At 41.1% G+C, this 288,358-nt stretch overlaps 2 protein-coding genes and 2 non-coding genes across 4 annotated transcripts; 3 read left to right on the top strand and 1 right to left on the bottom strand.

The window, feature by feature from the left end:
- The first annotated feature begins 90,362 nt into the window (after positions 1-90,362).
- On the top strand, positions 90,363-90,436 carry Trnat-ugu (transfer RNA threonine (anticodon UGU)). The gene has a single exon. It is a non-coding gene; the product is annotated as a tRNA-Thr (tRNA).
- Positions 90,437-94,243: 3,807 nt separating this feature from the next.
- On the top strand, positions 94,244-94,318 carry Trnaa-cgc (transfer RNA alanine (anticodon CGC)). Its single transcript has one exon. It is a non-coding gene; the product is annotated as a tRNA-Ala (tRNA).
- A 10,007-nt stretch (positions 94,319-104,325) lies between these two features.
- Positions 104,326-219,605, bottom strand: LOC126091873 (centrosomal protein of 89 kDa-like). Its single transcript, XM_049907154.1, has 11 exons — positions 219,358-219,605; positions 219,092-219,279; positions 198,438-198,553; positions 197,951-198,285; positions 195,508-195,681; positions 147,809-147,947; positions 137,621-137,801; positions 125,411-125,578; positions 117,212-117,443; positions 112,749-112,918; positions 104,326-110,554 (listed from the first exon to the last, which is right to left on the bottom strand). Exons 1-11 carry the CDS (start codon positions 219,523-219,525, stop codon positions 110,428-110,430), a joined length of 1,998 nt encoding a protein of 665 aa, XP_049763111.1. The 5' UTR covers positions 219,526-219,605; the 3' UTR covers positions 104,326-110,427.
- A 142-nt stretch (positions 219,606-219,747) lies between these two features.
- LOC126091874 (NADH dehydrogenase [ubiquinone] 1 beta subcomplex subunit 9) lies at positions 219,748-229,713 on the top strand. Its single transcript, XM_049907155.1, has 3 exons — positions 219,748-219,929; positions 220,050-220,192; positions 229,374-229,713. Exons 1-3 carry the CDS (start codon positions 219,835-219,837, stop codon positions 229,568-229,570), a joined length of 435 nt encoding a protein of 144 aa, XP_049763112.1. The 5' UTR covers positions 219,748-219,834; the 3' UTR covers positions 229,571-229,713.
- The last annotated feature ends 58,645 nt before the right edge of the window (positions 229,714-288,358 follow it).

Genomic DNA, 288,358 nt, shown 5'->3' on the forward strand with positions numbered 1-288,358 from the left:
TGTTTTCACAACCGTTTACTGTTTGCGTAGGCTCATAAACTAGCTGCTCGAAATAATTTTCAGACAATGCGTTTAGCACAATTTCAGATGATGTTTTAAGCGTGCCTCCGGATTTAAACACGTACTTTCGCCAACATATCGAGGGTAAATTAAAGTTGCCACCATATATAATTGTATGAGTGGCGTACGTTTTTGAAATTAAACTCACTGTGATGCGATTCTGAACAGGTGTTGAGGAGGGCACGAGGATTCTTCGCAACGAACGAAGTTACAAGAAAGGCAGTTTGCTGGTTAAGTCCCCCTGGTAGCTAAACAGCATTTGCTTGATACTTTTTTTTATTTTGCTTCTGGGTAGAGAGCTATTTGGAGTAGTCAAGATAAATGGGACAGCCTGTACACATCGGCGAGTGCGCGAATAGTACGTGCTGTAGAGCCCAAAATGATCCTGTACCTGTGTCGCGTACGGAGAATACACAGCTTGAGCCGCGGCACAACCCCAGGCTGAGCTCCTGAGACGAGCAGCAGCCCCGTTTCTGGGGTGTATCGTATTTCACGGGGGCGGCGGGCTTTCTGGCTTCCGCCCCAAAGGAAGAGAGACCAGAAAGCCGCAAGGCGGAGGCCGTTACGGAAGCTGAGAGGCGGCCCACAGAGAGCCGGCATGGATCGAAGGCGAGGCGAACGGCCCAGGCATCAACTCCGTCCCTCCATGCCGCAATCTATCACCTCAAGGCGACGCGGGGATCCGCACCGCCTCCGCGAACCAGGATTTTGCACCCTCCCGTGTTCCACAGAGGAAGTTTGCAAACGCGATATTCATGCTATGGTGTTCAGTTTCACATTAAGAGAGAGAGAGAGAGAGAGAGAGAGAGAACTGACAAACGTCATTTCGTGCTGTCGCGCGCGAGCACACACACACACACACACACACACATACACACACACGACAGAAGGGAAAACGTCAGATTCTCCAGCGTTTCGAAGCTGTCTGAATTTATTCGTGCGTATCTCTAATACAATCATGGCTTTTTTTCCCATGAGAACCTCGCACCAGCTTCTTTTGCTGATGTCCTCTCGATCTCCTTGATGTGCCTCGCTTTGGAAACAAAATACGTTAAGTCGCCAAATCAAAAGTTCGTTTTCACAGCACAGTGCTTTACAATGCACATGGTGGTACTGCAGGTGACAAGCCATACGTTTCTTATTTTTATCGCATAGCACTACAGAACATAGATATGCACATACACAATTTATTTACACATCAATATTTTAGTTTCACACCTTAATGACAGCACTTGTTGTCTTTCAGGCCGCCTTTACAAGAATGGATTGGCCAGTTCTCCACACGTCTTTATTTAATGCCGTTCTTTCGCGCCAGTCACATGCACGGCTTTCACAGTAACCCACTTTTTCTGTACGTGGCCGTATCTCCCATATCCCGTTCGCGTGCGGTTGAGTCTCGGCCATGCATTCTGGCGCGGATGTTCATACCAGTTCTATCCACTTCTTGATGAGAGAAACAGCGAATGTGATGAGAACATCGACCGGTGGTGGCTCACGGAACTTTAAGAGTACAGCTGGCGGAATCTAGAAAGCTTTGAGTTTTCATGGGACTAGAATTTACAGCTTGACAGCTTTATTTCTCAGATCCGGAGGAGGAATACTGAACAGAACAGGCAATCACTGAATGGCAGTTAATTTGACAGTGTCATTAATGGTGTTCATGGGCTTCATTCACACTTATTTTTATATTCTCTGTTTTCTCACGCAGGGGCAGAACATTCAGCGGGTGAATACCGTAGCGAAACTGCAGTATCTCAATATGGTCTCCAGTTATTTCCAGCGATTTTCTGGAGTACATTTACTCTTGAGCCAAGGCTGGTGGATGTAGCTTTTCTTTTCTTTCTTTTTTTTCCAGAGTCGCACAGTTCTGCTTACATGACATTGTCCTATTGAGGTAGACGCCGACATGTTTAGGAAAGGAGCTCTGGGAAACTTCGACCCCAAAAAACAGCAAGTGTATCTTCCTCTGTGCCTTTTCGTTATGGTGATGGAACGCCACGACAATGTTTTACATGGGTTTGGCTAGAGTTTCCATTTGTAAAAGTACTCATTCAATATGCAACAGAATGGGAGAATGAACTGATCCTTTAGGCATGGTTTCTCATCTGCTAGCTTTTCCATACAAAATTCCGTAGCTTGTGGTCTAGTGGTTAGCATCGCTGCCTCTAGATCGCGGGGTCCCGTGTTCGCTTCCCGGCCGGGTCGGAGATTTTATTTGCTCGGCCAATGGGTGTTTGTGTTGTCTAAATCATTTCGGCTCATCTTCAAACAAAGACGCTCAAGTCGCCGAAGTGCCGTAAAACAGAAAGACTTGCACCAGTCGGCCGAACAAACCCAGACGGAAGCTCCAATAATGTCACACGATCATTTTTCCATAAATAAAAACTGAGAAAGCGTCTACTAGAGAGCTGAATATACTTTCTAGCTTCTGACGCGGCTTTGCATCAACGAACTAGAGTATTAGGCCTCTCCCTGCTGTACCATAAACTGCTGTCACAGTCTCGAAAGCTGTAGCCTATTTGAGGCCTCTCTGATATCCAGAACCACCCTGTGGTCCATAAATGCGCTCCTACACAACAACAAAGAGAAACGAATAAAAAGTATGTTTACAGTGTAAAGTCCTGTAACCATCAACGTCGATACAAATAGCTACGTTGGGTAACAACAAGGAAGTGGCCTACTCGAAGGAACCGACACCGGCATTTGCCTAAGCGACTTGGGAAAACTGAGAATCAGGATCGGTAGACGGTAACTTGACTACGTTTCTCGCGAACACGAATGTACAGTTTAATGTGGAAAGGAAGGAAGGTCAGAGTTCATCGTCCCATAGACAGTGAGATCACTCGAGTTGGAAAACTGGCAAGAGGAAGAAAATAGTACATGCCCTTTCGAAGGACCCGTTTCGACATTCGACTGATATGATTGAGGGAAACACACAAAACCTAAAGGAGGATGCTGCGTAAGAATCACAATCCCTCATCTCCTAAACACACGTCCACTGTCTTAAATACCGTGCCATCCTGAAGTGAAAGTCGAGTCCCTCGAGAAATTTCCGTTGTCTACATCTATACTCCGCAAGCCATCTTACGGCGCTTGGCGAAGCTACTGTTGTAATTTCTCGCCTTCTACGTCCCATTTGCGAATGGTGCGTGGGAGGAATGGCTGTCCGTATGAGCTCTCATTTTAACGACGCGCTCATATCGAGAGAAGTATGTCGCAGAAAGCAATTTGTTTTTAGTCTCTTCTTGGAACGCAATCTGTCGGAATTTTCATAGTAAACTTCTCCGTGATGTACAACTCCTGTCTTGTAGAATTTACCACTGGAGTTTCTTCGTGACACTCTCGCCCTTAACCCCACACGAAACATCCTGCTTTTCTTTGCAACTTATCTCCTAAATACTCACAGAGCTGAAGATCCTACTGAGAGGCAGTAAGTAACTGAATCTTATAACTAACTAGGGATAAGATAAAACTATAGTCTCTGAACCACACAAGGTGGTAACAAAACATCAACAGCATTTCTCAGATTGCACTATTTCATAACAGTTCATACTTTCGAGAACTACATTACTACTAGCGGACGCGTTGTTCCTTTATTCAGAAAGCAAATAAATTAAATTATAATTTTCATGAAACCATCGCGATGCTCCTACTGTAAGACCACGACTTCCCTGGTTTGAACGCTCCTGCTCTAGACATGGATACAAAGGGAACTCATACAATCCTCATGGTCCTCCTTTTAGCGGTCGCGGCTTGTAGTCCTACCACCAAGTGATTTTAACTCAATATGCACGACACTGTTTGATGACTTCTGGGCGCTCTACAGCTTAGGCTATAACGCAAAATATAAGAAGTGTTTCCACATCGAGAGGAAAATACAGAAAACTCCAGAATATGTGGGTGCGAGTTATCCCGCTCGTGCATTATTAGTGAACAGTTCGACAACCCCTGCAAAACAAAAAAAAAAAAAAAAAAAAAAAAAAACTGAAGTACGAATACTTTCATTTAGAATATAAATTTATGGGTGTGTAGATGCAACGACGAAAATATCCACGAGTGGTTAAATAGCTATGGCTATGGGTAAATGGCAGTTTCCTGTAAATGTCGACACATTTGCATTATCCGTGCAGTCTTCGGTCTGCACAAATGCGGATAATCGGGAGATTGGCTGAGTACGTGAAATACAGACTGGATGAAGTAGATCAGCGTGTGACAGTCCCTGTGTTACGGCAACGGACTGTCCGAAACAGTCGAGGCCAGCGATACCAACTCGTGATTCACACTTCTACACCTGGCCACCGCTCAATGCCGCTTGTCATTGTGTATCAAGGACGCAGTACAGATACAATGTTCTATTACAAGAACCCACCATTATTACTTGGCTTGACCTAGAAAGTTCCTTGGCCAGTGTTTCTCCGACTGTCCTAAGAGAGATTGCAAGACAACTTTTTAAGTACTTATTCTCCCCGAAATAAGGAGAGTTCGGAAGCGGTGGAAATGAATCTCTAACCTGTCTCACGGAGGCAGTAGTAATGACTGGGGAAACCTACGGCCAAAAATTCTGGCAACGTTTTCCCACGTAAACTTGCCAGGCTGCTGATACAGCTGCAATCGAACTCGAACCTGATGGAGAATGCTTTTTCCCACTGTTACTGTAACAGGAATGTGCTTTTATCAAACGCGCTCATCATTTCATGTCAAGGGGACGGGCACTGTTCAAGAAATTAACATGGCATTTTCTTGTATCATTTAGGAGGCCCCATAAACAAATGAAGTGGCGCTGTGGTTAGGGCACTTAGCTAGTACTCAGGGGTGAGATTCAAATTCCTTTCATGGTAACTGACATTTTATACTATTAACTTAAATAACTTGGGGGTCAGGCCTTTGATAAAGTCGCGGCAGTTTTATCTCCACCATGTTTCCTAGACACCTAGTTCTCCTTTTTAACAACTTCGTTCTCGAAGTACTTTAACTAGTCTTCACTTTTTGAAACTGGAGCAAGGCTCTTAATACAAGATTTGGACACGTCTTCAGCTGTTAATTATCAGCTATCAAATGAATTTTCACCATAAACATGCATGAGGGTGCCAATCGGCTGTAGCCCTCGAAATGACTCATATGAATATTGTGCCCCTCGTGAATTTCCTTTTTTTAATGAGGTCGCTCATGAGTTCCTCTCCCGTGCCAGAGCAGCACCTGCACCCAGTTTCCTCAATGTTGATGTACTCCACCATCTGTGTCCCCTACGGCTTTTACCCTTTACAGCGTTTCTAGTAACACATATGTTATTCCCTGAGTCTTAAAAAACCTCCCATCAGCCTGTCCTCCTTCTTGCCAGTAATTCCCATATGTTCCTCTCTTCGCCGATCCTGCGGAGAACCTTCTCGGTCCTTATCAGTTTACCTAATTTTCAGCATCCTCCTATAGCTTCGTCTGTGGCAAATACAACCAAATGCACTTTTAAAATCAATTACATACCCATATAAATTAGTTGGCAATACATCAATAGGGTGGTGCCATCGTCGGCTCCCAAAGTGTTGCCATTTGCGCTGCACATTAGCATCGTTATTTAACATTTCTGTAACACTGCAGTACACGATCAGCTGTCGCGATTCGCAAGTTTAATTGATGTGAGATGAAAGTAGTCAGAAGAAAGCCAGACTCAGGCTGCACAACCCTAACACACTTTTTAAAAAAGTGGAACACGGCCTGACTACACTCAGAAATTTCCTTGAGCAAATGTTTTGAGTGAGTGAGGAATGCAGAAGCTCCTCTCGTTCCTCTGAGAAAATACCTGAGATAACTGCAGCTCCTCTACAAAGCGGTGAACGATCAGAAGAATTAACAAAGAGAAATGAGTCGATGAATAATTAGGCGACGCACCTAAACTGGCGAACGCTGGGAAGAACAGGCGCTTTGAGAGGTGGGTTACAAATATAGACTTTTTTTCAGGAAGATGCGAGATATCGTCAAATATATGGAAAGGTCAGAATGATTCAAGCCTAAGCCACAAGAAGTAGATTTTGCAGGAGAGTAAAATAAAGATTTGGAAAAATCTATAAATACAGTTAATAAGTTTTAATGATTTAAAATATGCGATTTTGTCATATGATGACACGGTTGGAGACCGTGGCTGTTATTTGAAGACAAATGTTGATGGTGTTGAGGCAGCAACCAGCCACAAATTTATTTTAAGTTCCTTTATTCAAAAGGTGCCGTTACCGGTTTTGAATCATTACGATTCATCGTCAGACGGCTTTCATGCTTTCATTACAACATGTGCTGCGTTTTTTACTGATTAGTTATCCTAAAACATAAATAATACATAATTATAAGTACGTCACAGAGATGGCTGGGTTACAGATTTGCACTGGGATGTGACTCACGTGAAATGTCTTCGACAGGATGGTGACGTGCTTCTTCAGCAGGACAGTGCACGTCTACATGCGGCTGCTGCCACGCGACGTGCTCTTCATGGCGTACAACTGCCTTCGCCTTCAAGATCACCAGATTTCTAGCTAACTGAACGCGTACAGAACATGACGACTCGTTCTCCAAAGCCTACAAGAACCACTGCCCAAGGCGCAAGATGCTTGTGACAATCTATCAAAGGCTGCGATTCGGCACATTACGAGGTGCATTCAAGTTCTAAGGCCTCCGATTTTTTTTCTCCGGACTGGAAAGAGATAGAAACATGCGCATTGTTTTAAAATGAGGCCGCGTTCATTGTCAATACATCCCAGAGATGGCAGCACCGTACGGCAGATGGAATTTTACCGCCAGCGGCGAGAATGAGAACTGTTTTAAATACTTAAAATGGCGACGTTTTCCTTACTTGAACAGCGTGCAATCATTCGTTTTCTGAATTTGCGTGGTGTGAAACCAATTGAAATTCATCGACAGTTGAAGGAGACATGTGGTGATGGAGTTATGGATGTGTCGAAAGTGCGTTCGTGGGTGCGACAGTTTAATGAAGACAGAACATCGTGTGACAACAAACCGAAACAACATCGGGCTTGCACAAGCCGGTCTGACGACATGATCGAGAAAGTGGAGAGGATTGTTTTGGGGGATCGCCGAATGATTGTTGAACAGATCGCCTCCAGAGTTGGCATTTCTGTGGGTTCTGTGCACACAATCCTGCATGACGACCTGAAAATGCGAAAAGTGTCAACCAGGTGGGTGCCACGAATGCTGACAGACGACCACATAGCTGCCCGTGTGGCATGTTGCCGAGCAATGTTGACGCGCAACGACAGCATGAATGGGACTTTCTTTTCGTCGGTTGTGACAATGGATGAGACGTGGATGCCATTTTTCGATCCAGAAACAAAGCGCCAGTCAGCTCAATGGAAGCACATAGATTCACCGCCACCAAAAAAATTTCGGGTAACCGCCAGTGCTGAAAAAATGATGGTGTCCATGTTCTGGGACAGCGAGGGCGTAATCCTTACCCATTGCGTTCCAAAGGGCACTACGGTAACAGGTGCATCCTACGAAAATGTTTTGAAGAACAAATTCCTTCCTGCACTGCAACAAAAACGTCCGGGAAGGGCTGCGCGTGTGCTGTTTCACCAAGACAACGCACCCGCATATCGAGCTAACGTTACGGAACAGTTTCTTCGTGATAACAACTTTGAAGTGATTCCTCATGCTCCCTACTCACCTGACCTGGCTCCTAGTGACTTTTGGCTTTTTCCAACAATGAAAGACACTCTCCGTGGCCGCACATTCACCAGCCGTGCTGCTATTGCCTCAGCGATTTTCCAGTGGTCAAAACAGACTCCTAAAGAAGCCTTCGCCGCTGCCATGGAATCATGGCGTCAGCGTTGTGAAAAATGTGTACGTCTGCAGGGCGATTACGTCGAAAAGTAACGCCAGTTTCATCGATTTCGGGTGAGTAGTTAATTAGAAAAAAAATCGGAGGCCTTAGAACTTGAATGCACCTCGTATGATCGTTCGCATGCGAGAATATATGCTTGCACTGTCGTCAAACAGGGTACAATACGTATTGATGCGACTATTGGGAACACCCTTTACTATAACATGTGTGTTTCGTTTGGTCCGAGTTTTTGTTACAACATACTACTATAATGATGAACGTCCTCTCACCTCATCTGTCTTTAAAATGAGCTACTGCTTTCCGGCACTGCACCACGGCGACTAAACCCGAAAATTTTGCCTGAAGTAAACAAACGCCGTGAAAGCCTACACTGTACGATTAGTTACACTTCATTTTTCCTTCGCGGTACTCACATCTGTCAACGGCCTCGACACAATGGTAACACCGGTTCCCGTCAGCTTACCGAAGTTAAGCGCTGTCGGGCTTCGCTAAAACTTGGATGGGCCACAGTCCGGTCTGCCGAGCACTATCAGCAAGCGGGCCGCACTCAGCCTCGAGAGGCAAACTGAGGAGCTACTTGGCCGAGAAGCAGCGGCTCCGGTCACGAAAACTGACGACGGCCGCGGGAGCGATGTGCTCACCTCGCGACCCTCCATATCCGCATCCAGCGACGCCTATAGTCTGAGGATGACACGGCGGTCGGTCAGTACCGTTGACTCTTCCGAGACCTACTCGGACGCAGAGAGGGGTAGTCACAGCTGCCCTTTCTTTACATACCTGTAGCGTGGCACGTGCACCAGTTTTTCGTCTCAAACGTAAGCAAATTTCACAGTATGTTAAGTACAAACATTCCTTTTTAGTGTAAAATCGCTCTTCACCATCAGCTATGCGAAAATCGTGGCAAAGACGACACATTAAAAAAGGGGAAGTGGAACCACCACTAAAGGTGTCGTTTATAAATATTGTGTTTCTGTAACTTGTGGCTCCGAGAGAAGCGGCATTGGTCACCACGCTGGACTCGCATTTGGGAGGGCTACGGTTCAAATCCCCGACCGGCCATCCAGATTTTGATTTTCCGTGCTTGCCCTAAATCGCACCAGTCAAATGGCGGGATGGTTCCTTTGAACAGGAGGACAGGGTCGATTTCCTTCCCCACCTTTTCGTAACCCGAGCTCGTGCTCCGTCTCTAATGACCGCGCTGTCGACGGGACGTTAAACTCTAATCTTCCTTCCTTGTACGCTATAGCAGGTTAAATGGCCATTTATTTTATTTTATTTTTAGTGCCAGTATGCGCTGACAATTGCGAGAAAATGAACTGCCTCTCGCAGCATGGCAACCATTTTATTTATTTTATTTAGTCGCCGTTGTTTTCAACACCTTGTAAGGTCGATGCCTTTTGCTGTAAAGGGTTGTTACGGTGTGCTCAGAGGTCGCTGCGTTATGACAGCGAGAGCACGCCAAACGCGACCAAGCGAAAGGACTCAGTAGTAGGTGCGTGCACTGCTTGTCCCCAGGTGATCGGTCAAAGGGTATCGCTCGATACACCAGATGGGCGGGCGGTAACCAAGGTAGCTGGCAGAAATTTTGCCTTCATTATAATTTTCATATCATGCTAGTGTAAAACGGACAATGACTGCTGTCACTGTACGACATATGGCAACGACAGTGGGCAGTGAAGGCAATGATACACATCGGCAGGCGGAGTAGAAACCGCAACTGAATAGAAAAACGCGAAGGAGGTTATCTGACTTACTGAAAAATAGTCTTCTTGTTTCGAATCGTGCTGGATTGGAAAGCGTCGAAGACACTACAAGCCAAAGTTGAAGACCACAGTTCGGAAAAGTTACTGAACTTCGCCTGGGAGGTACTCCGGCCTTGTTATAATATTTTGGTCCAAAAGAAGAACTGCGTAATACGTAGGACGTGAGGTGTCAGTTACGTATCGATGTTGATGTTGTTGTCTGAAGACAGGAGCACATGCAGTTCCCACAAAAAGCTCTCCAAAACTATAATAATAGAGTGAAGTATTAGTTGGCATTCTGAGATCAATTGACACTGTTGCTCAAAATGGTTCAAATGGCTCTGAGCACTATGCGACTTACCATCTATGGTCATCAGCCCCCTAGAACTTAGAACTACTTAAACCTAACTAACCTAAGGACATCACACACATCCATGCCCGAGGCAGGATTCGAACCTGCGACCGTAGCAGTCCCGCGGTTCCGGACTGAGCGGCTAGAACCGCTAGACCACCCCGGCCGGCAAATTTGCTCTTCTTTATCCACAAGTTTCTCAAACACGTCCGTAAACGTGAAGCAGATGCTGTTCGTGTCGTGAAGTATTTTGACACTGGTCGGAATTGGTGCCAAAGCAAAGATTTCTTGCATGACTTAATCAATGTGGATATGGAAGAAAAAGAAAACAAGAAATGGTTGAAATTAATAGAGAAATATACCTGTCAAAATTTGCTAAACAAAATATTACACTCAAAACCTGATGGCCGGCCGCGGTGGTCTAGCGGTTGTAGCCGCTCAGTCCGGAACCGCGGCACTGCTACGGTCGCAGGTTCGAATCCTGCCTCGGGCATGGATGAGTGTGATGTCCTTAGGTTAGTTAGGTTTAAGTAGTTCTAAGTTCTAGGGGACTGATGACCACAGATGTTAAGTCCCATAGTGCTCAGAGCCATTTGAACCATTTTCAAAACCTGATGATTACATCAAATTTCTAGCAATGGACATGCAGACTTTTATAACCAAGTTACTTCGCCCTCATACTGAAAAAAAGACACAACTACGCGAAAATTTATACTCTTCTGCTTGGACCTTTAATAAAAACAGTTCATTAAAATACAACGTGAGAACATATACCGTACAATGGGGTAAAATAGGATAGTGGGGTAACATGAGCCATTTTGACATCGTGTTAAGTGCAAGTTGTGGCTACACTGGTGGTCTAGTGGTACTGTTTATATTATGAGGACGTGGTAAGGGAAGTGCTGGTTTATTTTTAAGCAAAAAGTTGTTGCATTTGTTTAAGGTGAGTTAGAACTAATTTTTTAACGTCAGGTGTTTAAATTATTATTAAAATATGCCTCACGAAACATTGGTTGTCCTGAAATGACCTTCATTATTGAGTCAGCACCAACGCTTCCGTAACATAACCTCAAATATCGATGTTACACTGGCATACTTGGAAGTTTGATGCTGCCAACACAAGTAATGCCACTTGCGAAAATTCTTTGAAGGAGCAGTGATGGGGTAACGTGGAACAGTGTCCTGTGTTGTCCCCTTGTTACTTCAGTGTCCTATGTTACCTCCCTTGTTATCTGTAAGTGCAATTTCAACATACTGATAGCATTCTTTTCTGTTTTATAAGGATCAGTATGCCTACAAATACAAAGAGGGAGCCAAAGTAAATATCGTGTACAGAAAGGGATTGATGAAGTGAAAAGTAAAGGTGTATCTCCAAGAAGAGCTGTTGAATAATATGGGAGTCACCAGATGCAGTTTAGACCGTCATATAAGTGCTGTAAAGCCTGGAATAGTGGTAAAACCTTACACAATTTCTGGAGATGATCAGTGTGTCCTCGTGTCTTGTATCATTTCTGCAGGAGACTGGGGCATCTCTTTGACACCTTTAGACATTCCTCAAATTGTGATACCATTCCTGGACGACAAAGGAATTATTGAGGAGAGATTCAACAATAATTTACCAGATAAAGATTTGGTGTTATCATTTTTTCCAGTCACAAACAAAAACTCTCACAAAGATTGTCTCAGAAAGTGCAAAAATCAAGAGCTCAAGTCACTCCCGAGATAATACATCAATATTTTGATGAATTGCAAGAATATCTTGAAGGCGTTGAACCACATCTTACTGTAAACTATGATGAGACCAATATGACTGATGACCCGGGCAGAAAAGAGTCATTATCAAACGTGGCTGCCGACATCCCGAAAGAATTGTCGACTCAACTAAATCAAGTGTTTCAGTCAAGTGTTTCGGTGCCAACTAGTGGATACTACTGCCTCCCTGTGCGACATATAAAGCAGAAAATTTGTACAGCAGCTGGACAGAAAGGAGCCTAAAAGGAACAGAAGCAGCACTGAATCTCCAAAAAATTTATTTGGAGGCAATCTAAACAGCCATGTATCAGCAAAGTTAATATCTGAATGTGAGAACAACAACATCAAATTTTATTTCCTCCCAACAGCACAGCCTTGTGCCAGAGATTTGATGTTGCCTTTTTCTGGCCTTTAAAAAATTATATGGAAAACTTTTAAGACAGGTTTCCTGGACTGCTAAAGAAATGTCTTGATGAGCTTGGTGACGACTGTGAAAAGAACCTGAAATCAGGGGTAGAAGTACAGGCATTGTTCCTATGGACAGGGAACAAGTGCTGGGAAAATTGCCTGGATCCAAAACCCCAGTGTCAATCCCGAGGGAAATGAACCAGAATGAGTTCAAATCTTGGAAAATTTTCTTGAGCAAAACTGAAGAAAAGAAACACAACCCTTGCGAAGTAAAAGGAAAAGAATAGATGTTACTGCAGGAAAAACTACAGGGTGATTATAATTAAAGTTACACTTTCAAAATGCTGTAGAAATAACACCACTGATCACAATGACGACAAACTGCAACTGATTATTATGGGAGAAGGGGAAAAACGTATAGCAGAAGAAAAAAATAATATGAAAATTGATCAATAGATGGCGCTGTCTGTGTCAGAATACGTAAATGAAAACACCTGTCACGCGCACGACCCACTGAAGTTGGTATAAACACGCCGGGCACAGCACTTTTCCTCCTTTCGCGTCTGCGACGTTAGCCGTGACTGTCTCTATGCAGAATCGCGCTCTGCTGAATTACAAGAATGATGACTGCGTACACGTCGCTCTGCAGAAGTTTCGGACACTGAAGGGTTTGAAAACAGGCGTTGGTCCGCTGACTGCCGTGGGTCTGGAGAAAATGATTTGGAAATTCGAAAAGACGGGTTCTTTTGGTGTGCAACCTGGTAGAGGGAGGAAACGAATTTATTCGACGTCAGTGGAAGCGGCGGCCACAGCAGTGCACGAGCAGACGAGTGGTGGTGTGCAAACGTGTAGTGCACGGAGAACTGCCTGAAAATTGGACATACCCGCAAGCGCTACGAGTGTCTTTTGTGCAACCACGTCATTCCAGCTCCCCAACAGCGTGGATGTGTGGGTGGGGTCATTTTTATGAAAGATGGCGCACCTCCGCACATTGCAAATCCAGTTCTAGAATTACCAGCCGACATTTCCCTACAGCCTGGCCGTCCTGATCACCTGATCTTAATCCGTGTGATTTCCGGCTGTGGGGCTATCTGAAATATGTTGTGTTCAGTGTTCCGACTGCAAACTTAGCTGCATTGAAGGCGCATTGCAGAACACATTCTGAACGTGACCCCGGAAACACTTCGATCAGTTGTGGATCATGCTGTTTCTCAATTTCAACTTGTTGCACAAAACGGTGAACAGCATACTGTACATGTTTTGCGCCAGTCACATGGAAATTAATGATCCGATTTGATTTTAATTGATGCTTTTTATGCGGTTTTTGGCCTCAGGACAATTAAAAACCGATGTGAGTGATGCTTTTTAGGCGGTTTTTGACCTCAGGACAACTAAAAACCGATTTTTCCCATCCGATATGAATGACTTTTGCCGAGATGGATGGGCTTACGTTACTAACAGTAGCACACCTGTACACCCATGGACACTGAGTAGTACAGTTTGTTTAACGTCACACGTACACCTTAGGCATTGTTGTATCATTCATTTTTCATTAGTAGTCGACCACTATATATTATGATGCTTACAGCACTATCTATTGTTTCATTTTGTAACTAATTTATTTTTCTTCTGTCATACGTTTTCCCCCTTCTCCGATAATATCTCGTTGCAGTTTGACGTCATTCTGACCAGTGGTGTTATTTCTATAGCAGTTTGAAAGCTGAAATTTAATTATAATCACCCTGTATACCACTGAGAGATAGCAGCACATCTGCATTTCTTGGGACTTAAAAGAAATATGTCAACAGCAACAAAGATAAGAAACCCGACACATCATCTAGTGATGAATGTGACATGTATTCAGTTGATGACTCTGATTCAGATGGAAACATGTCCTTTCTTGAAACATCTGTAGGGGAGACAGCAGGAGAAAATGAAGAAAGCCAACTGCCATCTGAAAGTATAAGGTTTTCTCCAACATGTGTAGCAGTAGGTGCATTCGTAGTCATGAAACTTGTGTACAACAGGGACACTAAGAAGGAACATGGGAAGTAGTTTTATGCACAAGTGCTTTCCACTACTCATGATCAGTAGTAGTTTCAAATCAAGTTCTTCAGGAAACCATTAAAATGTAACCTAGAATATTTTTACTCAAGTGTGTGGGACCTGTACCAACTAGGACTAAAATGGGATATTGAATGTACACAGAGAAGGGCAGCACGAATGGTCACAGGTTTGTTTAATCTGTTAGGGAGTGTCACAGAGATACTGAACGAACTGAAATGACAGACTCTTTAAGACAGACAACTATCCTGAGAAAGTCTATTAACAAAAGTTTCAAGAACCAGCTTTAAATGATTACTCTAGGGATAGACTACGTATCGCTCACACAGGGATCGTGAGGATAAGATTAGAATAATTACTGCAGGCACAGAGGCATTCAAACTATCATTCTTCCCACGTTACATACGTGAATGGAACAGGAAGAAACCCCAACAACTGGTCACGCACCTCAAGGTAGTTTGCAGAGTAGTAGATGTAGAACATATGTTTTCCCAGATGTTGATGATTTAATGGAGGTGGAAATGACATCGATAATGGTATTAGTGACACTACTAAGTGTATCATGAGACGCTACAAGTTTCAGTTTGAACTATGATCCGTTTCAGTTTTTTATCAATGTAAATTTGTTACGGCATACATAGTCTGTAGAGGAACCGGAGAGTTTCGATTTTTTCTTTTTTATTACATTGCACTAACTCTTGTTTGTTATGCGTAGACTATCGATTTTCTTCTTACTTTATTCTGTGCAACACTTGGCTGAGAAAGACACAACACTTCATCCATTTTGCTAATTTCCAGTGGTATTTTGTTTTTATACTTGATAACAGACACAACACTTCAACCATTTTGCTAGTTTCCAGTGCTATTTTGTTTTTATACTTGATAGCAGTTTTTGTAGTTGTGGATACGATACAGTGAGCTAAATTGTAATAAAACTCTTATTCATTAAACATGTGCGGTGAAACATCAACAAAAATAACGTCCACCGTATCTGTCAACTCTGTCGTTATTTAAAATTTCCCTCAAACGTGTCAAACAGGATCTTTGACAAACAGGTCAAAGAGCACCGTACGCAATCAAATATTTGACAAACCTAGAGAAGTTTGACAAATTGTTTGGTGGTGTACATGGGCCCTTCTGCTAGAAACAGATAGGAAAACAAATGAGGATGGTTGGATAGTGGTATTTGAATTTGTTCCTTCCAAATAAGAATCCAGTTTCTTAACCACAATACGACTTCGTCGACAATGAAGCTTTTTAATGAACACTCGCAATCTGAGTGTCCTGACAGTGACCACAGTTCTATATTGAAGGAAACGTCTCCACCATATAACTGATAAGGTTATTTCGCTTTCATTGAATACTACAAAGTCACCCTCCCCCAAAATGTCATTACTTCAATTGCATGTCTTCTAATTCGACGCCCACGTATCAAGAACAACTCGTTACAGCACTGTGCTTTGAGCAGCTGATTATATGCGAGAAGCTGAAGCCCCAGACTCCTTAAGTCTTTTCCAGCTTCAAATTTAAAATAGTCCGGAAAGGAGCGCACTTCACTCACTGACGCCAAGAGGGGCATCTTTCTTCATCAAAGAAACACATATAGAACCCAAGTACTGATGAGAGGAGTCAGTCGCTTCTTTCCACTTTCTCTCTTAAAGCTGACCTAAGAGACAGCAAACCTATCCTCAGAGCGAAAGGCGGAGATATCGACATCAGACGTCTCTCAGTTTTTATGGTCACAGTCGACTATTCTCTAGTGTACGAAGATGTCATCGGGAGTATGTACCGATTTTTCATGTACCGATTTTTCATGACTGAACGGGTGTGCGCCCTCTAACCTTTGAGCAAATGAGAGTAAATACTGGTTTTGAAAGGGCAAACGAGTAACTGAAGTAACATTTCATCAACTGTTTCGAATTGTTTGTATAACAAGTAAAAACAAAAGTATATTATTCCAAATTAAATCCATTCAATATGCCTTTAATTCAAATGGAGAAATTCGCCTGAAACGTAAATAAATATTTGAATGCAGCAAGTGAATGTTTACATAATTTCTGGGGAAAACGGCTACACCAACAAATTTGTTCTAAAATCTGCCGTTTGATGAATCTATCCGGACGAATGCTGAGAAGTTCCCTTCAATAAACTTTCCATCACCCTCGTCTAAAAGCACAAGAAGATCAAAAATTGAAATGTCCATGTATGGCCACTCCCTAGGCCACAGCTTCTCAAACGACGCAGAAAAGTGATGTCAGGATTTTAATTTTTTATTTATACTTTAATAAAATTTGTCATTAAAAATTATCACCACCATCGCCATCTTCGTAGGCTTCCAGGTGTCGGATGGGGTGTTTATGAACAGTTCGCTCCATTTTGTTCTGCTTTGATATACTAACAAGTGTATCACAGTAGAGGAAAGTGGAGCGATATTGTTTCCCAGTTTTCTCCTCTAGTCTTCAGAGCTTCCCCAATATGATGCAGCCATCTTCTTCTGGGTCGTCCTATTGGCCTTTTCCGCTCCACATATCTACCCAAGTAATTTTTTGGCAGGTAATTATCCTTCATCCCCTTCACATTTCCAAACCACTTGAGCCAGGTAGTATTGTCTCTGTCACTGACAGATCTATTTGAATTTCTTTAATGAAATTTGTCATCAAAATATATCTCTTTTTCAAACCGACAGCTCAGTTCATTGAATCAATACTAGAGATGAGAATAATCTTCACAAAGATTTAAAAGAACTTACTTTGGTCCAGAAAACTGCCCAATATTCAGGAACACACGTTTTCTACAACTTGCCAGCACCATTGAAATTTAACCATTAATAAAATTCATTTCACGATGAAATTCCAGGATTTACTGGCGGCCAACATCTACTCCATTGAAGAATTTCTTTGTGGACCCAACTGACGTGTATATGTTCCATAATATCAAATATTGCGAGTCCATCTGACGCCTGTACAAGTTCAGTGCAGTAATGCGAACATTGTAAAACGGCGTAAAATCATTCTTCTACTTGATGTTGCTTGCATGACCACAATAACCAAAGAGTTATCACATGCACCTTTGTATGTGGAACATTTACATATTTTGTGGCAAGTTAGTTATTACCTTTTAGATGAAATGTTCAAGATTTTTTTTACTTATTCGAGATCCATTTTACTTGAGATCTATGGAAGGCACAGTACCATATTGGTTTTTCTTTGTAAATTATTTTTTCTTGTTTCTCTGGTATGTTCTACATCCTGGTGGATTTCTTCACTAAGGATCGATTGAAACGAAAAGTACATCTGATCTGATCTAATTTAATCTAATCTTCATCTCCACAATTTTGAAAGCTGAGACTGTTTTTGATTCTGGCCGTCTTGAGTTTCATATAACACATTTTCAACGTACTTCCCAATGTAGTGCATTTTTGTTATTATGTTTCTCCTTCAGAATGACTCAAAGTACCGTCTTTTCGCATAAGTCTATTAACGCCGGATCAGCCTGTATATATCTATATGAATGGTGAAGTTGCGTTTACGTCACCGATGACGTCAGCGAGGGGTGTAAGAGGTATTACAGAAGTAACAACAACAACAACAAAAAAAAAACGAGTTTCAGGCTACCGACGGTGATTAGTGTCAAGCAATTATCCAGTAGCCTGAACCACGCCCGGAGGCGGCATCTGCGGAGGATTCGGCAGCGGGAGTGCGCTCCAACCGGCGCCCAATGAGTCAACGGCGCACACCGCACACCAGAAGCGACACGCAGAGCCGGAGAGCCAGGCACCGGTATTGACCGCCAAGCGCCGGCAAGTATCGATTGGCGGCACTCTGCAGTCCGAGCGGCAAACAGCAGCTGAAAATCTGACGCCACGTTGTGGGCACGCCACTGCGACAATACGGCAGAAAGCCGAACTCAAACAATACGGAGCGCTGCAGGCAAACAATGGTATCTAACAAAGAACAGTGACATGAAGACGACATTGTAAGCACTATATGTCAAGTAATAACCTAAGCTAAATGTGTCACTGCAGCTGGAAATTAAAATCGGTGCTCAATCCTAGCACCTCTAGTATTACTAACCAATCCAGGGGCTCTGCATACATACTTACGTACGCTAGCTAAACGGCCTAATTGACGCCACAGACGGAGATGTCTGCATAATTTACACCCATAAAAAGCTAAACTGTCATAATATGATTACATAACCTCGAAGGCCGGCATCCTGAATATTTCCGCTACTTTTTACTGAATCACTTTTGGGTGGCATTTGTTAATGAAACTCGGGAAATCAACTGAAGGATATTTTCATCAATTTTTTCAAAAACTGTTAACAGAATATTCCATTAAAGACCTTTTCGCACGATCCAGACATATTTATACCTGGAAATACGACAAAAGTGAACAACAGATTCTTGAAGTTAATTCTTTCATTCATTTACATTAGTTTGCATAATCGCATATACGTGGAAAATTCAGGGATGGCGTCAAAATATACGTCACCCAAGACACGTCGAATAGGTTTAGCAGGCTATCAATCAAGAGCTAAGAACAGCAAAGTGGTCGATGGCATTTAAGACCATTCCATTGACGAAGAGTAAGTGCGAGTGGTCAAAGAAAAGATAAGCAGTGCAGGACCAAAGAAAAACTTTTATTTGAACGACAGTAAGTGTATAACTGCACTGTCGACTGCGTTTCTTAACACCTGCGCGCCTATAAGCAGCAAAACCTGCATTTGATGACACGAACTGGTATGCTGAGTATGTGCATAGAGCATGAGCGTTTACAGCATCGGCGTGTAATGCGACATTGATAATTATTTGAACAGGACGCTAGTATTTTGTCGCAGAAGGGAAATATATTTGTCTTGGTCCGACAAGATTTTTAAACAGAGACACCCTTAAGTTCTCGAAAGAGTTCAGAGATTAGCAAAACTGACTCACCGGCAATTCGGAGCACTGCTCGATCCGCGGGATCCAGCTGCAAGATGCTAAGGGGCTTATCCTTAGCCCATTCCTTTAGGCTGCTGTCCAGGTCGAATTCCATGGCTGCTGCGGACGGTGTCCAGCCTCACACCATACCGACAGACGAGCGTAGCCACCGCGCACGTGATGCTTCAAGACAGCCGGCACAACTCACAGAATTTTGCTTCTCTCGGCGTGTGTCCGGACGCCGACTGCGAGGGATGATGCACCGCTAGTATTCTCGACCGCCGCTCCGAGGCGCTGGAGGCCGCACCCGGCCATAGCAGTGAGCGGGCCAATATGAAAACGGCCACGCGACGTGGCTTGGTCCGTGCTTCACTGCGACATTCGCCGCTAGCGATTATTCACACCGACCTGCTGATTGGAGTGGCACGCTCGCCAGTCCAACTTTTTATCCGAACGACGTGTTGGCACCTACTTTTCGGAGTTACACAGAGTGCTATGCTGACTATCTATATTTCAACTACGTAAGCAACACGCACAATGTTTCTTCACAACACTTAACACCTATATTTTGGGTAACAGGAGGCAAGAATATACTATCTCTATAGAAGCTCTGCTGGCCGTGAGGATTGCTCGCTTGCTGGCAGCAGACAACGGAATTACGAAGCAGCCGACGCAACGCCGGGAACGTGTGACGTCAGGCTGCGCAGACGCAGACAACACGGCGCTCCGCCAGTACTGCGGAATAAGCGTTTTGCTTCCGTACTTGCGCTTCTTGCTTCCTCTGACTGCTGTTTTGTTACTAATATGAACTACAAAAACGAGGTAACAATCCCAATGACTAGCTCAGCGTCGTTAATAGCGAAACCTGCACTTCGACGTGAAAATGAAACAACGTTGGCAGCACTGCAGACAGCCGTTTGTTTTCTAACACGCAGGAACATGGGGCCCTCAAACAGCTGATCATTGATGCTGATGGTGGGGGGAAGGTAGGCTTTGGTGGGGGCGCGGGCTCTGCATTAAAGTAAGCAAAACATGATTAGTCCGTTATATGGGACCAGATGCAAAGCGAGACATGCTCGCAAGGACGCCGGCCGGCCAGTTCGCGGTCAGGGTCAACGCACGGACTGCTCTTCCTGTCGTTTGTGACGTTTCCTGCCTTACGAGTACGACGGAAAGGGACCCAGCGAAGATACGATCCATCCGCGACAAGAGCAGTTCATGAGATATAGCTTCTACAATTGTGAAACAGTATTATCTTTTTCAACAAAACAAGGAAGAAGGGCATTACCAGAAAATCTTTCATTATTTTAATCAACAGTCTCTTTCTCAAACACATGAATTTAGTTACAGTAGAGAATTACTTACAACACAGCAAACAACAGAAGACTCAAAGATTTTAGTTTATAAACTTATCATAAAGTATATGGGAAGATTCGAAGAAGACTATACACCCGATCCGAGCCAACCTTTGTCAAGAAAAATGTTACAAATGTAACGGTTGTTCCTGAAAATTATGTCTAAATCATTTGTAACTTCGTAGCGATCTCACAGTAAATGAACACTCAAAACCTGTTGACTTTACAATTATATCTGGAGTATTAGTAATTAAAGTACGCATTGTACACGCCGTAGACAGCACCAAAGCATTAAATTTAATTTCGAAATAACTGTGCGCCAAAGAATATTTAATAAATTAGAAAGACTGCAGAAATTCGAAATCAATACGCAAATATGTTTCAATTATTATGAGACTCAGCCACTCTGCCACCTCTGTCGTTGCATTCGTAAGACTGTATCGATTTCTGCAGCCGTCAACCTCGCGCTGCTTCACGAATATTATTATTATTCCGCCTTTTTTAAAAAATCTATATCATTTGGCAAGTTCCCATCTATCGTTTTACTAATTTCGTGTTGAAGTTAATACGTTTAAGGACTGTACGTAAACTCACAGTAGTAATCGTTATACAAAACAGTTTGCTTGAAAATTTCGTTTTCGCCGATGCACACAGAAGAGTGTAACTACATATATCGCGCAATGGATCAAATGGTTTTAGTAGATTAGATATAATTATTTTTCTTCTGTAATTTTTTACGGGAGATTTTAAATCAAGCTACCGCTTAAAAGAAGAAGCTTTGCAATGATTAAAAATATGTTTTCTTACTTCTTATACAGAATTTTCTCCTAGAAATCAGACATGAGCCCGCGTTTCAATTAACCGCGTTTGTTTTTATTTGTAATCTCTCGCCTATGTTAACAGCAAAACAGTGTTCGTTTACTTCAAACGGTGTATTCATAATGGTGTTTTAATATTGCTTTCTAGATACTCATGAAAGTGTGACTTGCTATATGAATATATGCATTAATTTAAGCGTAAGTTTGTAGATTATATGATTTCTCACAAAAGTTTAGAAGCCTTTAATGTCTTTCCGACTGTCGAAAACGCGAAGAATTTCTTAGAGAAATAAAATTTTTAACATGCAAAATTATTTGATTATTACTGGAACTCTGGTGATATCAAATGTTGTTGTCGCAGCCCATCCCTTAAAAAACGAGTTTATGTGCAACAGGGAAATAAATAAAACAGAGATCACATACATTTACAGAAAGATTAATATTATTCAAAGCAATTCATGAAAATTTCCTGTGACAAACAGTTTGGCTGGAGAAAATTTGATCGAAACCGTATTTTATAATTTTTATATTTTTCATACAAAGTAGTAAAGGAGAGTAAAATAACTGATGATGGTCGAAGTAGAGAAGATATAAAATGTAGACTAGCAATGGCAAGGTAAGCGTTTCTGAAGAAGAAAAATTTGTTAACATAGAGTATAGATTTAAATGACAGGAAGTCGTTTCTGAAAGTATTTGTATGGAGTGTAGCCATGTATGGAAGTGAAACACGGACGATAAATAGCTTAGACAAGAAGAGAATAGAAGCTTTCGAAATGTGGTACTACAGAAGAATGCTGAAGATTAGATGGGTAGATCACATAACTAATGAGGAGGTATTGAATAGAATTGGGGAGAAGAGGAGCTTGTGGCACAACTTGACTAGAAGAAGGGATCGGTTGGTAGGACATGTTCTGAGACATCGAGGGATCACCAATTTAGTATTGGAGGGCAGCGTGGAGGGTAAAAATCGAAGAGGGAGACCAAGAGATGAATACACTAAGCAGATTCAGAAGGATGTAGGCTGCAGTAGGTACTGGGAGATGAAGAAGCTTGCATAGGATAGAGACCCATGGAGCGCTGCATCAAACCAGTCTCAGGACTGAAGACCACAACAACAACAACAACATATTTTTCATTAAACACTAAACATTTTGAAAGACAGTATATGGATGAACTGCATTTTTCCTTTCGGATTCTGAATGCATGGTTTTTACCACGTAGCAAATGTAATTTCTTGTGTGTGACAATTTTTAATACACCGAATACTTTGCAATATTCATTCAATGCTTTTCGATAGGTGTCTTGTTTCTTCTAAGCGCCTCGTTATAGTAAATATCTATTACGGTTTTCAGGAAAAAGTTGTGTGAAATTATGTGCCCTTTCAGGTATTGTACCACAATATACTGCCTTATCCACCTTTGATTACGTCAAATTTGTGTTGCAATTTCTGTCTGAATTAATCTTTGTTGTACCTTATTTTTCTCAGTAGACTCTATACACAGTTTCTGTTATTTCACAGAGGTAACAGTTTTACAGTATAATAGAGGAACAATTTTTTTTCTATTTTTTTTTCTAGGAAGTGTGTCTGCTCCTATCATTCGAAGCATGTAGAACTAGCAAAATGATAATTTTTATGTTTGACATGTCCAGACAAAAGCGCTACTGTGATGCTGCTGTTCAAGTTAACATTTGATACCCGTCAGTTCCACGATTCGCTGCGTCTTTTAATCATTAGTCATTTTTCCTCATTCATGCCAACATTCTGTAGCTTCTTGTTTGCTTTAGCTGACGACTACCTGTGGAAAAAGACGACTATCACGTCCTGTAAAACAGAGGTTCCGAATTACGAATAAAAGAAACTAGGCCAGTAGTAACACCAGAATTGGCTATGAAGGGCAGCAGAGTAAAAAGGGAATAAAAGAAAATACTTGAAAGACATAACGAATACTAATTATACGCTAATATTCGAATTGAATTGTTCCGTCAGAAACTTACAAAGCGAGCCTCGTGTGAACTGCCAGCTGTGATCATATGTTTCAACACAATAAGAAAATGTTTTTCACATACTTATGCAACTAAAATGAATACAAAATGCACTGTGCAAATAAACAGCCTGTTTGCGGTTACCTAGTAGGAACTGATAGGCGATGTCGTAGGCCACCAGGACACACAACATTATCCTCCTTACAGGACACCACCGCGAACCGCTACAGGTCAACCTGCGTATTAAAACAAATACCAAATTAACAAACGAAAATAAAATAGATATGGTACATTAGTAATAATTGACAGACGAAGGGGAAGAAACATGGAGGGAGATTTCACTGGGTCATGACCACACCCCACTCCCAAAAAAGCGAAAAATATTTTGATAAAAGCATTTATACTTTAAGTAAATATATTTTCAGTTTTATTAGCTAGCTACTGTAGCCGTACCCGGCCACGCTATGTTTTCTCTCGCCTGTCTCTGTCCATCTCTCCTTCTCCCTTTCTTTGTCCATCTACTCCTCCCCCACCCCCTCTTTCTCTCTATCTTCTCTTCTTCCCTCTCTCTCCATCTCTTCCTGCCCCCCTCTCTAAATTACAACATATGGGATACATTCGTTGAACTAAACATTTTCTTAAAAATACTTTGGTGACCGCATGTACACCACAAAATAAATATTATTCTTAACGAAAAGTCGTTTCACGCCGAACGTAAGCGCGTGATGACAGTGTTACCAGCTACGTGCAATACACACTGTCGACTTGCAGTGCAATTTCGTACACACATTAATGAAATAAACAATTTGCTAACAATATCTGAAACCACCCAAATCACATAACATAAATTTTGTCTTCCAAAAAATAATTTTATCATTTATTTAAGCAGTGTTTAAACAGTTGACCATGGACTGAAAGACACATTTGCAACCTCCGTCCGAAAGTACGATGAACAGATGATTGGTTGGTTGGTTGGTTTTGGGGAAGGAGACCAGACAGCGAGGTCATCGGTCTCATCGGATTAGGGAAGGACGGGGAAGGAAGTCGGCCGTGCCCTTTTAAAGGAACCATCCCGTTTGCCTGGAGCGATTTAGGGAAATCACGGAAAACCTAAATCAGGATGGCCGGACGCGGGATTGAACCGTCGTCCTCCCGAATGCGAGTCCAGTGTCTAACCACTGCGCCACCTCGCTCGGTATGAACAGATGAAATTACACTGGATGATATGGTAGAGCATTCCCTCGCGATTCGACGACACATTCATCTGGCGTATTTGGGGTTTCGTCATAGACTGCATCTTCTAGTGTTCCCCAAAGAAAGAAATTAAGTGGAGTCAAACCGGGTGGCCTCACAGGCCATTTGACAACAGAATTTCGTCCTATCCAACGTCCAGGAAAATTCACATTCAATATTTGCGTTGCAACTCTGGACGAGTGAACTGGGCAACCGTCGTGTTGCAGCCACATACACTGTCGAGTATCAAGTGGTACCTCTTCCAAAAGAAACGGCAGAATGTTCGTTAGAAAGCGTGCGTACGAATGTCCATTAAGAACACCTGAGATGAAGTAAGGTGATGGTAAGTTACTATGGGACCAAACTGCTGAGGTCATCGGTCCCTAGGCTTACACACTACTTAATCTAACTTAAACTAATTTACGTAAGGACAACACACTCGTGCCCGAGGGAGGACTCGAACCTCCGACGGGGGGAGCCGCGCGAACCGTGGCAAGGCCCTAAGACCACGCGGCTACCCCGCGCGGCTATGAAGTAAGGTCCTACAATGTAATTTCCCGCCGGCCGTCGTGGGCGAGAGGTTCTAGGCGCTTCATTCTGGAACCGCGCGACCGCTACGGTCGCAGGTTCGAATCCTGCCTCGGGCATGGATGTGTGTGATGTACTTAGGTTACTTAGGTTTAAGTAGTTCTAGGTTCTAGGGGACTGATGACCTCAGATGTTAAGTCCTATAGTGCACAGAGCAATTTTTTTGTAATTTCCCATGATGCCGCACCATACGTTTACGCTCCAGGGCCGTAGATGTTGCACCTGACGAAGTCAGTGTGTATTTTCGGCTCGCCAGTACTGCTTGTTGTGCAAATTTACATTAGCGTGGCTAGTAAACATCGCTTCATCGATTGGAAAAACGTAGGGGTCGTCTCTCAGTTGCCGAAGGGCAAACTGACAAAATTCTGTACGACGTTCGAAATCAAGGTCGTCGAGTGCCTGATTCCACATTCCTTGGCAATATGTATCGTACGACTGTGCGGATTCATTAGCGTCGTAGCCAGAACAGCTTCTTCGTGTTCTCTGTCAATTACAGTCTTTTTTCTTGTCCTCTTTTTGACGTTCAAGCAGCCTATACGCACTAAAGTCTTAATAATTCGTACAATTGCTTGGTTCGTCGGACACTGGCGATCCGAATAGACAGCCCTATACCGCTGTACTGTTTTTACGGCATTTCTTTTGTATTCGTCGTATAAAAGTAGTATATCCAACTTCTCATTGGTGTACATGTCAGCACGCAACGCATGTTCAAGCAGAAATGAGCGGCCTGCAGTGCAGACAAGTAAACAGGCAAATGTGTTGACATTCTCAAACAGCGTAGCACGAGAGCTCTGCTTGGTGTTTACACCGCTAATGCCTATTCCGGCCACCGTGCTCTCAAATTCTAGGACATTTCTGGAATTTTTGTACGACAGGTTTCAGTGTCAACATAAACAAACGCTATATCACTGTAACTGTCTTCTCAAGAGCTGTCGAATGCTGTTATAAAAAGTATATGGTTCCATTTAAAAAATCTCGAAAAGTTCTTGATCGATTTACTGCAAATTTTCACATGATATTCTAACAAACATTCGAACGGACATAAGCTATATAAAAATGAAAAGGCTGTTAACGAAAACTTCGAAAAGTTGTTCACAAAATTACTTCAATAAATTGTAATAAACGTACTGACAGACATATGCTACTTGGTTAAGAAATGCTTTTAACATAATTTTCCAGAATTTCTTGATCGATTTACTTCAAATTTTTACGCAGTACTCTAATAAACGTTCAGACAGACAGAGGCTACGTATTTTTAATATATAAAGGGGGAACGTTATTAGCCAAAAAACACAATACTTCACGATTTTTACACGGTACGCTTACAAACGTTCGGACGGACATAGGCTACAAATATTTGAATATGTTTGGTATCTAAATGGTTATATACTATTTAAAAGCAAAGGTTTTTAGCAAAAATTTCACAACTTTCTTGACCGATTTACTTCAGATTTTTACACGATACTCTAATGAATGTTCGGACAGACACAGCCTACATATTTTTTAATATACTGGATATCTGGAATCTACCGTTAGAAACTTCTAGAACTTGTAGAGGGGAGTGTGTACATAATATTTTGAATAAAAATCCATGTCCGGGAACGTATCGTTTCTGTGCTACAGCCATTTGAAAACATGATTGCAAGGTATGTATGCAACAGAGTTGTCATGGTGGATCGGCTGATGCCATCTGACGTCTATCCTCTCTCTCTGACGTGGTTATAGCCTCATTCGCGTGTCTCTGTGTGTTAGTGCAACATGGTTGAGTACATGTTTGCAGAATACATCGACATGATTCTTCTGAATGGCGAAGCTCACGGTATTGGAAGAGCTTTGATAAGATCGTTCTCTGCCATGTTCAACACTATACCATATCCTGGTGAAGCACTGCCGGATTCGCTAGTTATTACTGTAACCGTAAGCATTTGTGCTACACTGAAAGTGAGCAGCGCGGGATAGCCGAGCGGTATAAGGCGCTGCAGCATGGACTGTGCAGCTGGTCCCGGCGGAGGTTCGAGTCCTCCCTCGAGCATGGGTGTGTGTGTTTGTCCTTAGGACAATTTAGGTTAAGTAGAGTATAAGCTTAGGGACTGACGACCTTAGCAGTTAAGTCCCATAAGGTTTCACACATATTTGAACATTTGAACTGAAAGTGAGGGTGACGGAATTTGAATTGGAGAGAGAGGGTCTGGGGGGGCGGGGGGGGGGAGGGGGGTAACAAGAAACTGTGACCCCCTTCCCACCATCCGGCTCCCAAAACCGAATACTTGCTCCGCGACTGCTTGGATTAGTCAATAAATTAAATCTGACGTTTCAACAGGCACATAGCCCGCCCATTAATTTGGACCATGAGTAGAAGTAGAATCGTCAGTGTAGAGAGATTTTCAGCTACTTTTGGTAGAGTGCTCATTGTACAGTTTATGAGAAATATAGCTACTGAGTTGGTTAATGTTAGAGGTGTGAGTCCCTCCTATGTAACTTGGATACACATCATTTATTTATTTGCTTTTCCTAGATGCTAAAACAGACCGCACTGTGTACATAAAAGTATGTATATAAATCACTATATGTTTAATTATATTTAAAAGAAGTTAGATTCTTACAGCATAAATCTGTAATATAACAACGGATGCAAAGCATCTGCATTCCGCACAGCCTGTCTTGTCAATTACAACAAAGACGCACAGCACCACTCCAGCAGAATATATCACTGGACATAGATTTCTGGCCACCCACTGCCCACCCCTTCCCTTTAAATCAAATACCCTAATAGCAGCACCAGAACAGTAACAAAAAGAGCTCTAGCTTAATTTAGAGTAACGAGGGAACTCTGCCTAATCGTCATCACCGATTTCGTCCAAATTCGTGGTATATGCAGAAATGATGCGGTAGAAGTGGGAGCTCAAAATCGGCAAACTCACTTTAAGGGGAGAGAGAGAGAGAGAGAGAAGAGAGAGAGAGAGAAGACGGCACACCTCGAAGGAGTTATCCAAATTTGTCACAAATTGTTACTCCAACAGACATCGACGGAAAATGCAGAACTGGCGGCTGATGGACGATACGTGACACTGCAGCGCAATTGTACCGCGCAGATGGCAAGGATAGTAGACAGGGGACATGTCGATACTGGGGTATAAAATCCTTGCGAATTTCATTCCGTGTACTCACTTGGACATTAACTATGCCTCGCAGACAAGCGCGTGAACAAGATACGCAGATGTCAGCATTTGATACAGGACGTGTAGTTGGGCTCAAAAAAGCCCTTTGGAGTAATCGGCGAGTAGTTCGACATTTGAATAGGAACGAGACCACTATTCAACGATGTTGCCAGGAATCGGTGAATCATCGTCGAACACAGCATTAAGAAGGAAGCGGTCGACCTAGAGAGAGGACAGAACGTAAGGACCGAGCAATCGTCAGAGAAATGGCTCTGAGCACTATGGGACTCAACATCTTAGGTCATAAGTCCCCTAGAACTTAGAACTACTTAAACCTAACTAACCTAAGGACACCACACACACCCATGCCCGAGGCAGGATTCGAACCTGCGACCGTAGCAGTCCCGCGGTTCCGGACTGCAGCGCCAGAACCGCTAGACCACCGCGGCCGGCAATCGTCAGATAGCTATTCAGAGCCGCGGATTCATCAATATCATCGATCCGACGTGCAACTGGAGCTTCTGTGACCACAAGGGTCATTAACAGATGGCTCACAGAAATTGGGCTGAATTCGCGGTGCTCCTTGCGCCGACTACCATTGACCGCTTTACACGAACAAGGCCGTTTGCAGTGGTGTCGCATACATTCAGCCTCGAATCTCGTCTGGAGTAGAATTGTCTTCAGTGACGAGTCCCGCTTCCAGTCCCCGACGACTATGGAAGACGTGTCTGCAGACGCCCCAGATAGCGGTGGGATACGAACCTGGCTGTCCCCGCCATGCAGCCCGACAGCCAGGAATGATGGTCTGGGATTCCATTTCTTTTCATAGCAACACCCCTTTGGTTGTCCTCCGCGGCACCCTTACAGCATAGCGGTATGTCGACGGTACTCTACGCCCCGTTTGTTGCTCTTAATGTCAAGCCATCCTGGGCTCACATTTCAGCAAGATAATGCCTGCTCTCGCACGGCCAGAGTTTCTACTATCTCTCCCAGCAAGATCACCGGATCCCTCCCCAGTCGAGAAGTTTAGAACACTGCCGGCAGCAGCCTCAAACCATCTCGGAATTTTGACGGATCTAACGCGCCATTTGGCCAGAATTTGGCACGATATCCTTCACGAGAACAACCAGGAACTTGTCAATCAATGCCAGGGCGAATAACTGCTTGCATAAGGGCCAGAGGTGGACCAACACATTATTAACTTGCTCAATTTATGAACCTCTTTCTCTCGACAAAACCATCCCTTTTTTCTGAAACTGTAATCATTTGTTTGTACCTGTACAACACATCTAATAATTTCCATCTCATTCGGATCATTCCTTTGTAGTGCATCTTTTCCTTACAGTGTATTTGGCACGGGTCGGGCGCGCCATAAGCCATTTATTTATGTTAGTGTAGTTTTCAGACAACGGTTGGCACAGCTGAAATCTAAGGGTCTTGAGTTCGCGTTCCTACGCGGAAACATTTTTTTCTTTTAACTTTTACGTTACTTGCACTGTAAATAAATCGAAATAATGCTCAATACATTGCATTTATTAATATTGTCATAAAAGAAGTGAAAAGAAAAGTAAAAGAAAATTTGGGATTGTAAATAACTTTCCACGAAGTGATTGTAAGGAGTACACCGGAACTTCGTATATAAAATCAAATACTTCAATTATTTTACAGTTAATGATTTACACGCGCTGATATTCATCGTAAAAATAGGGGAAGCAGTAATTTTCTCTGCTCTCGAATACGTTACAAACACCGCATTTTTAGTCACATGGTTGTTTTAAAGTTTCTGTAGAAAAACAAAAGTGGTTTACATTCATAAATGGCTCTCTATCACCACACAATTGGGCAACAAACGATGTGTAAAGCATTCCGTTGCCAAACATTGGCAAGGATAATTGGTGAGCTACGATGGAACGTATTTTGATGTAGTCTTCTCGGGACGTGGTTTCGTTTTCTCTTTTGATACGAGGAGTCTTGAAATTTTTTCCAGTACGTTCTTTAGCTGAGCATAAAAACAGGCATGGCAGAGATTCGGTACCGGAGTGTATTTTGGGCGAATCACTTTAATACTGTACGATAGAATACTTCATCTTGAAAAAAAAAATGTCTTATAATTGTGGATTTATTTGTCCTCAACAAGAGCATAAATTTGTTTTCCTGCAGTTAAGGCTTCATCATATGGGGCAAAAATTTTTTGTGCAAGTTCCCCAGATTTTGATGACGTAATGAAGACATTCCTGAATTGCACCACGTACTCATCTACTGTTTTCTGAAACTTCTGTCCAAAAGAGCCAGTACTCTCTAACAGACATACGTAGATGTTGACAATAACTTTCCAGAAACGGTAATAGCACACTGCGATGTATACGATTGGGTTCCTTTATTCATATCCTGTTTGACGAGAACTACTTTTGCCCCTCGATGGTCCACGGTTAGGTTACAAATTGACTGCTACCGGCAACCTGATAAGAGAACACACGAATAAAAATATTTTATTATACCTGACGTTTACGAATGAGAATTCTCGACTTATCTTTTTGATCGGACGCTTTAATTACAACCCGTCTTGGAAAGTTATTTCAAGAGTGCTCGTGGACGCTGCAAATACAATCCTTCCTTGGAAATTTATTTGCAATCCCAAATTTTCCTTTGCCTTTTCTTTCCATTCCTTTTATGAAAATGTCAATAAAGGCGATATATCCAGCACTATTTCGATTTATTTACAGTGTAAGTACGGAAAAACTGAAAAATGAGATTCCCAGAGGGCCTCGACCCCACGACCCTGGGATTACCGTTCTGTGCACTTTCTCCTTTACCAACTGCAGCCTGGAAACTAACGTAACATAAATGTCTCATGCCTCTCTCCACCCGCCCTGAAACTGCTATTTTTCCTAAACGATTGTCCATCTGGAGCTTCCACTTCATTCACTTTCATTTTTGACCAAGCCCTGCATATAACATAAATTTGAAACAAAATCGGCAATGACGAGAAGTTCCCTTGTAAGCCTTTTTATCTTTAAGTAACATCTGGATGCACAAACGCCTGATAATGAGCAAAATATGTTCCCAACATGCTAAAAACTGTAAAGTTAAATATAAAATGAATAAAAGTGACTCATGGCAGAAAAATACGAAACAATTATTCCATAGAGTCATGGCTCCTAACTAAGCCACATTTAAGCATGAAACTGTTTTACCGCAAAAAACTAAAGGAAACGTACAATAAAAGAGGGACACGGAAAGAGTTATTACTAATTAAGAAAGTAAACTGATTTCAGTTTTGTGGTTCAACGTCCTACCACCCAGATACCTGCACATCGGGAGTATGGACGCTACATATTACTGTGCTATGCTTCATTGCTACACTACAATTGTTATAACGTACCGCGATACATTACGTTACGTTTCACTAAACTAAACTACAAACTGATCTGGAAGTATCTGCTACGTTGGTGGTGTTTCGCAAGGGCGTACCCAGCTTGCTTATGATGTTTGCAAGCAGGACTCGCATCTTGTCCCGCCACACAAACAGACGCGCCAAATCAGTATCAGCTTGAAGAAAACGAGAACAAGTAACAACCTCGTCGTTGATTGCCTTTCTTCTAGTGTTCGTCTCTAACTAACCATGCTGTATGCAGGTCGTTAAACCCCATCATCCATCCGTTACTCCTGTCAGTCCCTCCTTCAGGCAGGCTTGCAGTTTCATTACAAAAAACACCACTGTCCTGATCTGTGACATCTAGTCTACTGGCACATTCCCAGACAATGTGGAGTGTTGATCTTCCCAACTGACAAGTGTTTCGGTGCGTTAGTTTAGATACAGGTAATGAAATTCCAGTTCAGCAGTGAAGTGTGCACAAAAAGGAGTCTTCCGAGGAGGGCGTGTAATGTCTTGTTTTATATGTAAAATATTTATTTCGAGACCAGATACAATTCTTAAAACTCGTAGAACATATTAATAGTACTCAAAATCGTGTTGTTTTAAAATGTGGCCATGTTCGTGTTGAACGTCCTTATGAGTGGAATATGTAGGGAAGAAACTTGGTGAAGTGGACGAATATGAGATGGACAATTTAATACAACGAAAAGAATTTGACAATACATTGAAGGACCCAAGTCGTATCAAGTAACCCGGAGTAGCCGACTTTCTTTCATACTTTTGAGAAACAATCATGACAAATGTGTTCCACGTGGCGTGCAGCATATATAAGACAATGAAATACCCCCAGGCTTCAAGAAAAATGCATTATTAATTCTAATATCAAAGACATGTGTCAGTATAGACGATCAATGGGTTTAATATGTCACGGTTACACAATTCTACCATAGACTACCTATGAAAGGATTGGACGACTGGTAAAATCTGATCTGTAGTGAGTCAGTTTGGGTTTCGGTGAAGTGTAGGAAAATGCGAAGCAATAGTGACTCTACGAATCACGTTACAAGATGGGTTGAAGAAAGCTGAACCCACCTTCCACAGTATTTTTGTGTTTAAGAAAACTTTTGACAATGTTAAGTGCAGTACACTCTTTGAAATTCTGAAGCTATCAGGGATTAAACACAGGGAGCTAAAGCTCATCTACAAATTGTTGACAAACCAAACTGTAGTTAAAAGAGTCGAAATATACGCAAGAGAGGTAGCAGCTGAGACGGGAGTGAGACAGGGCAGTACCTCATGCTTTAAATGTGTACGTAGAGTACATAGCGTAGGAACGTAAGGAGAAATTCTGGAAGGAAATTAATGTTCAGGAGGAAGAAATTAAAAAGCTCTAATATTTACGGAAGACGTAGTTCAATCGTGTGCAAAATTTAAGAACGGAAATAACTTCCGCATGATGAGTCACTACTAAGTAACATAGCTCAATGAAACTCGGACCATATACAACTGACACTTTTACTCAACGAAATAAGAACACTGAAGTCGACGCGATTTATGATGGTCCCCTGGGCACTATAAAAGGCGGGACATGGTTCTTAATAGTGTGTATCATGACCACGGATGGCAATTATGCTGTGAAAATTGCTCTCATGATGGTCGTTCTTAGATAATACAAATCTCCTTCATCATAACCAACATGGATTCCGCAAACAGAGATCATGTGAAACTCAGCTCGCCCTATTTGCCCAAGAAATTCACAGTGCCGTAGACACTGGCGAGCAGATTGATGCCGTATTCCTGGACTTCAGGAAGGCATTTGATACGGTTCCGCACTTACGTTTAGTGAAAAAAATACGAGCTTACGAAATATCGGACCAGGTTTGTGATTGGATTCAGGATTTCCTAGAAGAAAGAACACAACATGTCATTCTTAACGGTTCAAAATCTGCAGATGTAGAGGTAATTTCGGGAGTACCGCAAGGAAGCGTGATAGGACCTTTATTGTTTACAATATACATAAATGACTTAGTTGACAACATCGGTAGCTCCGTGAGGCTATTTGCAGATGACACGGTTGTCTACAAGAAAGTAGCAACATCAGAAGACTCGTACGTACTCCAGGAAGACCTGCAGAGGATTAATGCATGGTGCGACAGCTGGCAGCTTTCCCTAAACGTAGATAAATGTAACATAATGCGCATACATAGGGGCAGAAATCCATTCCAGTACGATTATGCCATAGGTGGTAAATCATTGGAAGCGGTAACGACCGTAAAATACTTAGGAGTTACTATCCGGAGCGATCTGAAGTGGAATGATCACATAAAACAAATAGTGGGAAAAGCAGGCGCCAGGTTGAGATTCATAGGAAGAATTCTAAGAAAATGTGACTCATCGACGAAAGAAGTAGCTTACAAAACGCTTGTTCGTCCGATTCTTGAGTATTGCTCATCAGTATGGGACCCTTACCAGGTTGGATTAATAGAAGAGATAGACATGATCCAGCGAAAAGCAGCGCGATTCGTCATGGGGACATTTAGTCAGCGCGAGAGCGTTACGGAGATGCTGAACAAGCTCCAGTGGCGGACAGTTCAAGAAAGGCGTTACGCAATACGGAGAGGTTTATTATCGAAATTACGAGAGAGCACATTCCGGGAAGAGATGGGCAACATATTACTACCGCCCACATATATCTCGCGTAATGATCACAACGAAAAGATCCGAGAAATTAGAGCAAATACGGAGACTTACAAGCAGTCGTTCTTCCCACGCACAATTCGTGAATGGAACAGGGAAGGGGGGATCAGATAGTGGTACAATAAGTACCCTCCGCCACACACCGTAAGGTGGCTCGCGGAGTATAGATGTAGATGTAGAAAGCCGCTTTCCATTCCGCCACCAGCGCGGTTGACTGCTGGCGCATGTAGACGTGCTGCAGTACGTACGTCTTTCTAAAGCCGTCGGCACACGGACCGTGCTGTCGAAAGTTCACGTTGGGCGTGCCAAGTTCAACGTGCTGCTGAACGCTCACAGTCAGTAACGACTCGACTTGTGCATACGGTACGTGGGACCCCGACGTGGTATACGCGTTCGCAACGCACTCAGCGGCAGTTGCGGGATGTTTCTAATTTGTAAATCACATTGTTTAATAAACGGGCGCGCGTAAAATTCCCACGTTAGCTCTATTAAAACGCACATTTCCTCCATTGTCCACAAAATGGAAAGTACCATGTCCAATCTATATGGACACAGGCTTGTAAAAGTTCCGTTACAAACAGTGCGGTACAAATTTGGAATACTTCTCCGCATAAGATAAACATTATTTAATCATCCCCACATTTTAGTAAAACCCCAAGGTCAGCCTTACTTGATCACTGTTCCTATCCAGTAGCAGAATCTTTGCAACATGTAAATTACGAAGCGTAAATGAAAAAGGAGCAAAATATATTTATACAAGCAGCGCAAGCTGTCCCGCAGATTAATCCACTCGAACAAAGTCACCCCTCAATAAAAGGTGAACTTATATTTACATAAAATCAAATATTATAGTATATACTTAAACTAAAAATAAATTATCAGAACCAAATAAAAACGGGAATCTTACGAAAAAAAATTGGATGTGTCAAAACGCGAACCACCGTCCCAACAAACAACTCAATAGAGGACAGTGACACTACTCATACGCTAAACCAATAACTCTCGTATGTCACCCCTTGCTAAAAACCTTAATCGTAGATATGTTACTAATTGAAATTTAATTTAACAAATTTTACCAAGAACAATGCGTTTTGGGTGGATTTTCAGTGTGTCGCTGCCTTCAAACAGCCTACTCTCATAATACGCAAGTTACAATAATTCTTTTGCCACGAATATGATATTTCTCATTATTTTATTGGAACGAATCACACAGTTAACAACGGGTTTTCCAGTGATTCTCAATTTGCTGGTGATCAGAAACGGTATATATACATATAGGCTTGAAATGAATGCCAATATCGCGCCTCACGACTCTGTACTGAAGGGAGACGGTGTGCGTGTGACGTAGGTGGCGTTGTGCCATCTCATTGGTCAACGCTCAGACACACGCTCAGAATATCTGGCATACCAGATACTGCTCTGCACGTTCGGAAAGACTCCCGAACGTGCTATTCCACGCTATGACGTCAGAAACTCGGCACGCTCAACGCTCAACGTTCGGGTGCACGCTCCGTGTGCAGACGGCTTTACGCATCCCACACGTGCTCGATGGGATATAAGTCGTCGGTAGAGCAGGTCAGTCCATTCGCCGGATATCCTCTCGCTCCAACTACGTTATTCATTGCTGTCGCGCATTGTAGTCCATAAAAATGAAGTCATGATCGAATGCACCCCTGAAAAGGCGCACGTGAGGAAGGAGTACTGTGTCACAATAATGCTGACCCGAGTCAATGATTTGGAAGTCAGTTCGCCCACGCAACACTATGCCTCCTCACACCCTACCAGCTGGACCACCGAAACGATCACGTTCGGCGATGATGGGCGTACACTCATATGGCGAGAAGTGGGAACATGTAATTCATCCAGGAACATTGTTACCATCACAGACGGGAATCGAATCCGTGAATTTTGCTTTACTTGACAGCGGCGCCACTCTAGAGATGAGAGAAGACGTCAGTATACTGATAAACGGTACTATGTCACGAAAGATTTTTCTCTAGAATGCTTGAGGAGAGAGATTACAAATCCAACAGGCATGACAGGTAGCGCTATCGCAGAATGCGATAAGAATGCGGCGCACAGCTCAGCGGGATCAAGACGTCCTGTTCCTTCTACGGTAGAAGGAGTCACTTCTCCGTTAATTGCCATATGCTGGACACACACGCAAACGAGAGTGGGGATTTACAGCGCACAGAATATTCCCTTAATGTTTGCCAACATTCTTTTCTCATATGTAAATAAATAGTGTAGGCTACGATGTGCGGTCAGTGATCGTACTATTGAATACATATATTGTTTTCCCCATTTGAGCCCACAATTAATAATTTTGTAGGATAACTCCTTCGGTTTATTACCAAATCTATATCAAAAAAGGAAAAAAAATCTATCCCTCAATTACACAAATTAAACTGCAATGTACAACAATATCATCATAAGTTAAAACTTTGCGTTACCGTTTAAACCTGTTTATCCACAAATTTAAAATTATTGCTTACCTGTTCAGTTCTGCACATTAGTGCTCAGTCGGTACATCCCGGTACTTTGTACACCTGGTATAAGCGATTTTCCTCCTGACTCTTTGGTTACATATAGGCGCCAGCTCCACCAACATCGTACAACAGCCGTTGTGGAGTTACGAGTGGTTGGAAGGGAAAACCGTCAATCTGAATCCGTGAGTCTTTCATAAGGAGTGCTCGGGGTGCTCATTTGGCGGAGCATTCCCTGCAAAAAACAAAGAAAGACTCGATGCACGTACATGATTAAAAATTTAAACAACATGTGCGCTATGACAATTTTCTACTGTATTTGTATAATATTAAAATTCCACCCACAAGGAAAACGACAAGAAACAGACACTGGAAATTCGGCTGCTTTTCAGGAAATAGCTCGTAAAGATGCTAGGTGGAAATGAAACATTTCCCAGACACGCACAGCAGACACGAATAAATTGATGGTTATATTTTAGGCAATAAGTGTTAAGAGTCAACTCATTTGGACCCAAATAGACTGTTCACCATTGAATCTTAATAGTAGACTCGTAAGAAGCGGAGTAAAGAAAAGGTATAAATCTAGTAAGAAAATACAGTACTCTTCAGACTGTAAGCCAGAAAACAGGTTATGTGAATTTACTTAAGAATAGGGAGTTATACCAGATTAAATTAAGCAACAAGATCAGCATCCACGAAAATTAAGATTATACCGACATAGACGAAAGATTATGTAACAATTATTTAACAAAAGTACACACGCAGATGGCAAAGAATATTGCGGATTTTATGAATTTTTCATGCGATCAATGCAGGCACGATGGATAGGTGAATTTACAACAGACAGAAATTTTCCTTTATGTTTGTTAAAATGAAGAAAGAAAGTCTCAAAAGGAACAAGTCAACGACGAAAGAGAAGGTCAGAGTCTTAAGCAAACGGTAACAGAAACGTGGTAGAATATGCTGAATAAAACAAAATTATTTGTAAATTTCTTCGAGAGGATGGGATACAATGAACATTTGGTAAGAGAAGCAAGATAAAACAATAAGAATAGGGGAAAAAACAACAGAAACGTGTATTGGGTAGGTACCACATTTCATCGATTAAGACACCAGATAGTACAGAAACTCACAAATTGTTAATCAAGCGAAGGAACAAGTTGCTTATAAAAGTGGATAATGTGCCACTTGCATCTAGTAAACGAACTTCGTTTATATCAGTACCACACCATACAGTAGACATCATTAGGACATTTGGAAATTCAGAATGCCCAGGAGGAATCGGGTAAAGATATTCCACATCACCACAGCTATCCCCAGCAAATCATTATCGGTTACCATTTGTACAGTGAAACTGTTAACTCACCACAAAATAGTTCTTTAATCCAGCCCAAGTGTCCTAAACCAGTGGTAAGAGGACGAACGATATCATGCCGTAGCACTTTGATCCCAATATTTCGTCACACTTCTGTGTCTATGTTCATTTTATCGAATGATAGTACACATATACCGACAGCACTGCTTCCTTCGTTTTCTTTGGTAGTAACACATCAGCAAGCACACTAAGAAAACCTCTGAAAGAGTGTGATGTGCGCCTTTAACTGTTGATAGTAGTTACATTAGATACTGCGTTTTATTACTACTCTCCGTGGAAACAGGTGTATTTACACTCGGGACGGCGACTGGCTTAAGGATTTTCTATGGGCTAGTGTCAGCAGTTCTGCATGCGGGTCAATAACGCAGTTATCGGGCATGAAATTTTTGAAAACCGGGGATGACGAAACATCGAAGCATTCTTTCTGTGGCACTTTATAATGTAGATTCTTTTGAGGTGAACGATTTGGTACATTAAACTAGCGCTTTTAGTCTTTCCAGTGTACGACAGGCATCCCGCTACAACATAACAAGGCATTTCACAACAAAACGGTAACAGAACATTCAAAAACAAGTCACGTTCGCTACGGGTCTCCATTCAACTGCTGGCGCGTGCTCCTACGATGACGTCATGCGCAGCACACCGAGTTTCCGAGCGATCTACGCATGTCATTACGGTTATTCCAGGATGGCCGAATGAATATTGTTTTGATTCAGCAAATACTTGTTAATTGTGTATGACATCTCATATCTCTATATTTACGCATATGTGTTTCTTTTTTACCCATTCCTAATATCGCTAACGTTGCAGAAGATCTCTGATGGTATCGCTAAAGCTCATTGATATTTCAGCTTTGCCTCCCATCTTTGAAATGAACAAAGCTAAAAGTACTTTTAACCTTTGACACGAATACTGTCCTCCCTGGTTTCTACTAAAGGCAATTAGTGTCTCACACAATAATATATTGATGGCAATCTTTGTCAAGAGAAAATAATATTCGTAACAATTGCTGCATTACATACTTTTTTAAAAAAAACTATGTCTGATCCGCGAATAGATACAGTAGGTACAAATTTCATGTGCGGTATGTATAAATTTCAGCAAGATGTTTACCGCGTTGTGAAAGGAAAATGCGGCGATCACCGGCATCAAACACTGTTAGGACGATACAAAGTAATAAATAGTTGCCGAATATTCTCTCAGTGCAGTCCTTGCCGTTTCGTGTATTTATGGATCTTTGTTACTAAAGACTTTGATCATACCTGCCTAGAAATGACTTGATTAATAGAAACACATCATACAACCGAATAAAGGCGTAGAATCCGGAACTAGCCGTGCTATAGACTACTATGAAGCAAGATAAATAAGAAGCTAGAAATCGGTGCGTTTAGAAGTGGCAGTCCTTCTGACATGTGGTATTGCTGGGTCATCCTCCAACAGTCGACTTTATCGCCTGCAGGCGATCAGCAAGTGCTTCGTCGGATTATATAAAAAAAATGGCTCTGAGCACTATGGGACTTAACATCTATGGTCATCAGTCCCCTAGAACTTAGAACTACTTAAACCTAACCTAAGGACAGCACACAACACCCAGTCATCAAGAGGCAGAGAAAATCCCTGACCCCGCCGGGAATCGAACACGGGAACCCGGGCGCGGGAAGCGAGAACGCTACCACACGACCACGAGCTGCGGACCGTCGGATTATCGCAGAGTTTTAGTGAAACCCATCTATCGCAGGGGTATCCAACCTTTTTAGCTTACACCGGTCACAGCGGAAGAAGACAAGTAGTTTTGGGTCGCATATAATATATTTAACACTAACAATAAACGCTGAGACGAAAAAAAAAACCGAAGGAGAAGAAAAAAGAACAGAGAGAAAAGAAGGGGATGGGATGAGAGAATAGCATCGTGTGGCGGGAGTTTCAAATTGAAAATATTCATTTCATCATAATTTTATATAAACAGAGTTTTCTGGGATTTTTTTTTTTATCGATCGCGTGATAGATACTCGCTTCTTAAGCCGCGCTGATACTTGGTTTGGGCTGCAAGCGACCCGCGGGCCGGGGGTTGTACACCCCTGGTCTATTGGATCGCCAGAGAGCATTAGGAACCACCTTTACCGTGTTATCATAGCACGTGCCATGTTATCAGCAGAGAGATGCGCGACATGAGTGGGAGGGGCCGGCGGGGGGGGGGGGGGGGGCGCCGGGTCCACGATGACTCGACAGTGCGGACTGGGAACCCCCCACGGCGTCGAACCCCTGCCCCTAAGACCGCAGCGACATCGACCGCTCCGCGGCACGCTGACCTACAATGCGGGAGGTGACCACGTGGCGGCGGCGGTGGCGATGGTAACGATTTCCCGCAAGGGTCGGCTGATTCAGCCACGAGATGTCTGCGGATACAGCCACTCAAATACTCACTGTGTGGTCAAAAGCACAGGAGGGTTGCACTTTCATGATAAATTGTAACTGCAGAGAGAATGTGACAACATCATAAGCGTGGTTTATGTCAGATTGCCCTGCTAAAGAGAGTTGAGAAGGTTAGAAATTAACTAATAGGGGTGCAGAACACTAGGGATGGACTAGACAGCTATTTAGCTACATTACTTAAAATTATTTTTTGATTTCACTGGCTACGGTATTCCCGGCATCTGAGGGGATTTGCGAACTTCACTGCCCGTGAATTTCGCCCTTTTCAGTCTGTGGGTTGAGTGGGCTGTTCCAGTTCTGTCAGGGTCTTTTTACCCAAATTCAAAGTGAGGGGTTCCCAGTCGGGAATTAACTGATGTTGCTGACTACGGATTTAAGGAGACTAAACAGGTAGGATCAACAATCTCCGGTTCACCACCCCGGACGGAATCAGTGTAACTTACCACATCTGTCTCCGGCCAGCAAGCAGAACGAAGCGCCGGCCGGTGTGGCCGAGCGGTTCTAGGCACTTCAGTCTGGAACCGCGCGACCGCTACGGTCGCAGGTTCGAATCCTGCCTCGGGCATGGATGTGTGTGATCTCCTTAGGTTAGTTAGGTTTAAGTAGTTCTAAGTCTAGGGGTCTGATGACCTCGGATTTGGAAACATTCTAAAACGAAAGCATATGTGTTTTTTTAACACAAACTTATGTTTTTTTTAAAATGGACCTCCTATATTTATTCTTCAGCAATCCATAGCATGACAAAGCACATACACAATGGCGCATCGCAATATTCCCATTACATCCCGAGATACACTCCTGGAAATTGAAATAAGAACACCGTGAATTCATTGTCCCAGGAAGGGGAAACTTTATTGACACATTCCTGGGGTCAGATACATCACATGATCACACTGACAGAACCACAGGCACATAGACACAGGTAACAGAGCATGCACAATGTCGGCACTAGTACAGTGTATATCCACCTTTCGCAGCAATGCAGGCTGCTATTCTCCCATGGAGACGATCGTAGAGATGCTGGATGTAGTCCTGTGGAACGGCTTGCCATGCCATTTCCACCTGGCGCCTCAGTTGGACCAGCGTTCGTGCTGGACGTGCAGACCGCGTGAGACGACGCTTCATCCAGTTCCAAACATGCTCAATGGGGGACAGATCCGGAGATCTTGCTGGCCAGGGTAGTTGACTTACACCTTCTAGAGCACGTTGGGTGGCACGGGATACATGCGGACGTGCATTGTCCTGTTGGAACAGCAAGTTCCCTTACCGGTCTAGGAATGGTAGAACGATGGGTTCGATGACGGTTTGGATGTACCGTGCACTATTCAGTGTCCCCTCGACGATCACCAGTGGTGTACGGCCAGTGTAGGAGATCGCTCCCCACACCATGATGCCGGGTGTTGGCCCTGTGTGCCTCGGTCGTATGCAGTCCTGATTGTGGCGCTCACCTGCACGGCGCCAAACACGCATACGACCATCATTGGCACCAAGGCAGAAGCGACTCTCATCGCTGAAGCCGACACGTCTCCATTCGTCCCTCCATTCACGCCTGTCGCGACACCACTGGAGGCGGGCTGCACGATGTTGGGGCGTGAGCGGAAGACGGCCTAACGGTGTGCGGGACCGTAGCCCAGCTTCATGGAGACGGTTGCGAATGGTCCTCGCCGATACCCCAGGAGCAACAGTGTCCCTAATTTGCTGGGAAGTGGCGGTGCGGTCCCCTGCGGCACTGCGTAGGATCCTACGGTCTTGGCGTGCATCCGTGCGTCGCTGCGGTCCGGTCCCAGGTCGACGGGCACGTGCACCTTCCGCCAACCACTGGCGACAACATCGATGTACTGTGGAGACCTCACGCCCCACGTGTTGAGCAATTCGGCGGTACGTCCACCCGGCCTCCCGCATGCCCACTATACGCCCTCGCTCAAAGTCCGTCAACTGCACATACGGTTCACGTCCACGCTGTTGCGGCATGCTACCAGTGTTAAAGACTGCGATGGAGCTCCGTATGCCACGGCAAACTGGCTGACACTGACGGCGGCGGTGCACAAATGCTGCGCAGCTAGCGCCATTCGACGGCCAACACCGCGGTTCCTGGTGTGTCCGCTGTGCCGTGCGTGTGGTCATTGCTTGTACAGCCCTCTCGCAGTGTCCGGAGCAAGTATGGTGGGTCTGACACACCGGTGTCAATGTGTTCTTTTTTCCATTTCCAGGAGTGTATTAAGACGCGAAGTTGACGCTTGAAACACCCGACATGCGCTGCTAGCGCACGTCCTGAGGCTCAGGTGTGAACCCCATGCTGCCCGTAATCGCTATGTGATTGACATGCGTAATCACACCTCCATACTTATCAAGAGGTCCGAAACGAATAATACGGTCTGCTGCCATCAACTCTCATAAGCACATTATGGTTTCCCTCTTGCACGTTTTACGTATCTACGTACACAATATGAACCAGTACCGATCGGTGTACACCCGTCAGGTTGTCTTATTTATCCTGCACACCCAAAATAAGGTTTATCTAATGCATTATATGACCCACTGTGCCTGTCGCGCAGGGCCTGGCTCTACCTAGTCAAGTGTCCAACGTAGTTTTCACTACTGCCACAGTTACCACTTCGACTTGTTTATGATTTGCGACCCATGCAAACTCCTGTACTCCACCACCCTCCGAGCATCCCATTTGTTGTGCTTTGGTGTGCAGTACACCGCTTGCCAGTGTAGTCGTGCATCAGAGTAATCTAGTGACGGCACGGAGGTAATACACATTGTGGATAAAGTTGTGTTGTGGAACTTATACTGTACTGTATAATGTACACACATGAAGATATGGTAGAAATGCTGCTGATCTAAGGAGAATGTACGTTGACGGGAAATACGTTATGAGATTGCTTGTTTGTTGATAGTACTGTTAGCGAACATTATGATTATTAAGTTAATATGTCTGTTTTCTACCCTACTCTACATACCTGTACTGTACCCTGTTGTAGGTGGACGAAATGCTGTTCAGGTAGAACGACTGTACAGAATACGATTCCATGACAAGCCATCGCCTTCGCGCCGGATGTTTGGTCGTCTCACACTCGTCTACGTGAAACGGGAAGCTTAAATCCAAGACCTCGACATCGTCCTAGAACACGCACAGATGAACGTGCTGAAGTTGCTGTGCTCGCTACTAGCTGTGAATCCTCAAATCAGCACACGTCAAATTGAACGTGAAGTTGGTGTGTCGAAATCAAGTGCACAGCGTATTCTTAAACGTCATAAATTTCGTCCTTACCATGTTCATTTACACCAGGATCTTCATCGAAATGACTTCCGCAATAGGGTAACATTTTGTCGGTGGGCTCAGCAAAATCTTCTGACTAATCCAAATTTATTTGGAGATGTTCTCTTTACCGACGAGGCATCATTCTCCAACAAAGGAATTGTCAATATGAGGAATATGCATTATTGGTCCGCAGACAATCCAAAATGGCTCCGTCAGGTAGAGCATCACCGTCCGTGGAAAGTTAATATTTGGTGTTGGATTATTGGAGATACCTTTATCGGACCTTTCTTTATAAATGGCATCCAAAATGGCAGACAATATTCCAGATTTATACGACACAATCTTCCTGTTCTCCTGGATACCGTACCTCTGAACCGGAGAATGGTCAAGTGGTATCAGCATGACGGATGCCCTGGACATAACGCCTCACGAGCACGACGACTTCTGAATCGTAAGTTCCCTGGTAGGTGGATTGGACGAGGTGGCCCAGTTAGGTGGCCTGCCCGATCTCCGGACCTTACACCGCTGGATTATTTTCTTTGGGGAGCAGTGAAGGATGCTGTTTACCAACATGAACCAACAACACCAGAGGACATGAAGCAACGTATTACTAATGAATGTACAGCCATCAAAGAGGAAACAGTAGCACGAAGTAGGGCATCCTTCATCCGCAGAGTGACCCTATGTATGCAAGCCAATGGGCATCACTTTGAGCATGAGATGTGAACGCTATGTTTAGTATGTAGTGCTGATATCACAGTGGAAGTTTCTACAAAGGACCATTTTACCCAGTGATGTTAAGAAACATTTGTTTGCAACAATTTGTCATTTAACGCATTAGATAAACGTAACATTGATAATTATGTGATAATAAAACTAATTGGTTAAACATGTTTACATTCATCTTCTATGTCCTACCTGAACTTCCCAAATCAAAATATTTTTACCTAAACAACGGTAAAACTTTTAGTCCACTTGCTCGTTTCACTAAAACCATCAACATGAATTTTACTATTACGAGTGAATGATTAACTGTCACTTGCGCTAGATCTTCGGTAAAGTAAAGTTTTAACGTTGAACGGCATTACCTTTTTAGTAGATTAACGATAAGCGAAGTTAACTTCGTGACTAACGTTGTGGTACACAGATATGTTACAGAACCGCATCACCCCTAGCCTATGGGATAAATACCTGCTGGAATGTACGACGTTAATGCAGGATGGCAGCAGACAGTATTATTCGTTTCGGACCTCTTGATAAGTATGGAACCGTGATTACGCATGTCAATCACATAGCGATTACGGGCAGCATGGGGTTCACGCCTGAGCCTCAGGACGTGCGCTAGCAGCGCATGACGGGTGTTTCAAGCGTCAACTTCGCGTCTTAATATCTCGAGATGTAATGGGAATATTGCGATGCAATCAACGCCATTGTGTATGTGCTTTGTAATGCTATGGATTGCTGAAGAAAAAATATAGGAGGTCTATTTAAAAAAAACATAAGTTTGTGTTAAAAAACACATATGCTTTCGTTTTAGAATGTTTCCAAATATGTACATTCATGGGCCCCAGCCCTACATTGATACCGGTGAAAGTCGTTTTCCAATAGCTGTTATTGTTCCAGAGATATTTTGGGTGGACAAGATAGCTGGGACACCCTGTATAAATGACGTAATAGATAACATCGAAAGTTATGAAGCTCTTCGCGGATGACGCTGTTGTTCAAATGGCTCTGAGCACTATGGGACTTAACTTCCGAGGTCATCAGTCCCCTAGAACTTAGAACCACTTAAACCTAACTAACCCAAGGACATCACACACATCCATGCCCGAGGCAGGATTCGAACCTGCGACCGCAGCGGTCGCGCGGCTCCAGTCTGTAGCGCCTAGAACCGCTCGGCCACTTCGGCCGGCGACGCTGTTGTATACAGAGAAGTCGCGATGCAGCAAAACTGCAGCAAAATTCAGGAGGAGCTACAGAGGATCGACGCTTGCTTCGGGGAGTGGTAATTGACCTTCAGCATTAACAAATGTAACGTACTGCAAATACATAAAGGCCCTCTACTATAGGGTTACTGGTTTCCAGAACAATCACTGGTTGCAGATACTTTCATAAAATATCTAGGAGTATGCCTAAGGCGCGATTCGAAGTGGAGCGACCACATAAAATTAATCTCGGACAAGACGATACTAGACTGAGATTCATTGGAAGAATCCTCAGGAAGTATAGACCATCAACAAAGGAAGTGCTTACAAAACACTCGTTCGACCAACACTTGAATATTGCTCGTCGGGGATCCATATCTGATAGTACTGATAGAGGAAATAGAGACGATCCAAAGAAGAGCAGCACGTTTCGCTACAGGTTGATTTGGCAAGCGCAAAAACGCCGCGGACATACTCAGCCGACTGCAGTGGCAGACACTAGGCGTTCTGCGTCGCGGTGTGGTCTACTGATGAAGTTACGAAAGTGTACGTTCCTAGGAGACTCAACTAGTATACTACCTCTTACTACGTACATTATGTGATCAAAAGACACCAGTCTGAAAATGACTTACAAGTTCGTGGCGGCCTCCATCGGTAATGCTGGAATTCAGTATGGTGTTGGCCTTGATGACAGCTTCCACTCTCGCAAGCATACGTTCAGTCAGGTGCTGGAAGGTTTATTGGGGAAAACGGAGTGCTGCACTGAGGAGAGGTATCGATGTCGGTCGGTGTGGTCTGGCACAAAGTCGCCGTTCCAAAACATCCCAAAGGTGTTCTACAGGATTCAGGGCAGGACTCTGTGCAGGCCAGTCCATTACAGGGATGTTATTGTCGTGTAACCACACCGCCACAGGCCGTGCATTATGAACAGGTGATCGGTCGTGTTGAAAGTGCATTCGCCATCCCTGAACTGCTCTTCAACAGTGGGAAGCAAGAATTAATTAATGTAGGCCTGTACTGTGATAGTGCCACGCAAAACAACAAGGGGTGCAAGCCTCCTCCATGAAGAACACGACCAATTCTACTGTTGGCACTACACACGCTGGCAGATGACATTCACCAGGCATTCGCCATACACCCTGCCATCGGATCGCCACATTGTGTACCGTGATTCGTCACTCCACACAACAATTTTCCACTGTTCTATCGTCCAATGTTTACGCGCTTTACACCATGCGAGGCGTCGTTTGGCATTTAACGGGCGTGATGTGTGGCTTATGAGCAGCCGCACGACCATGAAAGCCACGTTTTCTCACCCCCCCCCCCCCCCCGCCTAACTGTCATAGTACTTGCCGTGGATCCTGATGCAGTTTGGAATTCCTGTGTGATGTTCTGTATAGATGTCTGCCTATTACAGATTACGATCCTCTTCAAATGTCGGGCCGGCCGGTGTGGACGAGCGTTTCTAGGCGCTTCAGTCTGGAACCGCGCGACCGCTACGGTCGCAGGTTCGAATCCTGCCTCGGGCAAGGATGTGTGTGATGTCCTTAGGTTAGTTAGGTTGAAGTGGTTCTAAGTTCTAGGGGACTGATGACCTCAGATGTTAAGTCCCATAGTGCTCAGAGCCAACTGAACCTCTTTTTTTTTTTTTTTTTTTCAAATGTCGGCGATCTCTGTCAGTCAACAGACGAGATCGGCCTGTACGCTTTTGTGCTGTACGTATCCCTTCACGTTTCCACTTCACTATCACGTCGGAAACAGTGGACTTACGGATGTTTAGGAGTGTGGAAATCTCGCGTAGAGACGTGTGACACAAGTGACATCCAATCACCTGGCGACGTACAAAGCCCGTGAATTCCGCGGAGCGCCCCATTCTGCTGTCTCACGATGTCCAATGACTAATGAGGTCGCCGATATGGACTACCTGGCAGTAGATGGCAGCCCAATGTACCTAATATGAAAAAGGTATGTTTTTGGGGGTGTCGGATGCTTTTGATACATGATGTATATCTCACGCAAAGACCATGAAGATAAAATTAAAGCGATTCGTGCCCATATAAAGGCTTACCAATAATCGTTCTTCCCGCGGACCATACGTGACTGGAACAGGAAAAGGAGGAAGTGACTTGGTACACGAAGTACCCTCCGCCACACACCGTAAGATGGCTTGCGGAGTATGTATGTAGATATGGATACAGTTACGCATTGTCGTTTAGTGACAAAAATGCAAGATTACCGAGTATCGGACCACATTTGTGATTAGATTCAGGACATCCTTGCACACGAAACTCGACACACCGCTATTGACGGAAAATATAAGACAGGTGTAAAGAGATCTCGAGATTACCCTAATGAAACGCAACAGGACCGTTAATTTTTCCAATTTACGTAAGCGTCGGAAGCTCCATGAGTGCGTTCGCAGGCGATGCAGTTGTTTGGAGGAAGGTAGCAATGCCAGATGACTAGAGCGAAATATACGAAGATCTGCAAAGGATCGATGCAGGGCTGGCAGCTGACTCTGAACGTACAAAACTGTAGTGTTTTGCGCATAATTACGTGAGAAAGTCATTGCTTTTTGTATATTCTGTTGGTAACAAATCACTAAAAACAGTAGTTGCCATAAAATACAGAGAGGTAACAATCCGGAGCGACCTACAGAGGAAATACCACATTAAAGAAATTGTAAGGAAATTAAATTAGATTCACAATAATTAAATTAGATTCACAATAACAATCTTAAGGGAATATAGTTCATGCACGAAAGAAGTGGGTTTCCAGTTCTTGAGTATTGTTCATCAATCTGGGATCCTTTTCAGGTTGGACTAATAAAAGAGATGGAGGAGATTCATCGAAGAGAGTGTTACGGAGACGAACGAACTCCAGTGGCAGCAAGAGGGACACTGTGCATCACGGAAATGTTTATCGTTAAATATCGGAGGGTGCACATTCCGGAAAGAGTAGGGGAACGCTTCCTCCCACACACGTCCCGCGGAATGACCACAATGAGAAAATCATAAAAATTCGAGCTCATACACAGGTTTATCAACAACCATTCCTCCCACATTCCATTCTCGAAGGGAATAATGCCAGGGAGAAGGATATTTGTACGAGAAGTACCACCCCCCCCCCCCCCCACCAGACACCGTAAGTTGTAAAAGCCACGTTGCATCTTTGGTCAAAGAGTTTTCACCTGATTTTATCAAACTGTTTCGCTACTCTCTAGCCGCAACGTACTTCGTGTACCATGGTGCGTATTATGAAATGTAGGTTATGGCATAGCGATGGTCTCTCCATCGTCGCCGGCCGTACCGTATCTCTTCATGGAACATTTCGAGTGACAAGCTCTCAACTCCGAACCGCTTCGCACGTCTCGTTTTATCCGGTGCGCTGATAATTCCTTTTTAACCCATTAGTGCTCAGAACTATTAACATTTTATTTTACATGCAATTTCTTAACATAATTGCTCTAATCGTGGAGTGTTGTGTTCAAAAAATTCTTCGCATGGCATAAAGTCTTCAAATTTGATGGCTACTTTAGTTGCCGCTGAGCACTACAGGTATCAATTGCTGTAATGAAGAGAAAAATAATTCCAAGACTGTTTGTTGCGTGAGAGACTACATAAACGTGGCGCAAATCAAACTCAGCACTTCATAAATTTGTGAAAAGTCTGGAAGCAGTGTCAATAAAATGTAACTTGGCACTTCGGACACACGTACCGTGTGGTTACTGTTAGTCAGGGTCTCTGTTTTTCTGCGTCATGGGCTGCCAGAATTTGCAGCACCACTTGTCTTCTGATCTGAACATGCGGAATTTCGAGTCCCACTTGTCTGTACACGTTCGTGTGTAAAACTTAAGGACGAAAGTAACTTTGGCACAATGTGTCGCTGCCAGGAAACATATCAGAGTCGTCAGTCCGTTCCTGAACTGACACATCTCATTTTTGTTCCGTAAATTCCATTAATCACAACTGCAGTCAAGTTTCTGCCACTCCAGTTATACTAGTTGCCAGTTATATACTGATGACAGTGATTTTAAAGGTCCATCCACGTTTCCCCAATTACACTGAAGTGCCAAAGAAACTGGTATAGGAATGAGCATTCAAAAACAGATGTATGTAAACTGGCAGTATACGGCGCTGCGGTCGGCAACGCCTATAATAACACAAGTGTAGTCGCAGTTGTTAGATCGGTTACTGCTGCTACAACGGCTGGTTATCAAGATTTAAGTGAGTTTGAGCATGGTGTTGTAGCCGGCGCACGAGCAATACAACCCAGCATCTGCGAGGTAGGGATGAAGTGGGGATTTTCCCGTACGATCATTTCAAGAGTGTACCGTGAATATCATGGATCGAGTAAAACATCAAATCTCCGACATCGCTGCGGCCTGGAAAAGATCCTTCAAGGACGGGACCAACGACGACTGAAGAGAATCGTTCAACGTGACAGAAGTGCAACCCTTCTGCAAATAGTTGCAGATTTCAATGTTGGGCCATCAAAAACCGTCAGCGTGCGAACCATTCAACGAAACATCATCGATATGGGCTTTCGGAGCAGATGACCCCTGAAGACCGCACGACACAAAGCTTTACGCCTCGCCTGGGCCCGTCAACAGTGACAGTGGATTGTTGATAACTGGAAATATTTTGCCTAGTCGGACGAGTCTCGTTCCAAATTGTATCAATCGAATGGACGTGTACGGGTATGGGGACAACCTCAGGATCCATGGACCTTCGAGCGGGGTGGCGCAGTGGTTAGACACTGGACTCGCATTCGGGAGGACGACGGTTCAATCCCCCGTCCGGCCATCCTGATTTAGGTTTTCCGTGATTTCCCTAATTCACTCCAGGCAAATGCCGGGATGGTTCCTCTGAAAGGGCACGGCCGACTTCCTTCCCAATCCTTCCCTAATCCGATGAGACCGATGACCACGCTGTCTGGTCTCCTTCCCCAAAACCAACCAACCAACCAACCATGGACCTTCCATGTCACCAGGGGAGTGTTGAAGCTGGTGAAGGCTTTGTAATGGTGTGGGGAGTGTGCAGTTGGATTGATATGGAACCCGTGCTACGTCTAGATACGACTCTGACAGGTGACTCGTACGTAAGCATCCTGTCTTGTCACTTGCATCCATTCATGTCCTTTGTGTATTTCGACGGGCTTGGGCAATTCCAGCAGGACAATGCGACACCCCACACATCCAGAATTGTTGCAGAGTGGCTCCAGGAACACTCTTCTCTGTTTAAGTACTTCCGCTGGCCACCAGACTCCGCAGACATCAACATTATTGAGAGTATCGGGGTGCCTTACAACGTGCTGTTCCGAATAGCTCTCCAACCCCTCGTGGTCTTACGGATTTATGGACAGCTTTGCAGGATTCATGGTGTCAGTTCCCCGCAGCACTACTTCAGACATTAGTCGAGTCCATGCGGCGTCGTGTTGCGTGCTCGCGGGAGTCCTACACGATGTAAGGCAGGTGTACCAATTTCTTTGGCTCTTCAGTGTATTAACCTTCTTTATTCTGACTGGGAAACTTTACAGGTGGAATAGTAAATGTCACTTGTGAGCCTCGATCTGGGGAGTCAGCAGTATGCCACAGCAGGGGCTGCGGGCGGAGATCCCAGCAGAGCTATGTTCAAATGGATACGGGCTGATTTCTGAGAGTCCTTCAGACAGGAGGAGCAGCAATGCCTCGAGTCAGCTGGGGGGGCTGGCTAAAAACGTGAGGGTAAAGAACAGTGGAGAGAGACACCTATAGGAAGTAAATGGCCGTTTTACAATGAAGGCCCAGGTCGGTCAGGAAAAGTTGGCAGACGACACTATCCTCAGTCCATTAATTTCTCGAGAGGCAGGTGGAATGGGAAGCACTTTGAATAAGATCCCCGTTTCCTGCTGCTCCGAGGGCAGCGACGCTGTTCAGCTTTGTTTGCTGTATTTTTGGTCTCTACGAGAAAACAAGTTGCGTCAGCGGGGCACCATCGACAGTTGTGTGAACGTTTCTTTCACCAAAAGGCGGGAGATGTTGTTATGGCACGTTCTTAAAAAATAATCGAGAGAAGGTGCTGACTTTCTGCGGTTTTGTACGCGGAAAAACCAGAGTGGTAGACTAAAAAAGACATCGATGATGTAGATAGTTAGATATAATGTTCTAGAAACGGCGTCAGCGCGAAGCCACATGGTTGGAGAACACTTTACACCGGTTCTTTGGTGGTAGAACAGACAGCGCATTAAGAATTGCCTCATTGAGCATACTTTAGCGCAGCTTTTTTCAATGGTGGAAAGAGGAGACACAGTGCTAAGATTTCGAAGATTAAACTCGTTCGGGGTTAAGACAGGCGACTTACGGGCTTCAGCGACGTGAGGCAGGAGAGAGCGGAGCTTCTGTTCTGAGAGGCAGATTGCTCTTTGTCTGACGAGCGACAGCGGCAGCCAAGGCATTTCTTATCACTCAATCAAATTCATTGGGGCTTATCCACGACCAGGTGAGTGGCAGTAGTTGCATCTTTGTTTTCCATTCTCCATTCGGTAGGATCTTTCAATCACTGTGTAACCAGCAGAGGCCAAGTTTCACGCGAAAGTTGTCAGGATATTGATTATTTCTGACATTTCCGAGAACTACTGATTGACTACTGTCTGTACTATCACATTTATTTGTTGTAATTAACTGTTGCTTTCGTCACGTGTCCAATTAAGATTCATGTTGATGTTACGTTTGACATGTGCACACTGAAAACGGTTGTAATCAACTTAGATTTACTTGGCCCAAGACTTTAATTCAGTAGTTCGTGACTCCCGTTTTCACAACTGTACACTCTTACCGATTTTTTTCCAAGTCCAACACCGTGCACTCATTTACCACGGCTACCCCTTAGCGCACAGTTTTTATTCAGTACCTGAGTTGCTTGGAGAGTGATCTACGAGTATCTATCTTTCAGTTGCCAAACCTGATGCAGGTTTCTATAGCAGTCGGAAGGTTTTTGTTCATAGTTCTGTCGGAGCTCGTCATATAGCTCGATGAAAGGTGAAGACCATATATAGAAACAACTGCTACAATATGGTACAGAAGGTAACTCAAAGAAATAAAAATGGCTCTGAGGACTATGGGACTTAACATCTGTGGTCATCAGTCCCCTAAAACTTAGAACTACTTAAACCTAACTAACCTAAGGACATCACACACATCCATGCCCGAGGCAGGATTCGAACCTGCGACCGTAGCAGTCGCGCGGTTCCGGAATGTGCGCCTAGAACCGTCAAAGAAATACACAATGACACGAACAAACATGACACTTTTATTCAAAGATAATAGTTATACTGAAGTCAGCGCTATTCACAATGCCTCTTAGACATTCCAAACTTGGGACATGGTTTTTAATACGGTGTGCGATTACCACCGACGCCAATGAACGTTCTGCATTCCAGTCGCAAGGTTCTTCTGGCAGGGTGTTCCATTCCTCCACCAGCGCGGCTGACAATGGCTGCATGAACGTGTTGCAGTACGTCATCCCAGTGCACCCCTCATCTGCTCGATGGTATTTATATCGGGTGAACGGGCAGGCCAGCCCATTTGCCTTGTATCCACTCGTTGGAAGAGCACCCCCACTTTCATTATGTGATGCGGTCGCGCACTGTCATCCGTAAAAATGAAGTGAAGACCAATCACACTCTTGGGAAGACATACAGGAGAAGGAGTACAGTGTCACAATAATGTTGAGCGCTGGCTCAACATATTCAAAGAGTTGTGGGTCAGTAGGTCCATGCAAGATTATGTCTCACTACACCCTAACACCCAGACCACCAAGACAGTTATGGGTCAGTAGGCCCATGCAAGATTATGCCTCACCACAACCTAACACATGGACCAGCAAAATGGTTGTGGGTCAGGACACCCATGCAAGATTGTGCCTCACCACACCCTAACACCCAGACCACCAAGACAGTTGTGGGTCAGTAGGCCCATGCAAGATTATGCCTCTCCACACCCTAACACATGGACCAGCAAAATGGTTGTGGGTCAGTAGGCCCATGCAAGATTATGCCTTACCACACCCTAACACCCAAACCACCAAAACGACCACGTTCGTCAGTGTTCGTAGGTCCATTTCTCGCGCTATGAGGTTACTTCCAGTATTGTCGAGCATTATAGTTTCGTTGGCACAAATGTTATGATGTGAGGAGGCATAATATTGCATGAGGGCACTGACCTCCAAATCCTTGAACGCGGTAAACTCACCAGTTAACGTCACTGCACTGTACTCCTTCCCCATGTCCGTCTTTTCAGGGGTGCATTCGGCCCCAGCTTCATTATTATGGATTAGAATGCGCGACTGCATCGAACTGCACATGTGGAGGAGCTCTTTGAACGAGATGATATTCGGCAAACTGATTACCTTGCCCGTTCCTCAGACTTAAATGCCACCGAGCACACGTTGGTTCCGTTGGGGAGACGTAATGTAACATGTCCACATGCATCAAAAGCCCGTCCAGCAGTTCCCAACGGCGCTGGTGGTGAAATGGAACGCCATGTGACAAGAACTCCTTACCAGTCTCGTGGCTGCATGGGAGCACTTTGCAGAGCATGCAGTGCCGTTCATGGTGATCACACACCTCATTAAGAACCAAGCCTCTCCTTTTGTAATGTCCGGACCGCGCGGGGTAGCCAGACGGTCTTGGGCGCCTTGACACGGTTCGCACGGCTCCCCCCCCCCCCCCGGCCCCCCTCCTCCCGTCGGAGGTTCGAGTCCTTCCTCGGGCATGTGTGTGTATGTTGTCATTACAGTAAGTTAGTTCAAGTTAGATTAAATAGTGTGCGAGCCTAGGGACCGATGACCTCGGCAGTTTGATTCCATAGGAACTTACCACCCCCTTCTAATGTCTGGGGTACCATGCAAAAACTTCAGTATAATAATTGCCTCTGAATAAAAGTGTCATTTCTATTCGTATCATAGGGTATTTTCTTTCAGTTGCTTTCTGTACTACACTGCGCCAGTTCTTTCTGTGTATGGTCCAAGTTTCGTCGAGTACTTGGCACTGACACATCATGCAAATGTTACTTTCGTCTTTAAGTTCAGCACACCAGTAACAATAGTTACTGTTAACATACTTTGTAGCTATACAGGATGGTCCATTGATCGTGACCGGGTCAAATATCTCACGAAATAAGCGTCAAACGAAAAAACTACAAAGAACGAAATTTGTCTAGCTCGAAGGGGGAAACCCGATGGCGCTATGGTTAGCCCGCTATATGGCGCTGCCATAGCTCAAACGGATATCAACTGCGTTTTTTTGAAATAGGAACACCCATTTTTATTACAGATTCGTGTAGTACGTAAAGAAATATGAATGTTTTAGTTGGACCACTTTTTTCGCTTTGTGATAGATGGTGCTTTAATAGTTACAAACATATGGCTCACAATTTTAGACGTACAGTTGGTAACAGGTAGGTTTTTAACTTAAAATACAGAACATAGGTACGTCTGAACATTTTATTTCGGTTGTTCCAATGTGATACATGTACCTTTGTGAACTTATCATTTCTGAGAACGCATGCTGCTACAGCATGATTACCTGTAAATACCACATTAATGCAATAAATGCTCAAAATGATGTCCGTCAACCTCAATGCATTTGGCAATATGTAAAAAGACATTCCTCTCAACAGCGAGTAGTTCGCCTTCCGTAATGTTCGCACATGCATTGACAATGCGCTGATACATGTTGTCAGGCGTTGTCGGTGGATCACGATGGCAAATATCCTTCAACTTTCCCCACAGAAAGAAATCCGGGGACGTCAGATCCGGTGAACGTGCGAGCCATGGTATGGTGCATTGACGACTTATCCACCTGTCATGAAATATGCTACTCAATACCGCTTCAACCGCGTGTGAGCTATGGGCCGGACATCCATCATGTTGGAAGTACATCGCCATTTTGTCATGCAGTGAAACATCTTGTAGTAACATCGGTAGAACATTACGTAGGAAATCAGCATACATTGCACCATTTAGATTGTCATCGATAAAATGGGGGCCAATTATCCTTCCTCCCATAATGCCGCACCATACTTTAATCCGCCAAGGTCACTGATGTTCCACTTGTCGCAGCCATCGTGGATTTTCCGTTGCCCAATAGTGAATATTATGCCTGTTTACGTTACCGCTGTTGGTGAATGATGCTTTGTCGCTAAATAGAATGCGTACAAAAAATCTGTCATCGTCCCGTAATTTCTCTTGTGCCCAGTGGCAGAACTGTACACCACGTTCAAAGTCGTCGCCATGCAATTCCTGGTGCATGGAAATATGGTACGGGTGCAATCGTTTGAGATTCCATATTTTCGCGCAATTTGTCTGCTACTGATGTGCGGATTAGCCGCGACAGCAGCTAAAACACCTACTTGGGCATCATCATTTGTTGCAGGTCGTTGTTGACGTTTCACATGTAGCTAAACACTTCCTGTTTTGTTGTTGTGGTCTTCCTTAAATAACGTAAGTATCCGGCGAACGTTCCGGACACTTGGATGATGTCGTCCAGGATACCGAGCAGCATACGTAGCACAAGCCCGATGGGCATTTTGATCATAACAGCCATACTTCAACACGAAATCGCCCTTTCCCGCAATTGGTAAACGGTCCACTTTAACACGGGTAATGTATCACGAAGCACATACCGTCCGCACTGGCGGAACGTTACGTGATACCACGTACTTATACGTTTGTGACTATTAGAGCGCCATCTGTCACAAAGCGAAAAAAGTGGTTCAACTAAAACATTCATATTTCTTTACGTACTACACTAATATGTAATAAAAATGGGGGTTCCTATTTTTAAAAAACGCACTTGATATACGTTTGACCTATGACAGCGCCATCTAGCGGGCCAACCATAGCGCCATCTGGTTTCCGCCTTCAAGCTAGATGAGTTTCGTTCTTTGTAGTTTTTTCGTTTGGTGCTTATTTCGTGAGATACCTGGCCCGGTCACTATCAATGGACCACCCTGTATATATCATATAAAGCATTGTATGTACCTTGGTTATTGAATATGTACTTGTATAGAGTTTCCAGGTAACAGGTCTAAAATTTACGGCCGTAAACTGAGCTGAATTGTATTTCAATGCAAACCCGGCTGAAAGGGCCGATCCGACTAAAGTAGCAGCCCGCACCAAATTTGACTGCGGTGTCTAGTGGCCGCTTACCTGAGTCGATGCCTTACGGGAAACCGAGAGCAAGCAGCGCTGTTGCCGAGAAAGGCGCTGGCACGTGCGCGGCGAGATGACACAGACGCAGGTGTCGCGTTCGCCGGCTCCGCTCTGCTCGCGGATCGAAGTGCATCTCTGACGTCACTCACGAGCTGAGCATCTGCGCCTCTGCTGTCGTCCGCAATAGCCCGAAGAGGCGCGAAGCTACTGCCGCAGAACAGTATACGCAGCTGTGACAGGCACACTGTCGCAGTCACACACTGCTTAACACTAACTATAATAATACTAGATTCTTGAGTGTAATACAACAGATAAGCAGATACTCGTAACACGCCTGGTTACCATTAAGACAGTGCGCGGAGCCTTCATTAACTGCTCTACGTAAATCCTACTTCGGAGCCTCCAGAAACACTCTGGGCAAATATGGCTAAATGTTCAGAGTGTTAGTGGAAAAAAAAATTGCCTCCAAATATTTGGTTGTCATGACGACCGAAATATTCAACAGCAAAGCGAGAGCAGAAACATAGAAATCTGTTTTCGTAATTTCCATATTCCATTCCCGTACTAACGCGACGATGTGTGATGCAGATATCACTGTTAGTGAGAACTAGAAGCAACCAGAGTCGCTGCGACGAACTACTCCTCAAATACACGAAATTTTCTAGTGGATTAACTGCATTTTTATACGTAATTTAGCACAGATCCCTTGGAGCGATAGCTGTTACCAGCACCTGAAAGAGGGCACAAATAAGAACCATCTAATAAAACTGGATCAGTTAGCATTTCCAGAGGTGCAGCTTCGTCCCTGGTAATTGTCTAACTTGTCGTTGCTGATGTTGGTTAGTTTCGTGTGTACTTCACAGCGCTGCACGTTTTCATCCTTTTTGTGTGACATAATTCATCAAAGTGAAGGAATAACATGGAGGGTGGTGATTGAAGTGTGATATACACTACTGGCCATTAAAATTGCTACACCACAAAGATGACGTGCTACAGACGCGAAATTTAACCGACAGGAAGAAAATGCTGTGATATACAAATGATAAGCTTTTCAGAGCATTCACATAAAGTTGGCGCCGGTGGCGACACCTACAACGTGCTGACACGAGGAAGTTTCCAACCGATTTCTCATACACAAACAGCAGTTGACCGGCGTTGCCTGGTGAAACGTTGTTGTGATGCCTCATGTAAGGAGGAGAAATGCGTACCATCACGTTTCCGACCTTGATAAAGGTCTGTTAGCAGAATATGGAATCAGTGGGTTGAGGAGGGTAATACGGAACGCCGTGCTGGATCCCAACGGCCTCGTATCACTAGCAGTCGAGATGACAGGCATCTTATCCGCATGGCTGTAACGGATCGTGCAGCCACGTCTCGATCCATGAGTCAACAGATGGGCACGTTTGCAAGACAACAACCATCTGCACGAACAGTTCGACGACGTTTGCAGCAGCATGGACTATCAGCTCGGAGACCATGGCTGCGGTTACGCTTGAGGCTGCATCACAGACAGTAGCGCCTGCGATGGTGTACTCAACGACGAACCTGGGTGCACGAATGGTAAAAAGTCATTTTTTCGGATGAATCCAGGTTCTGTTTACAGCATCATGATGGTCGTATCCGTGTTTGGCGATATCGCGGTGAACGCACATTGGAAGCGTGTATTCGTCATCGCCATACTGGCGTATCACCCGGCGTGATGGTATGAGCCTTTGGTTACACGTCTCGGTCACCTCTTGTTCGCACTGTCGGCACTTTGAACAGTGGACGTTACATTTCAGATGTGTTACGAACCGTAGCTCTACCCTTCATTCGATCCCTGTGAGGCCCAACATTTCAGCAGGATAATGCACGACCGCATGTTGCAGGTCCTGTACAGGCCTTTCTGGATACAGAAAATGTTAGACTGCTACCCTAGCCAGCACACTCTCCAGATCTCTCACCAATTGAAAACGCTGGTCAATGGGGGCCGAGTAACTGGCTCGTCACATTACACCAGTCACTACTCTTGATGAACTGTGGTATCTTGTTGAAGCTGCATGGGCAGCTGTACCTGTACACGCCATCCAAGCTCTGTTTGACTCAATGCCCAGGCGTATCAAGGCCGTTATTACGGCCAGAGGTGGTTGTTCTGGGTACTGATTTCTCAGGATCTATGCACCCAAATTGCGTGAAAATGTAATCACATGTCATTTCTAGCATAATATATTTGTCCAATGAATACCCGTTTATCATCTGCATTTCTTCTTGGTGTAGCAATTTTAATGGCCAGTAGTGTATTATTCTACATTTGAAAGGGATTCGCGTGATCCATTTTATATGTTTAGTCACTTCACTGTGTTGTTTCAGTGTTTTCAGTGCCTCTAACTTACTGTATGTGAGGGAAGTGAAACTCAAGAAAGGAAAAGAGCCGTGTTTTTTTCTTTCAATCATCGCATCTATGTTTTGTTATCCTAATCCTTTTCCCGATGCCACAACTCTCTGTCTTTTAGTCTACAAGTGTCGTTTGAGCATGTGAAACGAGTAAATTTTCTCGTGGATGAAGGAAGCCTTGAGTCTGCAAGGGCAGTTTTGCTATAGTAGAGTCGCGGCAACGAGTTACTAAAATTTGGAAGGACTACGGTGTACGTCTGGCGTTTGGCTGGAGTCGGAAATCGGTCACGTGACGCCCCACGATCGCTGTGGTTCGGTCTTTGTCTTGATCGCGAAAACGACGAAAGCGTTGTTAAGAATTCGATCGCAGGCAAATAAACGTGAGAAGCAGGATTATAAGTAAACTGATAAGCCAAAACATTATGACCACTGCCCACCGTGACGTTGGATGCCGCCTGGTGGCGACACGGGCACGTGACGCGGTAACAAAAGTATCTGAGCGGAGGAGACACGGACGAGGGATCACCCTAGCGAAGACACTGGCTGCAAATGAGATAAGGGGCTTGACAGAGCCTCTGAACGAGTATCTCGAAAGCGGCGAAGCTGGCCGAATATTCACGTGCTCGTGAACATCTACGGAAAGAGGTAGAAGGACAGTGAAACTACCACTAGGCGTTAAATGGTTGAACGTCCACGACTCTTCACAGAACAAGGGGTTCGGAGTAGGATATATTTTGATCTGTGGTATCTCTGCCCAAAGAGCGCAATGTGGTGCACACACAAGTGTTTCGGAGCACACCATTCATGGTACACTGTTGAGCACGGAGCTCCATAGCAGACCAATCCTACGTTTTCGCATGTTGACTCACCGACATTGTCAATTACGATTGCTGTGGGCACGGCACCATCGGGATTCGACTGTTGATCAATGGGAACGTGTCGGCTCTTCGGGTACGTCACACTTTTGCTACACTACGTCGATGGTCGTCTCCACAAACGCCGTCTTCGAAGTGAACGGCGGCTCGAAACGTGCAGCGCGCAACGGACGCAGGCTGGTGGGAGCAGTATTATGCTATAGAAGACATTCTCTTGCTCTTGCATGGGACCTGTGGTAGTAATTGAAGACACGCTGACAGGTGCGAACAACCTGCATCACTTCACTCGTGATAACTTACCCGTCGGCGATGCCATCTTTTACAGTATTACACTCCTGGAAATGGAAAAAAGAACACATTGACACCGGTGTGTCAGACCCACCATACTTGCTCCGGACACTGCGAGAGGGCTGTACAAGCAATGATCACACGCACGGCACAGCGGACACACCAGGAACCGCGGTGTTGGCCGTCGAATGGCGCTAGCTGCGCAGCATTTGTGCACCGCCGCCGTCAGTGTCAGCCAGTTTGCCGTGGCATACGGAGCTCCATCGCAGTCTTTAACACTGGTAGCATGCCGCGACAGCGTGGACGTGAACCGTATGTGCAGTTGACGGACTTTGAGCGAGGGCGTATAGTGGGCATGCGGGAGGCCGGGTGGACGTACCGCCGAATTGCTCAACACGTGGGGCGTGAGGTCTCCACAGTACATCGATGTTGTCGCCAGTGGTCGGCGGAAGGTGCACGTGCCCGTCGACCTGGGACCGGACCGCAGCGACGCACGGATGCACGCCAAGACCGTAGGATCCTACGCAGTGCCGTAGGGGACCGCACCGCCACTTCCCAGCAAATTAGGGACACTGTTGCTCCTGGGGTATCGGCGAGGACCATTCGCAACCGTCTCCATGAAGCTGGACTACGGTCCCGCACACCGTTAGGCCGTCTTCCGCTCACGCCCCAACATCGTGCAGCCCGCCTCCAGTGGTGTCGCGACAGGCGTGAATGGAGGGACGAATGGAGACGTGTCGTCTTCAGCGATGAGAGTCGCTTCTGCCTTGGTGCCAATGATGGTCGTATGCGTGTTTGGCGCCGTGCAGGTGAGCGCCACAATCAGGACTGCTTACGACCGAGGCACACAGGGCCAACACCCGGCATCATGGTGTGGGGAGCGATCTCCTACACTGGCCGTACACCACTGGTGATCGTCGAGGGGACACTGAATAGTGCACGGTACATCCAAACCGTCATCGAACCCATCGTTCTACCATTCCTAGACCGGCAAGGGAACTTGCTGTTCCAACAGGACAATGCACGTCCGCATGTATCCCGTGCCACCCAACGTGCTCTAGAAGGTGTAAGTCAACTACCCTGGCCAGCAAGATCTCCGGATCTGTCCCCCATTGAGCATGTTTGGGACTGGATGAAGCGCCATCTCACGTGGTCTGCACGTCCAGCACGAACGCTGGTCCAACTGAGGCGCCAGGTGGAAATGGCATGGCAAGCCGTTCCACAGGACTACATCCAGCATCTCTACGATCGTCTCCATGGGAGAATAGCAGCCTGCATTGCTGCGAAAGGTGGATATACACTGTACTAGTGCCGACATTGTGCATGCTCTGTTGCCTGTGTCTATGTGCCTGTGGTTCTGTCAGTGTGATCATGTGATGTATCTGACCCCAGGAATGTGTCAATAAAGTTTCCCCTTCCTGGGACAATGAATTCACGGTGTTCTTATTTCAATTTCCAGGAGTGTATTATCCGTTCAAAATGGTTCAAATGGCTCAGAGCACTATGGGACTTAACTTCTGAGGTCATCAGTCCCCTAGAACTTAGAACTATTTAAACCCAACTAACCTAAGGACATCACACACATCCATGCCCGAGGCAGGATTCGAACCTGCGACCGTAGCGGTCGCGCGGCTCCAGACTGAAGCGCCTAGAACCGCTCGGCCACCCCGGCCGGCTATTATTACCCGTATCTCGGAGTCAGAACCGTACTACAGTGGTTTGCGAAGCATTATAGTGAACTCACACTAATGTCTCCCGGATCAAATTCGCCTGGTGTAAGTCCTGTGGAACCCACTTGAGTCGCTATCAAGTGCAATCACGGCGTACACAAATCAGGCCCGTTATTCAAGAGAATTGCATGACCTGCGTATTGCACCCGTGGTCTGGGGGTTGCGTCTTTGGTTAGTAATCAAAACGTCCTCGGCCCTGGGTTCGAATCCTGCCACAGCTTAAATTCTGATTAATTACCAGCAGTAGTGGCCGAGGACTTCCGACATAAGAAGTCATCCTCGTTCTGTCAACGGCCTTGTCAAAGAGGGCGGCGGAGCGGACAGAGGTTCAGGGCACTCTCTTGTCCTTAGGGTGAGAAGCTGCCCCTAAACACTGAAGAATCAACAGTGAACAACGGTATGAGGATGCAGAAGGCAATGGAAACCACTGCATTAAAAACACGTAAGGTGTATCCCCAGGACATGTGACCTGAAATTGAAGAAGTGTCATCATGATCTCTCCAAAGCCAAAAGATTCCTGAATAGTCCTCCATTCCGGTCTCCGGAAGGGGGCTGCCGAGGGCGAGGTATCCATGAGAAAAAGATTTAATAACCAACGAAAGAATAACGTTCTACGAGTCGGGGCGTGGAACGTCAGAAGTCTGAACATGGTAGAGAAGCTAGAAAATCTGAAATGGGAAATGCGAAGCCTCAATCTAGATATAGTACGGGTCAGTGAAGTCAAATGGAAAGAAGACAAGGATTTCTAGTCAGATGAGTGTAAGGTAGTACCAACAGTAGCAGAAAATGGTGTAACGGGAGCAGTATTCGCTATGAGTAGGAAGACAGGGAAGAGAGTATGTTCCGTGAGCAGTTCAGTAATAGGGTTTTTCTTATCAGAATCTACAGCAAACCAACACCGACAACGATAGTTCAGGTATACATGCCGACGCCGCAAGCTGAAGATGAAGAGGAAGAGAACGTATATGAGGATACTGATAGGGTAATACTGTACGTAAAGGGAGATAAAAATCTAATAGTCATGGGGAACTGGAGTCTACAAGTTGTAGGGGAAGAACAGAAGAAAAGGTTACAGGAGAATACGGGCGTGGGACAAGGAATGAGAGAGAAGAAAGATAATTGAGTCCTGTAATAAATTTCAGCTGTAATAGCGAATACTCTGTTCAATAATTACAAGAAGAGGAGGTATACTTCGAAAAGGCCAGGTGATACGGGAAGATTTCAGTTAGATTACATTATGGTCAGACAGAGATTCCAAAATCAGGTACTGGATTCTAAGACGTACCCAGGAGCAGATATAGACTCACATCACAATGTTCTAGTTATGAAGAATAGGTTGAAGTTTAAGAGTTTAGTCAGGTACAATCAATACGCAAAGAAATGGGATAAGGAAGTATTGTGGAATGAGGAGATACGCTCGAAGTTTTTTAAGTCTATAGATACAGCAATAAGATGTAGTTCAGTAGGCAATACAGATGAAGAGGAATGGACATCTCTAAAACGGGCAATCAGAGAAGCTGGAAAGAGAAACATAGGTACAAAGAACATAACTGTGAAGAAACCATGGCTAACAGAAGAAGTACTTTAGCAGATCGATAAAAGAAGGAAGTACAAAAACGTTCAAGGAAATTCAGGTAATAGAGAAATACAAGTCACTGAGGAGTGAAATAAATAAAAAATGCTGGACAGCAAGGGCGAAGAAATCGGAAAATACATGATTGTCGGAAGGACAGACTCAGCATACAGGAAAGTCAAAATAACCTTCGGTGAAATTAAAAGCAAGGGTGGTAACATTAAAAATGTAAAGGGAATTCCACTGGTAATTGCAGGGGAGAAAGCGGATAGCCGGGAAGAGTACACAGAAGGCGTCTATGAGAGGGGGGGGGGGGGGGAAGATTTATCTGGTGCGATAAAAGAACAAGGAGGATTTAAGATCGAATAAGGCAGAATAGGTAGATAACATTCCATCAAAATTTCTAAGATCATGGGGGAAGTGGCAACAAAACGACTATTCACCTTGGTGTGTAGAATGTATGAGTCTGTCCACATACCACCTGACTTTCGAAAAAATCTCATCCTCACAATTCCAAAGACTGCAAGAGCTGACAAGTGCGAGAATTATCCCACAATCAGCTTAACAACTCGTGGATCCAAATTGCTGACTAGAATGATATACAGAAGAATGGGAAAGAAAACTGAGGATATGTTACATGACAATCAGTTTGGTTTTAGGAAAAGTAAAGGCACCAGTGAGGCAATTCTGACCTCGCGGTTGATAATGGAATCAAGACTAAAGAAAAATCAAGAGACATTTGTAGGATTTGTCGACCTGGAGAATGTAAAATGGTGTAAGATGTTCGAAATTCTGAGAAAAATAGGGATAAGCTATAGGCACAGACGGGTAATATAAAGTTTGTACAAGAACCAATAGGGAATAGTAGGAGTGGACGACCAAGAACGAAGTGTTCACATTAAGAAGGGTGTAAGACAGGGATGTAGCCTTCGCTCCCACTGTTCAGTCTGTACATCGAAGAAGCAGTGATGAAAATAAAAGAAAGGTTCAGGAGTGGAATTAAAATTCAAGGTGAAAGGATATCAATGATACGATTCGCTGATGACATTGCTGTTCTCAATGCAAGTGAAGAAGACTTACGTGATGTGTTGAATGGAATGAACAGTCTAATGAGTACATAATTTGGATTGAGAATAAATCGAAGAAAGACGAAAGTATTGAGAAGTAGCAGAAATGAGAACAGCGAGAAACTTAACATCAGGGTTGATAGTCACGAAGTAGATGAAGGTAAGGAAGTCTGCTACCTAGGCAGCAAAATAACCAATGACGGACGGAGCAAGGAGGATATCAAAAACAGACTAGCACTGACAAAAAGGGTATTCCTGGCCCAGAGAAGTCTACTAGTATCAAACACTGACCTTACTTTGAGGAACAAATTTCTGAGAATATACGTTTGGAGCACTGCATTGTATGGTAGTGGAACATGGACTGTGGGAAAAACGGAACAGAAGAGAATCGAAGCATTTGAGACGTGGTACTACAGACGAATGTTGAAAATTAGGTGGACTGATTAAGGTGAGGAATGAGGTGGTTCTGTGCAGAATCGGAGAGGAAAGGAATATGCGCAAAAAAATTGACAAGAAGAAGGGACAGGATGATAGTACATATGTTAAGGCACCAGGGAATGATTTCCATGGCACTAGAGGGAGCGGTGGAGGGAAAAATTATACAGGAAGACAGAGCTTGGGATACATCCAGTAGATAATTGAGGACGTAGGTTGTAAGTGCTACTCCAAGATGAAGAAATTGGCACAGGAGAGGAGTTCATGGCGGGCCGCATCAAACCAGTCAGAAGACTGATAACTAAAAAAAAAAATGGCCTGTGCGCAGGCGTCTAATGTCACATACCTCCACAAGTCTACCAACAAACTGTTGGAACCCTGATACTCATAATCACTTATGTATTTCGTTCAAAAGACGGACAAAGAAACTTTTAAGCAGGTGGTCATAATGTTTTGGCCCATCACTGTATGATTGCCGCTTTCAGCAGTTAAAGCTGGGCTCTTAGGATCCTGCCCAACCACAGCCTCGTAAATCGAGACGTATTCTCAATAAATAGTCAAATATTTGTGACAAGAAAGAATATAAATATCACTGCTGGTAGTTTCATTCATAGCAATTTCATTTTTTAATCTGACTGAAGCCACGAATTCCCAGGAATTCACCACTGAGAGAGCACACTCTTGTACGTAAACAACATCGAACATTGCAGAACATACTTCTGCTGCACGAATAAGAAATTCCCATAATGCGTTACAAATGCGAAGATGAAAACAGTTTAACTTGCACCTTTTTTAAAGGTGTATAAACTTTCATTTGCAATTTTTAAAAATTACAGTTGTTTACTTGAGTTTTTATGGCTCGTTTTTGTTTGTAGTTTTATAAATGCCATTCGTTAAATAAAAAGTCTTCGATTGTCCTTTAAGTGAATTTGCGTTGTGTAATGATGAATTTCATTCAGAGAAGTGAAATATTTCGATTTGTTGATTTTTTAGACTGTAAAGGTTTGAGATTACATATATACATATATCTTGTCAGTTTTGATTGTTTTGGCATTGTGACATTTATTATATGATGTAATGGCTGAAAAGAAGCATGAATATACTGTATTAAATTTTTCGGATCAGAAAACAACATAGAGGTGGTAAAGGCATAGAAAAAATACATTGTGAATAGTAATAATAATGATAATAATAGTAATAATAATAAAAAAATTTATATTACATGTAGGCGTACGAATCAATTTTACATTCAGTTGAATGAGGCAAAAGATTTATAAAATGAGACATGCAGAACATATGAATAATAATAATAAAAGGAAATATATTTCGTTTAGTTACATGAAAAAAAAAAGAAAGACATTACATATCAACGTAACAAATGACCCACTGGGTTATGACAAAATTAGTTTAAGTTTTAGGTAGGAGGAAAAGGAGGGAGGAAGGGAGGGAGGGAGAGAGAGATAGAGAGGGAAGAGTGAGTGTAGATTTGGAGAGAGAGGGAGGGAGAGATTTAGCACTTTTTTTATCGAGATATAATTTAATTTTTGTGGTACAAAGGAGACATAAAATTGATTAGTAATGATTTACTTTTTGTTTTTCGTACGACAAACTGAAACACAAAAACGTAGACAAATTGAAAAACACAAAAAAATACAAAACTCTGTTTCATTATATATAACCAAAAATAGAAAAAAAACAAATTTTATACGCTGGTGTTCGTTGTGGACGACGAATGGCATTTGATTTTCATACTATTTTTTCGTTGCACACCGGAAAGGACACGGAGCACATCTGAACACAACAGAACACGTTTAACAGATCATACGCTCTTCACTTCAACTAATGACCTTGACACAACACCTTTGTGGATTGTGGCGGTGGTGGGAGGGGACGCGGCGAAAACTAAGGCGTGGGTGTTGTGGGAGGGCGGCGACGGTCACGTGTAGTGGACGAGGCCTCTGGAGGCTGCGTCCAGCGGTATTTGGAAAAAATTCTGGAAGGTGTGTCGGTACGTTTTACGCTGCTTGGCCCTCTTGTGCTCCTCCCACAAGTCCGGGACACGAAGCCACTGCCTTCAATGCTGTAACTGCATATTTCTCACCACATGACTACAGCGATCGCATAAAATTTCGATCGTTATTACTGTTCATCTTCCAATCTCCTAGGGACTTTTACAGCCGATGTTTCACCAATTGCCATGTAATAATAATAAATCGTACCTAGAGTAACGTGTTTGTGTTAAATCTTCAATGTGCTATTGCCGCGAAATGCCATATTATCACAGCACGCACGGAAACAACCTAAATACGATGAATCCAATATGGCGTCTAAAAAGAAGCGAGCAAGGGACGTTATGTGACTTGAGTTGAGCCGAAATCTAGACACCGAATTCAGATTTCAATCAAATGCCAGCCGCACACAACGACACTTCCGAACTCTAGTCATTCTTAGTTAGTTACAAGGGCATAGCGGTTTACCAACAGGTAGAGATAGTTCATTTTGCCAGCCACTGTGACCGAGCGGTTCTAGGCGCTTCAGTCCGGAACCGCGCTGCTGCTACGGTCGCAGGTTCGAATCCTGCCTCGGGCATGGATGTGTGTGATGTCCTTAGGTTAGTTAGGTTTAAGTAGTTCTAAGTCTAGGGGACTGATGGCCTCAGATGTTAAGTTCAAAGGGTTCAAATGACTCTGAGCACTATGGGACTTAACTGCTGTGGTCATTAGTTCCCTAGAACTTAGAACTACTTAAACCTAACTAACCTAAGGACATCACACACATCCATGCCCGAGGCAGGATTCGAACCTGCGACCGTAGCGGTCACGCGGTTCCAGACTGTAGCGCCTAGAACCGGACGGCCTCTACGGCCAGCCCAGATGTTAAGTCCCATAGTGTTTAAGAGCCATTTGAACCATTTTAAGTTCATTTTGTATGGGCGTTTACGGAAGGGTTGGTATCGGTAGCAATGCTTTTTCGCTAGCGCTCACCCCCTCTTTGTTTCCGGAGCGGCGAGTGCTGGCCAGTTGAATCGCAGGAAACTCTCTTTGCCGGCCGCGGTGGCCGTGCGGTTCTAGGCGCTCCAGTCCGGAGCCGCGCTGCTGCTACGGTCGCAGGTTCGAATCCTGCCTCGGGCATGGGTGTGTGTGATGTCCTTAGGTTAGTTAGGTTTAAGTAGTTCTAAGTTCTAGGGGACTGATGACCACAGCAGTTGAGTCCCATAGTGCTCAGAGCCATTTGAACCATTTTGAGACTCTCTTTCCAGCTCTTGGTAAGTCAGGCATTCCGAGATGCTGGATGTCTATGACTGACACGTGGTGCACAGTAGATGCAAGGAGTGGTCATTCGGCTCTGTGACGGGGCCCGTTAGGCCTTTTGTTTTGATCGCCGAAGTAACGTTGTTGGGCTAGGACATAATAGAGCAAAGAGTTAATGGTTGGCGTCCGCGGCCGCATCGTTGATCTGCAGCTTCTGCAACAGTAAATTCTGCGCGACTTGTCTCAATTATCAGTTTCAAAGGACTGCATTACAATATCGATGCGGTTTCGATGATCCAAAATGCAGATACCCGGTTACTGAATGGACAGTGTTCCTTTATGTTGGGTTTTGTACTTTGTGTGTTCGTCAATGTTCTACCATGTTGGAAATGAACACTTTTGTATTCCGTGATCGCGGTGTAGACACTTTTATTGTTCCAAGATGACCAGTTTCAACAATCTTACGCTGCCATCACGTCATCTTATGGAGCTTGTAGTTAAATTTCCATGTTACAAATGGCACTCCACATGCGCGTATATATCAATAAAAATCCAATCAATAAAATGCACATAGTTGATAAAAATCATCGTAGCCTCCCATGCAGGTGTGTTCAGTATACACTCCTGGAAATGGAAAAAAGAACACATTGACACCGGTGTGTCAGACCCACCATACTTGCTCCGGACACTGCGAGAGGGCTGTACAAGCAATGATCACACGCACGGCACAGCGGACACACCAGGAACCGCGGTGTTGGCCGTCGAATGGCGCTAGCTGCGCAGCATTTGTGCACCGCCACCGTGTGTCAGCCAGTTTACCGTGGCATACGGAGCTCCATCGCAGTCTTTAACACTGGTAGCATGCCGCGACAGCGTGGACGTGAACCGTATGTGCAGTTGACGGACTTTGAGCGAGGGCGTATAGTGGGCATGCGGGAGGCCGGGTGGACGTACCGCCGAATTGCTCAACACGTGGGGCGTGAGGTCTCCACAGTACATCGATGCTGTCGCCAGTGGTCGGCGGAAGGTGCACGTGCCCGTCGACCTCGGACCGGACCGCAGCGACGCACGGATGCACGCCAAGACCGTAGGATCCTACGCTGTGCCGTAGGGGACCGCACCGCCACTTCCCAGCAAATTAGGGACACTGTTGCTCCTGGGGTATCGGCGAGGACCATTCGCAACCGTCTCCATGAAGCTGAGCTACGGTCCCGCACACCGTTAGGCCGTCTTCCGCTCACGCCCCAACATCGTGCAGCCCGCCTCCAGTGGTGTCACGACTGGCGTGAATGGAGGGACGAATGGTGACGTGCCGTCTTCAGCGATGAGAGTCGCTTCTGCCTTGGTGCCAATGATGGTCGTATGCGTGTTTGGCGCCGTGCAGGTGAGCGCCACAATCAGGACTGCATACGACCGAGGCACACAGGGCCAACACCCGGCATCATGGTGTGGGGAGCGATCTGCCACACTGGCCGTACACCACTGGTGATCGTCGAGGGGACACTGAATAGTGCACGGTACATCCAAACCGTCATCGAACCCATCGTTCTACCATTCCTAGACCGGCAAGGGAACTTGCTGTTCCAACAGGACAATGCACGTCCGCATGTATCCCGTGCCACCCAACGTGCTCTAGAAGGTGTAAGTCAACTACCCTGGCCAGCAAGATCTCCGGATCTGTCCCCCATTGAGCATGTTTGGGACTGGATGAAGCGTCGTCTCACGCGGTCTGCACGTCCAGCACGAACGCTCGTCCAACTGAGGCGCCAGGTGGAAATGGCATGGCAAGCCGTTCCACAGGACTACATCCAGCATCTCTACGATCGTCTCCATGGGAGAATAGCAGCCTGCATTGCTGCGAAAGGTGGGTATACACTGTACTAGTGCCGACATTGTGCATGCTCTGTTGCCTGTGTCTATGTGCCTGTGGTTCTGTCAGTGTGATCATGTGATGTATCTGACCCCAGGAATGTGTCAATAAAGTTTCCCCTTCCTGGGACAATGAATTCACGGTGTTCTTATTTCATTTTCCAGGAGTGTATTATGATGAGATACCTACTCGTATTCACCATTGAATTGTGCGAAATTTTCTTCGTAAAATGAATACCTATTCGTGTAGTTAAATTTTGTGCGTTTTTCTGATTTTCGATTTAATGTATTTTTGTGATTTTCTCACGTTATGGATTTTTTGTGGACCCATGTGCTCAACAGAGTAAGCTGGGGCATGCTATAGCTTTCTGTAATCGACTGCTCTACTTCTTTGATGCAGAACGTGTGCTTATATATGTAACGGGATTTTATTGATTTTAATTTTTTTCAGTTTAACGTACTGTCGCGGTTTTCGTACCTGTTCATTGTGCCGGTTTGTTTCTATGGCCAGTCTGCAGTAGCTTTAGATACGGCGGACTGGCAGCTTCTCTGTTGGTAAATCTTGTTTTGTATGAGCGATCGGATGTTTGAATCCGTATTTATTCACTTTCGTTGTGAATCCACGCATTTCCTTCTCCGCTCTTACTTTATCATGCTGCATTGACCCCAGCTTCTATTTACAATAAACAGGACTACATTTCCCAGTATTTTATGTTTCTTTAATCTTATTATGAGCGCAAATTATTGTCTTATGTGGAGCTGATTGTCTCATGTCGATTTTTGTTTCTGTTAGAACTGAAAATAAATTAGATGTATGGCTTATTAAACCAACCCTAGGTATTCTGCTTAGCAAGCCACCTTCCACACTGATCCATCCAGACACTACTAATGTATGAAGTACTTGGCCTAAATTTAAAATTAAAAAATATTGCAGTAGTGTTGACTAAATAAATATGAATGAAAAGTCGAGTTATGGCAAAAGGTAGTGAATTTGTCCCCCCAGTGGTCACATGATACGTTACAGAGATTATAAACAACGTTCAGTTACATGAGAATAGCAAATGGCTTGTTTCACTAAACCGCAGAGCTCAGGATTAATTACATGCAATAACCAATAACGAAAACAGCTATCTTCCGCAATGCCTAACGAAACAAGTGAAGTGCCCACAGGAAATGGTTGGACGTCAATGTAACTTTGTACACATACACACCATCTGTAGGTATGTAAATGATTAGAGCTGCAATTCTCTGCCGGCCCCTGTGGTCGAGCGGTTCTAGGCGCTTCAGTCTGGAACCAGGCGGCTGCTACAGTCGCAGGTTCGAAACCTGCCTCGGGCATGGATGTGTGTGATATCCTTAGGTTAGTTAGGTTTAAGTAGTTCTACGTCTAGGGGACTGGTGACCTCAGATGTTAAGTCCCATAGTGCTTAGAGCCATTTTTGCAATTCTCTGTGAAAAGTGGAATGGCCACTAGAGTGCATTAGTATTCAGTGTTGCTACCACATCTGTTAGAGTATATAAAGGATGCAAACAGTGTCATAATTGGAGTGATCATCCATGTGAGAGAGTGTGATCAGCAAATGACTATCTGAAAGGGGCCTCATTGTGGATCTCCAATTGGCCATCTGGTTGACTCACGCAACACCCAAATTAGTTGGGCATTTGGATGTGAGCTTGGCCCAAGGTTGAACTGCATAGGAACGAGAAGACAGGAATCCTTGTCATAAAGGTTCCAGTCAACCATGTATGTCCACCACAATGGAAAGCGCCTTATCTTGCACCAGCTCCACTGAAGCCCCTCTACATCTGTGCCTGCCGTCCAGTAATAAAGCAACGGACGCCCTGCATCAGTCTGCTTCATCCCAAAGCATAGGTCAGAGACTCGCAGCTGCTATGGAATTACCGTGCCAAGTGCAGGCTGCTGTTAACAACACAACACAAACGGCTGCGTTTGGAGTCATGCCGTGACTGAGAAATACGTAATGCTGATGAATGACGTGCTCAGCAACGAATCGTGGCTCTGGACTACCCAAGACAGCCATTGTCAGCTAGGATGGGGGCGACCTGCAGAGAGGTCTAATTCTTCCAGTGTATTGGAGAGGCACAGCAGTGTTATTCCTGGCGTCATGGGAATGATTTAATGTGATGGCAGTTAATGACTGAGGGAAGTCACATGGCACAATGGTGCATCAGAGACACCTCGCTTCCTCATGTGTTACCTCTCGTTGACGTACTCCTATGACCTCCCAGATCTATCAGTGATAGAACATGTGTGGGACCTGCTCAGATGTCATCCCTGTCCTAGTATCAGTATAAAAGGTATCAAGGGCAAGTTACGACAGCTGTCGTCCAGTTTCCCTTACTAAAGGGTACAACGTCTCTGACACCTTTCCCCACCGAATCACTGCATTCATCTAGGCAACAGCGGCTGCAAAGCGTACTTATAAGTGAAATTTTGATTTGACACAATTTCGCAATCACTGAAATAACCTCATGTACCCCTCTCAACTCGTGAAGTTTCAGATTTCCTCCTCCCTTTCTGGGTAATCATTTCATTTGTCAGGCAGTGTATAATGAAAAGGAAAGCATCTACACTCCTGGAAATTGAAATAAGAACACCATGAATTCATTGTCCCAGGAAGGGGAAACTTCATTGACACATTCCTGGGGTCAGATACATCACATGATCACACTGACAGAATCACAGGCACATAGACACAGGCAACAGAGCATGCACAATGTCGGCACTAGTACAGTGTATATCCACCTTTCGCAGCAATGCAGGCTGCTATTCTCCCATGGAGACGATCGTAGAGATGCTGGATGTAGTCCTGTGGAACGGCCTGCCATGCCATTTCCACCTGGCGCCTCAGTTGGACCAGCGTTTGTGCTGGACGTGCAGACCGCATGAGACGACGCTTCATCCAATCCCAAACATGCTCAATGGGGGACAGATCCGGAGATCTTGCTGGCCAGGGTAGTTGACTTACACCTTCTAGAGCACGTTGGGTGGCATGGGATACATGCGGACGTGCATTGTCCTGTTGGAACAGCAAGTTCCCTTGCCGGTCTAGGAATGGTAGAACGATGGGTTCGATGACGGTTTGGCTGTACCGTGCACTATTCAGTGTCCCCTCGACGATCACCAGTGGTGTACGGCCAGTGTAGGAGATCGCTCCCCACACCATGATGCCGGGTGTTGGCCCTGTGTGCCTCGGTCGTATGCAGTCCTGATTGTGGCGCTCACCTGCACGGCGCCAAACACGCATACGACCATCATTGGCACCAAGGCAGAAGCGACTCTCATCGCTGAAGACGACACGTCTCCATTCGTCCCTCCATTCACGCCTGTCACGACACCACTGGAGGCGGGCTGCACGATGTTGGGGCGTGAGCGGAAGACGGCCTAACGGTGTGCGGGACCGTAGCCCAGCTTCATGGAGACGGTTGCGACTGGTCCTCGCCGATACCCCAGGAGCAACAGTGTCCCTAATTTGCTGGGAAGTGGCGGTGCGGTCCCCTACGGCACTGCGTAGGATCCTACGGTCTTGGCGTGCATCCGTGCATCGCTGCGGTCCGGTCCCAGGTCGACGGGCACGTGCACCTTCCGCCGACCACTGGCGACAACATCGATGTAATGTGGAGACCTCACGCCCCACGTGTTGAGCAATTCGGCGGTACGTCCACCCGGCCACCCGAATGCCCACTATACGCCCTCGCTCAAAGTCCGTCAACTGCACATACGGTTCACGTCCACGCTGTCGCGGCATGCTACCAGTGTTAAAGACTGCGATGGAGCTCCGTATGCCACGGCAAACTGGCTGACACTGACGGCGGCGGTGCACAAATGCTGCGCAGCTAGCGCCATTCGACGGCCAACACCGCGGTTCCTGGTGTGTCCGCTGTGCCGTGCGTGTGATCATTGCTTGTACAGCCCTCTCGCAGTGTCCGGAGCAAGTATGGTGAGTCTGACACACCGGTGTCAATGTGTTCTTTTTTCCATTTCCAGGAGTGTATTTATCCAATACACGACAGACCTTCTATGAATGTGGCTGAACACTTTCACTTGACGAATTTTAGAAAAATCTTTCCCTGGAATAGTGGGGATTCTGATGACTTTGCAAGTAAGCTCGTTTTGCAAAAAATTGGGAACCTATAGGAGATATTCCACTAATGCTGTATAACACCTCCTCTACCCTTGATAATTAGCTCCATTTTGATGAGCAATGGAGTCCACAAGTTTCTTCAGCTATGCCATATACAGTTGAAGCCATTCGTTGATGACTAGATGCCATGGACGATGTTGATTACTGCATTTCATTCGCTGTTTAAAATAGTCCCAGACTTTTCTATGGGATTAAGATGGGGTGATTTAGCAGGCCAGTCGAAGTGTGATAGTCTACCTGAGTGGACATCAAACCAGGAATGTATGCGAGCAGTCCTGTGAACACGGATGTTGTCAGTTTGGATAAGGAGTGTGTCCACAGTATATTTATCATGAAGACGGAGAAGAAAGAACAACATTTGGTCACTGAGAATATAGAAACGAATATCCTGGTTCACGTTCATGGTGACATGAGTGGCCCCACAAGTCATGGTGTGAAAACCCCTAATACCTCACAGTACCACCTGTGGTCTGAAGCACACCCTCCACACACTGTAGGATAAACGACTCGTTGAGCCACTAGTGACCTGAAAATAAGCAAGAAAGGAAACAGGCAACAACGCGAAATTACGACTCGTCGAACCACAATACACGCTAAAGACATTCGACTCTATGTCCCAGTGTGAGCAACGTTCTTTTGTGTAGTAGGCTACTCAAAGTACTGCGTGTCCACACACAGTTCGTTTCGCAGTTTTCACTTGGAAATTGGTCGAGATGAAACAGAACTCACTGACAGCAGCAATTCGTGTCAGGTTTGAAAGTAATTGACATTGATAAGGCTGTGCCCTCTAAAATGAATAATTCCGGCCTCCGCTTTAAGTGACTTAAGGAAATTATGGAAAACCTAAATCTGAATGGTTGGACCGAGATTTATACCGCCACCCTCCCGATTGAAAGTCCAGTGTTTTACCAATGCACCACCCAGGTCAGTAAGAAAAGGTATCAATGTATGAGGCATTTTCGGAAAGTTAGTGTACTAGATGTTTATATTTTTTATAAATATGTATTTGAAAAAATTACACGATAGTGTTGATACATTTGTCGACTATTTTGCACATAATCACCCAATTCAATGCATATGATGAGCTGTGGCACAAGCTTCTTTATGCCCAACTCAAAGAACTCTCAAGCCAGTTCCTCCCCCACTTCAGAACCTCTTTCTGCAACTGCTCATCGGTTGAAAATTTAATGTCACTCGTGTATGCCTTCACGGGGGTGAAAAGATGATAATCTGAAGGCGCTAAGCCAGGGGAATATGAGTGTGGATCAAAATTCCAATCAAATGAGTCAAAGAGCGCCCTGGTTCCTACGACTGTGCAGGGTCGGGCTTGTCGTGCAACAAGCACACTTTTCTCGTCAGCCTTCCCCTCCTTTTGTTTTGATCGCTCATTTTGAATTATTTTTTTTTTTTTTTTTTTTTTTTTTACGATCTCACAGTATCAACGTGCATTCATGGTCTCCCCATTGAGGCAGAAATTCGACCAAAATGACGCCTTTTCGATCCCAAAACACTCAGGTCACGGTTTTTTTTTGGGGGGGGGGGGAATTGCGGTTTTGAATTTTTTCGCAGGTGGGAAAATGGTGCGACGCAACTGTGAAACTTTCAGTCTCAGACGTGTAATGAGCCATCCACGTTTCATCTTCAGACACAATAGAGATCAGAAAACCCTCACCTTCTAATTCAAGTCGCTCAAGAACCTCATAGGCGCTATTGACCAGATTTATCTTGTGCTGCTCTGTCAGCTAATTTGGGACTCCTCTTGCGCAGTTTCCGGTGTCCCAGCATTCCTGTCTGTGAGTGTCTTGTATAAACAGAATCGTCATCCACTGTTAATCAGCAGTCTTCACAAACGGTTTTCTTAAATTTTTGAAACAACTCATCAGTCATAATGGAAGATCTCACACTCCTTTGTTCGTCATGACCATTTGTTCTGCCTGTACTAAACTCCCTCTACCACTTTAACACGCTTGTTCCGTTCAAAACCCCTTCGTCCTAAACCAGTCTGATTTGCGAAAATATTTCGGTAAATGTTGCACCTTCTGCGAGGAAGAAGCGGATCACAGCACGTGACTCGCACGTCGTGGAATTTCTTACCGACATCTTTCACACAACTGGACCCTACAACGCGTGTTTATTTACTGTCGTGTTCCTGCGCTGCTCGCTCTGGTCATGGGATGCCTCCCTCTACCGCGCAATGTCGCCAACCCTCAAAAACCAAAGCCCCTTTTGGCCACAGTGCTCTTACTTTCTGAACCTGCCTCGTAGCCTTGTTACTTATGAACGAACGAAAATATGGGTTTAACATTCCGTCGACAACAAGGCCATTAGAGAAAGGACATCAACTCGCATCGTGGAGGGACTGAAAGGAAAAGGCTAACCTAAATCTACGTGGCTGAATGGGGATTTGAACTAACAACTAGCCACAGCCATGGAAAGTGGTTTGTTCACAGCTTGTGAGGCCCTGTCGTCGTGATTTGTGTGAATGACCGGAGGCCACAGAACAAAATATGTCACCCCTCAAGAAAGCACATTGGTCGCTTTCGACTATGTGTAAATGGCGGAGAACTGCTACCCCGAGGTCACATGACCATCCTCGCTGACGTTAAGTTATGGCCGTGAAGTGGTGTTTATGTGGCAGTTGATTGTGTGGATTCGGTGCAGTATGATTGGTCGAAGTGGGGACATGACAGTTTGGCCGAAAGGAGTCATGGTGTTTGAACGAGGACTGTCCAACAGGTCGACAAGGAAGGTGTGTCTTTTGAACAGCCGCGAATGGAACGGAAAGACGTCCTAATAACGGGTAAAATGTGCTGTGCACTTCTCAGTGGATTGCAGAGAATAAGTGTAGACATAGAAAATTTAGTTCTTGTGGCATAACACGCCTCAAAACTGACAAACTCATGTATTTAAAAAAAAAAATGACAATTTTACAGTCTTGCCGCCCCTCCCCCCTCATAAATTCTGTGGATGCGTATGCTGGAACGACTCTTTTAATCTTTTCCAATGCTAAAATAATGAGGAAAGTCAAGAAAACACAGATATCGGATGCAGACAGTTAACCGAACGGCACCTGCCATTGATTACGGCGTTATGCTGCCGATACCAGAGCTTCGCTTGTTATCGTATGCTTTGTTGATGAGTTTTTAATCTGCCCTTCTGCAAGCGAGACCACGTGACTAGAGCTCATACTGTAATCAATCATGTTCTGATTGGCTGCCACACGGCCCGACTGATAGATGTCGTGCTACCGACTAATACGTTTGCGGTTAAAGCTTCGTCACTACACCAAGGTGGGCCATTTTGATTTCTTGACAAGTGTCTTTTGCGTATCGGAAAAGCAACACAGGTCCCGCGGATAAACAAACACAACGAGTGCACTGTATCATGAGTCGTATGTCTCCACCAGTATGTAAAAACACACTTCATTAAATTATCAGGAAGAATAAAACGGAAAGAACACTTACATAATGATGTAGCACTGCATTCTGCACGCTTTATCATTTGCTGCGTACTGTCTTCTTGGAGGCGATCGCTGTGTACGTTAAAGCTACTATCGCACCGTAGTCGATAAAATGTACTTGCGACTCGTATTGTTAGTGATTAGACTCGATAATGGTTTTGCCGTTGATACCTATATATGTAAATAACACATTTGTTCACTATTGGCAATAACAACTCGAGTGAGGTTGTAATAACGCTTGTTTGACAAAGTAATTACTTCTGAATCGCGCAGGTATGCCAAGCATAGAATTAAGCCGTTCACAAGGCTACTGGTACCTAAAAATCGTGATTAACACGCAAGGAATTAGATTCGATATATGGTTGCAAAACTATGGGCACATATTAGGCGTTCGAAAGGACGGGCAGTAAGCGGAATTATTCGTACAACTTTAATTAACACTCGCCGCGGTGGCTGATGGGAGGACCGTAAATGGGAAATGCCTTGACTTCGATCCCATCAGCCACCACGCCTTTTATCATCTTAGTTTGTGCGGACACTATGTCAGTGCGCCGTGCTACACATCAATTAGAGTAGATAGGCGCTTTTGTCTGATAATACGCCTCGACCACTATCATTTTGCCAGCATTTAGTCACAGAAGAATATGTAAAATCCACGTTTTGTCTAAATAAACCACATTTAATTCTTACATCTCATATTTTCATACAAACATAATCTCATTTGCCCTTTTTTGAAACAATGCCCTCTCGTTCAAATATGATAAAGAATTCCGGTACATTTTAAAAATGTGTTTCATACAGAGTATAATTTTTCTCAAAAGTAAAGGACCTGGCTTGTCGCTAGGGATCGGATAATGGACTGAATTTTCGTGTAGTTGCCAGCTTATCTCATACTAAAGCCCTTCTTTACTGCTGGACCTTCATAGAGGAGGTGCCATCCTCGATAACCAGACAGAAACAATTTACCTATCATTCATTAAAACAGTTCTAATATGAAGCATGGTGGAATAGCCGACCGTGTATAGTGTCCAGTTGTTCAGTGCTAGTATTCTTTTTTTATTTACTTTATTTTTGGCGGTGTCGAAATTCAGTTGTGTACGAGACCCAAAATAGAGTAAGACCGCTCAGTCAGAGCTAGTTTCTGGTTTACAGTTGCAAAATTAGTACCGGTATGTAACACAGCAGTGTTGCAGAACGTTAGTGATGTAGGTTACTATAGGCGTACGCAAGGAGGGGCGTTGGGGTAAGTTTCCTCTTCCCCCCCCCCCCCCCCCCCCCCCGAATGAACCTGGAGTCCATAGTTTTTTTCGTTACAGAATTATCATATGCTTGTGAGAATGAGAGGATAATCAACAGTTCTCTGGGATCTAATAATTTTTTTGTGTCATCTATAAAATGTAGTTATTGCAGCATAACACATCTCGAAACTGAACAACTCATTTATATAGAAAAAAATGACAATTTTAGAGTATTGCCCTCTCCTGGATAAATTTTCGTGGATGATAGTGTAAGTTTCATGTTAAATTTATTGAAAATTAAATGTCGCTATTCGTTTATTCATTCATAGAGTTCAGAAGATCACATCAAGGAGAATCTTCAGGCATATGTACGCTCGAAGGTATATATTAACATAAGACAAAGATATCCCAAAAACTTTATTTGCATACCACAGTAATAATAAACTATCACCATACTACTTAATGGTGTTCACTCTTATGTCATCTAAATTTAGTGGAGTAAATTACGTAATACCTTGACAAAAGTTGCTGTTCTGTCAATTTTACCATTCAGCTGCAGTTCATATATTATTATAATCCTTAGTATTTTCTTGATTGATTTTCAAAGCAATTTTTTTTATTTTTTACACGCTGAATCCTATTTGTAATACATTACTTGTTATACACCTTTATACTGAACACTGCTACATGCCATGGAGGTAGAACAACTTCTCACTCCCTGAATCTGGATATTCAAATAATTTGTACAGATATATAGCAGCCTGTTTTTAATTTTCATTTGAATTAGTAGTTGTTTCCTATTTCTTGCATTATGTTAGATGGGAGCTTGTTGAATATCTTACTACCAAAGTACATAACTCCATCCTGAACCTTGGACATGGAGGCAAAGTCTACACGAAAATTATTTTTGTGTCTTGTATTATGACATTTTAGTTGAAACTGATTTTTATCATCACTGTATAGGAGAATTGCCCCAGAATACAATTCCGTAAGACAAGAGTGAGCAAAGATATACAAAATAACCCAATAACCCAACACCCTTGTCTTTAGGTCAACACAGTGAAAGATCCTTCTAAGGGCATACTATGCTGAACTGAGCCTCTTGACTAGTTTATCATTACACAATGGGCTTCATTTAGTGTAAGACCATTAATGTCTACTTCTGCTGCTAACAAGTTTCTTGTTTGAAACAACATAAAATGAATCTTCGTGAGGTTAAGATCTGTGCTGCTAGTTGTCATTTGTGGGCCTGTTCAGCTATCATTTGAGCTGTGTCTCCTAGGGCTGAGTTTGGACTCTTGATTAGCATACTTGTGGCATCAGTACATGTTACAGTTTTGAACTGCCATTTAAAGTTATTGGACAATTACTTATGTATGCTAGAAACAGGAGTGGGTCTGGTACTAATCCCTGAGGCACTCCACTTATTATGTTCTCCCTTTCTGAGGTTATTTTCATGGCTGTTAATAGACAAGAAACCATCCATGCAAGAGGATGTCATAAATGCCATAAACTCTAGTTTCCTAAGTAGAATTTTGTGATCCACAAAATCAAAGGCTTTTGCAGCATCAAAGAATACATCAGTAGCAGTTTTTTTTCTTGTTTGGTGCTGCTAGCCCTTCATTTGAAGAACTTGTATTGCTTTCCAGCAAGTTCTGCTCAGTCCGAAGAGTCAGTATTCTATTGCAGGCCACTTTCTTCCAAATGACTGGAAAGGGTGATGTAGTTCTGTAATTAGTGGTAGTTTGCTTATTTCCAGTTTTGTAGAAAGCTTGAGTTCTCCGACTCCACTCGTCTGCTTTGACCCATGACATAACATTGTTGTAGTGTGTGATGTCGCTATGGCATCGTGCTTTTGAGTTAGTTTTGTGTTTGTGTATAATGTATTTGATGGCATGCTCTGGTGGTAGATGTTGATGTGTGGAGTTTAACATATGGTACTGGGTTCATTCCAGTCTTGTTTATCAGTGTAGTAACTCATGTGGGTTTATTTGAGTCTGGGTAGTCAGTGCTATAACATGTATTTGAAGTGTTTGCTTTGTTTTTATGATTTTTTCTGTGGTTTATGCATTTGGCAATTTTTGATTAGTTTGGTGTTTGCTGTGCGGGATGAAATGTAATATTTTTTTACTGTTTTTTGTTAGAGTTGAATATGAATGATAAGTTAAAGCTTTTCATTACGTGCTGTTGTCGATAATAATGTTTCCGTAGGCTTATGGATTAATAGCAGAATATGTCGATAATACATTTTCTGCAACTTTTTCGACTAAAAGCAGAATGTTTTAGGTGCCATGCCTGTAGCAGTGCATGAAGCTGACTAGAGGTCTGGTGTCTCGAACCATGGACCTATACATGTGGTGTTGTCAGCGAGACATCATCTGGTGTTCGATATGGCATAGTACCTGGCTCGAGAAATCTATGTTGGCCATAAGGGAGATTGTTTTGCTTACATACTACTTTTGTTGTAGGTCCTCTTTAAGGTTTTTGTGCGCCTGAGACAGGTGTGAGAGTTAGAACTGTTTTAGATTGGTTTTCTTTTTGTCTGAGGTGTGTTCTGGGTATGTGAAGTATAGGGGAATTTGGGTGGGCTAGAGGTCTTTGTTGAAACTGATGAGTCACAATTCGGTAACAGGAAGCATGAGGGGGGGGGGCGGGGGGGGGGGGGGGGGGTGGTGGGGGAGTTCTCAGGTTGGATTGTGCATGTGGGGGGCTGTTATTTCGTGGGGTGGGTATCCCGATTGTGTTTGTGGGGTTCTTTCAGGAATATACTCAGTATACTGTGGTACTTTTATGTCAGATGCACTTTTGTCTTATAGGAATTTGGGGAAGAGGGGCTATGAACACTTGGTAATCAGTTTTTATATGCTTCTATATACACTCCTGGAAATGGAAAAAAGAACACATTGACACCGGTGTGTCAGACCCACCATACTTGCTCCGGACACTGCGAGAGGGCTGTACAAGCAATGATCACACGCACGGCACAGCGGACACACCAGGAACCGCGGTGTTGGCCGTCGAATGGCGCTAGCTGCGCAGCATTTGTGCACCGCCGCCGTCAGTGTCAGCCAGTTTGCCGTGGCATACGGAGCTCCATCGCAGTCTTTAACACTGGTAGCATGCCGCGACAGCGTGGACGTGAACCGTATGTGCAGTTGACGGACTTTGAGCGAGGGCGTATAGTGGGCATGCGGGAGGCCGGGTGGACGTACCGCCGAATTGCTCAACACGTGGGGCGTGAGGTCTCCACAGTACATCGATGTTGTCACCAGTGGTCGGCGGAAGGTGCACGTGCCCGTCGACCTGGGACCGGACCGCAGCGACGCACGGATGCACGCCAAGACCGTAGGATCCTACGCAGTGCCGTAGGGGACCGCACCGCCACTTCCCAGCAAATTAGGGACACTGTTGCTCCTGGGGTATCGGCGAGGACCATTCGCAACCGTCTCCATGAAGCTGGGCTATGGTCCCGCACACCGTTAGGCCGTCTTCCGCTCACGCCCCAACATCGTGCAGCCCGCCTCCAGTGGTGTCGCGACAGGCGTGAATGGAGGGACGAATGGAGACGTGTCGTCTTCAGCGATGAGAGTCGCTTCTGCCTTGGTGCCAATGATGGTCGTATGCGTGTTTGGCGCCGTGCAGGTGAGCGCCACAATCAGGACTGCATACGACCGAGGCACACAGGGCCAACACCAGGCATCATGGTGTGGGGAGCGATCTCCTACACTGGCCGTACACCACTGGTGATCGTCGAGGGGACGATCGTCATCGAACCCATTGTTCTATCATTCCTAGACCGACAAGGGAACTTGCTGTTTCAACAAGACAATGCACGTCCGCATGTATCCCGTGCCACCCAACGTGCTCTAGAAGCTGTAAGTCAACTACCCTGGCCAGCAAGATCTCCGGATCTGTCCCCCATTGAGCATGTTTGGGACTGGATGAAGCGTCGTCTCATGCGGTCTGCACGTCCAGCACGAACGCTGGTCCAACTGAGGCGCCAGGTGGAAATGGCATGGCAAGCCATTCCACAGGACTACATCCAGCATCTCTACGATCATCTCCATGGGAGAATAGCAGCCTGCATAGCTGCGAAAGGTGGATATACACTGTACTAGTGCCAACATTGTGCATGCTCTGTTGCCTGTGTCTATGTGCCTGTGGTTCTGTCAGTGTGATCATGTGATGTATCTGACCCCAGGAATGTGTCAATAAAGTTTCCCCTTCCTGGGACAATGAATTCACGGTGTTCTTATTTCAATTTCCAGGAGTGTAAGAGTAAGTCTGTAATTGGCTAAATTTACTATGCAATATCAATTTGTACCAGATGTTTCTCTGTTTTGTTTTTGTGTGAAGGTACCATAATTATTTGTGTAAAATTTATACTGTGTAATATTTTTCTTGTTTTTGTAATTATTTGTGTAACATTTATACTATGTAATATTGACTTTTGTAATGCCTCAGATGATCTCTGAGGTCTCTACAATAATAGAAATCAATCAATCAACCAACCATAGTATTCAGTTTAAAGATTATGACACTGGGGCTTGCACTAATACCATAGAGGGATTTTTGGGGGCAATTAAATCTGTTATAGGGAGGGGGGAAGAGGCATTCATCGAACCAGCAATCTGATATAGAAGAGTACTGCTGCAGAAAGGCATCCTGGAGAATTTTTGCATTTTTCGTGTTCTTTTGAGAGCTGTGGGGAGGATGTACAGGCCACAATGGTGAGTTGAGGAGGTTGGATTGTGGGGAGTGGGGGGGGGGGGGGGGGGGGAGGTGAGGTTGAGAGTATTGTTTGTAGGGTAGATGGGGCAGGTTATGGGTTGTGGGAGGTGTTTAGAGGTTATTTGGGTCAATGAAAAAATCTGATTCTGCTTTTTTGAGTTGCAGGTGTTGCTTTTTGGTATCATGGACTTTGTTTGATGTAAATACATTGAGCGAAGTGTCGTAAGTTGAGGATTTTTGTTATAGTATTTTTTTGGGATTGTGTGGTGTTTTTATTGTTGTATATTTAGCGTGCCTCCTTCCTAAACCCCCTATTTCTCACAGTTGTCCTGTAATTTCATTTTATTGTTGGAGTGAAGCATTCTTGTGTCATTTTTATTTTTGTTCCTATTTGTTGGCATGTGTATGTCATGACGTCATTGACGCTGTTTTCTATATGCTGGAAGTAGATGTTTGTGCCGTACTGATGACATCATGGGTAAAAGCAGATGGGTGGAACTGTATGCTGTATAGGTCAAGGGAAATGTCCGATTCCAGCTTTATTTAAGTTTTTTAAGAAATATGTATTGAGTCATTGATTGATTGCAAAGACACCAGTAGTTTAGAGCTAATCCTATGAAATCAGTAAAAGATTTTAATATTCTGCTTGAAATACTGACATAACCAGCAGAATTGCTACTTCTTAGTAGTCTGATGCATTCTGTAATGTTCTCAGGTGTTGTAATTTTGAAGCTATTGTCTGTTGGTAGTGCATATCTGCACAAATAAATCTGAAATCTGTATTTGGTGATCCACTGCTGGATGCAGTGCTTACAGCCACTATGAGGAAGTAATCATTGAATTTGGTGCCCAATGATTTGAAAGTGTCATCACTTCTGGTAGAACTATTTTCTGGGGGCTCAATTTAATTTGGGGATTGTTTTTTTTGTGTCTGTGTGTGTCTTGTTTAATAATGTTGTTGTTGTTGTGGTCTTCAGTCCTGAGACTGGTTTGATGCAGCTCTCCATGCTACCCTATCCTGTGCAAGCTTCTTCATCTCCCAGTACCTACTGCAACCTACGTCCTTCTGAATCTGCTTAGTGTATTCATCTCTTGGTCTCCCTCTACGATTTTTACACTCCACGCTGCCCTCCAATGCTAAATTTGTGATCCCTCGATGCCTCAGAACATGTCCTACCAACCGGTCCCTTCTTCTAGTCAAGTTGTGCCACAAACTTCTCTTCTCCCCAATCCTATTCAATACCTCCTCATTAGTTACGTGATCTACCCACCTTATCTTCAGCATTCTTCTGTACCACCACATTTCAAAAGCTTCTATTCTCTTCTTGTCCAAACTAGTTATCATCCATGTCTCACTTCCATACATGGCTACACTCCATACAAATACTTTCAGAAACGACTTCCTGACACCTAAATTTATATTCGATGTTAACAAATTTCTCTTCTTGAGAAACGCTTTCCTTGCCATTGCCAGTCTACATTTTATATCCTCTCTACTTCGACCATCATCGGTTATTTTACTCCCTAAATAGCAAAACTCCTTTACTACTTTAAGTGTCTCATTTCCTAATCTAATTCCCTCAGCATCACCCGACTTAATTTGACTACATTCCATTATCCTCATTTTGCTTTTGTTGATGTTCATCTTGTATCCTCCTTTCAAGACACTGCCCATTCCGTTCAACTGCTCTTCCAAGTCCTTTGCTGTCTCTGACAGAATTACAATGTCATCGGCGAACCTCAAAGTTTTTACTTCTTCTCCATGAATTTTAATACCTACGAATTTTTCTTTTGTTTCCTTTACTGCTTGCTCAATATACAGATTGAATAACATCGGGGAGAGGCTACAACCCTGTCTCACTCCTTTCCCAACCACTGCTTCCCTTTCATGCCCCTCGACTCTTATAACTGCCATCTGGTTTCTGTACAAATTGTAAATAGCCTTTCGCTCCCTGTATTTTACCCCTGCCACCTTCAGAATTTGAAAGAGAGTATTCCAGTCAACATTGTCAAAAGCTTTCTCTAAGTCTACAAATGCTAGAAATGTAGGTTTGCCTTTTCTTAATCTTTCTTCCAAGATAAGTCGTAAGGTCAGTATTGCCTCACGTGTTCCAACATTTCTACGGAATCCAAACTGATCTTCCCCGAGGTCGGCTTCTACCAGTTTTAATAATGTAACAAATAGTTTTTGCCTTATTCTTTGAATTTTTTTTAGTATAGGGTGAAGGCTCTAGTTTTGGCCACTACCCCACTTATGGCCACCTTGATGTCAAAGGTTAATTTTTAAGCTTCTCTGGAATACCAGCCAGTTCTACTATAGATTATTATAAACTTTGTGAAAGGCTCTCTTCATTTGTCTACATAATAATTCTTTTGTCTGTTTTTGTTTGGAGACACCATTTTGTGAAGTGATCAGTGTTGCAGAAGCTGGGTTTTGCAGAAGTTTTCTTTAAGCAACACATGATCTGTTTTTTTGTATTTTACATGTTTAAATAAAATATCAGAAGAAACTTAATCTGTTCAGAGGTAAGATAAGACATTATATTTTCATTTCTTTTAAGTTTTATATCGCTCAGGCTAAAAACGTGTTATCAAAAGTATGTGGCCATTAACAGATCCATATTTAGCCCTGGTTCCGTGTTATGGCCACGCATGTGGCCATAAGTGGAGACATATATGTATCCTGTTTTGGCCACTTCTAAAAACTGATACAAAAACATCAATATTAGTGTTCTGTCCTACATTACACTAGGCTAATTTTATTTAAATAGGCTTATTAAAATATTTTTGGCATTTTTATATCAATATATACCTCATTGTTAGTATTGTCTTGGCATATCATACTAATTTACCTATGCTTGTAAGATACAAAATATGCAATAGGCACTATTCAAATATGCAACATTCTTTAACTAAATCTTTGTGCATTATTTATAGGAAAAATGAGTCAACCAAAGAATAAGAAGTTTCAGTATTCTCCCAGCAAAGTTAAAGATGCTCTAAAGGCTATTGATGAGGGAATGAAGGTTGCTACTGCAAGCAAGTTGTACAAAGTTCCAAGGACAACATTAAGAAACAAAATTTCTGGTGTATCTCCAAAAGAATCTACAGGGCACTGTGGTCCACATTCTGTCTTAGGAGAACAAATTGAAAAAAAAATTGGTGGACTGGGTTTTGGACTGTTCTAGCATGGGATTTCCAGTTACTAAAGAAAATCTCTGTGCATCTGTGCACAAACTTATTGAGAATGCAGATATGGAAAGTTGTAAGGCTACATTTACTAACAATCGACCTGGAAAAAAGTGGTATTATGGATTTCTTAAGAGGCACAAGGTTCCGTCACAAAAACATGCAGAATATGTCAATAGGTCTAGAGGTTCTGTAACAGAAGAGAAAATAAGAAACTGGTTTCACGAAGTATCCATCACTTTAAATGATATGGATGTGTTAAATGACCCAAATAGAATTTTTAATATGGATGAAACTTCTTTTTTTCTGGCTCCTAAAGGGGAATTAATCATAGGTCCTCGTGGCCATCATGTTTATGAAGAGTCGTGTAACTCTGACAAAGATAACGTTACTACATTGTTTGCAGTGAATGCTGCTGGAAAATTTGCTCCTCCCTTAACACTGTTCAAATATGCAAGGATTCCAGCATCATTGGTGAAAGCAGCTCCTCCAAACTGGGGCATTGGAAAAACAGAAAATGGGTGGATGACAGGTGAAAGTTTTTTTGAGTATATAACAAATGTATTTGATCCGTTCTTGAAAGAAGCTGAAATTCCCCGGCCTGTAATAATATTTTTAGATGGGCACTGCTCTCATTTGACACTTCATTTGAGCCGATATTGTAGGGAAAATCAGATCATTCTAGTTGCTCTCCATCCCAATTCTACACACAACTTGCAACCATTAGATGTAGCTGTCTTTGGACCTATGAAAAAAATGTGGAAGAAGATTGTTCAGAAATGGCGTTTTGAAAATAATGGCACTGAAATTTCAAAATCTGATGTACCTTCTGTTCTGTCACAAATTATTACAGAACCTAAAATGGTGGCAAATATTCGTGCTGGTTTCAGGGCCACTGATCTGTTTCCATTTAATGTGAACAATGTAGATTATAGCAAGATAGTTGTTCGTAGTATACCAGCCTCAACCACAGTTCAGACAAATGAGGAACTTCAGAGACATTTCTCATACATAGAAAAGCAAATTGATCCTGTCCTTCTAGATGAGTTCAGAGCAACCAAGAGAAGCAATCATGAGTGGGAAGGAAATCAAGAAGCATTATTACTTTTCAAGTTCTGGAGAAAAATAGCTGATGAGGTTGAAATGCATGGTGCTAGTGGTAACACTGATGACATTCTGACAGATAGCATAGCTCCTCCCTCTGAAGATAATCAAACAGAGAATGTTTCACAAAACGCAGACAGACTTAATCAAAATGTTGATAATATTGACATATTTTCAACACGCAATTCAGATATTCCTTCAACACCCACCAACAGTCTTATTCCTGCAGATATATCAACAACCCCCAACAGTATTTCACATAATTCAGTTACTCCAATATCCAACCATAGTCCATCTTCAGTGTGTATCCAAGTGACACCACCAAAATCATTAGCAACAGTTTTTGAAAGTGTCATCACTTGGCCAGAACCTAAACAACGAGGCACAAAGAGAAAGAAAGAACATACACCCACTGTTGTGACTAGTGACAAGTGGGTGGAATATCATGAACTGAAGGAAAAAGAGAAGCAGGAGAAGGAGCAGGAAAAAAGGAAGAGAAAAGCTATGAAGGAATTAAAGTCCAAAGAGCAGCACTTGGCATTCTCACACGTAAAAAAGGGGAAAACAAGAAACAGACAAGAGTTAAGTGATAGGCCAACAAGTTCTTCCGAGGAACGAGAATGGACGGACAATGGAAGCAGTTTCGATGACTATGTAGAAGGAGATGAAGATGAAATACCAGAAAATGTGAAACTATCTTCGAGTGAGAATTTGAAAGTAGGGGACTTTATTTTGGTAAAATTTAGTTTAACAGGAAATAGAAGAACAAGACCTGCAATTTTTAAGTATGTATCTGTAATTTTGAAAGTGCTTTCTGACTCTGAATATGAAATTCAGTGCCTAAAAAGTTCTAATGTTCAGAAAACTTGTTTCGAATACATTGCAAATGATGTTTCGACTATAACGGGTGAAGATATTATAGGGAAACTGCCAGATCCAGTCTTGATGCAAGAAGGACGTTCATTAAAAACAAAGTTCCCTGATTCCATTGATACTCGTGAGAAATAAACTTGTGTGGAAATTGATTTAAGTAATTACTGGGACAATTCTTTGCCTAACGAATTTTTTTTTCTGTTCATTCAGTTTCTGTACCTTTTACCTATTTGATGTATGTTTGTTGTCTGTTGTCTTATATACTTGTATAAAGCAGAAATTACTTTCTGGCACATGGATTGACAATTATTTTAGCCATAGTTTTATTATAATATGAAGTGGCCATAAGTGGGGAAACAACTGGCCATAGGTGGGGCTAACATGGCCAAAACTGGGGAAATGCGCCATTTATTTTTCAATATTTTTTCTGCTTTTGTTAAATAACTTAGAATATTTGTTTTTACATGGTTGTAATGTGTAGACTTTGAAGCAATAGATACAATTTTTTACATGGTTGTAATGTGTAGACTTTGAAGCAATAGATACAATTTTTTACATGGTTGTAATGTGTAGACTTTGAAGCAATAGATACAATTTTTTTAAGTAATTCGTATACTTTCTTCCTATACTAAAAATGTGGTGTATCTCAAATTGCCCTTAATGTGGCCATAACTGGGGCCTCGACCCTAATGCATGAATTTTACTTTTTGATGAGAGTGGAGGATATGATAAGGGAGTTTCAGATCTTGACTTCTGACTGCTGTTTTCTGAATTATGTTAACCTGTCTCTTCCTGCCACTAGACATTTTAATCCCTGGATTAAGATCATTGGCCAGTAAGCCTTTACCTATATGAAAATGGCATCTGTTCTTTGGGACATGTCCAAAAGGGCAGATACCATCTTCATATAGAGAAGGCTTACCGGCCAATGATATTCTTCAGTGCGGATGGATTCACATTGCTCAAACTCTTACGAGAATCGGTAGATTGACTGCTGTAAGTAATGAATATAGTGGGCAGGGGCACTACAAATATAGTGTGTGGACAGTAAGTGTGGGTCTCACTAGGAGTGTGCCAGAGATCAGTCCCTGCAGTCACACTATCTTCTGTGTCCTCGATGGCTCAGTTGGATAGAGTATCTGCCATGTAAGCAGGAGATCCCGGGTTCAAGTCCCGGTTGGGGCACGCATTTTCAACTGTCCCCATTGGTATTTATCAATGCTTGCAAGCAGCTAATTGTCTGGATTTCATTGTAATTTCATTCTTCGAGAGCTGCAAGGTCACCAATGGTATCTGTTCTTTTGGACATTTCCCAAAGAATGGGTACCATCGTCATATATTTATTATGTGCACTTTGGGTTAATAACTTCTATTCCAGTCATCTCAGCCGTATGATACTCATGTGCTAATTTGCACATCATCAGCCGGCTGTCTTAACATTTTGCTTGCACATTTCGTCGCCTTTTTTATTTTCACCGTCAGAGTTTCCTCTTTCTTGTAAACAATAAATTTAATTTTATTTACAGCAAGCTTCCACTGCCAGATAACAGTACCACTGTTTTAAATGGAGCATGGCTGTATCTAGTCATGTGACCAAGTCAGTTCTCACTACTGACAGATCTAGGACTCACTTTGCTGAATGATATACTGTGAGTATGATCAGAAATAATTTAGTTTAGCAATTGCTATATAGCTTAGAAGCCAAATGTTTCTATGTCAGTTGTACATCTTTAATGAGCTGAAGAAAAAAAGACATACCCAACACCTTGGAGTGTGGAGTCTTGTGACAAACTCTGGAATACTAGTGCCACACAAGTATGCCATTATGTCATTCTGGGGACAGAAGGATAGACTTGTTGCCATCATATGCTCTTAACAGTCATTTGTACCTGTCAGTGTGATTTCAGGAACTATACTACATCCAATAAACAAAGGTTGGACCTGGGTTACACTTCTTATAAACATCTATCTGGCTTTCAACAAAACACCAAACAAAAGATGTAGTTTTCAACAGAACTGTACAACTGAAGTGATGCCAATCAACATTAAAAAATTATAAGACATAGAAATAATGCAAGGTATCCATTAACATGATCAAATGAGATTGTATGCAAGCAAACAGTACTACATAGTGCTCTGAGTGTGGATTACTGATACAAAAAAAGTAATTACAAATACTCATATATTATTATTATTATTATTATTATTATTTGTGTGTCCTTGAACAGTACATTTAAACTGAACTTCATGGCCATTTTCCTGTTGTTTTCTCTTTATGTTCTACCCAAACTTCCCTCATTTGTGTGCTGTGTTTCTGTTTCTGTTCTTTGGGCCATGGGCCACTTTAGGTCCTGTGTTCTCTTCAGCTTCTCTTTTTTCCTGTTCGCCCAGTGTTCCTTCATCCTCTGGCTGTGTTCTTGTCATCTCTGTTTGGTCCATTGTATTCGTTTGTTGTGTGGTGTCTCTTGTAGTTTGTTTCTTCTGATCAGGTTCTTAAGGAGTCTTTTATTTTGTATTGTTTCCTGTGTGACATTGAGTTGTTCCATGTCATTTCTTATTTCATTCATCCAGACAGTTTACATCTATGTTCTGCAAACCACTGTGGAGTGCATGGCAGAGGGTAAGTCCCTTGTACTAGTTATTATTATTTTCCCATTCCATACAAGCATGGAGCATGGGTAGAATGATTGTTTAAATGCCTCTCTGCATGCTGTATTTAATCTAAATCTACAGCCCCACCTCATAAATCAACCTGAAACTGTTACAATGTACCATAAAGTTAACGCTTATTTTCTAATACTCCAGTTTTTTTGGAATACAAGAAAAGATAAGTTAAATTTTGTTATTTCATATTTTCCAAATGTTGCCTTCACTGTAAATAAGACTGAATATACAAACAAGTATGGTGACTTTTGCAACAAACAGTGGGTCTAAGACTGGCAGATGGTATGAGATGTAGCCCAGATTGTGATGATGTGTGTGTATACTTGTATCTACTTAGACAGTCTCCAGAATGTGTTCTTTCTGGTCAGGTATACAAGCAAATCTTGTTGTATAACTTGATCCACTATTTGTGGAGCTCTGGATTGTGTCTCAGAAATATAAATGTGAGCCGTAACAAATGTTGGATGACTGAAATATTTTCTCTCTGAAATCATATTTTGAGAACAATTATGCAGCCTCACATCTATTACTATTTGTGTTATCATACATAAAAGTCATGTCTGCCTGTTTACATAATGAACTTCCTGCCTCAGTTAAACAGAACACATTTAGCTATTTCACAACAACTAGACACACATGACATGTCTAAGACAGAATAATCTCATATGTAAAGGGTGGGTGTAATTAAAATTTTGCTAATTGAGAGGGCTGCCCATAAAAAAAAGAGTAACTGTAGTCCAAAGAAACATTGTGGGACCATTTGTAAGGACATGAGGAATCGAAATGACAAATAAATCATTGAAAGAAACACAGTTTAATCTCCACTTGGGGGGGGGGGGGGCATAACATTTGTTTAATTGTGTATCATGCTTACATTCCAGGTTACGAACATTGCTCAGTGTGATGATCATCTGCATCCACGACAGCCTGGAACCACTCTTGGCATTGCTCTTACCATGGTATGTTTGTGACACACCTGGTGCACTCCTTGAAGATCACACATTGTGTCCAGCATTCTCAACCATGGAAATAGTAACTTTTCAACAATTTGCGGTGCAGTTGGTCACTGGCCTTTCCCACAAGCAATTCACAAATCACGAGTTAATTTGAACTTCCAAATCAACTCCATTGTGGGAATGGAACTCCTCATATTCCTTTAATCCTTGATACTCACAAAGAGTGGCAGCTCTATTGCTGTTGTTTTGATAAAAGAGCTTTAGGTGAAAAGCTCTGCTCACCTTATCCAGACTCATCTTGACTGTCTGCAACCATAATGCTTAGTGATGCTCATGTTTCAATCCTATGTTACCATACAAGTACTGGCACCTAACAGCAAGTCATAACACTACCACTGCTAACAATGCAAATCCTGCAGCACACAGTTTGGACATCATCCCTACAAAGTTGGGTATCCATACAGTAAATAGTTTTCCATCTACACTGGCTCAAGTAGCATTGTATCTTAAAACCACCCTGTGCATAAATATCAAAAATAAACGTCTCTCCATAGAAAAACATCTTCATTAAGGATACAGTTAGTACATCAACAGATTGTCTCCAGTTAATATTATGGATTGATTATCTAAATCTAAATCCAAACTATGCAAACCATTGTGAACTGCATAGCAGAGGGTACTTATGAGTTTAATGGTTATTATGGCTTCTTCTTGTTCCACTCACATACATATGTAGCACAGAAAGAATGATTGTTTAAATGCTCCTGTGCATGCTGCAGTTAGTGTAATTACTCTAATCTTGATCTCATGATACCTAGGGGAGAGATACATAAGGGGTTATAGTATAATTCTAGAGTCATCATTGAAAGGTGGTTCTTGGAACTTTGTAGGTGGGCTCTCTCAGGTTAGTTTATGTTTATCTTCAAGTGTCTGCCAGTTCAGGTTTTTATCATCTCAAGGATAATCTTCCATGAGTCAAAAAACCTGTGATCAATTATGCTGCCCTTCTCTGTATACCTCCAACATCCTCTGTTATTTCTGTTTGGTAAGGACCCTCACACTTAAGCAACATTCTAGGATGGATCAGATGAGTATTTTGTAACAAAGATCCTTTGTAGACTGATTTATTTTACCAATGAACCAAAGTCTGCCACCAGCTTTACCTCCAAATAAGCCTATGTCATTGTTTTGTTCAATATCCCTACAGAATGAAATTTTCACTCTGCAGCAGACTGTGTGCTGATATGAAACTTCCTGGCAGATTAAAACTGTGTGCCGGACCAAGACTCGAACTCGGGATCTTCTGTGGAGTTTGGAAGGTAGGAGACGAGTACTAGTGGAAGTAAAATTGTTAGGGGGGGTCGTTAGTTGTGCTTGGGTAGCTCAGTTGGTAGAGCACTTGCCCACGCAAGGCAAAGGTCCCGAGTTCGAGTCTCGGTCCGGCGCACAGTTTTAATCTCCCAGGAAGTTTTAACATCCCTACAAGTTATTACACACAGGTATCTCTATGATCTGACCAATTCCAGTTGTGACTTGTTGATATTGTAGTCATAGGACACTATGTCTCTTAGTTTTAGGAAATGCACATTTTAACTTTCTGAACATTTAAAGCCAGTTGCCAATCTTTGCACCACATTGAAATTTTAACAGGAGCAGACTGAACATTGGTGTGGATTTTTTCAGAAGGTATTTTATTATAAATAACTGTGTCATCTGTGGGAAGTCTGATGTTACTGTTAATATTGCCTGCAAGGACATTAATAAACAACATGAACAGCATGAGTACCACCACACTTCTCTGGGAGTCATCTTCTGTTACTTCTTTATCTGTTGATGATTCTCCAGCCAAGGTAAACATGCTGCATCCCCTCTACAAAGAAAACCTCAATGCAGTCAAAAATTCTGCTTAATGCCCCATACTATGATACTTTTGAAATTAAGTGTAGGTGTGCAAGTAGTTAAATGCTTTCTGGAAATGAAGAAATACTGTGTCTACCTGACTGCCTTTATCCATGGCTTTGTGGATGTCATGTGAGAAGAGTGCGAGTTGGGTTTCATGTGATGGATATTTTTGGGAATCATGTTGGTTGACATTGAGAAGGTAATTCTATCCAAGAAACCTCATAAAATTTGAATTTAGAATATGCTATAAGATTCCAAAACAAATTGATTTTAAGGATATTGGTTGACAATTTTGTGGATCAGGGTTGCCACCATTGTTGTAGATTGGCGCAACTTGTGTTTTTTTTCAACTACTGGGTGTAGTTTTTGTTTGAGAGATCTATAGTAGGTTGTGGTTAAAAAAAGGGGATAATTCAGCTCCAAATTTGGTGTGGAATCTGACAGAGATTTTATCTGGCCCTGGAGCCTTGCTTGATTTTTGTGATCTCAGTTGCTTCTCAACACAACTTTGCTAACATCTGTATCATCTTAGCAGTGGTGCAAGAATTATATTGGGGCAGTACTTCTCATGGATATTTCTTTGTAAAGGAACATTTGGAAATGGAGTTGAGCATTTTTGCTTTTGCTTTCCTACCCTCAATTTCATATCCTGTCTCATCCATCAGTTTCTGGACTTTTACACTGGTACCACTAACAGTTTTTAAATTTAATCAAAATGTCTTTTGGTTTTGTAATAGTTTTTTCAATAATATTCTGCTGTGATAGTTGTAGAAGACTTCACGCATTGTCCTCTTGACAGCCAAATGTGTTTCATTCAGCATCCCTCTATCTATAGCCCAATGCTTTGTTTTACAGCCATTATGCAGTAGTTTCTGTTTCTTCAAAAGTTTCTGTACAGGTGGTTGCACACCATAGAAGGTCTCTTCCTTTGAGTACTGTTATACTAGGCACACACCTATCATGTGCATGGCCAAGTATTCTTTTAAAACTGAGCTATAATTTTTCTACATTCCAGAACTAAATGATTCACACTTCTCATTGACAGATGACACTACTGCCTCTTTATCCACTTTGCTGAACATGTAAATCCTATTTATTTTAGGTGTCTTTATTATTTTGGTAACCACTCTTGCTACAACTGCCTTATGATCGCAGATACCAGTTTTGATGTGGACATCTTCAAAGAGGTCAGGTCTATTTGTTGGCATTACACCAAATGTAGTTCCATCATGGGTAAGCTTCTGATCTATCTATTCTAGGTAGTTATCAGAGAACACATTTAGCAAAGTTTCACAGGTCTTCTGGCCATGCTCATCTCTTACAAAATTAATATTTCCAACTGATTGTTGGATGATTAAAGTCTCCTCTGATGATGACAATATGATTGAGGAACTTACATACCAGTGAGCTTTATTTAGTTTTCTATAATGTTTTTGGCTACATCTGAAGTAAGTACTGGGGTCCACAGAAGGATCCGATTATAAGTTATATGGACAGGTTTTGACATGTGTATAGTAATAAGATTTTACATTAAGAATTAAATTTATATTTTACATTAAAATTAAATGTTACATTTAGCATCAGCATAGTGTTATAGAATTATTCTAGTTCATACACACAGCTATTGATTAATAGGTTCTGTACATCCCTCTGAAAAGGAATTGTATGATAGGTGTCTCACCGCAAGAGGCAGTTTATTAAATAGCTTCATGCCAGCATATTTAAAATAACTGGCATATTCTAAATCTATATTATTTCTATTTCTTGTTCAATAATTGTGGATAGAGCTACTGTAAGTTAAAGTCTCTGGCTGATTTTTCATTGAGAAGAGACAGGCTTTAATAAAGTGGAAAGCTACAGTTGATATTTTTAGTTCTTTGAAATGTGACTGGCAAGACTCTGTTTGGAATGTCTGTAATTGTTCTCACTGCATTTTTGCCACATAAACACCATTTTTGCACCAAGAGTTGGGCTGTCATTATAACTCACAATCAGAATCAATTTTTTTGTATATTTGTTTACATAGATGTTTTACTCATTTTTATGTATTTGATATGCCCCCAAACTTAATAAATGTATTTCTGAAACGCCCTGTTGGTGGAACTAAAATTTATTTCCTGATTCTTCACTTTTAATGAATGCTAGTTAACGATAATTTGCAGTCAATTCTGACAGGCAAATCGTGTGTGAAAGTGATGCTAATTACAATCCAGCTGATGTAATGAGACTATAGTTAGCTATCTGCAATACTGATTCAAAAAATAAATTGTACTAAGCTACATTTGTTGAGATATGATACGTTGCAGGAAGTTTGGAAAAGTGGGGTTTGGGAAGGAGGCAGAATATACTTTCAGTACATTAGTAAATGAATTATCAGACTGAGTAAACGTTGGCTACAATAAGAACAGAAATGTATAACTGATCACTTGTGTCTCATTATTACAGCTTGTCATTTTTTGTAGCATTTTACTAAGACCCAGAACATGTCAGTTTCACCATCATGAACAAATAGCCTATTGCATCTTAACAATCAAACTTGTGATTTATTCCTGTAACAACTCCATTTATTCATTTTTATCTTTTGAATACTAATTTTGAGATGGAACAAACTGCAGGAATTCCATTTAAATTTCACAAGAACTTCATTGTAGCTCCATCTGAGGAACACTAAACAATTTTCAAATCAGTTTGGGCAGTTGGTGTAAGAGATTAATACTTGGGTTCACACTTTCAGGCCATACAATGTGATGTGTAGCTATGAAAATAAGCTCACTCAAAAACTTACTGCTCACAGGTAAAACAGAAAAAGCTGATAAATTTTGTCATCAAATCAACTTAATTACAGATTTCAACATATGAATCACAGAAATCAGAAACAGAAATGCAACAGCAAAATGTGCGTTGAATGAAAGAAAACAGCAACTCTTAGTGAGCAGAAACAATAATCTGTCAACACAGAAAATACTTAGAAGCTAATGCAACACATTGGACAGAAAGAAAAACATGTAAATACTTTCTGTGTTGAGTCACATGAACTGGGGGAATCAACTATGTGCTAGTAAAAGGACACAGGTAGACAAGAATATACCCAGAATCTGAGTCAGTATTTTATATATTATTTGCTCTCAGGTAGGCAATGTGAATACTTCTTATAATCATAGTTTTAGTAGTTTTTGACATTGACTAATGAGATGAAAAGAATATCGTGAATTGAAGGTACAAGGCTATTGTAATCTTTTAGAGTGCAGAACGATCTGGCATTTTCAGTCCAAGGAGAATAGGTGAAAAGTTTTTATATTTCATGACAAATGGCTCCAGATATTTTGTTAAGACAGAGCAGACAATGACATATGCACTCTGAACAGACAGTGACATGTGCACACTCAATATGTGATATAACATGGGGATCTCTGATTTTATTTCTTTGTTTTGCTTACACATGTGAACTTCTGGGATCCAAAATTTTTGTCACTGATGAACCATTACCTTGGCAGGCACCACTAGGTGACAATACTTCCAGGTGCCATGGGAAAACTGCCTGTCTCTCTCAACTCGGGGCCTGAGTGACATGTTTCCATTAAGTATGGACCCAGATCTCCTCCTCCTTCTCACAACAGGTGAGCCCTGTGACCTGACACTCTTCTCTAGCCTTCCCCAGTCAATTCTTCTTTCTTCCATGATGAAGCAAATTGCGAAAGCTACTGTTGCTGTTATGGTCTTCAGTCCAAAGACTAGTCTGATGCAGCTCTCCATGCTTGACTATCCTGCGCACGCCTCTTCATCTATCAACTGATCCCTTCTTTTAGTCAAGTTGTGCCATAAATTTCGTTTTTCTCCAATTCATTTCTTCACTTCAGTACCTCCTCTTCTGTTACATGATCTACCCATATAATCCTCAGGAGGAGGAGGAGGAGATTACTATTTAACGGCTCATTGACAACGAGATCATTAGAGCAGAAGCTCAGATTAGGGAAGGAGGGGGAAGGAAATCAGCTGTGCCTTTTCAAAGGAACCGTTCCGGCATTCTTCTGAAGTGCTTAAGGGAAATCACAGAAAACCTAACTCAGGATGGCTATACACGGGTTTGAAACATCATCCTCCCGAATGCAAGTCCAGTGTGCTAACCACTGCGCCAACTTGCGTTCGGTCTAATCTTCAGCATTCTTTTGCAGAACCACATTTCAGAAGTTTCTATATTCTACTTGTCTGAATTGCTTATTGCCCAAGTTTCACTTCCACAAAAAGCTACACACCTTCAGAAAATACTTCCAAGCCCTTGACCGATTCTGAGATAATTACTGTGTCATCAGCAACCTTGAAGTTTTTAACTATTCTCCTTGAACTTTAATTCCCTTCTCTGTGTTGTCAAAAGATTTCTCTAAATCTACAATAGCTTTGAATAGTTTTTCTACTTTTAAGTGTTTCATTGACATTGCTCCTGAACTAAAGATCGCAAACTTGTGTGATCCCATTAAAGTGGGTAATGGTGTCAAATATTGTGAACAGAAGTGTCACAGCTGGTACTGTGCCTCCATCATCAAATTCTGCTGGTCAAATATCTTATCTGCTGACAAAATAATGATGGAGTTATTAGAACTGAGAATATGTGTGTGTTTTTACATAAAATTTCATCAAATGTTCAAGTCTTTCAGTTAAAACACAAGTAATACAACTGGAAAGCTAAAATGATTACACAGGGATATGTAGTTGACTCACTTACAAAGAACATATATGAGCCAGCCACCCTGATATTACATTAAAAATTTCTCCCTAAAATTTTAGGGAATAAGGCTGACATTTCACAGAATCTTAAGATATAATACAGTTGTCACATTGTCAGATAAAACAGAGCTAATCTGAAGGTAAACTAGCTTCTATCCTCTTGTTCCAGGACTATATACAAAGCAAGTGAGCATAAATGGTGAAATCCTGCAAACATGTTTAAACACGGTCATTCTCTAGTAGTTTTGGTGGATCAAACTGGGAGCGACGGCAACACTCTTTATGGTTTGGTTCTCTCTCTCTCTCTCTCTCTCTCTCTCTCTCTCTCTCTCTCTCTCTCTCACACACACACACACACACACACACACACACACGAACAAACACACACACAAAATGTAGGATCATCTGCTATAAAATTTATGATCAGAAAACTCAGTTCAATTTGTACTAAACATAGGAGAATCTCTGCACTGTTACACAGTTAGTTAGTTTCACATTCCATGGATCATTTGCATGATAAATTTTAATGATGTGGAATGAATCATTTTATATTAACATCACAAATTATTTTGTAAATGTGCCCAAATGCTTATCTACTGTAAATATGCCCAAATGCTTGTCGTTTAGAAGTGTTTATTATTATTAAGAGAGACATACAGATGTGACTTAGTAATTCCTACCTACCACCTTCCATACATGACAATAACAGAAATTTGTAAAGTCATTAAAACTCGTGGCTGCAACATTGTGCACACCTTTTTGTGCTCAACGCTACATTAATGTGGCATAACGAATGTAGTTTTTTCTTCTAATATTGTAATTATGTACTTCATTGTTCCCTTTGAACAGCAATGGATTATTTACAACAAATTTCATAATGGAATAAATGTACTGTGTAGCAGTAGCCAGCATGTCAAACTCCTTAAACAGATGTCTACAGGACGAGCATGGGTGAGCACCACATGTTATTCTTACAGCAAATTTTTGCCCAATAAAGACTTACTATCTTAAAGATGTGTTACCCCATACCACTATTGCTGAATGAAAATATGCAAAGTATGTCAGCTTATTGATTTGTCTCTCCCCAAGATCTGCAATGATTCCAAGTGCAAACCTTGCTGAACCAAGTTGTTTCAGGAGTTCCAAAATGAGCTTTTTCCAGTTTCAGTTATACTAAGAATTTCGAAGTTTCCAACATATTTATTATATTTATCACTGATGTAGCACCTCTAGATGTGCAGAACTGAGTATGTTGTGACTTTTTAAAATTGAAGGTGAGACCATTCACAGGAAACCACTGAACGACACATCTAAGAACTTTGTTCATCATTTATTTTGTTTCTGTATGTATGCTTGGAATTATTACAGTACTAGTGTCATCGCAAACAGAACTAATTCTTCTTCTTGTGTATTAGATGGAAGATCATTTACACATATGAGGAATGATAGCGGACCTATAATTGAGTGTTGGGGAACCCAATACATGATTTCTCCTTAGTCAGTATAATGTCCCTGGATTACATTGGTTGAATTACTAACTACAACTATCTGTGTTCTCTGGGTTAGATAAGCCAGTATACATTGGTTGGCTGCACTACCAATCCCGTAAAACCTCAGTTCACCTAGGAGAATATTGTGATTAACACAGTTGAATGCCTTCGATAGGTCGCAGAAAATACCAACCATTGCTATTTTGTTATTTAATGCTTCCAAAATTTGGGGAGTGAACATGTAAATTGCATTCTCATTAGGACAACTCTCCTGAAATCCAAACTGTGATTTACTAAGGCTATTACTGTTGCTCAGGTAAGACACCATTCAAGGATACACCACCTTCTCAAAAATTCTGGAAAATGATGAAGCAGGCTGGTAATTATGAACATCTCTGTACCTTTCTTATGGAGGGGTTTAGGGTTTAACAATGGCATATTTCAGTCTCTCTGAAAAAATACGTTGAGTTAGTATTGCATTACCTATCTCAGATAAGACAGGGCTTATTATAAAATCTTTAGTACACCATTTAAAACACCATCAAGTTAAGATGAGATTTTATTTTTGAGAGAATATATAATTTTCTTAATTTCAGCTAGAGAAATTGCTGATATATCCGTATGATTGAATTTTATGAGTTGCTTTTTCACCATACTGCTGCGAAGTTTCTTTTGTACTGTTTGTCCCTATGTTTACTGCACTAATTAAGAAATGATTATTATATATTTTTGCTATCTGTGAATCATCCTTTATAGCCCTTCCATTCAATTCAGTGGTGATGTCATCCTGTTGTGTGGTAGGCCATCTTGTCTCTCTTTTCACTACATTCCATATAGCCTTAAGTCTGTTGTGGAAAATCCTTACACTTTTTGCATCTGTCATTCCATGTTATTGTATGATATATATTTTTTGGTGACACATCATCATCGTCATCATCTGTCACTTGGGCCTTGGAGACCATATGAATTCTCTACATTCCTCTTCCAGTGCTCTCTGTTCCTGGCTCTTGTATTCTATTCTCCTTTACTCAGGCCCAATGCCACCATGTCCTCATCGATGTCATCCTTCTATCTGGTTTGTGGCCTTTCTCGCTTCCTTCTGCCCTATATGGCTCCAGAGAATGCTACTTTAGGTAGCCGTTCCTCCTCCATCCTAATTAGATGTCCAGCCCACATCAGTCTCCTCCTTTTGGTCCTTTGACTGATATCAGCCTGTTGATGTAGCTCCTTCAGTTCCTGGTTTTTAAGTATTCTCCACTCCTGTGTTTCTGTGTCTCTCTTGGGTTCAAAAAGTCTTCGTAATATTTTCTTTTCATAAAATAGTAATTTTTGTTCACCTGCTTTTCTAAATGTGAAGCTGACCCATATAGAGCTACTGACAGAATTACACTCTGATATAGCCTAAGTCTGAAGCTTCTGGAAACAGCTCTACTGGATAACACATCGTGTAGGCCAAAATAAGCTTTATTCGCTGCTGCTATCCTCGCTTTAATTTCAATTTCCATTTTATTCTGTTCATTGATGATGCTTCCCAAATATTTGAAGGTGTCTACTCTTTTAAAAGTGAGATCATCAACTGTCAGTGGCTACCATCATTGGGTGCCTTACTCACGACCATGTACTCTGTTTTCTTCTCATTAATTTCTAATCCTGCTTTCCTTGCAATGTTTCTGTAGGAACTTGTCATGAGTTGTATTTTCTCTTTGTTTCCACTTATTAGGCCAATACCGTGACACATACAAAAAAATAATAATGTAATGTAGACAGCTGAATATCGGGCAAAGATCTATGCCTTTGACTGGCACACACAAGCGAACAGGGGTGTGCACCCCCCTCCCCAAACTCACCAGGACATTTACTATTCATTACACTTATGGTTAATAAGAAATAAGTTTTAAATGAAATTTGATCTACAAAACGAATTCAGTTCAAAAGTGTTTATCGAATTAGACTCAAGCACAACAAAGGGCATCATGAATCAGCTAAACAAGAAGTATGTTAAAAGAAAATTTTATTTATTGTCGAAGTTAACATCATTTTCTAGTTGAGTTAACTTACTATTTAAGCGCTGGTAGATAGGCACAATAAAAAAACACACAAACACACACACAAAATTTCGAGCTTTCGCAACCCCCAGTTGCTTCGTCAGGAAAGAGGGAAGGAGAGGGAAAGATGAAAGGATGTGAGTTTTAAGGGAGAGGGTAAGGAGTCATTCCAATCCCGGGAGCGGGAAGACTTACCTTAGGAGGAAAAAAGGACAGGTATACACTTGCGCGCACACACCCACATATCCATCCACACATATACAGACACAAGCAGACATATTTAAAGGCAGAGGTATTTAACCTAATATAACATCAATATAGTTAGAAGATTAAAATATCGAATTGTTTCATGAATAGCTTCAAATTATCAGCAGTAGTCCCTTTTATTGTGGCTGTTACTATTATATTTCCATGAATTTCTCTTTATATATGCCTGTTTCATCTGCCTCATTAGCTGAGGAGTCAGTGTGGCTGACTGTCATGTGGAGGGCCCAGGTTCAAATCCAGGACTGCCAGGAATTTTTCCTTGTTGGGAGGTCTGGAACAGGGTCCACTCAGTCTCATGATGCCAGCTGAGGAGCTAGCTGAATGAAATAGTGGCTCTAAGATATACAGAGCTACCAGTGGCTGGTAGAGTGGACCTAACTCTCCTCCATGCCGCATCCAGATGACATCATTGACTGAGGGTGCCACGGTGGTCGGTCTGTCCCAGTTAACTTGTTTTCAGTCAGAGCTATGCAGCTACACCTGTTTCAACGCATTCCCCTTCCATACCCAGTTCTCTTCTATCTTGGCACCTGACTATTCTTTTCCTAAGCTTTTGAGCAATTTTGTGGTGTTTTATGGTAAATCAGAAATGTTTGTCTATGAAGTGTGTCAAAATTGTCTTTGGTGAATCATTTTAGGTCAAGATAATCAACTTTCCAAAAAAGAGATGAACTAACTACTGACTTGTTTGGAGAACTGTGCAACACAGAATTTAGCTTTTATGATTGATGAAGTTGTTTGAAGTTTCTTTATCAAGTCTGATATTTCATGTGCATCAATTAAACATATGTTCCACTGTGTGGCACAAATTCCCTGGAGAGAAATTGATTCCAGCACTCATGAAGGGAAAGAAATATCTCCGATACAAGCTTTAATACTGATGCGGGGTTTAATATTTGTCAAACATTTCACAACCATCAATGAAGTTTTTGTATGAATGACAGTACATAATGAGTTAAAAGTAATACATATATTTGGTGCAATATATGTTTTTTTTACAATATATCATATTCAAATGAACAGGACAATATTCTTTCATGAAACAAAATTAAGATCATATAAAAACACACAAAATTTTGTGTTGTGAAAATTACTTTCACAAATTTATGGAATAAAATTTTATAGTTCTATACACAACCATAATTATTGCCAGCTTTATGGAGCAATATAGTATATATAAAATTTATGTTAATGGAAGCTCACAATTATAAAATTTTAAGTTGATCAATAACTTTAATATATACTATAAATGAGATCTGAACTGAAATATTGGCCTAATATGACATTTCAGGCAGATAATAGCAGAAAAAAATGCCCACCTTTTGCTAGCTTTTGGAATCAAGGGTTTCTTCATTCATCGAAAGAAGGGGAAGAGACGGCGGAAGGAGGGAGGGAGGGATGGTGTGTGTGTGTGTGTGTGTGTGAGAGAGAGAGAGAGAGGGAGGGAGGGGCTGGGGAAGAACACATCTTTTTTGTGGTTTATAACTACAATAAAGAAATAAAAAAGAGATGTTTTATGACTGACAGATTGAAGTGGCATGGCATACTGTTGCCAGTGTGCAGCCAGTCACACTTAACAAGGCTCTGTGTATATCAACAAAGAGCCAATAAGGTGAAATGCACACTCTCAAAGTTATTTTAATTGAAGTATTAGTAGCTTCTGAGGTTTAAAACTGTGATACTCGACAGTGTGATGGGTTGCATAAAGGAGTGCTGCTCTGTTGCAGGTCTTCAAATCACACAGTTTACAGTTGATAGCCAAGATGCATTTAACTGTGTTTCTATATGGGAGGAAAGATATGTAACAACCTAAAATGACCGAAAGACTCTTTTCACCCTTGCAGGGAATGATAGATTACTATTTGCCATTCCAAACCAAGATGCTGGAGCTGGTGGCCATGTGTGCATGATGTGTGCTTGCTCTTGTGTGTAAATGGTGTGTGTTTGCTGATGAAGGCTGTGGCTGATAGCTCTATGTAAGTGTCTTTTAATTGTGCCTGCCTGCAGCTTATGTGTCTTCTTTATAGTGAGTAGCAATCTATCTTTTCCTTCATTGTTGATATTCCTACCTGGAGTCTCCAATGTTTGATTCCACATACTCTTTTTCATTATAAAAGAAAGAAAAGGAAGGTTCCAAAAGCTAGAAAAGCTTCTTTTTTTTTAAATATCACTCACTCTATCTGCTGTGACCTGTAAGCAGACACTTTTTCTACCTTTATATTTGACTGCAATTTCATTTCAGGCCATTTTCTCCTTGTGAGACATTTATTACATTCAGTAATAACGTTTGCTTACTCCAGTTTCTCAATTTTCTGTGAGATACAACATCAGAGCACAGGTCCATAACAATGTATTATGGTACCGCAGATTACTTCAGAAAATGTGATCTTTTCTTTTTGGTCATAATTGGTTTACATGTATCTATGAAGGAATGAACCTTATTTTATCTGTATGATACTGAGGCATAAGGCATTACTTTTTTAATAATTATACACTTACAAAGAACATCAAATTCCCATCAAATAAATTTCTGTTCAATAAGCTAATATTAGTAATCAAATTAAAAAATAGCAGAAACCACTACAAAATGCATATCCTACAGTGCCGAACTGCTGAAATGCAGAAGCAATAAAACACTAACATCAAGAGAAATGAAATAATGTTAGTAGTGGTTATTTAAGATAGTTCACACAAAGTATTATCAAAATACAAAGAAACTGAGCACAACTTGTGTAGTAGTCAGCTTATAAACGTGACTTTGTTCTGTCAAGGTGAATGGATGAGAAGCTGAGATAGCAAGTACTACATGTACTGGAATATATCTTTCATAAAATCCAGCTGTATTTGGCAACAGTCACTTTGGTTTGGAATCTGCAACATGACTGCATATCATATTTCTCATTGATAGGTATCTAGGACAATCTTTGAAGAGAGAGTTTTATGGAAATCAAATTTTCTGGTACAGACTCAGTACCTGTACATAATTTTTCTACCGTGGCATTATTTCTGTGGTCTTATCTTTTATTTGATGTGAAATGGTTGTGATTTGTAGGACTTGCCTTCTCTCCAGATATTCCCTAGCAAACTGATAGACATAAAATGTCACATGGGCATAGATGCCATTCATTTGCAACAGGGATGAACCAGCTATATATTGCCATACTTCAGCAGTATTTTCTGCACCACTAATTATTCCCCCCCTTCCCCCTTTCTGTTTCCTGTGTGCCCATCTACCCCTGCTACCTTAGGACTCCATTTTTAAGACATCTGCTCTCATATCAAACTGTCAAATGCCTCAAAATACTTATAAGAACAAACCAAAGACTTTTTAGGAACTTAGTAGTTTCTGTACTTCTAAAATTTTCTCATACTTGCCTCACTCTTGATTCTTTCTGGTTCTCCCTTTGTCCTGTTGTTTCTCCTTTCCCCACATCCATCATACACATTTACAATTTCTGTGGACTCATAATCATTCTGCATCATTGTTCTTCTAATCCTAGTTTTAGAAGTGTTATAGGTGCCTGAAGAAACTATGGTAGTACAGCCAGATATAACTGTTGAAAGTTTCAGATTATGAACCTACACAATCCTCCCCCTCCCACTGCTGCCTTCATTGATTACACTTGGCTGCACATCTGTGATTTCTTCAAACAGCCATACTATTGAGAAAACCTTAAATTGCAAGTAACTGCAAAGAGAAAAATTGGTCTTAACTACTTTAACAGACTCACTCCATGCAAAAAGTACAAGTGATACACAAAACTAAATTCTATGCAAAAACATCTTCCTAATTTCTTGGAAAGCGCAACATGGAGGAGTCCACAATAATAATAATAATAATAATAATAATAGTAAATCTTCTGAAGAAGCTAATGAGGATTTGCTGGGCACAGACCCCCGTTTATCTTGAATGAACAGCAGTGGCAGCTTGGGAAGGATGGTGCTGCGTTCAGTGAAAACTTTTAAATCTTTGATCATTTCTGTCGAATCATGACAGAGAACAGCACATAAATGGCTGCAGGCACTGTAATTCACCAAGTATGGACACTGAAATATGAAAAAGGCAAGGAGGAAAAAGAAGTGTTGGCAATGGTACGGTGGGAGAGTAAAGCAGAAAGAATTCAAGAATTTCTAATACGGATAATTCTCTCCATCATATTCCAAAATGGAGATGTGCTCTTATCATACTCCTTGAATCTTGTACCATTTAGTAACAATAAGAGAAGTTAATATAGTGCAATAATTACATGTCAATGTAAAACAATTTATTTACAAACATTCTAATCAGACTAAAACTGTGTTGAAACCAAATAGTAATTACATACGACTAGATTACAGAGCTAGTATACTGAATGTATCTAAATCAATGCTACTGCTTCTATCAAACTGAATCAGGATAATGAAAATTTATGACTGAAAGAAGAGTCAGGCAAGGATGTTCCGTATCACCTTAATTATTATCACGAGGAAGTTTAAAGATTCGCAAGCTGGAAAGAAAAAAAGAATTTATGCTAATGCAAGAAGTCTCATTACTTTCATTCTGATGATGAAATTCTGCTGTTTGCCATTAGTGCAGATAAATTTCAACTACAAATGGAATAAGTTAATGGAACAAGTCTGAGAGTATGGTAGAAATCAGTTATTATGAGACTAAAATAATGTGTAATCTACACCTCTAAAAGAAAATAGTACAATTCAACAATGAAGTCACTGAACCATTCAATGAATTTTTGTATTTTGGGCAACTGAAGACTGGGTGGACAATAAAAATTGCATCGAATGCTTTTTGTAAACTGTATAGTGTTTTCAAATCTTAGCTTACCATGAGTCTGAGAAGGAAACTTTACAAACAGTTTATATTACCAGTTTAGATTTTTGATAGTGACGTATATACAACTGATGCTAAATTTATTCAAATGCTGAATGTTAGTAATGGAAGATGCACATTTGGAATTGCTAGGTGTAAAGAAAAATAAATACATCAATTGATGAACAGACTTGGAATGGGTAAGGCATGTGGCCAAGTGAATGGATGACATATGGACCAAAGTGGTTTTTCATTAATTTCAAATGGTAAGAAGCAACCAAGAAGACAACCTTCAGAAGGTGCAGGAAGAAGAAGAACTGAGTTCCAAATCCAGATCTTTAAATTTTGTAAATAACTATCAACCACCTACACAGCTAACACACTGAGCTTCATTTTGCTGCAATCTCTCTTCTACTTTTCCAAACTTCAGCGAGGCTCTCTCACAAGACTAATACCCCCAAGAAACATATGGAAAAGAATGTTTAACCACAGCCTATATGTAGGTTTCTCATTGAAACCAAGTTTAGTAAGGTTGGCCTCCAAGAACACAAAGGTAAGGTAGAAGATGTAAAGTAATGTGCCACAAACATCTCAAAGAACCGAGTCCTCACTCTATGGAAGACAGTCATGTGTTTGAGACATTCCTAATGAAATTCAGATTTAACTGACATTGATGTGTCTCAGACACTTTGAGCTGGGTCTCTGATGTATTGTTTATTGTACGAGTACAACCTTTGTTGAAATAATGGGTTCTTCCTCCCTAGTTAAAAAATCATTTCTCAAGATTCCTAATGGACCAGTTCTAATGAAACACAAAACTGTGTACATGAATATGGTGAACATAATATCTTGTTTTGAGCCTGTTACCTAGTCTTGTACAAATTTACTTGTTGCCACAAAGAGAAAACATTCTCACTGAAAAACTGAGAAGAAAACTAAACCCAACATAAAATATCATACACCATCCTGAATTTTCAATTGTTTCATTTTACACTAAATATTAGTTACTTATTTTATCTGAAGATGTTTATAAATAAATACATAACATATTTGGAAAATCATCTGCATTCTGGACTACACAGCAGTGAAAATGCTGCTGTTTACAATTAATATACCAGGTTTGAATTGATTTTACCTGTGGAGTCAATCCCCACTAAGGTGAATAAGTTCTCTTAGTTTTTCTTCTTGCAGCTATTAGCATGTGGAGCACACATATGACCAATGTGACACATCTGGAATCTTTTGCAAACCCTCTGAATAACTGCCACTTATCATTTGCATTTTTACTATCTTTGTATTATCTGTTTGAGCCAGTTTCTTCTTTGCTGCTGGCAAACCTTTTGGGGTATAAGGTCATGGTCCATGAAACTCTTCTGTTCCTAACAGAGGTGTTGCTCCTCTGTTGACTCTTGCAGACTTAATGTGATGCAATTCCTTTGAGAATGTTCAGCACAGTTCTGCGCAAAATGATAGAAACAGAAGAGTTTCGTGGACCACAACCTCATACCTCAAAAGGTTTACTGGCAGCAATGTACTACTGTCATGAAAACCTTCATTCTAGTTTCTTCTTTGTTGGTCTATAGATTCTCCAGCTCCTCTGCAGTTCTTATTTGTTTCCTCTAAGTCTCCTGCTGAATAGATGCTTTCACTACCACACTCAGAGAATGTTTCTTATTATTAACTGGTCCAACCTACACATCCCACAGCCTGATTCCATCAATCTTCTGCAGCTTCTTTGACTATGATATATTTTCTGTCAACATGCAAGAATTGTGATATGCTGGATAGGCAAACATTCTACTGTTTCAGGAATGTGTTACCAACATTCATTTGGTAATTCATGGTGGTGGTGCGGGAGATTTCAAAAGGAAAATCAAAATGGAAGTACATGAGAAGAAAAGGGAAGGAGTGTACTGCTTATTGAAAAACTGAGGAAGTACTAAACATAAACAATCCCTAAGTAATTAATCTTACTTGTAGTAAACAGACACCATGTTTAAAGAATTAACACTCTTTGTAAGATTAGCTGTCAGCTTAAAAAATTTACAGTTTGAGAAAGAAAGCAATACAGTTAAACTGTTCTAAACAATTCAGTTGATCATACTGATGTACATAGAGCTTGAAATATTCAAATTTGTAAACAAGTGATTTAAATAAACCTTATTTTCTTTGGTATAAGATTTTCACAATAATATGCATTGTGCTTAACTGCTCACTCAAATATCACAAATCTTAAAATGACTAGGATGTAAAAGCAAATGTGACATTTTTATTATGACTATATTATGATACAAACAAAGCATAATTATGAGAGCTACAACAGCTAACTGTTACTATTATGAAAAGCATCATCTGTATCAGGAAGGAAATTGACATGTTTCAAGGAATCTTTTGGGGAGTTGTCCGTGTTCCCTTTCTGCCATATCAGTTCCAGGCTTTCTTCTGCTTTGCTGCAAAGTAAAACAAAAATCTTCCTTAACAGAAATAATAACTACATTTTATTCTCCACAACTTTTTATGAGGACATTCATTTAAAAGTGCCTAAAAAGTATGAGCTGTGAGAGAAAAAAAGAACTGTAGGTTCAATACAGAAAACACCAGTATTATGCATGAGAAGTTTCCTGAAATTTATTAATTCAAGTTTTGCTGCATCATGTCTTGTTAATCTTAAGGTTTTATTTGAATATAATAGAGGGAAACATTCCATGTGGGAAAAATGTCAATGTCTGCTTGTGTCTGTGTATATGCGGATGGATATGTGTGTGTGTGTGCGAGTGTATACCTGTCCTTTTTTCCCCCTAAGGTAAGTCTTTCCGCTCCCGGGACTGGAATGACTCCTTACCCTCTCCCTTAAAACCCACATCCTTTCGTCTTTCCCTCTCCTTCCCTCTTTCCTGATGAGGCAACAGTTTGTTGCGAAAGCTTGAATTTTGTGTGTATGTTTGTGTTCGTTTGTGTGTCTGTCGACCTGCCAGCACTTTCATTTGGTAAGTCACATCATCTTTGTTTATATATATATATATATATCTAAAAACAAAGATGATGTGACTTACCAAATGAAAGTGCTGGCAGGTCGACAGACACACAAACGAACACAAACACACACACACAAAATTCAAGCTTTCGCAACAAACTGTTGCCTCATCAGGAAAGAGGGAAGGAGAGGGAAAGACGGAAGGATGTGGGTTTTAAGGGAGAGGGTAAGGAGTCATTCCAGTCCCGGGAGCAGAAAGACTTATCTTAGGGGGAAAAAAGGACGGGTACACACTCGCACACAGACACACATATCCATCCATACATATACAGACACAAGCAGACATATTTGGTCTTTAAATATGTGTGTCTGTGTGCGAGTGTGTACCCGTCCTTTTTTCCCCCTAAGATAAGTCTTTCCGCTCCCGGGACTGGAATGACTCCTTACCCTCTCCCTTAAAACCCACATCCTTCCGTCTTTCCCTCTCCTTCCCTCTTTCCTGATGAGGCAACAGTTTGTTGCGAAAGCTTGAATTTTGTGTGTGTGTGTTTGTGTTCGTTTGTGTGTCTGTCGACCTGCCAGCACTTTCATTTGGTAAGTCACATCATCTTTGTTTTTAGATATATTTTTTCTTCGTGGAATGTTCCCTTCTATTATAACTATATATATATATATATATATTTACCAAACAAAAGCGCTGGCAGGTCGATAGACACACAAACAAACACAAACATACACACAAAATCTAGCTTTCGCAACCAACGGTTGCCTCGTCAGGAAAGAGGGAAGGAGAAGGAAAGACAAAAGGATATGGGTTTTAAGGGAGAGGGTAAGGAGTCATTCCAATCCCGGGAGCGGAAAGACTTACCTTAGGGGGAAAAAAGGACAGGTATACACTCGCACACACACACATATCCATCCATACATACAAGACCCAGCCTCTCCTGCTCACTAGGCAGCTGCATTAACCACTGCACCACCAGGACACAGTGCTAATTTCAAATGTGCAGACTATCTCAGTATGATCCTCAGCTGACTCACATTCTCACCTAGCACCACCACTTACCCACAGTCCCCGTCCAAGTCCTCCATGCTCATTAATTTCAGATTCCACGGGAGGTCGGTCTTAATGTACATTTACACTGATGGTTGTTGATTCATAGCACATTGAGGCATATCAACTGTATGAACATGTGGTGTCTGTTCTTTTGGAAAATCTGAAAGAACAGATACCACTATGGGGGAGGAAGGAAAGAAAAGGAAAGGAACTGGTGATATCAGCTGTGTTGGGACTTTATGCAGAATCAGCGGTGACGAGTGAAATGTGCGCTGGACTGGGACTCGAGTCCAAGATCTCCTGCGAATTAGGCAGTTGTCGTAACCACTGAGCCACCAGGTTGGCCACTCATTCCCCAGAAAGTTTCCATGCAGTGAATATCATTAGTTCCTTTCCTTTCTCCACCTTATACCTCCAATTTGCATAATATGTATCACAGCTGCAGATACCATGTGATGTCTGTCCTTTCAGAGATGTCAGAAAGTACAGACACCACACATTCAAATCAATGGATCAAATATTACTGTTATTATCACTAGTCAAAAGCCACTAAAAATTTTATTTTATACGTGTCTACTGTTAACTACACAAAAAGAACTACTAAATCTCTCACCTTTTTTCAAACTGCAGCTGGCTGATGATAGTTTCCTTTTGTTGCAGCAATGTACGTAATCTCATTAACTCACGTTGATAGTCTTGCTTCATTTGTGTAACTCCTTCTTGCTGCTGCCTTATACGTTGTTCAACTTGGTCAAGTTCCTGCCATGCTCCTTTCTGGACTGACTGTAAATATATTTTTAATAAACCAAGGTTTACAATTTTTAGTTCACTGTACTAAATGGTGTATCTGATTACAAAATTTTTCACAATGGCATCCCCAAATAAAATACACTCAATTCTCTTGTGACATCAAATCTGGATAAAAGATCAAGCTGCTGATGATTGCCTCCTCAGACGCTAGCAAATGATTTAAAATGGTAAGAGAAATGGGCATGTTAAATCTGAAAATTCTTTCACTACAATAAATATGTTTTGAGGATTCCATCTTGTTATTTATCAGTCATAAATATGAGGCTTAAAATGGAACTGTTGGGATTTGAGATATTTTCTCATTTAGAACCGCTAAGTTTTTTGTTTCACAGAAAATAAAGCAATATAAAAACCTCTTATGAGTTGAACATGAAAAACAGCTTAAAAAACAAACAGTACTGTAAAAGACAGACAGAAACATGAACAACCAAATGTGCTGTTAAGGTATATGTTTTTGTAGTAACAGTTTTGTGGTTCTGATGTCCATAATCCCAATATGCAAGTGTTTTTATCCCACAATACTTAATTTTAAGAGAAAATGAATAAATAGATAGAAACCCACTGGTGACACCATAAAATTACAGGAACATGTACTGAAAGTAGAGAACAGCCAGGATATGTGGTTTCCCCTTTTAAAGCATCTGCCTGTGGAGTTTGACGAGATCTCCATGATTTAGTAAACAAACCTATGATAAACTGTACTGCACTTATTTGGAGCTTCTGCCGCCTACCCTACCTGGTTAGTTCCAGTCTGATATGCAACATTAATGAATTGTAGGTATGAATGGTGTCTGTTCTGTCAGCACATGCACAAGTTCTACCTGGAATGAAGCAGGTGTGTGGGAAAAAAAGCTACTGCAAAAGCAGCTGGGTATCTGCTTGGCATACCTATAATGGGACCACAGAGACAAGTAATTTCTGAAGTTTCATGCAGGTACTAAGGACAGGAGAAAATTTCACTTACCAGCAACGAGACAGAAGAAAACAAACACACACACAAACAAACACAATGGGCAGTCAGGCTGCAGTGCTGGTACAATGTAGCCTGATGGGACAATGTAGCTGGAAGCTCAGCATCATTTCTAGTCTTGTATGTGAGCCTACTGAACAGTTAATGTCTCAAACATATGAAGAGTTTCTATTTTCAGTCCTTCCATTATTTAAATGGTAATAACATATAGTTTTGGAACCACAGGTTCCATCAATCAGTAGGAGAGGTTATTATTCAAGCAAAAATTAAGAAATCCGTCATTTTTCATTTATATCTACATCTGCCGCTAACTGCAGTTTTAATTTGTAAATTTTTGTTGTTGTAAGAATAGTGTGGCTAATATTGTGGTCAGAGTATGAAAACAACTGGGCAATTGACTTGACCAGTTATCAAAGGAATTGAAGATTAGCAAGATGATCTCTTTGATTTTCTTCATACTTGGAGGATTTGAAGGTCAGTGCCTGAAAGCACTAAAGCAGTACAATATGCTTCTCAAAAAACACTGAAAAAACCACCTTTGCATATTTTCTAGTGCTGTTAAGCACACATTTTGAACTTTCTAACCAGTAGTTGTGTGCACACATTCTAGTCTCATAATCACGAGGTTGCTACTTCAATTCCTACTAGCAGCAACTTTTTTATTTTGCCTTTATTTTGGTTCGACATTTACTATTAAATTAAAATGCTAATCAACACATACTGAATCACAACCTTTAACAAAAAGTAACTTTTTATTTTCAATTAGTAATAACATGACAATGTATTCAATGATAAATTCAAATTTGGCACAAAATAGTGAAACATCAAATAGGAAATAAAATACGTTCTTATTTCTAGAGATTGAACACTATATATTTTTTACATAATTTTTCTTTGTTTTCCTTGCCATAATCCTGTATCTTCATGGGATCGGCTTGTTAATTTTCAGTTTTGGCAACTTTAGTGGTAGAGGTTGCCAGATGCCCTTCCTATCACCACAGCCTTTCCCCTAGGATGAAATTTATGTACCCCAACAATCTCTGCCCAGCATTATCTCATATGAAAGTGTGCTAACATTTTCTGAATGTTTGCAATCAGTAACTGATGCAAACATGGGTACCAGCACAGATTTCACCTAGTCAAAAGTGGGAAACTGCCTAAAAGCCACACCCAGGCTGTCTGGCACACCAGCACTAGACGTTAGTCCACTGAGTGGAGCTGATTTGGGGCTGGCATGCCTCCCCAAATACTGGAAGCATTATGCTAACGTGCGCAGGCATCTGGGCGGGTCCTTATATACAAATATTTTACACATCTTTTTAATAAGGCATTTTGCATTTCTATATCAAATTTTAATTTATTTTCAGGTGCAATAAGAAATTAAAAGTAAAAATATATTATTCTTATTAAAAATTATGATTCAGTATTTGTTGATTAGCAGTTACATTTGATAATAAAATACAGACGGGTCCACAAAAATGTAGACACTCTTTGATAGTCAATATTAATGGAACAAAATGACATACCATTACAATTCTTGCATGGGGAGAAAGTTATTTTATGTGTTCAAAGTGACTCACATTAGAAGCCAAGCACCATTGATGCTCTTGAATTGTTGACCGAACTACGGTTGTGTCAGTGTTGCAAGTGTGATAGCCACAACAGGATGCCTTCATGGTTTCTTGTAGCTCATTCAGTGTAGCTGGCTTCTGTTGATAAACTTCATTTTTCAACATCCCCCACAGAGGTTTGAGGTCTGGAGATAGTCCTCAACAGCCCACTGTCCAGGTAGATTTCATCCAAGTACACTCTGACATCTTTGTGGAAGTGAGCCAGAGCACCATCTTGTTGTTGGTAAAATCCTTTATTTCAAAACACATTTCAGATGGCAGGTAAAATCAATGTTTGTTGCATATAACAATACACTTCACCAGTTATGGTACCTTCAAAGAAGAAAGGGCCAAACAAACTGAGTGATGAGAGACCACACCCATTAACATCTGGTAGATTCACTTGTTTGCCGACATGAATGCGAGGATTTTTAGGAGCACAGTACATGCAGTTGTGGCAGTTTACAGTACTGTTTAGTTTGAATTGTGCCTTGTCAGATCCCCCTGCAAAACTGTTCATCCTCACAAAGCAGGCCTTCAAACCACTCTTAGTACTCCACACTTTGATCCAGGTTGTCCTTGATCAAAGCGAGCAGTGATCTTGGAATTTAGACTTTGCACTAAGCATCCTTCAGAATTTGTTGTACACTTGATTGGCTTACCCCACTTTCTTGTGCACCCTGCTTCACAGATTTTTGAGATGATCTAGTGAAATGTTGCAACAAAGCAGCTTTGGAAGCTGGCTTGTTGATGTTTTTGGTCAGCCTGAACAGTACTGTTGACTTCAAATTTGTCCCAAATATGATAAATTGCTGTACGATTTCGTGGCTGAGTTTTGTACACATTATGCCACTGCCATTGTACCTCCATTATGTTTTCATACTTCCAGTACCACTTCAACATGGTCTTGTGTTTCTCAAATAACAATCTTACTTGATTCATCAATCTTACTTGATTCATTGCTGCACTGTCATCTGCTGGAAAACACGCACCATGATCTGTTGGGAAAACAATGGACTGTGTTACCACATAAAATTGCAATAATACGTCATTTTGTTCCAAAGACATTAACTATCAATGAGGGTTTACATTTTTCTGGACCCCCCTCCCCCCCTCTCTACCCTTGTGACATCAGAATCTTGGTACAGCCATAGCTGAAGGAATATCTTGTAGAAATTAATAACTAAAAAATGAAAAAAATACTGGATTAGATGAAGAGATAACGATGAAACGCAAATAAAACTTCTTTTGTTTATAAGAATTTTTGCTAGAGCAACAAAAAATGATTCTTTTAAGAAAATAATGGTAACAGTAATAATGAAAATAATGTCAAGTGGCTGACAAATGGTTGAACCACAGTAGAAATTTCATAGAAATATCAAGAAATGAATTTGGAATACAAGTGCTGATATGAAATTCTAAGGAAAATGTTCATCAAATGTAAAATAAGAAGCAATTAAAATGCATTATGTACACATGTTTGAGAAAGCCAACTGACAAGTAAACATGGACTGACAGGAAAGCTTTTGAAGTGAGGAACTACCATTCCAGCTATTGGCAGATTTGTCTAAATGGAGAACTCTAATCCTAGTTTAATTTGAAATATTATTCATCATGTTTGAACAGAAAATAAATACTGCAGAAATTCAAATTCTTTTATTTGAGCACCAATAAATTCACACATACCTCAAGCTTATCTTTAAGTGATCCCATACGGCTGACAATGGTGGAACCAATTTCAGCCATTGAGCGAGTCTCCTGTTGCTTGCGCTGCAGCTGCCGCATCAGTGACTCTTGCTCTGCAACCAATTCCTCAGCAAACTTCATGGCTTTATTAAGCTGCCGCCTGGCTGCATCGCGTGCTGCCTGGGTAGTGACCAACTCAGCTTGTGCTTCTGCTAACTGGGTTTCTATTTTCCTGATAAATGGTACAATTGATGTTCTTCCTTAATTTCAATACATCACACCCAGTGAAAAACAAATCGCAATCTTGTTAATACCTCTTTAATGAGAAGAGAACTAAAATGAAAAACAGTCCCTATATTTATAAATACATTTTTGATACACCGAATACCAACAATTAAAGGGTACCAGGAGGGCCCCCTCGTATGCCAACCTATTTATGGGTCGCTTAGAGGAAGCCTTCTTGGTTACCCAAGCCTGCCAACCCAAAGTTTGGTACAGATTTATTGATGACATCTTCATGATCTGGACTCACAGTGAAGAAGAACTCCAGAATTTCCTCTCCAACCTCAACTCCTTTGGTTCCATCAGATTCACCTGGTCCTACTCAAAATCCCATGCCACTTTCCTTGACGTTGACCTCCATCTGTCCAATGGCCAGCTTCACACATCCGTCCACATCAAACCCACCAACAAGCAACAGTACCTCCATTATGACAGCTGCCACCCATTCCATATCAAACAGTCCCTTCCCTACAGCCTAGGCCTTCACGGCAAACGAATCTGCTCCAGTCCTGAATCCCTGAACCATTACACCAACAACCTGAAAACAGCTTTCGCATCCCGCAACTACCCTCCTGACCTGGTACAGAAGCAAATAACCAGAGCCACTTCCTCATCCCCTCAAACCCAGAACCTCTCACAGAAGAACCCCAAAAGTGCCCCACTTGTGACAGGATACTTCCCGGGACTGGATCAGACTATGAATGTGGCTCTCCAGCAGGGATACAACTTCCTCAAATCCTGCCCCGAAATGAGTTCCATCCTTCATGAAATCCTCCCCACGCCACCAAGAGTGTCTTTCTGCCGTCCACCTAACCTTCGTAACCTCTTGGTTCATCCCTATGAAATCCCCAAACCACCTTCCCTACCCTCTGGCTCCTACACTTGTAACCGCCCCGGTGTAAAACCTGTCCCATGCACCCTCCCACCACCACCTACTCCAGTCCTGTAACCCGGAAGGTGTACACGATCAAAGGCAGAGCCACGTGTGAAAGCACCCACATAATTTACCAACTGACCTGCCTACACTGTGACGCTTTCTATGTGGGAATGACCAGCAACAAACTGTCCATTCGCATGAATGGACACAGGCAGACAGTGTTTGTTGGTAATGAGGATCACCCTGTAGCTAAACATGCCTTGGTGCACGGCCAGCACATCTTGGCACAGTGTTACACCGTCTGGGTTATCTGGATACTTCCCCCTAACACCAACCTATCCGAACTCCTGAGATGGGAACTTGCCCTTCAATATATCCTCTCTTCCCGTTATCCACCAGGCCTCAATCTCTGCTAATTTCAAGTTGCCTCCACTCATACCTCACCTGTCATTCAACAACATCTTCGCCTCTGCACTTCCGCCTCGACTGACATCTCTGCCCAAACTCTTTGCCTTTAAATATGTCTGCTTGTGTCTGTATATGTGTGGATGGATATGTGTGTGTGTGCGTGAGTGTATACCTGTCCTTTTTTCCCCCCTAAGGTAAGTCTTTCCACTCCCGGGATTGGAATGACTCCTTACCCTCTCCCTTAAAACCCACATCCTTTCATCTTTCCCTCTCCTTCCCTCTTTCCTGACGAAGCAACCGGGGGTTGCGAAAGCTCGAATTTTGTGTGTATGTTTGTGTTTGTTTGTGTGTCTATCGACCTGCCAGCGCTTTTGTTTGGTAAGTCTCATCATCTTTGTTTTTATATATAATAACAACAACAGTTTGACAAATTCTGCCTCAGAATATTAATTGGTACGACAGAAGGATACATCAAGCCAGAGTCACAGACTGAAATTATGCATCTCATTCTAGAAACATCCCCCAGGCTATGGCTAAGCCATGTCTCCGCAATATCCTTTCTTTCAGGAGTGCTAGTTCTGCAAGGTTCGCAGGAGAGCTTTTGTAAAGTTTGGAAGGTAGGAGACGAGGTACTGGCAGAAGTAAAGCTGAGAGAACGGGGCGTGAGTCGTACTTGGGTAGCTCAGTCGGTTGAGCACTTGCCCGCGAAAGGCAAAGGTCCCGAGTTCGAGTCTCGGTCCAGCACACAGTTTTAATCTGCCAGGAAGTTTCAACATTTTTTGTTTGAAATGGATCTTCGTCCACCAAGAAAAACTTTCACTTTGGGATGGAAGTCTGACGGAGCCATATCAGGTGAATAAGGTGGGCGTGGTGACAATTCATACCTTAGTTCATGTAATTTTGCCATGGTGGCGGCACACATGTGCAGGTGCGCTTCAAGAGTCGTGGCACCCATCTTGCAGATAATTTTTTCATTTCTAATTCTTTGGTTAAAATGTGATATACCCTTTCAGATGACATCTGGCAAGCGTAAGCAATTTTTTGCACCTTCAATCACCAATCTTCCATGACGGTTTTGTGCACTTTTGCAATGATTTCTGGAGTAGTCATGTCTTGGTCAACTACTGCGCGGATCATCGTCTAAGCTCTCTCAACCAAATTTAAATTCATTTGTTCACTTGGCAATAGTTGAATATGAAGGAACAGAGTGCCCAGTGTATTTGAGAAATTGGCATGAATGTCTTTTGCTTTCATACCTTTCTTTATGAAGTACTTAATCACTGCTTGAATCTCGATTTTTTCCATCTTCGCAAATCACTATACGGGATCAACAGAGCCATGTCACCGCCACAGCTCTTTCCCAAGAGCACTGATGAAGTATGCGTTTACAGGCAACAGTCCAATGAATGCTAGCGTTGACCTCTTGTGGTGATTCCGAGAACTTTTCAAACCACCCTCGTACTTGCACAGAAACACTAACAGCTTTTTCAGACTGCACCTAGTATTCCCAGTCAAATCACTACACATTTTGCAAGTCTCAAAGATAGCATTGCGTAATGATTGACTGAAAAAGGGGACAGGAATACAATAAGAAACAAATGAATAACACTGAGAGATGAAGTAATGAAGGCGGTAGAGGATAAAATAGGCAAAAAGACGAGGTGGTGTAGAATTCTTTGGATAATACATGAAATATAGAATTTAACTGATGAGAGCAGAAAATATAAAAATGCAGCAAACTGAGCAGACAAAAGGGAGTACAGGTGCCATAATAACTTTTTATAAATATGTATGTCTACAATTACCCATCTATAAGAATATGAAACAGGATTTTCCACTGTTTTATTTACTTATTTATGTCTATACCTTCCTTCCCTATCTTTCAGATTTTAATATTTCTCTTTACTTTGGAATGATGTCACCAGATTATGTGCTTTGCTCCAGGAAAGTGACATCATCATCAAGCAAATGCCAGAGATTCACCAGTAAATTTTTCTACAGTAATAAAATGTGTGTGTCTTCAATAATACAAATAAAGAATGTGGACGGTGGTATTTATATTAAGAACTCATCCAGGTATTCAGGGTAAAGTTACAATCCAGAATATGGCATACTAGTAACTTGAAATACAACCTATATAATGCACCCAACCCATATTGTGTCCTGAAAACAAAAGATGACTATCTCATCACCATCAGATAATGAAGAAAATGCCTGCAGTGACACAATTTCTCTAAGATAGCATCTTAACCAAAACAGATCATTATGAAACAACATGATCTCCCACGAAACTAAATGGAAAGACTACTGCTGGCAGTGGGGGAGGTGTATGTCACTGGGTCTAAAAATGTGATAAACAGGAAGTGTAAATTTGATAGGCATGAATGGTTAGAGGAAAAATACAAGGATGTAGAAGTATGCCCAACTAGGGGAAAGACAGATACTACCTACAGAGAAAACAGAGAGCTTTGGAGAAAAGAGAAGTGGCTGTGCACATATCAAGGGCTCATATGGTAAGCCAGTACTATGCAAAGGAAGGAAAGCTGAAAGGTGGACATGGGAAAAATATACACAAGCTCTTTTAGCTGCAAGATGTCGGCACACCTGTGTCTTGCAATTTATAGGCTACAGTCCTTGATCCTGTGCCCAAAATCCAGAAATTCCACCAACGTTGTTGTTGTTGTTGTTGTGGTCTTCAGTCCTGAGACTGGTTTGATGCAGCTCTCCATGCTAATCTATCCTGTGCAAGCTCCTTCATCTCCCAGAACCTACTGCAACCTACATCCTTCTGAATCTGCTTAGTGTATTCATCTCTTGGTCTTCCTCTACGATTTTTACCCTCCACGCTGCCCTCCAATGCTAAATTTGTGATCTCTTGATGCCTCAGGACCAACCGATCCCTTCTTCTAGTCAAGTTGTGCCACAAACTTCTCTTCTTCCCAATCCTATTCAATACCTCCTCATTAGTTACGTGATCTACCCACCTAATCTTCAACATTCTTCTGTAGCACCACATTTCGAAAGCTTCTATTCTCTTCTTGTCCAAACTATTTATCGTCCATGTTTCACTTCCATACATGGCTACACTCCATACAAATACTTCCAGAAACGACTTCCTGACACTTAAATCTATACTCTATGTTAACTAGTTTCTCTTATTCAGAAACGCTTTCCTTGCCATTGCCAGTCTACATTTTATATCCTCTCTACTTCGACCATCATCAGTTATTTTGCTCCCCAAATAGCAAAATTCCTTTACTACTTTAAGTGTCTCATTTCCTAATCTAATTCCCTCAGCATCACCTGACTTAATTCGACTACATTCCATTATCCTCATTTTGCTTTTGTTGATGTTCATCTTATATCCTCCTTTCAAGACGCCATCCATTCCGTTCAACTGCTCTTCCAAGTCCATTGCTGTCTCTGACAGAATTACAATGTCGTCGGCGAACCTCAAAGTTTTTATTTCTTCTCCATGGATTTTAATACCTACTCCAAATTTTTCTTTTGCTTCCTTTACTGCTTGCTCAATATAAAGATTGAATCACATCGGCGAGAGGCTACAAACTTGTCTCACTCCCTTCCCAACCACTGCTTCCCTTTCATGCCCCTCGACTCTTATAACTGCCATCTGGTTTCTGTACAAATCGTAAATAGCCTTTCGCTCCCTGTATTTTACCCCTGCCACCTTCAGAATTTGAAAGAGAGTATTCCAGTCAGCATTGTCAAAAGCTTTCTCTAAGTCTATAAATGCTAGAAATGTAGGTTTGCCTTTCCGTAATCTTTCTTCTAAGATAAGTCGTAAGGTCAGTATTGCCTCACCTGTTCCAACATTTCTACGGAATCCAAACTGATCTTCTCCGAGGTTGGCTTCTACCAGTTTTTCCATTCGTCTGTAAATAATTCACATTAGTATTTTGCAGCTGTGACTTATTAAACTGATAGTTCGGTAATTTTCACATCTGCCAACACCTGCTTTCTTTGGGATCGGAATTATTATATTTTTCTTGAAGTCTGAGGGTATTTCACCTGTCTCGTACATCTTGCTCATTAGATGGTAGAGTTTTGTCAGGACTGGCTCTCCCAAGGCCGTCAGTAATTCTAATGGAATGTTGTCTACTCCCGGGGCCTTGTTTCGACTCAGGTCTTTCAGTGCTCTGTCAAACTCTTCACGCAGTATCGTATCTCCCATTTCATCTTCATCTACATCCTCTTCCATTTCCTTAATATTGTCCTCAAGTACATCGCCCTTGTACAGACCCTCTATACACTCCTTCCACCTTTCTGCTTTCCCCTCTTTGCTTAGAACTGGGTTTCCATCTGAGCTCTTGATATTCATACAAGTGTCTCTCTTTTCTCCAAAGGTTTCTTTAATTTTCCTGTAGGCTGTATCTATCTTACCCCTAGTGAGATAAGCCTCTACATCCATACATTTGTCCTCTAGCCATCCCTGCTTAGCCATTTTGCACTTCCTGTCGATCTCATTTTTGAGACGTTTGTATTCCTTTTTGCCTGCTTCATTTACTGCATTTTTATATTTTCTCCTTTGATCAATTAAATTCAATATTTCTTCTGCTACCCAAGGATTTCTACTAGCCCTAGTCTTTTTACCTACTTGATCCTCTGCTGCCTTCACTACTTCATCCCTCAGAGCTACCCATTCGTCTTCTACTGTATTTCTTTCCCCCATTCCTGTCAATTGTTCCCTTATGCTGTCCCTGAAACTCTGTACAACCTCTGGTTTACTCAGTTTATCCAGGTCCCATCTCCTTAAATTCCCACCTTTTTGCAATTCCTACAGTTCATAACCAACAGATTGTGGTCAGAGTCCACATCTGCCCCTGGAAATGTCCTATAATTTAAAACCTGGTTCCTAAATCTCTGTCTTACCATTATACAATCTATCTGATACCTTCTAGTATCTCCAGGATTCTTCCATGTATACAACCTTCTTTTATGATTCTTTAACCAAGTGTTAGCTATTATTAAGTTACGCTCTGTGCAAAATTCTACCAGACAGATTCCTCTTTCATTTCTTAGCCCCAATCCATATTCACCTACTATGTTTCCTTCTCTCCCTTTTCCTACTGTCGAATTCCAATCACCCATGACTATTAAATTTCACTACCTGAATAATTTCTTTTATCTCATCATACATTTCTTCAATTTCTTCGTCATCTGCAGAGCTAGTTGGCATATAAACTTGTGCTACTTTAGTAGGCATGGGCTTCGTGTCTATCTTGGCCACTATAATGCGTTCACTATGCTGTTTGTAGTAGCTTACCCGCACGCCTATTTTTTTTATTCATTATTAAACCTACTCCTGCATTACCCATATTTTATTTTTGTATTTAGAACCCTGTATTCACCTGACCAGAAGTCTTGTCCTCCTGCCACCGAACTTCACTAATTCCCACTATATTTAACTTTAACCTATCCATTTCCCTTTTTAAATTTTCTAACCTACCTGCCCGATTAAGGGATCTGACATTCCATGCTCTGAACCGTAGAACACCAGTTTTCTTTCTCCTGATAACGACGTCCTCTTAAGTAGTTCCCGTCCGGAGATCCGAATGGGGGACTATTTTACCTCCGGAATATTTTACCCAAGAGGATGCCATCATCATATTACCATACAGTAAAGCTGCATGCCCTCGGGAAAAATTACGGCTGTAGTTTCCCCTTGCTTTCAGCCGTTCACAGTACCACAACAGCAAGGCCGTTTTGGTTATTGTTACAAGGCCAGATCAGTCAATCATCCAGACTGTTGCCCCTGAAACTACTGAAAAGGCTGCTGCCCCTCTTCAGGAACCACACGTTTGTCTGGCCTCTCAACAGATACCCCTCCGTTGTGGTTGAACCTACGGTACGGCTATCTGTATCGTTGAGGCACGCAAGCCTCCCCACCAATGGCAAGGTCCATGGTTCATGAGGGGAGGACCAGCCTTAGTAAACAATATATAATATCAATGGCTGAACATGCAGTAGCTAAAAAATTTTCTGGAGAATAAAATTTCTGGGGGTGGTTTTGTTCCCTTGGGGATGACATTATGTATAGTGTTACTTTGCTTGATACAATGCATTATATTACAGGACATAGTTATAAATACTGACAAGTAAAAAAAAATATGAATGTGTCAAAATGAAGCTGCCAGATAAGTCAAAAGGCTAGTTCCCTTCTTTTACATCCCTAACTCTGCCCATGACATATTCACCTTTTTGCACTATGATAGTAGTATTTTTCATTCTGGTTATTGTTATTTTTAAAGGACGATCACTTCATACTAATGTAAATACTAAGTCAAAGCATATGTAGCGCATGTTCCACAGTTGCTTAACAAAAGATGTAATCATTTAAAACAAATGGGTCCTGTTTTTGTGTGTTACATGCATTTATCATTACTCAATGAATTGTTTGAAATTTATGTTCTACCATGAATATATAATAATAGTTTATAATCAATTAGCACATAAGATAAATACACTAAAGTTGTTCACAAACTATCCATTTCATATGACATGTAAAAGAAAGTGACACTAGACCGATTTGCAGGGCATGAAACATGCAGGAAAATAGAATGCGAAAAGTACTACCTACACTGAGAGGTTAAGATTAGTAACACATTACATACCTGATGGAGGCCTCTGCTGTTGTAACCTGAGTCTGCAATCGTGCCTTCTCTGCTTGGCCTTGAGCAATTTGTCCTTCCATATGCCCTATCTGCTGCTGTAATTCACGAACTCTTGAATTAAGAAGCTGGCGGTCAGTCTCATACCTCGCACGTAGGTCTTCAAACAACCTGAGTGTTAAAATGCAAACAGAATTGTGTCAAGCATAACCTGCACCCGATGTTCTCTCTGTTCTCGCATTTCTGGTTCACTGGTTTTATTCAATAAATTGACACAATATCATTTGAGTGCAAGCAGTTTTATCTGATTAATTTAGTAGGTCAATGCTTTTAAATCACTGAAACATAAATTTTGAGAAGCATTAATAATCTTATATCAACACTACCAATCAGCTGCCCCTTGAAAGTGAGTTATAGTATAATGTACTTTTCTCATCGACTTCTAAGATGAGTTGTAGTCCAATGACTTCACATTTTGTAAAATTTTATTTTAAATATTTCTTCACACAGTATGACAATAACATAACAAGAAAATTACAGATTACTTTGTATTACAAAATGTGTACAAACAAAATTTTGTGTGACTTAGGAAAATTGAAAATGTGAATATACAACAATGACTTTTTTATTTTTTTCCATTTTCAAATTTCTGTCCAACTGTTGCTGCTATTTTGGTTGTTCCTCTCTTTTTCCTTCAGAGCAGCTGGTTAATAATTCAATAATTTCCTAAACGAGTTTAATCTAGAGACAGTTATGAAGCTACAACGTCATTTTGTGAACTTTCTTATCAAATGTTTTTATGATGTACTTGTAAAATGCTGCAAAAAAAATTTAGACAAAAAATGTAAATCTTCATAAAAATGGCATGTTTATTACATTCTAGCACATTTAACTAAATTTTAATGTACAAATAACAGAACAGCAGAGAATAACTACAAAGTACCTAAAATACTTTGGGTCCACAGATCTGTGAGAATATGAAGCATTAAAATACTGAAATAAGAAATGTTGTACAAGTGATAAACAACAATATTTTTGCCCCTTTCTTTTTCTAATCTTCTGGCTTTATTTTGAGTGATGTTCTTTTGGCAACTTTGGAATAATCACACATCATATTTCCCACACAATGATCCTTCTCCTATCCCATACTGTGCTAATTTTGATATTTTGTATGTTTTATGTACCAAAAAATGCAAGTGATACTTTCTTCATTTATATCTGGGGTACACAGCTTGCCATGGCAAATACTTTGACAAAAAGTCCACTGATACATAACTCATTACAGAAGATCATGTGTTGTGACTTGCCAATCATTCAAAGTGCCGCCACGCAATTACGCACTTCGTCTACATGCGGCGCTGTCTGCCAGTCATGCAGCAGCCGCGTCACCTAAGCGGCCAGCCAGCCAGCGGCCGTTAGACTTGGACTCAGTGCTCATTACAATGTTACCGTGTTCACATGTCTTGCTTTGTCAACTTGCTCAGTGACTTACACGTGTTGTGTCATTTGGAAATATATGTGTTCAACTTGACGTTATAACATCGTGTTTACGAGAAATTGTCTTTTAACTTGTTGCCATATCCTGCATTATTAATTAATTAATTATGTCAATAGTCTCCATTTTTGCATGTTTAGTTATCTCTTTGACACCTCCATATCTCTACAAGTAGCCTACACTCAGCCAACTGTGTTTATCAACAGCTCAACTTTTTACTTTGAAGTTTATATCGATATCTGATTCCTAGAATTATATACAATATTATTGCCTCTCATGGGGATAATACATTTAAGGAATTTAAAATGAGAAATAATCCAGTTGCATACAGTCATAATGATCAACTATGCAAATAATGATCTGAATATTCAATTGTCATTTCTTGAAACATTTAGAAAAAATTCCTGAAGTTCTGTATAGATGGACAATTCAGACACTGGGGCCAAAGCAAATGGCTTTTTGATTGATATGCAGACATATGATTTCTTTTCCATGTTATCACTTTTGGTAAAACTGTTTGGTCACATTGATACTGTAAACATAGCACTATAGAGGAAATCCCTACACTTAGAGGAGGCCAATGATGATTTCACTCTTGTAACCTCTATTAAATTTATGAGAAACAATTTTGAATCATTCTGGGGTGAAGTGACTTCAAAATGTCAAGATATGGATGTTGATTCCCCAAAATTACCCCGTAGAAGAAAAGTCCCTAAGAAATATGATGACTCCATCAATTCATCTGTAGAAACATTCACTGAAGTATGTAACAAATATAGAAGATTGTATTATGAAACAATGGATACATCCATCAGCTTCTTGGAATCACGGTTCAAAACTCAATCATTCATGTTTGTAAATCAAAATGAACAATTTCTTCTTGGTAATAACAAACATTCATTCGATATTTTATCTTTCTACGAATCAGATATAGACAAAGAACGCTTGCTTATCCACTGAAGCATGTTTCATGAGATTATCCAAAGTAGTGATTCTGCGAATATTAGTCCGTTGGATGACATAGTGAAATACCTAAAACAGGAAAACCACCTGTTTGACCTACTGCCTGAACTAGTGAAATTCATACGTGTAGTGTTGACGATTGCGGTAACATCCTGCACCGCTGAGTGATCGTTTCCTTGTCTGCGGAGGGTGAAAATGTATCTTCGTTCTATAATGAGGCAGGATTATCTTAATGCTGTCGCCCTTCTCAACTCCCATAGAGATGAATCGATGAAACTCGACCTTGATGCCATATGTGACGAGTTCATAGGCAGGAATGAGCTGAGGAGGAGAACATTTGCCATCAAAAATTAAGGTATGTTTCTTCAACTTTATTTATGTATTTGTTTTGTACCACTACTGACTTAGACTCGGACTGAAATGACATTGTGATTGACGTTTCAGCGAGTCGAGGGGTAGGGGCTAGTCGCCAGCCAATCGTAGTTTGCATGATTTTCAGCTGTTTGCATTTTTCATTATCCTCACAATCTTTTTGTGTTTCTTGAAAGTCATTATGCTGTGAGGGGAATTTCCCAAGAATATGTTGCCATAACTCAAAAGGGAAAGTATGCGTGCATAATACACCTCTCTCTTTCAGCACTTATGTTGTTCCATATAATTCTCATTGCACAGGTCATTTTAGATAGCTTAGAATTTAAGAATGTGATGTGGGAATTCGATTTCAGATTGTCTTGTAAGTAAACAAAGCAATTTTGTTTCAGTGACACTTAATTTTTTGGTTTTCCAAAGACATATTTGGTTTTAAAGGATTTTTTAATTTTGCTGTGTGTGGAATTGTATAGTGGTGGTTTTTTTAAGGGTTAATCAGTAGCTTATTCCTCACAAACTGTTCTGAAATCTTTTCATTTGTAACTTCAGCATACAGCCTAAGAGCCTTTCTATTTCCACCATCAATCAATACACTGGTGTCATCTGCAAATAGGACTGGTTTGGAGTGTCGAACATGTAGATGGAAACGCAGTTATCTGTCAAATGTAGTATCTAATAAAATGATTCTTGCCCCCCTCCAAAAATATTTTCAAGTCGGCGCCTCTGTGTGTATGTGTTTTTCACTTTCTGAAGAAGGCTTTGGCCAAAGCTGCTTATTGCTTTGGCCAAAAGCTTATTGTGCCTGTCTGCAACTCAATGTGTCAGCTTTAAGGTGAGTAGCACTTTATCCTTTTCATAATATTGTTAATGTTCCAACTTGGAGTTCCCACAGTTGAAGTAATACTTTAATTCTGTTGAACAATAAAATAAAAAATAAATTTCAAGTTAATCTACAAATAACTTGCATTTATTTTCAAGTCTGATACATTTATCCATTAGGATGATCATATAATGAAAATGTGAGTATCTTTCACCTGATGACTATTATGAAAAATACTGAGAGTAGAGAAATCATTACTGAAAGGAAAATTACTTTAAAGAAATGTTTCAAAAAGAAAAAAAAAGCTTTTGGATTACAACAAACAGCTACTTTTATCTTCTGTTGATACTGTGAAGTATTTTGAGATTGATTGTAGTGCTCCTTATAGTATTCATTATTTCTCTATCCCTGCTACAACATATTTTGTATTAGCCTCTCAGCCTTGACTCAAACTTACCCTTGCCCATTGTAACAAGAAACTGGTTTATTAGTGTTGTACAAATACATTCAGAAAATATTTAAATTTCTAATTTTCTGTATGCTTTTGGTAAACTTCTACCCATTGTTCACTCAGTAAATTTTCTCTGAATAGTGTGATCAAGTGAGTATTTACAAGTCTGTCCTTTTTCCCTTTTTAACTAACACTCATTGATACAGATGCTTTATTGTTACCATTTGACCATCATGTTCTATGAAATGGTTTACTACAGGTCTTCCATCTATTTTATGAGATAGCTGCATTTATAAATTATCAATTGCTGTTGTGCTAGGTCCTATTCCTGCTGGGAGCATTGCCATGAGATACAAACCTAAGCTGGACATCAGTAACTCTAGGTGTCATTGAAGAGTACTATCCAGGATGAAATCGATATTGAAATCACCACATACAATTACTTCCTATTTATTTATACAAAGTTTTATTAGCATTCTCTCCAAATGGCTTATGAGATATAAATTGTTTCTGTTCAGAGCCTACACTGTTAGAACTGTTGTCTTGGATATATTCATATCAGTTACTGAATCACAGCACGCAATGAGCCGTTTCAAGCAAAATTCATTTGCATATATGAACTCTTGTTTTATTCCATTTTTTTTTTTTTTTTGTATGTATCCACTCCTGATCTCCTTATGTTACGGTTTCGGTAATGTGATACTAACTTGCATCTGTCGAGGTGCATCTGTGACTTTCAAGTTATATTCTGTCATGCGTATCAGAACTGTGGAATGACCATTAGATTTTTTAATTTCCTGTAGTGACATGAGGAGCTCACCTTTCTCATTTAATATGCTTTTACATTCTGATAAGTCAAAGTCTTTATTGTTAATTTTTGTGTTCTCCAAGATACTGTCTTTTACCTCTAATTTGTGCCACTTTGTGGCACCACGAAACACAGCAGCAACATGGAGAGCATCGATAACTTTAGCAGTGTCCACATTCACATTATAACTAGTCTCAAAATCGAGAACAGTTTTGTAAATGGTAGGACACCAGCGATACACATGATGCACACGATGGCGAGGCATCTTCCCGATTGACTGCTGTCTTTCCAGATTCGCGATTTATATAGTAACGCACAAATGTGATTACCCCAGCGACTGATAAGAGACTGCCAGGTGGAAAATTTTCTAAGTTTGGAGAATTTTGCACCTTGAGATGTTACTGCCAAAAGGTCATTTATGACCAATCAACTGTGGGCCACAACAAGAACAGACACGTCTGCTAACTTTTCTATTGATAAACTTATGTTTGTTTGTACTAGACATATGTATGTGCAAACTGTCAAGAGATGATACCCTGACAATCTTTATTCATGGTTGTAGAATTCATGCAAAATTTGATTTTGTTGGTGATATGACTGTGTATCATAGTGCATAGCAAGTGTACATCTAGAACCGAGGGCTCAAGGAGCCAACAGTTTCAATAAATTACTTTGATCTGTCAGAAAAGTGTATGAATTTGTAGTCTTATAATCACCCTGTAACCCATTCCTTGATCTCTCTCTTTGTAAACATACTATTTATATAATTAATGGCAATGCACTGTGCAACTGATGACCTCGGCTGCTATTGCAATGCCAAGTACGCGAGCTGCTACTAAGACTACAGCTCACATGTGGGATAATGACTCGGGCTTAGAAAATTCTCTGCCTGGCACATTCTCATCAGTCGCTGACATAATCACTTTTGCACGTTGTTACGTAAGTTGTGAATCTGGAAAGACCTGTCTTCTGAAATCATTTACTGTACAAAAGGGATAGTTAAAAATATTTGGAATCATAGGGACTGAACATGTAGTACTATGATTTACACTAAATGCTTCTGGAAAAGGAAGTATGGAATGAACATAAGAAAGTAAGGAAGATTAGAGTAAATGACCAGTTGACGATCCTGAGGGCATTAGAGATGGAGCACAAGCTCACGTTGGGGAGGGATAGGTAAGCAAAAAGGCTGCGTCCTTTCCAGAGGAACCGTCATGGAAGCTGTGATTTAGAGGAACCACAGAAACCTAAACTTGGATGGGCAGATGGAAAATTGGACTGCCACCCTACTGAATGTGATTCCAGTGTTTTGCCATTATGCCACCTTGCTTGGTTCAGGAAATCACCTCTTACTAGAAACATTTAGATGTGGACCATTCCGGCTGTAGTGTATTTGTATAAGATGTGATGCAACAAACACACACACACACACACACACACACACACACACACAGATTCATTTAGCATTTGTCATATTGTTCAATAACAAAATCTTCATATTAGCGTGATGAGCAATGTACCTGAGATCATCCACAATTGCTTAGCTGAGGTTACAGTCCTAACTATTCCCAACCTGCACCCTCTCCCCCACCCTCCCCCTAATAATAGTTACATAATCTCCTTTACAATAGTTCTGTAATAGTTCTAACAGTTCCGTCCTATGACATCTCACTAGCAGAAGGACTTCTCAGTCTTTCTAACCATCTGCTACTACTTTTTCCTTTCCTTAGTTGGTCTGACAACAGTCTCCAGAGCACTGAAACTATTAGGACATATAGACTACAGCTGGGAGGCTTATAACATCTCTTAACTGTCTTGGTTGATTTTGCATGTGTGATCACTGTCTCACTGTCTACCCTATTCTTAATTTTATGAAGTGTATTCACAAAGATTTAATTATCACCTAAAAAAATAAAGTTAAGTTATTAACTTCTTGTTTGTTTGCAGGTACGTGCCTGCAGTCCTGGTAAACATTAAAATCCTCACACCATGATACCACAGCACACTACTTGAGGAGTCAAAATAAAATTTGTTTTTGGCAGCAGTAGAAATGCAGCTGTTGCCAAAAATCAATTATCATCAATACTCCTCTTTATTAATGGCCTGTGTACTTTGGTTTTGGGTTCTTTAGTGGTATACTATGATACTAGGGTATGGGGCTTTCAATGTTTACAGTATTATTTTTTCAGGGAAATAATTAAGACTTCATGACTACCTTTCAAATTTTTTGCAACTGCAGCTCTCAAATGTTCTATTTCTAGCTGTACTAGTGCCAAATCATCTTGGAGTTTCAACATCAGCTTCTCTTTATCCACCATCATGAAGCAGTACGCACAATTACTACAATGCCAGACTAGCCACATCTCCATCCTAGCATGTTGCTTTATGAAAAAAGCAAAGACAGTCTTTACACATTAAACATTTCTCACTATTTTGAGGCAGTCTCCACATTTGAAAATAGTGATTATATTTATTTTGCCAAGATAAATCATTCAGTGTTATGTTATAATTATATGGCACTGCGCTGTGTTTTATTTAACCAAAAATACCTGGTTTTTAATTCTTATTTTACAATTCAAACACATGTATATTATTTATGATAGTTAATGAAATATCAAATTAATAAATATTTTTAAACAAAAAAGTTTTACTATAAAAGATTTAGTAATTGATACTATAGCAAATAATGAGATTAGGTTAAGCTGCACTTGTTACACAAGTGTAAAGAAAACTGAAACTCCAAAATATAATGAAATAATGCAATTAGTATTTTTCATCCTTCAAACTGATGACTGAATTGGAACTGTTCACTGTAAACATGACACGCTGAGTTGCAGATAGGCACAACGAAACACACACACACACACACACACACACACACACACACACACACACACACACACACGCCCAAGCAAGCAGGCATGCCTCACACTCACATGACCATTATCTTCAGCCAGTCCAGCCATAATGCAACTGTGTCAGCATGAACTAAACCAGCAATCCACAGTGGGGCAGGGAACAGGAGGGATATCAGAATAGTGGTGGGGGCAGAGAAGTCAGCACTGCTTGATGGAGCTTGCAGGAACTAGATGCTAGCAGGACAAGGCTGCCAGGTGCAGTGTTGGGAGGCTTCGGGGAGAGAGGGATTGGGGGTGCAAAACAGGGAACAAAAAGGAAAGGAATAGAGAACAGGAAAAGAACAGTGGTGCGTTGGCAGAGAGCAGTGCACAATGAGGGTGAGGGGATGTGAGTTCAGAGGAGATGATATGACAGAGAAGGCAGAAACTGCTGGATGGAGAGTGTGGGAGCAGTAGATTACCGTAGTTTAAGGCCAGGATGATTTCAGGAGCAGAGGATGTGTTGTAAGTGTAACTCCCATCTCTACAGCTCAGAAAAGCTGGTGGTGGAGGGGATGATCCAGATGGTCTGGGTTGTGAAGCAGCCATTTAAATCAAGTGTGTTACGCTCAGCTACATGTTTTGTCACAGGGTGGTGCACTTTGCTCTTGGCCACAGTTTAGTAGTGGCCATTCATCGTGGTTGGTATTCATACCAATATAAAAACCTGTGCAATGACTGCAGCAGAGCTGGTATATGACATGGCTGCTTTCACCATAGCTAACCCCCTGACTGATGGGATAGAATAAGCCTGCGACAGGACTGTAACGTGTAGTGGTGGGTGGGTGGATTGGTCAGATCTTGGATCTGGGTCTTCCACAGAGATATGATCCCAGAGGCACGGGGCTGAGAGTTGGAGTGGTGGTTGTGTGGGTGACAGAACACCATTTTAGATTTTAGGAATGGGATGGGAAGGATCTTGGGTGGGATGCCCCTCATTTCATGGTGTGATGATAAGGTAATCAAAGCCCTGACTAAGGGTGCGATTCAGTTGTTCCAGTCCAACAGTCCAGTCAAAGATGGCGTTGGTTGACGAAGGGGGCACTGCTTACCAGTACTTGGGGGTGGGGGTGGGGGGAAGACGGGGGGGGAATATGTGTGTAGACTAGCCTGTATGTGAAGGCCTTTGTGAGACCTTCATCGTAGAGGGCAAGGGAGTTTTTGTAACTACAGATAGATACTGTTGGTAGGATTAATATGGGCAGATGGGAGGATGCAGCCATTAGAGAGGAGGAGATCAATGTTCAGGAATGTGGCACTCTGGGTTGAGAAAGACCAGGTGAAGCAGATCGGAGAGAAGGTGTTGAGGTTGTGGAGGAATGAGGATAGAGACATATCATGAAGATATCATCAATGAACCTGAACCACACCAGTGGTTTTGGGAGTCTAAAGAGTCTTCCTCTAGATCGCCCATAAACAGGTTGGCATAAGAGGGTGCCATGCATGTGCCCATGGCTGTGCTGCATATTTGTTTGTATACCTTCCCTTCAGAGGAGAAGTAGTTGTGTGTTAGGATAAAGTTAGTGAGGTGTATGAGGTAGTGGGTTTGGAGTCTGAAGGACATCAGGAGAGGTAGTTCTCAACAGCAGCAAGACCATGGGCATGACGGATGTTGGTGTATAGGGAAGTGACATCAACAGTGATGAGTCTGTATCCAGGAGGCAATGGGGTGGGGATGATGGAGAGTTGGTGAAGGAGGTGGTTAGTATCTTTGATGTGGGAGGCTAAATTTTGGGCGATTAGCTGGAGGTGTTGGTCAATGACAGCTGAAATTGTTTCAATGGAAATGTAATAACCAGCTACAATGCGGCGTCCAGGATTGTTACGTTTGTGGATTTGAGGAGTATGTAGAAGGTGTTTGTATGGGATTTCATAGAGGTTAGGAGGAAAATGGATTCAGGGGAGATGTTCTGGGAAGAGCCTAAGGATTTAAACAGGGCCTTGAAGTTATAGTGGACTTCTGGGATGGGATCTGTCTTGCAGAGTTTACAGGTGGAAGGAAGAGACAATTGTAGAGGCGTTCTGCCAGGTTGTCACTGCGATTCATAATGACAGTTGTGGAACATTCGCCAGCAGGTAGGATGATTAGGTCAGGATCTGTTTTGAGGCTGATTATGGGTGTCCTTTTTTCTGCTGTGTCCTTAGGAAGGAATCTGGTGGAGGGTGGTGATGCTGAGAAATTGGATGTAAAGAATTCCTGGAAAGTGACCAGGGGGTTAGGTGGGAGAAAGGAGGGGGGGGATCATAGTTGGATGGTGGTCTGAACTGGGAGAGGCAGGGTTAAATTTTGAGATTGGGTTGGCTGCACAGTGTCAAGAGGCTGTGGGTAAAGAAAAAGTGAGAGGCACATGGAGCAGAGAAGAGGAAGAGAATGGTGGGTGCGTTGGGCAAGTCTTCCACCCAGCACTTCATATTCCAGTTCTGTTGTTGTTGTTGTGGTCTTCAGTCCTGAGACTGGTTTGATGCAGCTCTCCATGCTACTCTATCCTGTGCAAGCTTCTTCATCTCCCAGTACCTACTGCAACCTACATCCTTCTGAATCTGCTTAGTGTATTGATCTCTTGGTCTCCCTCTACGATTTTTACCCTCCACGCTGCCCTCCAATGCTAAATTTGTGATCCCTCGATGCCTCAGAACATGTCCTACCAACCGATCCCTTCTTCTAGTCAAGTTGTGCCACAAACTTCTCTTCTCCCCAATCCTATTCAATACCTCCTCATTAGTTACGTGGTCTACCCACCTTATCTTCAGCATTCTTCTGTAGCACCACATTTCGAAAGCTTCTATTCTCTTCTTGTCCAAACTAGTTATCGTCCATGTCTCACTTCCATACATGGCTATACTCCATACAAATACTTTCAGAAACGACTTCCTGACACCTAAATCTATATTCAATGTTAACAAATTTCTCTTCTTGAGAAACGCTTTCCTTGCCATTGCCAGTCTACATTTTATATCCTCTCTACTTCGACCATCATCGGTTATTTTACTCCCTAAGTAGCAAAACTCCTTTACTACTTTAAGTGTCTCATTTCCTAATCTAATTCCCTCAGCATCACCTGACTTAATTCGACTACATTCCATTATCCTCATTTTGCTTTTGTTGATGTTCATCTTATATCCTCCTTTCAAGACACTGTCCATTCCAGTTCTATCACAGGCATATCCTTGGGCCACCTTTGAAAGCAGCCATGTCATACAAGAGCTCTGCTGCAATCATTGCATATTTTTTTATGTGGATGAACCGCCAAACGATGGCCAAGAGCAAAGTTGAGCAACCTGTGGCACAAAATGCAGCTGAACATAACACACTTGATGTCAATTGCTGTTTCACAATCCGGGCTATCTGGATCCTCCCTCCTCCACCAGCTTTCCACAACTGCGCCGATGGGAGTTACCCTTACAACACATTCTCCACTCCCAAAATCATCTCGGCCTCAACCTATGGTAACACCTTCCATTTAAAAGTTTCCAACCTCTCTGTCCTATCACCTCCTCCTAATTCACATCCTCTCACCCTCTTTGTGCACCACTCTCTGCCAACACAACCCTGTTCTTTCCCTCTTCTCTGCTCCTCTCCTTTTCTGCTCTTTGTTCCCCCACCCTTTTGGCACTGTGCCTCGTAACCTTTCTCTGCCACCATCTAATCCCTGGCTGCTCTGCCAAGCAGTGCTGACTTCTCTCCCCCATCCATATACTCTGCTATCCCTCAACTCCCCTGCCATAATCTGGACTGCTTCTTACATTCCACCTGACAGAGTTGCATTCTGGCTGGAGTGGCCAGAGATATGTGTGGTGTGCTTGCCTATGTGAATGTGTGCATGTTTTCCTTTCTGAAGAAGATTTTGACCACAAGTTGTGTAACAGTCTTTTTGTTGAGCCTGTCTACAAGTCAACACATCATCGTACAGTGAGTAGTAACCCATTCATTTCATAATATTGTTGATATTGCAATCTGGACTTTACATGGAATTGTAGCGGCTTTTTATAAGACATTAAGAAGTATTGTTACTACAAGACTTGACTTTGTTGTCCTCAGGAATAATGTGCATAATCACTAACTTACACATAATTGGTAAGGAACATTTTGTTAATAATATGCCATGTCCAGTCAAAATATTTTATTCTCATACTTTAAAGTTAATATTTCCATACTAGAACTAAACTTCTAACTAACTGTTATTCCTTGGCCAGTTTTTTATCACTAAAATAATCAAATTTTGTGTGATTTTGAAATCTCAAACATTTCTATAGCATGTGTGTTACCAACCTCAAAAACTGCCTGGCAGCCTCATAAACAATACAATAGAAATGTACATCAAGCTCTATAACAGAACTGAAATAAATTGAAGATTCATTCACATTCCAAATTAGTGGGAAAAAAAGCAAACTTAGTTACAGGAAATATACCTACGACACTCGGACACAGATGCAGAGTGCACAGAGAATGGTACTCTCCCATCCAGGTCAGATTTCAAGCGATCATATTCCTCTCGCAGCACAGAGTGCTGTCCACGTAATGTCAATAAATCTCCTCTGCAACTGTGGTATTTCTGACAGACTTCCTCCAGGTCATGTGTCAATGATGCAACTACACAAATCACAGGCATATATTACAAGAGAGCACTTACAAAATCTAGAAGTGGCAGTTTGTAACAAAATCTGTAAAACATTAAGACTGATTAATGGCATAAAAAGGGGCTATACAGACTGAATTTATGTTGCAGCAAGACTTAAAGAGCTGATGATGTATTTATAACCAGTGGATCTATCTTTTAATAGAATAGAAGAGAGGGGAAAATGTAGAGGAATATGTGTGTGCATGGAACAGAAAAGATTGCTTAGAATCTATACCCAAGAAAAACATGCTATGTAGAAAAAAGAACTGAACACAAACAATTATGTGTTACAACAGTGTAAAGAGAGGATTGGAAAGTGGTGGAGACAAATCCAGTCAGTGTAAAGAAGCAAACAGTAAACAAAAATGTTAAGACAAAATCTATGTGGTTAATTTATCTCTTGAACTGAAAGCTAACTGCTTCAAAAACAATGCTTTAAAGTTACCTTGGACTAAGATTTTTGTCCAGTGACTAACTGACAGCTGCAGTTTCAGTTGTGTTACAAAATTTCTTCAACCGTTGCTCCTAAGAACACTTTTGTATACTCTCCACCCTTCCTTGCAGCTTTCTTCTGTTTCTGTCAGATCTATTATTGTCTTATTCTTCAAACCAAACACATGTGAATCATGTTTCTTCCTCTTACTTTCCACAGCTGCTTGTTTCCATGTGGAGGTTTCAAGTACTTTGTACTTAATTATTATTGATTACTCCTTTCCTATATTCTATTGAAATTTCTCTTTCAGCTGCAGGAATTGACCTTCACTTGTGATACAATAACCCTGATATTCTAGTTAATTTTATACAGCTATATTGTTCAACCTGATGTTAGAAACTTTATATGTGTTGATATACAGGGTGTTTATAAATGAATATAGGAGTTTTAACACTTTATAATATTTGTTATATTAAACTTACAGTTATAAATGATATGTCAAATGAAAGAGCAAATCAAACAGTTTTACCAAGAACCTTATAAATGTTCAACGTGAGCACCATTTGTCACCCGTCGAACATCAAGTCTATAGCCGAGTTTTTCCCAAATGTTGATAAGTGTGTCTTCAGTGATTGCAGCAACAGCTGCTTCAATCCGGTTTCTTAATTCAGAGAGGTCTGCTGGTAGCGGAGGCACGTACACACAATCCTTGATCAAGCCACAAAGGAAAAAAATCGCATGGCATTACGTCAGGTGAACGTGGAGGCCATGCAAAGCAAGCCCTGTCAATGTTTGAGAAGAACTCGGCTATAGACTAGATGTGTGCCGTGTGACAAATAGTGCTCACATTGAACATTTATAAGGTTCTTGGTAAAACTGCTTGAGTTGCTCTTTCATTTGACATATCATTTATAACTGTAAGTTTAATGTAATAAATATTATAAAGCATTAAAACTCTGATATTCATTTATAAACACCCTGTATATGAAATTGGAAGTATATGGACTTTGCAAATAGGACTTTTTATGAAAATTATCTCACAATAGTTCACATTATAAATACACAGTGTTCTCACTAATGAAATCTCATTCTTGATCAAATTAGTTTAAAACCACAAGTTACATGTTTCAAAAAAACTGTAATTGATTAAAAATTGAATACTTATGATCTCAAGAAGGACATTTAGGAGAACACTTGTAACATGTTGAAAAGCTAGATGTGTAAATGTTTGAGATGCATAAAATGTGCCGTACTGATGCATGCTGTGATGCGCTGTGGTGTAGTGTTTAGCATGGGCTGGCTAACATGCTGTGGGTCACAGGTCCAATCCTGACCACAAACAGTTATCTGCTATTTAATATTTATCATTTCTAGAAGGTTCTTGAAATATATTATTTTTCCACATTCTGGAATATTTGATGTTTGCATACATACTATCATCCTGGAATATTCAATGTTTGTATAAATAGCTGCACTTTCTGTCTTGGAGGTGTGCCCTGTTCTGGTTGTACAACGGTGTCAGTAATGGATGTGCTTCCAGTGCTAAATGTTGTACTTCACTGATGACCCTGCCCTTGGGTTTGGAATTAATTGTTGTTTCAATGTGACATTGTTTGGTGGAGATGCTAGGTACATTTACATTACCATGCCTCTAATTAGGCAACATAAAAGACCTTGCCTACATGGGCAGGAACCAGAATACAAGCAGTACATCATTTCTAAGATCTGTATATTCAGGAGACATATGGATTCCAAAACAGCAGTAAGTCAACTACAAATCAGGCATCCATCAATGTTTTCTGGAGATGCTGGTCAGGATCAATGAAATGGCTGAAAGGATTCAATCAAGTCACTGAATAAATCAGGTGGGATGACATAATGTGTTTGTCAAATGTGTATTTTGACTTGGACAGCACAGCCCATCAGTGTTTTGAGAACAACAAAGAGAAGCTCAATGGCTGAAACAAATTTCTAGGCCAAACTGAAGAAAATGTTTGATGACAATCAGCAGGAGATCTGCTTAGTGGAAGAACAATTGAAGAACAGTGTCCAATGTCATGCGAGAACAACACAATTGCACATATAGAACATTTTGGCCCTATACTACATTGTGAATCCAGTTACGACAGAAGCTGATAAAATCTAAAATGTGATTAAAGGAGTTGCAGAAGACATTAACCAAGTTCTTCTGGTAAAGCATGTCACAACACAGGAATTCATCAAGTGGTGCCAGCGAACTGAGGAAATGCTACAGAAAATATTCAGACAAAATAAGTATGACCGACTGCCCAATGTGCTTTCTCCAGCAGATGTAGACGACCACTGTCAACTCATATGCCAGATAGAGAAGAGAGAGAGCAGTGTATGGCAGCCAGATATGTGGGACCAAGTAGACAAGACATAGTAGCCATAAATGTTGACCTGATATATCAGGGGGTAACACAGAACGTCAAAGAAGAGGTGCACCGATCTTTAGCACCATCTCTGTCACCAGCGAAATACGCCAAGTAGAATGCACTTGGCCAAGTAAGACTTATGCTGCAGGCATAAAATGACAACCCAGCACCTGGCAAACATAGGTATAACCAATTACTAAACAAGTATAATGACTCATAGAAGTACATACATTTGAAGGACAGAGGACAAGATGTCCTTATGTTTCCACTATGGGCACCCTGGACATGTCGTATGCTACTGTAGAGAAAGAAGGCAAGTTTTCCACAACTTCTACACCACCAGATGTTAACCATCATAATTCTATCCATGCCAATCAACTGTAGACAATTGCAGTTGACCCACAGGACGAACCCCAGTACTGTATCCTGGACGAGGTTGCTATAGTATGCCGTAGCTATTCCCCATCGCTGTACGGAGGTACAAGCCACCTGCCCAGTCACCAACTTCAGAAAAACTAAGCAAGGCCACCATCTATGGAGTTAAGGCCACCACAGATGCAAATCCTTCATGAACGACAATCACCACATCAGAAAATCTCACTGATGTCATCACTGACTGTCAGCTTGTCCGGGTTCTAGTTGACTCAGGGGCTTCTTTTTCTCTAATGTTGGATACTTATCACAATTGGCTAAAAAAGACTGTTTCATGATACAAAAATGAGCATGCTGAAAGTCACGAATGGGAAATATTCTGGCCAGCAGGAGCACATATTGCAAGATTAACTATCAATGACAAAACACAGCCCTTCAGATTTAAATAATGGAAAATCCAGGATGGAATAATGACAGCATTATGGAAAGGATAGATTGCTACTTATTATATAGCAGAGATGCTGAATCACAGATAGGCACAACAAAAAGACTGTTAAACAATGAAGCTTTCAGCCAAAAGGCTTTTTCCCACATTTCACAAAACACACACACACACACACACACACACACACACACACACACACACAAAACCACTGTCTCTGGCTGGCCTCAGCAATCAGACACAGTGAGTTGTGTTTGCATGAATGTGTGTGTGTATGTTGTCTAATTCAGAAGAATGCCTTTTGGCTGAAAGTTTACTTGTTCAACAGTCTTTCTGTTGTGCCTATCTACGACTCAGCATATGGTGAATAGCAATCTATGCTTTTCATAATATTGTCATTAGTCCTTTGAATTTGTTATTTTAACAAAATGTAGTTATAATATTATTATTCTAGAATGGTACTTCTTGCAGGCTCAAAAGTAGTTATAGACTGTGGAAGATCAGAGCTCCAGAGTGAAGAAGCTATCCTAACGAGCTCACATAACAAAGACTGCTCTGGGCAGTTGTTTGCTGTTGAATACATTATCCTGCCATCATCAATGAGACAAGTTACAGTCATCAATCAAAATGCTCAATTAAACTGTGAAGTTTTTGTCAACCGTGAAAACCTACTCACGATCACAAAAGAAATCTACACACTATCAACAATCATAAGCGTCACAGGTGGTCAAGGAGAACTGTGAATCACTAACTGTCACAAACAGCCACAACTAATTCCTAGAGGTAAATGTGTGGGGGCAGCCAAATCAATCCAGGAAGGGCAGCTTAGTATCATTGACTGGGAGTCGCACTCTGCTACAACTACAGATAATGCAGAGAAGGAAGCTACTGTCGAACTGCCAATAGGATCTGGTCTGACCATGAAACGATGTTGCTGACTCAAATCCATTCTGCATCAGTTTCCTGATGCTTTCACATTGGGAATGGAGAAAAAAAGACTACACGGCTCGGCAAAACACCATATTAACACGGAAGATAATCCACCAGTTAGCCAATGTTGGTGGCTGAAAGACAGATAATCTGGGAGGAATTGGATAAGATGCTGTGAGATGACATCATTAAACCTTCAGAGAGTCCTTGGCCCTCTCATGTGGTCCTGATGAAGAAGAATATTGCACTGCTGTGTCAACTACGGATGACTGAACAAAATCATGACAAAAGGTGTCCATCCACTGTTGTGCATTGATGACACCCTAAACTGCTTCAAAGGAGGAAAGTATTTCTCAACAATGGGCATGCAGGAAGGCTACTGGCAAGTTAAGGTTGATGAGGCTGACTGGTAAAAGATTGCCTTTGTAACTCTTGGCACCCTCTATTAGTTTAAAGTTATGCTGTATGGACTGTGTAATGTTCCAGTCATCTTTCAAATTTCTGCTTTGATATTTTAAAAGGATGATGTGTGTTTGCTGTCTCGCTGACATTGTCATTTTTTTAAAGACACGTGAAGACCATCTAAGTCACCTGACAATCATGTTGAAATGTCTTCAGTCAGCAAACCTCTGCTTCATTTCTGGAACATTTGATGTTTGTATAAATGACTGCATTCTCCATCCAGGAGGCCAGTTCTGTTCTGGCTGTACATTAGTGTCAGCAATACACATGCTTCTAATGTTAAAAGTTGTACTTCACTGACGATCCCACCTTCATATCTGTACTTCATTGTGGTTTCAATGGGATGGTATTATGCAAAATTAATATTAACTGAACAAAAATGTACACTGTAAATTACATCATAGGATAAACTGGCAAAGTTGGAAATCAATTATAATGAATTATTTTGTGACAAAAGTTGTGTTGTTAAAACTGTACATTGTGTGTTATAATTAATAACAAAAGAAAAAATGCATTTATCATTACAATTAATATTTTTTTGGAGATGAATTCTTGTTTGAGTATTTGAGTAATTAAAAAAAAAACCTGCTAATAGATCTGAAGCAATGCCCAACATCTCCAGTCAAAACCAAGATAAGTAATATTATTTTTCTGGGCTGATTTCAGACAACAAATTTGGTTAAATCTTTTTTGTTTTAGTTCATTTTCTTAGTAACTCTCCTTTTCATTTACAAACTTCAATAAATTTCTCAATAAATGAGTCTAATACGCTGTCGAATTTAGTCAGTGGAAGATGTAACGATCGCAATACTTCATTATTGATGATGACATGTTTCTATGTGAATGTCTTATTTCAATGGTTGTATACCTCTAATTTTGTTCATTTTGAGATACTGAGGCTTAAACATAACTGAGTGGTGAAAATAGAAAGAAATGGTTATTCCTTGTAACAAGCAATGGATTGCAATATTTAGAATAGTTATCACTCAATTATGTTTAAGCCTCAGTATCTTGAAATAAGCAAAATTGGAAGGCTATCGCTACTCAAATAAAGCCCTCTTATACATATCAGCCTTGTGAACAATCAGAGGACAAATATGTAAAAACAGCTAGAACTTTGTGCAAAGCCAAACCCAAATCATCATTAGTACAAAAATGCATGCAGTGAAGAGTTTTGATGCTGACAACATGGCACCAATCTAAGAATGGAAATTATTAATCAACAATTGGTGACTTGTTGATTTCACTTATATACAGAAACTGGACAGAACTTTCAAACATTATGTGACAAGAGCTACCAATCAATTGGTCTAAACATCTCTCTTCCTACAGCCTTGCAGAAAAGGCTAAAAATCTCAGCAGCTTTGGCACAATGACTTTGAGAATTACTGAAAATCCACAAGGGAAAAACTATGACAATATCTGCCCTTAGCTTAAATATTAAAATTATATACTGACAGCAACTGTTCATACATTAAAGCAGCAGTGCAATACACTGATCAAATGAGGTAGTTACAACTTGTGCTGAAAAACACAATGCTTTCCTTGGATCTTGTTTCACTGTTAGCAAAAATCCTACAGGAAGATTCTATGTAACTGCTTAATGCTATCTCCCCTTATAATCTCAGTGAGTTTTTTCCATCTCTGTTCCACAATTCGTACTTCATATGGAACAGGAAGTTCGATGAGTATGAAGAGGACTGATCACTGAAAGCTCCAGTTTAAAGATCGTCACTTTTTGTGCAACCTGTCAAGTGCAAACAACCTGTTTGTTATCCTACAGTGTGGTGCAAGTGTTTGATACTTCTTCTGTATCAAAATCTCGTGAATAACAACTTAGTGACTATCTTTGGCACCTTAACATTATCTACCCCAGCATTTTACTCACATTGGAGTCTGGGACAGATTATCAGGTTGATTCATTTTAAATCCTACTTAACAGAGACTGGGAATACCTGGATCACACTGTAAACACAACAATAGAGAAGGAACATAAAAAATGTGAATCAGTTTTGATAACTCAAGTAAATATATATATGTGAGCCTAAAAATCTTGAAGTCAATACGCAAACCCAAGATATTAACTCTTAGCAATTAAATGCTCTGTGACAGGACCGGCCACATCATGCCAAAGATCACGCGTGCAGCGTGTGCGGGCCACAGCCTGGCCTGTCACTTTTCTGGTGCGGCATTTTGTGGCCAGCACAACTCTCCGAGTTTGGTAGAATCATGGTGTCAGAGCTTTTTACCCTTTGCTATTTGTTCTTGGTATGAAGGACATTCACAGGTCCAGTGGCTGTTTGTACAAAAAGAGACAGTCTAGCAATCTATCATCACAGTCCTTTAAAATAAATGGGAATGACAGATGAGAGGGATGAGAATTTTCAATTCGCATAAGCGATGGAAACGACATTATAGGACTATGCAGAAAGAATTTAAATTTTTAGATGACAATGAAAGAGTAAAAGATTACAATGATCAACAAACAGGACTCATTATTTTGGGCGCCAAGAAGCACTTTTTGCTAAATTTGCAGGCATGGAGAACTTGAGTAAATTGGTGGTATGAATAATAACATTTCTGAAGTTGCTCTTATTACTCCATTTCCAGTTGAACAGTTTTCAGTGGAAATGAATCGAGAATACGGAGACTTCATATATTACTGAAAAGTGTGTTGGGCAAGTCAATGGGCATGATTTTTCAATGTAAATCTTGCTATTGTTGTGTTTATGAAGGGAAAAGGAGTGCAAGAACGAAAATTAGAACATCTAGAATGAATGACAGACTTTGCATTTTAAGTGGACTTGACTGCACACTGGCCACAGTATGACACTGCAAGATAACTTCTTTCTGATATATCATGGAGGTGTTTTTAAAAAGAGAATTGCAATAGGTGAGGAACACAATCTGACAAAGACAATGCAGTTCCATAAGCTCCACTGACAGCAAAGAAAGCAAGAGATTTAAAGAATTCCTTGTGGCCTTGAAAGAATTACAATGACAGTTTTGTAAAGATTTTGAGAACACTGTCAATCTTACATTTGTTTTTGAGCTATTTTCGAGACCATTTGCCGTTTCAGTTGAAAGCACCTCTGTGGATGTGCAGATGTAACTGACTGGCCTGCAAGATAATTCCAGTTTTAATTAAAAATCTTATTATGTTAAAACTGTCCAGAACATCCACATCGCTTTTCTCAGATAGGTTTTCCAAGTCTCTGAGGTTACGAAAGTGCTACAATATTTCGATCGACATATTTGTGCGAAATACATTTCTTTTTATTATAAAACTAAATAAGTCACAATTATGTGAAAAATTGTGTTGAAATGCTGTGAAATTTCTTCTGTCCATATGCTAACAGTTTGTACCAGACAAAAATTACATCTTCAGCATGTCAAAAATAGCTAATTAGATTGAAAACTTGTTTTGTTTATGTTCTACATTGTGGAGAGGAGGAGAAGGAGATTAGTGTTTAACGTCCTGTCGACAACGAGGTCATCAGAGACGAAGCACAAGCCCGGATTAAGGAAGGGTGGGGAAAGAAATCGCCCATTTCCTTCCAAGGGAACCATCCCAGCATTTGTCTAAAGCGATTTAAGGATGCTGTGGAGAAACGTGAAATATAAAACCAAGCCACAGACAATGTGTCTATACTGCCGTTTAAGTACGACATGTTTATTGTTTTCCCCCCTTCCCCTCCATGCGCTCAGATAGTGCGGTGTGGTGGTGGGAGAAATGTGAAGCAAGTCTGAGTGCTTTGATACATGAGCCTGAGCACGGCCCATGAACTGAAATATTCGCCACCCCTGTTCTATGACAAGTATTAAAAACTCTCAGAAAGTTCTGGCCACATGAAAAGTAACAAGTGCAGTTGTATTGAGCAAGACTTTTCAAGGGAATGAAATGCAAAATATATCAACAAACTGATGAAGAGAAGTGTCGGGGGGGGGGGGGGGGGGGGGGGCACTATAGCATCGGGAGTGTACTTAATTCCACATGCTTGTGAAAAATTGGATGCCGTCATGACTGAACAATCTCTAGGTACAACAATTATGAAACACACAAGACAATCCACACAATACAATAAGTGGAATTCTGCAGTAGCCAAGCATATATCTGATCTTCATGTCGTGCCTTTCACTAACACTCCAATTCTACATAATGTTGACAATTAAAAATTTTATTTATGCATTATTATTTCTGAACATAACACTTGCCGTAGTAAAAAGTATGATAGTAAGAAAATAAAACACACTCAAATGTCACGCCTACATTAAAAAAAAAAAAAACTAAATGTAATGGCAAAAAAGACTATGAAGAGACATGTACATCAACACAAATCTGTTCAAGATGACAGCATCACTGTGCAACATGAAATTCACAACTATAGCATCTGGTCTTTCATAATGATGGTCACTGGCACACACAAGCATTATGGGATCCTTATGAGACAAACTGGGCCAAAATCTGGAAAACTATTCCATGGATAAAAGAGTATTACCCATTACTCATGGATGAGAAAAAGAATAATGAATCAATAGCACATGAATTTACCTGCCTGAGGGTGAAAATCCTCTGAAAGATACACTTCATAATCAGGTTGTGACCTACCTGAGAATAGTAGAGCCACATGTCTTTAAAGCCACCCATTGCATGCAGCTAATCTTAAGGTTTGAAGGACACAATCCAATCCAGGGGGGTTACAATGCATTAATTAGCACTGAGATGAGTTGAATATTAAACATCACATACACAAAAGGGAAATATGTCCCATAATGATCCATGGAAATATGGTGATAATAAAGATGAAGAGAGGAGCAGTAAAAGAACAACAAAACATGAAATAATATAATAAACAGAAAATCCCCTGCTGCAACAGCTGCTAACATCCAGTACAAATTAAGAGCAACACCTGTGAAATTATTTGCTTTAGAAAAGTATAACACCTTTCTGTTGATATGTAGTATGGATCTCTTGTAGCTTCTGTTTAAGTACATCAAGCTGTCCTGTCAGCAACTCATTCTGCTCTTGTACAAGAGCAGTATCTTGCTGGAGGATTTTTGCCTCTGCTGCAGCAGTATTCATCTATAAAGATAAAACCAAAGTAGGTTAATTTCAACTAAAATAAAATGAATCTACAGTGGGACAATATCATTATGTTATGTGTAGGTGCCTATTTAAAGATGAGAAGAGAAATCAAACTTGTTTTAGTAGCAGCTATCAAGAATTGTTTGTGAAACCAATCATGAAGTCAACACGATTCCTGAAGACAAGTATAGTGCACACAAGTTGTCCATTGTGAAATGTGACCTACAGTTTAGGATTTGTAGAACGTACCTTCAGTTTTATTGTTGTCTGTCACGAAAATATGGAAAAAAGGCAGAAGTAATAATGAAACAATTAGCTTAAACTATAATCCAGCTGAAGGTAGAAATTTATTTTATCTTTTATATGCACATTTACTTTATCTGGCCAAGTTACAGTCATCTGGCCATATTCTACACCTAAGCAGGCACCTTTAGTGATTATCTTTAGGTACAGTTAAGATTACTGTGCATAGAAAATGAGTTAAAAATAATAATGAAAACAGTGAAAATGATTAATTTATCACACTGTTAATAGGCCTGACTTTTTCTAACAGAGCTACTATAAAATGTCCGGCCTATTAACACTGTTGCAAGTAGATTTTGCATAATACAGTATTTTTATCAGATATGAGTGGTGCTACACTAATAAAAGGCATGGCTGGAGCAGAAGTTCACTCATCCAGGAATGAGGAAGAAATAATAGGCAAGGTTAGCAGAAGAGGTAATGAAGAAAGAAGCAAAAAGAGAGGATAGGGAAAAGCTGGGACAATGTTGCATTTTTATTACTGAACAAAGAAGTCCCTAACTTATGCACAGCACCTCATCCGTACATATTATGAAAATGTATGTATGTACACTGTGTGATCAGAAGTGTCCAGACACCTGGCTGAAAATGACTTACAAGTTCGTGGCGACCTCCATCGGTAATGCTGGAATTCAATATGGTGTTGGTCCACCCTTAGCTTTTATGACAGCTTCCACTGTCACAGGCATATGTTCAATCAGGTGGGCATATGTTCAATCAGGTGCGAGAAGGTTTCTTGGGGAATAGCTGCCTATTCTTCACGGAGTGCTTCACTGAGGAGAGGTATCGATGTCGGTTGGTGAGGCCTGGCATGAAGTAGGCATTCCAAAACATCCCAAAGGTGTTCTATAGGATTCATGTCGGTGCAGGCCAGTCCATTACAGGGCTGTTATTGTCGTGTAACCACTCTGCCAGAGGCCAAGCATTATGAACAGGTGCTAGATTGTGCTGAAAGACGCAATCACCACCATCCCCGAATTGCTGCTCTTCAACAGTGGGAAGTAAGAAGGTGCTTAAAACATCAATGTAAGCTCTATCTGTGATAGTGCCATGCAAACAAACGAGGGTGCAAGCCCCCTCCATGAAAACCATGACCACACCATAACACCACCGCTTCCGAATTTCACTGTTGGAACTACAGACGCTGGCAGCTGACGTTCACCTGGCGTCCGCCATACCCAGACCCTGCCATCTGATCGCCACATTGCGTACCATGATTTGTCACTCCACACAACATTTTTCCACTGTTCAATCATCCAATGTTTATGCTCCTTACACCAAGCAAGGTGTTGTTTGTCATTTATGGCTTACGTGCAGCCGCTTGATCATAAAATCCAAGTTTTCTCACCTCTCGCCTAACTGTCTAGTACTTGAAGTGGATCCTGATGCAGTTTGGAATTCCTGTGTGATGGTCATAAATGTCTGCTTGTTACATATTAGGACCCTCTTCAACTGTTGGCGGTCTCTGTCAGTCAACAGATGAGGTCAGTCTGTACGCATTTGCGCTGTACATGTCCCTTCACGTTCCCACTTCACTATCACATCTGAAACAGTGGACCTAGGGATGTTTAGGAGTGTAGAAATCTCGCTTATAGATGTATGACACCTAATCACCTGAGCACGTTTGAAGTCTGTGAGCTCTGCAGAGCACCCCATTCTGCTCTCTCATGATGTCTAATGACTACTGAGGTCGCTGATATGGAGTACCTGGCAGTAGGTGGTAGCATAATGCACCTAATATGAAAAACGTATGTTTTTGGGGGGTGTCCAGATACTTTTGATCACAGAGTGTATGTATGTATGTGTGGGTGTATGTCCCAAATCTTCTCCTAAACCACTGGACAATTTCAACCAAACTTGGTACACATATCCCATACCATCAGGCAATAATGCTGTGGGGCAAAGAACCACTCACATATCATAGTTCAGGAGATATTAAGTCATAAACAGTGAGATGCGTGAAAAACTGCCGCATTGTGTATGGTGTTTAAATTTATTACTTCTTTGCTACTAACTCTATTTGCAACATTCCACACAACAGTATCATGTATGCCGCTGAATGTACCTACATGAATATATAATTGTATGAGACATAGTTCAAGAGATATGATACCATAAATACCGAGATGCATGAAAAAACTGCAGCATCATGCATTAGGTTGTAATACATTTGTCCTTTACTACTAAGAAATCCCTGACACCTGGAAGTGCTTTCAACAGCTTTCAACTGTGAAGCAAAAATGGCTGTAAGCAAAAACAGTAACTGTTTATACAGCTGCAAAGAGGCATTGCCACAGAGAGATTTATAAAATTGTGTTGTAGTCAAGTGAAGCAGCTGCACCCAGTGTATGCAAACTGCCCAGGGTACTGTACTTATACATCTGTCGTGAATCACAATAGAGCAGCGATTAGCAGTCCAACAACACTTTATTCCATAGTCACAGAACATACAATATAACAAGTCAAAGATACATTGTCCTAAGAGTAAACAAACAGTCTCTCACTTGCGAGAAGTACATCACTCTGTGACATCCTCCCCACCCTGGTCGACCTCCAAAGGTACGGCCAGCTGCACAGGACGACTAATGATGTGACCTCCTGGTGTCCGGAGTATTATCGTCCTTACCCTGCCGTCTCTTCCTGGTAGTACCTTTTCTATCCTGGCCTTCTTCCACATATGTCGCGGACGAAGGTCCTCTTGGATCAGCATGATGTCGCCAGGGCGAAAGGGGATGACTCGTCCCGATGGGCGTTTAACTTCATGGTAGTTCCGGAGCTCCAATAGGTATTCTTTAACCCAATGGTTCCAAAAACTGTCACAGAGTTGCTGTCTCAGTCGGAATTCCTTTGTTAAATTCGTGCTCGCTGAAGGCTCTGGTCCCGTCGGAATAGTCGTAAGTTTTTCTCCCGTCAGAAAATGGGATGGTGTGAGTGCATCACAATCATCTCCTGGTGTGATGGGCCTGGAGTTCACCGCGGCTTCAATACTGATCAAGGTGGTGTTCAGTTGTTCCTCAGTGAGCTTTGCGAGTCCCAATACCTTCCGTAGGCAACGCTTTATAGTGCCCACCATTCTTTCCCACCATCCTCCCCACCAAGCCGCATGGGAGACAATGAATTTCCAAGTAATACCGTGGTGGGCGAGGAACTGATAAGATTTTGTGGTGGTTAATGCCTTCCAAAGTTGGGCTAGTTCCATGTTCGTGGCGTGGAATGTTTTCACGTTATCTGTATATATCGTGTGGGGTAGTCCGCATCTTCCGGCGAATCGCTGAAGTGCCATAAGAAACTTGTCCGTTGACAAGTCTGTACAGAGTTCGAGGTGGACAGCTCGTGTGGTAGCACATGTGAAAAGAGTGATATATGACTTGTGCGTTTCCTTCCCCACTTTGATTAATAGTGGGCCAGCGAAGTCTATTCCGGTTATAGCAAATGGTTTGGCAGGTGAAACTCGTTCAGGTGGCAGCGGTGCTTCGATCTGTTGCCCTCGTGGATTCTCAAGATCTTGCATGCAAGGCATGAGTGTAGGATTCTTTTGATGGCCTGACGAGCTCTAAGGATCCAAAATTCGGTTCGCAGTTCGGATAGTACAGAACGAACACCAAAGTGATGAAGGCGGATGTGTGTCTCTCGAATAACCAATTGTGTGAAGTGGTGGGAACCGTCAAGGAGTACAGGATGTTTTTGTTCCCTATTTAGGCTGGTGCACTGCAGTCGACCTCCTAGACGTATCAGTCCATCTTCTAGGAAAGGATTGTATCGTGCGATTTTTGACTCTCTTGGCAGTGGTAAGTTATTCTGAAGTGCATGTAATTCGTTGGGGAAGGAATCTCTCTGGCCCACTCGAATCCAATACATTTTGGCAGCTGATAATTCGGTGGCTGTAAGTTCTCCTGAAGATTTATTCTTCTGATGAATGTTGTGTAGGAAATGGAGAGTCCATGCTGTGATACGAATAAGCTTCCAGTATGAGCTGAATTTAAGTAAGTTCAAAGAGCTGGTTGGCGTAGATATCGACAAAACTTGGCTCTGGGTTTTCTTCCTCTTTTCTTCGGGAGGAAGTCGTACCATCATTGGAGTATCGTTGTTTGGCCAGCATTCAGGAGGGCGTGTAAGCCAAAGCAGCCCATGCCACCAAATATCCAGAGAATTCATTTGGTAGCCGAGGAGTCCACGTGAGAGGTGGTCAGCAGGATTGTCTGGTCCTGGGCAGTGTTTCCATTGCGTGGGAGTCGTGTGTGTTTGTACCTCAGTTACACGATTACAAACGAAGGTCTTCCATCTGTTAGGATCACAGCGAATCCAACTTAGTGTTATTTTAGAATCCGTCCACAATATCGCATGGGCAATTTTAAAGTCTGTTGCACGGCAAAAGTAACACAATAGTCTGGTCCCAACTACTGCTGCTAAAAGTTCGAGTCGAGGCAATGTCACCTTCTTAATAGGAGCAAGTCTGTTCTTGCTACAGACTAAACGGGTTACGACGTCATCATCTAAGACAGTACGAATGTGCAAAGCTGCTCCATATGCCTTTTCCGAGGCGTCACAGAATACGTACAGCTGAGAGTCTCTTCCATGAGCTGTAGCTATCCATCTAGGGACACGTATATGTGACAATGAAGGTAAGCTAGATATCCAAGTGCGCCATTGTGCCCCTAAGTCCCAGGGCATAAGTTCATCCCAGCCAATTCCTCGGCACCATGTGTCCTGGACTAGCAATTTCCCAACAAGAGAAACTGGGGAAAACAGTCTGAGTGGGTCATAGAATTTAGCCGTACATTGTAAAAGAAGTCGTTTGGTGGCTGGCTCTTCTGACGACCTTCTGATGATTTCGCTAGGATCGATACAGAAGTAGTCACCTGCGGTGTTCCAGTCTACACCTAAAACTTGAGTCTGGGTGTGGAGTTCTCGCCCTTCTGCCCTCCAGATAGTGTGGAGTTGTTCACAGTTGGTAACCCATTTTGATAAGGGGAGACTGATCAATTTCATTAGGGTTACAAGTTCATAGTATATAGTTATCACCAAATTATCACCTTCTACTGAGATCACAAAATCGTCCATGTATGCAGTCTTGTTTATAAGTGGCGCTACGGTGGGAAACGCTGTCATACACTTGTCGGCAAGTTCTCTTAGTGCTGCAGAAAGTAAAAATGGGCTGCAGATCAGGCCGAATGGAAGTCTGTTAAAACGGTATTCTGTTAGTTCGTCTGTCGTTTGAAGATTTCCTGTTTGATCCTGGCTAATTTTGAACCAGAAAAATCTGGTCAAGTCTTTGTCCTTTTCGTTCAAGGTTAATTGAAGGAAAGCTTGTGTGATGACCGCGACGATAGCCGTAGAATATAATCTGAAACGCAGTAAAATTTCCAGAATCTCTGGTAATAGGTTCGGTCCTACTTCTAATACCTCATTCAGAGAAGGTGCATTGTTTTCGTGAGATGAGGCGTCAAAGACTATTCTCCACTTAGTGGTTCCGTATTTCTCCTTCCTCACTGCATGATGAGGGAGATAAAATAGCTCCTTTCCTGAGAGTGGGGTGGGAGCGACCTCTACTTGCCCCTTCGTAATGTAGTCTAGCATAAGATCGAAATACATTTGCTTAAATGTCTCTTGACATTGAAATCTTTCCCTGAGGTGCTTGAATCGTTTTTCCGCGATAGGTCTGTTACTCGAAAGCACTTTATGTTGCATTTTGGGAAGTGTAACGACTGCTCGATGATCCTTTATAGAGAAAGATGCTCTAAACTCTTCAAGAAGTCTCGTATCCTTGTTGTTCACAGGTAGATCCTGATCGGCAGTAATCCCTATAGTTTCCAAGTCCCAAAAGCGTCTAAAATCATTGTCAGAGTGCAGAGGAGATCGGTCAGTCTGAGCAAAATTTACCACGGTTGCATGCACACAGGCTTGTGACTTGTTACCACTAAGTATCCAGCCAAACAGAGAAGGAACTAACACTAAGGTTTCAGAGATGCGTATGGGCGAATTGTGCTTCACTATCTTCCAATAAAAATCGCCTCCTACAAGAATCTCCATGGGAAGATCTTCTGTTAAATCGGTTTTCGGATCTGCTAGCGTAATCTTACGGGCATCGGGTAAACTCTTTATATGTTGTGGAACTGAAGGCTGGTGAGAAATAACGTGAGTACTTTCGAAGGCAGTAAGTGGCACTGAAGAATTCTGCCAAAGCCCTTTCATATTAAACTGAACAAGCCTGCGGTGGCGTGGGCGTGTAGGGTTTGATTCAAAGGAACAAACAGTTAGTTCTTGTCGGTCTTACCGTTTGTAGTTTGAGATCATCAATCAGCGATTTTGCTATGAAGCTGGACTGACTGCCTGCGTCCAGTAGACATCGCGTTGTCCTGCTCAATCCTGTAGGTCCTGAGATGCATACTTGAGCTGTCTGAAGGTACGTATATCCGTGAGGAGCGACAGATACCTTTCCCACGGAGGTAACGTTTGTCTGACCCGCAGGACCCCTAATATCCTTTCGTGCCTCACAAATGGACTTATGATATAGTCTTTTACAGTTAACACACCGAGCCTTTTCCTTCTTTTTGCAATTTGACACCTTGTGCCCATGTTGAAGACAAAGAAAGCATCTGTTTGCTAGTTTCAATTTATCTATTCGATCATTAACGCGTACGATCTTCTTACAGTCTTGCGCTCAATGACCGTCAGATTCACAAAAGACGCAGAATGGTTCCTTTACGCTGGTATTCTTCGGAGTCGATCTTTTAGATTTCGCGTGTACTTGAAGTGTGGACGCTGTGGGAAGGTTATTAGAAGTGCTTGAAAATTCACCGCGTATCTTCTGCGTGGTAAGCGCCCCGTCGACTTCCTCGTTCAGAAACTCCATCAGTTGCAAAATGTCCCCTTCGGATATTCCTGTACGCTTGGCGTGAATTATCCAGCGGTGGCATATATCATCCGGAAAAGCGCATAAAATTTTCGGCGCGAGGACTCGACCGTATCCGTTCACGTCTTCCCCAAGTGCCCGGAGAGCTTGAATACGTCGCTGGCATTCAATGAATGTTGAATTAAGTTCCTCTGGGGTGGACAGCTTAATTGGTTTTATGGCTTCGAGATAATCTAAGTGGGCTTGAATTATTCGATCCTTGTTGCCATAACGCGCTCGGAGAATCCTCTTCGTTTCTGCGTACGTCTCGGCCGTCACCGCAATACCGTCCACTAAATGCTTTGGTTCTCCCGAGAGATAGCCGTGAAGAAAAATGTGTTTATTAATTGTAGTTACCATCGGATCTTTGTCAACCGACTGCTCAAACTGCTCCCAGAATCGCGCCCATGTCTCAATATCGCCTGAAAAAGGCTCAAGTTTGATCGGCGGAAGTTTTACTGAAGCCGTGGGAACACTCATTGTTACAGATTGTGCCGGCGGATTGTCGGGAATCTTTATGTCTGCTACCGATTTCGCAAGCTGTTTCTCTATTTCGTAAGACAATCGGGAAATTGTGAGTTTCGCGGTGTCTATATAATCTTCGCATTTAGGAACATCTTCTTCGTATTTGCCATCGTCTAACAACTCGTGAATATCCTCATCTAATTTAACAAGGCGGTCCAGAATGCTTCCCAATCTGTCATTGTAATATTTATAATCCGCGATTACCGATGTGTCGGGCAACCTTGCAACTTCCGTCACGAGTCGCGTAATGTTTGCTCTTTCTCTCGTACGTTTTCTCTTTAGAGAGTGTAATTGCGCTTCTGGTTTGTGGTCTGGCACGTCCATTCCGTCCGACTACTCGAAAGTTTAAAGCAGTGTCGGCTGGCGATCAGCTGGTCCTAGTAAGGCGTTATCTTTGGATCGCTAGTCGAAGTAGTTCAATTGATGGTCACTAGATGGCAGCACTAGTCATAAACAATCTACAGGCGTAGAGTAGAATCTGATAATTCGTTAAAGCGCTAATCGAACAGCTACAATAGCAGTACACAGCGGCAATAATGTAATCAGTTGCCCTTACAAATGGCACTACAAAACATGTTGCGTGATAATTCAGTTGAACTTAGCTGTGTATGATGGCGGTTGTCGTCGAAGAGCTTGTTGCGTGGTGTAACAAATCGCTGCAGTAAACCCCGTCGTAGTATTGCCGCGTGACGTGCTTCCAGAATTCGGTTCACTACGGCAATCGTGGAAATTGTCTCGGGCAAAGTCTGTCCCGGGTTTCGGCACCAAAAATTCTTATGTCGTGAATCACAATAGAGCAGCGATTAGCAGTCCAACAACACTTTATTCCATAGTCACAGAACATACAATATAACAAGTCAAAGATACATTGTCCTAAGAGTAAACAAACAGTCTCTCACTTGCGAGAAGTACATCACTCTGTGACAACACCTGTACATTATGCATATTTCTTTGAAGGATTGTTTCATTGTTTCAAAGGCATTTTCACAAATACAAGAAAATGAAATTTTTTAACACTCAAAACACAATTCTTTTTTTGTTTTTGTTTCTAACAGAAAACTCACAAAGTAAATACCTGTGCATTGCCGGATTTGTCAGCTAGTACTGTTATAAAACATGCCATTAGCAAAAAAGCCATCAACGACTGATGGGCATTTGTACTTTAGTCCCCAGTTTATCTACTGCTGAATGCCAGTCATTTTTTTTTCTTTCCAACATGCTCTGACAGCTGTGTTCCTGTTACACCTGAATTAGCATGATTTCAAAGAACTTATAAATCACATAATAAATTTTATCATCATTTGGTGGAGTGTGCAATGCCTAATTTGCAGAGTATCCTATACCATTGTGTCATTATACATGAGGGCAGATAGTGAGTTTTTTAGTGGTGGATCACCAAACATCTGTTTTAAACCTCCAATAGAGATTACTGGCTTTTATCATATATTTATAGTGGATTAAGTGATAAAAAGTCCAACTACTGATGTGTTGGAATCCCTTGAGGGGATCTTAATTTTATTTGAAAATTGGACTCATAATACAACATTAAATATGCACCATTTCTTAAAGGATGTCATTTTTCTTCGTAGGCTGTACTTTTATTATGAAATAAACACAGTAGTGGCTCTACCAAATGTCACTATGGAAACCCAGTAGCTGGGGAAGTTCGGTCAGTGAAGTGTGTGCGCCATTTCGTCTATTGGTGTGGTTCCCGGTGTTTACCTTTCAGTTTCTATTTGTTATTGGTGGCACCCTGATAATGCAAAAACTGGACTTTCATTGGAATGATTGCTTAAAATAGCTTCCACTACTCCAAGGACCATTCTGTAGTCTGTTGGTTTTGTGTGAAGAGCGCCTTAATAAATTAAAAAAAAAAAACACTTTATTTCATTATTTAGCAATTAGCTAATTCATCATAAGGCTACATCATTATGAAAAATAGAGAAGGAAAGTTGCTACTCACCATGTAGTGGAGATGCTGAGTCACGATAGGCACAACAAAAAGATTCACACAATTATAGCTTTCGGCCATTAAAGCCTTTGTCAGCAGTAGATGCCTCCCCCCCACACACACGTCTGCATTCTCAGAGAGCTGAAACCACACTGCTGTTTAATGGCCGAAAGCTATCACTGTGTGAATCTTTTTGTTGTGCCTATTGCGACTCAGCATCTCCGCTACATGGTGGGTAGCAACTTTCAACTTTCCTTCTCTGATATTATTACATTCCATCCTGGATTTTCCATAGTTTGATTCATAATGAAAACTGTTATACTTACAGGATATTATATTCTACAGATCAGTGTGGGGAAAGCAACATCTGAAGTAGCCTGATTATGCCCAGGGACATATAAAGAAAATGAAATATTCATAATGGCACAATGAAAATTAGATTTTTTAATGACAGTAACAGCAATAAAAAATACATCAATTAACACTACATACACTTATTAATCATATTTAATTTGTTGGTAGTGATTCTGAGTCCACCCTACCATGAAGCAGCCATTTGGATTACTTTATGGCAGTGATTGCCGAATTGTTAAAACACAAGCTACTAGTAGCTTGTGGGAACATTTTTGGTAAAGTGCAGTGACATTCGGGCTGGCTAATCTGGATAGCTCCACTGAGCTCAGACCACACTCAGCAACAACTTCTTGTTTCTCCCAAGTAACTGCCACTGTCGGTCAAGAATACTACATTGTCAACCTCATAATTGATTGTATACACATGAGATTGTGCACATTATATTTTTTGTGTGTGTACCAGACATCTGCTAAAGTGAATAGTTTGATTTACACATTGATACAAAAGCTAGGCTTTTTCTAATCATGGCATTTCACCAAAAATCAAAAAACTTGATGGGAAACTGATAACTTCTTTACCCATGTAAAGGGTACAAATAATATGTGCATTTACTGTGCTATGTAAGTCTATCATTTGGGGAGAAAGGGAACGTCCAATGTCACTTCAAACCCATTCACTCAGGGACTGAAAATAGCGTAGAAGCTTCATAAATTTGGTGACCACTGCTGTATGGGATGGCTACACAAATCTTTCAATGCAAAATTTTCCGAGATTCTCATGAATGGACAATATGTTCTAGACAGTGTACCTGCCTAAGCTGTTCAGAGCAGCTGGTGTTGCATGGAAGAATCCACATGGCATGGGTATTGAAGCAGCTGTTGGAAGTCACTGGTGTTGTTGTGTGCAGCATGCTCAACAACGAGTTAGCACCAGTTGGGTGGTGACTGTTCATGAGGACAGACACCTGGTTAGTCGCCACAGAACACAAAAAAACACAGCTTGTATGTAAGATAGCTGCCTTCATATAATTGCCTATCTATTACTGAATGAGAACCATTTGTGACTGGATTACAGTAGTAGTTTATGTGTGTGGCAGGTTCTAAAGTGCCCACAGGAGAATGACCAACAAGGTGCAGGGCTGAGAGTAATGGTGGCATTGGTATGGACCATAATACTGTATAGATTGGATGGATGAAGGAATAGCTCCTGGGAAGTTGAGGACAGAGTTTTGCATAAGCTTTCTCTAATTTCAAGACAAGATCAGAGTAAGTTAAAGTCCTGGTGAGAAGTGGGATTGTGTTTTCTGTGGCTTGGCTGATATTGGGTGCTATGGGAAGTATTGGGTGGTGCCTATTTCACAGTGGTGTGAGATTTGTTGCTGTTGTGAGAAAACATGGTGTGGATGATCTGTTTCTGCAGTAGGTGGGTAGGATATTGTCTCACTGTAAAGGACAAAGGATTAACATCTGATCTACTGTTGACTGTGAGATTATTAGAGAGGAACACAAGCTCAGGTAGAACAGGTAAGGAAAATGGGGTGGAGGGTGGGGGGAAGTCAGATGGGTTAACAGAAGGTTCAATGTGTACTTTAGGCTGCCTGTGATTGGTAACTGAATGGTGAGAAAAAGTTTCAACAGAGTGGAAGACATTATCAAACATGGATTTGGGGTCAAAGGTGGAACTTTCTTTTTTAGGACTGGTGAGATATGCAGAAATAAAGATTTTAGATGATAGGTCAACAATAAAACTGGGAATTTAGAATGTGTTCATGAGTACTGATTTTTCACTGAGTGAAGACGTTTTGAGGGGGACTGATCAGGTCAGTAAGGCAGGGCCTGGGAACAATGAAGGGATACTAGGAGAGAGAAAGAGGAAGAGGGGACGAGGTGGTGGACGGTGTTTTTTAATGGTAGGTGGTACTATCCACAAATGAAATAAATAGGAAGTGCTGGAAAGCCAAGGTGAAATGGGTGCAGGAAAAATATCGAGAAATAGTCACTGGAAGGACTGGTTCAGCATACAGAAAAGTCAAAACAATCTTTGGTGGAAGAAAAGCAAAGGTAGCAATATTAAGAGTGCAAGTAGAATTCCACTGTTAAACACCGTGGAGAGAGTGGATAAGTGGAAAGAGTACACCAAAGGCTTCTACAAGGGAGGAAGGGGGGGGGGGACACTGTCTAAAGATATGCTAGAAGTATTAATGGGAGTAGTTGATATGAAAGACATAGGGGATCCAGTACTAGACCCATAGTTTAACACTTTGGAGATGAGTGATATAGCTCTTACAGCACATGGATAAACCTCTAAAAAGATGAGAAACTTAGGATCAATGTCAGTCATTTCTCAACTTTGTGAATGTATTCCAACATTTGTCTTACATCTGTCAGCTGCACAGAGTTACTCTATGATACTTGCACTATAATGGGAAAAAACCCACATATGTGAGCATCTGTCACTTTTACTGGCAGGAAAGGAATGTTATTTACTTTGTGATGTTCACATTCACATTGGTGCCATATGCAGCACTTCACAAGTTCACATACCGTATCATTTAAATTTACAAAGCCTACAAAATGATGAAATTTGTTCTAACAAATGCTAAAAGATCCCAAATGAGAAATAAAACCAAATAATAATATTTCAACTTTTATTTTTGTAGATTATAAAATTTGCTGTTCCTTGAACAGACCTTTTCCACATCTAAGAATAATTATTATGAGGCAATATTATTGCATTCTAGAGACTTAGATGAAATCTTACAAATCTATATTACAGTATTTGAGCTATTTTTGTTGAGGATTAATGACGTTGCTACACTAAAATGCATTTCTTAATGTTAAACAAAAATTATTGCATCACGGAGATGAGTGTAATACTTTGCAGCTCTACTTATAGTAAGAGTACAGTTACAAATGAAAGAAAGTGAAGTTTGGTCCTTCTCATTAAGCAAGCCTGAGAAGAAAAATTCATTATTTCAATTCTAGGTGACAGTCAAGAAAGAAGAGATACAACATCGTGGCTATAGAAAGATGTGGGAAGTATTACCCTCATGCGCAAGAGCTTGGTAAGAAAATACAAGAAACTTTACACACCTTTAATGAAAAAAAACATGGGTTTTCCAAACTTGACTCAGGAATCAATTGTAATGATTTTTGTAACATACGTCTAACTTTCTGAGGTCAGTCACAGTGTTACATCATTATCGATATAGAATAATTACAGTACAGTCACCGCATACGGTGCAAGGGGCGGCTGTCTGTGTTGTCTGCTACATTCTTCATATTTATTTTCAGGATGGTTTTATGTAATGATGAGATAAGAGTTCTGTCAAACAAAAGTGGTTTACAGATTGACGAATCAATTTCTTGTTTTGAAACAATTAGTGGTAAGCTATTTGTTTCATCACATTTCTTCTGTATGTTTATGTATATTGTACAGCAGAAAGCAAATATTTATGATTTATGCTATAGAAGTAGAAGGAATATCTGATGATGAAGTGTCAGCGAGCTCTCAAGAGAAAGCTGCTGATGTCAATGCTGTTTCAGAGAACCCTCTTGTCTCAACATATCAATCTGCCTCTTTAGGTTAGGCAGTGGACAGATGATGACACTACCATTCCACTGAATTCAAATACAAACTGATGAAAACTCCTCTGTGTTTGATTATTTCACCTGCATTTTTGATGAGAAACTGCTGCTGAATATGGTAAAATGAAAGACAAACTGCTCTGTTAGAACAATAATTGGCTTAATAACTGCAACACGGAAACTGAAGCTGCTTTCAACTTGGCATAAGTAGAGTGCTGTGAAACTCAGTGAACTGCACACGTTTTTTGGTGTGGTTTCAGATATTATGCCTTTTTGGAATACCAAAATTGACCAACTATTGGTCTCTAAATTCCATACTGCAGACCTTCCTTGCAGGAAAGAATCTACCAAGAGATAAAAAAATGGTTCAAATGGTTCTGAGCACTATGGGACTTAACCACTGTGGTCATCAGTCCCCTAGAACTTAGAACTACTTAAACCTAACTAACCTAAGGACATCACACACATCCATGCCCGAGGCAGGATTCGAACCTGCGACCGTAGCAGTCACGCAGTTCCGGACTGAGTGCCTAGAACCGCTAGACCACCGCGGCCGTCCTACCAAGAGAGAGTTTTCTGTGAATTTGGCAAATGTTACATCTCATAGATAATGTAAACTTTATTAAAAAATAAATAAATAAAATAAAAAATAAAGAAGAGCACAATCCTATTCACAATGTGGGACCCATATTTCATATATTTATGATAAAAAGTAAAAGAGTGTACAAACCAGGAGAAAATCTCACTATAGATGAAGGCATTCACTTATTTCAGGGCAATCTTGGTTTCAAGGTCTTTATGAAAAATATGTCTAACAAATATGGCATAAATTTTTATGTTATGTGAAAGTGAAATTTATTCTGGTAATCGGGCAAATGCTAATAACAGCATTTTGCATGAAGTAAACAGACTGTATGAAAGTTTCTGTGGTAAAGACCAAGCTCTATAAACTGGTCATTTTTATCCAAGCCCTGATCACGTTTATGGAAAAACAAAACTAAGGCAGTGGATATAGTACTGAAAAGTGAAAAAGAAGCTGGAAAAAAATGAACTTTTGTGTCCCAGCAAGACCGGTTGCTGTTTGTGAAAATGGAAAGACACTATGGTTGCATTTATTTTGACAAAAAACACAAAAGACTGCATTCAATGTCAATGTCGACACAAAATCAGGAATGATGAAACCTAACAGTATTTTTGATTATAATAAAAACAAGACTGATGTGGACCACGAGATTGTTTTACATTCCTTCCCTTCATATGAGAAACAAATCTGCGGCACAGCCATGGGCACCCGCATGGAACTCTCCTATGCCAACCTTTTTATGGGCCTCTAGAGGAGACCTTCTTTGTCTCCCAAAACATCAAACCCCTAGTCTGGTTCAGGTTCATTGATGATATCTTCATCATCTGGACCCAGTGCCAAGACATCTTATCTTCGTTTCTTCACTACCTCAACACCTTCTTCCCCAAACGCTTGACGTGGTCCTCCTCAAACCAACATGCCACCTTCCCAGATGTTGACCTCCTCCTTTCTGATGGCTCCAATCACACCTCTGTCCACATTAAACCCACCAACCACCAGCAGTATCTGCACTTTGACAGCTGTCATCCCTTTCACACGACAAAATCCCTCCCACATAAACTGGCTATTCGGGTACAGCATATCTGCAGTGACAAAAACTCACTTGCTCAGTATGTTGAGGATCTCACTTAGGCCTTCACAGCACTATCCCCCAGAACTAGACTGCAAACAGAGCTCCTGTGCCATTTCCCCTCACAACTCCAATCCTTCCACAACCCCTAAAAACCAGTCACAAAGGAATGTTCCTGTCGTCACCCAGTACCACCGTGGACTGGAGCAATTGAATCACCTCCTTTGCCAGGTCCTTGATTACTCGTCATTGTGCCCTGAAATGAGGGACATCCTACCCGAGATACTTCCCACCCCTCCTAAAGTGGTGTTCTGTTGCCACCCAACCTCCACAACATTCAAGTCCATCCTTATGCCACTCCCAATCCCAACCCTTTGAACCAAGGAGAAGACCCAGGTGCAAAACCTGCCCAATCCACCCACCCAGCACTTTCTATTCCAGTCCTGTCACAGGTTTATCCTACTCCATCAAGAGCTGGGCCACATGCGAAAGCAGCCATGTCATTTACCAGCTCTGCTGCAATTATTGCAGAGCTTTTTATATTGGTATGTCTACCAGCCTGCTGTCCACCACAATGAAAGGCCACCACCAAACTGTGGCCAAGAGCAAAGTAGACCATCCTGTGGCACAAGATGCAGCTAAACATAACGCACTTTATTGCAATGGCTGCTTCACTACCTGAGCCATATGGATCTTTCCGTCAACCAACAGCTTTTCTGAACTGTGCAGGTGGGAGTTATCCTTGCAACACATTCTCCATTCCTGTAATTATCCCAGCCTCAACCTATGGTAACATACTGTCCCCACACCCTCCACCCAACAGTTTCCAACCCCGCTGTGCTGTCATCTCTTCCCTATTCTCATCTCCCACCCTGTTTCTTTGCAGCCCTGTGCCAATGCATTCGCCCGTCTTTCCCTGCTCCCCTCCTCTCCTGTTTTGTACCTTTTTCCCTCACCTCCCTGACCCACAACATCCTGATTTGTTGCCAGTCTAGTCCATGCACACTCCACCACCTGTACACTACTATCCCTTCCCTTTCCTAACCCCCTCCAGATTGCTGCTTATCCTCCCACATAATGTTGCATTCTGGCCTGAGATGCTGGAACTTGCGGTCATGCCTGTGTGAGGTGTGCTTGCAAGTGTGTGTGTGTGTGTGTGTGTGTGTGTGTGGTTTTTTTTTTTCTCTTTACTAACAAAGGCCATGGCTGAAAGCTCTATGTGAGTGTCTTTCCTCACATTTTCATGATGATGATAGTCAATTCATACATTTTATACAAAAAGCTGAGGTCCTGTAACAAGCATCTTGAGGAATTCATTAATGAAATGGCAAAAACTTTGGTGAACAAAGGAGGCCTGGTTGGTCAACTTCCACTCAAGATAGTTCACTTGCCTGGTTGGTCAACTTCCACTCAAGATAGTTCACTTATAAACAGACTCCATGGAAGACATTTTCCTATACTGATTCAGTCTACAGAAAAGCCAAAATGGCCTCAAAGGAGATGTAAGGTATGTGCAAATCTGAGAAAGTGGTAAGAAGAGATACCAGGTACTATTGTGAAAAATCTGATGTAGGACTTTGTTTTCACACTAAGTCCATTGTAACTAAGTGATTTTCAACAGAAAACCACTTTCAAACAGATTTATTTTTACTACCTAAAACTTCTAACCTTATCAACTATTTATGAAACCAAAGACAAAAATTGTTGCTGTGAAAACAACACACTTTCATTTCAATATAAAAACACTGTCTGTGACATTAAGTCTATGTTTATTTTCAGGCCCCCCATTCAAATGCAGTAAACTGACGTAAGTTTTGTGAAGTAGAAATGGCTACACAAAAATCTGGACAAGCTGTGAAAATGACAGTCTAGCTGCCCAGTCATCAAAGTGTTAACAGAGCTTTGAAAGACTTTCACTCAAAGAAGGTGGAACACATGTAAGAAGAAATGGCAATTGACATAGAAGACAAAGGGATCTAATATTGGAGTCAGAGTTTAACAAAGTATTGGGAAGACTTGTAATCAAATAATGTGGAAGGCATAAATAACACTTCTTTAGAATTGCTGAAATCATTGGGGCAGATGGCAAACAAATGACTATTCAAGGTGGTGTGTAGAATCTATGAAACTGGAGACATACCCTTAAAGATAGCAAGGGCAAATAAATCAAAAAATATCATACAATCAGTTTAACAGACCATGCATAAAAGTGACTAACAAGAGTAATAATACAAAGAAGGATGGAAAAGAAACTTGAGACGCTGTGAGATGACGATCAGTCTGCCTATTGTAAAGGTAAAGGCATCAGACAGGCAATTCTGATGTTGCTGTTGGTACTTGAAGCACGACTTAAGAAAAATCAAGACACATTCACAGGAAATGTGCACACCTAGGTAAACTGTTTGAGAATGTAAAATGGTGCCAAATGTTTGAAATTCTGAGGAAAACAGGTGTAAGCTACAGTCAAGGTGGGCAATAAGAAGAACGAGTATTCCAAGCAAATCACCAAAGCGGGCCACTGGAGCTAGCAGGGGGTAATACTGGAGATAGTCAAAGTCAGTTTCCATTTGTTAATAGGTGCACTGCGTGAGAGGTTCCAACATACACTCAAAACCCAAATCTTCTGCTTCATTTATCATACCACAAGTAGGGTGTTTCTTCTCATCACTCTCTGCATTATGCTTTGTAGCAAATGTTCTTTACCTCTTTTCCCCCTAATTCTAAATCTTTTGCCACTTCTTTCCATCACTGATCACTGTACAGGTAATTTTTTTGTGTAATGTGGTCTTTTTACATTTTGATGTTATTGGTCCAAAGACAGGCCATAATGCTGGCAGACCAGCATTATTTATTTTCCCTCTATGGAGGTTGGGGAGGTAAAATAGTCCCCCATTCGGATCTCCGGGCGGGGACTACTCAAGAGGACGTCGTTATCAGGAGAAAGAAAACTGGTGTTCTACGGATCGGAGCGTGGAATGTCAGATCACTTAATCGGGCAGGTAGGTTAGAAAATTTAAAAAGGGAGATGGATAGGTTAAAGTTAGATATAGTGGGAATTAGTGAAGTTCGGTGGCAGGAGGAACAAGACTTTTGGTCAGGTGATTACAGGGTTATAAATACAAAATCAAATAGGGGTAATGCAGGAGTAGGTTTAATAATGAATAAAAAAATAGGAGTGCGGGTTAGCTACTACAAACAGCATAGTGAACGCATTATTGTGGCCAAGATAGACACAAAGCCCATGCCTACTACAGTAGTACAAGTTTATATGCCAACTAGCTCTGCAGATGATGAAGAAATAGATGAAATGTATGACGAGATAAAAGAAATTATTCAGGTAGTGAAGGGAGACGAAAATTTAATAGTGATGGGTGACTGGAATTCGTCAGTAGGAAAAGGGAGAGAAGGAAACATAGTAGGTGAATATGGATTGGGAGGAAGGAGTGAAAGAGGAAGCCGCCTTGTAGAATTTTGCACAGAGCATAACTTAATCATAGCTAACACTTGGTTCAAGAATCATGAAAGGAGGCTGTATACATGGAAGAAGCCTGGAGACACTGACAGGTTTCAGATAGATTATATAATTGTAAGACAGAGATTTAGGAACCAGGTTTTAAATTGTAAGACATTTCCTGGGGCAGATGTAGATTCTGACCACAATCTATTGGTTATGAACTGCAGATTGAAACTGAAGAAACTGCAAAAAGGTGGGAATTTAAGGAGATGGGACCTGGATAAACTGAAAGAACCAGAGGTTGTAGAGAGTTTCAGGGAGAGCATAAGGGAACAATTGACAGGAATGGGGGAAAAAATACAGTAGAAGAAGAATGGGTAGCTCTGAGGGATGAAGTGGTGAAGGCAGCAGACGATCAAGTGGGTAAAAAGACGCGGGCTAATAGAAATCCTTGGGTAACAGAAGAAATATTGAATTTAATTGATGAAAGGAGAAAATATAAAAATGCAGTAAATGAAGCAGGCAAAAAGGAATACAAACGTCTCAAAAATGAAATCGACAGGAAGTGCAAAATGGCTAAGCAGGGATGGCTAGAGGACAAATGTAAGGATGTAGAGGCTTGTCTCACTAGGGGTAAGATAGATACTGCCTACAGGAAAATTAAAGAGACCTTTGGAGAGAAGAGAACCACTTGTATGAATATCAAGAGCTCAGATGGCAACCCAGTTCTAAGCAAAGAAGGGAAAGCAGAAAGGTGGAAGGAGTATATAGAGGGTTTATACAAGGGCGATGTACTTGAGGACAATATTATGGAAATGGAAGAGGATGTAGATGAAGATGAAATGGGAGATAAGATACTGCGTGAAGAGTTTGACAGAGCACTGAAAGACCTGAATCAAAACAAGGCCCCGGGAGTAGACAACATTCCATTAGAACTACTGATGGCCTCAGGAGAGCCAGTCATGACAAAACTCTACCATCTGGTGAGCACGATGTATGAGACAGGCGAAATACCCTCAGACTTTAAGAAGAATATAATAATTCCAATCCCAAAGAAAGCAGGTGTTGACAGATGTGAAAGTTACCGAACTATCAGTTTAATAAGTCACAGCTGCAAAATACTAACGCGAATTCTTTACAGACGAATGTCTGACTGGTAGAAGCCGACCTCGGGGAAGATCAGTTTGGATTCCGTAGAAATGTTGGAACACGTGAGGCAATACTGACCTTACGACTTATCTTGGAAGAAAGATTAAGGAAAGGCAAACCTACGTTTCTAGCATTTGTAGACTTAGAGAAAGCTTTTGACAATGTTGACTGGAATACTCTCTTTCAAATTCTGAAGGTGGCAGGGGTAAAATACAGGGAGCGAAAGGCTATTTACAATTTGTACAGAAACCAGATGGCAGTTATAAGAGTTGAGGGGCATGAAAGGGAAGCAGTGGTTGGGAAAGGAGTGAGACAGGGTTGTAGCCTCTCCCTGATGTTATTCAATCTGTATATTGAGCAAGCAGTAAAGGAAACAAAAGAAAAATTCGGAGTAGGTATTAAAATCCATGGAGAAGAAATAAAAACTTTGAGATTCGCCGATGACATTGTAATTCTGTCAGAGACAGCAAAGGACTTGGAAGAGCAGTTGAACGGAATGGACAGTGTCTTGAAAGGAGGATATAAGATGAACATCAACAAAAGCAAAACGAGGATAATGGAATGTAGTCAAACTAAGTCGGGTGATGCTGAGGGAATTAGATTAGGAAATGAGACACTTAAAGTAGTAAAGGAGTTTTGCTATTTAGGGAGTAAAATAACCGATGATGGTCGAAGTAGAGAGGATATAAAATGTAGACTGGCAATGGCAAGGAAAGCGTTTCTCAAGAAGAGAAATTTGTTAACATCGAATATAGATTTAAGTGTCAGGAAGTCGTTTCTGAAAGTATTTGTATGGAGTGTAGCCATGTATGGAAGTGAGACATGGACGATAACTAGTTTGGACAAGAAGAGAATAGAAGCTTTCGAAATGTGGTGCTACAGAAGAATGCTGAAGATAAGGTGGGTAGATCACGTAACTAATGAGGAGGTATTGAATAGGATTGGGGAGAAGAGAAGTTTGTGGCACAACTTGACTAGAAGAAGGGATCGGTTGGTAGGACATGTTCTGAGGCATCGAGGGATCACAAATTTAGCATTGGAGGGCAGCGTGGAGGGTAAAAATCATAGAGGGAGACCAAGAGATCAATACACTAAGCAGATTCAGAAGGATGTAGGTTGCAGTAGGTACTGGGAGATGAAGAAGCTTGCACAAGATAGAGTAGCATGGAGAGCTGCATCAAACCAGTCTCAGGACTGAAGACCACAACAACAACAACAATGGAGGTTGGCTGTACTATGGCCCTCATGCCCTATGCTGTTGGGCAGAACATCAACTAAATCCTTTGTCAAGCATATTGTGCACCTAATGTAGATGGTATAGTTTTACAATTTACAAACTGTTTCAGTCAGCCTTTAATACACAAAATTAATGCAGTCATAGCCAACAAACTGGAAAATAAAAACATTAAAAACATGCCAGAGTACTGGAAAATTGGAATAACACACTCAGAAAGAAAAACAGACTTGAAATGTTTGAGTCATGATGTTACAGAAAGATACTGAAAAAATATAGACTAATTAGATAATAAATGAGGAGGCTCTCTGCAGAATCAGTGAGGAAAGGAACATGTGGAGAAGATTGACAAGAAGAAGGGACAGGATCATAGAACATGTGTTAAGACATGAAGGGTTAATTTCCATGGTGGGAACTCTGAAATGTGAGTCCCAACTGCAGTCAGACCTTGTAGTTTTGGGGTGGTAAGGGAGAGATAGGTGAAAATAAGCACTATTCTGGAGTGCCTAGGGCAGTTTAGCGAAAGCTGGTACATACAAAATTTACTGTAGGGTCAGACTATCTCCAATTATAAGCAAATTTTGCACTGAAGCTGCTAACAGCCTTGCCACATTGATAATACCGGTACCAATCAGATCACCAAAGTTAAGTGCTGTCGGGCTTGGGTAGCACTTATATGGGTCACTGTTTGGGTCTGCCAAGTATTGGCAAGTGAGGCACTCAACCCTTGTGAGGTCAATTGAGGAGCTACTTGACTGAGAAGTAGTGGCACTGGTCACGAAAACAGACAATGGCCGGCAGACAGGTGTGATGACCACATGCCCCTCCATACCGCATCCGATTACGCCTAAAGGATGAGGATGACACGGCAGATGATTGGTACCACTGGGCCTTCAAGGCCTTTTCCCGGACTACCAGAACGGTATATAGGCCACTGCAACAGCATCGTACAGCCGGTCCTATGCCTGCCTTCACTCATACTTGTGACTAGTACTAGGAACCCTGTGGAACTTAGGCTACAGTCTCAACTATCTTGGATGTCAACTGGAGTGCCCTGGACTTGAGTAATTGCTATGGATTATGAAGTGTTATTGTGAATCAATATTGTTGTGAATAAATCACTTAAATATTTTGTATGTTATTGTGTTATTCTGATATAACAGTTTAAAACATGAGTTCAAAAACTCTACTGCCCACCCTTGAGAAACTGTTCTTATATTTAATGTTTGACAGAGTATTGTTATTTTTCGTTGCTGTAATTTTGAGTATTTGCTAATATTTTTATTTTTAATCTATATCTAATTGTAACTGCAAAATTATTAAGGCAATGTGTGATATAGCTATATGCATTAATGATTAGAAAGCTGTAAGATTGTTCTTACTGCTCTCAGTGGTCCTGCATTCTAAAGAACATGGTTCCCCACTGAGAGGGTGTCATTCGCCATCTCTATGCTAGTTATGCTGGCAATTCCCCATTCACACACTTGCACTCTTGCCAGAATGTAAAAATCAAACACCAATCTGTGTATTAATAAAGTCAATTGCCACAACCAGTTGCCATGAAATTTTATGTAACCTGTCAGAATAACAATAGCTAACTGCTGTACAAGTGTCTGTTCTACACCTAAATTATTTTTTGTGGTACATTCAAAATTATCTAAAAGCTAGATTTTTTTGTTTAACTTCCCATCACAGGCAACCTTCTGACACACTGGTATGTTTTTGTGACTTTGGCTACACACTTTGTTAGTAAATAGTTAAAAAGTATCTAGTTCATAAAACTATACTTTATACCACAATTTCAGTTTTGAACAGTAATTTTTATTTGTAGTTCTTTGACACAATTCTGTTATGCTGTCAGAGTGAGTGAGGCACTGAATGCGGCATGTGTGTGACATATGAATCTTGGAATGTACACATATTATACCTCAAAATCCCTGCTACATTTTTCTTTCTGTGTGTGAATGCTAATCTCAGGAACTTCTGTAGGAATTTTGATACAGTTTTCACTAATAGATAGACTGGATCCTGAGGGAGGTTTGCATGTACCACACACAAAACTAGTTATCTGGCTGCAGATATCAGCATTAAGCCACAGCTGGTTGCTAATTTATTAATAATTAATGATGAATGAGCACGTGAATCATATTGTGTAACTGAGCAGTGAGTCACAATGGCATGAAATGCTTATTGGAAAGTAGCCAGTTTACGTATTCTAGAAACAAAATGTTTACTTCTGTCCTTAAGGCAAGTAAAGATAAGGTTGTCATGAGTTAATTTGCTTTTTGGAAAGTACAAAATTTTGGCACATAATTAATTTAAATTTAGAGTTGAGGATTGGTCAAGGAGGAAACTATCATGTTGTTCAAGAAACACTACGAAAGTGATGGATTAAAGTATGTTTCCACCAGTCAGGGAGGAGAATAATTGCATATTCTGCAAGTGGGAGAGGTTTGAATGGCCCCATTGTGTAATGTATAATATTATTATTTTTTTCTTTTCTTTTCTCCCTGTTCTTTATTTAAAAGAGAGAGAGAGAGAGAGAGAGAGAGAGAGAGAGAGAGAGAGAACATCTGTTCATAATTCCGATGCACAGAGAATCCTGCATCAAGAGGATCGAAGCAAACAAGAGGAATTTGTGCGAGCAGAGGAGGGGCGACTGTCATAAGCAGCTGTATGCACAATGGTGGTAATGAGAAGTATGTAAATTTAAATGGTGAATGTTGATCTTAAATGTATTGAATATTGAATGTCTGTTGATATTAGTGCCAGTTAAAGTTCACTCTGGATGTGTGTACCTTCCAATTTCTTTCAATTTCTTTCAAAATTTCCCTTTTAAATTATTTAAGCAGCAATTTTTTTTAATCAGTTTCCAATATGCATATACATTTTATCCCCCCCCCCAAGCCTCTATTCAATGGTCACCGTTCAAAGAACGGTGCTGAGCAAAATATAAACAGACCTTTCAATTGTTGAGATAAAAATTTTTTGAGATAAAGGATTCATTTTATCATTACAAGAAACGAATGAGGCCTTTGTTGCATTTGTTACATGTCCGTAAGATTGGAGCTTTTAACGTAGGAAGCTGCTATGCTGTATGCCTATATGGCTGTGCTTGGTGCCGTCTCTCTCACAGGAAATAATCTTTTCCTTCCAATTAATATCCTTTACGGAGAGTGCATTACTATAGGAAAGGCGAAAATTTGTGTAAACTAAACATCACGGTGCAAAATAATTCATTCAAATTCTGTAAGACTGAATCACAGAATAATAAGATTCATTAGTAAATATGTATATAAAACTGCTTGAATTGAAAAATACCAATACAAACAAAATTTAGTTTTTGAAAATCATTTTTCCATAATTTTGTTAAACACTGTTTACAATGGAGTCAAAGGAAATGGCCATTGTTGAAAATTCATTACAAAATGCAATATACCAAGATGGCAGAAATCCAAGCTTGGCAACATTTTAAAGTAACAAGCCAACTCGTGAACTGGCCGATGGCTACCAAAACAACCAGATTGACGTTCCACTATTAAAAACTGATGACACTAGGGTGGTAATATAACTAATCATGATGCCACTTTTATGATGCTCGATGAGACAATTTCTCAGATCACATCGGGAAACATTTTTTTAAATAGTGAAATTGAAGCGCGCAACAGCAAAACTTCCTTTGACTATTTGCTCACTATGTCGCAAATACAAGAGCAGGAAACAGTTCAAAAAATCAATGTCAATACTACAATGTCAACACTACTGACACCCACAATTTGACAAAAGTCATGCAAATAATAACACAATAACTTACAAAACAACAAGAACTTCAGTAAAATATAGGACAACAGTTTCACAGCAAAATCAGGCATTTAACTATTTCAAGACTAGTATTAGCCAACTGTTCAGTGAGGTGAGGTGAGTGAGGTGAGCAAAACTATACTCATTGAATTATCTGACAAATTGTCCGTTAACTTTACAGAGCTCAGTAAACAACTAAAACAAAAAATAATTATAGACATGTCCCTCAATATAAATGCATTAACAGAACCAACTTGGATGCATCGGTAAAAAATTTGACGTGCACAGTCATCAAGCTGCAATGTTGTTGTTGTGGTCTTCAGTCCTGAGACTGGTTTGATGCAGCTCCCCATGCTACTCTATCCTGTGCAAGCTTCTTCATCGCCCAGTACCTACTGCAACCTACATCCTTCTGAATCTGCTTAGTGTATTCATCTCTTGGTCTCCCTCTATGATTTTTACCCTCCACGCTGCCCTCCAATACTAAATTGGTGATCCCTTGATGCCTCAGAACATGTCCTACCAACCGATCCCTTCTTCTGGTCAAGTTGTGCCACAAACTTCTCTTCTCCCCAATCCTATTCAATACTTCCTCATTAGTTATATGATCTACCCATCTAATCTTCAGCATTCTTCTGTAGCACCACATTTCAAAAGCTTCTATTCTCTTCTTGTCCAAACTATTTATCGTCCATGTTTCACTTCCATACATGGCTACACTCCATACAAATACTTTCAGAAATGACTTCCTGACACTTAAATCTATACTCGATGTTAACTAATATCTCTTATTCAGAAACGCTTTCCTTGTCATTGCCAGTCTACATTTTATGTCCTCTCTACTTCGACCATCATCAGTTATTTTGCTCCCCAAATAGCGAAACTCCTTTACTACTTTAAGTGTCTCATTTCCTAATCTAATTCCCTCAGCATCACCCGACTTAATTCGACTACATTCCATTATCCTCGTTTTGCTTTTGTTGATGTTCATCTTATATCCTCCTTTCAAGACGCTATCCATTCCATTCAACTGCTCTTCCAAGTCCTTTGCTGTCTCTGACAGAATTACAATGTCATCGGCGAACCTCAAAGTTTTTATTTCTTCTCCATGGATTTTAATACCTACTCCGAATTTTTCTTTTGTTTCCTTTACTGCCTTCTCAATATACAGATTGAATAACATCGGGGAGAGGCTACAACCCTGTCTTACTCCCTTCCCAACAACTGCTTCCATTTCATGTCCCTCGACTCTTATAACTGTACAAATTATAAATAGCCTTTCGCTCCCTGTATTTTACCCCTGCCACCTTTAGAATTTGAAAGAGAGTATTCCAGTCAACATTGTCACAACTTTCTCTAAGTCTACAAATGCTAGAAATGTAGGTTTGCCTTTCCTTAATCTTTCTTCTAAGATAAGTCGTAAGGTCAGTATTGCCTCACGTGTTCCAGTATTTCTACGGAATCCAAACTGATCTTCCCCGAGGTCGGCTCCTACTAGTTTTTCCATTCGTCTGTAAAGAATTCGTGTTAGTATTTTGCAGCCGTGGCTTATTAAACTGATAGTTCGGTAATTTTCACATCTGTCAACACCTGCTTTCTTTGGGATTGGAATTATTATATTCTTCTTGAAGTCTGAGGGTATTTCGCCTGTTTCATACATCTTGCTCACCAGATGGTAGAGTTTTGTCAGGACTGGCTCTCCCAAGGCCGTCAGTAGTTCCAATGGAATGTTGTCTACTCCCGGGGCCTTGTTTCAACTCAGGTCTTTCAGTGCTCTGTCAAACTTTTCACGCAGTATCGTATCTCCCATTTCATCTTCATCTACATCCTCTTCCATTTCCATAATATTGTCCTCAAGTACATCGCCCTTGTATAGACCCTCTATATACTCCTTCCCCCTTTCTGCTTTCCCTTCTTTGCTTAGAACTGGGTTTCCATCTGAGCTCTTGATGTTCATACAAGTGGTTCTCTTATCTCCAAAGGTCTCTTTAATTTTCCTGTAGGCAGTATCTATCTTACCCCTAGTGAGATAAGCCTCTACATCCTTACATTTGTCCTCTAGCCATCCCTGCTTAGCCATTTTGCACTTCCTGTCGATCTCATTTTTGAGACGTTTGTATTCCTTTTTGCCTGCTTCATTTACTGCATTTTTATATTTTCTCCTTTCATCAATTAAATTCAATATTTCTTCTGTTACCCATGGATTTCTACTAACCCTCTTCTTTTTACCTACTTGATCCTCTGCTGCCTTCACTACTTCATCCCTCAGAGCTATCCATTCTTCTTCTACTGTATTTCTTTCCCCCATTCCTGTCAATTGTTCCCTTATGCTGTCCCTGAAACTCTGTACAACCTCTGGTTTAGTCAGTTTATCCAGGTCCCATCTCCTTAAATTCCCACCTTTTTGCAGTTTCTTCAGTTTTAATCTACAGGTCATAACCAACAGATTGTGGTCAGAGTCCACATCTGCCCCTGGAAATGTCTTACAATTTAAAACCTGGTTCCTAAATCTCTGTCTTACCATTATATAATCTATCTGATACCTTTTATTATCTCCAGGGTTCTTCCATGTATACAACCTTCTTTCATGATTCTTAAACCAAGTGTTAGCTATGATTAAGTTGTGCTCTGTGCAAAATTCTACCAGGTGGCTTCCTCTTTCATTTCTTAGCCCCAATCCATATTCAGCTACTACGTTTCCTTCTCTCCCTTTTCCTACTACTGAATTCCAGTCACCCATGACTATTAAATTTTCGTCACCCTTCACTATCTGAATAATTTCTTTTATTTCATCGTACATTTCTTCAATTTCTTTGTCATCTGCAGAGCTAGTTGGCATATAAACTTGTACTACTGTAGTAGGTGTGGGCTTCGTATCTATCTTGATCGAGCTGCAAGACATACGCAAAAACCTACCTACTGAAATTCACAAGTTGAGTCTAAGAGTAGATCAGTTAAGTTTATATATATTTAAAAAGAAAGATGATGAGACTTACCAAACAAAAGCGCTGGCAGGTCGATAGACACACAACCAAACATAAACATACGCACAAAATCTAGCTTTCGCAACCAACGGTTGCCTCGTCAGGAAAGAGGGAAGGAGAAGGAAAGACAAAAGGATATGGGTTTTAAGGGAGAGGGTAAGGAGTCATTCCAATCCCGGGAGCGGAAAGACTTACCTTAGGGGGAAAAAAGGACAGGTATACACTCGCACACACACACATATCCATCCATACATACAAGACACAAGCAGACATTATTCATTATATTATATATATATATATATATAAACCACGGAGAGATAAGTTATGTGTAGATGTGAAGAAAATAACTGAAAAGCTGAAGCTGGGATGAAGGTTAAGGGCAGCATCCTTGCTGAAAAGGTAGTGTCCGAATGCAAAATTTATGTAGATACAGTAGAAGAAGCTCTAAAAGAGAAAGAAAGTCAACTTCTAGCTAAAATAGATTTGGGTTTAGAGAAAGCAGAGGAAAGGTTATGAGGCAGTGTTGCTAAAACTACTGACATTCCAAAACAAAATATGACGGAAAACAAATCTATGCTTTTAGAGAAGTTAGATACCTTCACTGGTTACCCACATAACGGGCTTAGCCCGTCGAAGGAAAATAGCGAAGGTTGCACAATGCAACAACACTTCCCAGCAGCTGCACCTGTTGAGCAAGCGCAGTTGCCGTGCGCTGCCTCACTACAGCACTGTGTGTTTGTCAACACTGCTTGCAAATGAGGGATTACTTAGGCATTGGCAATTTCTGGTATTTACTTCTGAAGGGAAAAGAACACACCCTGTGGTCTTTATCAGAGCACTTCGAAATGTTTTAGCTCATACCTGGACTGAAGCCCAGAAAATTAGATTTGTTGTTGGATAGACACAGGGTGATGTTTGTTCTGCTATGGACTACAGACATGGCAGAACGTTGTCACTATTATGAACAGTTTGAGAGGGTGTTTCTGGATAAGTATTGGTCTGAGGCCATACAAGAGAGACTCAGACATGAAGTATTCAACCCAGCTCCGTTCAATAGCAAGTATGAAAGCTTAAGGGGCTATTTTGAAAAATATTTGAATAAAACCAGATACTGAACAAACCCGGTATCTCAAGCAGACGTGCTGAAAATTTTAAAGGAAAAACTCATTACCATTCCGGAACACGACACCAAATACTTCCTATCTGTACTACGCTCAATAGATTTAATATACGAAGAGAGACCAGCACAACTGAAGTCTGTTAATACACTGATAGCAACACAGAGATTAATGGACAAACAAGTAAACGGATTCGTAGTACAACACGGATGGCAACCTTACCCCACACAGACTTATGGTAATCGTAACGGTAATCACAACGGCAATGGAGAAAGCCGTAAATACAAAGGTGGATATAAAAAAAATGGGAAAAAATTTAGCAAAAACAATTACTATGGGCGAGTAGCATATGGCCAGTCTGTACAATATGTACAGACACAAGCTACCAGCAATGATCAGCCAATCGCTTGGCAAACGCAAAACAATAACAGACAACTGAATAACCCACAGTAGTGGAATTAGACCCCCAAAGTAATACACATATGGTGCATAACATGCAGAGGCAAAGACAATTTCAATTGAGAGCCTCCCAGGACACTAATCGGCGTAACCAAACACCAATGGTCAACGTAGAGGAAGTTACACCTGACCTAGAGACTGATGCCACTGCGACACTGGAAAACTTGAACCAATCATGGTAGGCCCCCATTCAGTAACCTTGGAGGGGAGTGAGGGCATGAGCTTGATCAACACTTGCTTTATCAGATACTATCAAGGTAGGTATACCCTCCAACTTGTACATATGTATAATAATATTAGAGTTAGGATGCTGAAAATCACATTCCAGATTTTATGTTGTTAGTTGATAAGGAAAATTTTTGTTTATATTTTTTATTATATGTCAAATGTAGAAGTGATAAGGAAAGTGAATGTAACAAGGAAAAATTTTACTTTTACAGGACTAGAGATGATGATACTTTAAACACAACACTTCACCTTGCGCATAGCCCACTTGTAAATGTATAAATGAACTTGTGAAACGTACAGTAGCACGCACTGCAATACAGAACTCGCTGCGACATTAGTGGTAACAGAGCGATACAGCGCATGCACATTGGGGAGAAAGCTAGTAAATAAACCGTAAGCACGTGCGTGCCAGACACAGCTGAAAGTGTTGGAGCACCCAAAACAAACAAACCCTATGAGCTACGGCCTGCACTAGCATTTTTAAAGCTTATTGCATAAACTGGGACATAGAAAATTAAGGGTGAGCCTATTCTACAACTAAGACTATCTACACAATACACACAAACGGAGATAAACTAAGGGATTATATACACGGAAAGGGATCCTAAACTACAAAATATTTATTGAAGTTATGCTACTATATACATTATATCTATATATTTACAAATTTAAGTGTGAAAAGTACACACACTAATTATAATTGAGGGACCAGAAAACTCTTGCTGCACGTAAACAAGCGAGTACAATATAAGTGACAAGCTGAATAAGAGGTCGCACCACACTGGTAACAAACTTTATCTTTTAGATTTACAAGGTAATTAGAGATGCACACATGACACTAAACAAGTTTGTGATAGCATAACTGCACACTGAAGTGAATGAATACATGGCTGAATATATTAAAGAGGTATTAGTGACAATCGAGCCACTGTACACTTATCTATGAAGATTTAGTTTTAAGTTAGTATTAAGTTTTTTCTTCCAGGGAATGATGCATCGACAAAAGTGAAGAAATATAAATGCCTGTTGAGTGTTAGGTACCATATAAACATAAGAAAGGACCACACTGCAAGTAAAATAGTTGTAAGTTTATGATATGGATGAATGTGACAGTGTGAAAATATGTGTAGAAAAATAAGTTGCAGTACGTCACATATCATGATGCTAAACTAAGGTGGAGTAAACATAACAAGTAAATACTGAGGTGCACTTTAAACACTGAATAAGTATTCTATATGATTGGTATCATCAGATTCATGTCCTGTTTATAAATAACAAACTATTTTGTTCCCAGGATCACAATTAAGTCTAGTAAAGAGAAGTAACTGAGCACATAAATGCCCTTCCATGAAATTTCCTCAACCCCGTAGTGTGTAAAGCCTTCCTGGAGAATGCTACAGGCAAGGCCATGTGTAATTATTTAAGCAGCGCATAGAGTCTGTTGTAGCGACTATTGTTTACTTCTTTAATTCTTTGAACTTGATAAATATACTCCGACAAGAAGTCACTGTAAATTGAAATGAAATTTATCTCAATTCATGTCTTAAGGAAAAACGAATCTAGCATTGTATGAATGTTATGCAAAGAATGAAAAACCAAACAAGAGCAAAAAGTGTACTCATATAATTCGAATTGAACAATGTAACAAAATTATAATTTAACAAAATGACAATCAGACTGTAATATATATAAGCAATGATAATGGCATGTCAGCAAATGAATAGGATAAGTTTATTTTTGTAGTAGTATTTTTATTTTTTTTTACCATGTGCATAGTATGTGGATAGGACACTACAGAAATTGTGTAATCCAATAGTGTGAAAGATGCTCAAACACAAAGTTCAAAAACATACGAAACCTGCCTGCAAAGAGAGAGAGAGAGAGAGAGAGAGAGAGAGAGAGAGAGAGAGAGAGGTGCGTGCGTGTGTGTGTGTGTGTGTGTGTGTGGGCACGCGCGCACGCGTTTGTGCCCGTCATGAACTAAAAATGACCATACTTCGTGTGACATGAATTTTCTGTGCTCAACAACATCATAGAAGTGGCAAGAAACTTACCTTGTTGGGGGATGTCAGATGTACAGCTGGTGTCCCCACTGAATAAGCACGAATGACGAGTTGAAATACATTCTTCGGACTGCTGATATGGAAACCAGTTGTCATCATATCGAAGATTTCACAAAGGATCATGCTGCTGAACACGAGTTTCACGAATTTGTGCAGTGAAGCCTATGTGAACGCATGGCACGGGCACTCTGACTTTCTATTAAACACGTGAAAGCGAGCAGGAATGGTAACGGATGTTGAGCAGCGCGGGCTTGCTTCGCAAGCTAAACACAGAACAGATGCTGACTGACAATAATGAGACTTGGCACTGACAGCAAGCACTTTGTTGTGAAGGAAAACTTATGTATGTAGTGGGGGGCAATTGTAATGTATTATATTATTATTTCTTTCCTTTCTCAGACGTTATGTCTGGTTAAAAATGGAAAGTGACGCGGACCTTGATCAAGCATGACGTCCTTTTAACTGTATGGTATATGTTACATTGCATTTAGGAACTTTCGGGTAATTGAACATGTATCAATAATTACAGATTTCTGTAGTTGTATATATATGTTTGGATGTAGCTGTATTGTGTTGATGTACTGGTGGATATTGAGTGGTATGACTCCTGTAGTTGATAGTATAATTGTATAATGTCAACTTTATCCTGATGCCACAAGTCCTTGACTTCCTCAGCCAGTTGGATGTATTTTTCAATTTTTTCTCTTGTTTTCTTCTGTATATTCGTTGTATTGGGTATGGATATTTCAATTAGTTGTGTTACTTTCTTCTTTGTATTGGTGAGTATGATGTCAGGTTTGTTATGTGGTGTTGTTTTATCTATTATAATGGTTCTGTTCCAGTATAATTTGTATTCATCATTCTCCAGTACATTTTGTGGTGCATACTTGTATGTGGGAACGTGTTGTTTCATTAGTTTATGTTGTATGGCAAGTTGCTGATGTATTATTTTTGCTACATTGTCATGTCTTCTGGTGTATTCTGTATTTGCTAGTATCGTACATCCGCTTGTGATGTGATCTACTGTTTCTATTTGTTGTTTGCAAAGTCTGCATTTATCTGTTGTGGTATTGGGATCTTTAATAATATGCTTGCTGTAATATCTAGTGTTTATTGTTTGATCCTGTATTGCAATCATGAATCCTTCCATCTCACTGTATATATTGCCTTTTCTTAGCCATGTGTTGGATGCGTCTTGATCGATGTGTGGCTGTGTTAGATGATACGGGTGCTTGCCATGTACTGTTTTCTTTTTCCAATTTACTTTCTTTGTATCTGTTGATGTTATGTGATCTAAAGGGTTGTAGAAGTGGTTATGAAATTGCAATGGTGTAGCCAATGTATTTATATGAGTGATTGCTTTGTGTATTTTGCTAGTTTCTGCTCGTTCTATAAAGAATTTTCTTAAATTGTCTACCTGTCCATAACACAGGTTTTTTATGTCGATAAATCCCCTTCCTCCTTCCTTTCTGCTTAATCTGAATCTTTCTGTTGCTGAATGTATGTGATGTATTCTATATTTGTGGCATTGTGGTCGTGTAAGTGTATTGAGTGCTTCTAGGTCTGTGTTACTCCATTTCACTACTCCAAATGAATAGGTCAATATTGGTATAGCAAAAGTATTTATAGCTTTTGTCTTGTTTCTTGCTGTCAATTCTGTTTTCAGTATTTTTGTTAGTCTTTGTCTATATTTTTCTTTTAGTTCTTCTTTAATATTTGTATTATCTATTCCTATGTTTTGCCTGTATCCTAGATATTTATAGGCATCTGTTTTTTCCATCGCTTCTATTCAGTTGCTGTGGTTATCCAATAAGTAATCTTCTTGTTTAGTGTGTTTTTCTTGACTACGCTATTTTTCTTACATTTGTCTGTTCCGAAAGCCATATTTATATCATTGCTGAATACTTCTGTTATCTTTAGTAATTGGTTGAGTTGTTGATTTGTTGCTGCCAGCAGTTTTAGATCATCCATGTATAGCAAATGTGTGATTTTGTGTTGGTATGTTCCAGTAATATTATAGCCATAATTTGTATTATTTAGCATGTTGGATAGTGGGTTCAGAGCAAGGCAGAACCAGAAAGGACTTAATGAGTCTCCTTGGTATATTCCACGCTTAATCTGTATTGGCTGTGATGTGATATTATTTGAATTTGTTTGGATATTAAGTGTGGTTTTCCAATTTTTCATTTCTATGTTTAGGAACTGTATCAATTTAGGATCTACTTTGTATATTTCCAATATCTGTAGTAACCATGAGTGGGGTACACTATCAAAAGCTTTTTGGTAATCAATGTATGCATAGTGTAGCGATCTTTGTTTAGTTTTATATGTCACCTCTGCATCTATTATCAGTTGCTCTTTACATCCTCGTGCTCCTTTGCAGCAGCCTTTTTGTTCTTCATTTATAATTTTGTTCTGTGTTGTATGTGTCAATAATTTCTGTGTAATGACTGAAGTTAATATTTTGTACATTGTTGGTAGGCATGTTATGGGGCGATATTTTGCTGGGTTTGCTGTGTCTGCTTGATCTTTGGGTTTCAGATAAGTTATTCCTTGTGTAAGTGTATCAGGGACTGTGTATGGGTCTACAATGTAACTTAAATAATTTAGTTAGATGTGAATGTGTTGAGGTGAACTTCTTTAGCCAGAAACTTGCTATTTTATCTTTTCCAGGGGCTTTCCAATTGTGCGGAGAATTAATTGCTCGGGTGACTTCATGTTGCAAAATTATCACTTCAGGCATTTGTGGTATCATCTTGTATGTGTCTGTTTCTGCTTGTATCCACCGTGCATGTCTGTTATGTTGTACCGGGTTTGACCAATGTTGCTGCAGTATGTCCCATGTCTGTTATGTTTGCTGGATTGTCTATTTTAATGTGTGTGTTATCTATTGTCTGATAAAATTTCTTTTGGTTTGTGTTGAATGTTTGGTTTTGTTTCCTTCTATTTTCACTTTTTTTTGTATCTTCTAAGTCATTTGGCCAATGCTTGTAATTTTTGCTTCTTTTCATCCAATTGCTCTATCGCTTCTTTTTGTGAGATTTTACCTAACCTTTTTCGTTTTTTGTCTGATATTTCATTTCTTATAAATTGTGTTAGCTGTCCGATGTCTTTTCTCAGTTTTTCTATTTTGATCTGTAGCCTGTGTTGCCATGCTGGTTTTGTGGGTTTCTTCTGTGTGTTGGTTGGTTCTGATCTCTGCCTAGTGTGTATATTTAGTGTAGTGAGTGCTCCTATATAAACCAGTAGTTTTAACTCTTCCATAGTTGTATTTTCATTTATTTTCTTGTAGATGATTGTGTTGATAGTGGTCGTCGTTGTTTTGACTTGTGGGTTATTTGGGGATCTATGCAAGAATGGTCTAATGTCTGTATTTGTGTCTTTGAATTCTATATATGTCAGCTGAAATTTTTCTTCTATATGTAACATGTGTGTCACTTCGTGTTCTATTTGTGCTTGTTCTGGTGGCTGTCTTAAGGTTTCGTTTTCCTCTGATTGTTTAATTTGTTTGCTCTGAGATGTTTGAGTCAATTACTGTATTTTCTTCTTCTTCTGATTGCACATTATTTTGTTCCAGTACTTGTTTACTTGTTGTTTGATGTTTTCTAATTCTAACTGGGGTATCCTGTTATTTTTGATTATTACACCGATCTGATCAGCTAGTCGTTGTTCTGTTATAAATTTTAATTCTGGGTATCTGGTAATAAATGTTGTGTATACTGGTGATCTGTATCCAGTTGTGTTGGTTCCTAAGTTTGTTGCTTGCTCATAACAGAACATGAGGTGTCGGTTAACTTCAACTGACCATCTCATCCTCTGTCTTTGTTTTCCTTCTAGAGTGGTTGCAGGAAGCATATCCTGCAAAACACCTCTATTTGGATTTAAATCATTTTCCGTGTGGCTAGCGGTGTCGTTACCATTGTGGACGGGCACAGGGTTCAAGCGTCATTCCCGACCATGACAGCGCTTGTCCGAGGCTTCATTGTTCTGTCCTGAACCAACTAACCACAGTAAAAGCAGGGTTAGCCCTATTAGTGGTTTGTTCTTTTTGTCGCCTTTTACGACTGGCAGAACATACCGGAGGCCTATTCTTTTCCCGGGCCTCCACGGGGTATTCTTTTCTCCTTTATTCTTTTAATAATTTTGTACCATAGATAACATTGGCATAGAAACAAAACAAGTGGAGATATGCTCTTAAATTTTTCAATTTCTTCATATTCATCTGTTTGTCTCTATAAGCATTAATGGGCGGATGCATTATGAGCTCCGCTGAGTTAATATTGTTAAAAAATCTGTTTGTCTCTATAAGTGGTAGCGGGCAGATCTACGAAGAGTTCCACCGCATTAATATTGTTCAAAAATGTGTATTCTCAACGGACATTAAAGAAGTGTTATAAAAGTTATTTGGAAGATGATGTTTATTAAAAAAACCATCTGCTCATCATTCCACGACATGCCGAGAGCCATGCATCAAGAGGATCGAAGCAAACAAGAGGAATTTGCATGAACAGGGGAGGGACGATCATCATAACCAACTCTATGCACAGAGTGATAACGAGAAGTACATATATTTAAATGGTGAATATTGATCTTAAATGTATTGAATATTGGAGGTCTGTTGATATTAGTGCCAGTTAAAGTTCATTCAGGATATGTGTACCTTCCAGTTTCTTTCAATTATTCTTTCAAAATTTCCCTTTTAAATTATATAAGCAGCAATTTTTAATCAGTTTCCGTTATATACTATACATCTCCCGCCCCCCCCCCCCCCCCCCCTCTCCCCCAGCCGCTATTCAGTTACTAGGAGTATGGGTTCAAGTTTTGTAATGTAATTTGGTGAAAATGTTCTAATTTGCTTTTGCTGGAAAGCTGAGTAGTTTGAAATCTGATGTAAATGATGTTTCTGGAAGTTTTGGGATTTATAGTAAGAAATTGTGACTTTTTACAATGGCCTAAAATTCAGTGTAGCATACTATGAAGCTGACTTTCAGAAAGTTCAAATTAGTAAATTAATGAACATTGTGTGGAATGTCAGCTGGTTACTGACTAGTTAAAGATGTGATTCTTTGGACAGCACATCACAAGTTCTATGCTCATGCTAATGAGATATTGATCTGTGTGAATGAACAGAATGGCAAAAATTTTGCTCTAATATTTGTTTTTACCTGAGGAACTGTGTGTTAAGGCAGCCTTGAGAGCAGCATGGGTATGATAATACAGCACAGACATTTTAACCGAGAACTAGTTTTATTTCATAGCTTTAGTCAGACGTGATAGACTGAATTATTGGACAGAACCCTATTGATACACATAGCATTTTTAACCAGATTTTCCAGATTGAATCACATAATGTGTCATTTTACAGTAGGCAGTGCTTCTGAGGAGCTCACAGGGCTAAATGAGTAAGTTCAGGGAAAGGAACGAGACTGCACTGTCATAAATCGAAATAATTCAAAAAGGAGAACAGGCAACCAGTCACCTATAGGTTTACACGATTGCATGAATGTAGTTCAAATACTAGACATGTCCACAGTGTCATTGACTCAATCCCTCCCTCCCTAATGCTATTTTTTAATTGCTGGTGGAAGCCTCATAGTTAGAGCAGTGGTGGCTGCCACCAACAACTAATACCCTGTCCACATTTGTCAATTTGTGACCTCTCAGTACTATACAGAATGAATAGATGAGTCAGTTTTACAATTACACTACATTTCCTACTGCTGTCTGCTTGTGTCTGTATATGTGTGGATGGATATGTGTGTGTGTGTGTGTGTGTGTGTGTGTGCGCGCGCGAGTGTATACCTGTCCTTTTTTCCCCCTAAGGTAAGTCTTTCCGCTCCCAGGACTGGAATGACTCCTTACCCTCTCCCTTAAAACCCACATTCTTTCATCTTTCCCTCTTTCCTGACGAAGCAACCATGGGTTGCGAAAGCTTGAAATTTTGTGTGTGTGTTTGTGTGTTTTTTTTATTGTGCCTATCTACCAGCGCTTTCCTGTTTGGTAAGTGGCCTTTAAATATGTCTGCTTGTGTCTGTATATGTGTGGATGGATATGTGTGTGTGTGCGCGAGTGTATACCTGTCCTTTTTTCCCCCCTAAGGTAAGTCTTTCTGCTCCCGGGACTGGAATGACTCCTTACCCTCTCCCTTAAAACCCACGTCCTTTCATCTTTCCCTCTCCTTCCCTCTTTCCTGACGAAGCAACCGTGGGTTGCGAAAGCTTGAAATTTTGTGTATGTGTGTGTTTGTATGTTTTTTTATTGTGCCTATCTACCAGAGCTTTCCTGTTTGGTAAGTCATGGAATCTTTGATTTTTTTTTATATATATATATATATATATATATATATATATATATATATATATATATATATATATATAAAGAAAGATGATGAGACTTACCAAACAAAAGCGCTGGCAGGTCGATAGACACACAAACAAACACAAACATACACACAAAATCTAGCTTTCGCAACCAATGGTTGCCTCGTCAGGAAAGAGGGAAGGAGAGGGAAAGACAAAAGGATTTGGGTTTTAAGGGAGAGGGTAAGGAGTCATTCCAATCCCGGGAGCGGAAAGACTTACCTTAGGGGGAAAAAAGGACAGGTATACACTCGCACACACACACATATCCATCCTCATATACACAGACACAAGCAGACATTTGTAAAGGCAAAGAGTTTGGGCAGAGATGTCAGTCGGGGCGGATGTACAAAGGCAAAGATGATGTTGAAAGACAGGTGAGGTACGAGCGGCGGCAAATTGAAATTAGAAATTAGCGGAGATTGAGGCCTGGCGGATAGCGAGAAGAGAGGATATGCTGAAGGGCAAGTTCCCAACCTGTCAGAACTCCGGAGATGGGAACTTGCCCTTCAGCATATCCTCTCTTCTCGCTATCCGCCAGGCCTCAATCTCCGCTAATTTCTAATTTCAATTTGCCGCCGCTCGTACCTCACCTGTCTTTCAACATCATCTTTGCCTTTGTACATCCGCCCCGACTGACATCTCTGCCCAAACTCTTTGCCTTTACAAATGTCTGCTTGTGTCTGTGTATATGAGGATGGATATGTGTGTGTGTGTGTGCGAGTGTATACCTGTCCTTTTTTCCCCCTAAGGTAAGTCTTTCCGCTCCCGGGATTGGAATGACTCCTTACCCTCTCCCTTAAAACCCAAATCCTTTTGTCTTTCCCTCTCCTTCCCTCTTTCCTGACGAGGCAACCATTGGTTGCGAAAGCTAGATTTTGTGTGTATGTTTGTGTTTGTTTGTGTGTCTATCGACCTGCCAGCGCTTTTGTTTGGTAAGTCTCATCATCTTTCTTTTTAAATATATTTTTCCCACGTGGAATGTTTCCCTCTATTATATTCATATATATATATATATATATATATATATATATATATATATATATTTATTTATTTATTTATTTAAAAAGAAAGATGATGAGACTTACCAAACAAAAGCGCTGGCAGGTCGATAGACACACAAACAAACACAAACATACACACAAAAATCTAGCTTTCGCAACCAACGGTTGCCTCGTCAGGAAAGAGGGAAGGAGAAGGAAAGACAAAAGGATATGGGTTTTAAAGGAGAGGGTAAGGAGTCATTCCAATCCCGGGAGCGGAAAGACTTACCTTAGGGGGAAAAAAGGACAGGTATACACTCGCACACACACACACACACATATCCATCCGCATATACACAGACACAAGCAGACATTTGTAAAGGCAAAGAGTTTGGGCAGAGATGTCAGTCGGGACGGAAGTACAGAGGCAAAGATGATGTTGAAAGACAGGTGAGGTATGAGCGGAGATTGAGGCCTGGTGGATAACGGGAAGAGAGGATATATTGAAGAGCAAGTTCCCATCTCCGGAGTTCGGATAGGTTGGTATTAGTAGGAAGTATCCAGATAACCCGGACGGTGTAACACTGCGCCAGGAAAGAGGGAAGGAGAGGGCAAGACGAAAGGATGTGGGTTTTAAGGGAGATGGTAAGGAGTCATTCCAGCATTCCAGTCCCGGGAGCGGAAAGACTTACCTTAGGGGGAAAAAAGGGACGTGTATACACACGCACACACATACATATCCATCCACACATATACAGACACAAGCAGACATATTTAAATATGTGTGTGTGTGTGTGTGTGTGTGTGTGCGCGTGTGTATACCCGTCCCTTTTTTCCCCCTAAGGTAAGTCTTTCCACTCCCGGGATTGGAATGACTCCTTACCCTCTCCCTTAAAACCCACATCCTTTCGTCTTTCCCTCTCCTTCCCTCTTTCCTGATGAGGCAACAGTTTGTTGCGAAAGCTTGAATTTTGTGTGTATGTTTGTGTGTCTGTCGACCTGCCAGCACTTTCATTTGGTAAGTCACATCATCTTTGTTTTTAGGTATATTTTTCCTTCGTGTAATGTTTCCTTCTATTGTAACCATATATAGGGAAACATTCCATGTGGGAAAAATATATATATATTCAAATAGTAGTAGTAGTAGGAGGAGGAGGAGGAGGAGGAGGAGGAGGAGGAGGACATGACAGTATGTGAATGTTTCTAGCACTTGACGTACACATAGGTGAATTATAGCCATGAAACTAGCCATTTTGGGTCCAAGGACACACTCAGCAATCCATTGCCAACTTAGTTGTGGAAATTGCAATAAAAATATAACTGTTTGTTTATTAAGCAGCTTCAAGATGTAAGACAAAGGTGTCTAGTTAAAATTATTTTGCTGTAGGATAGATGGATGGCCCTATGCTAGCACCATGCACAATTGGGTGTTTGAGCTCAAATTTTGTACAATTCAATTTTATTCTGTAAGAAACATCAGTACAAAATTTCAACAATGTAGGAAAAGACAGATAGCAACTTATTGTAAAGAAGACACATTGAAGAGTTCCTAGATAACAGAACGCAGCATGTCATTCTCAATGGAGAGAAGTCTTCTGAAGTAAGACTGATTTCAGGTGTGCCGCAGGGGAGTGTCATAGGACCGTTGCTATTCACAGTATACATAAATGACCTTGTGGATGACATCGGAAGTTCACTGATGCTTTTTGCAGATGATGCTGAGGTGTATCGAGAGGTTGTAACAATGGAAAATTGTACTGAAATGTAGGAGGATCTGCAGCGAATTGACGCATGATGCAGGGAATCGCAATTCAATCTCAATGTAGACAAGTGTAATGTGCTGCGAATACATAGAAAGATAGATCCCTTATCATTTAGCTACAAAATAGCAGGTCAGCAACTGGAAGCAGTTAATTTTATAAATTATCTGGGAGTGTGCATTAGGAGTGATTTAAAATGGAATGATCATATAAAGTTGATCGTTGGTAAAGCAGATGCCAGACTGAGACTCATTGGAAGAATCCTAAGGAAACGCAATCCGAAAACAAAGGAAGTAGGTTACAGTATGTTTGTTCACCCACTGCTTGAATACTGCTCAGCAGTGTGGGATCCGTACCAGATAGGGTTGATAGAAGAGATAGAGAAGATCCAACGGAGAGCAGCGCGCTTCGTTACAGGATCATTTAGTAATCGCGAAAGCATTATGGAGATGATAGATAAACTCCAGTGGAAGACTCTGCAGGAGAGACACTCAGTAGCTCGGTACGGGCTTTTGTTAAAGTTTTGAGAACATACCTTCACTGAAGAGTCAAGCAGTATATTGCTCCCTCCTATGTATATCTTGCGAAGAGACCATGAGGATAAAATCAGAGAGATTAGATCCCACACAGAAACATACCGACCATCCTTCTTTCCACGAACAATACGAGACTGGAATAGAAGGTACAACCCATAGAGGTACTCAGGGTACCCTCCGCCACACACCAGCAGGTGGCTTGCGGAGTATGAATGTAGATGTAGATGTAGAAGCTGCAGACAGGCAGAATTAAAACACAGTTACATACGGCTTTCGGCCACAGCCTTCATCAGTAAAAGAGAGACACACACATACACCATTCGCACACAAATGCAAGCATATCTCATGAACATATGACCACCAACCCCAGCGTCTCGGGCTGGAAAGCATTCTGGCAACCTGTCTTTTCCTACATTGTTGGTATCCCCACTTGGAGTTTCCACTGTATAAAATTTCATTCAGATTGGAGGTGGTCAGGTGGTATGCTTCCTCAAATTGACACACTTTCTGCAGAATGACCCTATAGTAGATCTTACGTGCACCAACTTTGCTTGAAATTGGTGGATTCCACTGGCCCCTATATGTAACAAAATGCTGTGGGAGGGGGGACATACCTTATAGTTGAGTCGATGTAAGAAAATCTCTGACAGTTACAGTGGACATGTTGGGACAAATTTACTTTACATGCCTACCTCAACCAGTCATTTAATGTGATTTTGTAAATGTCTCTACATTAACATCTCAGGATTGCCACAGCTCTATAAAAAACTACTGTTTTTGCCTGCAGCTGTTTGTACTTCACAGTCGTAAGCTGGCAACGACATTGCTAGCTTCCAGATGTCTTCTTATGCCAACTCAACTATAGCACAATTGAAGGTGGGGTGGAAAGAGGGTGAAATGTGAAAATATGCATAACCCTGAAGCAATTCTGACAAAATTTGATATACATATGACTTACCATATGGATAACACACACCTACGGATTTACATGTGGAATAGTTTCAGACAAACTTGGTACATACAAATCTTACTAAACAGAAATTATTTCAGTGCAGTTAAGACACCCCTCACACCCCTAGCTATAATGGTACGGATAGGTTTGGGATGGGAGTGACACATAACAACCATTGAAAAATAAGTGATATTACTGTCAAATCCAAAGTCTTTAGAATCACCAGGCTCACTGGTAATGGCTGTAATGACATTTAACTTGAATTATTGTTGAATAAAACAAATAGAACCCTACAAAATCATCTGGGAATTTTTAGAAACAGACAGGATATTGTAAAAGAACACTCAATAAATAATTTCACTAGTCATTTTTATGCTGTTAAATAACTCAATTCCAAGTACGAATACCTATGAAGACTGGGAGAAGGAATAAATCAAAAATCATCAAGGCTGGATAATCACCTGGTATTTCATACCTGTGACTGAATGAAATCACGAGAGAGCACACAAAACTATCAATGAAATTTGAGGAAGGACTGGAAGGAAGTTTCTGATATAGTTTGATGAAATATCTATAAATAGAATTCCGTTCATAGAAAATAATAATAGAACAGATAAAGCTGCCACAACCCAAAGGTTGACTCACACAACACAGAACTATGCACGATCAGACCCACTCAGATAGCTGCTTTTTGGACGGGGAGGTGCACCGGCCCCAGATCGAATCTGTCCAGAGGATTAACAACAAGAGTCGGTGTGCCAGCTGGCCTGGATGTGATTTTGAAGCAGTTTTCCACATCCTCCTAAGAAGGGAAACTCCCCATTGTGCCTCCATCAGATTTAATGGTAAGATGGCACAGTAGATAGTTCATAAAAAACTGAACATAGATCAAGCATGAAAACAGAAGAACGTGTACTGGACTGTGAAAAAAGAAGCAAAATAGGAAAAGTGAATGGTCCAAGATGTGCAGTATAGAGCAAATGGTTATGTGGTTACCGTGTTGGACTGCTTTTCACAAAATTACGAACTGACTGTCTGGCCATTGGCATTTCTGTTCTCTTTCTGTAGTCTTCACAGTAGTCATACTTTACATTGGTTACAGAACATGTCATGTGGTAAAAATATATTACTGTCCTATTAAAATATGATGAATACAAGAGTAGGCGAGCTGCCACATAGACCTTTCACACAAATGAAAATTACAAATAAATGGGTGTGAACTATGTTACAACAAAGGAATTCAAGAGTCAAAAGTTCCAACATGGAACACAAGATTAATAACATATGGTACTTGGGTAGAACAAATAGGAGATAAGTATGTCTGGAGGATCATCGCCTTATAATCACAACATCCCAGCGTCAAGTACCGGTGAAAACACCCAAGATCTCGAAATCAACTTTCATTATGAGCCTCTTCATTAGACCACACTGCTGCAAATGGACTTTACACTATGGCACAGACACAAATTTGAATACAGCCTACACACGTTAGTGAGCAGTTAGACAGTTCATAATTTTGTGATAAAAAAGATGTTTCTATTTTGCTTCTTTTTTTTCACATTTCAGTACACCTTCTTCCTGTTTTATGCTTGATCTGTGTTCAGTTTTTTGACGGGCTATCCAATGGGCCATCTTACCATGAAATGAGGGGTGTGTGGTGGGGAGTTTCCCTTGTAAGTGAATAATAGGCTGGTACCCAATTCCCATCTCAGTAACACAATTAGCAAACATTTAGAAAACTTTCACTCACTTTCAGATGCACAACACTACACACAGACAGTTGGGGTGCACATAATCTGTCCTGGAGGGTAAGGGGATGATGTCAGGTAGGGCATCTGGCCACTCATTAATAACCATGCCAACCCTGTGCTGATGTAGGACAAAGGCACAAGAAAATGATGAATGCTATGTATGATCCTACTGGATCCACTTGCCTTTCTTCAACCTTCAAATTGACTTATCCAACCAGTTATGGGGGGAGGGGGTACAGTTTCATGTAAGCTGCAGACCAAGGTGCTGTTCAGAATTTTTCACGTACAGGGATAACTGGCAGAGGTGCATGAATTGACATGTGAAAGAAATAATTCTAGCACCAACCCAAGGACTCTGTATTGACCACTGAGCTACCAAGCCACAGAATAAAAGTTATTTTTAATTTCCACTCACCAAACAGCAGCAGATATAAATACTTATAAAAGGATATGTAAACACTACCTTTGGGAATAAGATGTTCTGTTACCTGGCAACCGAGGGGAAAAGGTTATAGAAACTGAGAGTGTACCATGCAAAACATGTCAACATGAAATGCCCTAAAGGGGTTTGTACCTGAAAGCTTGCAAGTGGCAATGAGAATAGTCAATAAGTCAGATATACCTGAAGAGAATCACAGATGAGACATACAAGGGCAATTACAAAGAAAAAGGAAGAAAAATGAAAGCAGCTAAGAGGGTGCAGAATATGGCAGAATTCAATTTAGAGAAATTTCCCATACAGTTTAAAGAACGAAAAATTTCTGTACCGAAGTCTTCTGTAAATCAACATGATGACAATTGTAGTGTCTAATTCAATAAGTTCTGAAAAGGACAAAAATGTGCAGTTGTTCCAGAAGCTCTGTTATTTATTTGTGGATTTTAAATTGTAAGACATTTCCAAGGGCAGATGTGGACTCTGACCACAATCTATTGGTTATGACCTGTAGAGTAAAACTGAAGAAACTGCAAAAAGGTGGGAATTTAAGGAGATGGGACCTGGATAAACTGAAAGAACCAGAGGTTGTACTGAGTTTCAGGGAGAGCATAAGGGAACAATTGAAAGGAATGGGGGAAACAAATACAGTAGAAGAAGAATGGGTAGCTCTGAGGGATGAAGTAGTGAAGGCAGCAGACGATCAAGTAGGTAAAAAGAAGAGGGTTAGTAGAAATCCATGGGTAACAGAAGAAATATTGAATTTAATTGATGAAAGGAGAAAATATAAAAATGCAGTAAATGAAGCAGGCAAAAAGGAATACAAACGTCTCAAAAATGAGATCGACAGGAAGTGCAAAATGGCTAAGCAGGGATGGCTAGAGGACAAATGTAAGGATGTAGAGGCTTATCTCACTAGGGGTAAGATAGATACTGCCTACAGGAAAATTAAACAGACCTTTGGAGATAAGAGAACCACATGTATGAACATCAAGAGCTCAGATGGAAACCCAGTTCTAAGCAAAGAAGGGAAAGCAGAAAGGTGGAAGGAGTATATAGAGGGTCTATACAAGAGCGACGCACTTGAGGACAATATTATGGAAATGGAAGAGGATGTAGATGAAGATGAAATGGGAGATAAGATACTGCGTGAAGAGTTTGACAGAGCACTGAAAGACCTGAGTCGAAACAAGGCCCCCGGAGTAGACAACTTCCATTGGAACTACTGACGGCCTTGGGAGAGCCAGTCCTGACAAAACTCTACCACCTGGTGAGCAAGATGTATGAAACAGGCGAAATACCCTCAGACTTCAAGAAGAATATAATAATTCCAATCCCAAAGAAAGCAGGTGTTGACAGATGTGAAAATTACCGAACAATCAGTTTAATAAGCCACAGCTGCAAAGTACTAACACGAATTCTTTACAGACGAATGGAAAAACTAGTAGAAGCCGACCTCGGGGAAGATCAGTTTGGATTCTGTAGAAATACTGGAACACGTGAGGCAATACTGACCTTACGACTTATCTTAGAAGAAAGATTAAGGAAAGGCAAACCTACGTTTCTAGCATTTGTAGACTTAGAGAAAGCTTTTGATAATGTTGACTGGAATACTCTCTTTCAAATTCTAAAGGTGGCAGGGGTAAAATACAGGGAGCGAAAGGCTATTTACAACTTGTACAGAAACCAGATGGCAGTTATAAGAGTTGAGGGACATGAAAGGGAAGCAGTGGTTGGGAAGGGAGTAAGGCAGGGTTGTAGCCTCTCCCCGATGTTATTCAATCTGTATATTGAGCAAGCAGTAAAGGAAACAAAAGAAAAATTCGGAGTAGGTATTAAAATCCATGGAGAAGAAATAAAAACCTTGAGGTTTGCCGATGACATTGTAATTCTGTCAGAGACAGCAAAGGACCTGGAAGAGCAGTTGAACGGAATGGACAGTGTCTTAAAAGGAGGATATAAGATGAACATCAACAAAAGCAAAACGAGGATAATGGAATGTATTCGAATTAAGTCGGGTGATGCTGAGGGAATTAGATTAGGAAATGAGGCACTTAAAGTAGTAAAGGAGTTTTGCTATTTGGGGAGCAAAATAACTGATGATGGTCGAAGTAGAGAGGATATAAAATGTAGACTGGCAATGGCAAGGAAAGCGTTTCTGAAGAAGAGAAATTTGTTAACATCGAGTATAGATTTAAGTGTCAGGAAGTCATTTCTGAAAGTATTTGTATGGAGTGTAGCCATGTATGGAAGTGAAACATGGACGGTAAATAGTTTGGACAGGAAGAGAATAGAAGCTTTCGAAATGTGGTGCTACAGAAGAATGCTGAAGATTAGATGGGTAGATCACATAACTAATGAGGAAGTATTGAATAGGATTGGTGAGAAGAGAAGTTTGTCGCACAACTTGACCAGAAGAAGGGATCGGTTGGTAGGACATGTTCTGAGGCATCAAGGGATCACCAATTTAGTTTTGGAGGGCAGCGTGGAGGGTAAAAATCGTAGGGGGAGACCAAGAGATGAATACACTAAGCAGATTCAGAAGGATGTAGGTTGCAGTAGGTACTGGGAGATGAAGAAGCTTGCACAGGATAGAGTAGGATGGAGAGCTGCATCAAACCAGTCTCAGGACTGAAGACCACAACAACAACAACAACATGAAGACTCTAGAAGGAGAATTCAGATTATGGCAATTTCGTATCTCATTTCTTTCATTATATTCCCAGCACACACTGACATCTTCCATAATTAAAAAGAAGCCACCAAATATTATTATTATTAATAATAATAATAATAATAATAATAATAATAATAATAAAACAAAAAGGTATAGTAATCAAAGAAAGTGATAGAACGGAAGGATGATGGTAAAAAAGATATATCCAAGAAAGCCAGGGTGTATCATAGAAGTGAGTTTCAACAAATAAATACATCTTACATCATATACAAGCACTTTCTTCTGCAAATTTTACTGGTGTACTTTCCAAGTAAGCTTACAGCACTGTTTGCCTGGAAAATATTAAACCAACCTTTCTAGTAGTTTCATCAAGTTCAGCATACAGCTGCTCATTTTCTGAAACAAGGTCTCTGCAATGAGCATTAAGTTGTGCCAAGTCCTTTTCATAACTGCGTGCAAGATCATCCTTCTCTTGGATAGTTTCTGAGTATGCTTTCAGCAAAGGCCCCAGCAGACCATGGCTAACCTGTAGATATAAACATAACACTTACTCTTGCATTTCACACACATAATACAGTGAAATTATTAACTCTCCGAGTCAATGACAGTCTAGTTTTCAGTACAAAAGCTTCTGAACAGTTCTAAACTAATATTTATGTGCATTTCTGAAATCCAGTTCTACTGCTTATTCAAAAGAAGCAGAATTAGAGAGAGCTTTCGTGTTGCCACAAAAAATACAATATCCTGGGTATCATGTGACTGAGATGTGATGAGACCAAATACTGCCAGTTTGCATGACAGTCAAGCACAGGGTGTGCAAGATCCACATCAGTGCAAACTGATGGTGGCCAGTTTGGGGGTGCCTGGTCTACAGAACAATCCATCCGCTAGGTCATGCAGGCACTGCCAGCTTTTAAAGGGTGTACTACTGCAAGTATCTAGACTTGGGGAATTGCCCATGGCCTGAGTAACCTGTCCTGGCCAAGTATGTGTTGATGACTGACATCACCATGGACTAATGATGGGCCACTGTGCAACAAAGCACCTGCCAGTTCAGTGGTGGACAATGCCAACTGGTGAGCATGTAAACCATTCAGAGCCATCTCCTCAGTATAGAGAACAGGAGACACCTCATCACAAATGTGCATCTACTTACCATACCACAGGGCACAGAGATTAGCATGGGCACAGAAAATCAAACTGGATGCGCTAAGTACAGAATAGGTCACCTCTACTCAAATGTCACACAACAAACTGGAATATGCAATGGCTGGGTAGCAGTGTGCTGAAAATTGCTGAGACAATGCACGGTACTAACAGGACACCATTTCCTCAGGTGGTGAAAGTATTTTCATCTGAGGGATGTTTAAACAGCATGAAGTGGGGTCCTGACACATCTACCATTGTCTTTTGGTAGTGAGCAACATATCTGATGGTGTCATGATGGTTTGAGGAACACACTACAGACATGATGTACTTATGTGACTTGGAAGGTCACCTGGGCTCATTACTATTGAGCACATCCATTGAGCAAAATATTTGCACCTCAGATCATGCTCAGACCAATTTCTGTAAGTTTCATTGGCAATTTGGTGGTCATGGATCAAAGGAACATACAACGACAAAACTATTTCACCTAGTATGCAGCACATATGACACAGGCAAAATACTTTCCGACTTAAAGACGAATGTAATTTTGAACTACAAAGCAGGCAGTTGTTGACAGGTGTGAACGATTGATCCATAATTTTAGTAAGTCACGGTTGCAAAATACTAACATGAATTATCTACAGATGGATGGAACAAATGACAAAAGCTGACCTGAGGGAAGTTCAGTTACATTTTCAGAGAAATACAGGAACATGTAAAACAATGTTGTTGAAGACAGGTAAATCGCTGGTGATTTGACAATGTTAACTGGAATACACTCTTTGGAATTAGGAAGCTAGCAGGAATAAAATACAGGGAGTGAAAGATGGAAGGAAGATTAGAGTGCCACTGACAACAAGGGCATTAGAGATGGAACACAAGCCTGGATTATGAAAGGATGGGGAAGGAAATTGCCCACTCGTTTTGAAAGGAACCAAACTGGCACCTGCCTGGAGTGATTTAAGGAAATCATGGAAAATCTAAATCTGGATGGTCAGATGGGAATTTGAACCATTCCCCAGCCAAATGCGGGTCCAGTGTGCTAAACACTCACTGTGCCACCTTACTCTGTAGGAAGTGAAAAGTTATCTACAACTTGCAAAGAAACTAGGCCAAAGTACCTGAAGAGAAGGCAATAACTGCTAAGGGAGTGAGAAAGGTTTGTAACCTATTTCTCATGTGCTATTCAACCTATATATTGAGCAACCAGTAAAGGAAATTAAGGGGAAATTCGCGATGGAATGTAAATTTCAGGAAGAACACACAAAAATTTTGATGCTTGCCGATGACATTTTGGTTTTGGTAGAGACAGAGAAGGATTTGGAAGATCAGCTGAATGTAATGGATAGTGTTTTGACAACAGATTATGAGATGAATATCAACAAAAATAAAACAAGGGCACTGGAATGTAGTCAACAAAAATCGGGCGATACTAGGACATTATATTAGGGAATGAGACACTAAAAGTCATAGACAAGTTTTGCTATTTGAGCAGAAAAATAACTAATAATGGCAGAAGTAAAGAGAACATAAAAAATATACTGGCAGTAGCAAGAAAAGAAATATTGACAGCTATATATTACATATTTTATTTTGATTTCTTTTAGAGTAAGCAAAGAAATTAAGGAATAACTATAATAACCTACCTTAGCCCAGGTCTCAGGGGATACATCCCTTGGAGGATGTGGTGTGTCTTGTCGCTGTGATGGTATTTCCACACCAAGCTTGTGGAATTTCTGCTGGTAACGTTCAAGCTCTGCATTGAGTCTGACCACCAGCTCCTGCAGCATGGAAATGTCCTCCGACTCTTTTGCCTGTGTAGATTCAAAAACTGACTGCTCCATTTTTTGGCGAGTATCCTCCAGCTGCTCTCGCAGTGAGTCTCGCTGTCGTTCCAAATCTTGCTTGTGTTTCTCATACCGACTGAGGCGTGCCTGTAAAGATGCTATTTGCTCATTCTTCCTGCGAAAGGCTTCTTCATCTGGAAGCAAATAGTGATACTTTCTTAATTATTGAACACTTTACAATGTTTTATCTATTGCTGTTCTCCTCTACAGCATTACTAATGTTGTTTTCAACTATAGATAATTGTAAAATTGGCAAAATAATGCCATGATTCAAAAAAGTACACACATAGCTGATGTCCAGAATCAGTAATAGCTGCCTTCTGTGCCAGTTGTTGATTCTCAGTTGTGAGCCTTTGGACCTCTTTGACCAGTGCTTCATATTGCTTTTCATCCGCATGAGTGCTGTGAAATAAGTTATGCAAATTAATGGTTTGAACAGAAGAGAATTATGTGATAAAATGTGGCATATGACAAAATGGAAAATTATGAGGCAGAAACATATGTGAATTGCAAAGTTTTGCTTTCAAAATAATACTATTGTGAGTAAGTAGTATTCCCAGTAATATAAAATAATTACTGCAAGAGAAGATTATTAGTGCATTGCAAGGAGACACTGCTATGTCGAGTGTATTATATATCTTGAAGGAGTTAACCGAAACTTTTAGCATAGTGGGTGCACCGGAAGACTGCTTTGTTCAGTATTTTGTTACCGACTTTCACTTATGGTAATGTAGCAGCACACAAGTTGTTGCAACTATAACAACTATTATACAATAATGTGACAGGAACATTGTAAAAAGTTGCTTCTGGCATTGAACATTGACAAGAAACACTGTACCCAAAACTGATGGAATGAAAGCATGAATGTTATTACATTAAACAAAAAATACTAAATGAGAATTTTTGAAGATTATGGTTTGTATAAGACAGACCCAATATCCAGAAATATTCATATGAAAATATGAGAATAACTGCGTACATGAGTACACATGTAGCTAATCACCTGAGCCGAAGTTATTGCATACATAATGCACAGAAAGCTGAAGTTAACAAGAAGAGAGCAGTTAAAAAAAAGACACACAAGAACAAGAGATTTGTGACGATAGGCTATACATATACTTGTTAAGCAATTTAGTGAAAGGTTCTAAACCACTATAAGAAACTCCTGTGCAGAGTAATGGGAGTGTGCCACAAAGAAGCCATGTAACCCATACTTGAAAGGCTGGAGCAGATTACCCTCATTTTTTTGGATCTGGTGGAAGCCTATTGTTCCAATATTGTCTAAAATATCTGAGTTCCTAATGTATTGTTAACTGTGTAACTATTTTGAAAATTATCTTTTATTAGTTAGACAGTTTGGTTTCCTACAGGGAAGAATACTACCATCATGTCCTTGATACTGTTAAAGAAGCACTAACTGTATTTTAATTGTGCCTCTGATGTTACATAATGCAAGAAATGCCATTGACTATTTCTTGCGATATCATGATTGCAAAGCTTGAATACTATGGAATAAGTAACTCATCTTCAACTCTGATTCATATTTAAGCAACAGCAGATAATTTTATTCAGTTAAAAACAGGCACTCTCATGCGAAGAAAGTAAAAACAGATGTGCTACAGAGCTCAGTTCTTGGACCACTATGCAAATCATGATGCTATAGCAACGCTCCATCCATTAACGAATGTGGTAAATGGCAAATTAAGAACTGACATGGATTCATATCTGAAAATATTTTAATCTTGACACAAATACTTGTGCCTCCCCTATCTGAACACTCCTCCAACTTAACAATGAGAGATACAAAGTGCTCTCATGCCTGGAATAAAAGACATGAAATAATTTTACAACAGAAAATACCAAGGTCTAAATTCAGCAAAGGAAATTTTAATCCTGTGTGGCAGAAAGGGCGTGTATCCACGCCAGCTCCAGAAACACGATTTAATGGAATGACACTGGTACACAAAAAGAAAGACTGATGCATGACACTTTGTAAATCGATAAGTAGATCCTGCTGTACACATTGAGGAGAAGAACAAAAGTGGATCTAACTTAGTCAGAAAAGGCACAGAAGAATAATCCATTAAATTTCAGGAGCAGTTGAAAAACCTATTACAACAGTTCAATCTACAGTGTGTTAACTACAAACCTACTAGGGAACAAGAGTGCTTAGACAATATATTTGTTAATTTTAAATGTACCTAAGCCCAGCGTGATGTAACAATGTTCTCTTTTCTGATCACAAATCAGTGTCCCTAATATATGCTAACAGGACCAGCCCAGTCAATCTTATTGGTAACATGGACAATTTAAAAATGGTGATCACTACACCACTGATCAATGGAAAAACTGACAAGTTCAGGAAAACCCTTGCAGACAGAGACTGATACTGCTACAGAAATGATGGTAATCTTTATCTATCAAATAATTAGTCAGCTAAGATAAATTTTGAATGTTTCTCTAACTCATTTTTGCAAATATTTAATGATAGTATTCCTATTAGGAAATATAACACAGCTCTACAAAATAAATTTTTTTTTTCGTTGCCAGGGAAGTTTGAACGAAAATGGGATATTGTTATGATACTCATTCCGAGTATATTTGTACTTTTTCCAAATTGGCTCTGGTTTTTGAGATATAGGTTACTTGTGGAAATGAGAGTTTCATGTGGATAATATCGACTGCAGGGTCCATATATGGTGTAATGTATTTGCTACCTGTTTTTTAATTAGTGATATTGTACTATCTTTATTAAACAATTGTGCTCAGGAAGTGCATCTGTGTGGTTGAGGATTACATCATGCAAACATCACACTGTCAGCATTTGTTCAGTCCTGTTGTGCGGTGCGTGTGTTGAAGATATTGAGGGTTGTGCAGATTTGAATTCGGCGGTACTCGACATTCATTTGTTGGCCGAGGTAATCCCCGCAACAGCCGATAGGTAGCGTTCAGTGTAAACAAGAAAAATGGCGATGGTCGAAAGTCACACACATGTGCAGTGCAGCTTCAAGGAGATAGAACCTTTTCATCGTGACGTAGCAAATAAGAGGTGAGTATTCATTTCACACAAAACAATTAATGATGTTTGTTGGATGTAATTGACATGCAAATACAAGAAAGTTCTGCATAATATGTAGTATTTGTGCAATTTTGTTTTAGGAAAACATGAGTTCTTCACGCCGTCTTTGCGTGAACCATCCAGATGAGTTCTGCTACATTTGTGGTGAATACGTTCTTCAAAAGAACAGGAAGAATATCACTCCTTTTGTGAAGGAAGCGTATCTGGCATATTTCGGAATTAAACTTGGAGATCAAGACAAGGCGTGGGCACCCCATAAAGTTTGTAAATGCTGTGTGGAGTGCTTACGGCAGTGGACAAAACGAAAAAGGAAAAGCTTAAACTTCGGAGTGCCTATGGTATGGCGAGAGCAGAAGAACCATACAGATGATTGCTATTTTTGCATTGTTAATGTGAAAGGTTTTAATAGGTTCAAAAAACGAAAGTGGGTATATCCCGATTTGGAGTCAGCAAGAAGACCGGTGGTGCACAGCAACGATGTTCCTGTACCAACCTTCACAACATTACCCACTCTAACATCATCAGATGACGAGGTGCACGGCGAGGAATGTACAAGTAGTGGTTCGGAATACGAAGGACGCGAGACACAACCCCAGCAGTTCGACCAGAAGGAGCTCAGTGACTTGATACGAGAACTCAATCTTTCAAAGCAAGCATCAGAACTCTTAGCATCCAGGCTTAAGGAAAAGAACTGTCTTCATCCAAGTGTTAAAATAACAGCTTACCGGACGAGAGAAGAAAACCTTCTTCCATACTTCAACCAAGAAGAGGTTATAGTGTATTGCAGCAATATACCTGGACTTTTACTTGAATTGGGGCTGCCGGAATATAGACCAGAGGACTGGCGTCTCTTCATAGACAGTTCCACTAGAAGTTTAAAATGTGTTCTCCTACACAATGGCAATCGTTACGCATCTATTCCAATTGCCCACTCAACAAAACTTTGTGAAGCATATGCTAACATCAAGATGGTTCTGCAGAAAATTCAGTATATGCAGCACCAGTGGTTGATTTGTGTTGATTTGAAAATGGTGAACTTCTTGCTTGGACAACAAAGTGGATACACAAAGCACCCATGTTTTATCTACATTTGGGATAGTAGGGCAAAGCACGAACATTGGAAGCAGAAAACATGGCCTCCAAGGGAACATATGGCTGTTGGTGAAGCTAACATCATTAATGAACCTCTGGTTAGTAGGGACAAGATTGTTCTTCCACCATTACATATTAAGTTAGGACTAATGAAGCAATTCACCAAAGCTTTAGACAGAAATGGTAATTGCTTCACATACATCTGCAATACGTTCCCTGGACTCAGTAGTGAAAAACTTAAGGCAGGAATATTTGATGGTCCTCAAATTCGCAGGCTCATCAACGATACCAATTTTACAAGTGTCATGACTGTCACTGAAGCATCGGCCTGGAACAGTTTTGTCGCTGTTGTAAAATGTTTTTTGGGCAATCATAAAGCTCCCAATTACGAGGAACTGGTCAAAAACATGCTCATTAACTTTCAAAACTTAGGAGCTAACATGAGCATAAAATTGCACTTCCTTCACAGCCACTTGGATCGATTTCCTCGTAATCTAGGTGATTTCAGTGAGGAACAAGGAGAGCGGTTCCATCAAGATATGAAAGGAATAGAGGAAAGATATAAAGGAAGATGGGACAGGCATATGATGGCAGATTATTGCTGGAATCTGCAACGTGACTGTTCTGAAGAGACCTATAAAAGGAAAGCGTGCAGGAAGCGGTTCGTCATGGACGGAAAATGATATACTTATAGAGAAACTTTTCAATTATGTTTTATACGTGGACAAATGCCTATCAGGTTTTCATAGAAGCTATTTATAAAGATTATTTTCTTTTTTCATTGTAGTTTGTAGCGCTTGAGTTCAGTATTAGCAATTTTTTCTAATTTTTTGAATAAATCATGCATTATCTCAAAAACTAGAGCCAAACTGCATAAATGGTTGCTATATTCGTCCTCAGCACCACTAACCCATCCTAAAGCCACTCAAATATCCTTGGCAAGAAAATGAGTGTTGACCAGTGTAATGTAACAGACAGAGGTTGTAAAAAGAAGGTGTCAAAAAAGGAAACTTTTTGGTACACTAAAATGCTGTCAGATATGAAAGATCATGTAATGATGCTGTTAGATATATAAAATAACACTAAGTCTGAAAATGCAAAATCTCTGTATGTAAGATGGAGAAATGGTTATAAAAAAGCAATTACTGAAGCGAAAAAGTCGCACAATGCCCAGTACATTGAGACTTCTAACAATAAATGCACAGCTGCTTGGAATCTCGTAAATAGTGTTGTAAAGAATCACATAAGGTAAAAATCAATATTTCTCCACAAGAGTTGAATGATTACTTTATTAAATCTATCGAGGAAGAAAGCAATGGCATCAGTAAACCTGATACAAGTCCATCAGAACTCTTAGAAAAAATTCATCATGGGATGCCTTTACATAATATTCTCACTTTTTTTGAGGTTATGCTTAGTACTGTATTAAAAACAGTAAGAAAGTTTTAAGTCATCAGAGAGTGCTGATATCTATGACAAGTCTTGCAATTTGCTGAAATGAAATGAAATGATGTGTCGCTAGGGCCTCCCGTCGGGTAGACCATTTGCCCAGTGCATGTCTTTTGAGTTGACGCCACTTTGGTGACTTGTGTGTCAATGAGGATGAGATGATGATGATTACAACAACATAACATCCAGTCCCTGAGTGGAAAAAATCTCCCACCCAGCCGGGAATTGAACCCAGGGCCCTTGGCATGACATTACGACATGCTGACCACTCAGCTAGCGGGGCGGACTGAGTCACTGATTCCATTGTTTATCCACTGACTCACTGCATATATAAATGTTTATCAGAGGAACACTTTTCAGAGGAGATGAAATTATCTAGGGTGGTTCCTGTGTCGAGAAGGGGCGACAAAGACAACCCTGCAAGTTTCAGACCAATATCAATAATTGTCATGGTCAAAATAATAGAATACACCATTTTAACATCAGTTGTCTGCTCATTTTTAAAAACTTGGAATATTTAATGCAACACAATATGGATTAAAAAAAAAATCATCAACAGTAGACACAATAGGCTCTGTAATTAAATAAGTTCTTAAAGTGTTTGAGGAGAAAGGATTTGCTCATGCCACATTCGGTGAACTGAGTAAAGCATTTGATTGCGTAGAACATGGCACACTTCTACAGAAACTCCATTTTTATAGCATCAGGGTGTACTACCTAAAACTACTAAAGTGTTATCTCCAAAACTGAACGTAAGTTGTGTGTATTGGCACAGAAAAGTCTCCGAAAAACAATCTAACGTGGGAGTTCTGCGGGGATCTGCATTGGGACCATTTTTGTTTTCGGTAATAATCAATGATCTACCCTCCATTATAAGTTCCAATACAGTGCTATTTGCAGATGACACTACCTTCCTAAACTACAAAAATGATGTAAATAAGTTAAAAGATTTTTCTGACAATACCCTCACCCAAGCGTCATATTGGTTCAGTTTCCAGAATGAGATTTTCACTCTGCAGCGGAGTGTGCGCTGATATGAAACTTCCTGGCAGATTAAAACTGAGTGCCCGACCGAGACTCGAACTCGGGACCTTTGCCTTTCGCGGGCAAGTGCTCTACCATCTGAGCTACCGAAGCACGACTCACGCCCGGTACTCACAGCTTTACTTCTGCCAGTACCTCGTCTCCTACCTTCCAAACTTTACAGAAGCTCTCCTGCGAACCTGGCAGACATATGTCTGCTTGTGTCTGTATATGTGTGTGTGTGTGCGCGCGAGTGTATACCCGTCCTTTTTCCCCCTAAAGTAAGTCTTTCCGCTCCCGGGATTGGAATGACTCCTTACCCTCTCCCTTAAAACCCAAATCCTTTCGTCTTTCCCTCTCCTTCCCTCTTTCCTGACGAGGCAACCATTGGTTGCGAAAGCTAGAATTTTGTGTGTATGTTTGTGTGTCTATCGACGTGCCAGCGCTTTCGTTTGGTAAGTCACATCATCTTTGTTTTTAGATATATTGTTTCCCACGTGGAATGTTTCCCTCTATTATATTCATATCATTAGGTAATATATTGTTGGACTTAATTTCTCTCATATGTTAATTGATCTTTGCAGTAAGCCAAAGGAAAATTCTATTAAAATTTGCACTGTACTAATACAAATGAACTAACCTTACCACAAAAGCCTAATTTAATAAAGCATGAAGTACCCATAACATGACCGTGACTAAATCTGCATGAGTTAGTATGATATTATGCATTTTGGACTGTAAAATGGTCCATGTTTATATGCTGTCATGTGTAATACTTGAGTAGTATGGAAATATGGTAGTTGGAGTAGACATATAAAGAAGCCCAGTTAATAAAGTATTCAATACCACAATTTCATAAATAAAATTGTGTATTCACAGAACCCAAAAATTATGTCAGCAGGAGCAGAAAAAGGTGCAGTGTACTGTGGGGTACTGCAAGTTGTGAGAGGACTTATAGAATAGGTAAAAAAAACTGGCCTCCATCATGACTGAAACCAAGACCCTACCCTGTCGTTACTTCCCAGTGCTACACCATTACCTCAGAGCTAGCTGGAGAGCCTGAGCCTTAGTCTTTTCATTCTTGCCCCGGTGGTGGCTAGCACAAATGTATCACAATGCAACAGACAAGATCAGTTGCAATTTACATGTGGAATTACCTCCCTGGACTCAAAACCATACATTGATAAAATGATCTCATATCTTAAGTGAAAGTCACTCAGGTTCTTCAATGGAAATATCAAACGAATTCAGCAGGATATTTCTGTGCCATACAGGAGATAACTCATGGTCACACAAATGCCAAACACACTCAGCATTGTTGCCAAATTTCACTTATATATGGTTATCAGATTATTTTATGGAAACATAGGGCACAATGTAGGACATTTGACAAAAATATAAGACATTCTTCATGAATGCAAAAGTAATGTTCATACTGAGAAGAAGAAGAAGAAGATGGGTGGAAAAAATACGAAGGAGCACCACAAAGAAATTATCTGAATGGAATGGAAATTGGATGATTTATTCAAGAGAAAAAGTTTCACAAATTGGACATGGATGTAACATGTTTGTTCACCTCTGGCCCTTATGGAGGCAGTTATACGTCTTGGCGCTGATTGATGAGAGTTGTTGGATGTCCTCCTGAATGATATTGTGCCAAGTTCTGTCCAATAGTGTGTTAAGATTGTCAAAATCCTGAGATGGTTGGAGGGCCCTGCACATAATGCTCCAAACATTCTCAATTGGGGAGAGACTCAGCGATCTTGCTGGCCAAGCAAGGGTTTGGCAAGCACAAAGACAAGCAACAGAAACTCTAGCTGTTTGTGTGTGGGCATTATCTTGCTGAAATCTAAGCCCAGGGTGGCTTGCCACGAAAAGCAACAAAATGGAGCATTGAATATTGTTGACATACCACTGTGTTGTAAGTTTGCCATGGTTGACAATGAAAGGGGTCCTGCTATGAAAATAAATGGCACCACAGACCATCACTTCTGGTTGATGGGCCACATAGCGGGTGACAGTTAGGTCAGTATCCCACTGCTGCCCACAGTGTCTCCAGATGTATCTTCACAGGTCATTCACACTACGTTCAAAGTAGGACTCATCACTGAAGACAATTCTACTCCAGTCAATGAGATTCCAGATCACAGACATATCTGGAGATGCCTTGGATAGCAGTGGGGTACCAACCTGACTGTCGCTCACCATACGGCCTGACAGCTAGGAGTGATAGTCTGGGGTGTCAATTCTTTTCATAGCACAACCACTTTGTTTGTTATAAATGGCACTCCTACAACACAGCGGAATGTTGAAAATATTCTGTGCTCTGTTTTGTTGCCCTCCACACAGCAAGCCATTCTAGACCTACCTGTCAACAAGATAATGTTCACCAACACAAGGCCAGAGTTTCTGATGCTTGTCCTTGTGCTTGCCAAATCCTAACTTGGGCAGCAAAGCCACCGAATCTATTCGCAATTGAGAAAGTTTGGAGCATTATGGGCAGGGTCCTCCAACCAGCTTGGGATTTTGACAATCTAATGCATCAACCAGACAGGATTTGGAAAGATATCCATAAGGATGATATCCAACAATTCTATCAATCAATGTCAGACCAAATAACTGATGGCATAAGGACCAGAGATGGACCAATGCCTTATTGACTTATTCAATTGTGAAGCTCTTGCTCTTGAAAAATTCATTGAATTTTTCTGAAACTGTAATCATTTGTTTGTTTGTACGAGTACATCACATCTACAAATTTCTGTCCCACTCGGATAATTCCTTCATGGAACTTCATTATTATTCTTTTTTAGTGCATTATAACTGCACATTATTTTTGCATTCATGGAAAATGTCTTACATTTTTGTCAAATATCATACATTTTTAACTAATGTGTCCTATATTTCCAAAATATAATCTGGTAACCCTACATAAATGAAACTTGGCAATGTGGTGAGTGTGTTTGGCAACTGTAAGACCACGAATTACTTTCTGGATGGCACAGAAATATCCTGCTGAATTCACTTGATATTTTCTTGTCATTAACACTGAATAACCTAAGTGATTTTCATTTAAGATGTGAGATCACGTTATTAGTTTATAGTTTTGAGGTCAAGGACATCATTTCACATGGAAAATGCAACTAACCTCTCGTGATGTATCTGTACTTGTCACCAGGGGGGTTAATAACAGAAAGACGAAGACTCAGGCCCCTCAGCTAGCACTGAGGTAATGGGGCAGTGCAATGAAGTAAAGACAGTGTTGGGTTTTGGTTCCTGTCTGGCTGGAGACCAGGTTTTTTACCTATTCTATAAGTCCTCTTGCTACTTTCATTAACTCACAGACAAAGGGTGAGAAACTTATGATACCGCACACTTGATAATGCCTTTTTCTCATTCAGCCAACATAATTTTTGGTTTTTGTGAAAATACCATTTTATTTAAGAAATTGTGACTCTGAATGATTTATGAACTGGGCTTTTTCATATGTCTACGCCAACTGTCAAATTTCTATACTACTTGAGTGTGACACACGGGATAGCATATAAACACAGACCATTACGAAGTCCAAAGTGCACATCTTACTAACAATGGAAACTCCAGGTTGGAATAGCAACAATTATGGAAAGAATAGATAGACTGCCAATCACCATAAAGAGGATAAGTGAATTGCAGACAGGCACAACAAAAAGACTGTTACACATTAAGCTTTCGGCCAAAGCCTTCATCAGAAAAAAAAAGAAACATATGTCCATTAACACAAGCAAGCACACATGACCGCTATCTCTGGCTGCTCATGCCAGTTTGGCCTGAGAAGTTAGCGAGAGATAGCATTCGTATGTGTGAAGTGTGTTTACATGTGTTAATGCATTTATGTTTTCTTTTCTGATGAAGGCTTTGGCTGTTTTCATTGTCCCTGTCTGCAACTCAGTATGTCATCTTCACTGTTAGTAACAATCTACGCATTTCATAATAGTTAATACCTTACTAATTTGTGCAGATTTAGGCACTGCATATTTCAGTAAACATAAGAGAGAAATTAAGTATCAACAAAACATTCCCTAACATTATCTAAAACAGTCTGACAATGCTCAGAGTGTTAACCGATTCCATAACTGTACAAACCTATTCATTCAGAGTTAAAGCCAGGTTTGAACTGCATTTTCGTCCTGGAAGGAATTTCATGAGTTGTTTCATAAGTTGTGGGAAAGGCAAACATTTGATGGTGCATCAGATGAATAAGTGTGTGAGGAATAATTTTGGAAATAAACCCCTGGATAGTTTTGTTTGTGAAATCAGCAAAATGCATTACCATGTAGTAGTACCACTTGAAGCAGTTTAGCTATACTATGACTAATAAAGCTTCTCAGTGATTGGCAAAAACTTCCAGCTGCCATGGAAACACCCCTAGGGAGGAACACATGGTGCACAACAGCTTCTTATACCACTAGATGCCTAGTACTATCTGTTCACACTGCTGCTTGCTCTACATGTCTTTTGTTGGGGCTCAGCCATTAACTTCTTCATAAGAAACTAACATAAAGGGATCATAACTTGTCATCAGTAACATTGCATAGTAATGCTCAATGAGCAAACTGATCATGTTCAAGCGAAAAAGTAGTAATAGTCAAATCTTTGAATTCTAGCTTTGAATAAGAGCAAGCACTACTCTTACGTCCAGCTCCTGAACCTAGTCTGTTGGATGCAAATGTGGTGGTTCCTCACATGTCAGTTACTGAGACTTCATGTCAGTTATTGAGACTTCCTAAATGTGAAAAATTATTCCTGCCGGTGTGATGTTTGGGTAGTCTGCAAAACACTGGCTAGATCGCTTAGGGAAAAGTCATTGAATTAATGCAAAATGACTTCGTTAATCCAATATTACATGTTTCGGCATCTACCATCATCAAATATCCATTAAAATAAAATAAATCACGTAATTACATATGAAATAAAAATGGGTTACCTTGCCAACATAAAACTACAGTTAAAAACATTACAGTCATAACTTCAAGTAACCAGTGAACATGTTGTTGTGGCAACAAACATGAGCAAACTGATACTAGATTACTGACCATGATACAAGGACACAAACTTTGAACCCTTAAAAACCACATTACACCAACAGAACACAAAGCAATTTACAATAAAAGTGACGAAAATTAAGAGAATATAAGTGTTACGCAAAATAATTTACACAGTATAATTCACAGCATTCTCAGTGTGACTACTGATAAGGGTGCAAGCGTTTGATGCCAGATGGAATAACAGTAATCAAAATTTTAAATAAAGCATGGCTAATGATAACAAGTGCAAAATAAATAACTTGAATAGTAAAATTCTCTGTCTGTTCTAAATGAAAAATGTCGTATATAAGTGCTAATATAGCTTCATGCACTGCTTGGCATAAATAGTTAAAAAGACTTAAATATTTAGTGCCGACATAATAGCACAACAGAGTAAAATAAAGAAATGAATATGTGCCATGGCACTACCTAGCATTATTATCAGGACAGAAAATCCAGAATGAAATTTTCACTCTGCAGCGGAGTGTGCCCTGATATGAAACTTCCTGGTGGATTAAAACTGTGTGCCCGACCGAGACTCGAACTCGGGACCTTTGGCTTTCGCGGGCAAGTGCTCTACCATCTGAGCTACCGATGCACGACTCATGTCCGGTACTCACAGCTTTACATCTGCCAGTATCTCGTCTCCTACCTTTCAAACTTTACAGAAGCTCTCCTGCGAAACTTGCAGAACTAGCACTCCTGAAAGAAAGGATATTGCGGAGACATGGCTCTCCGCTGCAGAGTGAAAATTTCATTCTGGAAACATCCCCCAGGCTGTGGCTAAGCCATGTCTCTGCAATATCCTTTCTTTCAGGAGTGCTAGTTCTGCAAGTTTCGCAGGAGAGCTTCTGTAAAGTTTGGAAGGTAGGAGACGAGATACTGGCAGAAGTAAAGCTGTGAGTACCGGACGTGAGTCGCGCTTCGGTAGCTCAGATGGTAGAGCACTTGTCCGCGAAAGGCAAAGGTCCCGAGTTCGAGTCTCGGTCGGGCACACAGTTTTAATTTGCCAGGAAGTTTCAGAACAGAAAATGTATAACATTTTATTCATAACACCCAAAACAATGTTACAACGACCAGAGATCACTCGCCAAGACTATCAATGAAAGCCATAAACATAACTATAAGCTGTTATAGCCTGTAAAGTGTAAATAATATAATGAAAAGAGAGATTTGGGGGGCAGGGTGGAGGGCTGCGGGGCTGGTGTGGGGAAATTTGGTGGGTGGTGAGGAGGTTGGAAAGTTCGATTTGAGGAGGGGGTCATTAAAAATACCATCTTGAGAAGAAGGTGCAAGATGGAAGTGAGATGCTGATGGAAGGAAGGACAACATATATCAAATAAATCACTATGTCAAAGAACCATTTATGATTTGAGTTAATTTGCTCATTCACACATTGTGTGGATTAGTCATACGGTGTTTTCATGTCGTTCAAGTCACTCTCAATCTATATCTTTCAACTCAAAGTGTAAAATGGTCACTGCATTTTCAATTCTTGGTAGCTAAATTACATCCAAGGGCAATAGTATTCTTGTAATTAAGATCTATAAATCTAGTCCTAAAATCACAACCAGTCTGCTCCACATATATATTATCACATGATCTGCATGTAATTTTGTAAATGCCTGACTTCAAAAACTTATCTGCCTTTTGGTCTACTGAAATGCATAAGATGGAATTGAGTATTGTTCGTGTACAGAAACCAATCTATACCTTAGCTTTTCTGAAAGCACTAGAAATTTGTTCACAAATTTTGTAATTTTTACAGTCTTCTCATGCTTGCTACCACAACAAAATGTAACTATTATGTCTGTTGGTTACTTGAAGTTCCAGGGTACGTGTCTACTAATGCCTGTAATGTTTTTAATTCAGCATCTACATTGGTTAAGTACCCCATTTTTATTTCATATGTAGTTATCTGATGATTGCAAATGCTGAAATGCATAATACTGCATTATTAAAGTTGTTCTGCATTCACTGACTTTTCCATCGGTGACCTATCCTGCATTTTTCAGATTACACACATTTTTCAACATGGTCGTATACCTCCTTTGTAACTATGTCACAGCTATGTTAGTATGATGTTTCTTAAAGCAAAAAAATCCTTTTCCGATGTAGCTTCTTCAATAGCTCTCGTCCCACACACAATAAAAATCTTTCGAGTTGCCTCTGCTGCCTGCACCCCTATTTTAAACCCCTAGTGAACAAAATATCTCAAATGTGTTACACCTTTTTCCACTTGGGATTCTATTTTATAATGTTTAAAAAACTTTCCTACAGTTCAGGTACACAGAACCCAACATTTAACTGCAACCCAGATACTCGAAACATAAATCAGGATGGTCAGTTGCGGGTTTGAACCATCGTCCTCTCGAATGCAAGTTCAGTGTGCTAACCACTGCACGACCTCACTCATTCTCACACACTGTGTTACTGCGCAGAAAATCACACTAAAATAAGGAACAACTTTATGCGTACCGTTGTTACAGCAAAAAGGTGCCCAAGATGCACAGCACTGTGTTCACCTGGTTGGACAGTGGCTGGCATCAAGTGACTAGTGACCACTGTTAGGTGAGGAAACACTCAAGCATAAACTGTTCTGATGCTGACACAGCCATGGGTTCTTCTGTGGAAAGTTTTGCAGTTACTGGTGGGCTAGAAAGTGATGCAAATTATCTTTAAGGTTCCATCAGATTGATACCTTTAGTAAAAGGCTAAAATAAGGTTTTAAAAAATAAAGAAAGGCACAGACTTGCACTTGCAACATTGTGTCTACACTTCATGACATTTAGCACTAGGGCACAAGCAGATACAGCACTGTAATACCTGAAGTGGATGTAATATCTCAAGTGGAAGACAACAATTCCTCCAGACACTTCTGCATCCTACACTGTTGCCATATCGTGTACATGGTAGGATGTAGAATTCTGAGTGTGGACAGTTTTATTTACACCTTCACTGAACAATACGGACTTACTCCCTGTGGCGAAGTGGTGAGGGCCATATTTTAAATCTACGACTGAAAGTTATTACTTGTCACACTGTTTTATAGCAAACATTGCTACTTGTAACATGTAACTAACACAATTTTTAAATTCCTGGATCTAGATGTCATGACAGTTTGTAGAAAGAGTCCCTGACAAGATATGTTTTTAATCCCTTTTTTATTAAGGGAAGGGATTTCCTATTTACTTTATGTTACATATAAGCTTATTGAATAAGCTAACATCAGAGTACGTAGCTATATTCTAAACCCTGGGCAAGGAGGCGAAGTCTACCTGAAATTTTTGTTGTCTTGTACTGTGATTGTGTATACCACATATCATTGGAAATTGAATTTTATTACCAAAAAAACGAAAACCTCTAAGGAGTAACTGTATTTGGAAGTAGGTGTAAGGATTCCAAGATCCTTGAAAAGGCTTCTGCAAGATGTATGATTATCTACTTTACACAAAATTCTTATTGCAGAATAAACACTTCCTTTATCTTGGATGCACTGCTATAGAAGATAATTCCGTAAGCTGCTATGCTTTTAAGGGGACACTGCTGTATCAGGGGGCTACTCCTACTCTGCCACCAACCCACATTAGAGTGCAGTCATGCAGGCACCTAGCTTCCTAGCAGATGTCACAAGAAATCTGCCACACTCCAAATGCTACCAGATGGCAACCCAAGCACTGTCAGTTTGCCGATCCCACAGACCTTGTCCTTACGTGGGCCACAAGACTGGAAAGAGGATCAGCTGTCTCCTGGTGTCAGGGCTGTATTTAGGCTAGTGCATGGGCTCTGAGTGTCAGTTCACCCCTAGTGGGCTTCCTGGGACAGGTGCCAAATGCAACTGCATTCTGTCAATCACCAACTCACTTTGGAGCTGTTTCAACAACAATGCTGAGTTTCGCTTGAGTGTTTCTGTGGGTGGACGGACTTGTATGAATTCTGAACTTTGTTTTCAACTGTGATACGCTGGACTTGATTATATTTTTAAAGCTGTATTGGAATTTTAATACTGGCTTGTCCTTCGAGAACTTTAAATTGAACTGAATAATGCGTTCTCAAAACATTTAAATTGGACAAGATCTGGTATGTAGGACATCTGCAGAGAGGCATGATAATTAATTTAGAGAGATCCACTTCAGTTGTATTAATTATTTACTCAAACCATGACACATTTTGCGATTTAAAATCCTATTTTCAGGTGTATGAAATTATTGTATTTGGTAAGACATATCATGAGGTCGGGTCAGTCAGTGCAAGAGCTCCAATCACTCCATTTTGGCAGGAACTGTCTGCTGACTGATGGGCAGCTGCACAGTAGGAATACGTTGGAGTTACCATTCAAACTTGGGACTGTGCTGTTGGAACCTTAAAATTGTGCTTTGTGTACTTATTAGTTACCAAACTTTCCCAACAGACTGTTTTCTTTCTAGAGACCTTCTGCCTTTATATTATATTTGTGTTAATTCTTTCTTGTCACCGACTGCACCAAACTTAGTTTTGGACTTAGACTTTGTTAGTCTCTTCTGCTCTCTAACTCTGGCAACATGTGTATGAAGGCTTTAGTTGTGAACTTTGTTTAGCTACTTGAGGTATCATTGACCTTCTGCAGTAACTATTTAGAGTATTCAGAAGATTTTTTTTTTGTTTGATTACTGGTTAAGAACAGACCTAACAAGAAATTATTGTGTTGATTGTGACTCAATAAACTTGACATACATTGGATACTTGGGTCTTCTTTCCTTGGCTGCCTGCAGTGGATACTTTAATTGGTGATAACATGTTTTTTCTTCCCCCTGACCAGTGCTTGTGCGTATGCTCTGATCCAAGTAGACAATGTTTTTGCTTGTGTTTTCGTTTCCTTCTGTTGTTTTGTCCCTACTGTGCCACCTTCTGTTTCTCATCTCATACCTGTTGGCATGTGGTATTTGTGACACTTCACTTTTCACGCACTTCCTTTGCACTAGTGGACTTTTCTTGTATGCCTCTTCTTGTTTGGGTGACTTTCACTGAGTTTGTTGGACACTAGCTACTGTCACCAGTCTCTGGTACTTGTGCCCGATCCATTTACACCACAATATTTTAAGACAGTATATCTTGTGCCTGCTCCAGCATGTTTAGTGCAGCAGCAGAACAACTTTAAATCTTTTTCTTACTGTGTGACTACTGGCAGATGCCATGCCACTTTATGGAATGCTAGTGAGTATCCCCATGATGTTAGACTGACCATATGACATTTCTCTCCTCCAAACTTCACCATGATTTCCGTGATGCTGGGGCAGCATCTTCTCAGCTCCAGAGGTAACCAGCTGCTGCACCCCATGTGCCACCAAGTCTGACCACCACATGACGAAGCAAACTGGGATAATTTTACTTCCCCTCTTGTTTTGCCATCTGTCTCCTTAAATTTGTTTTTTCATGTTTAGCTAATTACCATTAACATATGTGAATCTAATCGGCATTTCCATAAAAAGAGAAAGGTTGGTCCTCAGTTTTAAAGAATTTAACACCAGATCTAGTTTAGTGCTTAGTTTTATGTATGTAATGGATTTTCTAATTTATTTTGACTATTCCTAGGTAGTATCTTTTGTTATAGTGTAAAATTAGTAATTGTTTTGTAACTTAAAATCTATTGTTGACTTATAAACAAATATAAATTCTGTAATAATTGTAAACATTTGGAAGACAAAATGCTAGTAATCTTAAAGCATTTATTTGGCTCTATTCGAAAACATGTTAGCAAAGTCAGCCCTTAATTGATTTCAAAGTAATTAACAGTTTTGTCAAAAGTATTGTTTGCACAACTGTATTTGTTAATTTTGTGATTTAAACAAATAATTCGGCCTAACTCTTGCAGTAGAAGAAACTGTTAAAAAGAACAAATTTTTTATGTATTCAGTTAATTTAATGGGCTAAGTTTCAATTGTAATTTCTGTAAATTTAATTTCAAACAATGTGTAGTGAGGATATATAAGGGCCCAATTTTTGGTCACGAGACAGACAGCCCACAGTAGTTTCAAGTAAAAATAAATGTCTCTAAGTATATGTCGGTTGGATTTCTGACCTACATAATTGGTGACCCCGAAAACAAGACCAATGTAAGTTGCAAAAACATTTTTTCAGGTTACATCCATTAAAAATGGAATGTGCAAGTAATTTTTTACAAATCAGTGGTAATGAGATCCTGCAGCTGCAACAAGAGATTGAAGTTTTAGAACAGTCAATGCTGGGAGATGACAAGTCAAATTCAAGTACCCCTACATCCCGGGTGCTCCATACTTTAAGGGGGGGGGGACTGTGTGGGAACAAGAGACTGACCAGTGAAGTGCACTGTTTGTTCTTTGGACGAGTAGCTGATTTCTATGTTTGATTTGTATTCCTTGTTTTCGGTTTTTTTGTTTAGTGTTGTAAAAATAAATGTCTCTAAGTATATATGGCTGCCACCAACAAGTTCCCCATAACAGTTCCTGGGCCGTGTGCGCTTAGCGACCAAAATACATCACCCATGGGCACATATAGTTCGTCATGTCACAACAGGTTCTCAATGAATGCTGTTATATCCTCCACTGTCTAGCCTAGAAAGATTAACTAGGCTATCAGAAGTTGAATCTAAGGTGTGAAAAGCCAAACTGGCTGATATCCTATCCTTTCTTACAACATCCAAGTTCTGGCTGTAGAGAAGCACTATCACACGCGCATGTTCAGAGAAGCTGTAGAAATACAAAAACACGTGAACAGTTTGAACAAGAAAGAGGAAAGCCTTAAGGTAAACGGATCCTGACTTCCCGTACTGCAGCGAACGACCGTCGCAGGTAGCAAGAGGAGAACCGCGCCGGAAATGACCGCGGAGAAGCCCGCGGATGTTGGCGCGCCAGGTACATATAGTCTGCGGCCGCGAGCTCGGCTCCAGTTCACCACCGGCAATGGAGGGTGAAGCTTTGACAATGCCAGCCACTCGTGCTGGCGAAACGTCATAAAAATCATTAGATGAATGTCGGCCGAAGAACCCGAGACAGAAGCCAATAGGCAGTTTGTCAACGAGTGGCCACAAAAGCCTCAACAATTTTGTAACATCCAACTTCTTATGTTGCTCTGTATTATCCACTGCCAACTGAGCTACCTGATACAAGAAAGATTGTACTGTGTCCTTACTGGTACCCCCCGTGTTTTTGATTCTGTACACCCATGTTTTTGATTCTGTCATTGTAAACCATTTATCCTACAAACAAAAACTGGAGGCAAAAAAAAATGGGATCAGCAGAAGTACATCTAACTGTAACAGTATCATAGTATTACTTAGTCCTTGTGCCTAATCACGAGTCATGCACAGTCCATCACTGTCTAGCATAATACCCATATCTACATGGCATTTAGACCACATTATTGGGACCGATTCCATACACAGCGCACTATGACATAATGAATTACACTGTGTGCACCTCACTTCATGCACACCAACCAACATAGTCTTCACTTGCATATCCCTTAAAGTGGCTTAAATCTGTTCTCTCATCTAGCCTAACAAATCTGACCTAAGCCCAGTAGGACAGCCCAGGTGACTGGCTATTGCGCTTGTAGAAAAACACACATTTAAAAATAGTTACTGCACTCATCCCCACTGTCCTGACGATGCAGTACATTGCACCTTTATGTACTTTGAATCCAGTGGCCACTTCTGACGCCATTGCAATGGGGCCAGGCTGGCTGGAGTCTTTATTTATCATACTGCAGGTCATGATTTCAAGGCAGGATGGTTGGTAGGGCAGCAGATTATCGATGAATGCTAGCATATTCTTCTGTACCTTGCCTAAAAGGATTAACTAGGCTAGTGGGAGCTGAATCTAAAGTGGGAAAAGCCAAAATGGATCGGGCCCTGTCTTCTCTTACAGCATCTGACTCCGGGAGGGTGACTGTTTTAAAGACAAAGCAACAACGAACAACAATAGTTCATTTATTAATGGCATACAATGCGATAATGCATGCTGGCCCTAGACGATGATGTATGGTCAGATCAGCATGCGGCCTCAGGAGATAGATAGCGGACAGATTCGCCACACTAGGCAAGGAACAACGGTGATGAAATTATGTTGTCAGCTCCTTGGGGAGTGCATTGCACATTAGGTCCTGGCAGGAGACCAACATGCTGAAACAGTGAGCTACGTAACAAGTCAATTAAACCATATAGTGCAGATGCACAACTTACTGCATGAAGCATCAAGCACGCGGAGGTGAACCAAGGACCCCAGACCCCAGTATAGGATGTTGTGACAGTGACCCACAGGCAGAATCCAGAAAGCAGCTGAGTGCACAAGCACAGGGCAGGCAGCAGCTCATCAGAAAGTCAGGTCCAGGTGCAAACCATGGGTCCCAAAGTAGATACTCTGACATCAGCAGAAGTCATCTGGCACATGCCTCCTGGCCGGAAGGCACCAGATCAGCTCCTAGCAGCATCAGGACTAGGCACAGGTTGTAGTCCCACAGGGCATGGAGTAGATGTGGCATTTGGATTGCTCATGACACTTTCTCATGAAGAATTTTTCTCATGAAGAACAAATCTCCTGGTTTCATATTTTGTTTCAACAGGTTAATCAGTTTTTTAATTGGTATAAAGGAAGTAACTGACAAGGTTTAGACTACAAAGTCCTGCCATCCTCACGATTCAGGCAGTTAAAATACACACTCTCTGAAATGTACAACTACTGGAACTAATTGTGACTGCTGAAATATGTCTAGACTGGCAAACTCTTTGTTAAGCCTCATCAGCAGTCTGAATGCATCTCTTGCCATGTGAGTTTCTCCAAGGCACTCACCACTTAGTACCACTAAGACAAAGAAAATTACTTCTCTGTTCTCTGATGCAAGAACAAAATAGAAATTAATGTCTTGATTGAGGTTGTGTGTGTTCATACGTGGCAAACTAATGAATCTACCATGAAACTGTGAGACTTTTATTATATATTCCATATAGAGGTACAGCAAATTTGTTGATGATGATGTAGGCTACTTTTTGTCCTATAAAATCAAGAACAAATAGTATTTTATAACAAGACTCTCTCTAACATAAGATCACCATAAATCTAAAAAGTAAAAGGTATGTTACCGACATAAATTTGATGTTTTCAAGTACGCACTTAAGTTTGGAATAACAACTGCGAACATACATTCTTCTCGAAACTCACGGGCCGCTTCTAAAACGAAATTAATTTAGTAATGGTTTTCAAAACTGTTTGAACATACCGCTGTGATCCAGCTGTGGGAGATAATGGTCCTTCAGCAGTTGCGTGAACCATGACTCTATGCAGCTTCTGCTTCTGATGTCGATGCCGGTTGCACCCCGGAGAAACATCACGAACTGGGCTATCTTCTCTACTCGAATTTCTCCTTTCTTCATGTGTCTGGTTTGCAGAGCTGCATCTTCTCTTTGTCTACGAAGGGATATACACTTAATCACAAGATCAAAGTGTGCAGCCAAATAACATTTCACGCGTGACGCTTTGTCTTACCTTTCGTTTGCTTTGTTTAGGAACTTCGTCCTCTGCCAATGATTGTGGCATCGAGGAATACTCGTCCAGGTTCAGTTTCGTCTTAAAAATTTCCACAACATACGAGCTTCTATCATTTAAAAACAGCGGTAGATTGGGGACAGTAGTGTAAATAATTGGTGGTGGCATTTCCAGCAGCCAGTCATATTTGGTAGAAATACGAGAGTCATATTTACTTATTAGCTATTGTTCAAACACCTCGCTTACGGGTAACCATAATGTTACTTTTTATAAATGCCATAATAGGGGTTTTGTATTAGTAAGCCATAACAACATACATTTCGAATTAAATAAACAAACAAACAACTGACAAACGATTGAAACAGATGCTACCACCAGAGTCTCCCATGGAACACCTGACGATCATAACCTATCCGACCGTGGTGCGATCATACACGGTACCATCAGCTGGTATTTTGTGCCAGATTACTTTAGAATATGGCGATACCAATGGAGTTGGTGTCCCACACTAGGAAAGTATGCAGTCTTTATAAACGAGCTCTAAGAAATTTGGAGTCATTTTACGACAGGCGGTTAGTAAAGTGGAATAACGAAATCTCTGTTGCCACCAGTGTTCTGCATGGTGAATTTTCATATTTGTAGTCGTAATAATATTTATAAAGAGTCCAGCCTTTATTTGTTGTTCTCTTCAGTCCAGCGTTTCGATATCAAGCAGTTCTCCTACGCCATCGATTTGACGAAAATCGCAATGTGAAAGATATGAGAGAAGCCAGAGTGCTGCTAGAGGAAGGTGAAAGAGAGTTATTCATGAAACAGCATTACCAACCGAAAAAATGTGAGTTAAATCCAAAAATCTGTTGTTGCTGACAGATTATATTTATAGTTTTTATTTCCTCCTAGGTTGAAACTCTCAAACATCGCAATTTGCAACAAAGGATTAGGGAATGGACTGTGATACTCTACAGTACAAAGTTAGTTGCCAGACTTTTAGTTTAACGAATTTTTTTAGGGTCTCATATCAATTTGGAAATACGAAAATGGTGTATATTGTTAACTTGATGTATGTGCATGAAGTCAGTAGTTACCTCTCCCTCCCCTGCACTTCTGCCTGTTCCTACGTATCCGAGTGTGTTTCAGTGAAACAAGCATTGCGACGTTTATGCAAAACAAATGATTCTGTCTCAGCTGTGTGCTGCTGCAATTATACCCAAAAAAAGTAGCGTGTTTCAGGCATGACCAGAGCTGTTTCCTGTACTTCCAAGTATTATCAAATGAGACATCAGTCGTAGGATAATATGTAAAAAGTAGCTAGTCATGTCTCCATACAGGCTTCATCAGTTGTGGTGTTAAGTTAACGTCACAGATTCACTAGCATCAAGGTGACAATCTCTTACATGGTTACAGAGGATGTTCAAGGGTCCATTTTGTGTTTTCGCAGCGATACAATTAATATGTAAAACAAATGGTGATACATCAGCTGTCAAATCTCTTATTGTGGCAAGCTAAGTTACCAGGCAACTAGCAAGCAGTAGTACATACCCTTGGAGGTTTCATTGTATGCGTCGTGCCAATGGCACTTTGTTACAGGCAACTAGCCCGGTAACTGGTGGCAAAGCTTACTATAGCTGATGAAGGTGAACAGGCTGCTTCTTTTGTATAAACACTTGGAAAGATAAATACAGCTAATTTCACTCTGTTGAAGTAATTGATTTTACATATTATATAGTTGTGGCACCATAAAATAGACCCTTTTTGACATTTGTTAGTCAAATATATGCCTGTTACAAAGGAACTGTAATGTACCTGCTACATCTAGTAAATAAAATATAGAAAACTGATGTTCACTTTAGTACTTTCGTTACCGTACATATAAGTGAACATAATACATAGGATCATGTTTAAAGAGGTTGTGGATTTCAATAAATACAGTAATGAACCTCTGATTTTCATGTATAAATTTAACTTACTTGTATAGCACACTATTTCCCCGTCTTGCAGACATTACACCTAACAGTTGAGAGCTTTCGTACTAAACTGTTAAGTATATGTATAATCGACCTCTAAGGTATAAATCTGGATGTGGGTGGCTTGTGTTAAAGGCTCAAACTGTAGCTATGTCAGAAGATATATGAAAATATATTTTTGATTTAAATTACCAAGAAGTATTTCAGGTATTTGCCAGGTGGGTTTTAATAATCACTGTCAACTTTCATAGAACTGTTGATACTGAATACTGTTTTTCAGACAGGTAGTAACTAGTCTTGAGGCTGTCTCTTTAAATGCCAGTTATCTCCTTGTATCAAAGTTTGAGGTCATGGTTTCTAGAGTACAGTTCTCATGGCCTTATAGATGGCTCATCCCCATGAACTTCAGATAGTCATGCGAACCTCTATATGATTTTCACATTCCACTGCTTACAGTATAAGGGAATCTAGAGTGGGTGAACCACCACTCTTCAGTTTTTATTTCTGTATCTCTCTATTATGCTGTGACACCTCACTATTCGATGTTTAATATTCTTTTGATAGTGTTGGAGATACCTACTTTTTTGTTTCTGGCATTAGAGATTCTATGAATGGTGGAAAATGCATGCTAAGATTTTAAATGTCTCTCTAGACTGCACCAGAATACGGTAACATAAGTATCACCACCTAATGATTGGATGAAATAAGAGTGTAAAACATTTTGTTACTTCCAGTTGCTCATAAATTCTTTGCTGGTAATAGTGTTTACTGTTTAGAATTCATTATTTAAAACAATTTTCATTGCCATCTTGAGGTGCATTATGACAGCTTCTGCAATGTATGTGTTAGAACTGCCAACACCATGTATTTTGAGATATAATTGGGAGAAAAAAGTCTGTAGGACTCTCTAGAATTAAACAATTTGGGCACATTTGTACCAACATCACAGTTGTTCACCTGTATGAAAATCATGAGCTGCAGCCACATCTGGACATGTGTTGGAATCAAGTATAGTTCATTCTGATCTTTTATGGTTGTCTCACATATCTAGATGTATATTTGTTATAAATGGCATATTTGCTATTGTTATAAATGGCAGTGTTACACTAAAATGTTTGTCAGCTTAATGAAAGCAAGTTTATGTACTGGCACAGCCTTTGCTACTCTCTCTCTCTCTCTCTCTCTCTCTCTCTCTCTCTCTCTCTCTCTCTCTGTGTGTGTGTGTGTGTGTGTGTGTGTGTGTGTGTGTGTGTGTCAGATTGCTGCCCTTAATGATAAACGAATGTTGATATTGTCAAATGAAGTGTTTCATTTTGTTGTGCTTTACTCAGACTGTTTGAATTTGAATGTGTGTTAAGGCAGTTCTTGATCGATTTGGGGGTGTTAGCCATGGCTTCTGTTGTGAGTGTAAAAACTTGATATGAAGTACGAGGCATAGACATAGTGGCTGTACTGTAAGAAAGAAGCTAATCTTACATGTTGACCAGTGATGTAATGTTAAAGGCTGCTGTGACATCTCTTTTTAGTGTGTATTTTTACCATTTGTGAGCTGGCAAAGACAGCAAATGTGGAAGCAAAATACTGGTTGTGGCAACATTCGTCTGTAGCTTAGCCTTTGACCTAGGTTAGATTGGGAGATGAAAGTTTGCTTGTGCATTGGCAAAGCCAATGAATGTGAAAGAAAAACCCTGCTTCTGGCGGCAGATTGCTTTTAGCTTAGTTTATTTGATAAATTCACCTCTGATATCACATTGTAGTCACCATATCCTTGACGGTTTATCTTGTATTTTTCCTGCATCACTGGTCAAAGCCATTGACTAGTATCAAATATTCCTCTTTATCCAGAAAGAATCAGGCCTGCCACTCTCCCCTCACAACTTCTACGTGAATCTTGCTTCTTCTGATTTCTTCTGTTTTAGGCCTCAAGAATAAGCTTGCAGACTTCACATAACCTCTGTTGTGACTTCAAGATCCCGTTGTACTAGAAAACTAAACTAGAAGAAGAAATTTTTCTGCTAATATTATCAGCAGTGGTTTTTGTTAACAGCTTGATGTATGAGTCTCACATAATATCCATTAACAGAAATTATGCTGCCTTGGAATATCATAAAACATACAATTTCTACTCATCAGAAATAATGGGTTAACAGAACAGTCAGATTCCACTCATGTGCTTTGACCTGTGACATAATAGTGCTGTGATATATGGTGTTACTACGGCACTGAGTTTTTGAGTTGGTTGTATTCGTTGATGTTGTGTTGTTATATTTGAGGGTGCCTTCTGGTGATGTATGTGGACGTTATGAGTTTAACTTGGGGTATTGGGCTCATTTGAGTTTTCATTGTGATAGTGTGAAAGTTGTTTTGAGGTAGGTGGTGCGATAACATGGGTTGTGGAGTGTTTTCAGTGAGTTATTAAGATTTTCTTTGTTTATGTGTTTGTGGCATTTTTGTTAGCTCTGATTAGTTTGGTGTTTGTTGCGCGGAAAGAACTCTTAATTTTTTTTAATTGCTTCTTCTGTTAGGTATGGATATGACAGTGAACTTCACGAGTCTTATCACTATGTTTTGAGATGGGTGATGATACTATGTATGTCATACAGTTTCTGCAGATTTTCAGTCGCACTGATGAATGTTAGCTGTTGCATTTGTGTCAACAACATGAGACTGCCGAGAGTTTTGGCGGCTCGGACCACTGACATGTATATGTCAGGTTGTCGGCATGTGTGTGTGTGTGTGTGTGTGTGTGTGTGTGTGTGTGTGTGTGTGTGAGAGAGAGAGAGAGAGATTTATGGTAGGTCAGTTGTATTTTAATTGGTGTAGTGAATATGGTTTATCTGGATTTTTGAGTTGTTCGTTTTGGTTCCACTTTTCAGAGTTGTTGCTGTTGGTTTTTTAGTATCAGTAGCTGTGGGTGAGCTATATAGGTCAAGGGAAATGTCTGATTCCCTTTTTAGGTTGTAGGCATTGGCTTTTGGTATCGTTATCTGCAGTTGAGCTACTATTTGTGCACCAGAAATCTCAGCCTAACTCACTAGGAGATTTTAAACTGCAGTAACCTTTTTTTTTGCCTGATACCAAATATCAAGAACACTTCAGAGTGTAAAAATAAACTAGCACAAAATTGACCCAAATAAGTTAAGCATCACACTAACACAGCTGGCCTAATGTATAACAAAACTTTATAACGATAATATGATAAATCTATGACAATATTTCGGCATTACAGAAGCGTCAGATTCCGCCGGTCTGCTTTGACTCTTAACATGATCAATATGGCAGAAATGGCTACTTACGGTGTATACAAAATGATGACCATGGTGTCACTACTTACACACACCAATAAAAATGAACAAAAATAAAAATGATACAATAACGTCTCACTGCAAGAATAAAATAAAACTAACAAGACAACCGTGAGAAGTTGGGGGTTACAGAGAGAACAAGCTAAATATACAACAATAAAAAAAAACAGCACCTTTCCAACACAATTTAAATTACAGATTTCTGCTACACCAACAATACCAGTGGAAATTTCCCTTGCCTGCAAATAGTAATATTCATCAAGTATTAAGTGTAATATTTAAGGAGACTGTGCTCTTTACAGCTACGTTAGTGCTATATTTAGTTGAGTAATTGAAGATTACATTTTTTTTTTTTTTTTAATCTTACTCTGTGTGTGTGTGTGTGTGTGTGTGTGTGTAGACCTAAACTGATAAGTTTACAGATAACTGTGTTTTGTTTGCCTTATGATTTAATAATGGTACACACATTATGCTATATAACACAAGTGTTAGCTGTAGCATTAAAGAATGTATTTTTATTAATTAGTCATGTTTCCATGTTGTTCGTGAGCATCTACAATGATACACTCAATATTTTATTGCTTTTCACACTTATTTTGGGTCCATGTTAATGTTGCTTGTTTTGCGACATCAAATTGTCAAGCAGTTTCTTGTAAAAGTCAACATTGTGACATTTTTTCATTTTTTAAAAATGGAGGTGGTAAACATGGTATGTCTCTAAAGGTAAATGAGTTGTATTTAAACGATGAGTGGTTATCTGCCTGTAAAGAGAAATAGCTGTCATACGTCTTGCCATGGTGTTGATATCACATGTATTTGTTGATGTATGAAATTTACAAATATTGTGTCTTGTATAAAACATTCTTGGACTTATTGCCGCATCAATTCAGGGTAAATCCTCAAGCTTTCGATGATTTCCACCATTGCCATCACAGGAACAACTGACTGTCAAAATCACTGCTGTGGTGGTCTGGTATAGCCCAAAGGCAGCTTCTGATTGGTTGGTAGTCACATCATGTTATCACAGATGGTGTCAATGTCTGCGCTAGTGGTGCCACCACTCCTGCTGTAGTGTAAACATTGTGATGAATATCTATAGCTCTTCTCTGCATCAAGAGGTCGCTTCCAAGCACTGCTAAGATTATATCTGCCATCACGGTTGAAAGTTTTGTTACACACTTTTATTTCTACAGCCTCTTTAATTATAGAGTCTCAGTATGTGGGAGCCTGTGCTCAGCAACAGCGGATTTTGCCAGCACATGATTTATAATGTACTGTTGATGTTCTGCACTGTGGTCGGAAATGGTGCGGGTGAACTGACCAATGTAATTGCTGCCGCATTCACATGAGATGTTGTAAATTCCAGGATTCATGAAGCAGAGACTGCCCTTAACAGGGTGTATCATCTGCTCAGAGAAGAGCCACTGATATTTGTCGCAATGTTTACACTAAGGCAAGAGTGGTACCACCATCAGTGCAGACGTTGACCTCCGCAGCAGCGATTTTGATGGTCAGTTGCTCCTGATGATGACAGTGGTGGAAATCGTTGGATGTTTGAAGTTATACCCTGAACTGAAGTGGCAAGAAGTCAAAGAATGTTTTATACAACAGTGCTGTCACAAAAGACTTTGTTCTCAAATATTCTGCCTATTCAATCCTGTTGGCACTTCCTTGTGTATTGAATACCAGCAGTTAGGGATTCATGATGTATGGTCCTTCCAACCCATCAATAGCTTCTGATATGTGGAAGACAAAATGTATCTTTGGCATTACCTGTGGTTTTATTCTGCACATCTCCCTTCATCATTTTCCTGCTCTTCTATCTCCTGTTCCTTTAATTAGGAAATTCCATATCCGGTTGCCTTCATACATTCCAAATTCTCCTTGTAAGCATATTGTTTATTCTATCAAACACTGGAAACTCCCGGTAGGAGTATCAGCAATGTAGGAAAATACAGACTCCTACTTACCATGAAGAAGACGTGTCAGGTTGCAGACAGATGCAATTAAGACATTCACATAAAGCTTTCAACCGCAGCCTTCATCAGTAAAAGAGACACAAACACACACACACACACACACACACACACACACACACACACACCCGCGCGCGCAAGCACACCTCATGCACAAACAACCGCCAACTCCAGCATCTTGGGCTGGAATGACATACCGGCCTTAAATGCTGGAGTTGGCGGTCGTATGTGCCTGAGATGTGCTTGCTTCTGTGTGTGTGTGTGTGTGTGTGTGTGTGTGTGTGTGTGTGTGTGTGTGTGTGTGTTTAAGTGATAAAGGCTGTGGCCAAAATCTGAATGTGAGCGTCTTTTAATTGTGCCTGTCTGTAACTTGATGTGACTTCTTTATGGTAAGTAGCAAAATGACTTTTTCTTTGTTGTTGTTATTTATTCTATTCTCTTTCTGCTGTTTCTGCCATACTTGGGCATATCTTCCTGGGTTTGCTTATTGTTTGTGCTAATTCCCCTCCCCCCCTTTCCCTCTGGTCCCAAATTCTGTATCTCTTGGGAATTATTCCTCTTACTTAGTTGCCTCTATATTTTTTCCATACTGTAGACAACTTTTCACCATTTCCTCTCTTCGTTTTCTCTGTCTGTATTCAAGCTCAAATGTGTTTGTCTTATATTTTTGAACTAAAACAGCTTCTGCTATTTCTGTATAAAATTGTTGTTTTATTTGTTTGTTCACCAATTGAAACTCGATCTACATGTGAGTGAATGTAATTATTTATATGTACTTCCTGAGCCAAACCAAATGAAACTATCGTGATATCTTCTCTATACATTACTTTGGTTAAAACAATACTTTCTTGGTTGCTACACATATTTTGCTGCTGGAAATACTCAAGTCTCTTGCCTGGAATTGGTTTCCCACACTTTGGAGTATAGAGATTTATAATACACAAAGGCTTTTGTGTTTCTTGTGCCAGCTTAATGAACACATTTGTTTAGCATACCACTTCAATGAAAAAAATAACTTTTATCATTGTAATTTAATTTTAACTTTCAAGAATTTTGTGCATTAGTTTTAAATATTTTCTATAGAATCAGTGTCTTGAGGTTTCATTGTCTTGAGGTTTCATTGTCTTTTAGTGCCACAGGAGATAAATACAGATCTTCAGTAAAACTGGTTCTCATGTTTTCAGGAATGTATCAGTGAAAAGCTACTAGTGTATATGTCATTGAATGCATTGACATAATTTTACATTTACACCTCCGAGACAAACAGTCGATTGAAACGAGCACAGGTCAGTGGAGGCAGTAGTATGCGAGGGGGAACTTTCACATGTGCCCCAATAGGACCTGTGATAATAATTGAAGACACCATGACAGCTGTGTACTACGTAACAATTATTGCGGACCACATGCAAATCTTCATGCATAGTGTGTTCCCCGGCAGTGTTGGCGTCTTCCAACAGGATAGCCATCTTTGTGTCGTAAGGCCAGAATAATTGTTGTGACTCGCCGATTATTCAAAGTGCCGCCGCGCAATTACGCACGTCCTCTACGTGCGGCGCTGTCTGCCAGCCATGCAGCAGCTGCGCCACCTAAGCGGCCAGCCGAGCAGCGGCCGCTAGACTGAGACTCAGTGTTTAATCGAATGCCGACTTGTACACAGGTCAACTTACTCAGTGACTTATATGTGTTATTGTGTTGTCTGAAATATATGTTAAATTTGAAGATTTAACAATAATGTTACTGTGGTTTGAGTGGCATGCTAGTGGGCTCACATTGATGTCTTGGCCAACAAATTCGCCTCTTCGGAACCTCGTGAAACACATCTGTGACACTATCGGGCATCAGCTTAGCGTCCACAAATCACCAAACCATGTGTGACCTGTGCATAGGTTTCTGGTGCCACATACCTTAGGAAACCTAACAAGAACTTAAGACCATGCCATGTGGAATTGCTGTTATATTGCACTCCAAATATGGACAAACAGATTACTAAGTGTGTGGTTATAATGTTTTGGCTCATAAGCATAAGTTTGCAGTGTGCATACAATATGACGATGACAGTTTGTCCCTCTCCCTGCCCCAATATGTATTTTACTTATGGTGATTTATGTGTGCATTCTCAGTTCACAAATCTGGGCTTTATCATTTTTATATGATTTAAAATTTTGACCTTTTCAATGCAAAGCCACTTGCGAAGTTTAGAATAACTATCTTACATTACCCCATCTAGTTCTGGGCAGTAAGTACATTTTTTTTCCTTTCTTTCTTAAATCGTCAGATCCATTTGTCACTCCTGTTTTATGATTCCCCGTGTAGTTTCTAATAGATGATCATGTTAATATTGAAGCACACCATATTGATACAAAATCCTTAGTGTACTATGCTAATGTTTTTTTCTGTTACTACATGATATAACAGTTTCATTTGTTGCTTTTCATTTCTCTAATTTGTGCAAGTAGTACTAGGTTATCTGTTGCAAGATTCTGACAGTTAAGGGAGAAATTTCATTGCCTTCCTGCAACACAAGTGAAAATATTGCTGTTACAATCCATACTCTTTTTGACCTGTGATTAAAAAAGTTCCAAAGCTAAACATATTTGTTTTCTTTCTCTAAAAAAATTGTTAAATTACTTCTCATGATTTGCAACAGAAGGCACACTATCATGGAATGGAGGATTTGACAAAAAATAATTTATAAATTAAAATCGAAATAACATGGAATATATAAAAAAAGAAGCAAGAACTTTCTAGTTATATTTTAATTTCTGTTGCAGTTGCGAGGTCTCCAGGAGGTGTAGCATATGCAAGAGAAGTGGAACCACCTGATTGGGTTTTGGATTATTGGCACCCACTAGAGAAAGCACAGTATCCGGAGTATTTTGCACGAAGGGAACAACGGAAAAAGCAGTTCATTGAGTGGTGGGAAAAGCAATACGGCAAACCTACTAAAGAGAGTTCGGGACATCATTAAAACACATTTTGCATTCTGTGTAGCATCTGGTGTGAAGCCAGTTACAGGAACTAACATAGGATTTCAAGATGCATATTTTGGGAGATATGCTCATGAACCATATGTGTATTTGTTAAAGTTGTAAATAAATGTTGCTCACTTCAGCTTTTAAAATTGTTATTCTAAATAACCAACTGGTATAGACTAAAGACTGACGCTTTCATCTTGATGATTGAAGAAAATGCATAAAAAGAAATGGTTGAGGTCAGGAGTTATTGATGCAGCGTTAAATCATACAGGCACTTGTCTATGATATGTTCTTAGAACCTGAGTCCATGAATGTAGAAGTGATATTTCACTCTTAGATAGTACATACATTAATAGAAAAGTAACCTATACTTATCATCTTTGCATCACCTTCAGAATCATGTACAGTGATAATTTGGTGGAACTGTAGTGGATACTTTCTCTGTCTGGCAAAACTCCAACAACTGATGACTGATTACTTTGCAGTGTGTTGCTATATAAGAAAGTCTGTTCATACCAAGCACAGCAACCATCAACAGTACCTCTACTTTGACAGCTGTCATGCATTTCCATATCAAAACATCACTTCCTTACAGCCTCGTAACTTGCAAGTGCCGCATCTACAGAGGAAGGGAGGAGCTGTCAAAATATACTGACGATGTTACCAGAGCCATTATTAAAGACAATATCCTATGCAGTTCATCCACAAACAGATCTCTCATACTACCTCTTTTACCAGTAGACCTGTTAACTAACCAGTACTCCTGATCACCCAGTATCACCCTGGCCTTGAAAGGCTTAACTACTTCATTCACCAGAACTTTGGCTACCTCTTCTCGTGCCTTGAGTTCAGGGATATCCTACCCAAAATCCTACTCACATTGTCTGAAGTCTACCACCTCCTACTGCAGTCGAGTCGGGCATTTCCTACCCTGTAAAAGGCAGGGCCATATGTGAAAGCCATGTTGTATATCAGCTATTCTGCAATTACTGTACAGCATTCCATGCAATTTAGTCCCTTTACTCTACAAACCAATGAACCATTCAATGTGGGCATGGTAAGGAACCATTCATCTTCTTGCATGAATGGCCACTGCCAAACTGAGGCTATCTGCAAACTTGACAGTCTGGTTGCTGAACTTGCTGTGCACCACAACACAAATTTCCTCAAGAGTTGTTTCGCTATGCGAGTCATTTGGATACTCTCTTGCAGCACTAGTTTCTCTGAACTATGCAATTGGGAACTGTCTCCAGCAATTATCTCTCTCTTCCCTCCCTTCGTTATCTCTACTGTCTTCTTCTTTCCTCCCCATCATTCCCTTCCTCTCCCCTCCCTCTTCTACCTTTTACATATTCTAGCCTCAGAACTCGTTCTGTTATGTTGTGCAGCTGCTGATTCATCTGTCAAAAGACCTGATTCTCACCATTTCACTACTCCCTCCTTGCATTGCACATACTTTCCTACCACTTCCTCGGGAAACAGCAAATTATGAGGTGTAGGATTATGTAGCCACCAAGACAAGTATTTGCATGGACAGTGCAACAACCTCTGTAACACCGTTGACTTTCAGCATGGTGGCCATTGTTGTGGCTTCCTTTGATGTGTGGTGCACCCAGTGACAACACTGGACACAGGAGTGGGAACGAGCTGCACTTTCAGACAGTCTCAGTTCTGTGTATAGCATTGTGATGGAAGCATCCATGTGTGGAAGTTCTGTGGAGAATGAATGTTGCCAGATTGTATTTTTCATTGTAATACGGGATGAGCACCTGGTGTGGTGGTGTGGGATGCCAGAGGATACACAACACTATCACAAGTGATTCACATGGCTGGTATTTTGTGCAGTAGGTATTACATTTATGATGTGTAAAAGCCTGTTGCAGTGCCCTATCTTTGAGACCTCCATGACAACTTTCAACAAGATAACATGAGAATGCATGTTACTCTTGCTGTCCTGACCCGCTTAGAAACAGCTGTTGGGCTGTTGCCAATGTTAGCACATTTTCTGGATCTGTTGCCCATTCAAAAACCTACCTGTATGTTGCTGAGAGACTGGCATGTCACCAGTCACAAGCTACCACAATTAATGAATGGAGTTGAAACAGCATCTGTCATCCAAGCTCAGTTCAACTCGATGGCCAACCAGGATATAGCAGCTGCTGCCAACAGAGGTGGCAGTGTGTGTACTAAATTTTGCATCTTGTGTACCATGAAATCACCTATGTATTTAATTGTGTAATCTTCTTGCTGTAATGTATATGTACAATAAGAAAAAAAATCCGTAATTACTATCCTTCCTGTAGCAATTTTTAATGGGCAGCTGTGTATTTTCACTTTGATACTGATTTCCCATGAACACAACATGATAGGCTGAAGGTGAGTCCTGTTATTTAACAATTACTTGCCATGTTTTATAGAATGTATGTTCTGGAGAAAAATGTTTGCATTAATGAGTCAGATGTAATATTGGGGGATGCTTCAGCTGTTCAATATTAAATATCAGAGAGAGGAAAACCTGGTGTCAAGACATAGAGAGTATTGTCTGCAGATAGTGCTTACTGTTGCTAATGAGAAATGCTCAGGTTTCCAACCAGGTGGCAACAATAAAATTTCACATAATTTCCATTGCAGCCAACCAACTGAAAATGCTAGAGTTTTTAATCAGCAGTATACACTAGGAAAGTCTATATTCACTGTTTACTGCAATTACCAGGGGACCTACACGAAACATTCACAATTTTATAATTTTAAATAAGACAGTATTTGGAATAAGTGTAACCATTGAGGTAAGGGCAGTTGGGAATGAAGAGAAAACACCTTGAAAAATGAACCAAACGACATGAATTATGCCCTTTTACCTAAGATAGTTAAGTCTCTTTTGTGTTAAAATGTTCCACATCCTTTTGCCTATAACAGTTAAGTCTCTTATGTTAAAATTTTCCACAAATCGTAAGTTTAAACACCAAATCAGTATGCGATGTCAGAAGCCAGTTGAAAAACCTCTGTAACAGCAAATTTTTCGTCCTTGCATCATTAGTGTTTGCTGAGAAAAGAGGATATTGACTTGAGAAATGTATATGGGCACCAACAAATTTGCACCAAGTGTAAATGTTGTATTAGAAATGATTTCATTTTGAAGAAATGGATAGTTAGTTCAGTTCCTACCACTTGTGTAGGGATTGTCTGTGCAGATAGATGAATAATTGGGAATTTGTGACCTGCCACTGATTTTTCACTTATTTATTTACTTAATGTTGTTGTAAAGCTCTCTTTCTTACTTTGAGGGCGAACAAAAATGTGTGATTGGATTTGATATACAGTATTATTTTGTGTTTGTTACATAAATTCAGGAGCAGAAGTGAGACATGCAGAAAATTTCTTAAAAAGTGTTTGTCAATTGAAAAGAACTACTAGACTATGCAAGAGTTTGTTTTAAACTGGAATGTTTATTCAAAATTCAATTTAGATATCTCGTGGCACTCTGTTCATTAAAGTTGCCAGTTGTAAGTGCAGCTTTGCTATTAACCAACTACGCTTTAAGCCCATTGGTTCAGTCAACATATTCTATCACCAGGTGAGGTGTCAACCATCCTAAGTCCCTCCTTAACATTGCCCATTAAATATTATGAAGTCCTGTGATGTTGAGGACAAGCAGAAGTATGCTGCCTAAAAAACTAGCCAAACCACAACCTTACTCTTCCACATTGCCTCAGTCAGTGTCTGTTCGCCTCAATGTCCACAACAGGAGTCCTCATACTCGAGTTGGCTATCCTCCGAAAACACGTTGCTCTTCATTGGCTGCAGCTATCATTGGTCCCCTGCTGTGCTGCCATTATTGATGCAAATTACCACAAAAGCCAAAATTACAATTCTTAATTCAGTTGACTGATTTAAATAATCAAATTATCATTGAATGCTTGCTAAGAAACTGGTCAATTCCATATTGAACCAGATATGTTTTTTCAAGATCCTTGTTGATACATATTTAAGCATTACGTTTGAAACTTTTTGCAGGTTAGTTCTTTTTTTCTTTAAGTAGTACTCTTTACAAAGCAACTAATCCACATTTATTTTCCATGGCACATTACATTTGCTCTTAAAACTTGATTCGTTTGCACCATTTTCAACTTATTTGCTGAAATACTATAACTAAAATGTACTTATGCATAATCCACTCATGGAAGTCATTATTTAACCAAAATAGAATGTCTATCAATTAGGAAAGGTGTCATATTCGCATGCTGTGGTGTGTAAGTGCTTTTAGGTTTTTATTTTATTGTAATCATTGTTTTATTTAAGAACTTAGTTTCTTAGAGTATAGTTCTGAAAGCCAAGTATACATGTTTGACATTAAATCTAGCTCCATCAGCTGACAGTACTTCACAGGAAATAAATTGCCAGTTACAACACTTGTCTTATTTCCTGAATACAAACAGATATGTGAAATATTCGTCATTTAAGCAGTTATATTAGTAATAAATTCTAAACTAGGCATGCCATAGTGCTGGCTCACTTTTATCTGTAAGGTCATGTTTGATTTGTATTGGTGGTCTTAAATTTACTGAAGTCGAAATACAAATCAAAGTATTAATTTTTCTTGCCTCCATTATTTGTATCTAGTAAACCCATGCGTTTATCAATGGTTAGGTCAGCAAAAGTTGTTTGTTGCTAACAAACAGGATGTGGATCACAAGAAAATCCAAAAAGTGTCCTTAATGATCGGGCATCTTGAATGTTTCATACTTCCCAACTAAATGGAAGCTTTATGAGCAAGGTATGCAAGAGAGCTTTTGTGAAATTTGGCAAGTAGGAGAGAGACACTATCAGAAGTTAAGCTATGACTGTACGTCATGAGCTACGGCAGGACAGAAATTTCTGTGTATACTGTACTGAAATCAAGGATAAGACAGAGAATCCTGTTTCACATGCAGCAGCTGTAAGGTTGCACTACGTGTAGGCAAGTGTTTTATGCTGTACAATGCACAACCAATTGGTGTTAGATTATTTCACATTTTATCCCACCAGTCCAAAAAATTTTGAGACTAGATTTAAACAAAAAAAAAAAGGAATTAGAGCTTCATTAAGACTGTTGGACTGCAAATAATTTTTTTGGTGTGGCTGTGTAAAATTGAGATACCCTCTTCAGTAAATGCAAGAAGCCAAGGAAGCAGCGAGTACTGTAGCTGAGGAGGCAAGTTGGTTACCTCATGTTGTCACCATGGAAAGTGACCAGTGGTGCAATAGCATTGAAACAACAGAAAGGCAGAAGTGCTGTAGGACGGATGGCCTGATTACTTCATGTCTGAGCCAGAGTTCTGTTGTGACTCACGTGGCATAAACTGGTGGTTTAGCAAAACTTGGATGGGCTAGGGCTGTATAAATATTCCTCATTTCCAGTAAGAGACATTGCAGTCTGCAGTGACCAGCACTGAGCAGAGATCTATGATGGTCCATGCATCTGCAGGTATACGTGTTTCTACAAGTCTTCACTTCTGGACTTAGCCACTGCTACCTGCGGCGTTACTGCTAGTATTAAGCCCTATGCTGAGGATTTAGGACCTTCCAGCCAGCATGACATCGGGGGACCTACTGCAGCTTCAGCTGCTGCTAGCCTCCTAGCCTGGAGGTCTACAGCTCAAGTGCAGGGCTGTGCAACCATTCATCGTCACCCGTGTAAGCAAACTCTTTGCTTCCTGCCTCTATTCATGTGGGTAGAACACTGCTGTTGTGGGCTAGCACTTCAGTGAACATGATTCGGCACACCTGGTCTGTGGCTGCTTGGCCACCTCTTGGCAGCACATCTGGCACTGTGGAACGCCATCTTGCTGGTGTCAGTAACTCATCAGCTGTGCCAAGATTATTTTTTTGTCAAGTCGTTCAGTGCTATTGATGTCGACCACAAGCTGTGTATTGATCACAGAACCTTCCTTGCTGGCTGTATACGGCAGGCATTGGCTTCTCTGGGCATCTCGACTGTTGTGGTACTGAGTAATAAATGGATGGTTTGACAATGCCGTTTTTCTGCTGCCACGTTAGACGACTACTAGGCAACCACTCACGACTAACCCTCTGCTGGTCTGGGTGTTAGAATAGGCCCAAGGTATTCTTGCTTGTCGTAAGAGGCGACTGAAAGGAGTTTCACACATTTCGGCCTTTATGTGATGGTCCCCTGTAGGGTTTGACCTCAATTCTTCAAGATTTTCACGAAGAGTGAGCCGATTAGGGAAGGGCGCCTTACATGTTGCATCATGTCCATTGTGCATTGAGATCTTGTGCCCACTTTCTCATTGTCGCATTGCAGGCCTGCCCTTTCTCCATCTCTTGGGCGAGGACACCTCCCTGGGTGCATTTTCCACCACACACTATGCAGTGTTGCTTTCTGCATCGACAATGACCATGGACTTCTTAGCACACGATATCCAGCACGGTAGCCAGTCCGTTGTGATGGAACCACTGTGTACTCTGTTGGTTGTAGCCCCCGGACCACACAGGGATCGCTCTGCAGATGCCTGCGATGTTAACTCCCCACGTATGCCAAGGGGTAGATGCCCATCCCCCTTGGGCATTGGGACTCCCGGCAATGGCCATCCCACCAGGTGGCTTTCGCTGCGGCTGGGTGGCACCCGTGGGGAGAGCCCCTGGTCGAAGTGGGTGACATCAGGATGGATGACACGCGATGAAGCATAGCCCATCATCTCTTGCTGGTGGTGAAACACCAACAGTCTCTAAGCATTCATGAGATCAATTCAACGCACAGAAGTACGACCCCAAATAAATCCCCTCCCTGGCCACACCATGGGAGGAACATCAGGCTAAGGATGGCAATGAATCTTATTCACCCCAGTACCTTTTCTGTTCGAGAGCTGATGGGGAATATTTCATGACGATGTAGCCTCAGTTTTTTGTTGAGCATTTAGAGGACAAGTTTGGGGAGGTGGAGGGCTTCTCCAAAATGAGATCTGGGTCAGTCTTGATCAAAACAGCATCCTCTGCCCAGTCACGGGAGTTATTCACTTGTGACAAGCTGGGAGATGTTTCTGTAACCATTGCACTCCATAAGAGCTTAAATATGGTCCAGGGTATCATAATTCACAGGGACATTCTTTTGCAGTCCGATGATAAGTTGCGCGCCGATTTAGAGCGATGAGGTGTACATTTCGTCCGGCGTGTCCACTGGGGTCCGAGGGATAATCAAGTTGCCACCGGTGCCTTCATCTTGGCCTTTGAGGGTAATACATTGCCCGAGAAGGTCAAGGTGATGGTCTACCGGTGTGATGTAAGCCCTATATCCCTCCCCCCGATGCGGTGCTTTAAGTGCTGGAAGTTCCGCCATACGTCTTCCCACTGTACTTCCAGCGTCACATGTCGAGATTGCAGACACCGATCACATCCCAATACTCCATGTGCTCCGCCTCCCATCTGTGCCAACTGTGGATAACACCATTCGCCTTGCTCGCCAGACTGCAGGATTCTCTAGAAAGAAAGGAAAATCATGGAGTACAAGACCTTGGACCGCCTGACTTACACTGGGGCTAAGAGAAAATTTGAATGCCTGCATCCTGTGTGTATGACATTGTCTTACGCCATCGCTACAACAGTTCTGGCACCATCAGCTCCGCCAACCCAAGTCACCTCTCAGAGATGGAAGACTACACCTGCCCCCTTGATGGTGGGGGGCATTTCCCTCCCTGTTGCTCCTGCATCACCTACTTCGGGAGCAACAACCCCACCCCCCTCCATCCCACCACCCGCACCATCGAGGACGTCTGTTCCCACTTCTAAGCCGGAGGAGCGTAAGTCATCTTCTGCCTGTCTCACTAGGCGGGAGTCCCTTGGGTCATTCCCTTCCCAGGTTTCTGATAGTGGGAAAGACGACACCCGTCAGTGGCTGAAGAGCCCAAAAGCAGCTGGTCGTAGAGCTTCACGCTCATCCTCCTTCCCAGAGACTGAGCCAGTGAAGTCCTCCAAGCGAGTGAAACCCAAGGAGCAGGGAGAGAAATCCAAACAGAAAACCCATAAGACAAAGGAAATTGCGGTGGCACCCACACCACTGCTACCTACAAGCTCTGTGTCTGAGGATGGGGTGGAGATTTTGGCATCTGCTGTGGATCTAGATCTCACCAGATCCTCACACACAATGGATATAGACTGCTCAGGCAATAAGTCAGTGGCAGTAGGTGACTGAGATGTAAACTGCCTCATTGACTGTTCCATGCCTTCCCACTCTCGCGATGTCATCCTCCAATGGAACTGCAGTGGTCTTTTCCACCACCTGGCTGAGCTGTGGCAGCTGTTAAGCTTTACACCTGCTATCTGCATTGCCCTCCAGGAAACCTGGTTCCCAGCAATGCAGACCCCTGCCCTGCATGGCTATAAGGGATATTACAGGAACCATAGCGACTATTATCGAGTGTCAGGTGGTGTTTGCGTTTATGTCCTAAACTCATTCTGTAGTGAACCTGTGCCCCTTCAAACCCCTCTTGAAGCTGTGGCTGTCAGAATAATTACGGCACAGGAAATAACTGTCTGTAATGTCTATCTTCTTCCACATGGTGCAGTACCCCTGAATATATTAGCTGCACTGATTGATCAACTCCCTAAACCTTTCCTCCCTTTGGGAGATTTTAACGCCCATAACCCCGTGTGGGGTGGCACCATGCTTACTGGCCGAGGCAGAGATGTTGAAACTTTACTGTCTCTGTTTAACCTCTGTCTCTTAAATGCTGGGGCCACCACACATTTCAGTGTGGCTCATGGTAGTTACTCGGCCATTGATTTATCTATTTGCAGCCCAGGACTTCTCCCATCTATCCACTGAAGATGATCTGTGTGGTAGCGACCACTTCTGCATCTTCCTGTCACTTCCCCTGTGTCAGGCCCACGGACGCCTGCTCAGATGGGCTTTAAAGAGGGCGGACTGGGGAACTTTTATCTCTACTGTCACCATTGAATCTCCCCCACACAGTACATCGATGTGATGGTTGAGCAGGTAACTACAACAATTGTTGCAGCAGAAAACACGATCCCTCAGTCTTTAGGGTGCCCGAGGTGTAAGGCAATCCCTTGGTGGTTGCCAAAAGTCGCTGAAGCAATTAAGGAGTGTTGGTGAGCTCTGCAGCGGCATAAGCGGCACCCTTCCCAAGTCTGGGAAAAGATCAAAAATCTTTTTGGGTACCATGCCCCAACAGGTGTCCCCGGTGTTACCATAAATGGCGTGTTATCTACCGATGCAAAAGTGATTGCTAAGTACTTTGCTTGAGCCTCTGCGTCGGAGAATTACCCCCCCCCCCCCTCCAGCCTTTGGCACACTCAAACAGCAGCTGGAAGGGAATGTCCTCTCATTCACTACAAGCTGCAGTGAATCCTATAACGCCCCATTTACAGAGTGGGAGCTCCTCAATGCCCTTGCTCATTGCCCCAACACAGCTCCTGGGTCTGATCGGATCCACAGCCAGATGATTAAACATCTCGTCATCATCTTCAACCAGATCTGGTGCGATGGCATCTTTCCATCTCAATGGCGGGAGAGCACCGTCATTCCGGTGCTCAGACTTGTTAAAAATCTGCTTGATGTGGAAAGCTATCGGCCCATCAGCCTCACCAATATTCTTTGTAAGCTGCTAGAACATATGGTATGTCGGTGGTTGGGTCGGGTCCTGGAGTCACGAGGCCTGCTGGCTCCATGTCAGGGCAGCTTCTGCCAGGGTCGCTCTACCACTAATAATCTTGTGTCCATCGAGTCTGCCATCTGAACAGCCTTTTCCAGATGGCAACACCTGGTTGCCATCTCTTTTGACTTACGTAAAACATACGACATGACCTGAAGACATCATATCCTTGCCATATTGTATGAGTGGGGTCTCCAGGGCCTGCCCCTGATTTTTGTCGAAAACTTCCTGTCACTCCGTACTTTCCGTGTCGAAGTTGGTGCCTACCATAGTTCCATCCATATCCAGGAGAATTGAGTCCCTCGTGGCTCTGTATTAGGTGTCTCCCTATTTTTAGTGGCCATTAACGGTCTAGAAACAGCTGTCGGGCCCTTCGTCTTCCAGTTTGCAGCCGCAAAGTCGTGTCTCATGCACTTCTGTTGGCATTGTACTGTTCATCTGGAACCAGAACTTTACCTTAATGATGATCCACTCACTGTAGTGGAGACTTATCGATTCCTAGAACAGGTTTTCGACACTCGATTGACTTGGATCCCTCATCTTCATCAGCTTAAGCAGAAATGCTGTCAGCACCTCAATGCCCTCTGTTGCCTGAGCAACGCCAATTGGAGTACAGATCACTCTACGCCACTGTGGCTCTACAGAGCCCTTGTCCAATCCTGAATTGACTGTGGGAGTGTGGTTTATGGTTTGGCAGCGTCTTCAGTGTTGCATTTACTTGACCCTGTGCACCACTGCGGTGTTCGACTGGCAGCAGGAGCTTTTAGGATGAGTCCGGTGACCAGCGTACTTGTGGAGGCTGGTGTCCGTCCATTGCAGATCAGACGTACGCAACTGCTTGCCAGTTACGCAGCACATCTTCATAGTTCTCCTGAGCATCCAAATTACCATCTCCTTTCCCCTCCTGCGGCAGTCTATCTCTCACATCGGCGGCCCAGGTTGGGGCTAATGATTGTGGTTTGCGTGCAGTCCCTTCTCTCCAAACCGGAGTCCTTCCCTTTAACACCTCTACTTCTAGTCCATTCGCCTATGCCTCCATGGTGTACACCTTGGCCACAGCTTCGTCTGGACCTTTCACGTGGCCCTAAGGACTCTATTAACTCTGTGGCTCTCTGCTGTCACCTCCTCTCGATTCTTGACGTGTTCTAGGGCTCTGAAGTGGTTTACATCAATGGCTCGGTGGCTGATGGTTGCGTTGGCTTTGCCTATGTTCACGGTGGCCATATTGAACAGCATTCCTTATCCGATGACTGTAGTGTATTCACTGCAGAGCTGGTGGCCATTTCTCGTGCACTTCAGTATCTCCATCCATGCCCTGGGGAGTCTTTTCTTTTATGTACTAACTCCTTGAGCAGCCTGAAAAACAATCGACCCGTGCTACCCTCGTCATCCTTTGGTAGTATCCATCCAGGAGTCCATCTATGCCCTGGAACGGTCCAGTTATTCAGTGGTGTTCGTCTGGACCCCTGATCATGTCGGAATCTTGCTGACAGGCTGGCCAAACAGGCTATACAGAAACCACTTTTGGAGATGGGCATTCCTGCAACTGACCTGTGTTCGTTATTACGCCACAAGGTTTATCAGCTTTGGGAGACGGAATGACAAAATCTTGGTACGCACAACAAACTGCGAGCCATTAAAGGGACCACTAATGTGTGGAAGTCCTCGATGAGGGCATCTTGCAGGGACTCTGTGGTTCTCTGCAGGCTCCACATTGGCCGTGCATGGGCGACCCACTGCTACCTCCTGCGCTGTGAAGACCCACCTCAGTGTTGATGCAGCGCTCGGTTGACAGAGGCCCATATTCTTCAGCTATGTCCTTCTTTGCTGCCCTGCGACTTCATCTTCTGTTGCCGGACTCGTTATCATTGATTTTAGGAGACAACACCTCATCGGCTGATTTGGTTTTACGTTTCATCCGTGAGGTTGGGTTTTATCATTCGATCTGTGTTTTAGCGCCTGTCCTTTGTCCCTCTCTGTCCTCCGCCCTAGTGATTTTATGGTGAAGGTTTTAATGTGCTGCAGCGTACGTGGCTTTTCCTTTTTTTTTTTTTTTTTTTTTTTTTTCGGCCAGCCACTATAATCTGCTTCCATGTTTTACTCTCTTCTAACTGTTTCTTGCATCTCTTGGTTGTTCCCCTGTCCTCTGTTGTTCCTTTGAGCGTTCATTGCCTTTCCTTCATTCTTGTGGTCTTTGCTTTCTTTCCGTTTTGTGTTATATGTCTCGTCTGTTTTATTCTCTGTTAAACCAACCAACCAAACACTCACCACTACACGCATGGCATCCTGACCTCCAACTACACTGGTCCATCACGCACCATAGCCGCATATGACCCCAGTCACTATAAGCAGTAACAGAAATTGTAGCTGGCATCTGCATGGATCTGCAGCATGCAGCTCATCAGTACAGTTTTGGTGAATGACTTTGGCCTTTTTGTTTTCTTTTTGTCATGGCCATGGCAAATATATGGGATATGGAAAGAAATCGGAAGGTGCAGCTCATGAAAGCAGAGGAACCTGTGGACTTGTCAGTATTGAAGAGGAATTATAAAGAATGCTATTTGCAGCCAGTGAGATGGCAAGATTTTAATTTAAGAGGTCACGAATTACTGTGTATGCTGGCAATGCCAGCTATGTGTGACACAAGCTGACATGGGCATGAAGCACATCAGTGCTCAGAATCTCAGTGGACTAAGATCCATCATAGGAATTAGTTTATCTAAAAAGAAAGATGATGAGACTTACCAAACAAAAGCGCTGGCAGGTCGATAGACACACAAACAAACACAAACATACACACAAAATTCTAGCTTTCGCAACCAACGGTTGCCTCGTCAGGGAAGAGGGAAGGAGAGGGAAAGACAAAAGGATTTGGGTTTTAAGGGAGAGGGTAAGGAGTCATTCCAATCCCGGGGGCGGAAAGACTTACCTTAGGGGGAAAAAAGGATAGGTATATACTCGCACACACACACATATCCATCCGCATATACACAGACACAAGCAGACATTGACATTTTTCCCACGTGGAAACGGATTGGGTAAGGATTCCAGGCGTTCGAGAAAGTGGTTGGTGTCTTTGATGAAAGATGGGAGACTGCATGTAATGGGTTGAACGTGTTGATCTACGTAGGCAGAGATGCGTTCTGTGGGGGCTTGGTAACCAGCTACAATGGGACGGCCTGGATGATTGGGTTTGTGAATTTTGGGAAGAAGGTAGAAGGTAGGGGTGCAGGGTGTTGGTGGGGTCAGGAGGTTGATGGAGTCCGGTGAAAGGTTTTGTAGGGGGCCTAAGGTTCTGAGGATTCCTTGAAGCTCCACCTGGACATCAGGAATGGGATTACCTTGGCAAACTTTGTAAGTAGTGTTGTCTGAAAGCTGACGCAGTCCCTCAGCCACATACTCCCGACGATCAAGTACCACAGTCGTGGAACCCTTGTCCGCCGGAAGAATGACGATGGACCGGTCAGCCTTCAGATCATGGATAGCCTGGGCTTCAGCAGTGGTGATGTTGGGAGTAGGAATAAGGTTTTTTAAGAAGGATTGAGAGGCAAGGCTGGAAGTCAGAAATTCCTGGAAGGTTAGGAGAGGGTGATTTTGAGGAAGAGGAGGTGGGTCCCGCTGTGACGGAGGACGGAAATGTTCCAGGCATGGTTCAATTTGGATAGTGTCTTGGGGAGTTGGATCATTAGGAGTAGGATTAGGATCATTTTTCTTCTTGGCAAAGTGATATTTCCAGCAGAGAGTACGGGTGTAGGACAGTAAATCTTTGACGAGGGCTGTTTGGTTAAATCTGGGAGTGGGGCTGAAGGCGAGGCCTTTGGATAGGACAGAGGTTTCGGATTGGGAGAGAGGTTTGGAGGAAAGGTTAACTGCTGAATTGGGGTGTTGTGGTTCCAGATTGTGTTGATTGGAATTTTGAGGTTTTGGAGGGAGTGGAGCTGGAAGTGGGAGATTGAGTAGATGGGAGAGACTGGGTTTGTGTGCAATGAGAGGAGGTTGAGGTTTGCTGGAAAGGTTGTGAAGGGTGAGTGAGTTGCCTTTCCGGAGGTGGGAAACCAGGAGATTGGATAGTTTTTTAAGGTGGAAGGTGGCATGCTGTTCTAATTTGCGGTTGGCCTGTAGGAGGATGCTCTGAACAACCGGTGTGGATGTGGGAGAGGAAAGATTGAGGACTTTTATTAAGGATAGGAGTTGATGGGTGTGTTGATTGGCTGAGTGGATGTGTAGGTGAAGGATTAGGTGGGTGAGGGCAATGGATTGTTCGGTTTGGGACTGGTATAGGGACTGATGGAAAGAAGGGTTGCAGCCAGAGATGGGAACTTTGGGGGTGATGCCAAATGTTAGACAAGCCTGAGAAAATAAAATATGGGAGTGTAATCTGGCTAGGGCGAAGGCATGTTTGCGGAGGGAATGTAAATAAAACTTAATGGGGTCGTTGTGGGGGTGTTGTGAGGGTGACATGGTACTAGAAGGTGGAAAGTGGAACACGAGTCTGAAATGAAAATGAAAATAAATATATAAATATATGGGGAGAGATAAAGGTAAAACTAGAAAGCAAATGGAGATCTGGTGTGAAAAAAGGCGAAAAAGGGTTGGTTAGAGCTGGGCTATGTTGATCCTGTGGTGAACTTGTGTAGGTAGATAATGATGTGCATAAAGGTTAGGTGGTTGTGTTGCCACCAAAACACGTTAAAGGGTGGAGAAATACGGGAAAATTTCGAAAAAAACTACGTGAGGATTTATTAAAAGGAGTGGTTTGGTGGTGGCAGATTATGGAAATGAAGCTAACAATTGTCTGATGAAGAAATAATGACGTTAAAACCTGTGGGAAGCGGCTAAAAATGATCGGTGATGTGAGAAAAACGGAAATGGAAATAAAGCAAAAGTTATTAAACTAGCCGAAAAGGTTGTTTAATAGCTGAAAGGAACTGTTTGTGAACTGGAAATGGTGGATTTTATAGCAGCGGTAGTGTTGAAAGCGGAAAAAAATTTTTTGGTTATGGTTTGGAAGTGGGTTACGTATTATTGAGTATATATCGGCGGGATAAAATTATATACTGGATTATGGTAAAAAAGGAGAAGGTGAATAGAAAGTGAAACTGCTGGCAAAAACAGAAGAGGAATTAGTTTTGTTTTCTTGAGCTTCTGTCTGAGTGTTGGTGGTAGATGTCCTTGCTTTGTGGTATTCTTTATGTATATTGTGTTATTAGATAGAGGTTACACAAATGCCAAAAACACAAGCAATAATGCCACAAGAAGTGGTTGAATATTTGATGAAACATATGGCTGTATTGGTTGAGAAAGATGCTGAATTACAAAGGCATATAAACACTACAACAGCAAATAGTGAGTGTAGAAAAGCTGGAATGGTGGAGGCATAAGCTTCGGTCAGTGTATCTGTTCCTCTTGTGGCTAATTTAGTGGCTCCTTCCTTGAATAGACCAACTGAGTATGTGTCAACATTTATTGACAATATGGAGGCTGATGCTAATCTGGGTTAATGGGCCGGACAATATATGTTTGCATATAGTCAAGTTATGATCAGTAGGTGACACAAAGATGTACATCTTGTATCACGAGGGGTTAAAATGAGGTACGTACTTGTGAACAACTTGAGAAGTGACTCTTATCAGGAATACCAGTAACAGAACAGGAACAACTTAATGGGATGTCTTAGGAACAAAATGAACTGGTGAAGACATTCTTAAATAGAATCAGGAAAACTAATATGCAAACATGGAAGTTGATGCAGAGTAAAGAGAGAGAGAGAAAATCATTTTGCAAGAGGCAAAATGCGGGGAGGTAGATGAATTTTTGAGGGGTCTTCCAGTTGATATGTCAAGAAGAATTCAGATGGAAACTTCAAAGCATTTGGCTGCTACCAGTAAGCTTTCTACACAGCTCGAGGAGGTGGACATAGTGATAAGTGAAGTGTTTTTTTTTTTCTTGGGCCTAAAATGCTATAAGTGAGGATGGACATTTGGAAATGGTGCTGCCAACCTCAATGTTATGAATGCAGGGTGGTGAGGCACCAGGCATGAGACTGTTAAAAAGAAATCGAGTGAATGGTATCATGGTATGGTATGATATGTGTTTATTCAACACCAACTGGAATTCTTTGACTACTAGACACTGTTTCCAGTAAAACAGAGTGCTGCAGAAACAGACTGCTGCTTGGTGGGCATGATAAACGTAAAAGAACTTACATTTTTACTGTACACAGTGCAGCTCATGTGATTTGGTGACATCCAATATTCAGATCCATTGCGGAGAAATATTGACATTTGGCTAGATTGTCCAAAATCTCTGCTGTGTTTAGTATAGGATATGCATCAGTGGTTCAAAATGGCTCTAAGCACTATGGGATTTAACATCTAGAACTTAGAACTACTTAAACCTAACTAACCTAAGGACATCACACACATCCATGCCCGAGGCAGGATTCGAACCTGCGACCGTAGCAGTCGCGTGGCTCCGGACTGAAGTGCCTAGAACCGCTTGGCCACCACGGCCGGCATGCATCAGTGACTGTTCTTGAGGTTGAGTATAGTTAATCCCAACAAAACCTGTGTTTCTTCATTCCTTCCGATGATATCTTTGGAACAATGACAATGGCTGCTACCCATGGCTATCGCTTTCCTCACTAGTGACGTCAGCAAACTGCTGATTGATGATTTCTTCCATTATAGGTTGCAAGTGCCTGGGTACAATGATGTGGCATCATTGGATCAGCACTGCACAATTTCTGTATTGGAGCAAGGAATTTTCAGGAATGTATGGAATTAATAACGACTATCAGTGATGAGGATTGCACAATTTTCTGAATAAGCATCACAGAAAAATTGATCTTTCTTAGGATACTATCAAACTCGGTGGATGATTATTCCAGCTGGGAATGATGCTGCAAGTGATATATTGTTGCGTGGTTCACTGATCACAAAATGGAACTGAATGAAGTATGTGAATGTTCATTAAAGCTGAGTTTGTGCAATACCACAAGGTACACGAAAATTACTCTGGGTGTGTGTGGCTACTGACCTAGCAAATAATGCATTTTGTGTTATAGAGCCATTACAACACAATGACAAACTGAATACTCTTATGTTGTTTTGTGTGTAGAATAGTGGCACATGTGCAGTAAACAGATGGAGACAACATGGTTCCAATGAGTGTAAATATTTTTGGATCTGATGAAGTGGATCTGCCAAGAAAGTTATTGATTGCCAATTTGGACACTTTAGATGAGGATGATTTGGATAGGTCGAGTGAAGATCTTTGCCACAAGCAGATCATCAGTTCATCAGAGTTATGTGAGAAATGAAACATTTAAAGAAACGAATACATCACCTAAGGAAACTTTGTTAATACGACTCACAAATTTCTTCAATCCTGGCGAACTATTGCCAGTGGCACCTGTGACTCAGCACAGAACCCTGGTGGGGAAATCCCCCCCACCAGGCTACAAAAAGCCACACAGAATACCCAGGCACTTGCAACCTATAATGGAAGAAATCAGCAGTTTGCTGATGTTACTAGAGAGGAAAGCGATAGCCATGGGTAGCAGTCATTGTCATTGTTCGAAAGATATCATCGGAAGGAATGAAGAAATACAGGTTTTGTTGTGGATAACTACACCCAACCTCAAGAACAGTCACTGATACATATCCTATACTGAACATAGCAGAAATTTTGGACAATCTAGCCCAATGTGAATATTTCTCCACAAAGGATCTGAAGCTTTGATATCACCAAATGTAGTTGGTTCCAGAAGACGGTGAACACTTCATTTATCATTCCCGTATCAGTGGATGCCATTTGGGCTTAAGAAGGCACCAGACACTTTGCAGAGGGTACTGGACGGAGTATTAAAGTGATTAAAACCACTGCAGTATATGGTCTATTTAGACAAAAGTATTGTGTTTTTCGGAAGATCTAGAGGAGCTTATGCAGTAACTGGAGGATGCATTTGGCACATTTAACATTAAGTTCTGAAAAGTGTCATTTTGCATCCATGGAGGTAAAGTATCTTGGTCGTGATTACCCAAGCTGGTGTGACGACTTACCCTAGGTAGATACGTGCTGTCCATGATTTCTCAGCGCCACAGACAATGAAACACTACCAGTCATTTTTAGTACTGTGTAATTATTATAGAAAATTCATCAAAGATTTTGCTGAAATTGGTATACTGCTGTCTTACTTGTTGAAAAAAAAGTATGAAATTCTAGTGGTCAGTCGACTGGTGGTGTTTTTGAGAAATTGAAAGAGGTGTTAAGTAGCACGGTATTAATACTTCCAAATTGTATGAAGGAATTTATCCTAGCCTGTGATGTAAGCAGTCAGGCAGCTGGATGCATTCAAGTCAGGATACAGATGATGAGGAACATCCAGCAGCATGTGCATTGAGACAGTTGAATGAAGCCAAACAGAATTACTCAAGCACTTAGAAAGATATGTTGAGTTTCATATGAGGTATTACCTATTTAAATTGTTACCTGTGAGGTAGGAAATTCAAAGTTATAATGGACCATGCAGCGTTTAAGTGGCCGCTAAGGTTTAGAAGGTCCTTAGTGTAGACCAACATGTGGGGCATTAAAGTTCAGATAATTCGTTTATGAGATAATGCATGAACCCAACAGGAAGCATAGCAATGCCGATGGCTTAAGCAGAATGTCTAGATTCTTATGAGCATTTGTCACTTAGCAAGGAGCACAGACAGCTGATGTAGACTACCAGTTATTTAGGACACAACCACAGTTCTTTATATGTGAGAGGGTGTTGTGTAGGATGATGAAGTATGGGCCACATGTTGTGATACCTGTAACTTTAATGGACAAAGTGTTGGCGGAAGCATACAATCATTTATTAGCACATCAAGGAGGGCAGAGGATAACTTCTGGTCATATACCGTAGAAATTCTGGTGGAGGATGACAATGCTGGACGTCTATCATTAAGTGAGGAATTGTATACTGTGTGCATGTGCTGGCCTCAACCAGCAACAATTACTGCTGCAAAGATTACTGAAGAGACCCCAAGACATTTGAAATGGTTGGAACATACATTTTGAGTCCATTCAGCCTAACACCAGTGGGTAACCACTACATGCTAACCATTGTAGACCATTTTGTATGTTACTGTAAGTCTGTCGTTATACAGATGATTGCAGGACCTCAACTGTTCAGTATAAAATGATGAATCAGAACACCTTCAGCTGTCTAAATTTCCAGTTGTTATTTTATTTTAGCAACCAGTTTCAGCGCTGCATTATGCCATCTTGATGCTCCCTGACCGACGTGTAGGAAGAGTCCTATCTCTGGTCCAGTCAAAGTAGGGGCCAGCGTTCAGTGACTGGTATCTATAGATTTTTCACACAACAATCCCTTCTGCAAGTGATGATCAAAGGGATCACTGTGTTAAAATCTGTGGATACCAGTCAAAGAATGCTGGCCTCTATTTTTGCTGGACCACAGGTGGGATTCTTCCCACACATCGGTCAAGGAAGATGGCCTAATGTAGTGCTGAAACTGGTTTCTCAAATAAAATAACTGGGAATTTAGATGACTGAAGGTGTTTTGATTCAACATTTTATTGTGCATGTTATGTCATGATGCCTACAATCCTGAATCAACAAGTGTAACATGCCATTTTTTGTAACAACTTGTTGTTAATTTGCCAGTCTCACCATAATAATTACATAATAATTACATAATAATTACATATCAGGGCACCAACTTTGTCAGAGTTGATTAACCCTTATGTTTATCATGTTGTCAATTGACACCATCATGTTTCACCGGCTGCAGAGTGGAAACACAGAATGTCTGCATTTCGTCATGCTGGTGGCTGATGACATCAATCTAGCAAAGGCGTGTGCCATACAGAGTGCTTTCGTCTCCTTTGTATAGGGAAGTCAACAGTCAAATGTTTGTCATGCTGTGTTACGTGTGCTGTAGTGTGTGCAATATGCTTCACATTTTTTCCTTCCTGTTTTGAGCCTATCGAAGATTTATACAAGACAAATGTGTTACAATTTTCTTAAAGTTAAGGTTATTGTACATGTGTTGTTTTGGTGAAATTTTTTTTTTTTTTTTTCAAGCCTGGTTGTTGCCATTTGACACCATTGTGATGATGTGCGTTCATGTTGCATGGACATTCTCATTTTTGTAGGTAATATTTTTGAAGTTCAGTTGAAATAATTTTCAAAGCTAATCACTCTTAATTTATTTAATGGATATTCCAATTATTTTCACACATCGCATAGTTCATTTTAGTGAATATTTTAATTTTTCAAACTGTGATATGGTGAAACTTTCCTACAAGGAGATTTAGCAGGTTCTACTAGAGCTCAATGATGGTGAGCTTTCAGAGATCTCAAACAGTGAAGAGCCTGGACTTGAAACTGTTGGAGATACAGCACAGTGGGAGTGCCGGACCTCACAACATGAAAGAGACACTCTAGAACCTATAAAAGAAGTTTCACAGGCAGAAAGTGAACAGCTGCAGGGTAACTTCCAATGGAAAAAAATGCCTTTCACGTGCCTTGACACTACTTTCATTGGTTTAGGTATTACAACTGATGAAGGAGTAAAAAGTCCTGGTGAATATTTTTCAGAATACTCCATCACTGATTCTCTGGAATTGCTTTGGAACAAATAAATTTGTATTCAGTGCAGAAAAATGGAGTGCCAGTGAAATGTAGCAGCTCTTAAATAGGAAAACTGATTGGAACATATATTTTGATGGGTACATTAGGATTTTCCAGATTGTGTACGTATTGGGAGCCTCACACAAGAATACCGCTGATTGCACACACATATTCTGTGATTAAAATAATCAAACTGAGGGATCATCTTCATTTAGTCAACAATATGGATGGTGGCCCTCCGGAAGACCAACTTTGGAAAGTGAGACCGCTGCTAAATAGAATCAGGGAAACTTGTCTCTGTCTGAAACAAGAAGAAACGCAAATTATTGACAAGCAAATGATGCCTTTCAAAGGAAGGACGGTAGTGAAGTAATTTGATCATGGTACCAAACCCTGTTGGTCTAAAAAATTTTGTTTGTTGTTGAATTTTTGGAATTGTATGTGATTCTAAAATATATCAGGGAAAAAGTATGGGAATTCAAAGTGAGCACAAGCACCTGGGCCTTGGTGGTTCCATTGTGATACAAATGAGTGAGCACATTCCACAATGCTGTGGGTATAAACTATATTTTGATAATTATTTTGTATCTATGTCACTGGTGCGTGAATATTTGAAAAAGAAGATCTTTTCCATTGGGACCATCAGAGCTAACCAGATACAAAAGTGCCCACTGAAATCCAAATCTGAACTGAAGAAGGAAAAAAGAGGATATGTCGATATCTGTTTGACCACAGGAGGAGACCTCCCTGGCATTTGCTGGCTCGATAATAGTGCTGTAACTCTCACTTCCTCATACAAGGGTGCAGACTATCAATAAAGTAAAGTAGAGTGCAGCACAAAAGCAACATCTGGAGGTCATAAGATCAGCCACTGTGAAGTATTACTGTGCATTTTTGGATGGCATTGACAAAATTGATTCTTTGATCTCTCTGTTCAGAAAGACATGAAAACTAAGAAGTGGCCTGTAAAAGTAATTTTTCACGTGGTTGATTTCTCCATATGCAACTTGTGGCTACAATACCTGAGAGATCTGGATGCCAAAGGGAAAGGACATAAAGAAAAAATGGATATGCTGAAGTTCAGAAACCAGGAAGCTGAAGCTTTAATTCTAATCGACAAGGAAAACAGCTCCACTTTGAGGAAAAGAGGACGTCTGTGATTGACTGAGGATGAGTTTGGAGATGAAGAACCCACATCGGATGCAGTAAAAACATCACAGAGAGAGTTGAAGACAGTTTCAGATGCCAGATATGATGGGTTTTCTCATTGGCCACATTATATTGAATGTAAGGAGCAAAGATGCAGATTAGAAAAATGCATAGGCAGAAGCCGAGTTCAATGATTGAAATGCCATGTAACACTTTGTTTGAACAAAAATACCAATTGTTTTGTTAAATTTGATATTAAATAATTTGTTACAAGAAATTTGTCACTTGAGTGGTGTACTAATTATTTATGTACCAAGAAGTTGTTGACCACATTCTTTAGTTATGTGTACCCATAGTGACACAATGGTGTCAAATGACTACATTATATTTTTCAAAAACCGTTTTTGAAATTTCTTTTTTTTTCAGAAAACATGTTGAGATAAATCATTTGATCAAGAAAAACACAAAAATAAATTCTTTCATTGACAAAGAAAAAATAGTGACTGAAAGGGTTAAGTAGCTATGCCATCTATTGCAGATCCAGAAGCTCAGAACTAGCTCTTTCCATTCCCAGACAAATGGAAGAACTGGGTGCATCCATTGCTCCACCATATTGTCAACAAGATGTTAAGTTATTATGTGAACACTCATAACAATGATTGGGATGTTTACCTTCTTAATGTCATAGCTGCATATAACTGTAAAGTATGAGGGCATGCTGAAAAGTAATAGCTCCAATTGTTTTTATTCTGTTCTCAATATAGGGTGAGGTATTACATGTCATGCAATTTGCTTATTCAGTTTTCCTGCTTCACTGATGCAAATTGTAACCCTCTGCCACTAGAGGGGTTCCATGATAAACAGTGTGCTGTAATTGAATTTCTTACCACAGAAAATGTGGCACCAATTGAAATCCATAGAAGAATGACAGTCGTGCAAGGTAATGATTGTACACTCCTGGAAATGGAAAAAAGAACACATTGACACCGGTGTGTCAGACCCACCATACTTGCTCCGGACACTGCGAGAGGGCTGTACAAGCAATGATCACACGCACGGCACAGCGGACACACCAGGAACCGCGGTGTTGGCCGTCGAATGGCGCTAGCTGCGCAGCATTTGTGCACCGCCGCCGTCAGTGTCAGCCAGTTTGCCGTGGCATACGGAGCTCCATCGCAGTCTTTAACACTGGTAGCATGCCGCGACAGCGTGGACGTGAACCGTATGTGCAGTTGACGGACTTTGAGCGAGGGCGTATAGTGGGCATGCGGGAGGCCGGGTGGACGTACCGCCGAATTGCTCAACACGTGGAGCGTGAGGTCTCCACAGTACATCGATGTTGTCGCCAGTGGTCGGCGGAAGGTGCACGTGCCCGTCGACCTGGGACCGGACCGCAGCGACGCACGGATGCACGCCAAGACCGTAGGATCCTACGCAGTGCCGTAGGCGACCGCACCACCACTTCCTAGCATATTAGGGACACTGTTGCTCCTGGGGTATCGGCGAGGACCATTCGCAACCGTCTCCATGAAGCTGGGCTACGGTCCCGCACACCGTTAGGCCGTCTTCCGCTCACGCCCCAACATCGTGCAGCCCGCCTCCAGTGGTGTCGCGACAGGCGTGAATGGAGGGACGAATGGAGACGTGTCGTCTTCAGCGATGAGAGTCGCTTCTGCCTTGGTGCCAATGATGGTCGTATGCGTGTTTGGCGCCGTGCAGGTGAGCGCCACAATCAGGACTGCATACGACCGAGGCACACAGGGCCAACACCCGGCATCATGGTGTGGGGAGCGATCTCCTACACTGGCCGTACACCACTGGTGATCGTCGAGGGGACACTGAATAGTGCACGGTACATCCAAACCATCATCGAACCCATCGTTCTACCATTCTTAGACCGGCAAGGGAACTTGCTGTTCCAACAGGACAACGCACGTCCGCATGTATCCCGTGCCACCCAACGTGCTCTAGAAGGTGTAAGTCAACTACCCTGGCCAGCAAGATCTCCGGATCTGTCCCCCATTGAGCATGTTTGGGACTGGATGAAGCGTCGTCTCACGCGGTCTGCACGTCCAGCACGAACGCTGGTCCAACTGAGGCGCCAGGTGGAAATGGCATGGCAAGCCGTTCCACAGGACTACATCCAACATCTCTACGATCGTCTCCATGGGAGAATAGCAGCCTGCATTGCTGCAAAAGGTGGATATACACTGTACTAGTGCCGACATTGTGCATGCTCTGTTGCCTGTGTCTATGTGCCTGTGGTTCTGTCAATGTGATCATGTGATGTATCTGACCCCAGGAATGTGTCAATAAAGTTTCCCCTTCCTGGGACAATGAATTCACGGTGTTCTTATTTCAATTTCCAGGAGTGTATTTACATCAGTAATGAGCAATGCTGGATTGTTAATGCTTGTAATGAAGGAAACAATGGTGCTAACCTTAACAGTTGTGATAGAACTTCATCTGTTTCTGAAACTCGAAGAATAGCTTCAAGGCCTTGACTCTGATAGTGATGAGAAGGTGCAAGCAGAGATGAGGTTTTGGCACCACCAAAAAGTCAAGCAATATACAACAGCAGCGTCAGCCACCTAGTCTCTCATTGGGAGAAATGTGTTCATCAGCAGGTTGCCTTTCTTGGGAAATAAATGTGAAGACATGAATAAGGATATTGAATGTTACTAATTTGCGTGTTATTTAAAATGCTTTAAGAGTTTTCATATAAAAAATTCAGAGGCATTACTTTTCATTACACCCTCATACATAACAGTGTTGGGCTTTCACTGTATTAGATGGCGCACGATAGAGTGATGCAGTGGCCTTTTGAAATGATTAGCCTAAAATTTAGAAAAACAGAGTTGATGAAGAAGTTAGTGAAGATGTTGCAGGATCTACAGAAAATGATGAAACAAGTAAATACAAAAGCACACAAATATCAAGAACAAGTGGAATGACACACAAATATGGACTTGATCAGTGGTCATGTTGGCTTGTTCATACAGTGTGCATCAAGCCTTATAAGGAACAGTGGACGCTGTACCCCAGGTGCCAGTGTCATTACTAGTGAAGGATGTTAAGGATAAGAAGGAAAGAAAGAGAATGGGGGAAGACAAGCAGGTGTATGTGGAGTGCATTATGCACTCATATCACACCAGTAGTTATTCTTTCCCCCAGGTGACATTACCACCAAGAACGTCCAGAATGGTACAATAATTATGATGATATTGCAACTCTTTGGGGGGAAGTAGCGGGCCCACTATGGAACCAGCAACTTAAAAGCAGGAATGCTATTTTCCAAACATGAGGACACCGTGTTAACCAGTTCTCAGTGGACATTAAGACTAACCTATAACACATGGAAAGTAGGGAATGAAATAAGGACATTGGAAGAAACATTTACTATGCTGCATCTCAGAGCTGATAGGGAAGGAGTACTAGGGGAAACAAAGGAAGAGTATCAGGAGTTGTGATTTTTGTATGAGCGGTTAAGGCTCCAGTCTTTCAAGTGATGGATTTAGCACAACACATTTTGCTAAGGTGGGAGAGAGGATGGTTTAGACTGAAACATGAACCCATGAAATGTAATTATTCTTAACTAAAAGAAAAACAGGAGGGAGGGAAGTGGTGACACTGGGATTACTCAGCGTTCACTCCATAGGAAGTAATAGTAAACTGCTATGGATGAGGAAGGCTCAGGGAATGACAAGGTTGGAATTGCGAAAAAATGGAATCTTAGCATATGGTACAGCCTGTGACATAGTGGGTACAATCTCTGGAACAACAATAATGAATCTGATATACCATTTGTTGTACTGTGGAGAAATCGCTTGACATATTACCAATCTAGAATCTGACCTATCTAAATGACATCCTAAATCCATACCTCCCTCATTCTCTAGATGAGCTTATAACCTCACAGAATGGTTGAATTACCGCTGAGCTGAATATTCCAACATGCAATGAAATTTGTCTCAAATAGTCCATCACAATTTGAGAAGAACAGTGATGTCCACAACTACAACACTAGAGGGAAAATGACCTTAATGACCCATTGTTAAAGCTGTCAGTGTCTCAGAAAGAAGTTCGATGTGCAGTAACAAAAATTTTTGATCATTTTCCCAATAACATAAAATGTCTGACAGTTAGTGAAGCTAGTTTTAAATCTAATTTAAAATCATTTCTCCTGGACAATTACTTCTATTCCACTGACAAATTCCTACTTAACTGTTATCCATATTTAAAAAAAAAGAAATGAAGTTGCATGAGTAGGATTAAAAATAATGTGTTTATTAATGTTAACACTGATCATGTATACATATCCTGTAAACTGACTCATTCCACATCATTTTGTTAAAAAAATCATTCAGATGATCAGTGGAACATGTAACTAACTAATGTACAGCCGTATTGCATTGAGCAATATCACAACATTACGACCATTTAATATTTCGGTTTCTAGAACTGTCATGTAACCTATGTCAAACTTAGGGGGAAAATATTCATCATTGTGAACTCCCAGTGCATCAACTACCTGTGTTTTGACCGAGCGAGGTGGCGCAGTGGTTAGCACACTGGACTCGCATTCGGGAGGACGACGGTTCAATCCCGTCTCCGGCCATCCTGATTTAGGTTTTCCGTGATTTCCCTAAATCGCTTCAGGCAAATGCCGGGATGGTTCCTTTGAAAGGGCACGGCCGATTTCCTTCCCCATCCTTCCCTCACCCGAGCTTGCGCTCCGTCTCTAATGACCTCGTTGTCGACGGGACGTTAAACACTAATCTCCTCCTCCTCCTGTGTTTTGGGTAAACTATAGCAAGTAGTGATTAGTTAAGTAAGAATTTAAAAAAAGGCAACTACTTGGCAAAAAAGGAGAAGTGTGAAGTGTGAGGAGTTGAGCAAGATTGTTTATTGTGAAATGCTTGCTGAGGAATTTGTTAAGATGGGAGAATTTAATAATGTTATTGTGCTGGTCTGTAAGTGATGATTAAGTGGGATCACATTCCTGTAGGACAGCAAGATAGTCCACCTAGAAAATAATATTTACAGTTGAGAATATGACCATGAACCTTGTGGCTTAAGCTGAGCTAATGTATGATGAATACTAAATGTACTGTGTGTGATTGTCAACTTGTAAATGTTTTTGAGATTTTGAAGGATTATCATGAGCTGAAGTCCAGAGACTGGATTTTCAGAAGGAAGGAAGGAAGGAAGGAAGGAAGCACGTTTTGCTGCAAATAATTTACCTGGTGCAGTTGAGTGAAATTGAGGCACCTACCTTGGTAAACCCAAGAAGCAGGTCGGGGCCGGCCGAGCAAACATGTTGTCACTAAGTAGAGGTACTAGCAGAAAGGCAGAGCCACCACAACTGTCACTTACATGGTAGAAACATGTGCTTTGGCAAAACAAAGATGAGCCAGGCCTATATATATTAATTTCCTGTCAGAAGATTGCAACCTACCACAACCAGCATTGAGGGGGAACCTATGATGGTCCATGAAGCTACTGGATTATGAGTTTTCATGTTTCTACAAGTCTTCCACTGTAGACTTAGCTGCTGCTAGCCAGGGGACTGCTCCTGGTGCCAAGTCCTATGCTGTGGGTTTAGCGACTTCCAAATGCCAGGCCACCTGGGAGTGTACTTCAACTTCAGCTGCTGTTGACCTCTGACCCTGAAGGGCTACAGCTCAATTCCAGGGCTACACAGCCATTCAACTGCCATTGCTTGTATGAGAAAGCTCCTTGTTGCCTGCATCTGCTCTTATAGGCAGACACTGCTGTTATGAGTGGCCACTTATACACTAGGTCCATGGCATGAGTGCGCATGCCACAGCATGCTTCACCTGAGGCTGTTTTTTTGCAGCGTGGCTGCTGCTATGCGATGCCATCTTTCTGGTCTCAGTGACCTACCTTTCCACACTTGTTGGTATCACCACTTCCTTGTTTGCATGATACCAGCAGCTGCCTATGACGACAAGCCACATGCTGTGACCACAGCCAGCCAGCTGTTTATTGTTTACAACCTGTGGGCATTGGCCTCTCTGGTCATTGTCTGGGCTATTGTAGTCATCATCATCAGGCTTCTGCTATATTAGTAAGTCCTTTGCCTCTCCATTTTCTGTGATCCATTGCTTCCTTCTTAAGACTACTGTATATTGTACCATCCATCCCATCATCCAGTATCTGAAATCTCTGCCTTCCTCGCTTCCTTTTCCCTTCTACATAACCTTCTAAAACTGTTTTTATCAGTCCATGATTCTTTCTTAATATATGCTCAACCAAATTCCTTTTTCTTCTTTTAATTACATCTAGTAACTGTCTTTTCTCTCCCTCTCTTCTCAGTACCTCTTCATTTTTTACTCTGTCCATCCAACTTATTCTTTCCATCCTCTGCCATGTCCACATCTCAAAAGCCTCCCTCCAGCCTTTCTCTGTCTTTCTTCCTCAAAGTACGTTTCAGTGCCATATAGAAGAACACTCCATACAAGACATTTTATGAGTCTCTTCCTGAGTTCTCTGTCCAGACCTCTTCAGAAAATTCTCCTTTTCTTATAAAATGCTTCTTTTGGCATTGCTGTCCTTGTTTCAATTTCTGTGGTGCACTTCCAGTTGGTGTCTATTCTGCTTCCAAGATACTTAAATTTTTGCACCTGTTCTAGTATTTCTCTATCATCATCATCATCATCATCATCATTTAAGACTGATTATGTCTTTCAGCATTCAGTCTGGAGCATAGCCCCCCTTATACAGTTCCTCCATGATCCCCTATTCAGTGCTAACATTGGTGCCTCTTCTGATGTTATACCTATTACTTCAAAATCATTCTTAACCAAATCCAGGTACCTTCTCCTCGGTCTGCCCCAACTCCTCCTACCCTCTACTGCTGAATCCATGAGTCTCTTGGGTAACCTTGCTTCTCCCATGCGTGTAACATGACCCCACCATCTAAGCCTGTTCGCCCTGACTGCTACATCTATAGAGTTCATTCCCAGTTTTTCTTTGATTTCCTCATTGTGGACACCCTCCTGCCATTGTTCCCATCTACTAGTACCTGCAATCATCCTAGCTACTTTCATATCCGTAACCTCAACCTTGTTGATAAGGTAACCTGAATCCACCCAGCTTTCGCTCCCATACAACAAAGTTCGTCGAAAGATTGAACGGTGCACAGATAACTTAGTCTTGGTACTGACTTCCTTCTTGCAGAAGAGAGTAGATCGTAGCTGAGCGCTCACTGCATTAGCTTTGCTACACCTCGCTTCCAGTTCTTTCACTATGTGGCCATCCTGTGAGAATATGCATCCTAAGTACTTGAAACTGTGCACCTGTTCTAACTTTGTTCCTCCTATTTGGCACTCAATCCGTTTATATTTCTTTCCCACTGACATTACTTTCGTTTTGGAGATGCTAATCTTCATACCATAGTCCTTACATTTCTGATCTAGCTCTGAAATATTACTTTGCAAACTTTCAATCGACTCTGCCATCACAACTAAGTCATCCGCATATGCAAGACTGCTTATTTTGTGTTCACATATCTTAATCTCACCCAGCCAGTCTATTGTTTTCAACATATGATCCATAAATAATATGAACAACAATGGAGACAGGTTGCAGCCTTGTCTTACCCCTGAAACTACTCTGAACCATGAACTCAATTTACTGTCAACTCTAACTACTGCCTGACTATCCATGTAAAGACCTTTAATTGCTTGCAAAAGTTTGCCTCCTATTCCATAATCTTGTAGAACAGACAATAACTTCCTCCTAGGAACCCGGTCATATGCCTTTTCTAGATCTATAAAGCATAGATACAATTCCCTGTTCCACTCATAACACTTCTCCATTATTTGCCGTAAGCTAAAGATCTGGTCCTGACAACCTCTAAGAGGCCTAAACCCACACTGATTTTCATCCAATTGGTCCTCAACTAATACTCGCACTTTCCTTTCAATAATACCTGCGAAGATTTTACCCACAACGCTGATTAAAGAGATACCTCTGTAGTTGTTACAATCTTTTCTGTTTCCATGTTTAAAGACTGGTGTGATTACTGCTTTCATCCAGTCTGATGGAACCTGTCCCGACTCCCAGGCCATTTCAATTATCCTGTGTAGCCATTTAAGACCTGACATTCCACTGTATTTGATGAGTTCCGACTTAATTTCATCCACCCCAGCCGCCTTATTGCACTGCAATCTATTGACCATTTTTTCCACTTCCTCAAATGTGATCCTATTTCCATCATCATTCCTATCCCATTCTACCTCGAAATCTGAAACATTACTGATCGCATTTTCACCTACATTGAGCAACTCTTCAAAATATTCCCTCCATCTGCCCAAGGCATCCACAGGATTCACCAGCAGTTTTCCTGACTTGTCCAAAATACTTGTCATTTCCTTCTTACCTCCCTTTCGAAGACTGCTAATTACACTCCAGAATGGTTTTCCAGCAGCTTGACCCAGTATTTCTCTATTCAGTATAATTTTTATTTCTTTATTTCCTCCTAGTGCCAATACTTTTGTCTTCTTTGTGTTAATTTTCATTCCATAATTTTTTCTATTAGCTTCCATGGTGTCTGCCAAATCTGGTAATTCTTTTTCCCCTGTGGCTAGAAGGACCATGTCATCAGCGAACTTCCAACACCTTACTCTTCTTTCTCCAGTTTCTACTCCTTTGTAATCTAATGAGCATTGGTCAATCATATTTTCCAAGTAGAGGTTGAGAAGAGTAGGTGATAGACAGCATCCTTGTCTTACTCCTTTTCCTAGTCCGATCCAGTTTCTACTTTCTCCTTTCACTTTCTCTGTTGTGGTACTGAGTAATAAACGAGTGGTTTAAAAAATGCAGTTTCTTGGTGACAGTTATATGACTACCAGGCAACCACTCACCTTCCACATCTACCCCACACTGAGTGGTGGACTACCAGCATCCTGATTTGCAACTGCCTGTTTCACCACACACCATAGCAGATGATCACACTAGTCACTGTACAATGGTTGAATAAATGCCTCCGGTGTTCTGGATAGCTTCCTCCCACTTGAGTACAGTGCACAGAACATTCATACAACCATGTGAAACTATCAGAAAAGCTCTTCTTCAATGTATTGTTCTTTATTTCACATTCACACCTTCTTCAGCCATGGTGAACCATCAGAGATCCATTCTGCACTTTCTCATTTTCACACAAACTCTCATCACCTGTGATGATTTTGTCCAGAAAAGGACTGTCTGCATTTTTCATTTCACTCAAGTCAAGGCAGGCATTCACACATCATTCTTTTTTTTCAGGCTTCAAGGTCTATGGAACAAACACTTTATACTATTTTCCCTTCTTCAAAACATTCTGGAGAATGTCTTGAACACTTGATTTAGAGATGTGCAGTTTGTTGATCCATTCTGATTTGTGGTACAGGTGTTGATACATGCTGGTTGCTTGTCTATTATTTAACATTGCTTGCTCGCAGCTAACTGGTTGAATGCTCATTGTGCGGTGGCCCGGTGTAAAGTTAAGCTCTCTCTATACAGCTTAAGTGTTTTTGTGGACTTACTTGTTGACTGGTTCTGCTTTCTTGCAGCGCCAATGTCTTCTGCTAGCACCGGACGCTTCTCCGAAGATTTCACTGCTGGGAAGGGGAAATTTTCACTCTCTCGCGCTCTCTCTTCTCATTTAAAAAATACGCTACTCTTGGAATATCATTCAATGCACCAGAACATATTTATTTCCACTTTGTACAAAAAAACAACTAAACTTTATGATGTAAGCCCACACATTACCAGGCACCCAGAATCAGTTAATTACACATTTTTGAACACAATTAATACATAAGCTTTTATCGTGGCTGACTATCCGCGTTCAGTCCACATACTCTCAACAGCAGTTCAACGTCTAATAAACAGTCACTATTTCGATTCTCTCCATTTGTTTTTTAACAATACAATGCTAGATTACTCTTCGCAGCCGGCCATGGAGCTTCCGGGCCGTATTTGCTTATTCTTGGCAGGTCGCGCTGAACACTTGCCAGCGCCGAAGGATTATCTCCCTTCCAGTTTCACCTGCGCAAACAATAAATGGGTGCAGTATTCCATGCTCATCCTTACGCCCTGCTTTAAAATAATGTGTGTTCGAAACAGCTGGAACACAAGTGTCTCCCGACTTTCGTAAAATTCCTGGGGGCACTACAATTGGTTGTTTACAGTTGTTAGTGCAAGCTGTCACTGTAGTTATTGTGCTGATGTTGCTTATACACCAGAAAGAAAATCAGTCGTGGAAAATTTTGGACAGATGGTATATAGAGTCCCAGGAGGAATGGTCAGTATTCAGGGATATGACAGGTATTATCATTTGAGGCAAATAAGTTTGTAAGGGCATGTGCCCTGTTTGGAATGGTTGCTGAGATAGAACATACTTAATGTACATTGTTATTTATTTACTATATTATTCACAACATTGTCATGTTTACACGTGTACAACTGTTATAAACATTACAACATGCATTATACAAAGTATCTGTTGAGATAACATATTTTTAACACATAAACCTCTAAGCATTACCATACACGTCACATTACAGCTATTGTACAGTTCACAATAAATGTTCGAGTGTCCCAGTGTCAACTTAAATGCATTTGTGTCTTCTAGGGAGAACATATTGTAATGCTTGTCTGAGTGTGTCTGTATGTTCCCTAATGAGGGCAGCAGTGTCCATGATGTCAAAAAACAAATCTACATTATGTGGTGTTCTATCTTGGAAACCATTCAGAAGAGGGCACATGTTCATATGAATTTTTTTGGTTCAAATGATCATTCTTGTCAAATCCCTGAATACTGACCATTCCTCATGTGACACTGTGTATAAATCATTAGATTAATTTTGTATGCTCAGACCTCATACAAAATCATGTATGTGTGAAAAGCATGACTATACAGCAGAAAATAATCATAATCATGTGACAACACATTTTAAATGCAGAAATATACTGCAGGCTTCCAGGAACTGCCCTTTTTATAACATTGCCACCATTAATAAAAAGCCAGTGAATGTGGCATGCAACTCAAATTACTCACTGGTTTCAAGCTGTAGTAGTTAGTACTCTAGTCAAGACTGAAAGTTCATTATCACTAGTGTTTCAAAATCCTCTAGACCAGGCTGTTCCAACCGAGCTCCAGGGAGCCGGAGCGCTCCGGAGCGCTCACTGCGGCAGCTCGGAGCCCGCGTGGAGGGGGAAAGCGAACTCACTGCCCCCTGGCCGCATGCAGCCGCAACTGACACAATAATCCGTGTTCAATGACAGCTATGACCAGCTATTGGAGGATACCTTTCTATTCACTGAGAGGGATGATCGTCCGCAGTGTCTTGTATGTCATAAACTATTTAATTCTGCAAGGAGGTAAAATATACACCGACATTATACACGTCTTCACGCAGCGCACTACGATCAGGTAGAAGGCGTTGCATGCAGAGAATTGGTAGCCAGGCTTAAGAACGACATACCAGGAGGCGTAATACGGAGGGTATCGAAACATGCAACATAGTTCGTGTTCTGTAATGCGTTTATAATTTTCAGGTGAATGAGAGCGGAGAAAACACTACTGAACCTGCAATTCGAGCAAGCTACAGGATCGCTCACGTCTTTGCGACCAGTGACAAGCCGTTTTCGGTAGGACCACTTGTAAAATCGTGCATGGTAGCAATTGCAGAATGTTTGTTTCCAAGGGAGGTGCAGGCAATTGACGGGGTTTGCCTGAGTTAGCCTGTCGAAGCAAACAATGTCTCGTCAAATCCTGAATATGGCAGCAGTTTTAGAGACACAGCTCAGGGAAAAACAGAGAGCTTTGTTGCATTTTAGCCAGCGCTTGGCGAAAGCACCGACATATCGGACTGTGCTCAGCTGGCAGTGTTTGTGTGTGGTGTCGACATGGAGCTGCAAGTAACTAAAGAACTCTTGGATGTGGTACCACTCGATTACACCGCAACAGGACGTGACATTTTTGAAGCTGTTTGTGAATCAGTGGACAATATGGATTTCCCGTGGGATAAGCTCCATTCTGTAGCGACAGACGCTGCACCACAAATGATCGGGCGTCACCAAGGTTTTGCTTCTCGTTTGAAAAATAAACTCAGGGACAAATTCGGGAAAGACATTTTGACTCTTCATTGTGTTGTTCGCCAAGAGGCACTGTGTGCTGAAACAGTAGAGCTAGGTGGCCTAATGAAAGATGTGAAATGTGTGAACTTTGTGCGGCGTCACGGTATGAATCATCGCCAATTCAAAGGATTCCTGAAAGATATGGAAGCGGAATATGGGGATATACCTTACCACAGTACAGTTCGTTGGCTGAGTCGGGGAAAAGTTCTTGATGTTTTTTTTGCCATTCGTGAGGAAATATCCCTTCTTCTCGAAATGAAAGGGGAAGAAATGCGTTGTCTGAAAGATATAAAATGGATATCAGACCTGGCGTTCCTAGCTGACATAACTATGCATCTGAATAATTTAAATCTGTCATTGCAGGGCAAAGGGCAGCTAATCGTTGACATGCACGACCAGATCAAAGCGTTCATGGAAAAGTTACGTTTATTTGAGAGGCAGATGAGTAATGGACATTTAACGTTCTTCAATCGTCTTGCTTCTTTAAAACTACCTGAAGGTACTACTTTCGGCGATTACCAAGCAAAGTTAAAGCAGCTCATCACGTCATTTGAAACACGATTCCGAGACCTCACTAGTTTGGAAATGGAACTTATGGTGTTCAGCACTCCTTTTTCCGTTTCCCCCGATGACTTGTCATCATCACTTCAATTGGAGATTATTGATTTGCAAAATTCAATTTTGTTGAAAGAGAGGTACTACAACACGTTGGATTTGTCACGATGGTATCGTTTATTACAGCAAAAAACATTTCCCAAGCTTCACAACGATGCCGCTCAGATCATCTGCATGTTGGGATCTACGTATTGTTGTGAGCAGCTTTTCTCAGCAATGAAAAGAGTAAAAAGTAAGGAACGATCCTTTCTTCAGGATGCAACAATAAAGGCCATCCTCCGCATTAACGCTGCGAACACTTTGACGCCAGATATTTCCGATCTTGTAATGAAAAGAAAATGTCAAGCTAAAGAGGCCCAATAAATTTGTAAAACAGTTGTTCCTTATTTATTTCCTGAACATCGTATTTCCTGGTGTAGCACGTCACCACGTCTTAGCAGCTAAGAGTACGAGGTTGTCGATCTTGTAAGACGCAGCTGGCACATCAAAACGCTCGCCTTGCCGCCTGCCTCAGCCAGCCGTGCCACCTGCCAGCGTGCCGGCCCACTTTGAATGGTCACAGCGAGCGACACGGCTCCCTGGAGCAGGGAGCGCTCCGCGGCTCACAACGGAGCCGACGAGCTGGAACAGTCTGCTCTAGACTGTTATTAAAAAAGCAAAGCTCATATGCTATGCTCAAACAATAAAACACTCCAAGAACATTTCTAATGTTATTAAGAAAGAAAGAAACAAACATAGTGATCCAAATGACATTGAGCCTCAAGAAAATAGCTCTGGCAGAAGTGGCGACCCTTTCAAATTGTCCACTAAATTCGCTAATAGCTTCCTCACAGTGGTGGCAATTATTGTACCCACTGGTAAAGAGCCAAATGCACATCACTAGATTTACTTGTACAGACACTGCATGCACCAGAAATAGACATTAGTATCAAAAGTACAAACCCTAAAGAGAGCAAAAAATTCACCAGGTGACACAAGTAGTAATTCTGCTAAGTGTGATGGTATTTCCAGCAAAAAGCTGAAATCTTGTGCTGACTTGATAGGATTACCCATAAGCTATCTTTGTAATCAATTTTGTCATATTTCATTGCAGACTTAAATATGCTGTAGTGACACCCATTTACAAAATAGCATATGATACAATACTTACATGTAACAGAGCAGAAGTTGTTAACCACCTCTTTTTGATTTCTGTAACTGATTCCCCACAAGAAGGCAATACAAGACCTCACAAATGAAGTGCTGACATAGCTAAACAAGAAAATTCATTGTGTTGTGACTTTGCCAAAGTCTTTGACTACGTGGATCACAAAATTCTACTTAGCAAACTAAATTCTTACGGTATTTATGGAATCATCTTGTGTAGATGGAATGTTACCTCCACATCAGAAAGCAGTGTGTCTCATTAACAGACTGTATCATGGGTATGAAAATAACTTCAAAATGGCAGAGAAACATAACATGTGAAGTACTACAGGGATCAGCATTGGGGTCATTCTTGTTTCTCATCTACATAAATAATCTGCAATGACTCTGAATACCAGTTGAAAAAGTATAGCATTTACTGGTGATACAAGCATACTAATCAAGAGCTCAAATTCAACCCTAGCAGACACAGTTCAGATGACAGGTGAACAGGCTTACTAGTGTTTCACAGTAAACAATTTTTCTTAATCTCACAAAGTCACCCATTATGTAGTTTGAAACAAGCAATACTGACTCTTTAGCACCAGGAGTAGACATTAATCATCATACTTTTGAATGAATACTAGTGTGTGAAATTAAGCGGGAGTCAACACTTGGATAAATCAATCAAGAAGCTCAGTTCTGCATGTTATCTCCTTAGAATCATTCCCATTGTGTTGACCTAAAAACAAATGTCAGCTTATTTTGCTTATTTTCACACTCTATTATTCAAAGAATCATCTTCTGTGGCAGTGCACCTAAAGTAAATAAAGTCTTTGTTCGGCATAAGGAATCAGCAGTAAGAATGTTGTGTAAAGTAGATAACTGTACATCTTGCAGAAGCCTTTTTAAGAATCTTTAATTTTTCTCATTATTGTCCTTAATAGTTTCTGTTATTGACAATAAGAATCAGTTTCAGATAAACTGTAATCTACATAATTATAGAACAAGAAACAAAAATAATTTTCATATAGATTTTTCCTCTTTGGCCAGGGCTCAGGGTGGAGTACGTACTCTTGTGCAAAGGGATTCAGCAAACACCTCTAACATGAAGCAAGTAATTGGGAATCCCAACCATTTCACAAGAAAATTAAAAACCTTTGTCAATACCCACTCTTTCCACAAATCTCCTAAAAATCTAGATCCAAGAATTTAAAAGTTATGGCAAGTTACAAGTTTCGTTAAAAAGCTTCCAATGTTTTCCATTTTTAAAGATACAGAATATTATCAAAATTTATAAACATCTCCCCAAACCCCATTTATACAACAATGTGGTTCAGGTTGAGGTTCTCCATCATTTTAAATGCCTGAAGAATAAAAGTGAAATGTATGAGTTCATGTGTTAATTGAATAATAACTATCCATAATCTTTCCAATACTGAACACAACTATGCAAATTACCCCACAGTAACCATAATATTTGTATACAGGCCACCAAATGCGTTAATTTGAAAATCATACAGTGTAGCTACTGTTGTTTTCAATGCAAAATGTGAATAAGACAGAAAAAGGTTAAATATTGGATCCTCACTGCTAGTTATACCCAAATCACATGAAGTCAATTCAAACAAAACATGGCAGTAAATCATTTAGATAGTACTTAGAAAAATCATGGAATTTACAGTATGATGCAAACCCTAACATTACCCACATAGCTCTTAAAAGTTAGAGTCTTTATAGCAAATAAAGTAAAGCAAACAGGTGATTTGTTCCCCTATGAACACAAATTTGCATGCATCACTATGCTTCATTATTACAAAATAATTGTGTAATTTATGATCAACCATTGAAATATGAAAAGTCAAAATTACAAAATTTTGCATCAGAGTTTTATGTTGTGCATAAACTAGCACTGTTTGTAACATTATTACAAACTTGTTTGCTATTGTTTCATTCAGGCTCATTGACCACCAACTAAGCTGTCGTTGATTCAAAATCTTAATAACCTTTCCAAAACAGATACATATTTCCACATTGATCATTTGCAAGTGACAGGTTCCAAACAGTTTTCAGTTCCTAAGATTGAAAGTTCATCTACTTTTGACAGTTAAGGTGTGAATTGATCTTTTTTCAGCAGGGAAGCATTCTATTTCAACAATAGCTTTAAAACTAATGATACAAGTTGTGACATTTTCCACTGCATTTTTGGTTTCAACATAATTATTCTCACTGTTAAATTGGTTGCCATTCTTGTCTGCTTCAATTATTTCTATTATTTTTAAGTTTGTAGCTCAGCCTAGATTCTACTTCTCCTACTCTTGTTTCAATAGACTGTACTCTAACTTCAACATTCTTCCCCCAGATTCTGAATATCCTGTGACAACAAGTGTTCAAGACTAGCTTCTGACTGATTTACAACCGTAGCTGTCTCTGATTTTCTGATTGTGACTGCTCAAATAGCCCCAGCAAAATCCTTTCCAGGTTAGGGTCCCTCAACACTACTGGTTCAGACATTTTATCCTCTTGTTTAATTAATTTGTCAGAGTTTGCCAGGCCTATTAAATTCTCACCCCACCCACTCCTGCTTCCACCTTTTGCTCGGCTATGGTCATTGTTTTATTGCATACTAAGTTTATTAAGGATTCTGTTTAACATAGCCATGTATGCAGGTTTTCATTGATTAGTGGAGATATTCTTTACCTGGCCTTTCATTTCTAGTTCAAAAAAATTTGGGGTCCTTTCAATTATTTTGTGTTTGCCATCTTATGGAGGCTCTAATGTCTTCTTCACTGTGTCAAAATTTAAGAACACACGGGTTGAGTTGCTGCGGTCCTTGTGTATGAATGGTGTGTTCTTTGCTTTTTGGGGATATTGCACAGATTTCAGATGAGTCATATATTGTTTCACATGTAAAATAAATTGAGGTAAGTCTGCTTTCATTTTTGTCCCATACTTTTGAAAAAAATCACCTGATATTCTGATGAATAAACTATTTCTGCAATTGTAGTGTTAGTATTCTCTCTGATGGTGTATTGAAGACCAAGAAGTACTATAGGTATTATTTGAATCCATTTAACAGTTGCTTGGGCAATGAGGGCTGCTTTAAGTGTGCAATGAAATTTTTTTTGATTTGATTGAGGATGATAAGCTGTGTGTTTGCGTTTGGTTACAATCACATATTTTTGATAGTGACTGGAATAACCCAAATTTAAACTGTCTTCCACAGTTAGTCACCATTTGGTATGGCCTTGCAAATCTAGTGATCTAATGATTGAAAAATGCTTGTACTACTGCTTCTACTTTATGACCCAAAGAGGTACCACCTCCGTCCAGCTTATAACTCAATCAGTGCCTGTTAAACAATAAGCATATTCATCAGAAGGAGGCATTGGTCCTATGAAGTCAAGGTGAATTATTTTGAAGCATTCCTTATTATGAGGAAAGTATTCTAATGGCATTTGAACATATAATGATATTTTGTTTTTGTAACAAGCAGTACATGTTTTTGCCCAATTTTGGACATGCTTTTTTATATTGACCTAGACAGATACTGATGAGATCATAGTTACAGTAGTTTTAACAGCTGGTAATGAGCCAAATTATGATAGTGTTGAAAAAGGGGGTATCTAAATGGTTCAGGAATATAAGGGCAAATAATTTGTGTTGATACATCACACATCAGCCATTTTCTCCATGTATCAAAAGGTATTTTAATTTAAGTGATGTATGACAGCTGCACTGCAGTTGATGAATCTCTTTGTCTTCTTGTTGTGCTTATGATACAACTTAGTAGTTAACTGGAACTAATTCTTCAAGCCTTCTTATCAGGAGCAACATTTTATTTACCAGATGTATGTTGCAGATCTGTAGTAAACTATTAAATATACCAGGGATAATGTAATTGGATTGGTGTTGCTTTCTCATTATTTTGCATGTTAGAGAAGTATAGTCTGTTGTTTAATTAATACTTATAAGAATAATAATTATGATTGAAATTTGTTGGCACTGCACAAGAGGTGCAACAATAGTGAGGAATTTACACTGACGTACTCTGGCGTTTTCCGGTGATTAAGGGTGGCAGTGTGGTAATGGTATGCAAGACTCACACTCCCCCTTTGGCTATTGAACTTACTTGGAGTTGCTTCGCTGATCTCCTTTTCATGATAGCCAGCTGCGATGTCCTGCGCGACTTCTTCTCCGAAGATAAGATGCTACTTTGGAGGAATTTTTTATACTTTTAAAATAACTCTGTACATTGAGAATACTTTGAACTCAATCTCACTGTATTTTCATCACACATAACAGTTTTCATACAACTAAAACACTTTTCGTAAACTTGACATCTTCCGGTCCATCAGGAACTATTACATCCATTTTTCCATAAACACAGTCTACAAATCTCTCCAAGTTTAACAAGACCCTACGAAAGTAAGAGAATGTATGAAGAATCGTTAAAAAAACACCTCTGTGAATAATGATCACCATAATTTACATTCAAATAGCTATTATCTTGAGCTCACCCGGCATAGGTTTGTAGGCTGCTTCGGTGAAGTGTAGTAACGGCACCGGTGAACTGAACGGGCGCTGGCAGTGTCAAATGTTGGTTTCTGCATCGGCATTGGCTGGTTACTGCGTCAGCATTGGCTGGTTACTGCTTGTGTGAGGATTACTTCCTCCCCTCAACCAAATCTTCTTAATCGGTTCTTGCAGACCAATTTTTTCTTCTTGTTATTACATGTTGCTATGGAAACTCTCAACTTTTTTCTCATCTCAATCTTCTTCAAAAAATTGCTCCTTTTCATGTCCTGCTCACTTTTGTCGCCACGTTCTGGCGGTTTCCGGTGATTAAGGGTGGCAGTGTGGTACTGGTGTGCAAGACTCACTGTACCCCTTTGGCTGTCGAACTTACTTGGAGTTGCTTCACTGATCTTCTTTTCATGCACAACTTCTTCTCTGAAGATAAGATGCTACTTTGGAGGAATTTTTTATACTTTTAAAATAACTACTTATCTTCTCATATCCATATGTGCTACCATTGGTGACCAGATCTTTCATTGGTGCTTCCATCAATATATTACATATCCTTCATTGGAGTGTGTATCCAGCATCCAGTCATGATCATAACATTATAATTTTCATTGATACAGTTCCTGCAACATTTTATTATTTTAAGGTAAGCAACATCAGCATCTTAATGCAGCCTCCAATTATAATGTTTTACTGCTTTAAAGTTACTCAATTTTATCAAAACTTAAGAATGTTCCCTCAAAGCTCATTTAAACAATGATGTGGTTCACTCTCAGTTTCTACAGTGCTTTAACCTCCGAAGAATAAAGGTGAAGCATTACAGTTCATGTGTTAATTAGATAGTAACTATCAAATGTAGTTAAATTGACCTAATTTCTTGCTGAAGTCCATTGTATTTTCTTCATTTTTGAAGGCTCTTTTGTCTAGAAGTATTTTTGATTCCTGCTTCTTGCAAAATAATATTTTCACTCAACTTCGGATGAATGAATGAATGAAAATAGCCTGTGTTGTCCCATTGAGGGCAAAGGCCTCCTACAGGTAGGGGTAACTGCTTTTAAAGACTCATATGGTGAGCTAGTCTGCGTAAGAGGGTACCGCACTTGATGCACACTACACATAGAATTACACTTGATCACTTAGTTTCTGTTTATGGCTATGCTGCCCCACTGTCTTCCTGCTTGTTTTCTGAATAAGTCTGACCATTTGCATCTTGGCCCTCTTCGGAGTCTCCTGCCAATGTAGGGGTCCCATGTGGTAGGTCGTGCCGTCCATCTGTTGTCTTGCAGCCTCACCATGTGGCTGCCCCATTTCCATTTGGTATTCGTAGCCTGTTGTGCTATGTCTATTGTTGCTGACATCTTGTGTATCCAGGTGTTCAATATTCTGTCTTTCAGAGAGATGCCAAGGATTTCCTCTGCATTTTCATTTGGCATACCGGTAGAGTGTTTCTCTCTTTGGCTTTGAGAGCCCGTCTGACATCCATATAATAACACTGGAAAAACACAGCTTTCAAGTGCCTCCATTTTGAGCCTGCTATTCAGGTTTATGTCTAGCAATATGAACTTTAAGGCCCAGAAAGCTTTCCAAGCTAAGGAAACTCTTTGTTTTATTTCTTTTTCCATTTTATTGTTAAAGGAAATTATTTGGCCTAGGTATATGCATTGTGATGCATATATTAGTTCCATTCCCTCAAGATATATTGGGGTTTCTAATCCATTTGTCATTACTTGCATTTTAGATTTGTTCATTGTGAGTCCTGCCATTTTGCTTTGAGTGTTAAGCTCCTGGAGCATTGATTGCAGTTCCCTTACAGTTTTGGCGAAGAGGACTACGTCATCAACGAACCTCAAATTTGTTAGTCTCCTGCCGTTGAGGCATATTCTGTCTTTATTATTCCATTTTAGTTGCCAGAATATGTCCTCCAGTATGCAGGTAAATAGTTTTGGGGAGATGATATCCCCTTGTCTAACTTCTCTTTCAATGCGGAAAGGTTGGTCTGTCTTTTCAGATTTAGCTCTAGCGAAGCTGTAGTTTTGAATGTTTCTTAGTAATTGGATGTATTTTGCTTCTACTCCTTGATTTCTTAGTGCCTTATGTATGTCTGGGTGTTTGATGGTATCAAATGCATTGCTGTAATCAACAAAAGCAAGGTATATTTTGAGGTGGCAATCTTCAATTTTTCTATTATCTGATTAATGGTTTGAATTTGGTCCACTGTGCTAAATCCTTTGCAGAATCCTGCTTGTTTTGAGGGTTGGTTCTTATCTAGTGTTTTTGTTAAACACCTTGTTAGTATTTTTGTGAACAATTTATATAGGGTAGACATCAGGTTTATGGGTCTATAATTGTTCACGATATCTATCGTACCTTTTTTGTGCAAAAGTATAATTGTACTTGTTTTCCACTGATTGGGAATGTCTTCAGTTTGTATGATTTTGTTGAACACTTCTGTGATGTTTGGTGTTAGGAGATCTTGGGCTTCTCTTAAGTTGTGTTGTTGTGGTCTTCAGTCCTGAGACTGGTTTGATGCAGCTCTCCATGCTACTCTATCCTGTGCGAGCTTCTTCATCTCCCAGTACCTACTGCAACCTACATCCTTCTGAATCTGCTTAGTGTATTCATCCCTTGGTCTCCCTCTACAATTTTTACCCTCCACGCTGCCCTCCAATACTAAATTGGTGATCCCTTGATGCCTCAGAACATGTCCTACCAACCGATCCCTTCTTTTGGTCAAGTTGTGCCACAAACTTCTCTTCTCCCCAATCCTGTTCAATACTTCCTCATTAGTTATGTGATCTACCCATCTAATCTTCAGCATTCTTCTGTAGCACCACATTTCGAAAGCTTCTATTCTCTTCTTGTCCAAACTATTTATCGTCCATGTTTCACTTCCATACATGGCTACACTCCATACAAATACTTTCAGAAATGACTTCTTGACACTTAAATCTATACTCGATGTTAACAAATTTCTCTTCTTCAGAAACGCTTTCCTCGCCATTGCCAGTCTACATTTTATATCCTCTCTACTTCGACCATCATCAGTTATTTTGCTCCCCAAATAGCAAAACTCCTTTACTACGTTAAGTGTCTCATTTCCTAATCTAATTCCCTCAGCATCACCTGACTTAATTCGACTACATTCCATTATCCTCGTTTTGCTTTTGTTGATGTTCATCTTATATCCTCCTTTCAAGACGCTATCCATTCCATTCAACTGCTCTTCCAAGTCCTTTGCTGTCTCTGAAAGAATTACAATGTCATTGGCGAACCTTAAGGTTTTTATTTCTTCTCCATGGATTTTAATACCTACTCCGAATTTTTCTTTTGTTTCCTTTACTGCTTGATCAATATACAGATTGAATAACATCGGGGAGAGGCTACAGCCCTGTCTTACTCCCTTCCCAACAACTGCTTCCCTTTCATGTCACTCGACTCTTATAACTGCCATCTGGTTTCTGTACAAATTGTAAATAGCCTTTCGCTCCCTGTATTTTACCCCTGCCACCTTCAGAATTTGAAAGAGAGTATTCCAGTCAACATTGTCAAAAGCTTTCTCTAAGTCTACAAATGCTAGAAACGTAGGTTTGCCTTTCCTTAATCTTTCTTCTAAGATAAGTCGTAAGGTCAGTATTGCCTCACGTGTTCCAGTATTTCTATGGAATCCAAACTGATCTTCCCCGAGGTCGGCTTCTACTAGCTTTTCCATTTGTCTGTAAAGAATTCGTGTTAGTATTTTGCAGCAGTGACTTATTAAACTGATAGTTCAGTAATTTTCACATCTGTCGACACCTGCTTTCTTTGGGATTGGAATTATTATATTCTTCTTGAAGTCTGAGGGTATTTCGCCTGTTTCATACATCTTGCTCAGCAGATGGTAGAGTTTTGTCAGGACTGGCTCTCCCACGGCCGTCAGTAGTTCCAATGGAATGTTGTCTACTCCCGGGGCCTTGTTTCAACTCAGGTCTTTCAGTGCTCTGTCAAACTCTTCACGCAGTATCGTATCTCCCATTTCATCTTCATCTACATCCTCTTCCATTTCCATAATATTGTCCTCAAGTACATCGCCCTTGTATAGACCCTCTATATACTCCTTCCACCTTTCTGCTTTCCCTTCTTTGCTTAGAACTGGGTTTCCATCTGAGCTTTTGATGTTCATACAAGCGGTTCTCTTATCTCCAAAGGTCTCTTTAATTTTCCTGTAGGCAGTATCTATCTTACACCTAGTGAGATAAGCCTCTAGATCCTTACATTTGTCCTCTATCCATCCCTGCTTAGCAATTTTGCACTTCCTGTCGATCTCATTTATGAGACATTTGTATTCCTTTTTGCCTGCTTCATTTACTGCATTTTTATATTTTCTCCTTTGATCAATTAAGTTCAATATTTCTTCTGTTACCCAAGGATTTCTACTAGCCCTCGTCTTTTTACCTACTTGATCCTCTGCTGCCTTCACTACTTCATCCCTCAAAGCTACCCATTCTTCTCCTACTGTATTTCTTTCCCCCATTCCTGTCAATTGTTCCCTTATGCTGTCCCTGAAACTCTGTACAACCTCTGGTTCTTTCAGTTTATCCAGGTCCCATCTCCTTAAGTTCCCACCTTTTTGCAGTTTCTTCAGTTTTAATCTACAGGTCATAACCAATAGATTGTGGTCAGAGTCCACATCTGCCCCTGGAAATGTTTTACAATTTAAAACCTGGTTCCTAAATCTCTGTCTTACCATTATATAATCTATCTGATACCTTTTAGTATCTCCAGGGTTCTTCCATGTATACAACCTTCTTTCATGATTCTTAAACCAAGTGTTAGCTATGATTAAGTTATGCTCTGTGCAAAATTCTACCAGACGGCTTCCTCTTTCACTTCTCTCCCCCAATCCATATTCACCCACTATGTTTCCTTCTCTCCCTTTTCCTACTCTCGAATTCCAGTCACCCATGACTATTAAATTTTCATCACCCTTCACTATATGAATAATTTCTTTTATCTCATCATACATTTCTTCAATTTCTTCGTCATCTGCAGAGCTAGTTGGCATATAAACTTGTACTACTGTAGTAGGTGTGGGCTTCGTATCTATCTTGGCCACAATAAGGCATTCACTATGCTGTTTGTAGTAGCTTACCCGCATTCCTATTTTCCTATTCATTATTAAACCTACTCCTGCATTACCCCTATTTGATTTTGTGTTTATAACCCTGTAGTCACCTGACCAGAAGTCTTGTTCCTCCTGCCACCGAACTTCACTAATTCCCACTATATCTAACTTTAACCTATCCATTTCCCTTTTTACATTTTCTAACCTACCTGCCCGATTAAGTGATCTGGCATTCCACGCTCCGATCCGTAGAATGCCAGTTTTCTCTCTCCTGATAACATCCTCTTGAGTAGTCCCCGCCCTGAGATCCGAATGGGGGACTATTTTACCTCTGGAATATTTTACCCAAGAGGATGCCATCATCATTTAATCATACAGTAAAGCTGCATGCCCTCGGGAAAAATAACGGCCGTAGTTTCCCCTTGCTTTCAGCCGTTCGCAGTACCAGCACAGCAAGGCCGTTTTGGTTATTGTTACAAGGCCAGATCAGTCAATCATCCAGACTGTTGCCCTTGCAACTACTGAAAAGGCAGCTGCCCCTCTTCAGGAACCGCACGTTTGTCTGGCCTCTCAACAGATACCCCTCCGTTGTGGTTGCACCTACGATATGGCTATCTGTATAGCTGAGGCACGCAAGCCTCCCCACCAACGCCAAGGTCCATGGTTCATGGGGGGGTTCTCTTAAGTGCTTGTTGTATATGTTTTCTTCTACAGGTGAATTCCCATTTTTAAAATTCAGTGATGGTTGTCCTAACCTTGCTGCATATTATAGTGATTATTAATAGCTGATTATTAATATGAACAATAAAAGAAGTGTTGTACACATTTATTCCCCATTACTTCAGTCTAACATTTATAATAACAACTCCACATGTTCATAAAACAAAGGCAACCAACATGTAGCACTTCACACCAGGAACATACAGCAACTTATTAGCCAAACTGACAAAGATCAAAAGCACACCAAAGATGCAAAATATGCAATACAAAGGTAATTATTTTCAAAGATCAATTTTTCATAGCAATTTATAAGTGATTAATAGTTTGTTACAAAGTTTTCAAGTTATCTTCCAGAAATTACAGAACTGAAAACAACAACAACAAAAACAGTAATAATAATAATAATTTTAAATGGCTTTCCAAAATTTAAAAAATACAGTTATCATACAAGGTGTACAGCTTTGCTTCTGCCGTTTTTCCCCCAACATTTGAGGCTTTAATGAAACAAATTGGTTGCAAATGTATCATTCAAAGTGTTTTCCATCACTGGCCACTACCTTCTCCCATCTTTCAGGCAGTGTACAAACCCTGTGTCGAAAAAATTGTTCATCTTTTGAAGTGATCCACGAATCAATCCAATTTGTGACTTCTTCATAAGATCGGAAGTGTTGGTCAGCCAGGCCATGTGCCATTGATCTAAGCAGGTGATAGTCAGAGGGAGCAATGTCTGGAGAATATGGCAGGTGGGGTAGGACTTCCCATTTTAACGTTCCCAAGTACGTTTTGACCTCTTTTGCAACATGGGGTCGAGCATTGTCATGCTGTAAAATCACTTTATCCTGCCTCTCACTGTATTGCAACCGTTTGTCTCTTAATGCTCTGCTCAAATGCATTAATTGTGTTTGATAACGAGCACCTGTGATTGTTTCACTTGGTTTTAACACCTATAATAATGTCCTGTGACTGGGGCCTCCCGTCGGGTAGACCATTCTCCGGGTGCAAGTCTTTCGATTTGGTGCCACTTTGGCGACTTGCGCGACAATGGGGATGAAATGATGATGATTAGGACAACACAACACCCAGTCCCTGAGCAAAGAAAATCTCCGACCCAGCCGGGAATCGAACCCGGGCCTTTAGTATTGATATTCTGTCACACTGACCACTCAGCCACCGGAGGCGGACGGTTTTAACACCTCATAGTACATGACGCCAAGCTGATCCCACCAAATGCTGAGCGTGATCTTGAAGCCATGAAAATTTTACGTGGAAGCATGGCCAGGATACCCCCATGATTTTTTGCATTTAAGGTTATCATAATGAACCCATTTTTTGTTCCTGGTCACAATGCGATGCAAAAATCCCTTCCATTTATGCCTCTGAAGCAAGTGTTTACAAACACAGAAATGCCGTTCAACGTCTCTTGGTTTCATCTCACACGGGACCCAAGTTCCTTCTTTCTGAATCATGCCCATAGCCTTGAGACGTTTTGAAATGGCTTGCTGTGTCACTCCCACTAATCATGCTATTTCTTCTTTGGTCAGAGGGGGTGGCATCAGGGCAGATGATACGCGATGAAGCGTACCATGTCACCACTTGCTGGTGATCAAACACCAGCAGTCTCTAAGCATTCTAAGTCTCAGTACAATGCAAGGAAGTATGACCCTAAATCATTCCCCTCCCTGGCCACACCATGGGAGGAATGCCAGGCTAAGGATGGCAGTGAACTTTATTTACCCCGGTACCTCATGTGTACGAGAACTGATGGTGGCTCGTTCGTTTCAATGAAGCCACAGTTTTGTGGAGCATTTAGAGGACAAGTTTGGGGAGGTGGAAAGATTGTCCAAAATGCGCTCTTGGTCAGTCTCGATAAAAACAGCATCCTCTGCCCAGTCACGGGCTTTACTCGATTGTAGCAAGTTGGGAAATGTTTCCGTTACCATCAAGCCACATAACAGCTTAAATATGGTTCAGGGTATTATATTCCACATGGACCTTCTTTGGCAGTCTGATGATGAGCTGCACACCAATTTAGAGTGTCGAGGTGTTCATTCCATGTGGCATATCCATCAGGGTCCGCAGGATAATCAGGTTGCGACCAGTGTCTTCATCTTGGCCTTTACCCGAGAAGGTCAAAGTGATGGTCTACCTCTGTGATGTCAAGCCATACGTCCCTCCCATGATGCAGTGCTTTACATGCTGGAAGTTCAGCCATATGTCTTCCCACTGTACTTCCAGCGTCACATGTCGAGATTGTGGACGTCCATCACATCCCAATACTCCATGTGCCCCACCTGTATCACCTGTGGAGAGCATCATTCACCTTGCTCGCCAGACTGCAGAATTTTACAGAAAGAGAGGAAAATCATGGAATACAAGACCCTGGACCAACTGACCTACACTGAGGTTAAGAGAAAATATGAGCGCCTATGTCCTGTGGCTATGACCTCCTCATACGCTGCCACTACAAGAACAGTTGTAGCCCCATCAGTTCCATGAATTCCAGTCAGCTCTCAGAGTGAGCAGGCTACACCTGCCCCCTTGATGGACACCAGACCCCACTTCTGAGCTGGAGAAGCGTAAGTCTTCTTTGGCTCCTCTCACCAGGAAGGGATCTCTTGGTCACTCCCTTCCCAGGTTTCTGCTGGTAGAAAGATGACGTCTGCCATTGGCGGAAGTGCCCAAAAGTAGCTGGTTATAGGGATTCATGATCCTTCACAGTCCCAGAGACTGAATCAATGAAGTCCTCCCATAGAGAGAAACCCAAGGAGTAGCCAGAAAAGTCCAAAAAGAAGACCCCTAAGACCAAGGATATTGTGGTGGCACCCACACCACTGCTATCTACAAGCTCTACGTCTGGGGATGAGGTGGAGATTCTGGCATCCGCTGAGGACCTAGATCTCACCGGACCCTCAGACACAATGGATATAGACTCCTCAGCCAAAAAATCAGTGGCAGCAGGTGACCCTGAGGCATTAACTGCCTCATTGAATGTTCCATGTCTTCCCCATCTCACGATGTCATCCTCCAGTGGAATTGCGGCAGTTTTTTCCACAACCTGGCTGAGCTACAGCAACTGTTAAGCTTTACACCTACTTTCCGCATTGCCCTCCATGAAACCTGGTTCCCGGCAATGCGGACCCCTGCCCTCCATGGCTATAAGGGATATTACAGGAACGGTAGCGACTATAATTGAGTGTCAGGTGGAGTTTGCGTTTATGTCCTAGACTCAGTCTGTAGTGAACCTGTGCCCCTTCAAACTCCTCTTGAAGCTGTGGCTGACAGAATAAGGATGGCATGGTAATAACTGTCTGCAATGTACATCTTCCTCCAGACGGTGCAGTACCCCTGAATGTGTTAGCTGATCAACTCCCTAAACCTTTCCCCCCTTAAGGAGATTTTAATGCCCATAACCCCTTGTGGGGTGGCACCATGCTTACTGGCCGAGGCAGAGATGTCGAAACTTTACTGTCTCAGTTCGACCTCTGCCTCTTAAATACTGGGGCCGCCACACATTTCAATGTGGCTCCTGGTAGCTACTTGGCCACTGATTTATCCATTTGCAGCTCAGGACTTCTCCCATCTATCCACTGGAGAGCACACGATGACCTGTGTGGTAGTGACCACTTCCCCATCTTCCTGTCACTGCCCCGACGTCAGGCCCATGGACGCTTGCCTAGATGGGCTTTAAACAAGGCAGACTGGGAAACTTTCACCTCTGTGATCACCGTTTACTCTCCCGAACGATGTGATGACTATAACCATCGTTAATGCAGCGGAAAACGCAAATGCCTCGCTCTTCAGGGTGCTCGCGGTGAAAAGTGGTCCCTTGGTGGGCCGGAAGTCATGGAGGCAATTCAGGAGCGTCGGCGAGCCCTACAGCAGCATAAGCAGCTTCCTTACCTGGAGCACCTCATAGCCTTTAAGCAGCTCTGTGCCTGCATTCAGCAGCTTATCAAAAAATGAAAGCAGGAGTGTTGGGAGAGATACGTCTCGACCATTGGATGCCATACATCTCCTTCCCAAGTCTAAACAAAGATCAGATGTCTTTATGGGTACCAGACCCCAACAGGTATCCCTGGCATTAACATCAATGGTGTGTTGTCTAATGACACAAACTCGATTCCTGAGCACTTTGCTGAACTCTATGCTCGAGCCTCTGTGTCAGAGAACTACCCCTCAGCCTTTCGCATCCTCAAATGGCGGGCAGAAAGGAAAGTCCTCTCATTTACTACACGTCACAGTGAACCCTATAACGCCCCATTCACAGAGTGAGAGCTCCTCAGTGCCCTTGCACATTGCCCTGACACAGCTCTTGGGCCAGATTGGATCCACAGTGACTACAAGCAACATCTCCTCGCCATCTTCAACTGGAATTGGTGTGATGGCGTCTTTGCGGGACAGCAGCATCATTCCAGTGCTTAAATCCAGTAAAAACCCACTTGATTAATACTATTTGGCCACAAATTTTACTTTGCTACCTCTCAGACATTTCAAGTAGTTTGTTATATGACTGAAGATTTTTGCATCTGCACATTGCACTCATATCTTGCATTTACTGCTGTTGCTTCTCAATCCATTCACTACTTCTTTCCAAATGTTGTCACTCTTCTTGGTTTTTTATAGTTACAGTGTGACATATCGAACAGGATAGCAAAACATTTGACTGCTTCAGTAAGTTTCTCTGTTCATGTCATGATGTTATGGGAACATGCACTACCTGGCCCATTTCTGAGGCAGTTCAGCAGAAAATGCAGTTTGTAGTGAACAGACGACATTGTGGCAGAAAACACTGTACCACTACACTGACTGACGGACAGCTGTGTCAGTGTGGGCAGTCCCATTACACAAAATGTGTTACAAAAATCTCAGGCATGCCACAGTGGCTGCAGCACTTTTTTGCCATATCAGTGTTGGGAAAACATTTTCAAGATGAGAATCTGTTTTATATTTACTTCAAAACAATCTAAAATATTTTACTTCAACTTGTAATCTTGTTGAGAAACATGTAAATGGAATACAAATTAGTGTGAATTGATAGCTTGTAACAATATCACTAACCGTTACATTAAATTATCTGAAATTTCTATTCCATCACTTAGTAAAAAGCTGAATTGATCCTTTGTAAATGACACCAGTAAAAGGAAGAAACAGCACTACATGTTTCTATCTTTTAATGCTGCTTTTCCCTTTCATATTTCACAGTGACTGTAGTCAACACTATTATAGTCCTCCTTTAAATTGCTGTTAATATATTACCACCAATAACAGTTACTAAATATTGTTTTGTGAATAAGGCTTTCACACTATAGACAATAAGATGGAATACCTGTCATGTAAACAAATATCCCACATGATACAAACACACCACATGATATATGTGTCTGCAGCATGATTGCGGTGTGGTGCGGCGTGACCCCACTACTTAAAAAGTATTTAGTCTAGACTGGAAATAGATATGTCACTGCTTTCTGTTTTAAAAGTAGATTCATTATGTTAGCTACATTTTTTATGTAACAATATTTAACCTAAAGTGCACCAGCACGATTACATTTTTCAAAGCAGACTCAATGAATGGTTTAGTTACATTTGAAACATCATAAGAACTATCACTAATAATGAAAAAATTGGTAGTCAGTAGTCCAGTAGAAATGTCAGACTCTATCGTGAAGTTACCAAATTTTTTAAACGAAAAGTTTCCTCAAAATTGTTTGAGAAAGATGTAGTTCTTGTGTGCACAGCAAGAAGACATGGATAGTGTAGTGGCTTAGCAGCATGGTGGTGTGACAGGAAATGCGACACCGCTACAAAACTGCAGTGACACCATGTGGCAGTCAGCCACCTTAGAGTGGGCACCTCCACTAAACACCACATATTACAAAAATCTGGCATGCTGTGGTGGGGACCACTTAACCTGAATCATATGTGCCTATGTATAAAGTGCGCCGTCCACAAATAACATTGTCTTCTATCACTCATTGGTGTTTCACAGTTGCGCGTCTGTACCTATTCCTTCATTATTGCTTCACTTGACAAAGCATTAAGTTGTGCTGTCATACATCCAAGTGAGTAGCAGTAATATACAATATACAATAAACAATGAACTAACTGAGACAAAATGTATGATCTGAACAAGAAAATATCCCAGATTCCAAACTAGTGACACAATCCCACAATGAGGCAGTTCTCTACGAGATAATTAGCAATCGAATAAGTGGCTGGCTGGGATCTGATGCAGCTGCAGTGTTAAACACTTTGAGTGGGTCATTACTGTGGTGTAACAATTGTAAACAGCAACAGAGTGATATAATGAAAGTTTATTTTATACTGCTCAATTAAACAGTGATTTAGCTCGTATAATGTAAGTTTATTTTATCATTGTTTAATGAAACAAAGATTAAACTGTGATTTTCCTCATAAATGTTTACCTTGGTAACATAAAGGCAGCTATTCGTTTCATGTGTACAAAGATGCTGCATGCCCACTCATTATAAAGAACAGTGCGCCTGCTCAAGGGTTAAAACTAGGTTACAAATCAATCTCACTTGCTTCTCAACTACTGCTTCCCTTTCACATCCTTCAACTCTTACAATTACAGTCTGGTTTCTGTATGAGTTTTAAATAAACTGAAGCTCCCTGCATTTTACCTTTGCTACCTTCTGGCATAAGAAGTCACCCTCATTCAGCCAACAGCCCTGTCAAATAGGGCAGAGAAGCAGATAGAGGTTCAGGGCACTCTCTTGTCATTGTGATAGGAAAGAATCAGCAGTGATCAATGGCATGAGGATGCAGAAAGCAATGGAAATCACTGCATTAAAGACAAATAACATGTATTCCTAGGACATGTGGCCTGCAACTGAAAAAGCATCATGATGATCTCTCCATTGGCAAAAGGTTTTGGACTGATCCTCCATTCGGATCTCTGGGAGGGGAAGGCCAAAGAGGAGGTGACCAAGATAAAAAGACTGAATAACAAACAAAAGGATAACATTTTATTAGTTCACACATGGAATGTTAGAAGTCTGAATGCAGTAGGGAAGCTAGAAAATCTGAAAAGGGAAATGCTAAGGCTCAGTCTAGATATAGTGTGCACGAGCAAAGTGAAATGGAAGGAAGACAAGTATTTCTGCATGCGATTGCAGTCATTCTCGGTGTATTCCACTGATGAATTCTTCTTGGGTTATCAGCCAAGTGGTGGCGTTGTCTTGTTGCAACGTTTTGATGAGTTTCATACCCATCCTCCTCTGGCAAAGTGTCGGGATGCTGTGTTCTGCATATCTATACAGCTGCTTGGCCATCGTTCGCTTCTGAAGCTGGCCAACCAATCATGTTCCTCCGGGGGGTTACTGCATCAGTGGTGGTTGTGGTGTGTGTGTGTGTGTGTGGGGGGGGGGGGGGTGCAGTGAGGCCCAGCCTTGAGACCCAGTGGCTATCCAATCTGTCTGCTAAAGATGTGGCACTGAAGGAACACCGCCCGCCATAAACCAAAGGTGTTCTACAGACACGTAGACGACACTTTTGTAGTGTGGCCCCATGGCAAGGAAAAACTACAGGAGTTCCTACGCCATCTCAATGGCATACATGACAGCATCAAATTCACTATGGAGGTAGAAGAGAATGGCTGCCTTCCCTTCTTGGATATTTTGACGAAGAAAAATCCGGATGGTATGTTGGGACACTTGGTCTACAGGAAAAAGATGTACACGGCATTATATCTCAATGCTCGGAGCTGCCACCATTCAGCACAAAATAACTCAGTACTGAACACCTTAGTACAAAGAGCCAGGTTGATATGTGAGAGTGAGAGTTTGCTGTGTGAGTTAGCACATCTGCAGGAAACCTTCCGAAAGAACAGCTACACCAAGACACAAATAAGACATGCCTTGCATGCAGACAAGAGGTGGTAGGAGAAAGCAGAAAAAGACGAAGAAAAATGTGTGGCATTTCTGCTGTTTGCTGGACCACCGACAGCCAAGATAGCAAGAATATTAAAGAACCATGAAATAACGACCATCTTTTGTGCACCAAAAAAGTCAAAGATATACTTGGCTCAACCAAAGACCAGCTGGGGTTGCAGCAGACCCACTGGGCATTTACAATATTGAGTGCAGATATGGGATGGAATATATCGAGCAGACACAATGATGTATCTCCCAGCACTGTACTGAACACATCAGGAACGTACGACTAGGACAGACAAACAAGTCTGCAGTAGCAGAACATAGCATTATCAAGGGACACACCTTAAAATTCGGGGGGGGGGGGGGGGGGAACACATAGAAGCTGTGCAGTGCCAACAGTTTCTGGAACTCGATCTTCAAATTCAAAGAGGCAGTGGAGATACGTCTGACAACAATTTAGTAAAATGGGATAGCGGTTTTCAGCTCAGTGCAGTGTGGAATCCCGCAATTGACAAAACACATCAGGAACGATCTGATCTGAAGACAGCGGCATCCGCAGACAGATTGGATAGCCACTGGGTCTCGACACCAGGCCACGCCACGGCCCCACTCCCTCCACCACCGACGTGTTACCCCTTCTGGAGGAATGTGATTGGCCAGCCTACAGAAGTGGACAATGGTCAAGCAACTATATAGATATGCAGAACAAAGCATCCCGGCACTTCGCCAGAAGATGATGGGTATGAAACTCATCGAAACATTGCAACAAGATGACACCACCGCTCGGCTGATAACCCGAGAAGAATTCATCACAAGTATTTCTGATGAGACGACTATAGGGTAATATCAACAGCTGCAGAACATTGTATAATGGGTGTAGGATTCAATATGAATAGTAAGATACAGCAGAGAGTTAGCTAATGTGAACAGTTCAGTGAAAGGGTTGTTCTCATCAGAATCAACAGCAGACCAACACTGACAATAGTTGTTCAGGTAAACATGCCGATGCTGCAAGCAGAGGATGAAGAGATAAAGTATATCAGGATACTGAACAGGTAATTCAGTATGTAAAGGGTGATGAAAATATTTCATGGGAGATCGGAATGCGGTTATAAGAGAAGGAGAAGAAGAAAGGGTTACAGGACAATATAGTCTCGGAACTAGGAATGAGAGAGAAAGACTAATTGAGTTTTGCAATGAATATCAGTTAGTAATAGTGAGTATTCTGTTCAAGAATCACAAGAGGAGGAGGTATACTTGGAAAGGGCCGGGAGATATGGGAAGATTTCAATTAGATTACATCATGGTCAGGCAGAGATTCCGAAATAAGATATTGGACTGTAAGGCATACCCAGCAGCAGATATACATTCAGATCCGAATTTAGTAATGATGAAGAGTGAGTTAAAGTTTATGAGACCACTCAGCAAAAATCAGTGTGCAAAGAAGTGGGATGTGACAGTGCAGAGGAATGAAGAGACATGTTTGAAGTCCTCTGAGGCTATAGACAGTAGGCAGTACAGTTGAAAAGGAGTGGACATCTCTAAAGAGGGCAATCACAGAATCTGGAATGAAAACCTAGGTACAAGGAATGCCATCAGACTTTTGGAAAACCATCATCCACACAATTTCGAAGATAGCAACAGCTGAAAAGTGAGAGAATTATTGCACAATCAACTTAACTGCTCTTGCAACGGGTAGCGGAGGCTGTGTGGCATGGACTGGGCGGTTTTTTAGGTTAGAAGGCCTCAGGAAAGTACGGGGTGGGCTGCAATTTCAAAGGGTGCATGGCAAATACAGGACGTGCTTGGATAAAGGAACAGTCGGAATTGTAGTTGTAAATTGTTGTAGTTGTGCTGGGAAAGCCCCTGAGCTACAAGCGCTAATAGAAAGCACAGAAGCTGAAATCGTTATAGGTACAGAAAGATGGCTAAAGCCTGAAATAAGTTCTGCAGAAATTTTTACGAAGTCTCAGACGGTGTTCAGGAAAGATAGATTAGGCAGAATTGGTGGTGGAGTGTTTGTGTCTGTCAGTAGTGGTTTATCTTGTAGTGAAGTTAAGTAGATCCTCCGTACGAATTGGTATGGGTGGAGGTTATACTTAACAGCCGAACTAAGTTAATAATTGGCTCCTTCTACCGACCCCCAGACTCCGATGATACAGTTGCTGAACAGTTCAGAGAAAATTTGAGTCTCGTAACAGATAAATACCTTACTCATACGGTTATAGTTGGTGGGGACTTCAACCTTCCCTCTATATGTTGGCAAAAATACTTGTTCAAAACCGGTGGTAGGCAGAAAACATCTTCCGAGATTGTCCTAAATGCTTTCTCCGAAAATTATTTCGAGCAGTTAGTCCACGAACCCACGCGAATTGTAAATGGTTGCGAAAACACACTTGACCTCTTAGCCACAAACAATCCAGAGCTAATAGAGAGCATCATGACTGATATAGGGATTAGTGATCACAGGGTCGTTGTAGCTAGGCTCAGTACCGTTTCTTCCAAATCCACCAAAAAGAAACGCAAAATAATTTTATTTAAAAAAGCGGATAAAGTCTCACTAGAAGCCTTACTAAGAGACAATCTCCATTCCTTCCGAGCTGACTATGCAAATGTAGATGAGATGTGGCTCAAATTCAAAGATATAGTAGCAACAGCAATTGAGAGATTCATACCTCATAAATTGGTAAGAGATGGAACTGATCCCCCATGGTACACAAATCAGGTCCGAAAGCTGTTGCAGAGGCAACGGAAAAAGCATGCGAAGTTCAGAAGAACGCGAAATCCCGAAGATTGGCTAAAATTTACAGACGTGCGAAATTTGGCATGGACTTCAATGCGAGATGCCTTTAATAGGTTCCACAACGAAACATTGTCTCGAAATTTGGTAGAAAATCCAAAGAAATTCTGGTCGTATGTAAAGTACACAAGCGGCAAGACGCAGTCAATACCTTCGATGCGCAGTGCCGATGGTACTGTTACCGACGACTGTGCCGCTAAAGCGGAGTTATTGAACGCAGTTTTCTGAAATTCCTTCACCAGGGAAGACAAATGGAATATTCCAGAATTTGAAACACAAACAGCTGCTAGCATGAGTTTCTTAGAAGTAGATACCTTAGGGGTTGCGAAGCAACTCAAATCGCTTGATACGGGCAAGTCTTCTGGTCCAGATTGTATACCGATTTGGTTCCTTTCAGATTACGCTGATACAATAGCTCCATACTTAGCAATTATATACAACCGCTCACTCACCGATAGATCTGTACCTACAGATTGGAAAATTGCGCAGGTCGCACCAGTGTTTAAGAAGGGTAGTAGGAGTAATCCATCGAACTACAGACCTATATCATTGACGTCAGTTTGCAGTAGGGTTTTGGAGCATATACTGTATTCAAACATTATGAATCACCTCGAAGGGAATGATCTATTGATACATAATCAGCATGGTTTCAGAAAACATCGTTCTTGTGCAACGCAGCTAGCTCTTTATTCGCACAAAGTAATGGCCGCTATCGACAGGGGATCTCAGGTTGATTCTGTATTTCTGGATTTCCGGAAAGCTTTTGACACCATTCCTCACAAGCAACTTCTAATCAAGCTGCAGGCCTATGGGGTATCATCTCAGTTGTGCGACTGGATTCGTGATTTCCTGTCAGGAAGGTCGCAGTTCGTAGTAATAGACGGCAAATCATCGAGTAAAGCTGAAGTGATATCAGGTGTTCCCCAGGGAAGCGTCGTGGGACCTCTGCTGTTCCTGATCTATATAAATGACCTGGGTGACAATCTGAGCAGTTCTCTTAAGTTGTTTGCAGATGATGCTGTAATTTACCGTCTACTAAGGTCAACCGAAGACCAGTATCAGTTGCAAAGCGATTTAGAAAAGATTGCTGTATGGTGTGGCAGGTGGCAGTTGACGCTAAATAACGAAAAGTGTGAGGTGATCCACATGAGTTCCAAAAGAAATACGTTGGAATTTGATTACTTGATAAATAGTACAATTCTCAAGGCTGTCAATTCAACTAAGTACCTGGGTGTTAAAATTACGAACAACTTCAGTTGGAAAGACCACATAGATAATATTGTGGGGAAGGCGAGCCAAAGGTTGCGTTTCATTGGCAGGACGCTTAGAAGATGCAACAAGTCCACTAAAGAGACAGCTTACACTACACTCGTTCGTCCTCTGTTAGAATATTGCTGCGCGGTGTGGGGTCCTTACTAGGTGGGATTGACGGAGGACATTGAAAGGGTGCAAAAAAGGGCAGCTCGTTTTGTATTATCACATAATAGGGGAGAGAGTGTGTCAGATATGATACGCGAGTTGGGATGGAAGTCATTAAAGCAAAGACGTTTTTCGTCGCGGCGAGATCTATTTACGAAATTTCAGTCACCAACTTTCTCTTCCGAATGCGAAAATATTTTGTTGAGCCCAACCTACATAGGTAGGAATGATCATCAAAATAAAATAAGAGAAATCAGAGCTCGAACAGAAAGGTTTAGGTGGAATGGTAGAGAGATAGTAATGTAAAATGGTGCAAGATATATGAAATTCTGGAAAAATAGGGGTAAACTATAGGGAAAGGTGGGTAATATACAATATGTACAAGAACCGAAAGGGAACAACAAGAATAAAATACCAAGAACAAAGTGCTCAGATTAAGAAGGATGTAAGACAAGGATGAAGTCTTTTGCCCCTACTGTTCAATCTATACATCAAAGAAGCAATGCGGGAAATAAAAGAAAGGTTCGGGAGTGGGATTAAAATTCAGGGTGAAAGATGTCAATGAAAATATTCACTGATGACATTGCTATCCTCTATGACATTGACGAGGAATGACAGGTTGTGTCGAAGGGAATAATCAGTCTACAGAATATGGATTGAGAGTAAATCATAGAAAGAGCAAAGTAATGAGAAGTAGCAGAAAGGAGAATAGCAAGAAATTTTATTTTACAATTGTGGATAACAAAATAGAAAAAGTTAAAGAATACTGCTACCTAGGCAGCAAAATAACCTATGACGGACAGAGCAAGGAGGACATCAAAAGCAGACTAGCACTGATGAAAAAGGCATTCCTGGCCAAGAGAGGTCTACTAGCATCAAACATAGATCTCAACCTGAGAAAAAAATTTCTGAGAATGTACATCTGGAGCATAGCATTGTATGGTGGTGAGACATGGACTGTGGGG

The sequence above is a fragment of the Schistocerca cancellata genome, chromosome 7 (genome assembly GCF_023864275.1).
Source record: "Schistocerca cancellata isolate TAMUIC-IGC-003103 chromosome 7, iqSchCanc2.1, whole genome shotgun sequence".
NCBI lineage: Eukaryota > Metazoa > Arthropoda > Insecta > Orthoptera > Acrididae > Schistocerca > Schistocerca cancellata.

Bases quoted from the DNA above. Each gene is read 5' to 3' on its own strand.
- LOC126091873 (XM_049907154.1), bottom strand. From the start codon at position 219,525: ATGCCACCACCAATTATTTACACTACTGTCCCCAATCTACCGCTGTTT. The intron at 125,579-137,620 runs GTATATTTCCTG...TTTAACACTCAG, and splicing joins TCTGTGTCCGAGTGTCGTAG to GTTGTTTGAAGACCTACGTG. The intron at 112,919-117,211 runs GTATGTGTGAAT...ATATATTTACAG, and splicing joins CACTTAAAGATAAGCTTGAG to TCAGTCCAGAAAGGAGCATG.
- LOC126091874 (XM_049907155.1), top strand. From the start codon at position 219,835: ATGGCGATACCAATGGAGTTGGTGTCCCACACTAGGAAAGTATGCAGT. The intron at 219,930-220,049 runs GTTAGTAAAGTG...TGTTCTCTTCAG, and splicing joins GAGTCATTTTACGACAGGCG to TCCAGCGTTTCGATATCAAG. The intron at 220,193-229,373 runs GTGAGTTAAATC...TTTCTGTTGCAG, and splicing joins GCATTACCAACCGAAAAAAT to TTGCGAGGTCTCCAGGAGGT.